Source organism: Streptopelia decaocto (genome assembly GCF_964273445.1).
Source record: "Streptopelia decaocto genome assembly, chromosome: 14".
Lineage (NCBI taxonomy): Eukaryota > Metazoa > Chordata > Aves > Columbiformes > Columbidae > Streptopelia > Streptopelia decaocto.
In genome coordinates, this window is record NC_138669.1 from 9,743,525 (window position 1) to 10,031,882 (window position 288,358).

At 41.5% G+C, this 288,358-nt stretch overlaps 9 protein-coding genes and 1 long non-coding RNA gene across 19 annotated transcripts; 4 read left to right on the plus strand and 6 right to left on the minus strand.

Moving 5' to 3' along the window:
* Nucleotides 1-2,470: 2,470 nt before the first annotated feature.
* On the minus strand, nucleotides 2,471-17,892 carry ZNF831 (zinc finger protein 831). 3 transcript variants are annotated; one of them, XM_082065332.1, is made up of 6 exons: nucleotides 17,765-17,892; nucleotides 9,225-13,494; nucleotides 8,224-8,366; nucleotides 6,392-6,483; nucleotides 5,553-5,704; nucleotides 2,471-5,274 (listed from the first exon to the last, which is right to left on the minus strand). In XM_082065332.1, exons 2-6 carry the CDS (start codon nucleotides 13,488-13,490, stop codon nucleotides 4,420-4,422), a joined length of 5,508 nt encoding a protein of 1,835 aa, XP_081921458.1. In that variant the 5' UTR covers nucleotides 13,491-13,494; nucleotides 17,765-17,892; the 3' UTR covers nucleotides 2,471-4,419. The 3 variants fall into 3 exon arrangements, with proteins under 3 accessions (XP_081921458.1, XP_081921457.1, XP_081921459.1); XM_082065331.1 differs by having other exon boundaries at nucleotides 6,392-6,561; XM_082065333.1 differs by lacking the exons at nucleotides 2,471-5,274; nucleotides 6,392-6,483 and having other exon boundaries at nucleotides 5,565-6,343.
* Nucleotides 17,893-40,876: 22,984 nt separating this feature from the next.
* On the plus strand, nucleotides 40,877-46,882 carry PRELID3B (PRELI domain containing 3B). The gene is made up of 6 exons (XM_082065668.1): nucleotides 40,877-41,057; nucleotides 41,787-41,955; nucleotides 42,316-42,405; nucleotides 42,996-43,066; nucleotides 43,925-44,027; nucleotides 44,717-46,882. The coding sequence occupies exons 1-6, from the start codon at nucleotides 41,026-41,028 to the stop codon at nucleotides 44,834-44,836; spliced, it is 585 nt and encodes a 194-aa protein (XP_081921794.1). The 5' UTR covers nucleotides 40,877-41,025; the 3' UTR covers nucleotides 44,837-46,882.
* An 842-nt stretch (nucleotides 46,883-47,724) lies between these two features.
* LOC309446171 (uncharacterized protein) lies at nucleotides 47,725-53,605 on the plus strand. The gene is made up of 2 exons (XM_082065667.1): nucleotides 47,725-48,935; nucleotides 52,258-53,605. Exons 1-2 carry the CDS (start codon nucleotides 48,904-48,906, stop codon nucleotides 53,102-53,104), a joined length of 879 nt encoding a protein of 292 aa, XP_081921793.1. The 5' UTR covers nucleotides 47,725-48,903; the 3' UTR covers nucleotides 53,105-53,605.
* A 3,421-nt stretch (nucleotides 53,606-57,026) lies between these two features.
* Nucleotides 57,027-64,906, minus strand: TUBB1 (tubulin beta 1 class VI). Of its 2 annotated transcripts, none has more exons than XM_082065341.1 (4): nucleotides 64,765-64,906; nucleotides 59,424-59,532; nucleotides 59,157-59,267; nucleotides 57,027-59,023 (listed from the first exon to the last, which is right to left on the minus strand). In XM_082065341.1, exons 3-4 carry the CDS (start codon nucleotides 59,215-59,217, stop codon nucleotides 57,951-57,953), a joined length of 1,134 nt encoding a protein of 377 aa, XP_081921467.1. In that variant the 5' UTR covers nucleotides 59,218-59,267; nucleotides 59,424-59,532; nucleotides 64,765-64,906; the 3' UTR covers nucleotides 57,027-57,950. The 2 variants fall into 2 exon arrangements, with proteins under 2 accessions (XP_081921467.1, XP_081921466.1); XM_082065340.1 differs by lacking the exon at nucleotides 64,765-64,906 and adding an exon at nucleotides 61,147-61,318.
* Nucleotides 64,907-65,055: 149 nt separating this feature from the next.
* Nucleotides 65,056-70,883, plus strand: CTSZ (cathepsin Z). The gene is made up of 6 exons (XM_082065344.1): nucleotides 65,056-65,255; nucleotides 66,122-66,285; nucleotides 68,113-68,292; nucleotides 68,904-69,054; nucleotides 69,296-69,458; nucleotides 69,949-70,883. Exons 1-6 carry the CDS (start codon nucleotides 65,116-65,118, stop codon nucleotides 70,060-70,062), a joined length of 912 nt encoding a protein of 303 aa, XP_081921470.1. The 5' UTR covers nucleotides 65,056-65,115; the 3' UTR covers nucleotides 70,063-70,883.
* Nucleotides 70,884-72,007: 1,124 nt separating this feature from the next.
* Nucleotides 72,008-81,500, minus strand: NELFCD (negative elongation factor complex member C/D). 3 transcript variants are annotated; one of them, XM_082065336.1, is made up of 15 exons: nucleotides 81,270-81,500; nucleotides 80,805-80,917; nucleotides 80,539-80,648; nucleotides 79,452-79,561; nucleotides 79,030-79,137; nucleotides 78,307-78,459; nucleotides 77,459-77,613; nucleotides 76,909-77,074; nucleotides 76,108-76,242; nucleotides 75,439-75,578; nucleotides 74,659-74,773; nucleotides 74,231-74,326; nucleotides 73,868-74,008; nucleotides 73,393-73,522; nucleotides 72,008-72,998 (listed from the first exon to the last, which is right to left on the minus strand). In XM_082065336.1, exons 1-15 carry the CDS (start codon nucleotides 81,333-81,335, stop codon nucleotides 72,964-72,966), a joined length of 1,773 nt encoding a protein of 590 aa, XP_081921462.1. In that variant the 5' UTR covers nucleotides 81,336-81,500; the 3' UTR covers nucleotides 72,008-72,963. The 3 variants fall into 3 exon arrangements, with proteins under 3 accessions (XP_081921462.1, XP_081921463.1, XP_081921461.1); XM_082065337.1 differs by having other exon boundaries at nucleotides 77,459-77,589; nucleotides 80,805-80,920; XM_082065335.1 differs by having other exon boundaries at nucleotides 80,805-80,920.
* LOC309445998 lies at nucleotides 81,457-90,305 on the plus strand. Its single transcript, XR_014185394.1, has 2 exons — nucleotides 81,457-81,572; nucleotides 84,454-90,305. It is a non-coding gene; the product is annotated as an uncharacterized lncRNA (long non-coding RNA).
* Nucleotides 89,771-230,488, minus strand: GNAS (GNAS complex locus). Of its 2 annotated transcripts, none has more exons than XM_082065342.1 (12): nucleotides 230,100-230,488; nucleotides 171,814-171,886; nucleotides 140,959-141,013; nucleotides 140,758-140,877; nucleotides 126,619-126,716; nucleotides 98,133-98,187; nucleotides 96,162-96,235; nucleotides 95,351-95,409; nucleotides 93,814-93,934; nucleotides 92,687-92,817; nucleotides 92,327-92,394; nucleotides 89,771-91,459 (listed from the first exon to the last, which is right to left on the minus strand). In XM_082065342.1, exons 1-12 carry the CDS (start codon nucleotides 230,350-230,352, stop codon nucleotides 91,313-91,315), a joined length of 1,254 nt encoding a protein of 417 aa, XP_081921468.1. In that variant the 5' UTR covers nucleotides 230,353-230,488; the 3' UTR covers nucleotides 89,771-91,312. The 2 variants fall into 2 exon arrangements, with proteins under 2 accessions (XP_081921468.1, XP_081921469.1); XM_082065343.1 differs by lacking the exon at nucleotides 230,100-230,488 and adding an exon at nucleotides 175,751-176,921.
* Nucleotides 230,489-255,096: 24,608 nt separating this feature from the next.
* On the minus strand, nucleotides 255,097-270,500 carry NPEPL1 (aminopeptidase like 1). The gene is made up of 12 exons (XM_082065442.1): nucleotides 270,273-270,500; nucleotides 269,039-269,224; nucleotides 267,724-267,894; nucleotides 265,097-265,186; nucleotides 264,319-264,400; nucleotides 264,001-264,143; nucleotides 263,382-263,459; nucleotides 259,687-259,787; nucleotides 258,942-259,065; nucleotides 257,608-257,784; nucleotides 256,833-256,943; nucleotides 255,097-256,010 (listed from the first exon to the last, which is right to left on the minus strand). The coding sequence occupies exons 1-12, from the start codon at nucleotides 270,420-270,422 to the stop codon at nucleotides 255,852-255,854; spliced, it is 1,572 nt and encodes a 523-aa protein (XP_081921568.1). The 5' UTR covers nucleotides 270,423-270,500; the 3' UTR covers nucleotides 255,097-255,851.
* Nucleotides 270,501-272,391: 1,891 nt separating this feature from the next.
* Nucleotides 272,392-284,606, minus strand: STX16 (syntaxin 16). Of its 4 annotated transcripts, none has more exons than XM_082065242.1 (9): nucleotides 284,301-284,606; nucleotides 281,488-281,499; nucleotides 280,449-280,556; nucleotides 279,177-279,317; nucleotides 278,397-278,559; nucleotides 277,422-277,513; nucleotides 276,910-277,053; nucleotides 276,313-276,393; nucleotides 272,392-274,333 (listed from the first exon to the last, which is right to left on the minus strand). In XM_082065242.1, the coding sequence occupies exons 1-9, from the start codon at nucleotides 284,379-284,381 to the stop codon at nucleotides 274,229-274,231; spliced, it is 927 nt and encodes a 308-aa protein (XP_081921368.1). In that variant the 5' UTR covers nucleotides 284,382-284,606; the 3' UTR covers nucleotides 272,392-274,228. The 4 variants fall into 4 exon arrangements, with proteins under 4 accessions (XP_081921368.1, XP_081921367.1, XP_081921370.1 ...); XM_082065241.1 differs by having other exon boundaries at nucleotides 281,488-281,531; nucleotides 284,300-284,606; XM_082065244.1 differs by having other exon boundaries at nucleotides 284,247-284,606.
* Nucleotides 284,607-288,358: the final 3,752 nt, after the last annotated feature.

A 288,358-nucleotide genomic window follows, 5' to 3' on the forward strand; every position in this document is an offset into this window, starting at 1 on the left:
ATCTTTGCTCATAAATTCTCTATTCAAGGCATATCTTTCTATTTGCTGGTGACCTCTGGGCTTTCTCTGGTAGGTTCACACCCCTCTCATCCACCCTTGTATATGAGTTAGAGTTTGCCAGGCACATCAGTGAAGTATCAACAATTAATAAGATCCAATATAAAAGACTGAAATAGTAAGAAAAATATTTGCTCACATCTAAAGAGGGGAAATCTGAACCATCCACTTCTTTGCAGTCTCTTTGAGTAGATCTAGGTGTTGAATATAGATCTCATCAGTGATCAGCATTCCTTATTAATTTACTTCCTTCAATAGAAGGAGGAAAGAGTTGATGAGATACATTCACATGCAAAGGAATTTCAAATCTGCTTATAGCAAAGCAATGATCCATCAGAGCTGCTGCTGACTTTGAAGGATAAATAAACACAGATTTTTCTCTGTGCCTGGTGCCCTCATGTGGCTTTGATGTTCAGCTTCTTGTAGATTAAGTGCATCACTGCATGGCTGACACTTTTGCTGTCTAAAAGGTAGAGAGAGAATCATTTGCCTGTATGTTCTTCTGTGAATGCAGCATCTTCTGGAAAGCCAAAAGACACTGTTCGCCATGCAGGCGGTTGGATTTGGATGCGCAAGCTCCTTGAGTTCCCTGACTTAAACCAAGACCATTTCTGAGTGTTCACACATTGGGGTGTGATTCAGACCTTACCCCTCCAAGGGCTGCTGTGGCTAAAAAGGTTTGTGCTGGAGCTGCTGCCTTCTTAGTGATCCTGGTGAAAATGCCTCTATAGACCTACTGGTGCTTCTAAAGAACTACAATTTTGTCATTTTCAGCTCTAACACTAGCTCAAATTTTTCTGCTGTATCCTGAGCTAAGTGTCAAGGATTACTTCTGTCAGGAAACAGAGTTTGAAATGTTATTTCTCAGCTAACTTAAAATTGTCCCATTTTTCTTCCAGCTACAGCTGCACTACGACGAAAAAATTCTATATTTAATGCTGTAAAATATACATGGGATAAATGTTTCTTTGCACAGAACTTCAGAGTCTGTCATTAGAATATTTCTAAATTACTGATCTAGAAATTTCACTTTAAAATACATCATTTAGCCATAAACTTTATGCAAAAGCTTTATATAACATATTCTTTACATGTCCATAAATTAGAATAATAAAACTCTTGCACAAGCAAGAGGTGAATATAGTTGCCGTGGAGGCTGCTGGTGTGATTTGATGCAACAGCTTTATGTACTGCACTTTCTGAAGGTGCTTGTCAAAGCGTTTCTCTACAGCTGGATCAGACAGATGTAATAGGTATAGAAATGTTCCATTACCTCTACAAGACTATGCACTCTTAAGAGACTGCAGAACTTGGAGGCATTTGAAATTTCCCTTTGCCAAATTTTTGGATGGAATGGCACAGAACTGAAAATTCTGATTAAAAATGAAAAAAAAAAAATCTCGTCATTCATACTACTATTAACAAGGATATATAGGGAGTTTGAAAACGAACATGGGAAAAGATCCGAATCTAAACCAAGCATATGTGGTTTTTGTTAGTATGATTATCTAATGACCGTACAAATGCGAGTACCTGAGTGACCGCAGCCGCACAGCCCTGCTGGGGACACTGTGCTTTGTGTATCTCCATTGCATCGAGCTGCTGCTTCTCCTGCTGTTTCTACCAATGCAGGATCCAGCTGTAACTTTGAGTGATTCCATCCGAAAAAAAGTTCCACAATTTTGCATGTTTCAATATTGTGACAATATTGATGGCATCTCCTCCCCTTCCCTCTTCTTTTCCTCTTTTTCTCCTCTTTTTCTCCCAAACTGGACTTATATTCTTGTACTTCTTTGAACTCACACTATTTAAGTTTTTTTGCACCTGGGACTCACCTAAATAACCCTCCAGTTTGTCTTGGAGCACAAATACTGAACAGAGTAAGAAAGATCTCAAGACAGTTTTTTCTTTCATCTTTCTTGTCCTTGTAATACCAAACCTAGTGAAACTTGGCATATTAGTGATGGTATCAACATTTTTCTCGCTCATAGTCTCACTCAGAAATTTCCTGAGTAGCATGTTAGTTCTTCTAAGGTTTAAGGTAGACTAAGAAATGTTGCATAATTGCTACTAAAAATCATTAGATGTTAATATGCTTGAACTATAATACTACTTCATGCACCAAGACTATTACCACATATTTTAAATTAAGCTGTAATTTATGTACAGACTCTCTCGTAAGCCTTTCCTAGTCTGCTGACAGCTTCTCCCAACAGGTAAGAAGAGAAACACGCAGCCCATGGGGTTTGTCCATGTTTGTATTTAGGAAAGGCCGTGCCGGCAGGGACCCTGTACACTCGCTGTATAATCCAGAAGTACTGACGTTCTTGGGCTTGCACCTCTGCAGTGACTCTAGAAATAACCCTTAATAACTAGCACAATATTAGTGTTATTTTCATCTTGACTTCTTTTTATTAACATAATTTAACAGAATAAAGAGAAAAATCTAATAATATAAAAACAGTCTACAGCTGTACCTTTTTTCACCTGTATCATTCTAACCAAACCAGTATTTTTGGTACTCAGTCAACAAAATAGGCAATTTGCAGTGCCTTGCAACCCACCATTTTTGATGCGTTAATTCTTCTGCTATCCACCCGTGCTTGCTGAGCTCTAGTAGCACCTTATCCTCTCACTCTGTCGTATGTGCAGATAAACCCAAGGGTTCCAAATGTCCAGCACAAAGTGTAGCAGAGGAACGGACCAGTTCACTATATTTCTGAGCTGCAAATTCTGAGCACAACCCAAGAGACTGGTATTAATGCTATTGCTATAAAACCCCAGCACTTGGGAAATGAGAAGCAAAGTGGGAGAATAAAAAGGCATAATTCCTTAAACTAATTTTCCTAGACTTTTTTCCTTGCAGTTTTGACACCAATTATTGGTGTAATCAGTGTAATATTGTAAAATTTTTAGAAAGGGAAAAATATCTTTCATTATTCAGTCTCTATTCTGAAAAAGTAGATTTTTTAATTTTTTTTTTCTTTACATATTAGAATTAGGAATTGTGGCAATATTATGATCATTATTTTTGTCTTCTGTACCATGAATAAATTTAAGAATATAATTGGAGGCTAAATGTGAAGCTCTGTATGGAGCTCAAGTGTTGTCATGTTTGTAAGACATCTGAGAACACAAGAATTCCACAGGAATTAGCGCTTGTTTGATCTCTGCTGTTTTGGCATATTTTGGCACATATACATTTATTTTCTCACACAGTATACTAGACCTCTTTGTGAATAAGATCTCTATAAGCTTACCTGTGTGTGATTAAACTAAAAGCAATTCTGAATATCCCATGGAGGTTAATCCATAAACCCTATTCACAATATAAGAACAGTAGGAGTTTAAGTATAGAGTCTGACTATAATGTAGAAGTGGAATGTTTTTAACGTGTATCAGTTTAATCACACAAGTTGAATACATTTGGTCAAATTGAAATATCTAATAATTTATTCACATAGAAACCAGTAAATTTTAGGGTTCATAGCACAAAACTTTTTTGATAAAAAAAGAAAACAAGCTATGCCATATAGCTTCTTTACTCTCAATAAAATAGCATAATTGCAGTTAAATTTAAGATTACAATAAAACTGAAACATTCCAGATTATATCAGTTGGAGCACAATGTGATGGATATAATGAGAAAATCCTCATCAGAAATTTTACCACAAGGAAATATCAATAGCTAACACCCATATTCTCCAACTAGAAATCAAGAATATTTGAGTAGATCTTGGCATAAAAGGCACAAATCACAAAGCAAAGCACGCTTGTGTCATTTGTCACAAAGAAGCATTGACATTTGTGCAACATGGAAAAAGATCAGCATTTTTCAGACTCCTCCAATGTCACAGGTACGTAGGGAACAGACCTTCCCCTTAATGCCAGCGTATCGCTCCCGGTACAGATGGAAGTGACTGCCAGAAAAGAGGAGTATATAGAAGAGAATGCATCCATACCTGTCCAGGAGATCTTGACTCGTACACTGAGGAAGCTGCTGCTATAGTACTGTTAGTAGTAAATAAATACACTGCAGCTTTTAGTAACACGACCGGTGGCAGCAGCACTTGTGGGAATTCTGTAAGACTGAAGAATGTTAACAATGCTGGAAACCCCTCATAAATACAAGTTTACCGCTTGCACTTAAATGTGTGATGGCAGGTCCCTCTTTGCTTCAAATAAGCCTATTTTTTTTAGAAAAGTTTGAGTCCTTGAAATAAAGGAGCGTCTTCAGAAGAGAACTGCACAGAGGAATGGCTTTCCTGATTTTTAAGGTGCTTTGGAAATACAGATGAAACATCTGTGGTGTTTCCTTCTGTAATGGGCCATCGTACAAGCATCTTGTTAGCAGCCTATCTGCTATATTTCTATAACAAGCCTATCTTCATCATCACTGCTAGTGTCATCATACTCAACTCTGGTTTGCTTCCTCATCATCTCTAAACCTCTCTTTTTGTAGGTCTTGGAAGGTGTTGCAGAGTAAGTCTGGAACTCAGAGGACCTAAGAGTAATTTGGGGCTTTGTAAAGGTAGCAGCAGCTGTTCCGTGTGGCCTTGCAGAGCCGTGTGACCGCAGGTGGGCTCCGTTCTTGTCTGCACTTGCGTGAAGGTCAAGGATTTTTTGAGAAAAGTTTGCCCGCCCTGTGTATTCTGCACTGGGTGATTTAGCTCTTGTGACTGACTCAGGAAGAGACTCTGCTTTTGATCCTAATAAATGTGAACACCCAGGCTGGGAATTGGCAGTTGAGTTTTCTTTTGGAGATGAATATGTGTTTTCTTCCGTTGGAGGTTTCTCTGTTCCTGAGGCCTGGATCGCCGGGTCCAGTGCACCAGATCTTTGACTCTCTGACTCTACGTGTAGGATGTTTTCCTGGCTTGCTTCTAGATGTGAGGAAGGGGGATCCGTAGTCTCCGAGTTTGTGCTGTCAAGTTGATCTCCTGTGCCTGTATTTGTAAAGTTAGAAGGGCAAGGCCAACAAGAAGATGCCATCGAGTCACTGTGAACACGTGGCTCTGGCTCCCCCCGGGCTGATCGCGGGCGCACAAGCGGTTGTAGCACTAAGCAGCAGGTTTCCACATCACTGCTGCCTTGCTGAGTGGTGGGACTTACTGTGGACGGAAAGGAATGAGCTGTCATAGGTATTTCCAGAGGAGCTGTAACGTTCTGAAATGAGAAGTTTGTTCTTGTGTGTTCCCTGGTTTGCCCAGAAATGTCCTGTAGAAATTAGTTGGGGGGAAAAAAAAATACAGTTAAAAGTTTCAATCCAGAGCAATTCCATCTTTCATAAAAGTGCAATGATAACTAAGTTGTTATTTAGAAAACATTTACTTCACTATATTTTAACCCCCAAAATACCTTTAACACATTTTTAAACTCAATTTGTGATACAAAGTAGTCACAACTTGAACTTTAAAACAGCTGAATATAACTCAAGTTTCAATTACCAATATCTCCTAATAAAAAGTAATACAGAATTAATGTACAATACTTACTTTTTTATCCATTTTGTCTTTTTGCTTAACATGGTTTAGATTTTCAGTATGGGAAAATATTCCTGAGTTATTCTTTCCTTCTTTCTTCCTTCTGCAAAGTGGCTTGTCTGAGGTGGAACAAGATGTGTCTTTTTGCTGGTGTAGGTAATTTTCTATTGAAAAGAGGTTGAAGAAACTTTTATTTTGATTTTTATTCCCTCACATGCTAGAACTTACTAAATCACTCATCATCATACCACTGAACTCACTTCTACGTTGTTGCTGTTTTCTGTAAATGTTTATTCTAAGCATGATACGATTTCTTATTTACTGTCTATGTGCCTGGTTTGTTTGGTTTTTTTATTGACCATCACTGTCATGCAAAGTAATAGCTGCTCATATCTGCTCTGAACAAACACAAGGTATTGTCCCTGCTTCCAAGATGGTTGTGGTATAAACATCATTTACATTAATGCTTCTAATTAAATGAGGGGTGGTCATTGAAACACGAAAGTAGGTCAACACGCCACATTCATTTCACACTGCAAACAGTCTTGTCTCAGAAACTGAAAAAGATCCATCTTAAATCTGTTTAGGCTTCTAGTAAAATGTTATACTGAATTATTTTTGAATGCCCTCCTAATTGTCAAATTCGCATATGTAAGTATGTGCATGAAAAGCATTGTGTGTTCAGTTCTGAAAACATGAGAGATGTTTGTATTTTTGCTTGCAGAACGTACTGAAGGACAAAAGTGTTTTTGCAGTCCCGTGTGGCACAGGTGCATGTCGGAGATACTGCTAACGTTCATTCTCTGAAAAAACCAACATTCAATATATTAAAGAATATTCAGAATACTTACCTTGTACCTTTGATTGAGGAGAATGGCACTTCTTATACTTATTAAATGCACAGGGTTGTGATGAATAGCCCTTTTTCAAAGCATCCAGTGTCCTATTTGGAAAACAGTGCCGCTTGCTTAGTCGGTTAATTTTGAGCTGAGCGTATCCCTGTACGTGCCTCCCTCTGTACCTGCATTGCCAGAGGCATCGGAAGGGTACAAAATATATGTGCAATTTAAAAGCAGCCAGAGTAGAATAGTACCACATCATCAGGAAAATGTAAGTCTAACAGCAATTTACTACTGTGAAGATGTTTGTATATGTTGACTCAAAAAAAAATCAGGATTTTAGGCAAGAGACCCACAATTATTTTATCAATTTGTTCTTCAGTAGGATTCACTAAAGCCTTGGCTTGCTAAGAGAATAGGATTCAGGAATAACATATCCTTTTTCCTGTATCTGGAATTTTCAAACAGCAGACTTGATAAAGACTGGAATTGCAGGGCAGTCACCTGAGACTGCAGAGTTGTTGGCTTTTTTATTTTTATTTTCACTTCTTTTGCGCTACCTATTCATCATCACCAATGAACAACAAAAGTATTTCAGTTATTTAGAAAACTCATGCTGAATAACCCAGCTCTGCTTTGTTTCCTACTCTAGCTGGATCTTTCAGAAACTCCTAATGATCGAGACTAAAGGTCCCATTCCTGCATCGGTAGAATCAGTCACTGTACACAGAGTAACAAGCCAAGCTAAAAGGACGTGCCTATTCATGTGTTTGGGGTATTAGAAAAACACGTTACATTGCATGGTTAACAGTTTAGCCACTAATAGGTATGACCTGAGCTTTCAGGACCCTGTACTTAACTGAGTCCCTGTACTTATTTGATATAGCCAGATAAATACATTCTGAGACCAGCAGAAAACAAAACAAAACAAAACAAAATAAAAACACACACACAGAGAAAAAAATCAAAATAAAAAAGTCCTAGGAGAATGTCACTAGACTGGATAACATAGACCCAAGTCTTCTATTTTTGTCCTTATGCTCCCTCAACACTGCAGTGCTGTTTGCCGAACCAGACACAGTGATTAAGTTACCGGCACTGGTTTGTCCACAAGGGAGTCACTCTGTCTGATTTTGGTCATGAAATAAAATCAGAGGGATATATGCACGCAATATGTGGTTCTTATTGAAGCAATTCATCAGACATTCTGCTGCCCCACACTCTTGAAAGACTGGAGGCTAAATCTTCCATGAAATACAGAGAAACTGAGCTGATTAATACAATGTGCCTTTGATAGCTTTATACCCAAATTCTTCCTGCTTTTTATTTAAACTGAATAATCCTTTAAACTACAGATGGTTTTGTTAGTTTGTGTTAGAACTTGATATTTATTCTTCTGCATTATCTTGTGAATACAAGTTCATGATACAGATCTTCTGAGGACAAAAGGGTCTCACCAATGGTTTTGGGCTGTAACAGGATTAAAAACTGAAGTATTATGTTTTAGTTCCCTTCAAACGAAAGTAAACGCTGACAGTTTTGACAGATAAGGATCATTTCTAAAGCATAGCAGGAGACAATCGACCAGTCATCATCTTTCTTTGCTCTGTGTCTGTTTTCCTTAGAACAGTCTGTTCCTGATAGCAAACAACATATTGGTATTTTTTATAGTTCACCTTTGTGGAACTGCTGCAATGTGGGAATAGCTCTTTCTGATTTACTTTTCCCCTCAATTTTGACAACGTTGAATTTGGGGGATTACTTTTTATTTTCTGTAGACTTTTTACACTCATTTTAGCAAAACTATGTCTGCATCTGGGGAAGCTGAAAGCCATATTCCTTACCATTTGGGGGTGACTTTAATCTTTTTCTGTTTGTGGCTTCTCTTGAGTTTATTTGTTAAGAGTTTTTCCTTTTTGCAAATGACTGTTTTCTTCTTTTGCTCTGAAATATTTTTGATAGCACCACCAGGAGCTGCTGAGCTTAACTGTTGAGAATATGAGAAAAAAAATGAAGGACATGAAAACAGTGCATTACATTGACTGAGAGACTGGATCTATGCTCTTTTTAAATAGCACTGAATAGCACAGTAGTTAAATAGCACAACTCTGATTTTTTCCTAGAACTTGTGTGTTTTTTTTTTCTAATCACTCTGTCCATCTACTTCTATAAAATAAAACAACTCGCTGCTTTTGAGAATCTGGATAGAATTAGTGTATGTTCTTTTGTACTCTTCTTCCTATATAAAAAGTAAGCTTAGTCTTACCAAGCTGTTCAGGATCTGTACAGACAGACTAGTCAGTCTTCACTTAGCTAAAAAAGAAAAGTTTTCAAGCCTTAAACGCTCCATGGGGTATTAATGCAATTTGGTTTTGTTGACATTTCAGTGTATCTAAGTGATGGGAGATCTAGTGCATAGTCTGCCTTTGGCTCCAGGTGTCTCCAAGTCTAATAAAGTCTTGACATTAATGGTCTACTTAATTCCTACTGTAATTCAAATATTCACTTAAAATTAAAACAGTGAAATACATATGCTGTTGCAGAAGAATTTAAAATAGAAGCAGAAAAATCAATAAATAGAAATACACTCTTCTCACTAGACAGAACTCCTACTGAAATTCTCAAGTGAAAGATACTTAAATATTCACACAAAAGTATGTATTTTTTGTTCATCAAATGAATCTGTAATTTACTTTATAAAAACATAAATTGTACATTCTGTATTGACAAATGCCTGTAATTGTCCATAAATATCCTTTTGATAATTCTTTTATTCTTCTACTCAGAGGGGGGTTCAGCCAGTTACACGTTCCTGAGAAAAGAAATAGGATTATCTATATATTACCTCCTGCATCTGTTGTCCTTTAGAAAAGGATGAAACCCATGTTCTTAAGCTCCTGTTTGTTAAGCCATATGCCACAGTCTTGCTAATATTTTTCATTTTGAAAATAGAGAGATCATATTTTGACAGTGCGCATTCATTGCTGGACTCCTTGTCACAGGTGTGCATGGAGGAATAAGCGGAGTCTGCATTTCCCCTCTGCTCCGCAGGCAGGGGAAGGCTTCTTGTCAAACAACACCACGTTAAGCGGGGTTCAGCATTCAGTGACGGGAAGGTGCTCTTTGTGCTTGATACTGATAAATGTCTAGAGTAGCAAGTCAGATTACTGTGGGGTAGTACGGGGAATTCTTTACAGTGAGTGGTGAGAGCGTGGCAATAAAACGCGCCAAAAGAACAGCAAAATGAAGCGGGGTTGTCTGTCGAGCTCCGAGAATGCTGTGTATCCTGCAGCGTTGGCAACGCGTCCGTAAGGACACACAGACCTCCAGCTCTGTCCCGTCCCGTCCGTGGCTCTGCACCCTTGCTGGAAGCTGATGTCGTTATCAAAGAGTCACTGCCTGAGGAGAGATGATGCAAAACCTTCCTCTCTTCCTTGATGTCAGCTGATATGAAAAAACCACTTGGATACATAGAAGTAAAGCATATTTTCTTCTTTGGGGTCTGTGTAGAGCAAGTAGCGATGCTCATCCACTTCTCTTCTGTTTGCCTCTGATAATTTAATTTATTTTTGTTCTGTTTGTTTTTCCAAGCATCTCTTACAACATCCTGCTGCCTGAAGTTTTGGTTATAAAAGGTGTTATCTGCTGTGGCTAAGGTATTTGTGTTTTCTGAACTGACTGGTGAACAAAATACTGGAGGTTTCCAGTTTGTGTGTGCATTCTGTCCTGGCTCTCCTTTGCTGGCCTTTTGTCTCGCTTCCGATTTTAAAGGGGACCAAAACACATCATCAGAATGAGAACTGGGTGATCCGCTGGGGGAGGAGCAGGGGGGGTTGGCCAAGGTGTCTGTCACAGGTGTGCACGGTGGAATCTTCTCTTCTGATCTAAGCAAAAGCGACCAATCTGAGGCTCCCTTGTCTTGCGGCAACTTAAGGATATATTTTGGAGAAAAGGCATTTTGTTGTGGGACTGGGGCTAAATGACCAGATTGCAGATGATGAATTTTAGAAGACATGTCAGCAGCATTGTCACTGGAAAGTGGTACTTTTGCTCCTGTTTTCACAAGACATGTTTTGACATCTTTCTCTGTTGCGTTGTGCAAGGCAAAAGAATTGCAATCACTTCCCCTTAATTCAGGCCCTAAAAATCCCACAAATGAAGCTTTTGAGATACCTGCTGAATGGGAAAGAAGGTTGACATCACTACAATCAAGAGCTTTTGGGGGGAGTTTGATTGTTTTCATATAGTCCACATTCTCAGTACCTCCAGTGGATTCATTATTTCCTGTGCTTAATTTTTGCTCCTCTGCTTTACTGGAGAATTTCACCAGGGCTGTGGAAAGACCCCGAGTGACAGTGCAATAGGCTCTCTCTGCTTCATTTACAGCATTGCTTTCACTACTGGGACTAGGACAGGAATTTGAAATAATGTTTTGTGTCTTCTCCACTTCAAATTTCAGCTTTTTTCTTTCTGATGGTAAATTCTGGGATTTCCCTGCCGCTTCTCTGTTGTTGCAATGGACCCAGGAGGGTGTCAGGGCATGCTGGCCAGATTCCTTGTTCCTGCTCTGGTTTTCATAATTGTTTGAAGTGCTTTTACAGCCTGATTCAAATGTACTGGATTCTTTCCCAGGGCTCGGGTTTTCCCATTTTCTACTCTGTACTGGCAAGCAGGCGTCATTCCTTCTGTTAGCGTTCAGCTGACACAAAGTATTTTGAAGCCTGAGCTCACAACTGCTTGGAGCTCGTAATGTGCTGCTGCCAGCTGTGGATTTATCTGTGTCACTGCCACTGGGCTCTGGGGAAGTGTTGCTGGTTACAGTATGTGCATCAGCATTTACTGAACACGATGGCTGCATTACATAGGTTAAACTGTCTGTGGTTTCCTCGGAGGACACATTCTGTAGAAAATTATTTCCGTTAGTACAGGTTTCTGATTTCCCAGTGTTTAAACCTGTTGCCACAAGGGAGGAAAGACTGTCACTTACAGAGCTCCTGCCATCTCTTTCCTCAGTAATTTCAGTACTGCTGACTGACTCCTTTGAATCTGGAGTGAAGCTTGTAATATCTGGAATCTTATTCCCCCTTTGTTTAATTTTCTTGGCATTTTGACTGCTTTTCATTTTCTGGTAGATTTTCTTAAATGTTTCATCTCCATACATCTGCCACTTTTCTTGTGAGAACATCTTTAATTTCCTTTGATTGTGTTTCTTATTTTTAGCACTGATGACTTCTCCAGCCCCAGGCTTTTTACTCCCTTGCAACTCTTCTGACAGAGAAGAATGATCAGCCACATTACTTAGTGGCAAATCATCCACTGCTGTTTGTCTGACTAGAGCTCTGGGATGGCTATTAGGAAAATCCACTGTACTTGCAGCAAGATTGTTGCCAGGCAGCAAACCAGCAGTGCCTGTATTTGCAGACTGCTTAGTAAGAGAAAGCGGTTTGGAGAAACCTGCTTTGTCATGGACCATCCTTGTGCCCTCCACAAATGGCAAAGAGTTGCTTCGTGTCACAGGCACAGTGTCTATCGTTGTGGAGAACTGGGTGGGGACTGAATGAAAAAACATCGGCTTACTTTTTTCTAGGGGTGCAAAGGTAGATTTTGCTGAGCAAAGGGAAAGATTCTTTTTCCTATTTACATCACAAGTTCTGATGTCAAAATGGAAGGAGTCTTTGTATGTGTAAGGCATTGGCAGATCAATGCTTCCCTGTTTAGAAAGGACAGTTTTTCTGGGCCTAACATTGTCTAAGTGGGTATCATCCACCACACTTTTGTTATGAGAAATAAGATTTGCGATGTGTTCCTCCAGCCTCTTTTTCTCTAGCATCAAGGCTGTAGCTTTCTCAGCTGCATCTAGCTTTGCACTGCTTCCGGAGGGACACCTGGAGCTGCTGAGGGCAGTTTCGTTTTCCAGTTCCGTGCTGTGCTCATAGAGACTGTGCAGCGGGCTGGATGATGCCATCTGTTGTTCTGTACTATCAGAGCGTGACAGATACCCTGAGTCAGTGCTCTCACACTTCTTTAGCTTGCAGTCAAATGGCTTGTAATCCCACTGCTTTTCTGAAGAGGTTGCTTGCTGCCTTTGCAACTGAATATGCTTATTGGCAGTTGGAGTTCTTTGCTCCTGTATCTTCTTTCTCTGGCACTGACCACTTGGCAAAGCACCTGGAGATGATAAACTTTGAGGTTCTCTTTCAGGAACCCCCTGATTAGCCTCGGAACTAAATGACTGATTTGTTGTTTCTTGATTTTCTGAAGCAAATGATGAATTGCTGGTTGCTGGCAGTGAAAGGTCATTAAGAAGTTTCTTAGCGTCTGTTACAGCACCGGTCTCTGAACTCCTTTGTTTCATCTGTATCTGCTTGTCTTCACAGGTGCTACTAAGTAGTTTGCTGCCTTGATGTGAGGTGACGCTCTCTGTTGATTTCTCATTTTGTTCTAATATGCCACCGCTGTCAGAGTCTGAGGGCAGTCTGGTATTGTTGACATGTGTTTGAGTTCTTCTGTGTTTATATAAATTGCTTTGAGTTTTAAATGCAATGCCACAAGTGGTACATGGAAAGGGCCTCTCTCCTGTGTGAGAGCGAATATGTTTCTCAAGGACACTTGGCTTCAAACAATCTCGCCCACAATGTTTGCAGATATATTTCCCAGCTTTTTTTGATTTTCCTGGGCTTCCAATAGATGCATTCACACAAGAATTTGGTGATGATAAAACTGGTAAAGTGCTCACTATGTTCAACGTCAGAGTTTGCCCAAGTTGTTTCTGAAAAACTGACTGGGACTGATCGGTGCCTTCTGAAGGAACAAGCGGGTTCAGGATCAGGGGTATGTTGCTGCTGTCCAGATTTACACAGCTCCTGGCAGTCACCAGCTGACTGTTTGGCTGGAAGCATCCTGCCTGGACGGGCTGATACAGCGGGATGGTGAGGGCTTTGAGATACAGAGGCTGCGACAGAGCTTGTTCCCGGTGAGGAACCACGCTGCCCTGGCTGAGATCTGGAGAACCCTGCGCAGGCTGAAGAGAAGAGGTTGGAACTGGTCGATCTGCTGTAGAACCCGGCTGCTGCGGGGCCTCCATTTCAAGGGTTATCCCCCATATGCTCATGGATCTGTAAGGGAGGAGAAACAAAACAAGTAGAAATCCTCAGATAGTAAAATAAACACTTTCAACTGCTGGACTGCAAAAGTTAGCAATTAAGAATGTCACAAATCTTATATACAGGCATTATAGAGACATAATTACTTCGTTTCCCAATAAAATTGATTCATCTTTCATTTCTTAGCTAGGAATTCAAGTTTGGTACAGTGTAAAGAACACTGAACATTGCACTTAAAACCTGCAATAAATACTCAAAGTATTATAAATAAATCTGAGTATCAGATTTGCAAATCTGAGGCTCTCAGCACCCCAGAAATAATACAGTTTTAATTTTCTGGAACCATATTCCAGAATTTAAGAATAAATAACTGTTAATACAGAAACACAGAACAATTCTGGTTAGAAGGGACCTCAGGAAGTCTCTGTTACAAACACTGGCTCAAAGCAGAGTTAGCAGTGAGGTCAGACGAGGTTGCTCAGGGTGTTACCCCGTCCGGTTTTGGAAACCTCTGAGAATAAAACCTTCCATGCGCAACCTGTTCCAAACATGGCACATGAAACGTGGTTTCATATTATCTGTGTTGACCCAGTTTAAGTGAGCTAAGACTAAACACATTGCAACAAGTGACGCAAAATTAAAATATGGGAACAAAATGAAACCAATGTCCTGTTTTACAAGTGAGATTTACATAAATATACGCAAAGTCAAAAAGACAGTATCACAGGAAAATAGTGGGATACGTAAAGCTGTCTTTTGTGCAGCCCAAATTAATTTTGTCCAATTAAAGGTGATATTATGGCATACTGCTTATTTTTAGATGCTTTCAATGCAAGATGAAAACATCTGGTAGACACGGGTTTTGGAAAGAGTGAACCCAAATGTATTCAGGATTGGTGCTGTTCCAGACTACTTATTTTAACAAAAATTTGTCTTGCCTTTTTTCTTTCTTAGAAACAAACTAGGAAACTATCAAGACAAGCGGGTTGAAAATGATCTTTGGAAGAGCTGATAAGGGGCATTGGCATAACCTCTTGTAATCTTAGTTTGGGTGAAAATTAGAAGGTGATCTGTGACTGTTTATTCCAGTTCCTATTCAGCTATACTCACAGCTCTGCAGCCATTGGCCGTTATGGATAATAGGCTGTTCTTATGCAAACAGTCAGAAAACTCTCATTTGAAATAACATACTCAGTGACTAAATGTGAAATTTGCAATTTGTTGCCCTATTGCATCATCTGTAGTTGTGTTTCTGTACCTTCCTTGGATCATTTTAATAGGTTATGATTACTGGGAAACAGGAAAAAAGATTACTCAAAAATGTTTGAAGTTTGGACTGGTTCTATATGACACACACAGCAAAATCTCTGTTGTATGTAGTTACTGGGAATTTTGCAAATGATTCACACAGCTCAATTTAATTGTTTTTGAGTATTCCTTGGTTACTATTTGAGCAGTTAATAAAGCTGGTAAGTTGATATAAAGTTGGATGGAGATCCAGGTTCTGTTAGTTCACAACTGAAAATGACAGTGTCTCAAGACAGATGAAAAAATGGGAAAATAACTTTCTATTAATTATCAAATGGAACAGGTTAAGGTCAATGAGTCATATGCTCAGTAATAAACTTGATTAGCATCTTAATAAATAGACTAGGAATTCAGGGAGTTTTCCTACTAAACGTATGCACCATTGAAACTGAAAGGTAAAGCAACCTTCCTGGTTAGTGGTCTTCTGCAAAGGAAAAGGTTTTGCACAGTAGGATATTGCCTTTAATCCAACTGATTATTTCATCCCTATGTATAGCTCTCAGTGCAACTGTAAATACTCATCTCCTTGAGCAACAGAAAACTAATGTGGCAGGAACCCGGTAGCTGTTGCTCTGCACTTGTCTGCATCATTTCTGAAGTTCTGTTGCTGGCTGGCAACTTATATTTCACAGCCAAGACTTCCAGTTTCTCCCGGATCTGTTTTGCTTATTGCAAAAAGTGGAAAAGCAGAGCAAAAACAGCAATGCAGTCCTTGGGATGTGTCCTCTGACTTTCCTTCTGGTCACGAGCAAGGCCGTTCGCTTCTCTCCGTGCATCAACAAAACCGTCAATGAGCCACTGAAGTCACAGAGAAACTTGGTACCGGCTGCAGCGGGCTCAGGGTTAGACCATTTATGGGAAAGTATCAGTGCCCCATGGCATTCTTTGTCTTCACCCCAAAAATTCTAGTGTAATAAAAATCCCAGGAAACAACCTGTAAAATGAAGTGACCTCCACACGGCAATGTTTTAGAGTTTGCCTCTTCTCCTTACTCCTGAATTTTAGAAATCAAACTCAGTTATCAAGCATGGACTTTTCTTGTCCACTTCAGAGATTTCTATGTGGAACAATCATTTAAGTGGCTTTGTAATATAGGTATTGACTATATTGATGAAAGAATGCTAAGAGACTATGGCTTGTTAAAGGAATTAAGTTACTATCCATATTTGGCAGTGTGGTTAACAGTACAGGATAAGAGTGGATTTCCCTAATTTGCAAAGTGAGGTTATAGACATTTCAAGTCCTGTCAAGATGGTTCTTAAGCTATACAGTCACCTTTATTTATAGCAATTTAAACAGCAGCAAGTGATAACACATGAGCCAATGATACTCATAAACCAAGCATGCAGTAGTTTTTACAAAGCTGTGAAAATAGAGTTGAGGGAAAAGAATATGCTGTAGAGACAAGACTCAAGGAAGAAAAGTGAAGGCTGCACACCACGTAGCTAGAACATCTAACAAGCACCACATCAGACAAAACAACTGCTAGTATCTGCACTGCCCCCCTTCCCCTGGAGAGAAGTGCAGAAATGCAGAATTTACATTTCCACCCTGATAAACCTGCTCCAGCACCACAGACTGTGCTCTCTTCTGGAATACCCTCGTGCACACGCGTGGCCGATGAGCTCTCCAAGGCCAGCCTGTGGGTCAGGAGGACTGTTGGTGGACAGATGGTTTTAATATGAACCCTGTAGTTCCAAAGTACTGGACTTTCTATGTGATTTCACTTATTCTGTTAAGTTTCTGAGGCCCAAAATACAGTGTAATTCTGAGAATTTTTTCAGTGCTCTGTAAAGTTCTACAAAGAAAATAACTGATTGCAGAAAAGTTAGTTTTACCTAATAGTAAACAATTAAACTAAATGGTGATACACAATCTCATTACTTTAAAGAGTTTAATAATGCGTTTCTACCAGCTGTGGTAGTTTGCTACTTTTCACAGCAAACTAAAGATATGTTCTTCCTAAGTGAAACTTCTGTGGCTTGTATTCTACTGCAGCAAATACGATCATACTTTTCATATCTGTCGTTAATATATTTTAAAAATCCACTATATTTCTTTGTACATTGACAAAAATAGCTTGTCTCAAACTAATTCTACCCCAAGGCTAATTCTGGGTAGTCCTCGCCTAAAGTAGAACAACTTCCTTTGCTGATTATCGCCCAGGCTCTGCTGCTGAGCATCTACCTGATGTTCTGAGGTCAGGTTGTAACTTGTGGCATCAAACTACTGGCATAAAAACTTGATCCTAGTTAGATAAAGAAAAAATTCCGATAAACAAAACTAGAAGTAGAATTCGGCCAGTCCAAAATTTTCTAAATTAGTTTCTTAAGCTACCAAAACTGGTCAATAAAATTTCATTTCAATATAATTATTTTGTTCCTAGTTTGAATTATACCTTTAGGTACACACCATAGGTAGATCTGTGGAACACTGAAAAGCCAAAAAGTGGAGTAGTTTCGGGCAATAAATCAGCATAGCAGAAACTGTTTTATTCTGTATATAAGTATAAAGTATTTGAATATATTTAATATATTTTATAAAAATTACTTCATTTTATCAGCACTGTTATAATAATCTTGGATTATACAACCAAAGTATGTTTGTCTTCTGCATGGCACAAGTAACTGCTCTGTCAACTGCATTCATTAAATAAACATATAGCTACTTATTTCCTGCACTTAGATATTTTTGACACCCCATTGAGAGGAACATCATTGTCTTAAAGCAGATGCAGCGCTCAGTGCCCTGGCTTGGTCTACAGCTATAATCTGTAGACATGACAGAGTTAGTTTATTTTTGTAACCACACAGAAGCAGCTTTTCAACATCCTGAACATACATAATATGCTACATTATACTAGGAGTCTTTACCTTTTTAAAAAGCTTTTGGTGATCCCAGCCTTAAATGTAATAGCAGAGAGCATACAAAATTGGAATCCTCTTTAGTCTGCAAATAATTTTAGCTCACTTACCTTTTATCAAGCCAGGCATTTCAGCAAAAGAAGTCTCATTTCTGTCAATACGTGATGCAAGCAGAGAGAAACGAGGACAAAGACTTGAAACAGATCAGAAGTAGGAAGTTGTTTTTTTCTTTTCTTTTCTTTTTTTCACATGGGTGTCACAGTAACAACCTTCAGAAAACAGGAAGAGATGAACCAGAAGAAAATGAAGTAGCGTTTCAATCTCTTTGTAGCCTTTATCATTATTCATGTAAGAATCTATGAACAGAATCAGCTGTCTTCAAAATGTAGACATTTTGTACTCGGCATTCAATTGTATTATTCAGTGAAATACACTGACGTAATGGGAGAATTTTTTTCTTCATACCCCTAAAGGTAATTTCCTTATAACTTTACAGTAAGGATCTCTCTTTAAATATGTTGGAAAACAAAACAATGGTGGAGAGAGGACACTTGCTACATATGAAATGCTAAACTCACCCACCAGCTTCTCCTCGTGGTGCCCGGCAGGAGGGCAGGGAGCAGTAACCCGGAGGGAAAATCCCTAAAGAATGTTACAAATGTTTAGGTCATGCTCAAGAAACCTCCCTAAAATTTGTGAAAAGCTGTGGGGAAAACAGGATAGGGGATAGTCAAGAGAAGTGAAAAGATGATTTTAAGAGTTTAGATTTCGCTTGTGGGTTGATTTCCTTGAAGAGTCCTCAGATAAAGCAGCCAAGGTGTCCTGTGAGGAGACAGCTGCTCTCCATGCAACCTCCTCTTCCAAACATGGACTGGAACGGCTCCTTCCTCCACTGCCATTAGACTCAGTGAATCCCAAACTGGAATATGCATTCCCTGTAATGTTACAAAATCAGCATGTCTGGCCTGTAAAAATTGCTTAGGAACACTGTATTTTGGAAGAGGCAGCTTTTACTGCGCTGAGCATTTGCCCAATTCAGATTGCTGCAGCCTGTATCTTATAAATTGGGTCGTGGTGGAACTGTAATAATATGATTGTCCAATATCCACGTCGGTGGAAGCTCACTCTTCTAGTAATTCAGATGACAGACTAATGCCGGAGGTCTCGATGGATTTTCATTCTACACAGCTTTATTGTTCTGGAGGGTTTTGCCTGTTGTTTGGATTGCTGTCACTTTGTTTCTGGACCCTGTTTTAGTAGGCCTCTAATTTTGGAGGTGGATAAATATTTTTGTCTTATTCTTCCTGTCTTTCTTGCCTGTCATTAAGTTATTCAGGGGGCAAAAATCTCTTAGCAGGGCCTAGTGCTGTTGCTTAAAATCCTTCTAGTTTCTATTATACCCTGAAATGCTCCCAGTAATTGGAAATGGCACTGCAAACACTTAAAATCACTGAATGTAGAAAACTACTTGACATTGTGAACTGTTTAACAATGACTCATTCTTCTGATCTACAGACTCATTCTTTCCATATGGATAAAACTACAAACAGCAACTAGTTTCAGCTCTACTGGGAGACACTTTCCTGAACGGATGGATTCTCACATGTAAGTGAGATCTTCTGGAGGATTATTGCATGCGACAGTCAACAAAGTAACAGAGGGGAAAAAAAGATGCTCATCTTAGAATAGAATACTGGCATGAGTCAAATCATACAAACAGATGCTTATAAGCATTTTGCATAAGCAGTCAAAATTAGTTTCTCTTCAATTTTATCACACATCTCAAGTCCATTATATTCTGCTCCACTTTGAGGCTACTACTATTTTAAGTTAAGGTGAACTTAAAAGAGACACTTATTTTAAGCAGTACTAATAATTCCAGCAGTATTCTGGAACTAGTAACAACTCTAAAACATATATAAGCTTTTAAAATGCATTATTTCGAACATTCAATAGCATATCAAATTCTAAATGCTAAAACTGCAAACTCATCCTGAGAGACTTAAAGAAGCAATAATTAAATAAAGCAAGTTACATCTAAAGCAAGTGACTGCATGGATGTTCGCCAGCACCACACAGATTTCAGGGCTTAGCAGAATCTTTTGAAGCTTGAATCTCTCAATCTTGAATAAGTGACTCTGGAATCAGACTGACCCAACAGCATCTTCTGATTCTTCCCATTTATACAAATGAAGTAGTTGCTGTAATGGCTAGAAGTAATTTGTACACATAACACAGGGGACCAGTATTGCACTGCATTAGTTCTAAAATAAATTATTTTTCTTTTCTCTTTTTAACCAATCTAATTTTGGGTGTCACTTCCTAACCTGGACTCTCTATGCAAGATTTCTTATCTTCATCTAAGTTCAAAACATTATGCTGCTCAGAGAAACCCAATTAACTTCAGTTGTCTCTATATGCAGCAAAATATCAATTTGAACTCTGTATAAGATAAGCCTTCTCTCAGGTACTACCCAGTAGGGAGCATGTGGTGCTATATTGCACTTCACTTTTAATTGATGTCTCAATGAGGATTTGAGGAGATGAACCCAGATCCCATTGGGATGCATTGCCGGGCTCCAAGAACTGCAGAAAGGGCTCCTGCCCAGGTGTCTAAACCCCTGTCTCCTACAATGGTACCTACAGAGTTTTAATCAAAGATGTGATTGAGCGAAAGCAGCAATAAGCATGCTTCCTATACTAATAAGGAAATAGATGTCAAAGATCCTATCAGCTACATGTTTTAAAGTACTTTACAAACTTTAATGAAAAGCAAGTATCATATAGGATTGTTAACGATTAATTTTTCCTATGAGGACAGTGATGCTGAGGACAGCACACAGTATCTGACTGTCAGCAGAAGAGACAGATACTGGGATTATCATTTCCAGTTGCTCTCTACCACTGACGGCCAGCACAAGGTGCCAGTGTTTATGAACTCCCTTGACTGACTAGACAAAACTTCTACTTAAATATTAGTATAATAACGTAACAGTGAACATAGGGTGTGAGATAAATATTATGCAGGTACTTTAAGCACTACTTGATTGCTGGAAAAGAAAAGTTTATGAGTGTACCCTATTCTGGCATTTTCTAATCCTCAATTCAAACTAGCAAAATGGAACATTTCCTGATTAGCCCAGAAATGACTGTTAATCTTGTTTTACTTCAAAACTATTTCTGCCTTTGCTCTTTTCTCAGTTTGACTCCGTACCTTGAAATGTCTCATAACAGAAGTTCTGACTTCACCTTCTCACGTGTTCCTACGGGACGTGTCTGCCCGTCCCACCAGCAGTGTGCAGACTGATTACAACCTTATTAACGGTGTTGAGAGCCTCAGTCCCCTGAAGAATTAGGATGAAAATGTGTAATTCTCTAATCTTCTGAAACCCCCATATTTCAATTATAACATTTCTTGCTCAAATTCTGACTTTGGGAAATCTTGCTGCTTGTTAAGAAGTCATTGTTCCTGAAGTTTTGCCCTGCTTCATATGTTATAAAAGTACAAAGCAACTAGAAAACATGCTGACCGAACTTTGAAATTCTTGTGCCATACCCCAAGGACAAGTATTTTGGACACCATACTTCCACAATTGTGTAAATCAAGGAAATTGTTGTAGTTTTTTTTATTTTTGTAAACACTGTACCCGAATACAATACTAAAACCTTTTAAGAATAATGTGATCTGTAACACCTTTCCTTCATTCTAGAATAGCAGCAACTGTTTTGATCATTATTATACAGTTTTCTATCTTTTTTATTCTCCTTTTCTTGAATCTCCATAAATGAAGACATTCAAAAGGCTTAAATCAATAAGAACATTGTTAGCTAAAATATATTTAATGTGTAAGCAAACATTGTATTGACCCTTTTGATCTCTTCATGCAATTTGTATCAGAGAATATTTCTTATTCTACTTCTTCTGCTGCTACTTTTCTCAGCTCCAGTCATAAGAAATGCTTTCTAGTTGATGTCTTTATTTTAAATTTACACCACTTCTTCCTAAAAAGAAACATATCTAACTCAGCTGTTGCATTTCTAACACTGCTGGTGCCTTCACAGTGAAAATAAAATAGGACTGTTGGTGCTTAAAAAATCTAAAAACCTCAAAGGGTTTCCATTCTTTTGTCCTTTCCTCAAATTCGCTCCTGTGCATTTCCCTTGTTAGGAAAGAGTTAACAACCTCCAGGCAGCAGTCTGTAATCAACAGGTTGCTCTAACAGAAAAATAATAACCCTAATTCATCTTTTAAAGTTTAGAACGTTGGACTAAACAACGAAAAAATACTGATTAAAGCCCTTTTACAAACAGAAGTGGGGCCAGTACTAAAATGCTTTCTGATTTAGAAAAAAACCTTCCTCATCATTGCTAAGTGACAGAACCATCACATTAAAAAAATCATAACTTTAAAATTTCTGTCTTACCATCTAGAATTTAGTTAGATCTCTGTCTATATAAAATGATAACAAAACACTTGCTAACCTTTAGGTGGCCAATTCACAGGCAGGTGGAGAGGTTCAGGTCTCTGAATAGCGTTGAAACAAAAGAGGCATCCTGTTTTCTTTTTTCAGAGTCTTTCTCTTCTCTTTTTTTTTTAAGCATTTGAAAATTGAAGGGTGGGTGGTGGGGTGTGTGCAAAGAGAGAAGGGGGTGAAGTCAGCCCACGCTTGGTGTAGGAAGAGTTTTAATGGCCGATGCTGGGAATATGGTTTGCCTGCTACAGTGTCTGCACTACTGCAGCTCTGTGTGTGGGCGTAAAGAAATGACACGACTGGGTTTCAAACCATTACACTGAAGATTTGCAAACAGTTTAGAAAAAAAAAAAAAAAACACGCAATCCCATCAGGCACAAATGAAAAATTATTACTTTTTTCTTTTATCTTTTTCTAAGCTTTGCTTGTTGCTTCTTTTTAACTTAACAGATGTAATCGAGTCAAGTTTCTTCCTCAGCTTCTATATTAAAAAAGGTAAATTCAGTATTTAGGGAGGGGGGTTTTATTTTTACATAGTGTGAATGTTTGGTTATCATTTTTGCTGCTGTGTTTTCATTAACCTACAAGAGCTTGTATTCCAAAAGGCATCCAGATTTCCAGAGCAGAAGTCTTCAGAGGACGCCTTTGAACATGCTAAATAGGTACCCAGATCTTGGTAGCACCACGTAGCACGGCTTGACAGACCCAGCAGCCACTCCACAACTGGCCAGGTAGCAAATCCTAGACCATGACTATTCCCTTGAATATTCAACAAAACACAGACCAGGAAAACAGGACATCCTGGCAGCCCATTTTTGTTCAGTAGTCTAGCGATGCGTCAGGCTTACTGATCCAAATCAGACAGAAAACAGGTTTGGATGTGTGGTGTGACTGCTGGATGTAAAGGAGACCAACAGGAGTGTGAGACAAAGGAGCTGTTCTCTGTGAAGTCATGGGGAATGAGGGGCAAATGCTATTTAAGCTAAAATATAATTGCTGGCACAAGAGCAGGTGGATATAAATTAATACACTGTTGTTGGAAGGGACAGGGGGAAGGTTTTTGTCAGACAAGTGAGAACACTTCTCAAACATATTTATGACCACAAAGAGTGAAAGGGACACAAAACAGTTTTAGAAAGGAGCTTGAAAACTTCAAGGAACCTTTATGACTTGGCTGCTCCATGATAGTAAGGGACTAGCACTTGTTAAATGCATATCTTTGTGTCTGTATGAGAGAACACGTCCAGCTCGAATATCATGTGCTTGGACACAAGGCATATGGATTCTTGAGTGTAATGGTTTAGGTGTCTATTTTTTCAAATATTCAGATGAGCACCAAATCAAACAGGATTTTGATTGCATTTGGTATTCTGCTGACAATAAAAAGCAGGGCAACTGGATGTACTGGCAAAGCGGGATGGCAAAGAGAGGTGACACATCATGATGCCCATACTGCTGTTTAGTGCACAGGGACACTGGCAGTTCCTCACCCCATCTCCTGGTCGCAGTGTGAATGAAAAGAGCTGCCGAGAGCTCCTGAGGATCTGGAGCTGCACGTCCAATCAGCAGAATTCAGAGTGGGAGTCGAACCAGCAAGACTGGCTTGAGGACTTCGGACTAGTAATCCCAAACTTTAACAGAGAATCTGATAAAGGGAGTTAAACAATGAATCACACTGCAGTGAACGAAAAACTATCTTCAGTTCAGGTAAAACTGTCAAAGAGATATTACCACTAATACAAAGAAGTACAAACTGACTTGGTATTAAGTGGGGTCTGGCTACAAGGAGCAGCAGAGGCTGAAATACATATTTCATGTATAAACTAACAGCTGAGGTCAGCTCCAGGAACATTTTGCCAGAGAAATGTCTGTGGCCTCAGCTGATACAGAAAAGTGCATGTTTGGAGGGAAAAGAAATATGGCTCCCAGCAGGGTTACATTCATGCAGACTGAGCACAATTGTACAGCACGATGGAGACGGCAAACTGAAATTGCTTAAATCAGTTCAGTACAACTGGTAATTTTCTGAGCATTGTAATTTTTTTATGTGTATAGAAGTAAAAAAAGTCAGATTGTTACCTTTTTAATCTTTTGTCTTTCTCTAAACTCTAAATTAATCTTTGTGTACTGTCTGCTCAATGAAGATACTTTTTTTCCCAGTTAAGCACTGTGCATTATTAATTAATAGTATCATTTGTATCTTTTACTATAATCTGTATTTTAAAAAACTATCAATTACAATTCTCTTGACCCATTTTGGAAAGTGTAGTAACAAAACACATAGCCTGAAGCAGTAACTCCGAAAGGTATATGTTGTTCGTTTTTGTGTCAGTATGGCACGGACACGTACAGTGACTCTGGAGCAGTCATATTTCCAAGTCACCGCAGCATCCATCATCTCTGCCACGGTATTGGCCACTTTGATGCAGATAAAGTCACATCTGGAATGTCTAAATGCACCTAATCCCCATGAACAATCATTACATAATATTGCTGTTGTTCATCACAGCAATATTTATTTTATAGATGTGAACTCTTAAGTTTGAATGTACAGAAACCATGGTTGCCTACACAACTTGCATTTGATGAAAGGCACATTTCCACCATGGCACTTAACATTATTTTTTCCCCCCCAAAGATCACAGCTTTGTAAATTGACAGAATCTTTTAAAGCAAGTATTAAAAATCTGGAAAAATTTGAATATAAAAATATATTCAAATCAGGATGAATTAAAGCATTCTAGTAAATTGGAGGACTAATTGGTAAACTTTGGTAAACCATTACAAATTGGTAAACTATTACCCTCATATCAATACTACATAGCAACTATCGAGATTTGTATGGCACTTGTGTCTATTAGTTGAGACAGCAAGAACCAACAACCTAAAGAGGATTGTAACCCTCACATATCAGTCAGGCCATGCCAAAAAAAAAAGTCCAAGAGAAAGGAACTTAAAGACAAAAATGTGCTTGAACAGCAGAAGGGAGAGACACAGGTTCATTAGATGCAAACACGGGTCTACTTGCCAAGGAAAAGCCAGTACAAGGGAAAAACTAAAACACAAGGCAAAAGTAATAGATCCCATAGGAAAAAGCCCCAAGGGCTGCTGAGAAAATGCGAAGGCAATCACAAAACTGAAAAAGTTCAGCTGGCTGTACATACAACTTAAGTTTCACTAAGAACTGAATATCTTGTTTAAAGTGCTTGAGTTATTTCCACAGCCCAACAGTAGGGCTGGACATGTAGAAACTCACCACTACCCCCCCAAAAAACCCCAAAATCTTCCATTAAAATCCCACAGACCTTTTTTCCAAATTTGGAGGTAATGTGTTTTAGGGAAGGCTCTAAATGCTGAATCATCATGCAGGGTTGATTTGGGATTTAGTTTCTTTTTCTAGCATTAATTCAGCATAAGCAGATCTGGTGAAGGACTCTTCTATGGATTAATTCACAAGGATAGTCTAAAAGCCAAGAAATAACTTCTCTATCTGAGAGAAAAAGCACATGTATGAGTCTCACTTTGCTTCTAAAGTACCAGGTGATAGGGTGGTAATGAAGAGAGCTCCAATTACTCCACCTCACTCAAGTCATTCTTTTGCTGACAGTTAAAGGCTAAAAAATGGAGGATCTCATGGTGCCTTTTCTACAATATAGATGTTTTTCGGGAGGAATATGAAGGGTCTTTCCAAGTCTCTTACATTGCTGGAGTAATGATCTATAGTATTTTCAGGCATACCACATCATAAATATGAGTAATTACAATTATGATGCACTTAAAAACAATGTAGCTTTCAGAGGAACAGTTGCTTCAACTCAAAAAGTCAGCAAGGTTAGCTGGTTTTTACACATGCACAAACTAGAGTACAGTCATACTGTTTTTTCCATCTGTTTCTTATTTGTCACAGAAAAACAGATAACTTCAGAACTTCTGATAGTATTCAGAAAAGTTCTACAAAACCACCAGCTACACTAACTTAAATGTACTTTACAGCAAATGAGAGTAGAATTTGACAGGGTCATGGATCATTTGAACCAACTTTCAGATCAATGTCAAAAAGAGTAAAGGGAAGCACCAATAACCAGAACTGTAGAAACACAACAGTCCCACCACCGGGACCCCAGACCAGCACCAGTCACACAGGTAAACCCATGTTCCACACCATTCAGCCAATGCAACTATATTGTTTTTATTTTCCCCATAAGCTTTCATGTAGTTTTTTCTCAACATGTTGTCAAGGAAACTCTTCAGCCTTGTATTTTAGTATCCTGCTCTTTATTGCTATAGACACAAAATGATTTAGGATTTTCAACTGATTGATAGTCTTTCCTTCCCGCTATGAAAGGATGCTCTTAATACTGTAAGTTGGATAGAGATGAAGGAAGACCTTTTTTGAAGATTCAGTTCTTCTAAAATGTCAATGGGAAATTTGCCAATTAACTCTTCCATTTATTAATTTCAATAGATATTTTATATATCCATATTAAGCTGGAAAACAGCCCTGTAATCTTACTGGTGTCCTCTTATTTACCTCTACCATGATTCCTCTCTCATTTTATTGTCTTAGAACAATGCCAAGTTCCTCTGACAAAAATACTTCTGGATTGCGTGAGAGCTGCCAGTTAATTTTAAAGTGATAATAATTAAGTTGCACACTCCTTTTATCCCTTTCTATGTCGTAAGCTTACCTAAAATGTATGCAGTTTTTCACTGAGAAAAGAGGTTCTCTGTATTTATGTCCATAGAAATTATGATGCACTCCAGGGAACAGCTGCTCTTGAGAACTGGGTGTGAAGGAGCCAAGTCCCCGTGCCCGCTCTCTGCAGAGCACATGGTCACATCCACACCGCAGAGCGCTTGGTCAGTCTCAGGGTTGGCATCTGCTCTTTACATCTCGTGCCTGCTGTCCAAAAAGTTCTCTATACAACCCTCATCTTCTCCACACATGCCACAGGAACGTTCCAGTTCTTCTCACAGGCTTTAACATGCCATTTGAATTCTTACCCTCGAGAAGATGGTCAATGAAACATACAGAATGCTGCCTCAGGCTGCTGGGTGACTTCAGGATAAAGATGGGAAGGTTCATGTGAAAGGAGTACTCGTAGCTTCCTGGCAGAGTGAATATATTATTGCACTGGACTTGTATTTCAGTTGTATGTCATGGAAAAAGGTATTTCTGTCATTCTCCCCTTTGGGTTTCATGGAGCTATGCTTTTATCTGTTGTCAAGGAAACACCAGGGTTTTTTTCCCCCTTGCTCATTAATGTCTGCATTTTTGTTTCCATAGCTACAAAGGAACTTTAGTGTTTTAAAATAGCAGTAATTGGATTACCATGACTTTTACTAATTTATTGACACCATTAACGGCTCAGATTTTCAGAAGCAGACACCAAACTTGTATCAGCAGTTTTTCAGCTATTAACATTTGTTATCTTCTTGTCCTGAAATACTGGGTACGTGCTGAGAAAAGTCTTCAGCATCCAACCACCACTGCACCCAGACTCAGACTCCACACAAGGTCCTCTAACTGAAGTCATTGAGTCCCCAGCAGGAATGGGTAATCTGTTGTTATATTTAAATGTGGTTTTCTGTCCATGCTAATAAATTATATGCAAAACTGTGGAGATTTAGCATGTCCTTCTGCTACAGGTTGCTAAACGATCCTTAAATAACCACAATGAAATGCGACAGTTAACTTCTAATTGGAACTTTCTCTGACCGTGTATATACTAAATGAGCATCTATTTGGCACAAGCTGAATTTCCAAACACCTGTCCCAAAATGCCTTCATCTTGGCACAAAATATGAGCTGATATTACTGAAAACAGCCTGCTTTTTAGTTGTATTAGTTTTGATTTCTGATGGGCACCTGCGAAGAAGTGCAGAGGTTCTATCGTGAATCTGCTAGGTGTTAGCCCCACCATCTAACGTATTATTGATCCTTTGTAAATTTGACCCCAGAATCCAGGTTTCTGCACTCTGTCTACTGAGTGCCAGGCATTAGTCATATCCCAGTCCCACAGTCTAACTTGGTTAAAATTAACCCACAGCTTAAAAAGTTGTGAGTGGAGGACAGACAGAATGACTAGATATCACCTATTTCTTTAGAAAAACAAGCTAAAGAGAGTCACTCACCCAAAAATTTTACAATCTAGGCATAAGAAAAAGGTGACAAGTGGGTAGACACAGATAAGCTTAAACAAGGAAGTCCCTTTAATCTAAAATATTAGTTCCTAATTTTCATAATGGGTTTCAGTGCACCCCTGAGGCTGAGACATTCTATTACCATAGAAACGGTATCCTGTGTCATCGCGGACCGTGCTGTCGATGTGTGCTGTTATGGAAACAGTCATCTTAACAGCTGTCCTCATGTTCTGTGTTTCAGTTGTTGTGTTTGTAAAGATCTGTTACTAAACAATCCTTTTAGCATTCATTTTAATAGAAACTAAGTCTCTGAAGTATTTAGCAATTTAATAAACACCTAAAGGCTGCTCTAAATTAAAAATTCAGCATTAGAAGAAAATATATATTAAAATTACAGTGCCCTTTCAATAATTACCAACCTTTCCAAATCTCTAGCATCTGCAAAGGTTTGGGTAAAGTGATGGTCTGTCCACCCCAACAATCATTAGTAAAACTGTTTCAGGAAAGCAAATTTTTAAGGCATGTGTTCTGTGCAAGGACTATTTGCACACACACCCTATGTGCGTGCATAACAGAAATGAAAGAAAAAACATAAGAAAGTTCAGTGAGAAAATGCGGCTTAGTAGATGGAACTGGGAACTGTGAATTCTTGTATTTTAATCACAGCTGAACTATTATTTTGTCTTGGAAAAGCCATCTAAGACAGATCTTGAAAAAGATAAATGTGAGTTGGAAGCTCAGCTCCCACTGATTTTTTTCCTGGGAATTGAGTCCTTAGCTGATCCTGGAGCTTTCAGAAAATCTCTTCAACATTTTCATATTTGTAACATCTGAGATACTACTACTGATTTCACTAGAGTTCTGTGGGCATAAGTATTTCTTAATTTTCCTGAATAAAGCCACTGAAGAATCTGTGACACAGTTACAAGTTTTTGAGTCAGTGGTCCTTCATCACTTAACTTGTCAGATGCAAATAGTTTCCTAGTTAACTCTATTCATTATACTACTTAGTTACTGCATTTCAAGACTGTAAATGCACACTTTTAATCTTTATCTTTTATCTCTTTATCTTACATTTTTTTAAATCAAAGTCATCTGTATCAAGAAGGTTATATCTAGTTATTATGGCTTGTAATGGGAACATTTCCTAACTGAAAAAGTGAAAAGATATCAAGTACAAATAGCATTTTAACATGCATAAAGAAACATTCAAATGTAATGACATCTCTGGTAAAACTCAAGTAACTCCACTGAGCTTCAGGGAAGCAGAAAAACAAGAACTCCTCAGAAACATGTCAGTTTTGAAACCCAGCTAATTTTCCCTTGTAAGGCCAGTGATGCAATGATACCTCAGCAATATTCTTATAATTTAACTGGATTAATGTTTTTGTTATGTCCTTCTAAATTAGCCTTGAATTTTACTTCATAGCCACCTTTTCTTTCCTGAACCAAACTACTAAAGAGCATGTTCTTGAATTCGGCTTAAAGAACATTAAGAATTAGCCCATTGAATCTCCACCCCCAGCGAAGGTTTTCAAAGCAGCCCAGCTCTGCTCTGCGCAGACAGGATGGGTCACGGGCTGCAGGTGCATTCAACAGTAAACTCGCAGGAAGACTCTCGGGGGAAACCTGCTGGCGCTCCGCTGTGGGGATCTGGAACACGTCAATTAAGAGGGCAGCACAGAAATTATTTTTTTTTCTTCAAAATATTTACAGCCTCTCTAATATTAGCAAATAAAAGTGCCAAAACCTGAAAAATTATTAAGTACATTCAAGTCAAGTGAAAAGGAGTATCGGTTATTTCCAGAACAAGCAATTGCTGGGGACTTTCACATTTTTCCCTTGGAAAATCAATATAGAAAAAATAAAGTACTGAAAAAAAAAAATCCTTTTCTTAACACTTTTCCTGACTGTTTAGATTCTTCAAGCTTTGGTGTTTGGGATAGGTGTCATAATTTACTTTTTCTTATAGTCACAGTTGCCAAAGAGAAGCGTTTGTTATGCAGCCTGTTACCTGTGGAACGCTCCATCTTCGCAGCGCCGCTATTCCCTGCTGGCTCGGCGAGGAGTCTCTAGGAACTGTCAGCGCTCCCAGGGCTTTCTGCTTTCACTTCTGCAAAGACGGAATAAATCACTGTGCTCAAGTTAACTAACAAAGCTGACAGGTATAATCCCATTTTGTTCATCTTCCAAAACTTGTGTTTCAGCAAGGCTAACAGTTGTTCTTTTTCTCTCTGTTTATAGCCACCTTTTTCAGAAAACATATTCTCTGATATTTATTTTTTAGTATTGTAGTTTTTTGAAATGCATGCCCATGATGATTAGATTCTCTAAGAGGCAACAATAGAAAATAGTAACTGAAAAACAGACAACACATGATACTCTCAATATAGGCCTTAAAGAAAGCCTACCAGTAGATGAGGTAGGAACTCCTTTTGGAGGAGTTTCTTCCAAGAGAGCACAGAAGAGATTCAACATCTGAGGTTGCCTAAGTCCTAATTCTGAAGACATTTTTTTCATGCTTTTGATCCTCAAAATAATTTAAATAATCAGATGAATAATTATTGAGCTAAAAAGAATATTCACCCTCAGTTTTCTAAAGAAGGGTCTTACAGGTAGTTGTAGTTAACTGTTGTTTAAATCTGTGCAGATCCCTTGTTCGAGTGCCCAGATGGTTTTGGAAGTACTCCTCTCATTTTATCAGCAAGGATTCAGATATATATGACACACTGAAATATACATTAATAAATGGAACAAACACTGATTTTGAAGTAACAAAAGTAAATAAGTTTTAGTTGCATCTGATACTGGATTGCCTCCAAGTTCTGTGTTTAATGAAGCTTTGTCGAGGTTTTTTATTAATATCGCAGTTTTACTTAGAACTCGCTTTGCCTGCTGCTTTCATTGCTAATGGATCTGGCAGCATCAGACCTGTTTGAGTCCATATGCTCAAGGGAGTGTTCAGCTGTTCAGACAATATTTGTTTTTTTCTGTTCCTATGATACTCATACCACTGTACATTTGGGAGCCCCTCACTTAGGACACACATAGTATGCATATCTTGATTAAAAAGAAAGGCTGCCCTAGCTCCTATAGTCTTCATCCTACCTTTTTATAGACTTCAATTTCTAATAGTCACTGATTTGCAGTATTTTTTGTATTTCAGAGAGCTGCTGTATGCTCAGAATTTGTCTCCAGTAGGAACTGTATATAAAAACTATGCTTATTTCTGAGCACAAAATCCATACATTGACACTAACCAAGGTCCCTTCCCATCTTATTAGTCAAGGACCTGCTGGAAAAACAATGCATATCCTATTGACTTAATGCAGCAAAACTGATATAAATATTAATTAATTGTACAGCAACTTGAAGTAGTTCTTAAGTTTAAAGAAAAAAATAAATTGAGGCAGTTAATAAGAAAGTGCTTTAATGTACACTGTACAAGAACTAGATATGAGAAATTGCATTTTAAACGGTTGTTTTGTGGAAGGCTAGTCATTGTTAAAACTACTTTTTGCAAATATTTATCTCTTTAAAAAATCTTTTTAACTTCATTTTGTGGCTGTTAACATTCTGGACTCTACATGCATGTAACAGAGAATGTATATATATACTGAGGAGATGGATGGCACTAATCTACGTTGGCTTAATCATGTTATGGTAAGTTTGATGCTTTCTCAGTGCTTTGAATTTAACATGTTTTTTTCATTTATACATGTTGTTTATTCCTTTAATTATTGCTTTTGCTGAAGCACTAAGTTGCAAACAGCTTAGTATACAGTTTGGTTTCAGCATGGCTTTAAGCAGAGGTAGTAAGATGATGAAAAAGCTTTTGTCTCCCAATGTGCTCTCTAACTAATCATCACTAATGAAGCTGCACAAATGAATAACAGTAATGGGGGTGGAGGAAGGCCTAGAACAGTCTGAGTTTCCATGCCAAAATTCCACATCTGAACAATTTCCATCCTTGGTACAGAGTAAGTAACAGTATGGAGAAAAACAAGGGTATGATTTTGCAGGTATACGACATGCACAGGTAGAGTTAAGGCTGTGATGACATTAACTTGCTCTTCTCCACAAAAAGCAACACTTCAGGTACTTCTCTGTAAATGTATTTTAACAGCTCATATGTACTTTTAATACGTATTAAACTGTTACATCATTTTTAAGTTGTTGCATAAATTTTATTCCCATTTTCTTCCTCTGTATGTACTAGCCTGCTAAATGTGTTTGGCTTTGGATCAGGACAGTTCTAGAGAATGCAGTGGAGCTCTTTAGCCGGACTTCCAAGCTTATAAGTTTTCCACATATTCCTTTCATTTTCCTTAAGTGTTATAGTATGTTAAGTGTTATAGTATGTTAAGTATATATACATATTATATCTATATGATATATATAATTGATCTGATAATTGCCTCTGTATCAAAACTGATGACTAAGTAGCCACTTCCACGTATGCGTATGAAGAATTGTCAACTTTTATTTCCAGGTTGCAGTTTCTTTAAACCACGTCAAAAGATGACTGACTGAAGACAAGATTTCTGAAACAAAGACCTTTATACAAATTCAGATACAGGAGCAAGGTTTGAAGACCGTGAGTGAATATATAACTCTATGTTTGTGATTTAACGTGTAATATGTTATGACCGCTACCTGCCATTGCTGGTTCATCAAGGTTTTACATTAGAAAGTTGCATTCAACAAATGTTTGATAGCATGGCGTGTTTTTATAAGAAATGTTGTCATCTTTAGAATTAAACAACGATCAGAGGTAGGGGAGAAGCCTGATTATTTCCAAACAACACAAAATTATCAGCAATTTTGAAGTCCTTTTAAAACATGTATTTTTGTCTTTTATTGCGCTGTAACTGTGCTTGCTCATGAGTTGTGGGTGATAACATGAGATTATCATCTGCCTACTTGATCACATGCACATTTGTGATGCTTGCAAGAGAAAACATTATCTGGCTGGTAACTGTCATATTATGCAGCGTTTCAGAGAGCGTCTCCCAGACAACAGAACAGTCATATTGCACCCGTGAACCGTACACCAGCGTGTGTCCGCACTGCAGCCAAACACCCGGTGGCAGCTGCTGCCGCCACTAATGACACAGACAAGATGGAACTGTTTGTAGAGCCATAATCAAACTCCCTGAACTACAGAAGTCAATGAAATTGCACAATTAAAAAAAAAATAAATCAAAACCAATGGTTCTAATGAGTCATACAGCACATAACTTGTTAGAGATATTGAGTCAATTTTTAAATTAAAAACAGATCATTCACTAGCCAAAAGCCATTTAGTGGCCATTTAAAGACCTGTGCTGCAAAACATAAATACAAGTGCACCAGTATAACATGGCATGGTGTTTCACCACAGCAATTCGAGTGTGTTAAAACAAACCATCAGATAGTGGGTGGAAGACCAACCCCTAAGAGCAGCTGGTACAGTAACGATGAGGCAATGAGATGGAGAGCTGTGTGTGACTGCGTTTGTGTTTATTTTTTACATTTTGTATGTTGTCAGGTGGGGGGAAAGCTGATAAGAAAAATAATTATTTTCATTCAAATTATGTAAACAGTATTAGAGCCTAGTTAGCGTAGGCAGTGTTGGACAGTATGCTTCACAATGGCAGTAGGTCTATATTGTTTTAAAAGTGTCACCTTGGTAGCACCAGCTGGTTTTTGACTGGACAGAGAAGATTCAGATATCTGTTCAAATGAAAAGGCAAAATGGTTTTGCCTGCTTTTTAGCAACGGCTGAGGTCAGCCTCATTTGAAACAAAGTTGAATACGATTTTAGCTTTATGATTAGAAAGAAAAAAAGATTGTACAACAGAGAGGCAATAGCTGCATTTTTCAGCTATGATTACAAACCTAATCAATAAGAGGCTCTGAATGATTTTTAGTGGCACTACTCATTCACTGAAATAATTTCAACTTTCTGCCTCATTACACTTGCAAAAGGCTTTTAGAAGTACTGCTATGTTACCAGTTATTCAAAAATTCCCTCCTAGTAGCTACATACTTACCATATAAACTTTCAAAGCTACATTTTAACTATTTATGAAAAAGTACCCATCTGTTGATTCTTAGAAATTTATTATGCATTTGTCATAACAGGTTCTTGACATCTAAATTTGCATTAATAAATATTTGTGAGTTCATTAGATGTAATTCTTACCCCCTTTTTGATGTGAACTTACAGGCATAGAGAGCAAAGTCCTGTGATTTGTATCCGCAAGTCTTTGTGTAAATAGTGAGAAGAGCAAATATGTTAGTGTGTAAAAACCGAGCAAAGGAAGCGTGTGCGACTTACTTCTAAACTATTTTTCCATAGGGCAGGTACCTATCCAAAATGCAGCCCATTGTTGTAGATGCTAAAAAGTTGTCAGAGAGATCTGCAGCCTCGTAAGCGACAATGTGCTGTTGTTCTGTTTATTACCCTTTGCAGAGGGATTCACTGACTCTCAGCAAAACATGACCAAACCACATTCGCTATAATTGTCCAGCGTTGAAGGAATTTATGCAACCTGGTAGATAATGTTGATGAGTTAGCAATTTGACAGCTCTATTGAGTAAGTGGAAACACCAGTACAGGGACCTCGTCCCACAGACAAATCTCAGATGGCTTTCAAAAGATGATATGTTATTTTAGAGCTTAGAAATTATTTGGGGAGCCAGACTGCTTTAAATGTGTCTGAGAAGGAAATGAGCATCATATTGAAACAGGAAATAGGTTTGCAATGGCATTGTTAAGAAATTACATCCGTTGTATTTTTTTAGCTCCCCGTATCACCGTGCTAGAGAACAGCAGCACTTTTTGAGTACGGCCTTTGTACAACAGTTGTGCATGCATATATATCCATGAAAGATTTAAGTGGTAGAGAAATAATGTATATTAAGAAACTCTGGGAATAATTCTTTTAGTGCAATCAATATTGGAAAACAAATTCTGAATCTGCATATATATCTGTGGAAAAGAGTTGCTGCCTTATTGGTTTTAGTCATGAGATGGAAGAAAACTTATCTCCCCTTTTTCGTGCTATAGGAAATAGAAGAGGGCAGCCAAGAACAAATAATTCTCATTATATACTCTGCCTTTTATGTCACCTTTTTTCCCCACAAAAGAAAAGCTGTCTGAGACAAACTCCTATGTTGTGGCTTGCACTCACTGCATTTCACTTCTGCACTAAGACACGTCCATGAGCAATAGAACATAGAATCAATTTGTACCAGGCTGAGTTTGATATTGCCCAACGAGCAACTGACTTCTCTGTCCTTTATTTCTATTCCATAGGTTTACATGTGATTTAAATTCCTGGCATAAAAAAAGTAGTTTGGAAAGTTCCTGGCCAGGCAATGAGATGTTCTGAATCTTTAGAGTTGCACAGGATTACCACCACCTGTCCTTGTGATAAAGGCAAATGTGGAATCTGAGCATACAAAGATGCTAAAAGATTGTTATTTATATACAAGTTACTTGAAAACTTCTGGGTTTTTTCATTCCTTTTGGGAAGGCACTGGCAGAAGCAATGGATTTGGGGATGTATAGGTTTATTATTCATTGTAGGTTACTTATGTCAGAGATCAGATTGCCAGTTACAGTCCCTTTTATTCTTGCACTAGCAGGAGATGAGTACAGATCACTAGAACTTTCCTGTGCTGTAAAATACTATGGTGCACATGTGCAAGGACACTTAGGCTATACTTTCAGAAATGATTTAAGCTGGTCTAAGATCACACTGTTGTCAAAAGAACTGTTTGTGGCCATATTTTCCTGTCTCCTCCATTTTTCTGCTGCTGAAGTCATGCAGCTGAGCGGCCAGTAATCTCAGTACACTGATCTCCCACTATGTCAGGTCTTCTATGTCGATTTAAGTTTCTGCCAAATTAGCCAGGCTTAGTTAGAGGACATTAAAGGGACCTTTGTTTTTCGTATTTGTGCATGTTTCATTGCTTTTATGTTGAGTTTTCATTAATGTTTTTGAAGTACTGAAAAAAGAGGGGCCTGAATGTATCTTTCCAATTCAGTTCCAGCAAGGAATTTCTGTCTAGATCAAATTTTAACATGGAAGCAGAGGAACAAGAGATTTCTGCAGAAAAATATGCTCTGGATTTATGGATGGGGAGCCCTTTGAGAGTGGTTGCTGCTGAGACGCAGGCCCAGAGTGGGGATCTTGTCCTCTTCCATATGGCAACGCTCAGAGATGTGGATACTTCGAGGTGAGTTTGCTTGTGAGACGGTGAGTGCGAGTCCTTTTCCTCTGATGGACTAACAAGGTCTTCCCGTGGAGAACCTCATGGAAATCGAGCCCCCTCTTGTGGTTGTTCCACACAGAAGGCATGAATCCTTTCAACCTTATTTCTGAATAAAAATAGATACAGCTGAAACTTTTATCTGGAAGTTGTTATGGTTACTGCTATTTCATCTCTTCTTAGAGGATGATAGGTATTATTTTCAGGATAGAAAATGATATTCAGTAAAAATTTTTATTTGCATTTCATATGTAATTTGACAGCCATTTTCATCAGAACATGGAGGGTTAGGGGAAAGGGATTTCTTGGCTATTTCTATAATCCAATTTTTCTTCGAATTGAGGGAGGAAGAGCCCTAAATACTAAAGGATTAAAATTTAAAAATATTAAAAAACCAACACACACAAAGAAACCAAACCTCTCCTAGTTGACTGATAAAGTATAGAAACAAATAGAGGCATTTGATTGTCTCACACTTATCTGTGGTTTATTTTGGGTTGAACCAAATAGCACGATACTAACAATGACCAAGTCAGTATCTGTTAGTGGATGTAGAACAAATGCACTGAACTTAGAAAACAGTTGAGTGTCCAGCTAAAACCAAGCTGTGATTCCATTCTGGCATTCTGTCCAGCATTGGCTTCATCAGCCCTGACCACTTACTCTTGCAACCCCACTACCTCCTCTGCAATACCAGCATGGCCTTTCTGTGATTTTTCAGTTCCATTTGCTGTTTGCTGTGCAGAAAACAGAAATTCAGCTGCATTGTTCCCTTACAGGATTCACCCTGGCCATAGGAACAGCTGCTCCGGCGCCACGTGAGTTGCAGATGGTGGCGTGTGCTCCAAGCAGCTTGACCAGCCTGGCCAAAGCTGAGCACTCTGTTGTACAGAGTGTGGTCTGACAGCGCAGCCACCTTGATTGGGGCAGGTGGCTTCACGATAGTATCAAGCTCAGTGGTCTTAAATGCTGTTTGTTGCATTCCTGTCACTTCCCTCTGCCCTGGGTCTGATGATGAGCCCTGACCTCAGCTGTGACAAGGAATTTGAGACTACATCAGTTATGAAGAAGGAAGGTGAAAGGTTTTGGAGCAGGAAAACAACTTACTAAAGCAGTGGGAAGCAGCTGTTAGGATTAATGTCAGCAGTGGAAGTACTAATGCCATTCAGAGGAGAAAAAAATGGTAAAGAATGGTGGTTATTTCGATAAAACCGCATTTTCAGTATTGAAGAGGAAATATTTTTATTCCATCTATATTTCTCTGAAGAGATAAAGAGATGCACTAAAGCATCAGACTGCTAATCCATGATGCAGTTTGAGCTCTGTCCAGACCTAATAAATGTATTATAATGTAAACTCATTTGCAACTAACACCACGTTTTCAGGACGTGATGCACAGTGGTGGCATTTCCCCACTAGTGTCTCCTTTTGATACTAATCAGAAATCTGGAACGATCAAAATTACTTGAATACAACTCTTATTGAAGTATGAGCAAGAACTAGAGGAGTTGGTAGTATCCCACAGTGAGATATTGCTGTGCTTGCTTTCTGACAAGAAGGGCATTTGCTTATTAAAAGTACAATTTGAGGTGACCTTTTCATACAGAGATGTATAATGACTTACAAGGCATTCACAAGCTGATTCTGGAAGCGCTGGGAAAAAAAGGGCTTTGCTATCCAACAAAGCTTTTTTAAGAAGTACATACAGGAAAATACAGCCAAGCACTAACAGCCTGATATACTGAATTGATTGCTGCTGATGAAAGTTTTTCTAGATGGGGTATTAATTAAGAATTGTATAACGCAAGTCATCAAAGAGGCATGTCTGGAAAACATCGATAATGTCAGTTTTCTGACAGTACAACTGCCAGACTGACAAAAGGAGTAGAAATTTGTTTTTCCAGCTCAAGAGAAGAGCAAGACCTTTGAATACTGCATGTGAACACCAACATTTCACACACATCAAAACTTTTAATTTCAGATCAAGGAACTGCTGCAGTATTGTTGTAGTGTTAACTGTATTTCAGAATACAACAGGGGAAAAATACACTACCAAATACATTTTTCTTAAGTCTATGAAATAGAAGACCTGCCTCAGTTGAAATCTGAAAGCTGTGAAGTGGTGTGATACATGAGGCAGGGTGAGCAACCAGAGCTCATCTCCTGCCTACTGCAAGGAAGTGCAGCGTTTAAATATGGAACTTTCCCTGCCTGTTCTTCACTGTCTCAGTCATCTGCAATCGTACCACAGGAACATTTGGTTGTGGTGATCCATTCTGATTGCTACTTCTGACCTGCATTCATTCCATTCAGAAGTACAGCTTGAATCACTGCCATTGGCACCAAACCCTTTTTGGTTTAGAATTTAGTGACATTTTGTCCTGTAGAGTGGCCTAATTTTGATCTCTGGGATTAGGGCTTTGAACCAGGATGGTGTTGGTTTTTCTAAGTGTGACACAAGACACTTTCTTACAGAAGGATAAAACCACAATTGTCTAAGCCTGAGTGGGTTTGTGGTCTAGGGCTTTGGTAACCTTTACGGAGTGCACGAATGATCAGGGCCTAATGCTGGAGGTAACGTGACTTTTGGTTTGTGACCTATTTCCTGACATTTATGCTTTTCAGTCAAAACGATGGATATTTTTTGAGGCTGCTTCAAGGGGACAATTCACACCTCTCTGCTGGCAAACGTGGGTCTGAAAATATAAAGTCATAATGCCTTGTTCTGCAAATGAATTCACTGGAATCTCAGAGTGCTTTTATACCCAATTCTGAAAGCAACTTCTAGTCTTTCTTAGTCATACCAAGGAGATTGCTCTGCCAAAATCTATATGAAGCCTATAATCACTATGATAGATTACTAGCATACTAACCATGTTTAGGAATAGTCTCATGAGGTGGAAGAGTCAGGAAAAATAAAATCAAGACAGGTCTCTCCAGCAAAAAATTATTCTCTTAACAGATCTCCCTTAAGTATTTGCTACTGACAGAATCTGGTAATTTATCATTAAATAGTATAATAGCTTCTGTATTTGATGTTCAGTGCAAACAACAAGAACACATGGAAATACTCACTGAATCTAAGTCGTCTTTCCACAGACTGGCTGGGATTTCTGGAACTGCAGAAAGACTCTACAAATTTCACCTTGTGAAGTAACCTGTTTCCGGGAAATTTCCCTCTCGACCTTTTCCAGTGAGGCCATTACAGTGCAGTTGTGAGAACATAACAGTCACTCACTGGCTGAGAGTTGTGTCCTTAAAATGCTGTCCTGCTGTCTCTGTGTTTAAAAAAAATCCAGTTTCTACACAACTCAAGGCACTTTCAACATTGTTATCTTGAGCACTGTACAAGAATATGCTTGATGATATGCCACAAAATGCATGTGGTTTTGTTTGTTGCCATAACTGATTTCTTACTGCTTTATAAATCATGTAAATCACTTCTGTTTTATTCCAAGGATGAGTAAGAGAACACTTCAGGACAGTTAGCCAAAACCCTTCCATGCTGGAACAATCTGTTTCAGAAGGTGCTTCTTACCATGGAAATAGTAATGACGCTGTTTTGTAACTGCTGGTTATAAAATAACTTCCACGCAGTGTACTTACAAAACAAGTTGGCTAAGGACACCAGTAAGCTGGCCGGGGTGGGGCACTGGTATGACTGCTCGCACATCGGTTAAATAACATCTCTACGTGTCGCCTCTTGGAGCCCAACACACGGCCCTGTTACACCAGGGCCACTCGGAGAATCTCAGCGCCCTCTGGTGACCGGCAACGGCGTCACGGCTCACCCGAAAACGGCCCGCGGGGAGGCGGGACCCTGGCACCCCTGCCAGCTGCAGCGTCGCCCGTTGCACCCACGGCAGCAACAGGAGGGCTCCTGAGGGACTGAGATAGTACAAAACGCAGATTAATTCCAACTTCAACTGATGAAGCCTTGCAAAAGCTGACCGGTTCTATTCATGACATGAGCGTCTTGTAACACACTCACTTAACTTGAAACGTTTTCGAATGTAATTCAAACTCGGTTCTTAGTTGACGGAAGCTACCCAGTTGCCTCAGCTCACGGGGGCGGGGGGAAGAACTGAAGAAACTTAAGAGCTGTGGCCTTAACGTCACTTTGAACGCCAGAGACCGAACAGCCCAGCAGAACCCGCCCCGCAGCACAAACGGCCGCTCCACGCGCGCCACGGCCGCGCGCATGCGCAGTAGGCTTTACCGGGCACCAGGCAGGCGCGTGACAGGCCCCGCCGCTCGAGCGCAGCGGTCCAGAGGCCTCTGCGTGACTTTCACGTGGTACGTGACACTTGACGTCACCGCGAGGCCGCGCGGCGATTGGCGGCCGGCGTTGCGCACGGCACGGCGCCGGTTCGCTCCGCGCTGCGCAGGCGCAGCGGCTGCCGGCGGTGCCCGGACCGCGGGTGCCGCAGCGGCGGGGGAGACGAGAGTAGAGCGGGGCGGCGGCGGCTCCCCTGGCCCTGCCCGCCGCCGCCATGAAGATCTGGACCTCGGAGCACGTTTTCGAGTAAGTGCATGCCGGGGGCGGGGAGAGGGACGAAGCAGGGCTGGCCGTGGGGAGGGCGGCCGCCCCTCTGGTGCGCCGAGGGTTGAGGGGGCTTCTCCGCCCCTGGGCTGTGTGCCCCGCGCCGGCCCGGTGCCGCCGCCCTGCCCCGGCGGCCGCCGCTCGCTCGTTTCCGTTGACCTTCCCCCTGCGCGTCCTTGCCGCCTCGGGGTCACGCTGCTGGGGCGCGGGCGCCGCCGCTGCCAGCGGGGCGGGGGATTCCGCCAGCCGAGGGGACGCGGCCGGTGGCCCGTGGAAGCCGCTTAAAGCCCGAGCGGGACGCGCACCTGTGAGCGGGATCCAGGCGCGGTGTCCGCCCCGCTGAGGGTCGGCTCTATGCTGTCCTCCCCTTCTGGGTGTAGCACTGACCAAGGCAGCCTGAGTCGCTTCATGGTGTTGGGGCTCAAGTGCTCCAAAACTCCTCTGTTGAAAAATGATCCAAAGGAAACTTTGTTAGAGGAAGGTAACAACCTAATTGTTATTACTGAAACCTGAAAGAAATTGCAGTCTTTCAGCATGATGTCACAGCGAAAATGTTCTTATCTAATTATAAGCCAAACTGTGGAGTCGTGGTTAGTCAGGACATGCCCAGCTTGCATGTACCACTGTCCAATCCATGAAATAAATGTTTTAACAGAGATACTATTAAAAACCAAAGGTGTACAACTTTGTGTCTGGATTCTGTTTTGGCAGCCACCCCTGGGAAACGGTGACGACAGCTGCTATGCAGAAATACCCAAACCCCATGAACCCCAGCGTGGTGGGAGTCGATGTCCTGGCCAGACACGTGGACCCCGGCGGGAAGCTGCACAGCCACAGGCTGCTCAGCACTGAGTGGGGAATACCCTCCATCGTCAAATCCGTGCGTGTTGTGTCATAGCACTCAAAGGGATGCGGGAGGGAGGGGGAGCTCGTGAACCAGGTGTTGTAATAGAAGTGTATAATATCATAACTCTGATGGCTTACAAATAGAAGCATTTATGTCTGAGGAAAGCTCAACAGCAGCACACACAGTGACTTCCTGATAGCCAGAAACTGCCCAGCTCTTAGGCTGCTTCCATCTTGAAAATGAGATTGACCTCAGCTGAATAGTTTTATTTTAAGCTAAGCCCTAATTCTGTTGTCTTGGTGTCTTGTTCAATACAATAAACACTACTTATGTAGTAAAAAAGTTGCAGTTGGCTAGCACAATTAATCCCATATACGTGTGACATTCTTCTAGATCATCGGCACGTGCAGAACAAAGACATATGTTCAGGAGCACTCTGTTGTTGACCCAGTGGAAAAAACGATGGAGCTTAGATCCAGTAATGTAAGTAGCTATGTTTGTGTGATTGAAATAGATTACACATTATAATAATGCCTTGTAAATTTGAAAAGTAAAATCATCTTGAAAATGGCTTGAAAATTGCATTAGAACAAAGAAGTTAAAGGTTTAAGTAATGTGTATATAGTTGACCAGTTTTGTTTTTCAGAAAGGAACTCCTAGGTTTTTTTGAACTTGTCAGCACTGAACAAACTGATGAGCAGGACAGGAGTAGTTTGGGGGCAGGGGGCAGCCTGTTAAGAAGAAATTTTTACAAGCCATTTGGTGTACACTGTCACTGTTTCCTAATCATGTAATATTTTGCTCTTTATCCTACTCCATCTGTCTGATCCCACTGTTGAAATGTTCTTACAAATGTGGTAATGTATACTGGTAAATGATCAAAAAACTTAAAGAGAACTAGATCAGCACATGCTGAACTTGGAGATTTCTCTATCTTGTTCTACAATCCTAATACTTGCAAGAAAAGTATAATGTTTAAATCAGATAAAACTGCAGATTCAAAACTAATGTTTTTATTTACTACATTATTTTCATATCTTTACCAAGGGGTAATCTTACCTTGTATTCTACAGATTTCATTTACAAACCTAGTGTCAGTAGATGAGAGGCTTGTCTATAAACCACACCCTCACGAACCAGACAAGTAAGTACCTGTTTGTTCTGAGATTGCCCTGAAGTAGGACAGGCTTTGAAAATTTCTGTGGTTTCCCTTGAACAGAACATGAGGTTTACATCACTGCTGTTCTGGTGACTTGTCTAAAAAATATTTAAATGGACCGTCATTTTCTCTAGTGACATTGGTTCTGCAGAGCACTATTGGGAAACAGTGTCATGCTATGCTGGAGTCCAGTTCAGATCACCTTTTGGGGAACTGTCCTGTGCCCTACCTGTAACTGAGTCTGTGTATGTCTTCAGTTATCAGCTCCTTGTCTCTGATCTCTTCTTCACCCTGAGCACAGAACCTGCACCAAAAGGCACATTAATCTGCCTTTAGTCTATCATTTTGGAGGTTTGGGTTTTGCTGTTTGTTTGGGTTTTGTTTGGTTGGGGTTTTTTTGGCAAGTTTAGAGCTTGCTGAGTCTATACTACTGGAACTAATTCTGAAGGATATTTCTAGGAATTCCAGCAGAAGAGGTTCTCTCATGAAAGTCAGAAATGTTAAATCCCTGTTGTTGAAGGTGATATCTTAATACTGTTTTCTCAGTATACCTTCATTCCACACCTGCTGTTTCTGCTTTTAACTTCCTGCTGCTAAAGATGGCAATAGTTGAGTGCCACAAAGGGACACTTGGACTTAATGGGGATTCTTGGGTTTTATTTTATGAGTAAAGGTGTAAAGCAGTTCAGCAGCGTGCAAGTGGATTGTGTGGGGCAAGAAGTTCAGTGTTATACAACAAAGCTGATGAGGGAATGTACTTTTTGGAGAGGAAAAAGTTTCTTTCAGCAATACATTCCTTTTTAAACTACTCAGAATAATTCAGTTTCCTGCTCTCTGTTTCAGAACCATTTTGACACAAGAAGCAATAATATCTGTAAAAGGTGTCAGTCTCAGCAGTTACCTAGAAGGGCTAATGGCAAACACAATTTCTTCCAATGCTAATAAAGTAAGTATGATCCTTGTGTAAAATGTGTCACCACTGGCTAAATGACAAAGAGAATAAAAATCTCTCTTTTAGTTTTTGCCTTAGTGAGCAATGTTAGGAAGGGTTCACATAGTTCTCCTTTTACCGGACAGACTGATTGCTCAGTTTGCTGGACTTCCTCTTTTTTTTTTTTTTCCTTTTGTGAATGGAGATAATAAATTATTGTTGGCAAAGTCTCTGAATCTTCACTGGAAAAAACATCTCCACTCACTTAGCAGTCTGGCACTGTCATTCTTTTGCTGCCTTCTTGATGCTGTCTGTTAGTTTTTGCTGTTGAAAAATGGTACACATTCAGACAGATCAGAAGTAGTTATGTGGGAGTAATGAAGTGGTGTTTTAGTTGAGGGTCTGTCCTCTGGAAATCCAAAGATGTCTTCAGTTCAGCTTCAAGAATGGTAAGACAATCTGGATTAAAAGTCTTTTGTGGTTCATAATTTAAGCACTGTTGACATAAGGAATTTTTTCATTAAATGTAAGGTGGTTATGTTCTTGCAGTACTCTGGTTATTGAAGTAAAAAGTATCACAGAGGCATGTATTTCTGTACCTTTTCTTTTTTCAACTATTGTGCCTTTAGTCATTTTCAGTAAGACAGGGTTTAAACTATTATTTACTAAGATTTATATGCTGATAAACTTTTCTTTAACTGTAGGGCCGTGAAGCATTGGAATGGGTAATTAATAGACTGAATGCTGAAATTGAAGAGTTCGCAGCTTCAGCAAGAGGAACCATGAGGAATTCAATGGCAGCAGCAGCATTTGTAGAGAAGTGATAGTAAATAAACCTGTGCTACTAATGAGGTTTACCAACCTGAAGCTTCACTCCAAACCTAAATACGTGTGTCCTTTATTATTTAAAGGCATACCTGTATATTTGGCATGTTTGAAATTTAATTTGGAGAAAAGCTGAATTCTTACTAATGAGGCTGATACACACAGCCTAGTTAATCTATTGGTTCAGCTGGACAGAATTTTGGTTACAGATGAAGAAATAATTTTCATATATAGTTTCTGTATTTACATGAACACTAACTTATGTTTTCAGATATGAAATAGCCTCATTTAGCAAAGAGGCTGCATATGGTGGAGGAGACTGTCATGTTAGGTTAACTTGTATGGAATTTTTATTCTTGGGTGACTTCTGGACTACCTCTTTTGGGACCAAGCCCAAAATTAAACAAAATGGTTTGTTCCAGCATTGGTTTTGTTTGTTAATTCTTGATAGTTATGTGATACAACTTGGTTTAATAGAAAGTTTCTTACTTGATGCTTGAAATACAGAAGAATGTACAAAGTATTTTTTTATAAGCTTTTTAAATTGTTTAACTGGTTGAGCTAACATGGTACTTAAATTGTTTTTCAGTCAATATAGGTAAAACATACAAAGTGTCTCTTATCTACTAAGACCTAAATTCTGTTCCTAAATGCAACTTTAATGAACTGGGCGTACAGTAACTTAAAATAAATTTTTATCTTAAGCTTCTGTAAGAAGTGTCTCCATTTCTAAAAGCCTGTTAAATAAAGGGTACAATAAGCACAGAGCCTTAAAATCTTGCAAGCTGCTAGGGCATCTAAGAATAGCAGGTGTTAATGCCAAAATTTCAAAGAACCACTTAAAGGACTAAGAAAATCTTTGTGAAGTTGGCCAAAGAAATACCTAAATATAAGAGGAAGTAATATTAAAGAATGTTACTATATACTCATTAACTTGATCATGCTCCAGAAATAACCTGTTACATCAACTGAATATTGTGTTGTCCTTTAATTTAAATGTTGTTTTAAGTTCCAGAAGTTCCTTTACCTTTTGAACTAATTTGCTCACAATACAAGGCACTTTAAATGAAGACATTGAGAACAAAAAGTTTTCTATGGTTTGTGTTTCTTTCTTGGTACTCGCTGTAGATTCTTGGTACTGTCACCAGTCATTAGCTGTGGGAACTTAAAGGTCAGCGCTCGACGTCCTTATGCACTGTGCCAGTCTACGGCAGTCCTGGTGACTTCAGCAGGGGCTGTTGGTCCCATGAGGCTCCTTCAGTGCAAAGGAAAAATGGAAAGACACAGCCCTGAATTAGCTGATGCTCGTATTTTGGTGCCAGAGGCTTTTCCTGGAATTTTGATCCTAAGCTTACTAGTAATTTCAAGGCTCTCCCTCAGCCTGTAATATCTGTAATGTCACCTGTCCCAGCATATGTTATGTTGCGTGCCATTTGTTATTTCAGAATTTCCTATTGAAAAGTGTCTGCTATATGGAGAACCAGAGCTTATTTTAAGTGGTGAACACATGGGAACACATTCTTCAGTAAGATTTGTGTAGGGGGCAAAAAAACAGGCGTTTATATACATATATAAAATCCAAAAATTTAATTATTCTAAATATTTTTCTAAAATTGAGACTACCTTACTAAATTGAAACCATTGATGTTTGCCATGCTTTTATAGATTATTACAATTGAAATAACATTTCAGTTTTAAAAGTGTGAAACTTCTGCAAAACTACCATCATTTCTGATAAAAACGCAATGCTTGAAACTCATTTTAAATTATTTAAATGATTGTTTAGCCATTAGCATCACTTGGTATTTTAAAGTCAATTTTTTCTTTTCCTATTTTGTCTGCACTAAGGACTGCAAAGTACTAACTCACTGTTGGCCCTTGCACTGCAAAAAAAAACTATTTAATTTTTGCAAGCATTCAACAACTTCCTAAAAGGTCATTATTTTTTTCTATTTTATTTATACACCTGCATTCTCACGCTGACAGAGAGTACAGCTTTCTGTATGTGTTGCTTTTTAAATAAAATTTTATTGGAGTTCTGGCTAGTTCTTGAAATTTTCTGATCTATTTAGTTTTTATAGCTACTAGGTGAGTAATCTAAAATTAGGAGGGTGAAGGTGAAGAAACTCTCTTCTTCTATATCCTAAAATGCACATTTACAGCTGCTGTGGTCTTTTTTTGCTTCATTAGTAACTCTGCTTTTCCGCAAATCCAACACGTTAACTAGCAACCAGATTTCACAGTTCACTAGATCCTGAGGGAAGACTCAATCTACTTGGATTGAGATTTGTGTGCTACAGTTTAAGGAAGGGCTCTACACGGGTCTACGCTCATGGATTCTAGTGCTAACTATTGTTAAGAGCAGAAGAGGACAAAAATGTTTGGGTCCGTACAATCACATAACAGTTTGTTTACCCCCCCTTCTCACAATAGGAGACTGCACCTAAAGCAGCTTTTCTTGATGGGAAGTAGGGGACTGTGTGTGCAGCAATTGCAACATATGTGTAACAGCATATGAGAAGGAAGCAGATACCTGCCCTGTGCTCAGTATGTGTTCAGATGGCTTCTTCACTAGCCACTTCAGCAAGTCTTGAGTTCCCAGTAGATCAACTTCACAGTGTGCTGCAGGGCTGCGTCATGGCTGGCAATGCTCCCATGAACATAGGATGCTATGGATGAATGTAGGACGCTATGGATGAATATAGGATGCTATGGATGAATGCACTGATAGTGCAGTGAGTGTGACCTGAGGTAGTACAGAGAAGCTGTGGCTTCTGGTGGGTAGAAGGAACGGAGGAGGTGGGTAAGAGAAAGGGACTAAACTAAAGGGGCCGGGGGGCAGGGAGAGGAAAAAACACACCACACAAAACCAAAAATGTGGAGAAGGGGCAGAGGTGGGGGAATGATGTGAACAAATGGGTGGCTATTACTCTTGTGTTCTGCAAAGTACTGCTTTTGACTATCTGAAATGATGAAAGACGTGCCCATGGAAGAAAGCAAAATCCTAAATTTACTGGGACACTGAAATGACTTGTGTCTATATGAACAATAAAATACTACCACTTTCTTTAGTCAGCAGTAGAAATTAGGTACTTTTTTAAAAGCTTAATTTACCTGAGAAGTATTTATTTTTGCTGACAATGGGTGTCAGCACCTGTTCAGTCATATAGTGGTTAACTATAAATGTAAACCAGTTGTTCGTTTTGGAAAAAAATTGAAAAAAACTTTAACCACTATTTCCTACAACATTGCTGATCTGTCTATTGTGGTTTATTTTTGCAGTTAAACTGTACAGTATAGCGTATTTCCAATAAATGTCATGTACAGTAAAACTAAGCACTCGGTGTCTAGTAACTGCAACTGTTCTAAGCCCTCTGGCATTGACAGATAGTCAGTTCAAAGGAAAGATCAGCATCCTGTTGAGGTTCACGAACTGAAGAGTGCTGATAAAGAGCTTGTATGAAAACACTGAGTCATTTTAGAATCCTTCTGTTTCTCAAGGCAAAGGTCGTTCTTTCACTTGCACAGGACCTGATCATTTCTTTCTCAAATAATTCGATAGCTGTGCTTTATATGTCGCCACAAAACTGAATTATTCTAAAGGTGAGGTTACATGTTATTAATACAACAAAGCTGAGCTAATTGCTTACCTTCAGTGAAAGGAGGACGGTCCTGTGTCTGTCTGCCTGCCTTCTTGTTCCTGGCTGTGCTGTCCTACTTCTTCCCTTGCCCTGGAGAAAGTGGTCTTCACACCTTTTGTTGAGCCGAAAATACATGAACATGAGAAGTGATGTAATCTTAATGCAGCCAGCAGCAAGGTGAGACATGCTGAAAGAGGAGAAATGGAGGATCTCCTGATCTATAGGAAACTATTGGGTGGGCTGACATTATATTGTTTCTCCAGTAATTTCATATTGCATCTACTAGAAAGAGTATTTGATGCTGTAAACAATGTATGTTATTATAACAGAAAAAAAAAAGGGAGTTTTGTAAAACAGTAACATTGTTAAGTTAAAAACTTCATTATCTTTCTGCTCAGACACACATATCACAAGAAGTCCAGCACATGATGGCTTTTTTACATTTTTCTCCAGAAAGGTTTGTGACAGTCCTTTAATCAAAAAGTTTAAAAACAATGGACTAAAAGAAATATCAGCTAGATAACATATATATTATATAATATGTATTATTATAAATATTATTATAAGTGATGTATATATTCTATATTATATATAATGTATATTATGGATAATCTGTGTTATAGTCTTTTTACACCACATTAAACAATTGCCCCTGCTGTAAACTTTGATATTCCTAGAGCCTGTTCAGCTTGTAGAGACTCTGGTAAGAAATCTGTTTTATAATATGGCAGGTAGCACCATTTGAGTGAGTTCTTGTTAACAGGTTTTTTGGGGACTATGTTGATACTATTTACCTGTGAGATAACTGCTTTGGTTTATCTAGATTTAAACTCATTTACATATAGCAGTTGCCGCAAAATCTAGTAGGTGTGTTGTGAAATTTGGAGTAAGGAAGTATGTATCAGAGCCCATTTTTGGAATTTATTTATAATTTATAGCCGTATCATATTCTGAATGATCTAGCTGAAGTACTAGAAGCACTTAACCTTCTTAGCCTGATGCCCTGTATGGTTTTATTTTCTCTGTTAATAATTGCCAGTTTTGAGGGATATTCTGCAAGCTACGCATTTTCCCTGCTTTTCCTCTGAAAGAACAGGTAGAACAAATGGAAGCAAGGTGCTACTGCCCAGAGGATATTATTTCCCTACCTGCAAAGTGAGATGCAATGGCCCGTATTCACCTAGGATGCCAAGTTTCCTCTGTCTTTCAAAGAAGCGTAAGCATCTACGAGACTTTAAAATGTCTGAAAATGGTCTCCAGACATTTAAGTCACCTAGGTGTTTTTAAAATTTTTATTCAATATTATCAACTTTGGACAGAATGTTTTGCATTATCAAACTATTTAATCATAACATTTTAAAAGTAACATAGCCAACAAAAGTTATTAAATACATTAACATAGGAAGTAACCAATAAGATTCTTAAAACTTGTGTGTACCTGAGTTCTGCTCTGCAGATCTTGGGTCCCTCCAGAGAATCTTTATGCCTGGTTTTGTAGAGTGGACCGCTGAGAACTTGGATGACATTGCACATTTTTTTTTACTTTGAATCCAGGTGTCCAAAAGTGAAAAACTAACATCTTCATCTGCTTCATCAACTAACCTTCTAAATGTTGTCCTGTAATAGGAAACAGCACAGAACTGCAACTTCAAGATTAGAGCTGATTTCGGAGCAGGGTTTTTGCTGGTGCTCTGTGTGGAGTGCTGTACGTAGCCAAGAGGAGATTTACTAGGAGATGACCCGTATTGTCATCAGCATGGCATGATTTCCAGTAGCTGTGGAACAGATTAGGGTCATCAGCAGAGAGAACAGCAGAGCTTTACCAGCACAGCCCAGCATGGCTTACACAGGCAGAGAAAGGAGATAAATCCACAGCTATCAAAGGTAGGAAGCATTCTTACTGACCTGTACTTTTTATACAATAGTGACCATAATTCTGTGTTTCTTGTCAGTGTTATTTCATAGGAAAAAGTACAATAACTTTGCCATTTTAAATTAAGGCAGAAGGAACACAGTGAAGAGATTATGGTACTTCTGTTGGAAATCACATTGATCCTGGCTTTTTATTATATTGTAATTTGCCTTTTGTATTATTCTCCCCTGTACAATGCACTTGAGAAACTTTTAAAATTAAAATCAGTCACAAAATGATAGTGTTGTTAGGTAGCAAGTGGGGGCTTTTTAAGGGGGTTATTTATTTTCTCTATGAAGAATACAGGGCAGCAAGCAAACTTGTAATTTCATCACAAATTATGCATGTTAAGAAAAATTATTTTGTTTTGCCTTGTACTCTTGATAGAATTACAACCATGTTGCATGAGCTGTAAAATTACAGATGCATTATTAAAAAATATTAAGTGTATTCAAGAACTATTTTGGGTCTCATCATTGGTATATAAGCATCTCTTTTAGTTTGGTAATTTTTGTGTTGTGCTAAATCCCCACAATTTTAATGTTTGCATAGTAAGATATCATTCCTGTCACCTTCAGTCCGTGTTCAGCAGACACCTGCTTCAGCTAAGAGGTGACCTCAGTGGGAGTTCTGCCCATGGTGATTATGGTAAATCCATTATATATGCATCTGGACATCAGTTGTGTAATAACACAGGCAAAGCTTGGGTGTATTAACCTGAAAAGCTGCGGCCTCATGTATGTGTATATCTTTCCTTCTGTTGGCCCATAAAATATTTTTGTGATGACTCTCTGAAAAACTTCTGTGCATTCCTGTGTCTGGAAAGGCAACAGCAGGTTTCAAGTACTCTCTGTTTTGCAGCAGTCTTGAGATGAGCGAAGGCAGCTGTAGATCAGACTCTTGATCTACTCATACTATAATTAGATGCACCTTTATGTACTGAAATATAAGCTGTTCTGTTCCCTTTTTAATTAGATGTCTGCCTTTGGTTATTTTTATTCAACAATTCAAACTAACCACAAATAAAAATTACTGTTATTAAAGGGCAGGTTTTATGTCCAGAGGTACAAAATAAAAGTAATAAAAGAAGACCTCATTTATCTGAAAAACAAGTAAAACTGATGTTGCTGAAATGTGCATTTCTTAGTCACAGAATCAGTTTTGCATACTGCTAGCTCTCAAAAATAAAACCTGCACACGCTGCAGAGAAAAATACTGTTTTCTTTGCCATTTTTGTTAGCATCATAAGGAAGATGCAAATTTTTAGTTAGATGTTATGAATCAAAAGGAACTAATCCTTCTCACCTTTATAGTCAGAGGCCCCGTTTGACTTGTTGCCATTTACAACTGCATTTTTTTATGTCTCCATAACCAGTAAGCAGCCCAGTATCTGAATATCCTGTGGTATCTGGAAAAGAAGAGTAAAACAATTTTAATATCTATTCTGTTTCATAACTATTATTTTATTCCAGACCTTTAGGACAGGGAGATGGCATTTGACAGGAAGGTATTCTTTGTCAGGTATCACAGATGCTAAAATCTGGTTGAACAAGGAGAGACATGCCAGGACAGAAGAATGTCTGATCCTGTACATATTATTCTGTGCTTGGACTTCTGTACTGGTCCTCTGTGAAGGAAAATATTCCAAGTAAGTTGGTGAGCTCTTACTACTAGAGTTTTTCTGCACCAAAAGAGAAACAACTAAGAGACATAAAGATCAAAACTGCATGCCTAGTTATTTTCAAAAGTAATATTATTCGGGTTCATTATGTCTTTTTGTTTTCTTTTGGCATATTATTAGAGATCTTTAGTTTAAAATACTTCTGATTTAACACCAGTCATGTTGTGTATTTACTTGGCTTTTCAGTGTCATCTCTTCAGTCTGCCTGGACCTACTTGGTCTCACTTTTTTGGCCTCCCTGGACCCCTCCAGTGTCAAGACTTCAGCCTCCTTGGAACTCTTTAAAATCCCCTTTTCAGATTCGTTGGATTTATCCAGTCTGAGCTCTTCATCCTCTGTGGACTTCTCCAGTCTCACTTCTTCATCTTCTCTGGACCTTTCAAGTCTCTCATCTTCAGCCTCTTCGGACTTCTCCAGTAGCTCTTCAATCTCCTTAGAGCTCTCCAGTCTCACCTCTTCAGACTCCTGGGAGCGCTCCAGTTTCTCCTCTTCGATTTCACTGGACTTATCAAGTCTCACTTCATCAGGCTCTCTGGATCTCTCTGGCGACAGTTCTTCAATCTCCTTAGACCTCTCAAGTCTTACCTCTATACCCTCCCTGGATTTCTCCAGTCCCAATTCTTCACCCTCCCTCGACCTCTCCAGTCTCTCTTCTTCACCCTCCCTCGATGTTTCCAGTCACAGCTCCTCAGCTTCCTTGGACATTTCCTGTACAATCCCTCCATGCTCACTAGGTGCCTCAGACCACACCTCCTCAACCTCTTCAGAATCACTAGATCTCACAGATTTTAACTATTTCGTGTTTCAGGGATCCTCTGAATTATCGTCGACCTCCAAGGATGCTTCTAATCTCATCTCTACGCCCTTTCTGGATGTCTCCCATCTCACCTTTCAAGATGCTTCTTCCCTCACTTCCTCAGTTTCTTTGGACATTTCTAATCTCACATCTTTAGCTCGCCCTGACCTGTCAACTCTCACATTTCTGGATGTTGCTAATCACACCACTTCAGCTTCTCTTGATCTCTGCATCTAACTGTCTTAACATATCCCTTCTCTCTGCAACCTGTCTCTAAACTTTCCTCTTTTATGTGCTCTAAGTTCTGTCTCTGAAGGTTCTTACCCGAGGAAAGTTTAGGGCTTTACAAATACATTCTGGCATCTAAATAGAACTGGGCATGAAAACAGGTCATACAAATCTATAACGGTGCCTTGTTTACAGCTGCATAAACATCAATATATATATTCTGGAACTTTTGTAGAGCTCAATTTCTGTCACTAATCTAATGCATGGTAGCACTCCCAAAGGTTTACCTTTTTTAATTCAGGCTGAATTTTTTATCTTTCACGATCAGCAAATAGTAAACAGAGCAAAATATGCAAATAATTGTGTCCAAGTTGTGTATCTCCAGTAACGATTTAAATCTGAGTGCATTGCACTGAGTTGCAGGCAGAGGCATTTCACATGGAGGTGCAGAGAGACATGGTGGGAAAAGAAAACTCAGGAGAAAAAGAGCAGGTGAGAGGCAGAGGGCAGGGAGAGGAACCGGAGATGGTGTGGGGCAGGGACAGAGGGACATGAAGCTGGAAGAAAGACATCCAACTCTGCTAACATAATTATTGCTGCCAAGCCATATTAGTGGCCTGGGCTTCCCATGAGGCTTAAAATAATCTTATTGATAATTATTCTATCTATCAAACTGTCAGATGTTACCATTAAAACAGCATGTTTATAAAAGCCTCTTTATCAATACATGTAAGTAGTGCAGTTATGTGTGTTGCATCAAATACATTGTGTAGGTAGCAGAGAGGATTTCCTTACGTCTTTGGTGCTTTCTTGTATCTTTTTGTTATTGTTGTTATAGTTGGGTTTAGAAAACAAGTGTGTCTTGTTTCAGTATCGTATCACTGGCACCCTTTCTGTATTAAAAATGTTGACTGTCGTAACAATTATTTTTAAATTATTTTTTCTAAATTGGAAAGTTTTGTTCCAATATGCCATGTCTGTCCCAAAATTAGGATAAAAATAGCTCACACAATAAATAAGCAATTAAAACTCCAAATTGAAGAGTCTGTGTTATCAAAATCCTTGGCTCCACATTCTTGTAAACCATTTTCTTCTTTACAGTCATAAGTAGAAAAAGTAAGAACTAATGGCAGAGAGGGGTAATAACAACTGATTTCTCTGGAAAAAACATACTTTTAACCATTTACTTGGATTCTTAGATTACAATAGTACCACTTAGGAATGAGTTAATATGTAACTAATGTAAGAGCTATATTGCTAGCCATTAGCCTCAGAGAAGACTCAGGCTTTAATTTCTGTTCTTCAGTTAATTGCCGTGTAGTGTGTTTGCAGCAAATTACCGGCTCTGACTCACGGAAGACCACACACAGTGTGTGTGTGTTATTTATATCTACATTTATATAGCGCCTATCGATAAACATTCTTTGGAACCACTCTGACAGCGGAGGTAGGAACAGAAGTCAGCCTGTTAGTACCCCAGCACTTATTTCCAACCAATTAAAAAAGTCCCAAGACTCTGGTGCCAGCCTGCCTGGCTGGTGTTTAATACTGCTGTTCCATCAGGGTTGGAGGGTGACCCATTGTGAATGGCAACAGTTTGTGCTGTGACTTCGACTGCACAGCGCAGGTGTCTCAAGAGGGCAGCGGGACAGGAGGCTCAGACCTGTTACCAGTCAAATCTCTGATCAGACCCACTCCCGGGGCAGGTCCCAGCTGCTCGCCCCTGAATCTTTCCCGAACACGGGGCCCCAGATCTTTCCGAGGCAGTCTGTACCGGGGGGAACGGGGAGAAACACGGCGGTGTGAGGTGGCGAATCGCACCGCCCCCGGCCATGGCCGGAGCGGAGGAGAAGGCGCGGGACGCAGCTTCCCTCAGGGAGTCGCGTGCCACATCCAGCCCTCTGATTGGTCGCTGTCCGAGGAGAGCGCTTGTGACTGGAGGAGAACCTGGGTAGTTGCCATTGCCGAGCTTCCCTGAGGTAATTTAGATTCTGATTGGTGGAGGGGATCATTCCTGCTCGTTGATTGGCTAGGGCGCAGCCCTGCGGTCTTTCCCCTTCCGCTGGGGCTGACCTTGCCGGGAGCGGAGCAGCCGCAGCCATGGTGGCGTACTGGCGGCAGGCTGGGCTCAGGTATCGCCGACCCGGCCCCTCTCGCCGCTTCCTTGCGATCGCTGTGGCGGCCGGAGGCGGGGGCGGCCCGGGGGGGGGCTGACGGGGTTCAGCGGTGACTCTGGGGGGTTGTGGAGAAGCTTCCGGGGTGGGTTCGGTTCTCACCTTCGTTCTGTTCCCCGCTTTTCGGCCCTGTCCGTAGTTACATCCGCTACTCCCAGATCTGCGCCCAGGTGGTGAGGGCAGCAATGAAGCCTCAGTACAAAGCAGAGGCAGAGAGGGCGGCGATGGCCACCGTGAAGACTGTGAAACCCAAGAAGGAATAAAACGTAAGTAAACCGAACGGGCTGGGATGCCTTATTGTAGCTTTTTATGCGAGCGTTGTTTTCCCAGTGCTGAGGACGGGCTGTGGGTGCTGGGCTCATTTCTGCTCTTTGTAGAAAACTCAGCTCTGATCTTCATGTGCGACACTGGAATCGATCTCTGGTTTAGTGCAAATGTGTCTCTGATTATGTGTGGGACAGGAAAAGGCTTAATTTCATTAGTCGTCTGCATCTAGCCCTGCTTTGAACAACTGGGGCTTTGGTTAAAGTTGTTATGGACTTCTGCAAAACAGCGGAGTTTCCGTACCGATGTTCACAGTTTTCCTAGCTCTGCTTTTAGCCCCTCTGAATTACTATTCCCCAAATCAGCAGACTTATTTGTATGAGGATGATCTCCTCTCTGTGAAAGAAAATTGCTACTTGTACCTTTATTTGTGACATTCCATATACCACAAGTAGTTGAAATCTCTTTGAAGTAGAACAGTTTCTATTCCTGATCTGAGATTAAATGTTATTACCTTTTGTTTGAAGCTGCCGTGTAGTATTCTTGAATCAAGTAACTTGTATTTTAAATCTCTCACAGGAACTGATCTGCGGTGAATACTCCTAACAGCAAACGGCAAAGCTGTAGGCAAGCTGAAGACTCTGCGATGTAATGTCATCACATTAACTGTAAAACTTGCCCCTCTGTGTAAACCAGCATCCAAATAAATGTAATCTATGTGAAATGAATGTGTGGAAAGTGGTGTTCCTCTTGAAACAAAGTGCTCTGTTTTGCAGATATATTTGACTTGTGTTAAAATAGAAGACTTTTTATCAGTCTAGCATGTTTATTTTTAAGGCGAATCTCTTGTTGGGTTTCATGCTGATAATTCAGGTGCATCGATGAGCAAGATAATTAATTGTTGTTCAAAACTTTTCTGCATACTTAATTTTGATGATTAATTATTATGTTGGAGAGAAGGTGGTTTTTCCACTGAAACCTATGCCATCAGAAAACATAGGCATATAATTGTGATAATTAAAAATACCTCTGTCAGTTTTCTCTGTTGGAAGTGGTATGCTGTTGGCTTTATAATTCTTTGTGATCATGGTGTTCATCTTCCATTTGTGCTTAGAACAAAACTAACTTGGTGAAAATCAGTTTGGTGAGGCTTAGGGTTATGACAGCTGGCTGCAGGATATTTCTCCAGGGATGGGCTGCATGGGATCTAATCTCTCTGAGCAGAGAAGTGGGAGTTGGACCCTGGTGTCCTGTACGAGGTGGAGAAGGAGGCACAGAAGTGCCTGGACTCTGGTCACACAGCTGTTGGGTGTCCTTGTTATCGCTTTGTCACTTCACTGGGAGGGTGAGTGACATGTGCTAACTGGGGAACAGTATAATAAACACTGTTCTCAAAGCATAATAAAACTAGCTCATTTTTTTTCATGTAATTTAAAGTTAGTCCTCGTAACGATGATTTTTGTCTATCAAATATTTCGAGTATTGAAGAAGTATTCTATAGAATGGTATATAATTTTTATTTTAAATAATATTACAAATACAATCTCACGTAGATGGCTGTGAATGGCAAGAAACTATTTTCCTTAAGATATGTTTTTGATTTAGTGATTGTTGTTGAACGTAGGTAGATGTAACTACCTGCAAACCATTCCAGCCAATTTGCTGTACTGAATGACAGGAAGAAAATTTACAATAGTTAGTACATGAAGGGAAAAAAAAAGCACCACACCAAAACTTTTACACAGTGTTCACAACTTTGTATGCTAATATAACTCAAATACAAACAAATGAAACAACTATAGTGAATACAAGCTCTGCAAAAATATAAGCCAGCAACGTGATAGCACTATTAAAATATTACTTGAAAAAAAACCAACAGGTATGCATATTCAGTCTTTTGCCCCATGTTGTTTCCCCTCCCGGTGCAACTTCAGGAACTGAACTTGTCTGCAGATCTAGATTGGTTTGTGGAGTGTGCAATAAAATAGGTACAGCTCATGAACAAAACAGACTGTTTACCAGAGAATAAATAAAATGGGTAAGTTGATAGCATAATTTGCTGTTGCATCTGATCTTGAGATATATATGTACACACACAGGCTGTATATTACATTCAGTGTCTGGTGATAATATTGTAGAAGTGAATACATTTACAAGAAAGGCTGTTATGAGACAACTTGTCTTCACAGTGGCTCTTTTGGGGAGAGATCCAGTGCCAACAGTTGTTTGGGAGAATAAAGCCTAGCTGCCATTAATTTCAAAAGCATTATATTGTAATATTTGATGTATTTTGGCGAGATACAAAAAAATCGATCTTAAGAAATGTGTTGTTTTCAGTATGCAGATGATTGCTACTGCTTTTCTTTAGTGAGTGTCAACGGGCTTATTCAGATAATGTTTTGATATTACCATTGGGTTTACTGTGCTTCCTTTTCTGGGCTGGCTTCCACCTCTACCTCTTCATATTCCTCAACATCTGCAGTGGCGTCCTGGTACTGCTGGTACTCGGACACAAGGTCGTTGGTGTTACCTTCTGCTTCAGAAAACTCCATCTCATCCATTCCTTCCCCAGTGTACCAATGAAGAAACGCTTTTCTTCTGAACATTGCTGAGAACTGTTCAGAAACCCTGATGAAGAGCTCCTGGATGGCCGTGTTATTGCCAATAAAGGTAGCTGCCATCTTCAGTCCTCGCGGTGGTATGTCACACACGGCCACTTTGACATTATTAGGGATCCACTCCACAAAGTAGGAGCTATTCTTGGTCTGGACAGACAGCAACTGCTCGTCCACTTCTCTGGTGGACATTCGGCCTCTGAAGATGCACGCCACGGTCAAGTAACGTCCGCGGCGAGGGTCGCAGGCTGCCATCATGTTGCGGGCATCAAACATTTGTTGAGTGAGCTCTGGCACCGAGAGGGCTCTGTACTGCTGGCTGCCTCGAGCTGTCAGCGGAGCGAAGCCTGGCATGAAGAAATGCAGGCGAGGAAAGGGCACCATGTTAACAGCCAGCTTCCGCAGATCTGCGTTCAGCTGGCCAGGAAAACGGAGGGAGGTTGTGACACCACTCATTGTTAGGGACACTAAGTGGTTGAGGTCACCATAGGTGGGATTGGTGAGCTTTAAAGTTCTAAAACATATATCATATAGAGCTTCGTTGTCAATGCAAAAGGTTTCATCTGTGTTCTCTATGAGTTGATGGATGGAGAGGATGGCATTATACGGCTCTACGACTGTGTCAGATACTTTGGGTGAAGGCACAACACTGAAAGTATTCATGATCCTGTCGGGATATTCTTCTCTGATTTTGTTGATGAGCAGCGTGCCCATACCTGAGCCTGTACCACCGCCAAGCGAATGGATGAGCTGGAATCCCTGCAGGCAGTCACAGCTCTCACACTCATTCCTCACCACATCCATGACATTTTCAATCAGTTCCGCACCTTCTGTGTAATGGCCCTTAGCCCAGTTGTTTCCAGCACCTGAATTACCTATAAATAGAAGTACAGAAAGAACAGCCACAAAGTTAACAAGAGATCTGCTGAAGGCTACAAAGATGGGAGTGAAAAGGCTGTTTTGGGACAGTTGACTCCAGTTAGTTTGCTGACAGCATGCTGTACGTACCATGGATAAAATTGTCAGGTCGAAAGAGTGGGCCTATTTTGCTTGACCGTACACTGTCCATCGTGCCAGGTTCCAGGTCCACCAAGATAGAACGGGGCACATATTTATGGGCTAGAATAAAAGAAAATGAATACAAACAATTATTGTTAGAAGTCAAAGAGACAGGCTTATAATCTACTCGGAAAAATCCACCCCCCCACACACTGGGTATATATCTTTATTTTCAATTATTGCTCTGCCAACCCCCAAACAGCGCTGAGCACTCACAGTAAGCCTCGTTGAAGTACACGTTAATTCGCTCGAGCTGCAGTGACGCGTCCCCATGGTAGTTTCCAGCGATGTCAATTCCATGCTCATCACTGATGACCTCCCAGAACTGAAAATGGAAAGAGGTTCAATACACTCAAAAAGATATATTTTTTTTTAATTTTATATATATATATATTTTTAGCACAATGTGTTCAGCACCAGCTCTGCTGTGCTCCTGCCTGACTGCATGTACAGTGGGAACTGTGCCTGAAGTGGGGGATGTTTTGCATGTGTGTATTAGATCAGAGCAGGGATCCTCCTCTCCCTACTCCCCAAATAAACTCAAGCAAAACATTTAGTAGAGCATTTATGCTGCTTAACTATCACCCATGCACTAATAGGTGGAGGCCTTCAATTTGTTCCCTTTATAGTAAAGGAAAATTGGTATTAGTTTAAATAACACAGGTACTAGTTAGTATGAGTTTATGATCTGTGGATTGGGGAGGGTGGCTTTGAGGCCTGTCATGCACAAATAGGACTGTGGCTCAGGCAAATTTGTGTGCGAGCAATGCTTTCCACAAACATGTCAGTCCTAAATGTGCTATCTTGACATTCACATGGATGTCTTGTACTGGGGCTCTTATCTAAGCAGCAGCCACAGCAGTGCTAATGTAGACACACCCACCCACTATAATGACCAGCCTATTTTAATTTTAAAGGTCTCCTGGTTTAGCATCCTGTCTCATTTTGAGTGTACAAATACACCATCGCCAACATGTGCATGGTATTTTAGCGTGTGTGTGCTTTTCTACAGGTCTTATTAGACATGAGCTGTTTCCAGATCAACGCCAACAGAAAAAACCAGAAACCTTTCAACTACCACACTTGCTGCATTCAAGCTGTCTGGGTCTAACATGACATTCCCTGGACATCCGCAGCTTCATGTGGAAATAAAAGGAAGCAAGGTGAGATTTGTGGGCACAAGAAACAGGAAGAACACAACAGAACAATCCTTCAGCTATCACGTGTCTTCAAAGACCTCCTAGTCCCAAGTTAACACAGATACTTTTTGACAACTTCCTACTAATCAATAATTTTTAAAGATGGACTTCACACAGCAAAAAGCAATTATTTTTTTTTCTCCTAGAACACAAAGTCAGCAACAAGCGACTTTTCTAAGTAACAGCACAGCAGTGTTTAAACTACACAACAATACTGCACATGACGTGACTACCTCTTGCAGGAGGGCAGGTAGTCAGGAATCCTTAATTGCACTTTGTGCCACTCTTGGAAATAAATAATTGATCTCTGATAGCACAGGTCATTCTGTTGACTAATATGATCCCATATTAATGATTATAACGTGGCAGAGCTACTGGACTAAAGCACTGGGATCGCAGCTTTGCAGCCCTGGAATTACTGGCTCCTTCACTTGTCCCAGTATTTTGCAGACTGGATTAGTGTCCCTGGGAATACGAGTCCCAGCAGGAATGCCCTGGAGCGCTTATAATCACTGTGCCATAGCTCTTGCAGATGTTTCATTCTTTGACAGTCTTAACTCAAGCTCATCTTACGACTTTCATATCAAAATACTCATATTCACTGCTAACGTGCCACGTATCCCACCACTGAGTTAACAAAGCAATTGTTCCCCCAAAAAGTCCCCAACTATTAATGCCGTTTGACTTGCTGCCACTGACAGCGCTTACTGCCAATGACCAACATTGAAAAGAGACCTTACCTTAGCTCCAATTTGGTTTCCGCACTGGCCAATCTGAAGATGCACAATTTCACGCATTTTGTGTAGCTCAGACCTGTTGGTGGCTATAACCCAACACAGGTTTTCTAGTCGGAGTCACCAGAACAAGCCTCTTTCTGCTGCTCTATCAGCTACACCCAGCGCAGTCCGTCCCAAGGGGCCTTTTTATACCCGCGGGACTGTCACTCAGCCAGCAAGGGGAGTAGCCAGCTCCCCAGGAGCCAAAAAATGAGCAATCTTAATTTATTAAGTACATGTGCTTCTGCCACATCGTTTAAATTTTAACATCATATGAGTCATCCAGGACAACATTCATAATAAAAACAATATCGATTTTTCAGCAGTAGTCACCTATAATCACAACATCCAGCGCGCTGGCGGGCAAACTTGCAGTTCACTAATAAGCGTTATTCTCAGTATCTAATTGCATGAAGGAGACAGGATCAGTAACAAAAAAAAAAGCCAACACTTTGTAAAACACCAATATAGCCCTGCACTCTTCGTGATATATGTTCCTTAAGCATTTAGTAAGAATCCATGAATTTCAGCCACGCTAAAATCTGAATCAACTTCTGAGTACTTTGCACAGAGGCTTGCTCTTTCTCTCTTTCTCTTCCTTTCCTGCCATTAAGAAAGACAGTATTTCTTATATTTCTTATTTTCTTATATCTGAGGTGTAGTATTTCAGAACATCCAGGAAAATGCTAGAGTTGAAAAGCCAGTTCCACGGAAGTTAACTCTAATGTCCACTGTGTGAAAGGCTACACCACAGTCAAGGAAACGATGCAAGCGCTGAGCAAAACATGACACAGTCATGTTGGCTGCTGATAAACAGGGCTAATATCACTGAGCAACAGAAACTCAGAACGGACTGTCTTCTGGAAGCTTGTAGTAGTTTTATTACATATCAGATGACTGTCAGTGCTTTGCAAGTGTTCCTTTTAAGGCTAGGAAAATAAACTATAATTAGGAAAGCACCTTAAATTATTTTGTATAGAAAGATGACAGTGGAAGGACTTGACTCACTGAAAGTAACTACTTTATGGGTTGTTAGTGATAAGGAATCTCTGAGCTTCCATATTGCTCCAAAAGAAAAATCAGCTTATTCCAGACTTCCCCAGCCCAGCTGACTTCCACTTCTTCCCCCAGCCAATGCAGGAACAGAAAACTGCTCCTAACACAAAGTTTAGCAGCAGGAAGGCATTGCAAAAAGGTAACTATTGGAGCAAACATTCTGCCATCCTCTGCCGAGCTACGAGCCGTCCTCAGTAGGGAAAAACTTTAAATTCAGGTAGATTAATCTTGTTTCCTTAAAACACCACAGTTTTATCATTTTCCAAAACATAAGTATTCTCTAAACAACTTAGTTTACTAAGCAAGACAACATCACAGTTATGTTCCATTGCCACAGTGTAGATATTTCTACAAGGGCAGTGGATATCTTCTAGAATTCGCTAAGTTAGAATTCTAGAAAGGCTATTTGGACACCTACTTTGAAAGCAGATTTCATTTTATTCACGCAAATTTCATATATGCTTTCTGCAGTTAGGCTTAGCTGAAAGTAATAGCGCAATTCTGAGTTGTACAGTCAATTGCTGCACTGTGAATGGGAGCTGCATTTGCACAATGTGTCAGAGAGCTACTGACCGCAAATAAACACTACTTAAAATATTCAATGTATTAATCTATAACGGACACAACTTATGAAGAGGCTGAAGATGCTGATTTGATGTGCAAAATAAATGGCAAAATAGTTTCAGAAATAAACATACAAGTATCTCACAAGCAAAGAAAAAAAAAGGGGAAGTGAAAGAAATATACAATTACTTAACATTGGGGTTTGTCTTGCTAAAAATAGCTCCCTGGAATCATGTGCTTCGTCTGAAGAACTTCCTAACAGAGTCTTAAAAATGATGGCACATAGCACAGAACACCTGAGGTGCTTTATGAAGCGGAGTTTGTGCCTCTTTTCCCTCTCCTCCCCAAATCGCTTCTCTGTGAACCCCCAAGTCTTTGTACTGCACTTGGTACACGAAAAGCCTGTTTTTCTCTGTAGATGCCCATTATGGGGCTACCGGCTCTTCCACTGTCCCGGCACAGGCCTTGGACACCAAAGCCCTGGTGATGCGTGTAGGCTAAAACCACAGACAAGCCAGAGTTTTTTGGTCACTGGGGTTTTCTCGTTTCTCTTTTTCTTGGTGTTTTGTTTTGATGGTACCATGGTACCCACTAGCAACAAATACAGATGTGCAGGGAGGCATTCTGAGATCCTTTCTTTTTTAAAAAATATGGTTTCCTTAGGAGGAACTAGATTTTCACAGTAGCAGAGAAGATTATTGAGACAAAAGCCTCTTCATTTTGAGATGAGCTTGGCTACAGGGCACCAGATAATTGCAGAGGGATCTGTGAATGGTTACCAGGTGAGCAGACACTAGTGTCAACTAATCTCAGCTACATCAGGAATACTACACCAAAAAAAATGTTGCATTCAACAGGCAGTAAAGACAACCTACTTCACATTTTCACTTAGTAGGAAAAACTATTTAAAGACCGCCTTCCTCGAGCAGGCGGACCAAATGAAAGAAGGTACTGGCCACTCTTAAATCATCATCAGTGTAATTAACCCCATGTGTTTAAACAAATAGCTTCTGTTACAATCAGAGCGGACAACCAAGCAGTTTGTTACCTTGCCTGTGCTGCAGATCCATGACCCAGCAAAAACAGGGCTTGAAGCCTTTGAATTCACCTGCTGGGCAGTGCCCTTCCTTGGGCCCGACCGCCACAACCGCAGCTACTGCTGAGTTTGGATCATTTGATGAATTGTCAAAAAAAAGTCACCGGCACAGCAGCCAGGCTCAGTTCTTACTCTGCTCTTGGTTTTGTTGCTTTGGTTCTCAGTGCCTCTGTTTACGCATAACGTGGAGCTAACAAATCTCATACCTTTTATAAAAAGCACTGAGATCTAAGGAAAAAAAGCTATGAGGGAAAAACTGGCTGTGGTTTAGTAAACCTGTTTACCAAAGATGAAAACCCCAGCCAGCATATGGAAAAGAGAGACTAATAGTTGACCCACGCAGATACTTAAACCTTCTGTGGGAAAATTAGGAAACTATTTTTAGTATTGACTGATACTTGTAGCAGAATCTTTAAATGTGCTGAACCCTTAAGCCTAAAGAAAAAAGGGACAAAGGCCTGTATTCCTTTGCAAATTATGGCATAAAAGGCTTGAGAAATTCAGAATTTGGGACTAGTTTAAAAAAAAAACAACCAACCACACAAAAACCCAGCCTGTCTGCTCTGTGTAATCACCGGGTTGCTGCACAGTCCTATACAACACTGATGTGTTAGGCCAAAGGTCAAGAAACCTGTAGCCCAGTCCCAGGCTGCATCAGTCGTGAAGTCCTCTGGTCATAAACCCTGTGTTGACAGCGACTGCACATTTGAATCACCACAATATTTTAAGAGCTTTTCCTTTTTTTACCCCTGCACTCCCCACAGTGCCAAGTGCACAAGGGGCTGCAGCTCCCACAGCCCCAGAACAGCGATTTAAAGCCTCTCACCGGTTTGGCTGGGGTTGGAAGGGACCCCTGCTAAACCCACCTGCTAAAGCAGGGTCACCAGAGCGGATCGCACAGGATCGTGTCCAGGCGGGTTTTGAACATCTCCAGAGAAGGACACTCCACAACCTCTCTGGGCAAGGCTCCTTAACCCCTAAGAAATTAAGTTACCATTAGGAAGAATTTAACGACGTACGCACTGTAATTATCGTTAATCCCGCTTCCGCTGGGCAGACATTGATTAACACGAGACGCTGGAGGCCCCGCAGCGCCCGCCCGCAGGTGAGCCCCGGCCGCGCCCCCGCCCGCCCCGGCCCGCCCCGCCGGGCCCTCCCGCGCTTAAACGCCGGGCCGGGAGCCGCGCGGGGAGGAAGGTGCTGCTGCTGCCCCCAGCATGGCTGCTCCGTCCCGCCTGCTCGCGTCCCTGCTGCTGCTGTTCTGGGGCTGCCTCTGCCCGCCCGCCCGCGCCGGCCTCCACTTCAGAGAAGGGCAGAGCTGCTACAAGCCGGCCCCGCGCAGGGCGCCCGGCCTGAGGTGAGGCTCGCTCCCGCCCAGCCCGGCCCGCGGGGGACTGCCGCCCGGACCCCTCCGAGCGGCCTCACGGAGAGGAACCCGGGCGTGCCCCTTGGATGGGGCTGGGCGGGCACGGTTTGCAAACCCGGCATCGCCCGGGCTCGGGGTGGGGGGTCCCCGGAGCGGGCAGCCCTGGCCCCCAGCGCCCGGTCGGGGTTCGGGGGGTCCCCGGAGCGGGCAGCCCTGGCCACCAGCGCCCGGTCGGGGTTCGGGGGGTCCCCGGAGCGGGCAGCCCTGGCCCCCAGCGCCCGGTCGGGGTTTGGGGGCTCCCCGGGGGCGGGCAGCCCTGGCCCCCAGCGCCCGGTCGGGGTTTGGGGGCTCCCGGGGGCGGGCAGCCCTGGCCCCCAGTAGCCGGTCGGGGTTCGGGGACTCCCCGGGGGTGGGCAGCCGTGGCGCCCGGTCGGGGTTCGGGGACTCCCCGGGGGCGGGCAGCCGTGGCCCCCAGCAGCCGGTCGGGGTTCGGGGGCTCCCCGGGGGTGGGCAGCCGTGGCGCCCGGTCGGGGTTTGGGGGCTCCCCGGGGGCGGGCAGCCCTGGCCCCCAGTGCCCGGTCGGGGTTTGGGGGCTCCCCGGGGGCGGGCAGCCCTGGCCCCCAGTGCCCGGTCGGGGTTCGGGGGTCCCGGGGTGGGGGTCGCTCTGCAGTGACGGTCACGAGACCGCGCAGGGACCGGTCACGCTGCCCGCAGTCACGTGACCCGCCGTGCTCTCTGGCCACTCGCAGTTACGAAACTCTTTGAAAATTGCCTTTAAAAAAACCAACCCTGCAATTTGCCTGAAAATACAGGCAGGAGCAGCAAGGGAACTAGTTGTTCTTTCTGCCGCCGCGCAGGACCTACCCCCGCCCGCACGAGTACCTGGACATCTCCGCGCTGCCCGAGAGCTGGGACTGGAGGAACGTGAACGGCGTCAACTTCGCCAGCACCACTCGGAACCAGCACATCCCGCAGTACTGCGGGTCCTGCTGGGCCCACGGCAGCACCAGCGCTTTGGCAGGTACGCTGTGCGTAGGGCTGCGTGCTGACTTACTGCCTGCCAAGCTGGTTGCCCCCAGTGATTTATAGTTTTTGGAAAGCAAAGGAGGTTTATCTTCAGCTTGCAAAGTAGCTGGTAGAAAGAAGAGGTGCCAAATTACTGTGGTGATTAATGCAGCAAAAGCCAAGGCTGAGATGTTTCTGAATACACAGGAATGGGGAATTCCAAAGCCGGCAGCTGAAGGCAAGGAAGCTTGGTTGCAATAAAGCAATTGCAGTGAGGCTGTCCCCACCTGCTCAGAAATACTGAGAGGGGAACACTGGCATGGTTAAAAAGCTGATTGCAGGTGCAGTGTGTTAATAGCTCCTGCTGTTTAAGGCCTGGAGTAAGAACTGGGTTTTCAGCCCCTCTCTGGTAGCAGCAGATGCCGAAGCAGTGATCACCTCTGCTTCCTTTTTTGGTACCTCAGCCTGCTGTGCTGTGTCTGCAGCAGCAAGGGGCTGCCCAGCGCAGCCTGGAGATGAGGAAATGGAAGAAGTTGCCTCCTGTGGGAAAGGCCTGCAGGGTGTTAGCATCAAAATCCCCATCATTCAAATGAACTGACTACCGGAGCACACAGACAAATCTGGTTTCAGCAGATATCCATCAGTTTTCTTCGTGGGAAAAGGGAATAAGGGGTTTGCTTCAACTGCAGGAGTAGTTTGTCTAGAGAGAATACGTGATGATTTGCATGCAACAGTAACACGCTGCAGCAGTACTGTTTGTGTAGGGAGGTTGTAGAAGGATTAACTCGGAAGGACAAATAGAGGAAACTGCAGGAATGGGAAGATAACTGAGGTGCAAGTGGAGAGCAGGAATTGCAAAGGATCTGTTCTTAAGCAGTACAAGAATATAGATATGCATGAAACCTGCCATGATGCAGTGAAGTACGAGGACAGGTAAAATACAGCAACTTCTTAATTATATAACTTGGGTTAAAACTTGACCAACTTAACTGGCATATGCACCTTCGTAAGTATGAAAGGCTGGTTTTAAAAATCAGGATATGTTTTCTGAACCGCTGTGACTAGTTAGAGTTCGTTCCTTCTCCTGTTGCTGGCAGACTAGGCTGGGATAATGCCTCCCAGTCCTGTCAAGTGTAGTTGAATGTTGTTAGCACTAATAGGATTAAAAGTACCACAGTGGCATCAGTTAAGACTCTTAATGCGCTGTGAGAAGCAGTTTATAAATACTCATGAGGAAGCTTCTCTGCCAAGTAAGCCAGTTGTTTCCTACAAAATAAGACAGCAGGGTGATGATGCCTGTCTGAGATGGCATGATAACATGGAGATGTTGGCATAACAGCGAGGATATACTTCTGAGAGCTTTTCCTTTCTTTAAGTTTGTGAAGACTGTCTCTTGAGACCTGGGCTGCATGACTGTCTGTGTGGGTTTATGCATAAATCTTTACTCCTGTAGAAGAGGCTGGTGAGAGCTGGTTTTATGTGTATTTGAAAACTCTTTGCTGTCATAGCCAGGAAACAGATCTGGAAGTTTTCAGAAGCTGTGACTTGAATTAAAAGAGGTCTAGGGCACTTCAGGGCTTTAAACGGATCTTGCTCATCTGCATAGTTTTGCGGAGTTTTTAATGGAAAAAAAACTTAATGGAAACCCACAATAGTAAGTCAGCCTGCTGTTTTGAGTTGGTCATGCTGTGTGCCTCACTGTTGGCAATAAAGGCTTTTCCAACCACAAGTACTGTTGCCTGCAAACAGTTACAGGTTCAAAGGAGAGGCAGTTTTAACACTAGTTGCAGTGTGTAACCACCCACTTACTCCACTAACAAAACCTGATTTCTTATCCTTACAGATCGAATCAACATAAAGAGAAAAGGGGCATGGCCTTCTGCCTACCTGTCTGTTCAGAATGTGATTGATTGTGCTGAGGCAGGATCCTGTGAAGGTGGAGACCACTCGGGTGTTTGGATGTATGCCCATGACCACGGCATCCCAGATGAGACCTGCAACAACTACCAAGCTAAGGATCAAAGTATGATGCCTGTTTGCTTTGCTGTAAGACTTCATCCCAGGTTGAGCAGATCTTAACATTAAAAAAAATATATATGTAGTTTCTTGGGTTTTCAGTGTACTGGTTCCTGCCTTTGTGTAGTACTTGCTGTTTGACTGACAGAACAGGTTTTATTTACAGGCCTGTGGTGTCTCTCTTTACTCTAGCCAGACAGCATAGCATTAAATCATGCCCAGACAAGTTTGCACAGCTAAATTGTTTAAATGTAATCTCTTAAATCTGTGATATACAATCTGTAATGTACTGAAATATTTACATGTATCACCTCAAGCTAAACAAAGGAGAAATATAACCTTTGTCCGGTCATGTATGACCGGAGTAGTTTATGTACAGAGAAGCACATCTGAAACACTTTGTCATTAAAGCACTTAGATCTATGAAGTAAAGAATAGTAACTAGTGACTGTAGAGACTTGAAATGTGCTTTCCAGAAAGGAGTTTAGTTCACCAGTATTAGTGATTAAGTTCTTAATATCTGCTTCAATTAAAAGGGGAAAAAAAAAAGCTTAGTGTGACATCATTACTTAACTTAAAGCATTTTTCTGCAATGATTATATCACTTTTGTTTTACAGAGTGTAAGAAGTTTAACCAGTGTGGAACTTGTGTCACTTTTGGAGAATGCCATGTGATAAAGAACTACACCCTCTGGAAAGTTGGTGACTATGGGTCTGTCAGTGGAAGAGAAAAAATGATGGCAGAAATTTATGCTAATGGACCAATTAGGTAAAAAAAAAAATCTTGAATGGTAAAAAAGAAAATGTTTATCATGTAATAATGAGAGCCAGTCTAATGACTAAAGGTGCATTTCTCCACTCTTGCGTGTTAGTAGCTCTGTACTATCATGCAGGCTTTAGCATGTTTGTACATAAATTGAGCTCTGAAGCCAAAATGCAAAAAGAAGTGTTTTAGCCAGGCCTCTGCCCCAATCCCCCTGCATAAAAATGCTTTCTCTGTTTCCTTACAGCTGTGGCATAATGGCTACAGAAAAGTTGGATGCTTACACTGGAGGACTTTACACAGAGTACAACCCCTTGCCTGTGGTGAATCACATTGTATCTGTGGCTGGCTGGGGCGTAGAAAATGGAACAGAATACTGGATTGTTCGGAACTCATGGGGTGAACCCTGGGTAAGGAAACACGGGAGCAAACGTGTTTGCAGAATGACTTTAGAGGTGAGGTGGGGTTTTCCCCTTGCAAACAGGAAGCTGCAAAGCTAGCCTGGGGATAGAAAAACTTCCTTTGAACTAGACTAGCAATTAAAAAATTAAACAGAACTAATCTGAAGACAAGGATATTCAGCCAAAGTTACTTGAGTAATGTCAACTCAATCCCAAACACCACCCTTCTGTGCACATGCAGCTCCTGTTATGGGCAACTGTAAATGACTGTTAGTTGTAATCAAAAATCAAGTCACATTTCCTGGCATAGATGAGGGGGATGTAAATTCACCAAGCAGATTGCCCCTTTAAACAAGGTTGCCCTGTGAACCCATGTTATACTTCATCTTGAATGAATTACTAAATTCACTTATAATTCATATTTGGAAGACAGAACAGACTCAGCATACTTTTTTTTTTTATAGTTTTCTAATTTACAATGCAAATGAATTCTTTACAGGGTGAAAGAGGGTGGCTGAGGATTGTGACAAGTGCATATAAAGGTGGAAAAGGAGCAGACTACAACCTTGCTATTGAAGAGGACTGTGCATATGGAGATGTTGTTCTTCCCTGATTCTGTATGGTACATCTGTCTGTTCAGGAACTACTTTGTTGGGAAGCTTCCCAACACCACCTTTTTCTGTTTAAAGAATAGTAGGCTAAAACTGTTTCACAGTTCAAAACCATCAGGCAGTTCTGCAAAACTAGCCCAGACAGAAAGAGATGATGTCTTCTAAGCAAATTAAATAGAGCTGCCTTTAGATAATTTAAAACTTGGAAAAATAATATACCCATTAAAAAGTTGTCTGCCTTGATGCACAGTACCTAAATCATATTGACTTTATCACTGAAACTACATATGTAAATCTCCGTATATTTTTTAAATATAAAATATGTAGACACACAAAGAAGGAATAATTATACTCAATAATTGGGTCTAGAGCTTATATTAAATTTTCTAACAATATTAAGCAAATATCTCACAATGATGCAGATGAAAAACCAAAGCTCAATCTGGACATGATATAACAAAAAACTAAATCCCCTGTTGTTTCCTTGACCTCCAGATGAAACCATGTTTTTGGAAGTCTCATATTATGCAGTTGGTTTTATCCAAGCAAAATGATCAACATAAGTCTAAATGTTCTTAGTTATCTAATTAGTCTTGTCTCTGTTCAAATTCCTTACTTTAACATGTGATTTGCTGTGCTGTTTTTCTCCCAAAGAGGCAAAGTAAAAGTTGTGACAACCCAGAATTCTTCACTAATTTCAAGAAAGGTAGCAAATTGTCTTCCTTAAAACTGAGCCAGTTACTAAGTGGCAAGTCAGTGCCATATAAAATGTTATTAATTGGCATTGTTAACTGCATGTAATAAATGGACTTTTTATCTTTAATGACTTATGAATACATGTTTTTAGTCACTGCTGTACCTCACAAGCAGTCTCATGCAGCAGCCCTGCTACCCAAAGCTCACCCCAGACAGTACAGCTCCTACTGGACCCATTCTATGGTTGACACCACAGTGTATACAGCAACTATGATGGTTCAGACAACAATTCAAGGTGAATTACACCATCTCTATCCATGCTGGAGATTGATACATGCTACAAGGAAGCATCCAGCTTCAAGCAAGGGAGAGAAGACATTCAGGTGCTGTAGAACTCCACTTGTAAACTACAGCTTTTTAGGGGTACAGAGAAGGAAAAAGGGTAATCTACATGGGTAAGTGCAGAGGAACTCCAGTGTTCAGAGGAAGCAATACTAATTTTGATCACCAAGGAAATAAAAAGTATACTTTGTTTGAACAGCTGGCACATTTGTGACAGACAGGAACAAGCTACTCTTGATAATCTCTAAGATGAACCATAATGCTACATCCTAAAATGAAGCTCTACAGACTGAATTGTTTCTGTAGTTAATTAAACCTTGGAAATTCAGGGGCTCCAAAAAGCCAAACATGTATGTTAATTCTACTTATAATGAAAAGCGGGTTTCATGCAACTTTAAATGGTGAGTTAGCCGGAATGATAGTGCATCATCTTCTATTCAAAGATACACAAGTTCAGAACAACTTCTCTGGAAGCAAGTTTTGCCCTTTTCAGGCTGTGCTTTAAGTTGATTAGGCAGCTGTAAGTGTTACCATGGTAAGCTCAGCTGCTGTGGAGTATGTCTGTGAGGGACTGGCTAAGGAAAGGCGAGGTGCACTCCTTTCTATAAGGGGTTAAGAATCTATACAATTGGATGTTGCCTCAAGAATTATCACAGGAGCTTAAGAGTTCCCATTCATGAATCACTGACAACAGAGAGGAACAAAGCAATTTGCTTTTTAAATTTACATCCAGTTGGACTTAGTATGTCACTCTTTTAGAACGCAGGTTCTCCAGAAAACGTGTGCTTGTAAGAGCACAATGGGCTTGTTTATACCCCTCACTTTTAAACAAGCAATATTTGCCTATACAAATAGAAATCCAGCCTGATGAACAAAGAGCAGGCTTAATGAAACTTCAAAAGAAATCTCTGGAAAAGAAAAAAAACCCTTTATTTAAAGGTTAATTATAATCTTGGGTATATCCCCCACTGTTTGGCATCAACCAGGACAGAGTAGAGATAAGTATAAAAACCAAGCCACAACAAGCAGTAACAAAATTGCTGCACACATTTGTATTTTTGGACAGCAGTAGAATTCTGACACGGTAATGAAACTTACCAGTAACAGCTGATGCAGCTATTTAACAAAAATATAGATTCTGAAAGATAACACACGCTGGATTCATCTGTTAATACAAAACTAACTTAGATTCTTACACCACCACTTGTGTTACATGAAACGTGTGGGTATTTTTCATAGCAGTAAAGATGTACAATATTTAGAATTCTAACACAGCTCAAAGGTGCGAAAGCAGCATTGTGGCTTCTCTGCAGCACAGGGTTAATCACACAAATTCCATTTTTTACAACGCACAACATCAAAACCTAGAGCATTCAAAATTTAGTCTTCAGAGAACTATCTGTGAAGTGGTTTCAGTAGAACTACCTTCCCCATTCTTCAGGTTTTGGATATTACACAAAGAATCAGTGACAAGTTCTGCAAGCAACCAAACTAACATTCTTTGAATTAAATCAGTTTCTCTCCTACTATTCCCTTCAGAATATTCAGATTTATAATAATGATTTGTTCAAGAACAGAAAATCCTTCAGTATTATTCCATTTTCTAAAGTACGTTAACGGTCCTTTGATATGAAGCTCAAGGTCACCATGCAAGTCAATCAAATGCCCTTCGGTCCTTTCTTCCCTGTTTTGGTAGTTTGTTGAATTTTTTGTTTGGGTTTTTTGTTTTGTTTTTGTTTGGTTTTGATGGGTTTTGTTTGTTGGGGCTTTTTTTTTGCCTGTGTTACCCAGTCATAGAACCTTACTGCTGGAGAGTATGGCAAAGTAGTCATCATGTGCTCTGCATTCTTGATGTTTTCCACTGCTTAGTTCATCATAATAAAGTTAGATTTGCAATGAGCTTAAAAGAAGAAACAAACAAACAAAAACAAAGAAAAAGTGTTCAGTACATCACTCCAATTTATCTGTTGGCATGTGGATTTCTGCATTATATAAATAATTTGGATTTCAGGGTATAGATAGATGTTTTTAAGATAGGAGTGTATTATGACAGACTACTTCCCTTCCTATTGTTTACTTACTACAGTGCTAGTTGCCAAAAGCAGCATTTATCTCTAAGTTCCTCATTACTACCCAGAAATTCTTGATTAAAGGAAAATTGCTTAACACAGGCCCCTAAAAGGGAAGTTATCTGTGCAAAGAGCTGGCAGGCATTCCTAGTTTTAGCAACACTATTTGCAAATTGGAACAAATACAAAAAGGAAGCAGGTATGCAAGGAATAAATGTGACTTACCTATAAACTCAGTGACAGGATCATGTTCGCCTTCTGTTTTAATAGTACCTGCAATACTTTCATTCTCCAAGATTGGAAGAAAAAGCTGTACGAAGTCTGAGGTATAGGGAGGAGCAATCACATCCAGCACCTGAAACAGCAGACAAAAATGGATTATTCTTCCCCTTAGAGAGGTAGTAGGGACACTACTTAATTCATAATACTAGTCTTGAAAGCATACAAGTAGTTGCACTTAAGACCTTTTGTTCTCCATTCAAGTAGTTAATTATATATTCTCGTGGTACTCTACCCAGTGCCTTAATATTTTCTGGAGTGAAGAGTCAGTAACACTCATCACATCCTCGTGAGTACCGATATGACATACATTGATATTACTGACATTACACACATTGCTCAGAATCTGATCTTGCAATATTTTTGAATCTGAGGTAAGCTGATTTAACATCCAAACACACACACAATTTTCGCTGCTGACCTCAGTAACAAAGTATCTGATGAGAGAGATATCGGTATCTAGCTTCTCCAAGCACTTGCGGATATAGCTGACAACAGGCAGGACGTATCCTCGACTGAGTAAGTGCACCATCCGATCCAAAAGAGTCTTCTTCAACTCCAGCTGATGGTGTGGGGAGGGAAGAATCACACATTAGAACCTCCTCTCAAAATTGTGCAATTTTTATTGCTAATGCTTACTGATTCAATATCTGCTATGTTATTTTTTAACCATGACCGTATTCCTAAATTAAACTCTTAAAACTGCTATGACAGCAAAAGCTGTTATCTTGAGTAAGTGTAACTAATACGAAGGAACACAAATACCAAATCCTTTGAGAATCACCTGCTCCATTACGTCAAGCTGTGAATGTTCTGTTTCAAAGAGCTTGACGAGAAGCTGTAGAACCTGGGGATGAAGCAGCTGATGGCATGTACTGATCTGCAAACAAGATGGGAAAGTCAGATCCTCAGAACTCCAATTTAAAAACCAGAGTAGTCTTTATTAGACAAGTTTACATTCATGTTCAGTGCCAGATGCAAATGCTTTTAGAAAAGTATTCCACCGTTCCTTTTTCTGACACCCAAGCTTTCCTGGTGCAAATAATGCTGAGATGACAAAACCAAATAACTAATTACGAATAGAAGCAGATTAATCTCTGTATATTTACTGATTTACTGCAAGTGATAGGCATTCAGTAAACTGGACGTAGTTCCACTTACAAGTGTCAAAAGTGTTTTTACTCTCCAGCAAGATTTTCTATACGCTTTTACCTCATCCAATAATGCCAGATGAACCGGAGTGTGATCAGTCTGCAGTTGGAAGTATCGTGGTTCTGACACTGTCCAGTCCACCCACTTCAATACACCCATGGCCACCACTGGGAACCTACAGAAAAAAATATTACTTTAGCAGGAGCATAAAAACCCCCCACCCAACAAAACAAACCAACCAACCAAGAAACCTCCTAGTAAATTTAAAAATAAAAAAATCTTTCAGTATATTCTAATGGTTGCTAAAGCTTCAGTTTAACTTACAGCAGAATTCATAAAGCTCAAAAAGTTTTGCTTGAAAAGTTGCCAGGACATCAAGAAAGGCTGGAGGAAAATTCTTTCTAAAAAGAAACTTCCTGCTCAGCACAAAATGTGAAAAATAGGCAAGAAAATTCATGTACACTCCCAGTTTGTTCCAGTTTATCCAATATCTGCTATTTCATAGTTTTAAGAGAAGGACGGATGCATCTATTGCTAGGGAGGCCTTATTATGAAGACCAAGTAATTTGTCATCTTTTTCCAGTGACAGAGAAAAGCATGTTTGATGACACATGATGGACAAGTTATCAGTGAAAGTCAGAATTTATGCGCTCATGGGAGAGATTCCAAAGAGTCGGATGTACAATTTTGAAAGCTGCTTTCAGCCCACAGCTTCACGTGTTCTACAGCGAGGACATTCTCAAAGCGTAGCCCACGAAGGCATTTCCCTTTAGCAGTACTGCCTCTCCTAAAAACTGCATTCTTTCCAACAGCTGAGGCTTGCGACCAGTCTCTGCTCACCTGATGCACTGATAAAGAGTGCTAAGTTCTGCAACCAGCTCTGATGCCCCTTTGTTCTCATTACAACACAGATTGTGAACAGTCTCAATGGCTTTTGAGGTTGACTTGAGTTCATCCTTGTTTATGCTGACTCTCTTGTTCTGAAAAATTGCAAAGTTTGAATGCAAGAGTTGTGAATATAACAGATGTCTCTGGTTATTTAAGGAAAGGAATTGTAACCTGTGATAAGCCTAAGATCACATAATTTTTCTCAAAACTTACAATCAAGTGCAAGTTTCAGAAGAACTAATTATCAATGAGCTGAAGTACAAGGATGTTTGCTTTATTTAATTCCCTAAGAATTACTTTATCCACTTCATAGAATTAAATTCCTCTTCCTCTGAAAAAGTACACGCAATTCTTGCAGCACAGAACTGCTACTGATAACCTTTGAGGGGAGGTGGAAGAAGAGAGTAAAAATACTCAGTGCACTCAAACCATTATAGTAGTATTTGATTGTGAGAATCTAGGCTTTTTAGTCATTTCAGTTGAAGCGAGAAACTTTCATATAAAAATAAGTAAATTACGCTGAATACCTTAAAGTGAGCAACTTCACGACCACACATTCTTTTTCAGCGCAGTCAAGCCACTGTAGGTAAAAATAATGCTATTCATAGACCTGAATATTACCTTTTTCCACATCTCTACTACACTAGCTGCATATGCCAGTATGTGAATATATTTATGTTTGTGATCCTGGTTGATCTTAGCACCTGGCTTAAACAATGACTGCATGAACAGGTCCAGAAAGGCAGGTACTCGAATCTGTGAAGAAAACAAATGGTTTGTTAGAGCTGATAACTGTAACAGGTGACTAAAAATAGCTTTTCCATCTGATATACTTTGCATAGAATGATATATAACACATTCCCCCTTGGGAGTAGGTTAGATAGTCTTCTGAAGGGACACAAACTTTAGATACACACAAAACAACCCCCACTCTCCCACAAAAAACCCAAGACACACCAAACAAAAAGAGAGTTACAGACTATATTGCTGAAGTACCTAAATGCCACCATTTGTTACCAGAACCCATGTTAAAACAAGGCAGTGAGAAATGTGAAACATGCTCTTTAGGCCTCCCTACAACAACAACAAAAACCCAACCAGTTTTGCAGGTGTTTTTTCCTTTTTTTTTTCCTCCAAAAGAAGTTAGTTAATTCCTTGCCATCTTTATCTCCTATTGAGAAGCTCTTTTTACATCTAATTTAAATTAATTAAAAACAACTTGGAATGATTACGGAAAAAAATCCATCAAGAAGCTAATGCAAAATACAAGTAGTCATTTCACATTTAAACATTACTTAAAATTATAAAGGAATGAGTCTGAGTGCTAACTTCTATTTTGTGTCGATACAAGACGACCTCATATTTCTGAGTGCTACTGTAATAGAAGTAAGTTTCAGAGGCTATAAAAAGAGAGCTACTCACCAGTTCTACTGGAGGTGGGTCCATGCTTGTGAACATTTTGAAGAGGACAGTGATATCTGCTGGATTCAGAGCTCCTTTGGACAACATTGCACCAAGAGCCTGACATGCTCGAGGATAGGAGGCTGCAGTGCCCAGCGCTAAGGTGATCTGACTGGCGTCATGGCCTCTAGATGAAGAACAAACACACACAGCAACTTATTTTCTTAATTCAGACATTTTCATTTTAGCCTCACTGAATCAACAGGGCACATCCTATGGAATGTAACGCCTTAGGGCAGAACTCCTCATCCTGGGTAATTATAGAAACAGGCCTGTATTATTTTTTTTCAAAGACAAAAACTTCAACTCTTTGCTGTTCCGATTTCAGGTCTCCTAGTACAAGACACTGAACTTTTCTGTTGATCTACAAATTAAGGTCTGCTAAAAGGACTGCTCTGTCGTGGGTAAGAATTTTCCATTTGCTAGCAAAAGGTAATCAAGGATGGGCAAAAGACAACAGTTTACAAATTTTGGTGACTTACATTTCATTAATAATATAACTCTCACTTACTTCTCATGCGCGTATCGCTGAACCTCCTGGGCAATCCGTCTGACAGCCGATCCTCCTTGCTCTTCCTGAGCTAATATGGACATCATAGACTGAGCAAAAAGATACGTGTGTTCTCCATGGCACACCATCTTCTGTGAAAGCACACGTCCAAAACTCTTACCAGTCAACAAGAAACATGCAGGTATGCTTCTGTGACTACATTGCCACAAAGATTTTACTGAAATCTATCCATTAAAAGGAAAACACCACACCACAAACAACTAAACAAGAAAACCAAAAACCCAACTGCTAATAAAGTACAGAAAATACAACATCACTCTGCATTCATACTATGCAAGAAAAAATGGCTAAATTGAGAACTTCATTTCTTAAATGCCAGAATTGAGAGGAAATTCTATCCTAATAGCACTCAGTACTTTCTTTGCAATATTTAAAAAGAGAAGTACAAAGCCATCTGAAAGTCATTATGCTATTTCACAACACAGAACATATGCTGGATTGATTCAGACAGCAACTTCCACACTGACATGGATGATAAAAGAATTATTTTAATTTGCCAGGGGACTGACCAGACTGATCTTTAGATCTTGCATTAAATGTGAAACACAGTTCTCCCCTCACCTTTTTACAATCCATTTAATATGTGCCACATAAGCAACCCAAGGAATTCTTAGTCACAGAATGATCAAAAAGCATACATTTCTATTATTTAACTCAGATATAGTTTCTCTTCATAAGCTTTTGTAAGACTTGATGTCAAGATTCTCTACAATCTCACAATGACTTGTGTATCTTAAGCAGAAAGGAAAACACTACTTTCTTTCCACATAAAAGGGAAAAAAACTTACAGCAAACTCAGGGAGGTTTTTTTCAAGGTTTTCTTCTCCTCCATCTAAAATTGTTGCCAGAGATGTACGCAGGACTCTGGAAAATACTTCCAGCTGCTGACATGCTGTTGAAACACTGGTTATTTCCCCTTGATATCCAGCATCAGATATAAGCTATAAAAACAAAACAAAAAATTGTAGTATTCACATTTATATTTCAGATACCCCAACAAGTCTATATGATGACACAGAATGTAAGATTTCCCTCTGCATACACTTACTGGAATTCATGCTTATCTTTTAGACTTCAGAAAAGGAAACCAATAAAGATGTAGCAAAAAGAAAGTAAACCACAATGAAATAAAAATATTTCAGAGTACAGCAAGATACAACATTCTCTCCTTGTCATAGAACATACAAAACTGACTGAAATGTTCCACTGCACCAGAAATCCTGAATTTTCAAATACAGATCAAAAGGTAAAAACCCAAAAAAACCCCACAAAACACCAAAAAACCCAAAACAACAACAACAAAAGCAGTACTTCAAACTGGGAAACTACTTACTACCTGCAACCTGTAACACAATTCCTCCCACCAATGTGTACTTGTCCTGTTCTGACATTTGAATAAGCAACGTTAGCAGGAATACATAAAAGGTACAGGCAAGACCGCAGCCAATATTTGATGACACAACAATTGGCCCTTTATGGATATTCTCATTTATTAGACTTGACTATACTACCTTCACAGTAAAATTCAGCATTAAACAGTCGGGATGGGCTTCTGCCAACTTGTAAAAGAGATCTCTCCATGTAGTATGTGCTATCATCTGCTCAAGCCAGGCTGGAGTCTGAAAAGATTAGAGCAATAGGGAGAAATGTAAGAACACCTAGTTGCCAAGACCGTTACAAGTAAACCTTTCACCTCTCAGTAGTCCTGCGAGTTGTTATACAGGACTTTATTATAAAGGAGGATGCATTCCAAGTTTCTAAGTTGTCTAAGCCTCTGAGGACTCCAGTGAGATACAGTTGGTTTTCTGAAACCAGTTGTTACTTAAAGAAAGAGCTTTGAATACACAATTTCCTTTCCCCACCATCTACTCCTCCATTGGCATCTATGTAGATTCCACTCATGTAGACATAGCGACACGGAATCCATGCACACCTCTCCTTCCTCTGTAAAGATGGAATCTGCTTTCCGAGGGTCAAAATGCTTGATAAGTAAGCTCTTTAAATGGTTTTCTACAGTCTCCTGAACTTGCACTGGCTCAACACCTGTACAGAAGGAACAAAAAACTTGGCAATGCAATCCAATCAAACATAGCAGCAACATCTTAAATTTTTCAGCAAGAACAGAAAACACTCAGAAATTAATGAACACAGAAGAGAGGAGAGACACCAGTTCTACCAGCAAGCCACGCTGATATAGACAGATCTAGAGATTCTCAACCTTTTTCCTAAATGCAGACTGTTTATGATCACAGGCAGGTCACACTAGTCCTTTTCTCTTGATGTCTTAATCAGTCATGCAAACAGCAATGCCGGGCATCGCACAAGACTGTCACAGGGCGCAATACAGACTAGAGTCCACCTTTTTCATATAGTGGCTATCGGTAGCTTTGACAGCAAACAACACACAAAATAGTAAAAAGTAGTTCTACATTTCTCAGATGAGAGCATAACACTTTTTATCATTCGTAAACAAAAGTTTACACTAGCTAAGGGACAAAGGTACCACAAGATCATGCTGAACATGTCTTGCAAGCGGCTGCTGAAGAATTCATAAGCAGACAGTAACGCAGAACTCTTGTCTAACAGAACACAGGCCTCTGTACAAGAACCTTCCAACTAACCACTGATCCACTGAAAGGGAATAGTAACTAGTAATAAGGTAATTTTTTTCAATATTAATTAGGTAATACTATTACAAAGTATCAAATATTGCTAACACCATCTACGTAACAGTACTCTTGCCCTTGTACATGAAAACAAAAAGAAGCTATAGTTTATGTAGTTGCTTGAACTGTATTACCATTTATAATACATTTTGTGGGCATTTCAAAATGTTCATCAACAGACCACTTATTCTCTGAGCAGAATAAACATATTATTATTAAAAAATTAATCACACATACAGGATGATGACTTTACAATGAGCCTCTTTCTGACTATAATCAGATTTGCCACCAATTCAGATATTTCTGACAGAAGGAAGTCTATGGACCCAAATTATATTGTATCACTTATGGTACCTGTTTGAATGAGCCACTCTGCCAGCAAATTTACAGTCTGTGCCACCGCAGTGTAGTTTTCAGAGAGGAGCTGGATAACATTCTCTGGAGAACCTCCTGCTTGGAAATACCTGACAAAAAGATTACAAATTAACTATTTGAAAGTGATACTAAAACCCAAGACCAATTGAACTCTAAAGGCAAAACAACAGCATCATTTATACATCTACACACACACTTCCATACAAAGTGACAACACTGCACCTAGAACACAAGGTTACACTCACCTCTTTAACGTGTTAAATATAGATGGCTCCATTATATAGTCAGGGGTCGAAAATTTCTTCAGGCATTCTTGCTGGACTTCGGCATCATCTTCTCCCTCCCCATCCTCATCGTCCTGCTGTTGCACGCACAATCAGCCACCTTTATTACCGTTTTCCCCCTCTCCTCCCCAGACAAACACGGCTTCCCAAAAGTGAAGGCTCAAAACTAAGCACCGTCTTGAAGTTGCTTCCCCCCTTATTCCCGCCTCGGAGCCCCAGGCCCCTGCACAGGACAGACTCCCCCAGTCGCCGCTTTTCGCCCCAGACGCGGATTCCCCGACCCGCAGAGCGAGAGGGCCCGGGAGCTCCTGTCCGACCCCGGGAGCAGCGGGTCCCTCGGCAGGGCCCCGGCCGCGCTCCCCCACAGGCCGCCCCAGGCCCGGGCCGAGCTGCCGCCTCCCGCCGCACGGCCCCGCCAGCGCTCACCGCTCCGCCGTCCGCCTCGTTCCCCCACTCCGCCGCGCTGCCTTCGAAGTAATCGGCGTCCTCCATGGCTCCTCCCGCCCCGTCCCGTCCCGCCCCGGGCCGAACGAGCAGCGGCGGCAGCCGGAACCAGGCCCCAGCCGCCCTGCGGGGCGGGGCGGAGCGGAATGGCGGGCGCAGGGAGGGCGGAGCCGCCGGCCCCGCCGCCGAGGGAAGCGGGAGCGCGGGGGGTGACACCGGCACCTTCTGCCGCTCCGGGACCGTGCGGGATGTACCGGAGAGAGTGCAGAGGAGGCGCTGGAGCTAGTGAGGGGCTGGAGCACAAGGGTGATGGGAGCGGCTGAGGGAGCTGGGGGTTCAGCCTGGAGAACAGGAGCTGAGGGCAGAACTTACCGCTCTCTGCAGCTCTCTGAAAGGAGGTCGGAGCATGGAGGGTGTTGGTCTCTTCTCCCAAGTAGGAAGTGATAGGACAAGAGGAAATGGCCTCAAGTTGTGCCAAAGAGGTTTAGATTGGATACTAGGAAAAAATTCTTCATGGAAAGGGCATTGGAACAGGCTGCCCAGGGCAGTGGTGGAGTCACCATCCCTGGAGGGGTTTAAAAGGCATTTAGACAAGGATCTTAGGGACATGGTTTAGTGCTAGAGTGAGGTTATGGTTGGACTCGATGATCCTGAGGGTCTCTTCCAACTGAAATGATTCTGTGATTCTAATGTCTTGACCAATACCGTCCCCCTGCCCCAGGACGAGCTGACAGGAGCCGGCGGCAGCGCAGGCTGTGCTGGGGCAGCCTGTGCCTCAGGGCTCGGCCGGTGCCTCGGGGCTCGGCCGGTACCTCGGGGCTCGGCTGGTCTCTCAGGGCTCGGCTGGTCTCTCAGGGCTCGGCCGGTGCCTCAGGGCTCGGCTGGTCTCTCAGGGCTCGTCTGGTCTCTCAGGGCTCGGCTGGTCCCTCAGGGCTCGGCCGGTGCCTCGGGGCTCGGCCGGTGCCTCGGGGCTCGGCCGGTACCTCAGGGCTCGGTGCTGCTGCTGCCTGAAGCTGGTGCTTATTCTGGCGAAACCTGGGGAATTATGGTTGAAACTGCCCGTGAACGCCAGCAGATAAAAATTAAATATGGAAACGTAAAATCTGGCCCCGTGGCGGTGGTTCCCAAGGGGGTGGAGGGTCCCTCTGTCCCAGATCAAGCAGTTCATGCCCAGTCAGTCACCGCCGGAGAGCCAAGGCAGAAGACAGCATCCAGTCAGAGGGGAAAAAAGAAGCCAATGGAAATTTAAAAGCAACTTCCCTACCCTGCAAAATGTCCCAGTGCAGCAGCAATTAGACAGGGATTTCAAGGGAAGAGGGAAAAATGGGATGCGTTGATCTTTTCTGTCTGCAGTTGAGTAACAGCGGTTTCCTCACGCTTTCTGAAACATGAAGAGGATACGGAAAACCAGCAACAAGTTGATAGTAATGATCAAATGTTATGGTGGAATTAAAAAAACCCAGGAAGCCAAAGAAAAAAGTCAAAGAATAAGGACAATAACTTTGGTGGAATGGAAGTGGTGAGATTTTTAGGATCAGATTTTAATGGTTAAGTTTTAGTCCCCAAAACTCACCACAGAACAACATCACAGTGGTTGTGCTCACCTCGGGGCCTCGGTACGGCCCTTCCTGGGGTGCTGGGAGAGGGTCCCGAAGGAGCCGGGCTGAGCTGGGTGCTGCTCACAGTGCTGCAAAGGGAGGGACCGGGTTACAGAGGAAGAGGGAATAAATTTGAAATGAAAACTGACCATACAATCTGACCTCAGGCAAGGAGACGGGCAGGAGTGAAATGGAGAGCATGTGAGAGGAACAGAGTGCCTTTGTCTGTCCTCAGATCAGCTGCCGTTCTTCAGTTGTATAAGAGCTTAACTGTGAGAAAGGGGAGGGTGAGGGTGTGTTCTGGGGTTTGTAGCACAGCCAAGAGCATTGCTGATTAATTATTTAAAAGATCCTTTATTCTCAGTCAGTTTCTAATTGAAAAATAGTAAAAAGAAATTAGTCTTCAATGCAGCCTGTGAAATTGCTTGGTAGGAAAGGCCAAAAAACCCTGTTCAGAAATAAGTTGATGGAGGGTCTTCAAGACTTGAGCCCTTGCTCAAGCGTGGTCACTGTACCAGTTAAAGGGCTTACTGCACTTAAAATTTCAGTATAAAAAATACACAGCACCACCTGCACTGCAGCATAGTATAAATTGTGCTGTCATATGCTGCCCTACAGCAGTGAAGCAACTCTTTCTGAAACATTTCTTCAACATTTTTGTGAGCCCAGAATAATGTCCTTTTTGCTCTGTCAACAGGAAGGAAAAGAGACTTTTTCAGAATAAAAGGCATGGATTGAAGTGGAGGCACAACAGCCACATTCTCTACCGTGCTAGGCGGTTGCTCGATTGTCTGCAGTCAGGAAGCCAGTAAGGTAGCATTGCGGTGCTTATCGAAGCACTGCCCATTTCTTATGAGGAAAAGAACTGGGAGAGAAGTGAGAGACTGAGGCTGGAGGCCAATGGAAATATCCTTGAGAAAAAGTTTTTGGCTTATCTCCATTTAGTTAGTGGGCAATTTCCATCTCATAGACGTGAGAAAATAATAGCGTACTCACAACAGACAGAGTGATTAACCACTCAGAACTCCTAAGAAAATATCTGACCTGAATTTAATCTATCCCAAACCATGAAAAAAAAAGTGTTTTCTGAGAGTCAAGTAAGAAACATCTCTACAGTTCCTGTGCTTCAGCAGCTCTTTTTTTTTTTTTTGGCTTGCAATGATGTCAAGTGTTATAAGATGTAAGATTTTGGGCAAATTACTGAACAACTATGCTTCAAGATTTCCTACCTAAAGAAGGGCTGAATACAGCTGATGAAATCATCCAACTTCATTTGATTCCTTCCTGGAATAAAAGAAAATCTCAAACAGAAGAGCACACTTCCAACAAAACTGTTTGCCTTTTATTCACGTTTAAAAAAATATCTACCCTGGCATTGTCTGTATGCTAACTGCCTCTGCTCCCTGCTCTCTACAAATTCTTTTAGCATCAATTTGTATTCCAGAATTGTTAGCCCTTTACAAATCAGCCAATACATTCAACTACAGATAAGGTAATAACTTTCAAATTGAGTAGGAAATTACAGCAGCAGCAAGTTAGGCAAATGAGTTTTGGCTTCTTCCTTCTAGGCAAATGAGTTTTGGCTTCTTCCTTCTCAAGCAGAACCTCAAGATCGAGCATTCTTGTTTGTACCTTGAAATCCTCAAGTACGGGTAAGAGCATTATTCCAGACATCGAACACCATGACACTTTGCTAGGAAACTGAGAAGTATTCTGAGACAAAACCAGGTGGGTTTTAGGTTGCCAACATAATGTCATTCTAGTCTCTTTCAAGCATCAACTTAAAAAGTTTGACCTATGTTTATAAACTGTGGATTACTTAAAAGCACAGCCTCACAGTGCCCCAAGTACTTTGCAAGATGTGCCTATAGTGGAAACGTTTTTTTCCTTCAAAGTAAGTTCCGGTTGATTTGCAAACTGATAATTAAACTTACACGTCACTGAAGTATCTCCCAGTTCTATAATCTAAGTGCATTTTTTGTGGTTTCTTAGCTAGAGATATTCTGGCCTTTTAGCTACATTCTCTGACCTTGCAAATTTGTATGAGGATCCCAAACTGGGTCACTTACCTGGGGAATGAAGAATTTCCCCCATAAATATGTTTTTCCACATCCAAGGCGATGAATTTAGGAGTCTTGTTTATCTACCTTTCCCTAGTTCCTCTGAACTTTCAGTGAGGTCATCTCATAACTTTCTTTCATAGCTGCTCTATTCTCTTATCAACCATATATGCTGTGAGCGTAGGCGGGGGATAAGGACGGGAGAAAGTAGCTGAATCCAAAGGCAGCAGTCTTTGGGCCACAATGGTGGGCAGAACGATTGGTTGTCAGCTCCCCGGTTCTAAATCACAAATAGGTTAACAATAGGTTGCTTGTGGCAGCACTGGGCCTCCAGACTCTCTTACATAGATGAACGTTTGTAGCCCAGCAGAGTTTTGCCCTGTGGGAAACAAAACTCAAGGTTAGCACCAAAAATTTCATGAGATGTTACTTCATTTTGGATGTTTGCCTTCAAGAATGATACAACTCCAAAGTCCTATAAAATACTGGAAAACTACAAATTGAACCACTATACTTCACTATTAATAATTCACATAGAATTCACAGCCAAAAACCATCAAGTTTTCATAACAGAACAACAGAACTGAGAGAATTCCCAACATCACTACATCTGTCCTAATCTTGTTCTTTCTGCAAACTTTAGTAGTATATTAAAAAATTGAAAGTATTAGTCAACTCATTTAATAAAACAACTGGGTAAATTAAAGTGTAGATATACATTCACATTTAATTTTGAATTTGCTTACATTTGTCTACTGGTACCCCAGTCTTAGGAAAGCATGTTATGTTACATAAAACCCCCTAATGTCAGCATGTTCTCCTGGTGTTCTCCTTCAAAAACATAGAATTCTCTATTTGGAACAATGTGTAAAAGCTTTATTTTGTCCTGTCATTAAAGGAGAGATTTTTGAGGCAGACTTCCTAAGCGAAAAAAAAAAAATTAGAAAAACCTGTAAATTCTGGTTTGCTGTTTTTGTTCGTTTGTTTCATTTTTATTAAAAAGAAAACTCTCTGTTACATATTTGGTCAGTTACCCGTTGTTGCAGAGGTATCAGCGAGCACTTGCTGTTGTAACCTGCAGAAGAACGCTCTGTTTTTCCACAGAACCAGGCTAAGCGCATAGGACCCAGAAGTTAGAAAAAAAAAATTCACCTTATGATTTTAAAATGTAATGCAGTGAAAGATTAGTTTGCCTTCCCACCTCCTCCCCAACTTACTTTTCCGAGTAGACTTGTGCTTTAAACTGCACCCATTTTGCTCAGCTCAGTACATTAAAAGTAGACATGGTAAAAAACAGTTATAACTTTTAATAAGATGAGACTCAGGGTTGAAAACAATTCTGAAGCCACTACTCATGGCTGAAATTTTAGCAATCTCTGCAATACAGCAAAATACTCTAGAGCAGCTTACCTACCTAGTCACTGAAACACATCCACTCACAGTATTTAACTAACTGGTTATGACCAGCATCGAAATAGGTTCACTCCTGGAATTTCTATCTTGTCAGTCACCAGACAGATCTTTCAGTGTGACGGCTTCCACCAGCAGAGCTTCAGAAATCCCCTTGGTAGCTTATTTTATTTACAAAGACACTTCAAAGTTTGTCATAGCACAGAAAGACTTTTTCCCAATGGATGAATTTTCAGAACTATTAAGCTGAGGAAGAAGGGTACAGTTTTGGACTGCACTGTTACGTAAACTCAACATGTATTTTAGGGACGAGGACTTGTTCCTGTGTGACGTTCCCCCTGGTAACAAGCTATGGCCTTGATCCTGCTTTTATAGTTAGGAATTTTATCATTTACTTCAATGGAAGAGGTCTACTGAGTGCCGGCATTGCCGGAAACACACATAGCATATTAGATACAATTGGGGAAAGAAGAGAACTTACTCTCTTCCAGAATAACTTACATAGTTTTATAACAACTTTATCACTCTTAGACATTTGTATAGCACCAATCACCAACAGCATTATCACTAAGGCACTGGACCGGTTCTCAGCTGTGTGGGGTCTATCTCCAGATCGGTGGTCAATTTCCTCTGTAATCGTGTTTATCCCTTTTGTTTTTCCTGGTACATATTTTTTGACATTGGAAAACAGGATACAATACAAAAACATCCTACACCATTTACAGGAATATTGCGCCACAACTAATTACAAGGTGCTCAGATTCTAAAGTGATGAACGTTAATATTTCTGTGCATAGATTTACTGGTAAAAGAAAATGATCCTGCAGGTATCAATTATGTGCAACACACTGGAAGAGAATTAGCTTCAGTTCCTCTGGAGTCAATGACATCCTCTAAGTTAAATCCTGTCCTCGATGTCAAGATTCAAAATAGTTTTTAGATAAATGAAGATAAGCCTGAAGGGCTCCTGTCCATGACAACTGATTCAGCGTGCCTTCAGATGCTTTTCCATCAAAATCCGCTCCTAACAACTTACAGAGCTTCAGTTGCATCCTCTGAGAGGGCAGGTTTTGATGCTTTTGGAACCAGCTGCATCTTTTTTCAGTCCATAGTGGATTTTCATCTCCTCCACATTATTAAAAAACCCACAACCCTCCAGCAGTTATTACTATTTTGCTGCATCACACCGGCTGCTGAGTATGTGTTCTGATGTACAAACTACTGGAAGTTCTTGGGTTGAAATAAGTTACTGCAAATGCACAGTAGCTGATTTTGAAACCACAACATCTCTACAATTTATTATTATTTTTACAAAATACCCAAAGTGTTCAGACCATATTGTAGGTTTCTGGCTTGCCAAAGGTTATGTTTTAAAATCAAAACAATTTCTGAGTTACAAAGTGCCAAAATCAATCTTGAACCAGGTTTGTTTTTGTTGTTGGTGGTGTATTTTTTTTCTTTTAACCAACCCCCATCCAACAAAACTTAGAAACAAGTGTTGGAAACTGTTTAAAAAACCCACCAAATCATGCTTGACCAGACGCCTTGTATGGCAAAGATTTAGCTCAGGGCAATTTAGTGCCAAGATATAGACCCTCTATGGGTTTATAATGGAAATACTGACACAACCTCAACTCTAGTGATGCGAATGTGCCCTAAAACACTGTACTTGCTTTTATTAATCAAAGTGGTAGTGTTTACATTTGCAGGTATCTTACACTTCAGCATCACAATGAATACTGAGTAGAATGAGTTACGTTTGGGCTGCAAGGTCAGAAGTTTCTAAACAGATGAACGAGACAGAAGTGAAAGTCCTCGATCGTGAAAACAAGAAGTTCAAATAAATAAATAAAACAAAACTAGGAAATATGGGTAAGCATTAGGTTGGAATGGTTCAATTAACTGCAAATTATGGCCACTAAATTAGAGACAGAAGAAAACACAGTTAATTATTAAATAGCAAGCATTAAAGCTTTATGTTTTTGTATTAAAAAAAAAAAAAAAGCTGTTAAAAATAAGACTTGCATTTACCAGGCCACCAAACTGCATGGACTAATAGAGACTAACAAAGGCAATACTGAGACATTAAGACACACACACGCTCCATACTTGTGCAACTCAACCATATTCAAAACAATTGCCTTTTTCCTCACTTAACAAAAAAGAAAAAGCATCCCCTAAACATTTCTGTTCATATAAAGCTTTAGGTTTCTTAAACTCTTGCTGTCTTACATAGCTCATTATGTATCCTTCTCATTAGCAGAGGAAGAAGCTTATTTTTATTTTTATTCTTTTAAATGGAGCTGCTTTGTTACTCTCAGCTGAGAGATTACATTCCTCACGCCACTACAGGTTTTCTCCATGTGTAAATTTGGTGTTTACACCAACTCCTCCTAGGCTTAAAAAGATAAGGGTTGGCACTAAATTAAAGATTTTGGCTCCAGTAACTAAAATTAAGGCTCGCAATTAATATCCTTTCCACTACGTGTGCCCCATTTTTGCCTAGTGGAAACACCAGCCCTTAACCTACAGGCACTGGATACATTCTTAAATCACAGCGGGCTATTTTTGGTCATGTTTTCCTGCAGTTCTACGAAGTTCAGGTGGCAACTTTCTAAACCTGTCAACAGGAAAGATCATTTTTCAAAAATGAGCAGCAACTGCAGCTAAAATTTTTAGGTGGTTTAGTGTCTTCCAAAAGATCACCAATAATTTTGAATTAAGAGAGATGGGACGGGAACTCCATCAAGTCCCAGCTCTTCACATAAAAATGGCCTCGGTGATTGTCATTTAAAAGTTTAGCCACAAGAGCAATGAAAACTCACAATTCTCAACAGTTGTGTTACAAAGGCATCTGATACCTGAAGCAAACGCAGCTGCACAGACATCACTGACCACAGCCTAATTTTAATTTCAACTGGACCTCTTCCCAGAAAAGAAAGTGAACACAGTCTGATGGGTGAGAGAAGCGAGTGGGGAAGGCAGAGAGGCAAGGGGTTTGGTGTTTGGGTTTTGTTTCTTTTGTTTTAAAGTCACTGCAGTAAGATCCAGATCAGTTTAGGGGTGTAAATGAAGAGGGAACAGGGGTGTTTGAGTAATATAGGCTAACACTGTTCTAGATGTGTTATTACAGCTGTAATTTCTGACTCTGTACAAATTGTACACGTAGTTTTAGACACATGAAAAAGTAACACACTCACAGAGACATAAAACACCTAGGTATAAAATATAAAGCAGTGTAGTAGTTACTAAAATTACATGCTCTCTTATTGCTACAGTGATTTTTGCTCTTTTTTCTTTTTACTGTACCACATGTTGTTCTAAGCATATAATTTGCATAAATTATTCAAGTTTAAGAAAAATCCACACATCTTCACTTTAAGCTACTTATATAGTTAATATAAAACAAAAAAAAAAGTTTCTAAAGTATCTCTTTATTAAAAGAGAAATAAAAATGTCATTTGAAACTGGAATTCAGTGGCCAAATCCAAGGGCAGCGCACACCTTGTCGCTCGGGAGCCGTTCGCCCATCGGGGTGAGTGGAGGTCGGTGGCTGTTGGGCCCAGCCTAGAGATGGTCACCGGACCTGCGCGATGCCCTACGTGTCTGTTCTTGTTCTGGTTTTGTCTTTAGCAAAAAGGACTATGAATGACCAAAGACTAACATTTAGAATTTGTAGCAAAATTTGGTTTATGTAGAAACAAGCCATGTTTTGCATTTGGATAGAGATTTAAATGAATTAAAGCTAAAAATTAAAAAGCATGATGCTGCAACATCTGGTCACTTGTTGAAGACCTCACTTTTAAAGTGGTTAAGTTTGCACAATTTGTACTTTTTTCTTTTTTTCTTATTTTTTCTCTTTTTTTTTCTTTTTTTCTTTTTTTTTTTTTTTTTTACTAAACAGTATTTTTCCTTCTTTTATAAACCAGAAAAACTAAACTACAGATAAATTTCCCCTACCTTGAGCTAATGCTGCAGATAGGGTTGACAAAGCTGTACAGCGCAATCAAACATACTTACATCTTAGCTCATTGTACAGGTACAGCCATAATCAAGGCACAAAGATCTTCTACAAGTTATTTTTTTTTCAATAAAGTTGTACAAAATAATACATTTTACAGTCTGTACAAGAATAATAATCCAGCAGTAAAATAAAAAATGAGGGGAGGGAAGAAGAAAAAGAAGGGAAAGACTGTGAGGACTACAGTCCAGATAATGATTTTGATAGCAGACGGGATCATCAGTGGACAAACTGAAAACAGTGTGTGGTTAACTCTTTCTGCAATCACAGGCCATATGCAGTTCAATTCAGCAATGTCCATGGTTGTCTTTAGACCACCAAGACTGGTTTTAAAAATACCCTTCTGAAAGGTAGCGGGTGGTTTTTGCACTGTCTAGGTCTGTTGTAGAATTGTCAGTATTTCCGTTCAAAGCCACATGACAATCAGAGAACTCAAGTGTCTTCAAACTCGGTCTGTGACTTGGCACCTTCTTTAGTCTGATGCAGTGAATGATACAAAGTGGAGATCACGGCTTATATGATTATGCCCACAACAGTGCTAAATTACCTCAAGTTTTCTCTCCCCAATTTTTGTTTCATCTTTTAATTTTTATTCCCAATTCTTTCAGGTGCTCCACATTCAGGGCTTTTAATTAATTAGTTTTTATTTATCTTTTTTTTTTTTTTTCCTTCCTTTTTGGTTAATAACAGTGTTAGGGAATCCTCATGGAAATGGCCTTTTAAATGTTAGGGGCCATCTCAAACTGTCCGAGGGGTACAGAAACAAGCTTAGAAGTGCTGCTATTGTCCAGCAAGGAGAAAAAGTTGAGGGGTGCAAATCAATGGGAGATTCAAACAGTTCTCTTCCACCCTATGTGGGCAAGGGTGGGTTTGTGTTTTTTTTTTCTTTTTTAATAAGGAATAAGGAGTCCAAAACACAGAAAAAAGTGCTCTCCATCACAACAACTCGTATTGGCGAAGGTGCATGCGCTGAATAATGTCCCGACAGTCATTGAAAACCCTCCGGATGTTCTCTGTATCCACCGCACACGTGAAGTGAGGATAGCAATAGTGCCTTCCATCTCCACTCGCTGTGCTGATTCTCTGTTCGAAGTAAGAGAGAAATACTGGGTTAAAATAAAACCAACTGGGGGAAAAAGCCCCGTGTTCTCACAACTCAGATGAATGAAGGTTAAGATATGTATGTGCACGTTTTGTTTTCAAAGGGTGTAACCAAGTGGCAAAACGCCCACAGTTTTTCACTCTCTCTCTCCTAAAACATGGAATTGAAAATGATCAGAATTATATAGTGAGAAGGTCACTGCATACCAGGGAACTGAAGAGCTGAACGGCAGCTCAAGAAAGTGCTGTTATTTACAGGCAGCTTTGGTGAATTTAGCCGCACAGCCCCTAATCAATTAGTCCGTGTAGAGAGCAGGATTTTGCTGCCTTGTACCAGGCCTTTCTCCCTGCTTTACACTTACAGAAAGCCTCCCTCAAAATTGTAGTTTGCTCCATTTTTAAAATGAGTCCACAATTTGGTTGATATGCTCACCATTACAAGTAATAGTAATAATGTTTTAAAAACCATTGTGTCTATTACAGCTTAAGCTGACCAGTAATGGCAAAGAGAATAGGAAAAGAACATTAATATTTTACAGATGATGCATCTTTTGATTAGCCTTTATCTTCAGAAATGATGCATGGAATAAAAACCTGGCCCTATCAATAACAGCAGGGTTTTACTCATTCTGTTTGAGGTTTCTTAATCTTCACCCATTCTTTTGCTATTTAATTATGTACTGTGTCAACAAATATCTGAAGAGCAGCTAGCAGACAGCAGTAAAGCTCTTAAACATAGAGAGGTTTATGCATGTGGATGTTAAATACAAACAACACAATAGCAGAAGGTGCATGAGAGCTTATATTTAAGAATCACATAAGAAATACTGAAAGAGAGGAAATACTTACAAGAAACTCATCTCTAATAAAATACTTGGCCCTTGTAACTCTGGGATCCTCACCAGGCTCTGGTGTTGCTAATTAATAATAAAATAAGTATATCATTAAAACAGATGGTTTTTGGTGATAGTGCCTAAATATCATAAAATGTTCCGTTTTCTGCTTACATATGACAGAAACATACTTTGCAAAACTGACTATGAGATTATAATCTCATTATTAATACCTAAAGTTTAACATTACAGGTAGGCTGAAAGACAAGATTGTATCTACCTCAGAGTTTTCAAACCTTAGCTGAAATTAGCAAAAACATTACAAATGTGATTAACAAGGAAATTATAAATTGCTAATAAAAGTCAAGATTCTTACCATCATCTGGTGTAGTGTAGCGAGCAAATTCTGGAAAGTAGTCTTCAATTTTAGATTTCCCTGCCAAAACTTTCTCTGCTAGCAAATCTTGTTTATTCAGGAAAAGAATAACTGAAATGGTCCGTAGCCACCTGCGGAAAATGGAAGCCAAGCACTCTGAGAAGACATAGCTATGATCATACAGCAAAAAGAAAAATAATCCCGTTGTAGAGACAACAATCGTATGTTGTACCAGAATAGTTTTGAAAGGTTCCTTTATTTGGTGTACGCTCAGGTGTAAACACCTCGAGTTCAGTTTGTGTGGAAGTTGCCTGCTACGTACTGTTAATCCAGATGCACTGAAGGGGCGAGCACAGCCACTCTTTAGTGTGCTACCCTATTGCTGCTTCAATTACTGCTGCCCCAATATGACAACTACCAACTCCCAACTCTGCAGAGTCCTCTTCCATCTGATGTGTGTCCGAGACACCAGTGTGACAGGCTGTGACCAAACACCAGCCAGCGCTGCGAGACGCGGCCGACACGGGCTGAGCTGCTGCTGGGGGTTAACCCGGTGGGCACCACACAGCCACTCGCTCACCATTCCCCTCCCTGGGATGGAGGAAGAATGAAAGCAAGAAAATTTGGGAGTCAAGATAAAAAAAAACTAAAAAACCCAAACACAATTGTTTAATAAGTGAAGGATAAGTGGAAGCGAGAAGAAAAAAAAACAAGTGATGCAAAGGCATCACTCACTACCTCCTGTGGGCAGACCAGTGCCCAGCAGGACGGCTGACCCTTCTTAACCATTTTCTTTTCCATTTTGTTGCCAAGCGTGACATTACACGACATGGAACCTCTTTGGTTAGTGTGAGTCCCCTCCAGTCTGTTGCGCACCCCAGTCCACCTGCTGCAGGGGCAGCGTGAGGAGCAGAGGCCCTGATGCTCTGCAAATACCATTCAGCACCAGCTACAACGTCAGCGTGTTATCAGAATCGTTTCGGTCAAAACGTAAAATGGCACTGTGTGAGCTGCTATGAAGAAAATTCAGTCTATCCCAGCCAGGCCCCCTACACAATTCTCGACTATGGTATAAGACAGGATTTCTAATTTATGCAATACGAACAACAAAACTTCAATTCACAGACCTGTTGTTCCAGATACTCTTGAAGAGGTTTAGTGCTTCTTGAAGCCGATTGGTCTGATTGTCCTCTCGTATAACCATGTTGTAGCTACTGCTCGCCACCACAAATATGATAGCAGTCACATCTAAATCGAGAAATAGCCATCAGTTAATACCAAACCTCAGGAGAAATATGAAATGCCTGTGGGGGAAGAGCTCAGGACAAATGGCGCTGTTAATGTGTGTGAACAGCAATAGTAAGAACAGGAGACTGCTGCGGGTTCCTGGTGAACTGCTCTAGTGCTGCAGTGAACGACACTGCTCGGCGGCCCTGGCCCTTTCCTGGGAGATATTCCCGGGATCACAGAACCCGGCTGGCTGCTCCAGCCCCTCACACCAACCGCCACGCTCACCCACCCAGACGTGCGGAGCCCAAGAGATGAGTCAGACCATGAGCTAACAGGAAAAGGAAGGAGCAGAGGTAAAACCCAAACAAATCTGGTATTAATAGCACAGAAGGAAACACTGCACAGCAGTTCCACACATCTAGAAAGTGTTGAGGTGATACTCTGTGACAGTAACCGTAGCAAAACACAATGAATTCTGAGTTGCATTCTACCTGTTCTGTATTCTGTAGGATCTCATTATAACTTTCCTACAAAAAGGCAGACTTTTGCACTGCTTCATAAACATTTTGTCCAAACAACGAAGAAAAATATTTTCACCAATTCTAGCTTTAAGAAAACTTGTGTGGAGAAAGGTTTCACATCTAAACAGAGATACAGAGTAAAATGAGCAGCTGTAGTGAAGGTACCCGCAGGATATACACAAAACTACCTAATTTAAATTGTATGGGACTTAAGAATATAGTCACCTGAACTAACCTGATGGAGACATCAGTGTTGAGACTCCAGAGCTTAGAAGATGCCAGCACAGGTCTCAGGTCTTACCCATATGGAGGCTGGTGCTCTGTCAGCGTTCCAAGGAGTCTTGCTGGTATGCAGGTGACTTCAATGAGGGCATTTGTTTACATGTTTTTAGTGAGGGCCCTCCCCTTAAGGCTGTTTTTCAAGAATTTATATTGATGTGCATGGCTCTCTATTTATAAACTCCAGATTTATAAACTCCATCATAAACTTTTTATTATAGTCTGATTTTATGCATATATTAATTATCCTGTAATGGTATATTTTGTATAGGCACAAACACAAATCAACCTTCATTTGAAAGACAGAATGAAGCTTGGAATTTAACTCTGGCAAATAATGGACAACCCCATCACCAAAAAAAACTAATTGAGTGAGAGGAAAGCTGAAGAAAATGGACAAGCTATGTTAAGTTATCAAACCTGAAGTCCTTTTCACCTCCATTTGCCCTAGAGATACTCTGTGCAGTGACAGTTTACATGTCAAGAAAAATTCCATCCAGTATGACTGTTCAGATAATTCCGTATCAAACTACATGGAAAAGAAGATGGCTTTTACACAGCCACAAAATTAAGACTGAGCATTAAAATTTTGCAGTGAACCATTTTATAAAACAAACGTAAATTCTAGTCATACCATTAAAACACTGGATCCACTTCCGGCGTTCATCTCGTTGCCCTCCGACATCAAACATACTGAAGTAAAAAACATAAATCGAGTCAGAATACCTTTTTTCCCCGCTCCAAATGCAAACAGAAAACGTAAGAAATTTTAGGATTTCATGTCATAGAAACTGAAAGGAGCTGAGGATAATGAGCAGCTGAACAGGTAACAGCCCACCAACATATACAAGCGGAGCTTGCATCACAAAACAGAATTAAGTTTACTTCCACTAACACCTACGCTTGAAGGAAGGAAATTCTGGTATATATATGTACGTCACAGATTCATTTTTGCCCTTACAAGCTAAGGCACTAAAAAAGGTCCTATAACAAGTAATTTGCTGAAACAAGTACCACTGAAGTCAACCACACCAGATTAAAACTCAGCAGTTTTGCTCAGGTCAAGCAATCTTTCTAACCCGGGACAGTAAAGAGAACATATATTTTCTGTTACTTAGATAGATACAAAGTTTTGGGTCAAATATTTCACTATATCACCTAGCAACGAATCAAATACTCAGAAAAGGCAGTAGTTAAAATAGATTTCAAATATGTTGTTCTTTGCGATTTAAAATAAAAGCAGAAAATTGCACACCAATTTTCAGGTCTTTTTAAAGCCAGACTACCAAATTAAAAATAATAAAATATTTGCTTTCTCTTAAACGGCAACTTGAGAAATACAGTAGTGTCCATGACTATATGGCAGACTGTCCTCCAATTTACACTGCTATTTGTCTGCATTGTATTAAAAAGGAAAAAGAAATAAGAACAAAAGGGATACTCACTGAAAATTTACTTTATCCACCTGAAACTTGGTTTCAAAAATTCCTGATGTCAAAACTCTGCATCTGAGAAGATCCTACAGCATAAAGGAAAAGCATTGATTAAACACAGATACTTTGTGATTCTTCATATATCCTGCAAAAGAGGGAACATGATGAAGCTGCGTTGAAGGTGGACACACATGGGTGCGCTCAAACTGGAATGTACATTGATTTTCACAAGCAGGTTGTAAGCGCCAAGCCTGGAATAGGAAGAACCACTTCCAGGCCCATGCCTAGAGATGAGGTGATGAATTCAGACATTTCTGTGGGACTGTGGCACAACAGGATCTTCGAACTACTACCAAATATCCCAGCCCAGCAGACAGGTCTCTCCCCCCGCTGTTCAGTGCTTGGCTCTTAAAACAAGTGTCCAGGTCTCAGCATTTTCTTTCAAAGAACTGGGAGCTCAACCACTTAAATCTTACAAGAACTGGGCTTTTCAAAGATAAAATTTAGGATTTCCTGCAGAGATAAAAATGATGATCAGAAGTTGTGAGCTACAAACAATTGAAATTGTTATAAGTGCTACAAAATCCTATTAAAAACTAACTGTATTGGCTTTTATTTACTATGTATAGCAAGCAGTGACAGCCGTATACAGTGTCTAGTGGGTAAGTGATTTAGAAGAACCTAATTTGCACACAGCCCAAATAAAACCACCTACAAAATACTGCTTGGATTCCAACTACAGGTTTTATATTTCAGCACTTTAAAGTTTTGTTGTTCTTCGCAATGGGTCTAAATAGCAGATAAATTCTAACGCTGGCAGCTGGCAAGATCATGTAAGCAGAACGGACTGTAAAAACTGCAGGCACAATAAAAGATCTTGTTCTTACTACACAGGTACCAAACTGGTTAGTCAAAGTCAAAACCAGACAAAATCCAAAGGTTAGACAACACTGTTAAATCATTAAACAAAATGGCTACAGCTTAACATCAATTTTCTGATAGTAAAATATTGTTGTCTGGCTATTTTAGTACTTCTATTGAAATATACATATATTTAAACATTGTTCTAACTTGTGTTCTATAGTACTATGCTTAGTACTATACACTAGGTATAAGAAAATACAAGTTGAACTCCTGACACCCTAAGCCTCCAATATAACACTGACACTTGTTTTAAAGTTTCTTATCTGGAGATTAGTTGCTCCAAATGTCAAATATAATAACTTATATTTTTACTATTTTTTTAAAATGGAAAATACAACAATTTCAGCCATTAAAAAAAAAAGTCTCATTTATAAAATCTCTCCTATTTTCAAAAGGATGAATGATTTATTCTTGAACAACTTTAAAGGATACAAACTGCTCCTCATCAATACTGTCTGCAAAAGTTTTGGGACACTAATGTGTATTTTGGTTATTTAGCCTACAGAAGTACACTAGATGCTTAACTGCATTATTTATGGGCAGAAAGTCAGGAATATACATGTGGTTTTGCATTAGGAATTTAGTCCTAGGAAGATCCTCAGATCATCTGTAACAAAACAAAAAACCACAATTCCTATTCTTATATAAAATCTTGGATAATGAGGTAATTTTATAAAAATCTGGTTTACAGTGGGAGCCAGTGGAGCTGAGAAGATACCAACCAACCATGTGGCAAACAAAGCACGTGATGGTTATTCAGCAAGGGAGGCAAAACATCATCAAATACTCATTCAAACGGGTATTTGAGTTTTAGCATCCCAGAAACATGATGTAGGTCTGGAATCCAGGCAGATTTTCATTTCACAGCACATTTACAGGTATAAACATAATCTCAACCCACATGACAAAGTGATTTTTACTGGAATACTGAATGTGTGCAGTACACGGTAATACTTGTGTTAGTGCCACAAATGGCAATTAGAAAATGAATCCGATAGTTATCCTCAAGGACAGAGAAGGCAGATAAATGATGTAATTTTTAAATGAAACGTTCCTCACCTGGTCAGACGGTGTGTATTCGTTTTGTTTGACTATGTCAATCTTGTCTAGAAAACTGGGGAGAGGAAAGAAAACGATTAACTTTTCATTCTCCAATTAGACAACCTATGTAATGCTTTAGTAACAGACGAGATTCGTTACATTTTAATGCACTCAGACCCACAAAATGCTGAATAGACGTAAAGCGGGATTTCCAAGCTGCACTGCCCAGCCCGGCCCAGCAGAGGGACCGACGCGGGCTGATCCGGCCCCTCCCGCCGCGCTCCCCGCGCTCACAAACACACCAGGAGCTTCCTTTGGGTCCTTTATTCACTGAAATTGTACAATACAATCTGCTACTGCTAACAGTAAAACAACGGCTCAAATAAATTGCCTACATTTAGTTTTCCTGAAAGCAGGATGAATGTTTTTTAAAAATGTATCATCACTAGAACTCTGTGAAGAAATGAAATCCCTAAATCACGTTCATTTCAAGTTCAGTTAAGTGAGAGGGAATACTGATTTTTCTGTCAATTCTTGGTACCAGTTTTGCAGTTTACCTTCTGCAGAAGTCGCCATGGTAGGCCAAATGGATATAAAAACATTTATTATTTTCCAATTCATTAGGCATTACCTAAAGAGGACACCCTGGAGTCTTTAAAATATTTTTACCAATTAATTGTAAGCTCCTAATTATCTTTCACTTCCACTTCAAGAGCAAAAATCTGAAGGAACCGCTTTGTGAAGTGCTTTGCTGTGTTGTTCCTGAGCGACTCGAAGCTGGAGCAAAGCTCCAGGAAGCAGATTTTCTGCCGTTCGCCCCCGGCCCCTCGTCCAGCAGCCGCGCGGCCGCGCTCGGACGCCTCCCACCGCACTGTTACTGGAGATCCTGCAATACTGCCATAGTTAACTCTACCCGTAACATTAATGATTAACCCCAGCCTTAAAAACAACCTCCTTCAAGTTTCCTTTTAAATTCCTTTGCGTGAATTTGTTTCTTTAGGAAGCAGAAATCGCCGCGAAGGGGCGAACACCACGCACAGGTGGGGGTGCTGGAACTGCAGGAGCTGTGGCCACAGACAAGAATTTAAAAGGGGGAAAACGCAGCCACGGCCCAGGGTCACACATCAGAAACCAAATCCCCATTAACACCATAAAGGTCTTAACCCTCCGTTTCAGCCCCAGCTGCTCTACTGAGTCCCCAAAACACCTCAGGAGAGCAGGGGAAGGAAAAATCTAATTGTGTGTTTTAACAGAGGCTCCAGTGTAAAGCCCTTTTCACCAGGAACGAGATGATCAGCTTGTTTCAGGGACAAATGAAAAGTGATTTTTGTTTAGGCTGAATTACAGAATTTTAAACGCATGAAAATGTAGCTTAGTAAACATGCTACTAAAAACACGAGATGAAGCGTAAAGATCAATTCCCCTCATGAAAGATGAGATACAGACAAGATATACAGGATAAAAGTGATGACAAATTGTGTTCTGCAATTAACAAGCTGTATTTTTTCCTCATCTTGCCCAGGCTGTTGAGTAAGGGTTTTTTTTAATCCAAAGGAAAAGAAGTAAAGCTCTTTGTTCGGTACACAGAGGATGTTAAATACATACAACAATCATGAATTCCAACTAGTACAAGTGTTTCTACATTATATTATCTCCTACGACCACAGTTTCAGAATCATGTGGCAATTTTACAGGTTGGATGATACTAGAAAAATGATGGGAATATAACATGTTCATAAAGATTTAAAGGTGATTAGTACCATGACCCAGCCTTTCTGCACTGAATTTATCCAAGCAGAACATTTTATGCAAGGTTCTGCAAGGGGGGTATTTTTTGTTGTGTTTTTAAACATTTCGCTAATCAGCTTAATGGATTTTGGAAACTGACAATTAGAAAATAACAACAAGATATTGCTAAAACCTGGAACTGAAAGTACAAACCTCTCACTGTTGTTTATGCAGACTATTTTTAGGCCTATGATTTCCTTGAAAAACACGAGCGATATCGGAGCAGCAGTACTGTACTCGAGATGGATTCCAACAGCAGCGCTCATGCCAGGTAAAACAAGTTCCAATGGAATAAACCTTTCTTCTCCCCCCCCAAACAAGTTCCAACATTTAGTAACATCTGATACTCTGACAATACTCCTTAAGAGGAAAGCCTTGCACTGCATGATAGTTGCCAGAAAACCCACCCCACTTTCAGAGGCATTTCAGGGAAAACGGAGCAACGCGATACGTTCAATGAAGATTTCCTGCCGGGCATGTGCCTTTTCGTCAAATCTGCTCTAGCAACTTTAGGAAGGGCTAAAGACACTAAGAAACAGTTTGATTTCTTGCTCAGACATAAAGAAAGGGGATCGGTCTTTCAGTTGTTCAACTGAAAAATAAACATGTCTGTAAGGAGGAAAGAGTAGCAGAAATTCGATCTAGTCTGATACAGCTAAAATAAGGAGCAACGGTGGGAGCATGTGAGTTCAGAGAAGATCAATACACTATGTGCAGAGACTTCTAAGTCAATCTTAGTCGAGAGCAAATAATTTACCCAGTAAATTAAACTAACAATCAAATCATATGAGAACAAAGCCAAATTCAAAATAAAACCAAATTCACCATGGTTAATTTCTATTTTTAATTCTTGTTATGCTCTACCTAAAACACGAGTGAGGCCACTTCAGTGCTACTCGCCGTGCTGAACTCACTGCTCTTACAGATTTTTCTAAGTCTACTGGAGATATGCCCATCCAGTAGGTCAGCAAAGAACTTCACAGGGAGAAAGAAAAGTGAAATAATTCAAATAAAACTGTCCAACCACGAACCCAAATTTCACACTGCGAGCAAGTCTTGCACCAAGTTACAAAATCAGGTTTTTTTCTTCTGTAGAATTTTCCCAGAGATTATATGGGAAAGCTATTTTCCAGAAAGCAAATCTTTCGTTCGGTGTTGCTGCCAATTCTCACTCAGGGACAGACTCTGGACGTGACTGAACAACAGGAGCAGTTATTGCTCTGCAAAATACTGTCATTTAGTATCGGGCACTTTTGCCTGTGTTATAAAACATATATACTGCTATGACACATGTTAAAAACAAAAGAATAACCAAAAACCAAACCATACACATGACTTTAGGTCATTTGTAGTCAGCAGCACTGCAGAAGAAGGATCTCTAGGACATCATCAGATGTGCCCCATGGATATTAAAATGAAAGGTAGTAATAAAAATTGTGCTTTAGCTTGGGGAAGGAAAAACACGTGAAAATTTTGAAACAGATCTTTGAGAAGAATTGTATGAATGTAAAGGGGTGCAGTTAGGAGGCAGACTCCAGACAGATCCACAGACACTTTCCCCAGCTCCTGCAGGACAATATAATTAAGTCATACACACATCCCCAACTCTTTCCAAATTTTGAATAAGTTATGTCAAAACCATGTCCCAAGTTCAGATCCAGATATGTGCCTGTTACTGATTTATTCTGGAGCTCATTCAGAGAGAACTGGTTTATACCCATGTGGGGGAGTTTCCTGGCCAAATGATGCTGCTGCCAGGCCAAGAACCCCACGGAAAACCTATATAACACATTATTCTTCTACCTCAAGAAACAACACAACTTCACTGTGCTGGGAAGAACAGGGAGGGGGAAATCAGACTGTCTTTGAGCATTTCCTGACAGTCTTTTCAATCAACAGTAACTTGAAATTTTACGCTTGGTGATCTGATGAAATGGTTGGCAGAGAAGAATATTTTTGCTTTATGAAGAACTTTTGTTGTCGGTCTAGAAAAACAATGGAAAGGTCCCTTCAAACTGACAGCACACCTATATTTGTAGGGCTTTATTTCCTTCAGATTTGTTTTGTCAAGTCATAACTTCAACTTTTATACAAAATGACTCTCTTAAAAGACACATCAAGATCTCATGTCTAGTGTCAGTATGACACTGCGCATCGAGAATTCAGAATTTGAATCCCAACTACATACATAATTTGTTTATAACTTATAACCCTCAACAGTGGTACTGGAACTTGGTATTTGGGAAGTTTCTTGCCTCTGAAAGCCTCAAGGTATTTTATGGGCAGTAAATCACAGTCACAGCTCCCGCCTCCTCCACTCGTGCTGCATTTCCTGCCTCCACCATCGCATCCCGAAATGCACACCTTACATTCACCCTGCTTTAAAGGCAGGGAAAATCAGGGCACGCATGCAGTAAGTTAATTGCCCAGAGTCCCCTGAGTCAGTGGAAATGGAATTTTCATTTCCTCTGAGTAATGTGTTTTTATCAAGGTATTACTAAGAATTAACTAGAATATTACTAAGAATGATCAAGATTTTACTAAGAATCAGAGTTGTGTTTACCCTGATCACCTCTGAAACAGCCTCTACAATTCAGGTTTCTGTGTCGAGAAAGAAATCAGTGTTTGTTTACCCATCTTCCTAAAGACCAAACTGTGCAAATGCCGAGCAGATTTTCATTTACTTATCCATATCCTATCAGGACTACAAAAGCAACTCAAAGCTCCCTGTAGTAGCTTTAAGCTGAAATTTAACTCAACATCAATAGTATTTATGAACAAGAGGCTACTTTTTATTTCCCAGAGCAGATCACGCTTTACTTCTATTTTACTCCGTTTCTAGTCCTTGCCGTAATCCTTTATGTTATTCAGCAACAGCTTTCTAACAGTTAACTATTTGATAAATTCTTTCTTCAGCTATTTTGTCTATGCTGAAGCCAGAGCCATAGGATTAGTACAAAGATACAATACTCTCTTTAAAAGGGTATTTGAGCTGAGAAATATATGATGTATCTACTGTAACTGTCGGTGTCAGACCCGGGATTCTGCATTTTCCGTCTCTGGGACCGTGGGCACATCCAGTGTCCCCAAGTCTCTCCCTTTCTGCTGTTCTTGGGAGCAACAGGATATTGAGGGGGGGGAAATTCTATTCCTTAAACTGGTGCTGAAGATTTCTTTGACATTTCAAGCTAGGTTATTTTGCAAGAGAAGCAGAAAAACAGGCAAAGTGACAGGAACGATGCAAACAAAATAAGCAAACATTCACAGCGCTAGTATTTATGGTATCCTGCAAACAAGGACAGTACATGAAACCAAACTTGTCATGTTTTTCCTCAAAATGAAGATAAAAATGGCAACAGGGATATTAGTAGAGTTTTCTGTTTTGTTTTTTTTTTTTTTTAATACTGATATTTTATCTCATTTGCAAAGGTAGAGTTTTTACTGTTAAGGTGGTCACAGAACATACTCCACAAACATGTTACTGAATGTTTTAAAAATATTCAGAAAGGCATAGCTCATTTTCCCCCTAAACAAAACTAAATGAGAGAAAAAAAAACACTTAATCAAACCCCTTGCAATTACTTTAGATACTGCACAAAGAAAATTAATTAAGAAAAAAGCCTTTAGAGACAGACACAGAGAGACAGTCCTGTAACAAATATTATTGGTATAATTACGAGAGCACTATATTGCATGTAAGAACATCTCACATCTAATGTTCTTGTAACAAAATTCTGTGTGTCAGTTCTCAACCATTAGGACCTCATTCAAAACCAGATTTATTTGGTAACAAACTTCAAAATGTTGCAGAAGATTTAAACGGAAGTAAACCAAAAGTCAACTCTTTAGAAAGCTTTTCCGAGAAACTGCAAATATTTTATTTCCCATTTCAAGTCAACCGGTTATTATGATTTCCTTATCCAAGGGGCAAGTTGCACAAAAAGGTTTTAAGGCGGCGTAAAGCTCGGGATTTAATTCGAGATGGTATGAGCGCGTCCACCTCCCAGCAAAGCGATTCTGCGAGCGGCCCCACGAGCATTCCAGCCGCTTGGAGGCCGAGGGCACAGGGCTCCGGTTTTGAAGCAAATAATGAGAAAGCTGAAAAGCATGACTCCATATATTTGGAATCATCTTGTGGTAATCAAGGTTACAGTTCCTTATATGGTGTGGAGAACATGAAGCACACACAAAAAATAGAATATTAAATCTACGGGGTATAAAGAACTGTTAAGTACTGCAAACCCCCCTGAAGATACCCCACCAGCACGGCAGCAAAGCCCCCTTAGTTTTGTGTTGCCATGAAATACAAACCTTGCCCTAAAACCAGGGCTGGTTACGCGCCCTGCTTCCTAAACCACATAATTAAAAAGTGCAATCCACCGGGAGGCATGAATGAATTTTAGACAAATCCAGCAGAAGGCAAAACAACCCTTCGAAAAGCAAAATGGGGAAAAGGTAGGAGAAAATGAAAAAAAAAAAAATCTATTTAAAGAGGTTGTAGTTGTCTTTTTTTTTTTCCCTCTGCCTGTCTAAAGTTAGTCTGGCTTAGAGGATGCACTAACTTTCCCAATCAGTTTTACATTACAGCACAAGTCCAGAAATAGCTCCCAGCCGCCTTGGCCTCTAGCACGGTTGCCATGACAATGGAACCACAGTGCTATAAATAGCTCATCAGCACCAAATCTTGTGAGACACATCTGGAAAGGGGCCAGCCCAGCCCCGGCCTGACAAATAAAAATAGGCACAGGCAGTTTCAAAGGCTGGAAAGGTACAATGTGGCTCGGAGCGGCGGCAGAGAAACGGGTTTGATTGCTTGTTAGCACAAGATTTATTTGATACGAGATTGGGAGAAGTAAAAAAGTTACTTTATGGCGTACTAAACAGTCAGTCTTTCTCTAAGGCCTATTTTTCTTTCTTTCCCCCCAGTCTGCGGCAAAACCATTCCGCTTTTGAAACTGTAACAATGCAGTCTTTTGCCCAGGAGACCATTAAAATAAAGAAAAACAGAAGAAAAGAGATCTTCAAAACTTCCCCTGTAACTATTTCTGTAAGTTTTGGCTCCAGTGTATTTAAGTGCTCCTGTGAGTCTGAGGGGCGTCCTGGACGGGATCCGACATGGGCTGGAGCGCTTTGCTCCAGCTAAAATCATCCAGGGCTGCTCGGAGCCTCCACAGCCGGGTACAGATGAGGTTCCCCAGCACCACCTGGTACAGATGAGGTTCCCCAGCACCACCTGGTACAGATGAGGTGCCCCAGCACCGCCTGGTACTGACCGGGTTCCCCAGGCCCTGTGGTGGCTGTTCTCCCCATCACCCTCAGCCCTGTCACTTGGGGCCCCCACCGGTGACAAAGCTGCGGCCGTGGGCCAGGCTGAGGTGACAAACCAGCCCCAAGCTGTGCCTTCCGAGGTGACAACAGCATCAGTAGTCGCTGCACAACCCAGCCCGCTTTCCAACGGCTCCGCTTGACAAAACTGCCTTTTGAGCAAGCATTTTATTTCACTCAGTGGGTGAGAAAATGTCGTATTTTTAGCACAAGGCTCTTGATCAAGCCATTCAATTACATCCAAATTATCTGTGTGGGAACAGAATGTTATGTCAAAAATGTTATTCAGTATATTTGTCAATATTACCCAACAGAAGACATTTGTATAATCAGGAGATTCAATATTTTCTACAGCATATGAAAGCAACAGTTCAGGAATCAGACTGAAGTTTTAAGGCTTTGCTATTTCACAGACACTGGAAATAGTAGCCAGCGTGATAGAACATAGCGAATACCACTCCCAAAAATATAAAATCTTCATTGCTCTATCAAAAACCAATAGGGCTACAGATGGTAATAAAAAACCTGCAACTATAATAAGCATTTAAGCCACAGTAAAATATCTTCCGTATGCCATAAAGGCACCGTACACGCGCTCCACAGAAACTGCACCATTGGCCCACAGGATTCCTTTAGGTCCCTACATGGATATTTTCATTTCTAAAAATTGTAGAGTAACTTCCATCCAGGCTTAAAGATGTATGTAAACTCCCCTCCCCTTCCTCTCACCACATCCAGTTCGCTCATTTGCCATCTGAACAATGTATGCTTCAGAGAACAGTTTTCTCAGAAGTATTTTGGAATATGAGCTTTGTAACATGCAGTGCAGTGAAATTCAGGATTTATTGGTTTTTTATAAAGATACTCCAAGTTAGTTTAAGAGCCTGTAACCAACTGCAAGTTTTGATTTAATTATATATAAAAGAACCAGGCATATATTTTTTTCTTCCGTAAGAAAGCAATTCATAAATTACTATGAGATAGCCCCTTCTGGCTCATATAACGAACAAACTTTCTGGTTTTGTCTGGGAGAAGGATGAGCGGGCTGCAGAGCTGGCAGGCCCAGCAGGGAACCCAAAGCTGGCCAGGCCTCCCGTCCTTCGCTGGAACCCCCAGATCCCCTCTGCCATTAACTCTCCACCTTGCCCTGATCTGCTTCCGGATCCCTCCTGCTCCAGCGATGCTCTGGCGGATTCCTCCCAGCAGATCCCACTGCCAGGGGCACGTTTTATCCCGAACATCACAGCCACCTGCCCACGACTGTGCTCAATTATCGGTTTTCAAATTAAACCCGTCCCACACAGCTTCCCCCACCAACAACCAACACAAACCCCAAACACTTGGGCTGCTCCGGCTGCCTTCACTCCTACTTTGTGAACTTGTACAAAGGTATTTTCACACTCTCACTACTACCAAAACAGACCGATTAAAAACAACTCACTGCCGCGTGCCTCCGAGGCTCGCTCCGCAATACAAGCCTGTATATGTCAAATAACTCCAGAACAGCCCCTCACCCCGCCCCAGAAAATTACTTCACCATGCCAAGAAGAAACGTAAGCTGATCCAAGGCCAAGGTTGGGTACAGAAATGAAAGGTAACGGTATGGATGAGATCACTGTGTTGTGATCTGGTTCCAGGGCCAGCCCGGGGCGGGAACATGGTGTGAGTGAGTGGGAAGGAACATGGCGCAATCCCTATTAACTTTTTAAGTAGGCTGCAAAAGAAGACGAAAAAACATGGGAAAAGGAGAAGCAATTAAACGTTCACGTAACAAAATTGCTCACTTCACTTTCCTTTGCGCGCCGCTTCTGTAACTCTTCTTCCTGAATTTTGGTGAGCCGAACACACCAGACACTCGGATCTAACTAACGATCCTGTTCCCTGCAAAACACTATCAAATCTACTGCTTTACATACAGGAACGTTTATACCATCTCTACAGTTTAACCCATTTTCGCTTGCCTGTCTTCATTTTTTTAATCAGTGTTTAAAATAAAACAAGAACCGAATTAATCAGACATCAAAGTATCAGCTTTCCTGCCCCTTCAAAATGGCTTTAACCTCAGCGACTCTCCAAGATCGCCGTCTCGAAAAACCAAACTCCTACGTACTGCATCAAGTTTGGCTCCTTTTGCAGTTATTTCAGCAAGAACTCGACACACTAAGACTACAATTTTGAATTTTACATGAGGAACCAGAAAGTGAAGGCTAATCATTACAAGAAAATATTAAACACTGTTTCCATGATCTTTACTATCTATAAAGCCGTCAAGCTGGACCAGTAAGAACTCAAGTGCGCCTGTGAATTCCTCTCCCACCCCCACTTAAGTATCCGTATTCTTTATATATATATATATATATTTTTGTTGTGCTTGTTTTCTGGAAGGTGGAGAAAGGTCTATATCTACAAGGGAGGTCGGGCATTTTCTGCGGTAAGCTGTTTTTAACCGTAGCCTAAAGTCACAGACCTTATATAGTGAAGAAGAAGCCAACATATCTGCATCACTCCTGTGCTCTGTGGGGCTGAACATGGAGGAAAACTTTACATTTAATAATTTTTCAAAATCTATTTAAACGAAATCTGGTGCAGTAGGGAACAGTTCTTCTTACATTGGTTTAAAAATAGATTCTGCTAACTTAGGAGACTGTTTAGGCGAAGTCATTTAGGGAAAAAATCAATGCAAATAATTTTTAATAGAATTAAACAGTGCCCCTACAGAATATAAATTTGCTGGAAAGGCCTCCGACATCTTTGAGTTCAAATCAGCAAATTAATGTTGCTTTAATTTCAGATGTTATTTTTAATATGGCAACAACACATGAGTTTTTCATGTATGCATCCCTACCATAGGCAGCTCTTAGCAATTAAAACAGGTGAACCTAATGAGATATCCTTTCATTGTGTTTCAACAAAGTATTTCTATGAACCTTGTCCTCACAGTCTTTAGCTCCCTCCAGTGCCATCGAATCAGCAGAACTGTAAAATTGCATTATTCTGACAAAATTAGTGACATCACTAATAAATAAAATTCAAATTATGTTAATAATTTGAAATGTTAATAAAAACATATTCCCTTAACAACTGGGATCGAACAATCCAGCCAGTAAAAAGAAGAGACAGCCAAAGAACTAGACCTGAAGTAATAATAAAACGTTACTATCTGAAGGCCACAAAATGCTTTATAAGCATTATTTATTGGTATTTGCACCAAGCCTTTCAGATGATAAAAGAATTAATACAGTAATACTTCATGCTGGTTTCTATAACTTGAAGAAACAGAGCGATGTGCAAAAGCAGCGCAAGCCAAGGTTCAGACAGTTCCTACATTCTTCAGCTTGTGTGTGGCTTGTACAACCTAAACCCTCAGCACCGTGAATACAACTGCACCCTGAAAAACACGCAACAGCATTTGAAACAGAATTGTTAGAGATGGAGGCGGGTGGAGATGACACGAGCCCATGGGGCAGACCAGGACCTGTGATCCCACTGAGCTGCTGCAGAACCGGCGATGGCTCTGGGGAGGAATCGGTCCCCAATGGGCCCAGAACACGGGAAGGACGAACCGCGGCTGGGTTTGAGCACGGTGGTGCGCAGCACTTCACCGCCTTATTTAAATACGCTTCAAAGGCCTTCAGAGAAATAGTTCACATATTTAACATGCAAGAATATAAACCCAACACTGCAATTTTGCCTACTTAGGTGCCATCCCCACTGAGATTTTTGTTGGGTGTTTTATCAAGTTGGGTTCTTTCACAAACAAGCAGTAACGTTGCCTGTTGTCCCGCTCACAGGACGCTCAAATCTTCCATTTTTTTTATGCCAGTGTCACAGGTGAGGGAAGCACAGTCAGTGTCTTCTCGGACGACCCGTCAATACCTGTTTGGGAGCCGACAGCTCAAGCAGCTCCCATTTCAGTTGTAGCTTTTCTCACAGCCATGCTTCCCCCTGCCCTTTCTTTCCTTTGCCTTTATTTTTTTTTAATTTTCTTTTTCCAACTTGGGGGAAAAAACAAACCAACAACTCCAGGCCTCTGTTAAAGGAGAAACAGAACCTGGCATCTAGTATTAAATGCATCTGTAAAGAGCACATCTCTTGTTCTGAAGCGAGTTATAATGTAAAGTTGCTTGATCATAAAATTTAATACCAGGCATACTTAAAATTCATTTTGAAACAAACAAGTGATTTGGAGCTACAACAACAATTTTATAATTTTAATTTTGAGGACTACAGTGACATTCATCTTTGGTTACTGCGAAAAGCGTCACCCGCAAGTATGTGTTTCTGTGTTCTTTGGCCATACGATAAAACGAAGAAGTCAAATTTCAGTGCTTTTCTTTCCCTAGTACACCTCACGTTCAGGCAAATAGGAGCAAGAAGTGAAGCTTGACACCCAATTGAAGGGCAAACAGGAAAGGTGAACACGCTGCTCCTGCGGGAAAGCCATCCCCAGGGAGCGGCCGCTTCTCTGACAAAGCACAGTGCTCTTCTATTCTCACAGAAATTTAACGCAGCAAACAAAAAGAACTGTCAGTCAGCCAGTGTCATGATTTTGCTCTTTTGCTCTTAAAAGGAAAATCTAATATAGAACCTCCACCTTCTCTTACTCACATGTTGTTTGTGATAACATCAATATATGGTCATCAACTACGGAATATTTCCCAAACTGCATTTGTATACTTAGTGCCTTTAAGCCTACGCTTCACAGAATACTGTGGCTTTACAAAAGCTCACAAACAGCACTAATTCAGCAAGTGACATGATATGCCATTTTAGAATCTCTTAAGTAAAACACTTTGGCCCTTCTCCCTGCCTTCCCCACTGACCTGCTAACTTGACTGACTTCATCTCAAAGCAGAATTTTTATCATTATAAAAATGTGAATCCTTTAAATCTCATTGCTCAAACAGGAGAATCACTATAGAAGACCTTGAAATATTAGTAAAAGGTCAAATCATGCAAATGATTGTAAAACAGATGGTAGGATATACTTTATATTTGAAAAACATATTTTGTCTGCAAAATTTATTTTTAATGTGGACTCTTCTAAGCTGCATGCTTCTATGACTGAAGTAACAGAGAATTAAGAACTTATGTATGCACAGGGAAAGCAAAATCCCCGACAAGGCACAACCTCAGCCTGTTTGCTCTCTGGTTTCGGCACAGAGAGGTTTCCTATCGCATTCTCTGACTCAGAGGAGCCGTCAGGTGCTGCAGAACAGGAACGAGACAGGACTGGAGTGAGAGAGCGGAGACGTGGGGGACGGACCAAGTGTGCGCGAAAGAATCGCTGGGTGAGCGCGCAGGAAAAAGGAGGTGAGGGGAAATTTTGGAAAGACTTCTAAAATCCCTCCTTCTCTAACTAGCTTAAGACAACGCTACAGTAAGGAAGTGATAATGCAGCTCTTTTAAACTATCGACTCTTTCTCATAGTTATATAAAACTGTTATAATTAGCTAAACAATTACTAAACGTGTTATTCATAGAATATAACTATTTCAGCATTATAACTGTAAAATAGCTCTATCCTGAAGTTGAACCTTACACTGAGGAGAATATTGAGATCCAGATGGCACCAGAGACAACACACACTCACCCTGCAGTCTCAGCATCCTCACCCGCCTCCGTGGCAGCAGAAGGACCTGGAGACCTGGGCAGGGGTCACATCCAGCCCCATCCCGCCCTCTGCCACGGGCAGTGCCAGAGCCTCGGCCACACCAGCCCTGTGCAGAGAACCCCTGCGCTGAGGTGCGGCGTACCTAACTGCTGAATTCACGTTACTGACATGCTCTCTGGAAGCCTTTAGTCCCCTTTCCTCAGTGGATGGGGAGAAGGAGAAAGATCCTGGCCATTATGGTTGTGAAGCAAGTACAAAACAGCGCAGTGAGCTCTACCTGTGCAGGGAGCGTGGAACAAACACAGAGATGGAGAAGAATTTCCTCTCAGCGGGCGTTAATTCTGAAACGCCACTGATGTCGGTTCATGCTTTTTTAACTTTCTTACACTAAAAAGAAAGTATCCCAAAGCTATGAATAACAACTGATTTTTGTACAAGTGGGTTGACTCCCACACACATGGACTCAATCACAACAGGCAGCAGAGAACAGGAGGGAAAGAAAAGCCCAAGGGAAGAGCCCAAGGTGTGCATTCAAGTTCCAGAAAACCTCCAGATACCACTGGATGACCAAAAGTCATAAGAGCTCTGTAGAGGACACACACATCCGGACCATCTCTCTGTCTGCAGAGGGCAGTGTCTCATGTTTGCATTTTAAATGGCTGAAATCTTAAACCTAAATTATTTATTAACAGATTAAAAATTTCTTCGACGTGAAAGGAACATTTAAACAGTGTCAGGAGAAGAACAAGAATAAAACAGCAGTAGGAAAGATGAGAAGAGGTGTAAGGAGGTTTTTCTCATCCCCACATGCAGTGGATGTTCCCACATCAACATACGTTAAGGGGTTATGAACCCAGCTGGGGCTTTGGCCGCCCTTCCAAAGCTGTGCTCGATACCCATTTCTATTATTTTGTAAAACGACATAAACCCAGCACTTCTCTTATAATGTCTTACTGCAAAGCACTGAAGGATGCCCAGCACCCTTCCATGCTGCAGTCCTGGTTGAAATCTGTGCCTAAAACTTAGTGGGCATCTGACATTCACAGCCCACAGCTCTGGGAGTAACTGCAATCCACAGCTGTGCAGGAGGCACAGAGCAGCCGGAATGGAACCGTCGTGACCCAGCTGTAGCTTGGACGGGCTCACCTATTGCTCTGATACCTGTAGCTAGAAACTATGTGATTTAAGAGTGCTGGAGACAATTGCAGGATTTCCATTTGTTCTGCATTACTATAATTAGAGCTTCCGGCTCAGGGTTTACACTAAGAACAGCAGCAAGGACTGCGAAGTGGGAGAGACTCAGAGCAGATGGGTCAGATGGGGAGAAAGGCTGGAGAGTGACAAAGTGGTGTGTTCTGACACCGCTTACCCCATATCAGGTGCTTATACATACCCAGTCTATAAGCATTATGAGACCATATGTGAAATACAGCTTTTATCATACTACAGCGTTCTTAACCCCACTTCCTCTACTCAGCAGCAAATTACTAGATTCACCCCAAAAAAGGGTGCCTAACTGCAGCAACTGATAACACAGAAGTTAATAATATGTGAGTACTAACTATAGCCATTCTCTGGGTTAGTTTTTTTCTACATTTTCCAGCCCAAGACCTTTTTGCAGCATCTTTAACGCATTAGTTGTCCTATATTGATTGTGATGTTCAAAACCAGTGACAGGTGCAGGGCTCTCCAGGTGGCATTTTTCCCTTGCCCCATCCCACCCATGTTCAGGTCCTGCAGCTCCAGCTTGTAAAACTACAGCTCCTGCCTTTGTATAAATGCACATGCACGGGAAGTCCGAGGAACAGGCTGCCAGCAAACAGATGAGAAACTTTAAAAAGGTCTGAGGTGCTAATCACCCAGAGCTGTACACTGCATCAGAGCTGTACACTGCATCAGAGCTGTACACTGCATCTAAGTACAGGTTTTAAAAGAACACCATTGGAGCACTTGTGCAGATAAGCACATCCTTCATTTGAATTAAAAAAGATACCCTCCTTCAAATGAACCCACTTCCATTTGAGAGACTATGTTTTATTAACACTCCTAGGATTTTCTGTTTCTTTGCTTAAAGACAATATAATGGGGAAAGATTAAAAAAAGAAAAAAGGCTGATACAATGTACATTCGGGTCACTGGCTGTCTTGATTGTGGCTCCAAACACCAAGCCTTTAAAAAGGAAAAAACAAAACACAAACGACCCCAGCCCACACTGTTCTGCAGAGCTTCCTCCTGTTACCTACATTCGTTTCTACCAGTGTAAGCTGCAGAGATTTCGTGGAGTTACAGTGAAAAGGTATCCCAGGGAAGGAAAAATATCTTCAGCTAACATCACAATTGAAAAATGCAACTTTTCTAATATATTACTGATTTCTAAGTAGTAAGTACTCAGGGAAACTGCCATACATTTACACAGACATGTATGTCTGTAACTCTGTAGAATAAAAATCTGTTGCAGCCTCCTGCTTGTCCAGCATTAACCCATGATGATGATTTGTGGTATGGATGTCAGGAATAAATGTGAAAAAGTTCAGAATTTAAAACACAGACTATTTAAATGTGGATATTATAACCCAATTTGCCCTGTAATCTGTACATGTATAAAAGCAGCATAGGCTTGTACAGATTCTGGTAATTACAGAGTTTTGTTTCAAAAACACACAATGTTTCATACAATATAAACACAGTAATTGTCACTTTATCTTACAATCTACACTGTGATTTCAATTATGCACAAAGGGACTGCTCATGAGAACTGAACTGAGAGGGTAAATTGCACCCCTCATAATAATAGTAACAAACCTGTGTTCATTAGCGGCTGTTTGTTTTTAAAAGGTATTTGTTGAATTATTCCGAACATCTCTTACAGACTGGTGAAAAAAGAAAAATGCACTGGGTGCGGCACTAATCGCTCTTTTGTAAGACCTGTCTGGAGGGAAATCAGTTCCAGATCCTTCACAGCCATGGGACTTTATCAGAAAACCACAGCGCACAGTTCTGGCGTAATTAGCAGGACCTTCTTCCATCCAGCCCAGAAGAAAGCTCTGAAACACACACACTGCACATCATTAGGGAAAGTCAGAGCTGGAATGGAGGTACCAGCCCCTGCACGCAATAGCAGCAATCCCACCTATTTTTAGTTCACAATTCCAATAAGAAAACAGTTGAGAGCCTAGCGAAAATATCTTGGTGACAAATTTAATGGACTGAACACTGAAGTTACTATTTTTAAATAAAGTTCCTAATTATCTTTCAAAACAAGAAGCAATTAAGCAGCAGTGGAGCTGCAGCTTTCCCAAGTGTCTGGTAAGGCTTGGCTCCAATCTGATTGAAACTGGGAAATGGCTCAACACCTTTCTGATCCTCAAAATTGGTTGAGGGCCAGGCTCCTTTTTATTTTTTCTAGTTTAGTGAAGCAGTTCTGCTTTGACCTGTCCAGTCCTGCCCTGCCCTGTTTTCCCTCCTTACGAGGGATCTGCCTGCGCGCAGCTGCAAAATCCACAACGAGGAGAAGGTGGAGAGGGAAACAGAAACAGAGCTCGTCACGTCTGCAGGGAGCTGGGGAACACGAGAAAGAACACCCGGCTCGGTCTGAGAGCCGCGCGGCTCTGAAAGCACCCGGAATCCACAACACGGAGCGTATCAGTATGTGCAAATTTACTGAATGGGCCACATAATCACAACAGAGTGACTTAGAATGTGACACGTTATTCTCCAAATAGACATTTTAGTTACTGGTTCACTTGGTAACACACTGTGACAATAATAAGTATACATTATATGTGTAACACAAGTCACAGATGATTGCTCCACACTTCATACATACTACATACCTTATTTTTGAAGTAAACTTTTAACAACTGGGGTATAGAATTAGAGTTAGGATTGAAAATACACAGATAACATACTTATATCTACATTTTAATGTGACACAGCACAGTCTGGAATGCTCTTTTGGGGAATATATCATCTATGCTGGTAAGACAAGAGAAGAGCTCTAAATCCATCCTCTCACCCCTTCTACAAAACCACTTAATCGTGTCAAGATTCTTGATGACATTGCAATACTTCTTGGCACTAATGCCACAAAAGATTGAACAATAATGCACTTAACTCATCTGATTTCATTTAAAACCTCACACTGTCCAAAACCATCCAGGAGTTTTTACAGGTGTGAACTTTTACTTTCTTCTCGAAGAAGAGACGTATCACACCTCCAATTTACAAATGGGGAAGGGAGTTTTGCCGCAGCCTGGCCTTTGAGAACACAATGTATATGTATGCATCCTAGAGCAGCTCGGCACGGGGGAGCAGGGGGGAGCAGCGAGTCCTCCTGCAGAAACCATGAAGCGAAACCTTTCAGGCCGAACCAAGACAAGAACTGAGACTGCACACACCTTAACTGCACAACGTGTTCTTCGGGCACACGTACTGACAGGCAGAGCTAAGGAAAAGACCAAAATAAAACCACAATCGGTGGGCTCACACAAGACTAGTTCACTCAAGACTGAATTTGATTGAAGAATATCCACAGAGCGGCCAGATACTAACATAAGAAGATTGCCTTGCCAGGTACGAAGCTTCAAGATGCATAACTTCTCAACGCTGTCCCTGACTTTATAACATCAAAAATAATTAAAATCTGAGATGCCTTAATAGCAAAAGTAGTGGACAGTTTATTCCAGACACAGCCTTCAGCAGCTTTCCGAGTATTACGAACATTGGCAATACTTGAACAAAAACTTAACACAATTGGTGGGGATTTTGCATGTCTACTGCTATTTGCATTTATTTCTAAAAAATAACTAGGCTTCAGGTGTGCCTTGTTTCCTATTTTGGTTTGGTTTTTGTTTGTTTAATTGTAAAAAACACACCTCTCGCTAAAGATCATACAGCACTACCCGGCCACCTGAACCGGGCTGGATGCTCCCTGGGCAGAGTACCCGCAGCTCCTTCCCTCCCCGGCCTTGCTAAGCCAGCCCTTGCTAAGCCAGCCCTTGCCGGCTCTTCCGTAGGGCTGCAGTTCACATGAGCCCTTTGGGGGAAGGGGAACCTTGCTGAGTACCCAAGGTACTTCACAGCCTTCAATTTACTGGGCAGCTGACACATTTCAAGTGTAAATCACCATCCAGGCACTGAAAGCCCTTAACTCAATAATGAATATGCTAAAATTTAGCCTTATTGGTGGATACCCTTCTGAGATTTAACTAGTGTACCACAATACAAATATAGTAAACACAGAATTAAATTTAACTCTAACAACTGATTTTAATGTGCTTCAGGTACAAAAATCAATGTGTAAGGTATCACAGAGCAATCAATCGGCTCAAAAATGGTATTTCAAATCACAATCTGTATCAATGACATCCTGCCTACAAAACTATTCTTAATCATACGTAAAATTAGCTAGCAATTTATTTCAGTTTATTTAGGGATTAGTCACCTACTATAAAAAAATAATACTGAAAGAAGACTTACATTCAGCTTCAGTTTGATAAACCTGTTAACCTAACATGAGCTTAATCTATTTTTTCATTTTCAGCCTGCGTCTCCTGAAGCAAGGATTTTATGGCCATGTTCTCTGCATGCAAGCACGTGGTCTCAATAAACTTTTGAGCCTGCTGCTAAATTTATAGCAAATGTAATGCTGACATCTTTGTCAGGGGTCTCTCAAAAATAATCCATTCAGCAACACCTGTGAACGCAGGCAAGCACCCAGACAAAAGAAATTTAAACTTAAGCCCCCAGTGAAGGAAAGGCTTCAGTGTTGTATCAACCAGTGGAGTTCACAGCAGAGGAAAAGGAGAGAACATGCCAGTCAACGGCATGGAGTGCTCCCTCTCCCTGGGACCGGCAGTGATGTATTTGCACTGGCTCGGCCCAGGGAACGACTGGGAATCAAACCTGGCGCTTTTCCATTGTACCACCAAAGCACCAGCCTCATTTCATCCATGTATCAGGAATTTTCTGTTGCCTCCCATCTTTTGGAATACTGTTGCTCTTAATTCCTTTTTTAAAGCAAGTCTTTAACGAGGTTTTACAATATCATTTTAGGTTTTAGTTTGATAAAAGTATTCTTCTAATTGTCATATACTAATCTTGAAACGTTCACAGATCACAGAATGTCAGGGGTTGGAAGGGCCCTGGAAAGCTCATCCAGTGCAATCCCCCCATGGAGCAGGAACACCCAGATGAGGTTACACAGGAAGGTGTCCAGGCGGGTTGGAATGTCTGCACAGAAGGAGACTCCACAACCTCCCTGGGCAGCCTGGGCCAGGCTCTGCCACCCTCACTGGGAAGAAGTTTCTTCTCATATTTAAGTGGAACCTTTTGTGTTCCAGTTTGTACCCATTGCCCCTTGTCCGATCACTGGTTGTCACCGAGAAGAGCCTGGCTCCATCCTCCTGACACTCACAAAAGCCAGACGATTTAAGGATTGCTGTGTACAAAATAGTTTATTTTCCTGGTTCAAATTTTCTTAAAGTATGTGTATTTTTTCAGAACTGAGATTACAGGGGAAGGTTTGTTGCACTATCCCTACCATGAAAAAGTACAGGGTTTTCAAAAAGATGGACCCAACTTCAAAGCAAATCAAATTGGGTCCATCTTCTTGAAACACCCTATATATTCTGTGGTTAGTAAAAATAAAAAGAAATACAGAAAAAAAGGGCAATACCACAGTAGAGGGAAGGCAAGCCAATGAATCTCGAGCTTTCAGCAGTCACGTAGCTCCACCAATTGTCTTCCTGTCCTTGTTAAATGTTGGGCCTGTCTTGCAGTAAACGCACCACTTGTGTGTTTAGCAGCTTTGCACTAGTAGCCCGATACAGCGTTTACTAGAGTTGTGAGATTCCCTCACTCCAGGAACGCGTGGCACCATTTAAATGATGAAAGGCTGCTCGCAGAACACCCAGGAGTTTCATGCAAACAGCGATATTTGTGACACCTGTTGCTAACAAATTTACTCACAGTAGGAGAACTCCATCTGCTCTAGGAGAGTTCCTATGAGGATGAATCCGGGCTATTGAATTTTTCTTAATCTTCACAGTTATGAAAGAAAACCAGGATTGTGTAGCAATGCTACGTTACTTTCCCTAATGATCTTGTCTAACAATGCAACACGCTAATCTCTTCAATAAATTATTTTGTGTCAAGTCTATAAGAACACTGATTAATCGCTCCAAAGGGATTGCACACTGAGTCAGGGCCTTGCATGCACGCACAAAATCTTGTTTACTAATACATTATTTGTTTGAAAAAATTTTATGAAGTCTCAAAACTTAACAAGTAACCACAATTGTCCACAAAAAGCAACGCCACACACCTCTTTGAAGCAACTGACCTGAGCCCATCCTCAAAACATGTCTTTGAATCAATGACCATATGGAAAGGATTTAAAATCCATCTTGATGGAAAGCTGGAAACACAACTTTTCAAGGTGGCAACTCATTAACTGATTTGCATAACTAACCCCAGATATGTTTAACCTCAGGTACACACGTGTATAAATCCCAGAGTTCTCTGCAGAACCAGCACTCTGCTGGTAGGTCCCTCATTCTCCTTCACTTACAAACTCTTACCAATATGATCTTCACAGCAATTCTTCCAAAAGCCTCAGCAAACAAAAGATGCTTCTTCATATATTTCTAGCATATTCTCTCACACAATTAATTCCGCAACAAAAGCTCTGAGGACGGGAAAAGGAAAAAGTAGGAAGGAACTGGTGAACCTGTTGCCATTAAAATGCAGAAATTAGTAAAAGTTTAAGTAATGGCAAGTTTTGGCTTATAATCCATCTCCTGTTGTATTGCATTTCAATTCTTCACCTTCACCCACAAAAAAATTCCACTGCATTTGAATGTGTATGTTTGCCACAAAAACCAGAGCAGAAGCCTGGGCAGGTATCAGAATGTGGTGACTAACAAGTCCAGATACTACAGAACCAAAAAGACTTGAAAGCAGTTACAAAAATATGCATCTGACTTTGGCTTTTAAAACCCTCATTTTATTTTCTCTTTTTGAAACAGAAATCTCAGGGCTTATGTACTCTTTGTCATTTATCTTTATTGTTTCTTAAAATGTTTAAAATCATTTGGTGATGCAGCATGTTTTTTATCAAACAAAACAGTTTGCCATTTTTACCACTAGTAACAAGGAATCTGTTATTCTCTGTAGTGAATTATTTTTAAGTCTGTGTTAACGAACTGTATGGGTATAGGCAAACCATCAAGAAATCGGGCTATGGAACAACTTTGTCTGCAGAATTCTGAACTGTAGCCAAGTACTTTTAGTACAGAACAAACTTACGAAGCTGCATCATTCTTAGATTTATACAGCAGTAGTTACTCATACATTCACATTCTTTGATAACATCAACTTTGGTTTTAAAGCAGACTATTAAAGTAAAATATTAGCTCAGAGATACATCCCAAGCAAACTACCCACTAGACTCACCACAGTACTCTTCACTGGCTCACTAAAACATCAATATGCTTTTTATTTAGTCCTGCCTTCATGGCACTGTCTTCATCTCCTTTTGCCATGCCAAATGAAACAGCTGTCAGAGGAAAACAGCAATCTGCTGAACAAATCATGTGGAGTCGACTCATGATCAGAGGACATTCACTATTTTATGGACAAATTTTATTTAAATAAAACATTAACACTCATGCCAAAGTTTCAAAAATACTCCTGAGCAAGCATGTACCTAACCTTAGCAAATTTTCTGCATGTGGATTTGTTACTGAAAGAAATAGCTGTGGTAGAAAGCAAATGCTCCATTTGCACATGAAAGCAAATGCAACACATTCAGCAATGAACATCCATTTCACCTAAATCAGGGATCCCTGACACTTGCACTTGGGTTTGTCCTGAACTCTTGCAGCTATTAGCAAGTGACACAATCTAAAAGGCAAAGTGTGATTATTTGAGTGCAGGACTGGCTCAAGATACAGGGGAAAACGTTCCAACCCAGCTTTTTCACACTCTTCAGATCAGGTCAGCTCTGCCGCCAGCTGAAGGTAAATCCCTCCTATTTACAACTGGACATGGAAAGGAAGTTGCAACTGCAGCCGAAGACCAGAAAGGAGCTGACACATGAACAGATGTGTGGAACAAAGGAGAACCACAGGCGGGAAGCGACCGAGGGCAGCGGGTGCAGGGGGTACAAGTGCCAGAGCGAGGGAAAGTGGAGGCAGAAATGGGATTCCCAGAGCAAACAGTCAAACTGTTTTACAGTAATTCAGAGTGATGCGGTGGGCATTGCACAGACCTCAAAAGCCTGTGGTGTGGCTTCTTAAATTATTCACTTTTTGGACTTGTTAAAGGTCTTTCTGCCATTATGGCTCATCACCTTTTTCACTTATCAGTGCTCCTAATTCATAAGACTCAAGCAAGCTTTTCCACTACACCTTTTATTTTATCTTGCTTCATACTGGGATGTAATTTATTTCAAAGACAGAGGAGTTTATCTGAGGTTAAGTGTAGCTTGAAATTACGAATTTATGATTAGCTGTGACAACAGTGGGAACATGTGTTGGATTCATAATCCATTTATTGGCTAAATTTAGGTAATCTGGTTTTCACAGCACTTGCCAGCAGGCACATCCCTGCTATTGACGGTCAGCAGGAAGGGCAGACACACTGAGTAGTCAGGTGTAATTCAGCTGCCTATAGATTTGGACTCATTTTCTTGGTAGTGACTTCACTAAAGTCATGCAAAGACAGGAGTCACTGTGCTTCCCATCATCCACAGCAACCTACTTCTGCACCTAACACCCCATTGGACTGCAGAGAAAATATAACCTGGGCTATACTTTTTTAAACTGAAATTTAATCTTGTTTAAAACATGAACTTCTATTCCCTCAGGCTGAAGACGACTAGGGAGAAGACCCTAATTCAGTTATCTCTAAGTGTTTGGGAATAAAGTACAGTGGGTTTTATAATCAGCACTAAGGATTAGAAGTCAGATGATCTGGGTCTGTTCCTTGGTTTGCCAAAGAATTCACGCAGCAGTAGGCAAGTGCATCAGTTTTAGAGCAGCAAAAGGGGACATGAAGATTTTTCTTCCTCACGGGAATGGTTAACAATATAATTGTTAGTGTCCGTAAGAAGCTCGTGTATGCCGGGAATATAGGCCAGGGAAATTCCTGTCCTGCTGAATGTGAGTACACAGACGTAGTTCACAGAGCTGGAGGAGACCAGGGCAACTACTCTGCCAAAATCATGTCGCGTGGAAAGAAAGTAAAAAGAAAAGACTAACAGCAGTACCACGGATAAGTCAGCCACTATTTAAAAAGGTGAGACTTTGAGCAAATGCACTTTACTGCATGTTCCATGAAGGGAACTTCGTCCTGAAGTGAAATCAACATGGAAGAAAAATCAGTAAGTGCTCAGAGTGGAGCTCTTAATTGCTCTCTACAAGTCAGCAAATCCAGAAATAAAACACACCATAAATCTTAATAAAAATATAAAGCATTTACAACCCATAACAAATTAGAAATTAAAAAAACCAGCACGTCCACATGTGCTGATCCTTCAGCAGCGCTGCGCAGCAGTCGCCTAATAGCTGCACTCCCCTCCTTTCTTTGATAAGTATTTTAAAAACAAACATCTTTAAAAACATAAAGCCCTGCCAGAGCAGCCTTGCACAGCTTTAAGCTCTCAGGGTGGCTCTGCTGGTGCTGAAAGTTGAGGAACGCGACCCAGCGCCCAAGCAGCCCCTGCGGTGCTCCCTCCCTCCCGAAATGGCAGAGGAGCGGGCGGCAGGAAATAGCGTGAGAACGGGCTCCCCGCGCCGCTTCCAGCCCTTCCTGAGCGCAGGGGCTGGGAAACGGGCTGCAAGGACCAGCTCTGACATTATTTCCTTTTCCACCCCAGCCGAAACCAGGAAGCGCCAGCGAGGAGATACGCAGAGAAAGCATGGCGTGAAATGAAGCACAAAATCAAATCTGTGGCCAAGGAGCCTAACTAAGCCGAGACCAGCTAAAGCAAAAGTTCAAGTATTTGTTGAGCACAGCCTAATATAAGCAAGTCTAGAAAACACACTAGGAGGCTTTGCTTTTGCCCCTCTGCCTTGCTCTGGTGAGACCCCCTGCAGTGCTGGCCCAGCTCTGGAGTCCTCAGCACAGGACACACATGGACCTGCCGGAGATGGCCAGAGGAGCCACAAACACATAATCGGTGGGATGGAAAACCTCTGCTACAAGGGAAGGCTGAGAGACTTGAGTATGCTCAGCCTGGACAAGACAAGGCTCCAGCGAGACCTTACTGCAGCCTTTAAGTATTTAAAAGGGGCTGATAAGAAAGATGTGACAAACTTTTTAGCAGGGCCTGTTGTGAGAGGACAAGGGGTGATGGTTTTAAACTAAAATACGGGAGATTCAGGCCAGACAAGAGGAAGAAATGTTTTACACTGAGGGTGGTGAGAGCCTGTCCCAGGTTGCCCAGAGAGGTGGTGGATGAACCATCCCTGGAGACATCCCAGGCCAGGCTGGACGGGGCTCTGAGCACCCTGAGCTGGTGAAGATGTCCCTGCTCATGGCAGGGGGGCACTGGGGGAGCTGGGAAGGGCCCTTCAACCCAAACTATTCTGTGATTCTATGACTCTAATCCAACCGTTACTGACATTAAAGCAACTTTCTTCAGGACATCCCCAGACTTTGGCTCAGACCTTACAGGACAGGGCTGGCATCCTTCATGCCCTTGTGCCACAAACAGCACATTCGTATGGGAAAGATTCTACTTACTCTGGCTTATCTGATATGTATTTGTGAGGCTTTAAGAACAGATCTTTTCAAATGAAAACTGAGGTAGAAGTATTAGCAACAACAGCACTTCAAGAGATCTTGTTTATATTTGACAGAAGGCGTATATTTGACAAACAGGTCTTGGCACATTATAGTGGAAATGGCTCCTATATTCTCAATATTAAGTAATACATTCTGAATAAATGCAATCCTGTGCCTTCAGGGAAGAAACATGAAGGATGGTAAATAATTTATTTATCACCGTTTGGGGTTTTCTATATTCTAGACACATCTGCGTTCTTCCATTTATTATTAGCCAGAGCAGTATCAAATGGAGCTTCAGGACCAATGTTCGTCCTCTGCTGTACCCATCCCCACGCGATGCAGAGCCATGAAACGTGGTCTCCTCTTGGACAGCGCTCCCTCCTCACGGCTAAAACACGTTCCTCTCAGAGAGAAACTGGTGACAAAACCTCACAGCCCATGTTGTTCTAAAAACAGAATTGAAACTAATTACTTAGTAAGTCCAGTTAAGAAAAGGGAAACAAGCTCCTTTCCTTTCTCTGCCTCTCAAGACTGTCAGATATGCCCATGCAGGAAGTTCAGTAAAGCTCACGATGAGCAGAGGCAGCTACTCTTTCAAAATGAACAGGGTTCCTCTGACGTGACATTTTCATTTAGGCAGAGAGCTTGAGGATAAAGGAGAGGGAACCAGAAGGGCTCTCCAGCAGCTGAGGTTACTGCCTGGGCCTCCCAGCTTCACACCTCCAAAGATCACAACTCCAGTTACACGGAGACTCAGGACGGTACCTGTAACTTTGGGTAAAGTCATCTTTCTGAGCCAATGCAACCAGGAACTTGGTGGAGCAAGGATAAAAGCATGTATTAATGGTAACTTCTTATGGGCAGACATTGAAAAATGGCAGCAAGTCAGCAGGAAGTACTGCAGCTAAAGTTACTGCTCAGGAGCAGGTGAAAAACACAATTGCCAGACTCCTGAAATATCTACTTTCAAGGTAGGTAGATGTGACACATGAGGCTGAGAAATATATTAGTTCCCACTTTTCTGGGAAAGGACAAGAAGCAAAGCAGCAGCATCCCCTGCCCCGCTTTGTCCCTCTCTGAGGGCTCCCAACGCATCCGCGCGCTCCCTTCTTTCCTCAGCACAAACTCTGCCAGAGCTGACGCTCCATCTCCCCATCACCTTTCTTTTCAAGACACTCCAGCATCCTGCAGCTACGCCATACAGTCCTGAACTCTGGCAGCACCTTCTGCTGGACTGGAGCTAAGCTGCCTACACCGAGAACAGTTTTAACCAAGAAAAGCACAACTGTAAAAGTGGCAATGTTGAACAGAAGGGCAGTAGGTGAGTCCCCAGTACCTCACCATCCCACCACTGACAAAAGGTGGAAAGGTGGAAATAAGAGGAGGGAAGGACTGGTGCTGCAATGCCCCACTGCCCAAGGACCAGCCCACAGCTCCTCAAGAAGCTCCGCACACGTTTCCTGCAGGTTTGGCAGAAACAGAAGCGAATTTCATTTTGGTATTAACATCTCTGAAAGCCAAACAAACGCCTGTACGATATACGTTCTCACTGTTCCCTGCTAAAAGACAGACAAAAATGATTTTAAACATTTGGCAGAATCTCCTTGCAAAGCTTCCTATATATAAATAACCCTGTCACTTTCCAAGAGTGAAAATAACTTTTCTTAGAGAATGCAGAATGTTAAATGAGCCCAAGACAAACTTTACACCAAGCAATTCACACTTCAACAAATGACAGTTTAAAAAAATTAAAGCTGTTACAAACAACTATAAGAAGGGTTTTTTTTGTGAAAAAGAAACATTGTTTAGAATTCTAAAGTAATTCACCGAACAAAGAATCCATTAATATTTAAGAACTGATTCAACTTTCAACAGCAAGAAGGGATTTTTGGAAGCTGGATTGATTCTGAAAAAGACACTTTCCTGCCTTCCATTTTAAGTACGTCTTTCTTGTTTTAAACTGGGACTCCAAAAGGGGAAAGTGTTTAGAACCCAGGACTCCTCTCTGAAAGAACTGACAACTCTAACACAGTTTGTTCTGCTTTCTCGTCTAACTTCTATTAGCCCCAATGACAGCAGCTTGCACATTCAAATTCAAATAGTCTTCACCTGATAAATCTCAGCTACCATTTATATTTTGCCTTTGCCACATTTTTTTAGAGTGTGCTCGCCAGGTTAATTTCAAGCTCCCAGTTGTCAGATCTTCCGGGCAGTAATTTTTGTCAGGTCTCTTGAAAATTTGCTATGATAAAAAAAAGCTCAGAATTTCAAAGTGATGTTACCACCAAGGAAACATTTTACCATGAAAAACTATCACTTTGCCTATTCTGTTACTCAAAACAACACCAATGCACAAGCAAAAATGCCAGAAAGGACAAAAACTACCCAAACTATCAACTGGAAAACTCCTTCTGCAAGAAAACAACGCCATATACTTTACTATCAACTTGAATAAATATTAGAATTATGAAATAATTTTAGAAGGAGACTGTAATGGTATCTTAGAAAAAAGATCTGTCATTTGTCAGCAAGGCACAAGGTTTATTTTTGGCTCCACAGCCCATGATGTAGAATTCAGTGTTCCACTAGGTGGAGCAGGACGGTAAAACCACCCCCTTGCTCACCCAATGAAAAGTCAATCCCAGCAATCAGGGCTGATAAGAACTTTAGTTTTCTTCTGTGCATTCAGGGCTGAACAAAATTTGTTCCTCTTCCAAAAAAGGGCAACGCAAAACCCACTTGGTGCTTAATATTTACTTCTTCCCGTCAGAGAAGTTGACTATTAACAAACGGTAACCAGAAACAGAGAACCAAACACTATCAGAAACAAAACTAGTTTTTTTTCTATTTCTATCAGCTTTACACTAGAAAGACAAAATTTACTGGAGAGTTGACAGAAAACGAAAATCTTGTTTCTATTTTTCAGCAACCGAACTGGCAAAAAAATCCATGCCAAATGATCAAACATTAGTCACCTAATGCAAGAGACATTGCTCCACATCAAACAAATTCACACTAGAAACAATGGCAAAACTTCAAAGGGGCTCCGAAAGACCTGGAGCTGGGCAGGTCACAGTAAAATTATCTCCCTGCTCTCTTTTCAAACAGAGCTATTAATAATTGTTGATTTACCTTTAAGTCTAACTAAGCAAACAAAAAATAAAGAACCTTACAATTTTTATTTCATCAAATGTTCTTTTAAGAGACAAAGTAGCAGACAACGAACTGCAGTTGCCCATCATTACGTGAAATGAGAAACCTGCATTTTCTTGACCATTAAACATAATTTCAGCTTCCCCAAAAGAAGTGGAGAGAGTATAAACTAATAAAGAACAGTTTTAACCATTAACATTCTAAATTGGAGTCCTGCGATCCTTGAGTATACACAACAAAAATACCAGGAATGCTCCCAGTTATCACAAACATCTTGCTGTAAAAAAAATTCTGAGCTGTACATAGTATATATGTGATAAATAACTGCAAACATGCAGCAGTCTCTCCTGACAATACCAATTATCACAGTGGTATAAAGAGCGGAAGAGAATGAATCATTCAGTGATATGTGCAGCAAGGCACATAAGAACCCTGGTGAGTGCTCCCGGGCTGCTGCCCATCTCTGCCTTCACATTAATAAACCGCACTAAAAACAAAAGCTACAAACACAAAACTTGTTTCACACCAATGTACTTTCCAACTTACTAAAACTTGCTGTAGTATCTGAAGCTGCATTAAGGTGTCAGGCTGTAGTAAGAGCATTTGAAGACATCTGCAAGGTTTTCACCCTGGATAATATTGTCTAACTGAATGCCAGCTTTTCCTGCCTCTCTGAATAGCTGATTAACAGGAATCCACTATGGAGCATCCACTCCTTTTCCAAGGTAAGGAAAAGCAAGCAGCAGTACCATCCAAATCACCGTCCTGAACGCTCGATGCTAACATTTGCGTATCGCCATCCGTATGGAGCAGAACACAACCAATACTCACTACTGCGCGCAGTCGATCAGCTGGTACTCGTTAGATCTCTCGTAGCAGGCTTTCACACCTTCGTCTTGCCAAAGTGTTTTTGTATGTTCATAAAACTCCTGAAAGAGTAAAAATAATATTAGCAAAATGTCATTTATTAAGAGAACTGGTAAACGGTCACATATCATTACCACCACAACGGAGGGTAAATGGGAGCATATTTAACAAAAAACTTTAAGCGTGTTTTAGAACCCAACTACAAGCTCCATTGGCTTTTTTTTGTTGTTACTTTCAATTTAGGATTTTGTGACGCTTGAAGAAATGCTTCTCGATCATTTTGATCGAGTCCAACTATATACTGAAATCTGGAAAGAAGGGTTAACTTTTCACTGATGATAATTCTGTTGGCATAACTCGTACCATTTGGTAGCATCTGGTCTTTAACTCACAATTCACTGTATATTGGCTGCCAAGATTTTTTGGCTGACAAGGTTTTTTTTTTTATTCGTCAATGAAACATTACTCCTCGGGAATTTTTACATAAAGGTACCAAATGCCGAGTAGCTTTTACTTGACCTTCCATGTTAGTGAGGACCTTTGAGGACTATATCAACATCAGTATCTTTCTTAACTCTGTATCACTTAAGGTACTTGCAGAATTTATTCTTTTGTCATATAAAAGGATAACGAACTACAGAAGAAATACAGTGATACAAAGCTAGATAACCCAAAATACTTGCTTCATCCTGCATTAAAGTCAACAAATAACTATGCAAACATAAGTTTACAGAAAATGCAATAGAACAGAAAGATTCTTCATCACCTACAAACGTACAACTGAAGTCAAAAGAGTTGGCGTCTTAATGAAAAAGCCACTGCCTAGTAAAACCACCACAAAAAATGAGACACCAAAGTCCTTCCTCACTACTCTTTCTCACTACGACCATGACATTCTGTTAGACAAGTGATATCAGCCAATTATTTCACACAGTTTATGAACTCCTTCATACCTAGTGGCAAACCATTTGGAGCAGTTTCTGCAATCAGACTCTTAAATGGGATGAAAGTAAATCCAGTTCCTGGCCCTAACACAAACACTTTGATAATAAAAAGCCTAGGATTTAGTTTAACAGAACCATGTCATATTGTTCAGAAGAGTCCTCCCTGTGTTTTAAGGGCAGTTCTTGACTTCCAAGAAAATATGTGGATTATAATAAAGAGATAATGATCAATGTTTGTACCTTATTATTCAATATATTCATCAATGATTTGGACAAGGGAATAGAGTGCACTATCAGCAAGTTTGCTGATGACACCAAGCTGGGAGGAGTGGCTGACACACCAGAGGCTGTGCTGCCATCCAGAGACCTGGACAGGATGGAGAGTTGGGCGGGGGAAAATGTAATGAAATATAACAAGGGAAAGTGTAGCCTCTTGCATGTGGGCAGGAACAACCCCAGGTTCCAGTATAAGTTGGGGAATGACCTATTAGAGAACAGTGTAGGGGAAAGGGACCTGGGGGTCCTGGTGGACAACAGGATGACCATGAGCCAGCACTGGGCCCTTGTGGCCAGGAAGGCCAATGGTACCTGGGGTCGAGAGAGGTTCTCCTTCCCCTCTACTCTGCCCTGGTGAGACCCCATCTGGAATATTGTGTCCAGTTCTGGGCCCCTCAGTTCCAGAAGGACAGGGAACTGCTGGAGAGAGTCCAGTGCAGGGCGACAAAGATGCTGAAGGGAGTGGAGCATCTCCCATGTGAGGAAAGGCTGAGGGAGCTGGGGCTCTGGAGCTTGGAGAAGAGGAGACTGAGGGGTGACCTCATTAGTGTTTACAGATATATAAAGGGTGAGTGTCAGGAGGATGGAGCCAGGCTCCATTGGTGACAACCAACGGTAGGACAAGGGGTAATGGGTTCAAACTGGAACACAAAAGGTTCCACTTAAATTTGAGAAGAAACTTCTTCTCAGTGAGGGTGTCAGAGCCTGGCCCAGGCTGCCCAGGCGGGTTGTGGAGTCTCCTTCTGTGCAGACATTCCAACCCGCCTGGACACCTTCCTGTGTAACCTCAGCTGGGTGTTCCTGCTCCATGGGGGGATTGCACTGGATGAGCTTTCCAGGGCCCTTCCAACCCCTGACATTCTGGGATTCTGTGACTCTGTGAATTAGCAGTAAAATGCTTATAATACTCCCTTTATGTCTGCCCTGCTAATCTGAACTATAACCAGTAATACCCATGCAATCCTTTCAATATGGTAATTAACTGTCCGTGTGGAATGGAAAAGGAATTTCAGTTCACATTCTTTGAACTTTCTATTGACATGTCAAAATCAGGACCTACAACAAGTCACTAGTAATAAATTATTATACTAACACACAGTGGGGGTTTGGGGGCGGGTTTTTATTGTGTTTCTTTGGTCTTTTTTGGTGTTAAGGATTTTTTTTTAACTGAACTACACTACTTGTGATAGCCAAACATGAGGTCTTTAATTAATTAATAAACAACCTTTTGTCCTCAGGCTACCTCAAATATATTTTCACATATTTTGGGACTAATGCTGCCCCAGTTTACACATCTGTAAACTAGGAAGGTGTTCACCAAAGAAAAGCTGGAGCCAGGCTTCCAGAATTCTACTCTTGCTTTATTGGAAGCTTACTCACACTAGTAACTGATTTTGAAATTAAGACATAGTAGCTAGTTGGAAAAAAACAGATTCTCCCTTCCAATACACCTACACTAACCACAATTCTGAAATAATATTTAAGAGAAAGAATAACATAAGAAATCCTCAGCATCCCATTTGAGTCATGGAATGTAGCCTGGGGCTGCTCTCAGGGAAGGCAAGTAAAACCACAAGATTTGTTACGTATTGAGGCAAAACAGGGTCTTCAGAGGCCACCAGAAAAATCAAGTCGGCAACAGGTTTGTTTCTCTTTTTTTTTTTCCCCCCAGTTAAATAGGTCTAATTTGTATGAGATCTCTAAAAATAATGAGTTAGGAAACAAATTAACCAAAAGTAGCAGGCAAATTTCCTGAAAATAAATAACCAGAAAACTAGTCCTTACATGTCTGGCTCTTGTTTCCGTAACACTGAATCATTTGCTGGCACATTTAATATAACAGACTCTACAGCAGCATCAACACAGGTTTCTCTTGCACTACAAAATGGAACTCCTAATAAAACAGCTAAAATAAGCAAATAACATGAACTAACAATTCGCTTTGAGATGACATTCCACAATAAATAGGATTTAAATGTTAGGTTCCAAACAATCCATTGTATTTGTGAAGTATGATCACATTATCCATTGTTGCCTAATGCATACTTAAAAATGGAAAAAAACTCAGATAACTGAAGTTCCAGGGACCATGACTTGCTGATGGCGAGGAAGCCTCATGTGTCATCACACCATAACACCACTAGACTTAAAGACTCCTATTTATGTGAAGAGAAATGTACTTCAGTATTAACATTTTATTTATTAGATGACACTTTCTCCACCTGCAGAAAGTTTCTCAATACAATGTGTCAACAGGCAACATTTGTAAATCGCTTGTAATCAGTTCCAGAAATCTGTGCAGACCCCTAGAGAAAAAACCCATCAGCAAAAATCATCAAGTTAAAGGGATGCTTGAAAAACAGCACTTTGATCCAGAAAGAACTTACTGACCCAATTCTGGATTAGAAAAGGCGTGATGCACAGTGAAATCAGGTTAAAAATCTACTTGTATTAGAAAATTCTAACAAATTGAATAAATGGTGGATGGTAAACTAGTTTTATTAAAAGGCAAACCAGACAAAGTGTTAAAGAACTTGGAGGTTGAGTGTTTTGGTTGTTAAAAAATATAATCCTCAAGGGACAAACTCCAGGCCTGGGAAAAAATAAGGAACCAAGATCAGCTTTTGAAAGGCATTCTGAAAGGATAAAGTATTAGTAGAAAATGAAAGAGGAAAACTGGCCGTGCCACCTACAAGGTTTTGTTCCCTCCAGATACAGAAATACTCAGGAGACTTAAAAAAAAATATGTTTATGAAGAAATGTTTCATGGGCATTACGATGCTGGCAGGGAAAAACACTGGCACAGTCCTTGCCACTGCGACACCATGTTCACAGGAACCTCAGCATGAACATGCAACATTCCATTTTCTTTGTAAAATATAATATAGGTGAATCTATCATTAGAACAGCATATTTACTAATTCCAGCAAAAGTCAATGCTTTTGCAAAACAACAACTTACCTACACAAAGGTGTGTATGACCATTACACAATGCTGTGGTTAAAACTGGGATTCAATTCCTGGGCAAAGTTCACTGTCCCATTTCATACTAAGAGTTTTAAATAGGTCATCCACTTACAAACCCAGCGATTAAAGGTCAAACCAAACCAGCTTCTAACTGTACAACTGCATCTTGGAGAACATTTGCTTCCTGAGGTGCTCAGCTTTTAAAAATAACATTAACCGTGGGTTTCAAACCCCTTTACAAACCTACTCTGCAAGGTGGGGGCACATGGACTTTCCCTTCATTACAGGCAGTTCTGGATTCCACTAACGAACTGTATGTGAACAGGACACAGTCACAGGGCAGCACCGTGCATTCCAAGAGAAACGACACAAGTTGATTTTCTCCTTCCAGGAGGGGTAAATCCATGACAAATTTATCTATTTTTCATTGCTCATATCTGAAATCAAGTTATTAATACTGACTGTAAGGCCACTCAGTGAAGGAAACCGATGGCATCTTGTCACTCTCCCTGTGTTTGGGCAGGGATACCAGAATGTGTTAAATTTGTCAAATCGGACAGTTTAATAAGCCACTTACTTGAAGAGGGAAACATCTGCATTCCTAATGGTGTGAACAAGTGTTAATTATTGCCTGCTATTTTAGGGAAAACATGCCGATGATATCACAAAGGAAACACATACCTACAAATAGTTGAAGATATTCTACTGGCATGTGTCCAGAGCCGAATACAAAACTGTTTGGAAGAGCCCAGAGTACTCAGCACTTCCCATACGAGTCAGACATATTTTCAGCAAGGTTCAGTCTCATTATCAATAGTTTTGCACGCTTAGAAAAGAAGAACGATGCTGAAAGATCTGGGCTTTCCACCTATGGTGTCTTCACGTTTCCAGCAGCACCAATTAAACTGGATGTGGCCCCAAGGAATGGGCAATGGGAAAGGAATTTTATTTAAGAAATTCCTGTGAAGTTTGAACTTTCGTTTTTCCCCTTTGTTAAGAGTTTCAAAACGCCACAGTATTTGAAAAACGTTCCAACACACAATTCCACATCCATAATCCACGTGTAAAAAGAGAAAAGAGCATTCCACAGAACCAAAATGCAAAATAGATCACAATATTTTTCACTTTTATCTTTTTAGCTATTTCCATGCTTATAAAAGCCCATCCTTTACTCATTAGATGTAAATTAAAATACCCAAGTCATGATTTTTTTTAGAACCATGTTTACCATCACATTTCCAAGTCTTATTATGTTACAGAATTTTTAAGCCCAAGGGCACTTCTTTGTTGTACACCCAAAAAGCACATCCAGAGGGCAATGAGCACACTGACATGTTGCTCAGTCTCTTCCCAAGCCACTGCAACACCAGGCAGGCTCACAGAGAACACTATTTCATCTATGCGTACACCAATATTTCGTGAGTCTCTTACTGTGATTAAAACCAGAAAACGCTTAAGAATGTCTATATTAAATTTATGCGTATTTCCTGTTTAATTCAGTTGACAGCTCTTCTATTTCAGCAAAAATTGAATTAATCTGTTCTTGTTCTTTAAGACTGCTCTGAGGAAAACGAAGACGTATCAAGAGAAATTAAGACACGATTTCTTCAAATGAACCTATAAATATGCTATGGTGGGAATGTACAGGATAAAAATGCAAGTGCAGAATAAAGCATTAGCATTTACTGCAAAATGCTAATCAAATAAATTAATAACACAGCAAAATATAGGGTGGTTCTTTGTACTATAAAAACAACCGCACCACAGAAAAGATAGATGTGCAGATAATGTCATTGTGTGAAGTCCTGGATTGTTTATTCTCCAATTTAAGGAAATACTTTATGGGCTTTAATAGAGCTATGTGAACACCTGCGTGGAAGCACTGCAGAATTCAAGGGGCCCATTCCTTTAATTTTCTAGTCAAAAATATCTTCCCTTCATGCACAGAATAAGTTTTATTTTATTGCACGTAACAAACTGAAGCATAAGAAGTAACAGCATCCCCGTTTTCACTGCAGTTAGAAATTACCGGCAGTAAAACCTGGATTACCAGAAGGTGGGACATGAGTTGTATCTACAGATGCTGCCACATTAAAGAATTGAATCGGGTGCAGCAAGAAGTACTATAGGAAGCAAATCAAGAGACTAATCACTATATAGAAAAGCAAGGCTAATTAGCTGCTTAGCTCTTCTCATTTCTGTTCACAGAAGTCAGAAGAGAGACTGGCTTTTTTTTTTCTTTTTAAAATACACATGCACTCATTATTTAGGCTACATTTAAAGTCAAGGTACTGTAATACTACTGTTCTGAAAGACTGGCCTAAATACATATGTAATTTTACTGAATACAAGCTTATCAATTTTTGAAATTCCTCCTATAGAGACACTGCTCGTTGATGGCTTTTTCTGCTTTCTTCAGGAAAACAGATCTTTAAGCTATTTCCTACAAATTAAAACCTGGGAAGAAAAGAAACTCTAAACCAAGATGAAAACTAGAGGAGTTAATCTGTATTTGAGAAAAGGAGGGACAAATAGAGACAAATAACAAAAACATGCAACTTTCATTACTGTACAGCAAGATAACTCAAATTTTATATTAAAGTAAAAACATGAACTGTTGGCTTAAATTATCAAAATCAAACCTACTATGCACAATATTCTCAAAGCTTTCTGCTCATTAGTTGGCATCCATTAAATACGTGGATTTCCTGATACATACAGTTTCTGTGTGTGTTGCTTGATCAATATGCTATAAATGGATGTAAGCAATTTTATAATTTAATATGTTTCTAAATGATTTTTACTTTCCTTATATCATCACCAGCCAGGCAGTGCCACTTTCTTATTTGCTACGTTCTCCTTTTGTCCATGAGTTTTGTTTTAGATGGAGATAAAAGTTCCACATAAATGAAGAAAAACAGCATATTAACTCTATTTAATAAGTAATTCTAGCTGGATGCATGAAGTATAGCAAAATAAAAGGCTTATCAAAACACATTTTTAATGCAGCTGGTGAATTAAATAATTGTTTCCAGTCACCACACCAGCCACTGTTTATGAAAAACAGAAATAAAGTCAAGTGGCCGTCTACCTCGGAGCCCCTATGCTAAAAGTTGGCTTCAAAAGAACTCTAATTAATCTGTATTCAAGAACTTATTTCTACTATTAAAGGATAGGAAAACCAGCTTGCTTTAAGTCCTGTTAAACTCTGATCAGGTAAACTCAATTGGATTATCTAGAAGCCCATTTAGAAGGAGCTGCTCTGTGTAGATAAGCTAATGGAGATTTAAAATGGAGTAAGCAAAGATTATTTCAGAGGATCTAGTATCCCGTAACTCTGCTGACACTGTCTATAATACTCCCCATTCCTTTTTGTTAACAACATTAACATTCTTGAGTTAAAAATACTTCACCTATCCACATTTTCTACCAGTTTTGCACCTCAAAATGCTTAAATACATCTCCAAGCTACATTCATTATGGCTATTTTAGAGATTACAAGATATATAGAGCATTAAAAAAACAAAGAGAAAGCGACGGTGAGCATAGTGAGGTGAGTCGCTCAAAGTACTAAAGCAAGCCTAGACAAGAAAGAGCAAGAGCCTCAAATCTTCTCACTGTTGTCGCTGCCCAACTTCCACACAATAGTACGAGACACCCAAGAAATCACGCTGGGGGGCTCCAGGTTCCCATGTGTAAACCCACAAGAGAAAATATTTTGCTTGCTCCCTCCCCCAGTCCACGACATTTAAGATGTCAACACGGGAAACGTCCCCCAGTAGAGCGGGTATGTTTGTCATTACGTTATACAGCCAGTGACACTGTCAAACGAGAACAGAGCTCCTCTTCTTCCACAGTGTGTTCACAGAGGAATAACAATCCACCTATCATTATACACACCTGGGTGATTATCTGCGGGGACAGATGATTTTGTTCTGTTGCCTCCATAATTAAGGAATACTTTTGGCAGCTAAGAGATCCCAGTTCACATATTTTCTTACTGAGACTATACCCTCCTGTTATTTTCTTGAAGATTTTGGTGTCAAAACCATTTTAAGGACTCTGACCCCGCTGCGTGTTAACGCGTTACACAATTTGTACCGCACTCTGCCTACGGGCCGTGTCATAAACGGCCCTCAAAACTGATCCCTGTTAAAAATAACCTCTCCAAAATAGAAGAGAGGAGTAAGGGTTACCAGGGTTATTTTTACCCGGGGTGGGTTCAATGGTCTGATTTAGGCGGGAGGTTTCTCTGGCGCTGGGTGGCACAGGGATGGCCGTGGGCTCCGCGGGCCGGGCCTGCGCGGGGTAAAGCTCGGCCTCAAAGACACCACTCAGAAACCATAATAAAACTATTCAGCAGCACCGGTAGTGGGACATTCAAAATAACTACAGTGGAGCAGTGTAAAAAAATAAATAACCAGGACCAAAAAAACCTGCAGACAATTTCACCAACAGCCTAAAAATGATGACATCTCTTCTAAACATGGATTTTCCTGCATCTGGAGAACCACAGGCTGGAGTGATTCCCCAGTCATTTTGCATTTCAATAGCTAATATTCTGATTCTATCACCTTTAAAAATACAATCTTACTGAAGTTGTTATGGTATTTTCAAGAGAAATCTTCCTCAGCTGAGTCTACATCATTTAAAAACAGGCAGTTGTAAATACTCTCCTGCTATTTTGACTATTTCATTAAAACCAGAGAATTATAATGGGACTGTGACCCTAAATAAATAGGCTTTATTCGACAGCCTGGTTCAGATTGGTTTATCATGGAAAAATACATGCTCATTGAACATCTCCTTTACTTTTCTAAAACTAAGAGCGAAAAGAAAGAGATGAGAAAAAAGCCACTGTTACAGTTGGTATTAGGGATGGAGAAAATGTCCTAACCACTGTCTGGTATGCAGAACAGGAATAAAAATATCACCTCTGTAACCCAGCTAACCCAACATCACCCTATATTTGAAACAGATATACAGCTAGTCAGAATTACTGAAAAAAAACTTAAAGGCTATTTTTTGACATTGAAAACACACCCATGCAATTATGTTTTACCTGAAATGAGATAAATGCATCAAAGGACAATAGTGATAACAGAGCCATTTGGAAGTCTCAACTGAAAGCATCATTTGGTTTTATTTTCCATTTTAACTGATGGAATAGTTGTAAAAAGAGCCTGAAATTTTGATTTGTGAGGTCTTTGTTCTGATACATCACACTGTCCCTGTAAAGCATGTATTAATCTGGCTATACAGATAATTAAATAGTTACATTTACTCCCACAAAGTTTAGCTAAAGTGAGAGAACTAAAAAACCAGTTCTAGTGCAAATTCAGCAAGATCTCAAATATACTGTTCCAGCAAAGAAACTTTTCTACTTGTTTCATTAGAGAGCCTCAGTGATGAGGATTGTTAATTTTAGTTTCTAAACCACTTACGAATGTCTTATTTTTAAAAAATATTGCCATGATATAATCTTAAAACACAAGTGCAGCACCAGTAATTACACGTGCCCCTTCAGATCTGTACCAATACAGGGACACAGAAACACTGACCTCCTTTCTAAGGGTTTGACCAATGCCCATTCACAATCAGCTCAATTATTACAATCAAATGCTTCAGCTATCTGAGTACAGTTTCAGGTCTGGAGGTTTTCTCACTTCAACTTCCTTTTTCTTTGCTTAAAGTCATCATGCTGGCCAGTGACAATTTAATTGCATGATAAAAAACTCAACTTGAATAAAGGCAATGATAATGATTCTCCTTAAATGATAATATTTCATAAAAATTGGTACTGTAGCATTTGAGAAAAAAGAGAGCTCTGCTTTCAGTGCCTCTCCACGGAAAGCATCATCTTGCTGTTATTCTCTGTGTTCATTGAAACTAGCAGGGCTAGACTTCTTTTTGCAGGACTTCACTATTTAATGTCCTGTCATTTTGGCAGAAGTACATTTCCCAAGGATGCAAACAGAACACTACACACACTATTATCAGTACTGTTCATATTAACAATACATTACATGGACCTGATTACACTTCCATTATTGCCATTCTGCTCTGCTCTAAGAAAAAAAAAAGTGTGCAATAAGCCTAATAATACAGATAGATTTTGCCCCCAAAATAAGCAAAGTACTTTGCAAAACTAAATCAGAATAGCCCTCCATTACCCATGAAGATATTGTGTCCTCAAGCTATTTTACAAGTCCACAATGAGCTGAGGCAGAAAATACTTGACACAAAACACATTAACTTAGAGCTGGCTGGTTTTGCCTAGAATATTACTAATTAGCGTTCTCCACAGGTTTTCAACGTGGTTGTGTTCCCAGCCTTTATCGATTCACTTCAGTGAACCCCAGTTTGGGGTTTCTTTTTGTAATGAACATTTTCAAAACTGTCTGTTGAAAACATACCAAAGACAGGACAAATGGGACCATCGGCTGCAGGAGCGAAACTCTTTCAGGTTCTTGCCAATGGTATATACGGTATGGTGAAACAACATGGAATACTACAAAAGGAACTACAGGTTTGATCTACCCAATATTGCAATACTTTAAATCATCAGCACGGTTATGTCAACATAATTCCTTTCAGTAAGGACAACCCCTCTCCTTTCCCATGTTACTATTTGTATTCAAGAAATCTAATTGCTTAATATCAAGTGTGCTGAATTAATACATCTCCGACATACTAATTTTTCAGTTTTAAAGGGAATGTTTAACCTAGCATCGCACTGTACCAACGCTATTTTTAACTCAAGACAATATGCTCAAAACAAATGACATGTATTTGCTGTAAGTCAAAAACTGCAAACAGATGGAGACACAGACTAAGAAAAGAATTAGAATATCAGAATACAAAAGCTGCTCTTGGAATCACAGGTATGTAGAGCCAGACCCCTATAGTACCATCATACTGTAAAGCTCTTACATTCTTCTGTACCTTCTTCTGCCTTTCACATTACACTGAACGTTGTTGTCAGGACACTCTAGTCCCACCTGTACAACAGATAATGATAAGCACAGATTTTGGTGTGTACTTTAACCTTCATTTAAACTACTCCTTCATGTACAGAAGAAGGTGAGGCCTCTTATGTTCTAAAGATCTCCTGCCGTTGGAGAAGAAATTACACAGTCCTAGTGCTAAACTCTGCATGTCTGTGTGTTGCCTTCTGGAGAGCTTGCTAAATAATGGGCATTTAAAGGGAAGCAGAACAGCCTTGTACTTTAAAAGAGTGTGGCCCTAAGTACTCACAGCCCTCAAAGAACATCTCCTTGGCACCTGAGTGCTCTTCCTCCCTACCTTTCTGTTCTTTCTCAAGACGAACAGCAGCAAATACTATACTGAGCAACGTATGCCTTTGTAACAGCTGAAATACCATTCCCCACGAAGAAAATGGCAGAGACAGAAAGCAAGTTCTACCACTGCAAACAGACAAAAATTCCCCTCCCTCCACGAAAAGGTTTAGCTGGTAGTTTATAGAATTCTCTGACCAGCATACTGGAGGAGAAAGTAGGTAATCAAGATTTCCTTAGGTATAGAGCATAACTAGCATAAGGCCAGCCTTTCTACTTAGAGAAAATTATTTTTTCTTCAAAGTACTTTTAATTAAGCTATAACAAAATCAAAATTATTTTTATAGAGATACCCAAGGATTGTGTATTTTTGATACTATGCACTGAGAGTTGGCATCTAGGTACATTCTAACCCTTAACTTAGTTTAAAATACTTAATTAAAATGTAGGTTCTGTTTTGTCGGGTACCAAAAGACTAGAAACCAGATTCAGACCAGCTCAGAAACCAGATACATATTAGCTTATATAGTCACTGAGGGCAGAGGGAGCCAACAATAATCCTTCAAAATTAGTGGCTAATGTATATCCAGTTTAAAACCTCAACCCTACAAACATTTACATATGAAATAGTCAATCATGCCAACAAAGCTACCCACTAGTCCAAGCTATGCACACACCTAAACCTCTGTGGACTCAGGGCTTAAAAATTTAACACAATACCTTTGCTCAGAGAAGAAAAACTAGTTTTATTGGAGCAATGTTATTCCTGCAGCTGTGGGTCATTAAACACATCAAAGACTCTTCACTGAACTTGAAATTATTTATGGACTTGGTAAGTTTATTTCTATTGCTTTAGACACCAAGGGCTTGCCACCACGTATCCTACCAGAGGTAATACATACTGAATATTAATTTTTATATTAAAAAAACAGTTAATGTAACACATATACATTTGGCTTATTCACTTTTCACTATACAGTTACTCCTTGCTTTCAGGAGAAACTATATTAAAAAAAGTAAAAATCACTGCATTCCAATTGAATGGAAGAAAAAAACCCTCTGAGATAGAAGAGACAAGGAAAATCAAGTATTTCAGCATGAGGCAGGTCACAGGAACTTGCTACAGCATTGTTTCAGATCACAACCTGAACTATCAGAAAACAATGGACAGTAGGAGAGCTGCGGGCAGGCAGCCAGTTCAAGAGCGCACAGGGCGGAGTAAGGAGCCGCTGTCTTTTCTCTCGAATATTCTCCTAAAACTGTCTTCAAAGCACTATTTTTTGGTCCCCCTAGCATGAGAGATTATCCAAAAAGGGAGAAAATATTATTTTGAATTTGACTAGTGTCAAAATGAGAGGTGACAAGTTAAAAATCTCAAAATCTCTAATTTAAGATAAAAAGACTAACATTACATTTTATGCGCTAGAGAAGAATCATACGTACCCCTCTACACCAACCTGTCTGTGCCTGCTGAACTCTGAAAATCAGTGCATTTGAAGATTGCAATGCCAGTATTTCAAACTAATTACTAACAGCACAACTTCTGCCTTGCACACAAAGTCTGTGCTCTTGGCTGTTTGTTGTTTTTCTTTTGATAAAGGCTGACCAAAGCAGAGAAATTCCCAGAAGCGGCAACAGTTACAGAAGGTATCTGTCATTGGTTTCACAGACTAGCCAGTTCAATAATGTTTACAAACCAGAGTTACGAAAACCTTGCTGTGGTGGCAAACTATCCCACATCTTACTACTATTTGCACTTGCTCTTTCCTTTTAAGTATCCGGGACTGACTACCGTTGCATACAAAATCCTGGTGTAAATGGATCATAATTTTGATCCATCACCAAAATTCCTACCCTCAGCCTGCTGGAACACTGCAGAGAGGAAGAACAAAAGCTTTCAAACACTCCTGTATTACTCAAAGTATAAGGTACTTCATGGTAATTAATAAAAATATCTTTGCAGTGTTTACGAGCTCAGTGTTTGCAAACTGTATTTTCATGGGCTTCTGCTACTAAGCCTGGTTGAGACACAGTAGAAATTAACCCCAGTGAGTGGACACGATGTTATACCATCAACCAAATCATGACACTGTCTGCGTTTCTGCTGGGACTGGTGGCATTTGGAATGATTAACTAGAACTGGGAGGGACAGGGCAAGGACAAGGCGTGTGGAGCCTTCACAGAAAGCCTGGCTGACACGGCCGGCAGGGAACACGTCTGAATAGGCAAGAAAACTCCAGTATTCCTCCAAAGGGGAGGACTACAGCACCACTAAGTGCCAGCTGATACCAGCAGACTCCTGTGTACATCTCTGCTCCTTCAGGGCAGGGCAATTCTCACCAATATCTGAAGCTCCCGCCAGCACTGTCCCTCTCAGCTCCGCACTGCTGAGCCCAGCAGAGCACAGGGCAGCAGACAAGGGGCTCAGTGTTCAGAAAAGATCCGCTTGAATATTCTGTGTTGCTATATACTTTATTCGATTAGCGCTGACCAAACACACCTACCGTAGTAATCCCCAAAGGGCGGCTCACTGTTTTTGTAAATATTTAATACAGTGCAGTGAAATATCATCATTTGCAAAAAAGCACGACTGCAGCCAAACTGAATTGTGTACTTACCGGGGGGAAATCAAAGTCTATCTGGTTAGCTAAATTTAAGATGTAGTCGATTCGAAACTGGTTCTCCGGATTGGCTAGTTCAACTGGAGGTGCCAAATTGCCCATTGCTGTCACTATTGTCTGCAAAGAAAAAAAAGATAATGCAGAGAGTGTCTAAATAACTAGTCGTGAATAGTTAAAAACAATAGCTCACAAGTTTACCTCTATAGCTTCTTTAATATTGTTTTTAATATCCTGAATTTTCATTTTCTTCTCCCTGTGACAAAAAAAGAATAAATATATAAGCCATAAAAGCAGAATATCTTTTTGAAACAGAACATGAACTTGAAAAGTATCCTGTCAAAACTGTATTGTCACTGTTGACTCAAGTGCTCTCAGTCACTGAACACTTTTGTAGATAGACTTGAATAAATATCTCATAACTCTTCTACTTAAACAGTAAACAGCTATTTGCATATAAAAATCAGTATCTAATCATGCTTAACTAAAAAGCTACAGCAGAGAACTCAACCTGACAGAGCCATTCAAACTGACACCTTGGACATAAAACGTAAAATAAATAAATAAAACAAAGTGCTAATCCAAATACGTTAAATTACCTTTTAACGACAAGCAGAAGAGTAGGCTAGAAAACCACATGGAATCCTCTATATGAGCACTATTATTTGGGCAGGCACACTAAAACGCGTACCAGGCTGACGCAAGCTGGAGTGCAAACCATTGCCTCTGCTGGATTGCTCTTGTATTTTATGTCATAATCTGACAACTGTTATTTGAGATGCTAAACAGTGCAATCGTAAGACATGCACGATCAAACCTTTGGTACAACTAGGAATCGGCATCCTAAAGGTATTACTGGTATTGAGTCTGTGAACTGTACCTTAATTGTAATGCACTATGACAAATCTTTTACATGATTACTTTCTTGCTATACACAGCATAGAATTACTGCTTTTAGGTAAACCAAGTCAGCCATGAAACTACTAAAAACCTACCTAAGTTGCCTTTGTTAAACTATTTTTATAGAATACTTCCATTATTATAATTATTATTATTTATACCAACTGGTTTATTTATTTTGAAAACTAACATTTTTCAGCACAGTATCCCAGAGACATGAAACTACCAACATTATGGTTCCTTTTTATTTACCTTTCAAAAGGTAGCACTCACACTTTCAGTGTACAGACCACAGCTTGAAAACCCCGTTTACTGAGTTAATTAAGTACTCGCATTGCAAATGCTTTTTTTATCACTTTTTCCTTTGTATAATTGTTCACAACCAAAGTGAAACTGAAAGCACATTCACCAATCAAGAATGCAGAAGAACAGCGGGGAAAAAAAACAAACAAGTACTGCTTAACTACCAGGCAGACACAGACATCCTAGAGCAGCGGGAATGGTGGTTCTCACATGAAAGATTAATGCAACTTCTGGAAAAGATGGAGTGAAGGGAAATGCCACTGCTTATATTCTCCAACCTCTGGGGCAGGGTGAGGAAGGTCAGGGAAGCTTGATACAGAAACAAAATGATCAATAATCAGATGGAAATTCTTGGTTTCCCCAGACTTCTTTATGACCTACGGACCACCTTATTCCTAAAGGCCACCAGGCTTTTGCTCTGGGGGTCTGGCACTGTTGATGGGAACAAGGCAGTGAGCCAAGAAAGGCCAAAAGCACTGAACCAAGGAAAATAAATAAGACAGGAAAAGAGAGGAAAACCTGAGGCCTTTTCACCCTCTTCCTTCCCATCTTCAATGCTTTCCATTGCCCCAGGTCTTAAGAAACGCTCCAGCCCACAGTAGGTGCACAAATACTGTATTTTTCGGTTGCAAAAACATTGGCCACTTTCCTTTTTTTAAAAAAATGGAGTTCCTTTCTTGAAGTATGTAAATAATGGTATGAAAGCAGGAAATGTTTACCATTGACACTGCAAGCAAATTGTCTGCCTTCGTTTTTCCTCCAATTTTCAGCTGAGTCTTGAATTTAATGAACACGTATCCAGATTCTGCCCCATTGAGATCAAAGAGCAACCGATATACTTAAATTTAATTAAGACACCAATATTTGCAAAGGATTAAGTAAAGAAATAATATTTACTCATTTTGCTTTGTTTTGGAACACCATTAGAAAGACACAAGTTTAGAAAGTCTTCCAATTTTATTTATTTTTTTTTAGCCAACTGTAGTTACATTCTCTCCCCTAGAACACTTGCAGATAACAAATATCAGCTAAGTGCACATTGACCTGACTCTCCTGTATCATACAGTAAACTGCATTATTTTTATTATAGGTTTTGGTCAAACTTTCAGATTTGTACCTTGTCGCCAATCCTCACACAACCTGCAGCACCGCAAAGTGATAACGACCATGGAGCAATGTAAAACTCCAGCAACTAACAAACTGCTTGATAACCATCATCATCTTTACAACAAGAATACTCATAGTTCCTATTTCTGGTTTTGTTGCCATGGCCCTATAGCATGCCCAGTAAACAAGGAATCTTATTACACAGCAATGAATGTATCGTGTCATTTTGTGTTTTGTAATGTTTACTAAGCATGAATTTTCCATGCCAATGAGATACTTTATTCTTCTGGAAGTCAAAACGTTCATCCATCACCATCACTAATCCAACACCTTACATACAACTGTCATTTCCCTTCTAAAAAAAAAAAAGGTGAAATTCAGTTTATTCAGGACCTAATGAAGTGCAGTAAATAAAAGCTGAGCCTCAGCTCTGCTGTCCCTTTGCTCTGCCAGAACCGGCTTTGAGAAATCCCCGCTACGCTGCACCTCAATTTTCCAGAAGTATTAGAACTTTATTTCCCCCTACCATGAAGACTGAATAGTCACCTTAGAAACAGATTCTTGCCTTTTTTTTCTTCTTTTTTTTCCCTTTCCTGTTCCTGGGTGCTGGCACAATGGCCAAAACTATCAAAGCAAAAGCTGGGCTCCCAAAATGTGGATGGGGAACAGCACCGAGGGCACCAGGTTAGCCGGGTCCGGGACCCACGGATGCCTCTGCAGGGCTGTTCTGGATCGTTAAGACGCCGGGGGTTAATAAGGTCGCATGTTTAATCTTGTTTAAAACTTTTCTTAGGCTGTGTAGGGTAGGCCAAACAAAGCATTAAACTCTATTAGTTGAGGATTATAAGAAAAATCTCCAATCCCGCTGTTTTCAATATTTAAATGGGCCAAAGTAAAGCCGCATGTAGCTTTCAGGAAAACTAATAAAGTCTATTTTAGGTAGTATAAAAAAGTATGAGATTTTAATTCAAATAACATGAAATTTGAATAACATAAAAGGCCAGGAAAATAAACTATTCCTTGAAAACAAATTTAGTAAGTACTTCTCCACCTGTGGCTGAGCTTTACTATAAAAACAGCAACATTTTTACTCAGACTTTATAAAATCTTATGCAATGTACACACTACCAAGCAGATAACCAGAAAGCAAACTAAGTTAAATTTAATGTTAATTTCTGGTTTACCTTCCAGATAATATTAATAACCACTACTTTGAACTTGGAAAAAAAAAATTTAATGCTTCAAAAGAACATTCCAGTATTCACGTATTCATTCGAGTATTCAGCTCATCCAGTATAAACATCTCACAGGTAGAAAAGTAAAAAAAATTGCTGTGTTGAAATGAATAGTAAAAAGAAAACACGGTAAAGAATTCAAAAAAACAAACCCAACCAACCAACGGACCAACCAAAACACAATTTAAAAAATGAAGTGATAAATCCTGTGACCTCCTTATGCCATTAAGCTAAACTACTGAAAGCAAAGAAGTTTGAATTCCTTGGTCCCTCCTGACAGGTTATGAAGCCACGTGCCTCGTTCAAAGTTCTGCTTAATAGAGTTCAGACAAGACTGAAGAGAAAAATACAAAGAACTACCTGATTTTAAATCAGAATGTAGTCTATGACTTCCTTTTTCCAGAAAAAGACAGATTTTATGAACAGGAATGAGATTATACATTTCTTCGAACCCTACAAACCTATAACGAGATAGTTGGGAAAAAAATCTGAAACATGCGGAGTGCAAAGCAACAATTACTTTTTTCCTTTAGAAGGAGAGACAGTCATAATAATATTGTACTTAAGACATATCGATTATTTAACTTAGTGGGGAAACCCTAAACACATCTCCCCTAAATGTCCTGATTATGCAGGAAACTCCACAATTTAAACGTAAGAGTATTTTAGGAACCAAACATTAGACATGTCAGAAAGAACGCTGTGAAGAGGTGAATGAAATGCTGCGGGATGCATCATTTGAACGGAAGTAAAAAGACTTTGATCAGATAATATGCAACAGAAAAAGGCTTTTAATGAGGGCAAATGATGATTGCCAATTAATTTCACTATGAACACGGCCTAAAAAAGGAACATACCCTGGAACACAAATACTGACAATGTGACTACAAAATATTGCAACGTTCTTTGCGTATTGCTGATATAAATGCTAGTTCTCCTTTAGGAAAAAAAATGTCATTTTCTTTCTCAATTTGTCTTTCAACACATGAATTCATATGTGCAGCCTTAGTATAATAAACAATGGCTTGCAACTCAATAGTATATATACATTATTTCACTGCAAGTGAGCCTGCCTAGAATCCCGGAGGTGTGAGCAGCACAGCCAGGGTGCCCATGGACACGGGGACTCCTGCTCAAAATCACTGGCTTTGTGTTCTATAATCATCCCCCCAGCCATGCTAAAATGTTCTTTATTTATTATGTTCCCAGTTTTTTGTAGTTATCATCAGGATGTTGTTGCAAATAATAAAAAACAACCAGAAATTTTCTCTTTAAACTTTTATATCAAAATGTACATGCCTGGAGAGTACATATAGACCATCTCAATAGGGTATATTAAAACGTAACCACATAATGTTAATACAGAGCATTAGTCTTTGTCTTCTTTACAAGGCTATAGACAACGTGGCTTCTATCACCCTCAGTGACTGGTAGAGAGCATAAAACACCTTTAATTCTGAAGCACTGTCAAACTTCACTCAGTCTTGAACGTGCTGACATAACAACTTTATTTAAAGAAAAGCTTCCCTTGTTCATGCAAAGCGCTGCCGCTTCAGTGAATCACTTTGCAAATACAACAGAGAGAACAAAAATCTTACAAAACAACTCATTTCCCTCTGGCTTTTTAAAGCAGAAAACAACCTTGTGGTGTCTCAACGCACACGCACCTCGGTTTGCTTTCTTGCATTCTGCTCACCTTCAAAGCCCAGCACAATTACACACTGAAAGCAAACGACAAGTTAAAAATACCAGTTTCATTTTGAAAACACAATTTCAGTGCACTCTACAGGCACGTGTGCTTTAAACAGCTGTTCATCTAAATATGCTGTCTTTGATGTAGTGAAACATGCTCACGGATTTCACAAATATTCCATAAAATCTGCATTAAAATGTTTACTGCACCTTATGGGAAGTTAACAAAAAGGAAAATAGCTCTACCTGCCAATCTGCCTCATCAAAACAGAGCAGTATAGTCAAGATCTTCAGACACAAGACTACAAGCAAGAAAACTCAATGATTTTGCTACCAATCCACATTACAAAAATTCTGCGGTAATTACTATTCAACAACAGCAACCTGCGTTATTTCTAACAGAATAACACTGCAATTATCTAAGTATGTAACAGCTAGAATGGCAAACAGGGCAGAGGCCAAGTTAGAGGCACTTGAAAACGGGGGAAAATAGGTGTCTAGAGTATTCAGAGTGAAGCTGAAATAATTCATCTTAGACCTATGACAAAGTACCAGTTTCACAGACAAAACTGCTAAAACACAATAGCAAAAACCACTGAATATTTTTTGCAAATCAAACTCTTCATTGGTATCACACCACAGAGATACCTCAGTAATTCTGTCAGCTTCAAAAGCTGAGCCCACGTGGTCCCAGCTGCGGCACAGTAACTGTCTGGCTTTGGCCAGGAAATCTCATTTAGTTGGGTGCTCAACTGCAGCAGAATTGAAAGAAATTTTCTAACCACATTAATACTCTGTTCCTGATAACTCTGTCACCTTGTAAGATGAAATGAAGCTACCCAAAGGCACAGCTAGCTCACAAAATGTCATCTATGGCACCCTACACAGTCCATGCTGGTGATGCTGGCCATGGCCATATGGAGCATCTCACTGCTGCTGCATGCAGAAGTGCGGTTTCCCCTCCCTGGTACTGTGCTCTTCCTCTTACACCACCTTGTCCCCACAATGTCTACCTCACTTTGAAGATTCTTGGGTTTATTTCTTTGTGATTCTGGGTAACAACAAACTGTAACCATGCAGCTACCAAAGATGATTTACTGTTAGAAGAAATAATAATAATATTGGAGAAAAACATTCTAAAACTGCTTTACCATTGGCATTTTCTTTAATACTTTATGATATTTACCCATATGAGTTACATGCATGTCTTAATATGTGGTCATAAATAGATGAATATATGATAAGAAATATAAGCATATAGAGATACCTTCTATTTACGGAACGACAGAATCATTCTCTAAGTTAAAAGGCAAGAAATACGAATTACTGAAGCACTGATAAAAAGCGTATCACAATTGTCACAATAAAAGTTACTGTCAAAAAATAAACTTTAAGATGTAGAAATGTGAAAGTAGAGGTGATGTTTCTGATCATTATTTTCACTAGAGTGTTAGGGGCCAGGGGTGTGACTTGTTTTTTATCTTAGGGAACAGTACCATGATAAAATTACTACAAAACTCTAAAAAAAAGGCATCCCTAAATACAAACTCATTTAACCCAAGGTTTAGGTTTATTTGGTGATGTCCCAGGTGCAAAGGTTAAACGGTTTGTTAATCTGGCTATGCGATGTGAAGCCTGGAGAGCTGCGGGGCAGGACCAGCCTGGGCACAGGGGATGCGGCACAGAGATGCTGTTCTGGCTCTAAGCCACCCTGGGGCTCCCCTTCAGTTTTGCAAATTCCTGTGTAAAACCAGTTTAACTGGTTTACAGTCCCTTTATACCTGTAAGTGGCACAAAGAGACCATCACAGACCCAATATGAAGCAGCATAATTCTGCTTATGTTATTCCATTTACCTCAACTAATTAACTAGCAATAGTTTAGGTAAAGAATTAAAATAAGTGCTCACAAAGAGCTCTGTGATGTAGGAGGTTGACAAAGAACCTGTAACTCATACTGTGCAATTAAACACCTTTGTGAACTGCAGACTTGGTCTCTGGTTCTTCAGGCACACAGATGGGGGATAACACACTAGTTTCATTTTCTTGCTCTCAATACAGGTAATTAAGCATATTACAATAAAAGGAGCCTTCAAAAGTGTAGTATTCTCTCTAGGTACTCAATACAATAATTAACAAGGCTAGAGTCTTCTGAGCACACTTAGCAGTTCTTTTCTGGTACGGAAGGACACTGCTCAGCATCAGGAGGATTCGAGTCAGACTTGCTGAATCATCTTGCCTTGGACAATTCACTATTTTGAGATAACCATTCCAAACTGCTGTCAGGAAGCACAAAGACATTTTCATTTTTTATTTATTTTAGCACTGTGAATGTGGTCATTGCTAAGACAGAAAAAAGGAGAAATGTACACTGATCACCATGTTTTTTAAAACGTTTACGTCCAAGCGAGCAATAGCACTGAAATGCAGCACACAACACCTCTCAGGACATCCTCCCCACTCACTGAAACTGTCGGCTTGTCCAGCCATCCTCACAGCAGATCCAAGCTCCTACAGTCTCCGGAGTCACCTGGTCAGATATATTGATCTCTCCATGTCCGGAAAAAATACTGATGTGTGAGTACACACTGACCAGACACAGCAGCACACACGGATCAACAGCACCCGCTGTTAGAACCTGGGTATTTGCTGTGCTGCCCCTCACCTCATCCTTGGTACCACAGAGACTTTGCTTTAACATCTGCACAGGTGATGGCAGCGTTACTGGGGTCTTGTTCTCACCTTAGTTTTCAGGCACTTTCAAAGCACTTATGCCTAAACTTTGAAGCACCAATTTGATGAGCACCCTCTGAGTTTCATTTGCTCTGACACTATTTTGTGAATGTCTATATTCTAGTAAGTTCTTTGGCCAGGATTGGCCATGAAGCTTTCCAAAGAGGGCAATCATGTCCCAGCACTCTTCAGGGGTTCGTGTGCAAGAATGAGAGGAATAGCTCCTATAATGAACAATGACCTCACTGCTACTGAAAACTAAAAAAGTACACAGCTGGCTAAGTGCCAATGTTAAATGGAAAGAAGCCCTAAAATAAAAATGGCTGGAACACGGGATGCCAAGTAAGTGCGCACACAGATCAGCCCGAGCGGCATACAACGTGGTAGGGGAGGCAGCAATGAGACAGGGAGAAGATGGTCAGTCTGAAAAATCTCTTGCTTTTTTTTAATGATTATCTACATTATCACCTGAAACACTTCTGCTGTGTGACATTGTAGATGGGTGATCTGGAAGGTGCCTTTAACATGACAAACCCCAAAGTTTTTAATTCCAAACTCTGTGGGTTAGCAGGTAAGACACAGATTTCAAAAGGAGACAACAGCACAAAAGAAAAAAGGGGAAGGATCGAATTTATACAGTGTGGTGTCTTACCAGAAACAAGGTAAATTCTGCAAAACATGATTCTACAAGCATTCACTCTAACTTTTTTCTGAACTACCTACTTTTATTCCCGCTCCGTCTTTCCAATGTCTTCATTTAGTATGATTAAAGGCCATTAAAAATGCAAAGAGCTTTGAATGTGATAGCAGAGCTTTCCAATTTCACCACGAGGACAACTGAAACAGCTACTTTCTTCTGTTGTTGGAAAAAGATTTTGTGCAATCAGGGTTGGCTAACATAACATGTGAAAAATTACTGCAATATTCATGCTCATGAAGATTCTAATTTAAGTGCCATTTGATCACAGAAATTCTTACAGATACATGGAATCAGGGCACACAGAAGCGTCACTGGATCGCCTGATCAGGAAGATTTCCTCCGTTGTTTCCAAGGATGAAGAGCTGTCAGGTACACACAACTTCAGTTATAAACCTTAAAGAATTGCCCAAATGCTGACAAACTCAGCACTGTCAGCAGAAACTACAACAATCCCTGCTGATTTTAGCTTTTGGAAAGTTCACGTGCAGAGTCATTCTTAACAGCGTGCTGTCGCACTGAAATGGTGATTTCCATTATACACTTCATTAAAATCCAGATTTCAATAGAAAGTTAGTTTTGTGAAAAACCTTACAGATGTCATGTTTCCATGTAAACAACTAGCACAACATTCCCCCTGAAATCTCCAGGAAAACAAAAAAAATCTTGTGAAATTTGTCAAACACTGTTAGATTTCAAGAGTTGTAGTTGTGTATTTATACTTCCAGGCAGCATACGAATTTACTATGACTGTGTATGTAAAGTGCATTTTTAGGACACAGAGTAATTAGATGTTGGAAGGAGCAAATCTGAAAATCCGTCCCTTAAAATGCAGGCTGGTGCACCGGGAGGCAGGTGTAACACAGCCCGTAACAAAGCAAGGTGCTGACAACTTTGGCTCTAATCCATCAAAGCACTTAAGCACATGTTTAATTTTAAGCACATGAGTAATTCTATCAACTTCAATAGGGCTACTCGTGGTTTAAGTACTGTGATGGATGGGGGCCAGAGTGTGCAGAACCTTTAAGAATGCTGCATGGCCTATGTTATATGAAGAAAAAATGGCATTCTTCCACTGAACAATTAAGTTACAAAAGCTTTGGAAGCAAAATTTACCATGAGTTGAACACAGCTCTCCTTATGTAAACACACAGAGATGCGAAGATACAACACGATGCAAGTTCTCATGTGCAAGATGTTGTTGTATCTTTAGTTTGCCCTTCTTCTTCCTCTGACATCTGTGCTACGGCTATATGTCACCTATGCCCATAACACCTTGCTTCGAAAGGAAGGATCACAGTTAAGCAGTCTTACGCAGAAAAGACCCAAAACTTAGCTACTATTTACACTTCTTAAATAAGATGCTACTGTAATAAATGGAATTTGAAAACATTACTACTACAGCCTTTCAAATGTAAGCTTGCCAGTATAGAAACCAATGCAATATCATTTCAACTTAAACTGGCTTCAAAGTTCATTAACTCTTCCGTAACATCAATTATTTTGGATACTCAAAGCTGGTACGGTTGCCTCTTCCATACACATATAATGTGTGGCAAATTCAGATGTTTTTAAGTAAAAATATAATTTATTTAAAATATTTTATGCAGTCAATGTTAAGGATGTTAATAAAAGAAAAACACCTGCTCTGCACACTTCTAGTTGGGACAGTCTCTGCAGACCAGAGGGGACTGACTTGATCTCTAAACCACTCACCAGAAAATTCTGGATCTTGTTTTATCTGAATATGGCTCCAAAAATTGTTACCAAGTTTTAGAAAACAATTTTCTAAAAAAGGAAGAGAATGGAACAATTTGAAAAAATCCTTTACAGACATTTTCCAGGAGGTTGAAACAGCCTCACTAAATAGTAACACACAAGAGACATCTAGTTTTATCCCTGTACTCATAAGCTGGAAAAGCTCTGGAAAAATTTTGGTATATAGCCATATTGTCCCAAAGGTACTGTGAATTTTAACAGCTTCTAATGTGCTATCAAATAATATCTGCTTTGAAACAAACAATGGAGAAAAAATCAAAGTAAATTAAGTGACCCCTGTACCCAAGGACCAACTCCCTCCCCATACCAAAGGTACCGTTACAATTTCTGTCTGCTTACTACAAGTCCCCAGTCAACAGCAAATGCGTAATGGAAGCATATGGTTAACGGGGAAACAAATCTTTTCTGCCAAACATTGCAAGGATTCCAAACTTTTGCCTGGCTTTAGAGTGGAATAAAATTAAAGCTGATTATTATTTGTCTTCCCTACCATAAGCGTAGCATACGGTATAAAAACAGAGCATCTAGGTGAGCTGTTCTACTTTCCTCGTGGTGTAAGTTAGGGGGACTAAAAACTTATTTTCAAGAGTAGGGAAATCAAAGGCCATGCAAGACCACTCCTTGTAGGTCTGCCCCGTTCTAATGCTGTCTCAGACCTTTCCTTTAAAGTGTATTCCCTGATTGCTACCAGTATGAATTGGGTACAGTCCAGCTTTTGCCATGACTGCTCCTAACTGACTTGATCACTCCTTCATTTGTCAGCAAGTATGACTGAGAACAATTATGCGTTTAGGTTTGGGGTTTGCTGTTATTTTTCTTTCTTCTTTTACTTGTTGGTGATCACACAGCAAAGAGAATATGAAAATAAATACCTTTTTTGTGTATTATGTTTTTTGAGATATCTTCAGCAAGGGAATTATATACTGCTACCTATTAGACGGAATTTATAGAAAATGAAGTACACTGCTAAAGTACACTACTTTAAATTTCCCTTAAATGCAATTCAAAAAGAGAATGCTTTGAATCTATGTCACTGTAGAATCTCTAATTTTTTGCCAGAATTCTCAGCTTATTAAAGCAGTGTGTACAGTGTGGTACATCAACGTGTTCTGTAGGGCTACTACTGTTAAAGGTTTTAATAATAATTCTGACAATTTCTAACTATAAAAGCTTTTTCAGTTATGACAATGGAGTTGTTATTATTTTTGTATAACAAATGAAATTATCCGTGTATCTAGCACTTCTACTTCACCTATGTACACGTACCACAGCAGCACTGACTGAGAGCGCAAGTGTCTTATCCTTACAGATAAGGGAATGGAGACAAAGCGACTACGGCTCCAAAAGGCAATTCAGAATAACCATAACACAAGTAAGCTTTTCTCCAAAAAACATTCAGGACGTCAAAGCATCATATTAGACTCCTATATGCCAGAAACCAAAAAGCAAACCAACACAAAAAAACACCACCCACACCTCCAAAGAAACGACATGGTGTTACTCCCAGCGAATTCCTCAGCATCACACAACTCTCAACTAAGGTCATCTTATTTCAGGTTAATATGTCCAATGCCTTTAATACATTTTTCTAGTCTTTAAAATAAGAACCTCACTGTGTCCTCAAAGCTTCCAGTAACATATTAATTAATCAGGGCTCTGTTATTCTAGATTTAAAGAGAAACACAGTTTGATACTGTTACAAACTGGAATTCCAAGCAGTTTTTTCTTTATTCAGGGTGGTTTTACAGTATTTTTCTCAAAGCCTCAATCATTGTTAAATTATTTCTCCTTATATCTAGCACAAGTGTCAGTGAGCAGGTAGCCCTGAGCAGAGCAACTCCACCAACGTTCACCAGAAACAAACCACCCAAATCCGTTACCCCTCAACACCCAGGTTTATTCTTACAGCTCACACGAAGCTTCACACATTAACACCCAATCTCATGTTTGTAAAGGGCAGGCTTGTTACTGCCACAGTCATTGTTAATTTCTTGCTCATTTCTACACAACTATATCACAAGACAATGAGAATTAAACCAAGCAAAATTCAGTTTGATTTATTTCCATCAAAAGAGCATTAGTATAACAAAATCAAAACTCCCGCATATACAGTTCCAAGCAACGTGACTGCATTGCTCTTTATATAGTATCTCCCACATCACTAATGTTACTACTGCGTTTTTACTGAGACGAGACTGTGCCAAGAGTCAATACTGCATGAGACATGGACTGCATTGCTTTCCAGAGCTGGGAAGTGCTCACACCAGCTACGACGTGCAATACAGCTGTGGGGACAATGCAACGCTGCTGTGGGGACCAAGCAAGTCTCACAATAGGGAATCCAGCAGAGAAAATCTGGTGCATGTCTTAGCATCGTTGCAAGAGAAAATTCAGCAGCAAGAAGCGCGTTAGCCTAAAGCAACACTTGCTGCTTCTTACACAAGGCCCCCCCACATTGCTGGGTGACATCCAGGCCTCTGAAGACAGTAACTGCAACCCCAGAGCTGTTGTAATACCTCCCGCAATCTCACCTGGGTGACCCTTTCCTCCAGGGAAACAAAACTTTGCCCTCTAGATTAGTGCGTTCCAACCATAAAGCTCTGAGGTGCAATGGCGCTGGCTCAGTTATAGCAAAGGGTCACTCATATCAAGTTAGGGCTGCCCTCAACATAAAAGGTATAGTTTCTATCATTAAATAGACAACTGAAGTATTCACGTCTCTTACACAGCTCAAGGGAAACTTTTGTGATTACTGGTCTCAAAGAAAGACATCAAAGGAGTCCAGACTCTCCTGATACAAAAAAGTACAAGTTTTTAAATCTGATTTCTGGTATCTTAAAATCTCCTATTGTTACAACCAATGCCTATGTCTCCTGAAACCATAAAATTACAGGAGGAAAAGTTCCCATTTCACCTCACTTGTGCAATTGCCAGTGGTTTTAAACAATCAGTTTCATGTTCGGAAAAAGTTTTCCCTGGTTTAGTCCGTTGCAAAGTAACAGGAGTGAAAAATCACTTTAAAAAATTATGATCTTAAGAAAGGCAGTCTCTACATACAGCCAAATTAACCTTTAAACTCATTCAAACCTTAATTAAAATTGTAGCTACTAGCACACATTCCTCATACGCTCAGTAAAGCTCCAATGTATTTACACACAGATACCTTGACATACTTATGCAAGTGAAGTTAGTCTCTTAAAAGCCCAAGAACATGGAAATTATTGAATTACAATAAAGTTTCCACACAAAAGAGATCAACCACGTTGAATTTCAAAGCCAGCACTGGGAAGAGTAAGCATAACACAAAGGCACAAAGAATCAAATTTGTGCATTAAAAAAATTCTCCAAAAGCAACTTAACACCAAACCCAACTGGTCTCAAAGGCTGGTAACAAGCCCAAACTCTGATCTTTTAGTACTGTTTACCTCTGATAGTCTGGATGTTTTATTTCTGCAGAGTTTATGTACATGCCTTTATAAACCATTTCTCATATCCATGCTTTTGCAATGCTTCTTTGCGTATGTAACTGCAATCGGAAGAGGAGAGAACCTGAGCGGCTCCGGCCGAGAACTGCTCAGCTGATAGGAACACGATTCATCCCATGAGAAACTGGCCCCAACATAAAATCAATTAAAATGCCAAACAAAAACTGGTCGTCTACCTGGAGGTTTTAAGATTATATTCTATTTTCTACTTAGACTGGAAGGCAACACTGAAAGCTGAATAAAAATCAGATATATAAATAGTTCCTGACAGCAACACAAAGGTTTTTCTGAAGAGATTAGCAAGAAGTACAGCCCAGCGTTCAACATGTATCAGGCAATAGCTGCCTTCAAAGTATTACACAGATTTCTATAATTAACATGATATGAAATACTTTTGTTTCTTTTCCAGTCATTAAACGTTTTGCACTACCAGAAGTGAAGAAGATGTAAGAAAAATATTTGTAAATAAACATAAAATATTACCAGGCAACAACAACAAAAATATCCTCACTTCCTTCCAAGCACAAATATAGTCACCATCACATTAAACTCATTATGAAATTCTGCAGCCAGCGTCAGGGAGTATTGTTTCAGGCAACAGGTTCCACCTACCTTTCTTCTTGCTGGCCTGACTAGAGAAGATACTGTCAAGTAAAGCACATCAAAAATACCTATTTTTTTTTTTCTAGCCATCTAGGGCTATTTGCCGAAAAGTCAGAGTCAACTTACTGAAAGAAGCGCAAGTTTCTGTACCACTGCTTCTGAAATAATTTTGCTCTGGACTAAATCAATCTACTTAAAACTGTATTACAAGTTAAGTGGTGAAACTTTCCAATAAAAAATCTCACACATTTAACAAGAAAAAAATCTGCCTTGAGTAGAGAGGAGCTGTAGAAATGAACCTGAAAACACAAGATACGTTTCCCTTTCCCAAGATGACCTTTCCCATTACACCCATTCATTTAAATTGTACAGTAAAAGAGTACTTTCACAATTCAAATTTACCATTCCGCAACTGTGTCACAGCAAGCTATTTTTAGTTACAAAAGTTTAAGTGTATGCAGCACACAACTATGGTTTTTAGGCACACAGGACCAGCTCCTAAACCTCTCCTCAGTTAGCCCGGAGCAGATGGGTAGATACCAAAAAAACTTCCTTCTCAGCTTCTTGCCTCATGTGCGTTACAAAATCTGCTTCTGTGCCAAGCAGCTGAATCTTACAAGATAGTACTTTCTAAGCAGTTTCTTTTTTTTTTTAAGTTGGCAGAGTAGTTTTTCCACACGAGCTTCCTCTCATGCAGATTACTTCCCAACAAACACCGAGAGGCTGAAGCTCTGCTCCTTGTGGAGTTATTTATATTCAAACTGAGCACAAAGGAGATACAGAGCATCTAGAACCTGATTCATTGCCTGGTTAGGTCCTGTTTGTGCAAACCTAAGCCTGAGCATGGGAAGTATAAAATACAAGATTTTAACAGCTACTCAGATTAACAAATGGGTTGTCGAAAACAAACTCGACCAAAGTTAAAGTTTTCCCCATTTAAAATACCAATATTAAACTCCCAAATACTACAGGTGAAACAAACAAAAAAAGTGGTGGGTTTTTTTTTAAATCTGCTTAGGAAATGCTGTTTCTTAAAGCAAAGAACGTTCCCCACACACCACAACATGCCACAATCCTGGATTTCCAGGGAATCGTACCTTTGGTACCAGCAGGGTTCATTTAACCAGGAAGATATCATTTAGAACCAGGAAACGTTCAATGATATTTTAGACAAACATTGTGGATCCAAATTAGCGCCTTCTCCAATGCAACACAAATTAACTGGAAAAATTCCAAACAGCTTTTCTTGGGAAGTCTGGAAGTCACACAGATGCAGCTCAGAAACCTTCACTTTACTGTACTCAACATCTACATGTATTTGGACTCAACCAGCAAGAAGAATGACCTTTTACTGAGCTTAAAATTGGATATTAATTATACCTGAATAAGCACATTTATTATCATTTCCCCTGATAAAAGGGAAGTTATACTGCTGTAATTTAAGTCAAACTATGACAAAGGCACAATTATCATGTCCTGGCCCTGACCTGACATTTCTAAATGGTAACAGAAAAGTAAAAGATACAGTTCATACAGATAGTATATAATAAATTAGAATATTAGGCCAAAAGTGTTACATGAGAAATAATTTTCTGATACCTAGCACACCAGTTAGAATCTATAGCACTCTGCTATATTTGTTCAATTACTTTCACAACATATGGTCCTTTAAATACTAATAATCTCATTTAAATGAGAAACATACACAGCTGAAGAAAATAATCTCAAGAGCATGTGTATACTGCTATAAGTTATAACCCTGCAAATTACTTTAACAGTATTGCTTGGGCACAATTACTGATCCAAACAGCTGCTACCTTGGCTGCAACAAAAACATTGCAAGAGCCCTGAGAAGCTGGAGATACCTTGGCACTCCGCACCTGACTGACCTCGGTGGTGTCCCAGCTAACGTGGAGGTACCAACCAGGCTGCATAAATAACCTGCAAGATTTGCATTCTATTCATGGACAATAAAATGGAAACAGGAAAACAAGAAACTTCAAAGGCAATATAGGACTTTTTAGATTATTCAAGTATTAGTCTTTTTAAAGAAAGAGAAAAAACATACTGAACGTGACAACTTCAAAACTTGTGAATTTCGTTTCTTGGAGTTCTGAAAGTGCCAGCGGGCAGAACCTGGCAAGAGACCTGAACAGGAACCTCTACAAATCTTACACTTTTTTCCTAATCCTGTATAAGCACCATTTCATTTCTAACACATGCTGCTTGTACTGAGCCCAGCTCACCAGTAGAGCTCCAGTATCCAGCCCAGCTCACCGGTAGAGCTCCGGTACCCAGCACCCCATGCTCTTTCCAGATCTGTCCCCAGCTACTGGAGAACAGGCAGAATGGACCCACTTTAGTAACCTCTAACACAGAGCAAGACAAGACTTTCCTCCAAAACGTTTAACATGCAATTACAAAAATCTCTTTCTCCACAAAAAGTTTAACAGAAAGAAAAACGACGTTTATTCCCACAAGCTACAAGAACATATTTTCAACACATGCAAACAATATGCAGAAATGCCTTCCACTACCTGGAAATCAGATAACAACATAGATCTGCCTAAAGCATAATGATATTCACTGGCATCTCCTCACGTACTTTCGTGCACAAATTAAGCAAGACTTTTGAGGAGTTTAGGCCTCCTATACAACACGCCCAACTGCATACACTGCATGTTCCAAATACATTTATGAAATGTGTAAGTCGTGTTATTTTGGCAGGTTACTAACAGTTGGTGTTGGCAGAGAAAAGCTACATTTCTTTAAAAACGCAAATCACATAAACCTAGTCATAAACATTTTTATGAGTAGGGGTTTTTATAAAGCACCATACTGACATTAGTTAGCCAATCCTCAGCCTTTCCTAAGGAGGAGATTAAGTATTAAAGTACATCCAAGGTGTGGCATTGTATCAGTTGACCCTTAATGGCAGTTACACAATTAGAGCAAATTCTCTACCAGCTTCATCATTCGAAATCAGAAGCCTATGACAGTGCTGAATTTTACCAAGTGACTCTGGTAGAAAAAACCCAGTGGACTATTTACGGTCTGATTTCTGTAACTACAAATTAAGTCACTACACAGAAAAAAATTTAAAATAACCATTTTCACGCTACATGATAATTATGCAAATCTGCAAGGTATGAAGGTAGTGAAAACGTCCTGTCTCGAGCACCGTGCCTCGGAGAATACTTCAAATATTTGTCTGACCTAGCTACGTATTTATCATTTCTCCATTAGGAATTGATAAACAAAGGAGAGGGGGGAGAATAAGTAACTGGGTACTAATTTCACCTTGGGCAATCAACATTCATATTCAGCATTAATATTCAGGAAATGCCCCAAGTCTCAATCATTAATGATTAAGTATCACCACACCCCGGAATATTTTACTACATATCTGTATTGACATCATGAGATCCAAACTTCAAACGTAATTGCTTGCCATTTTAAAGACCTTCTCGGAATTAAGACGCTGGCTGCAATAGCATGTATGCGCTCCACCTCCCTGCCAAGGCGGCAGACAACTGAATTAAAAATGCTGTAGTCTCAAATTCCAACTCCTCAACAGTTTGAACACATAGTAGGACATTTTTAAATATAAACAAACATCTTCTGGACAAATGAATTTAGAAAATTTTAACCTTAGACTAAGAGGGACTCCTTGTATTTAATGAGAAGCAACCTTAATCATTTCACTCACTCAGCATCATACAGCCACTGAACAACTTTCCAGAACATTTACAGCCGCAATCTCGAGCTTACACAACTTGGATTCCAGTGAACACTGAGCACATGCAAATTGCTCTAGGAATCAAACCCACCCCCAACACCCTGCACTGCGAGGAGTCCCACGCCACAATTCCGCGACAACTGCTCCGGCAGCGCCCGCGTACACAGCGAGTCGCCTCCTACCAAATCTTAATTCGTTAGATTTCCTCTATAGAGTTAATAGAGAATTCACAAGTCCAGCGACATATAATCCCATCGTAACCACTTTTATAACACTTCCAAATGAAGCTGCTTAAAAAATCTGATCCAAGAAGTAGAGGTTTCAATGTGCTTACCACCTTTTGTGGTATTACTATTTTTAAAAGCACCGAAGAAAAATCTGCAATATATCATCTATTTACTTTCATTTTGCAAAAAGGACGTTTATTTTTGTGACAGAGATGTTCTCCACCAAGTAACTGGGTGTCCTTTTTTGTTGAAAAAAAAGCTAGACAAAAAGAGAAAAGCAACAAGCAAACTGTGAATACCATAAAATTAGATGACACATTTGTTTGCAAACCGAAAGCTTAAGGCAATGCAGTCACATTGAGCACCATTCCACACACAACTACTATACAAAGGGTTAATGTACAACATGTACCAGTTAATTGTCATAGATAACAATAGTTAAATAAATCGGTAGAAGGATTATAGTGCCGTTTTATTATTACATCCAACACTTTTACTGATGTGCTTATTACTTTTTTTATAGCACGCTGCTCTTGAGCAACCAGTTTATAATATTTACCTTTTTAAAACTTCGTATACAGAGGATAAATACATATACAAAAGGGCAACTAAGTTTACATGGCAATGCTGGTGCACCAGCTAACACATAACATGTGTACAGTAATTACACACATCTTGCATGGACAAACCTACTTAGAAGCCCAGAGGCAAAAGAGAGCTGCCAAAATCCAGGTATTTTATGCACTACAAAAACGCATGAACTAGGACTGGTCTTTTTCTCTTAGAAGGTGAGGATAAAAATACCACCACCACAAACAGTTTTTGTATACACATCACACACACAGACTACTTTTCTCTCTCTAAATTATCTCTATTAGTTGCAGTATGTCAAAAGAAATTTTAGTCCAACACAAATAAACCTCAGATGTTTAACGTGGTAAAAATACTATATAACACCAGGCTGTTTTTTCATCACGTTTTAACCATTTTCAAGCACAGTTCTTTTGTATGCCTTCATTAATTCAATTTATCCTTAAACCTAGAATTATCTAGTGTTGTTTTCAGTCCTCACATTAAAAGCAACACCACCAGCTGACTCAAACTCACTGCAACTGATTTGGTGAATAACGTACTACCGTGCTCACACATACAGCTAAAAACAACTCTTCTCAGGTACGCACTCCTTTGGGCCTGCGATGCGGACAATGAACATATAGACTGTAATTCAAAATGTGTACGTTCTCTTAATAGCAGTTTCAAGCATCACACTACCTTGAAAACCCCTCACAATCCTGCAGAAGCAGGACAGCAGAAGTCGCCTTGCAACGATAAGCTGTGAACGTGCGCACCAACCGTTCATTTTTTGTGTTTACCTGCATCACACAGAAAACACCTCCAATATCATACTGTTTCTTCTCATTCATTTTATCCCGAAAAATGGCAAAATGGAAGCCCCTTGACAAAACACCTATGTGCACATCCGGTGTGTAAACATAGAACACCCTGCGTATAAAAACCTCACATCTGAAGCACGTTTGACACACGTGTGTGTCTTCCACCAACACCCAAAGTGTCATTCAGAACGCATCTTAGCTTGTGCATATATAGAACCAGGGACTTGACATGTCTCAATTTCTGACACTGTCGCAGTACATTCCTTTTTTACTACCCTCACTCAGATGTCAAATAAGCATGTTCCTAAGGCCACCATCTTCAGAAAAAAATGAGTGGCTAGGAAAACATTACTTGTGAATGGGACCAACAGTACTCCAACCCCAAACTAGTGGGACAGCTTAATTCACTGATAGTTTCAAGGCACACAACTCGGTAATTCCAGATACATTGTGACTGAGGGACAGTGAGTGTTCACAGTGTCAGAACCTGCTTCAAAAAAATGCATTAGAATTACTTACTGCATTTTAGCAGGCAGTGAGAGAATTTAAAATCAGCTTTTCATACAGGCAGTCACTGGCAACAGTGCCCTAAATTAAAATTAACTCCAATTAAGGCAATCTTAATTCAGATACTTTCTAATTTACTTGTGTCCTCAATAATGTTGCTTTAGTCAATCTACGTGTAATACACAGTTTTCTTTTTGAAGTGAAATGAAGCCATCACAGAAACTTTAAAAGTCTAAAACCAGAACAATTCTCCCAAATGAGACTTCATTTTATTTACGATATCCTTTGCTATGGTAGTTTGTTTGCTGCTCAGATCATATTTCACATAGGAGAAAGCATAAAAAAATAAGCTCTATTTATTGCTTTAGAAGCATTACAGCATTATCAAGCAATAAATGACCTGCACACATTCATACTTCTAGTTTGGAAGGCCTTCCAGGTGATAAATATTTTAATGAAACTCAACACACTGCAGATGCAGAAGCATGAAATGAATAGATAGTGAGGGCTATGTGTCAGCAAACACACAAACAGAAACCTTCCAAAACCTTCCAGTTAATCTGCAGTCCACCTAGAAACACTGGAAGTCAGCAGGGGTCAGAGAAAGAAATACATATTCCAAACTAACTCCTGCCCTCTTGGGACTAAATCCTGCCCTCTGCTCTATGAAGCATAATTGTGCTTCACACACTGAAAAGAAAAAAATAGTCTTTATTTAATAATCTCACAATTGCTTGACTAGTGTTTAGAAAATAAAAAGCAATACCCATGTGCTAAATATGCTTTTTCAGAACATCAGCTCCAAACTCACCACTCCCCATTTTCTTCTCTCATAACTCTTTTCATTCATGTCATCAGAAGGCATATTATTTTCAGCAACAACTACACACATCATTTTTTTTTAAATGCTGCTGGATGTGCAGAACTACTGTTGAGGTTGCTTGGCAACTAGAGAGACGTATCAGAAAGACAGATAAGGTCCAGAATGAATGGAATTGAAGAGAACTATATTTGGTTTCATTAAGAGATACTAATGCACTCAAAACATACCAATTCAAATTCTCCACACTAAGGTGAAATTTTCCTATTTCTTTCAAAATACAGACATCCATAATCACAGAGTCCCACTAAATCCATTAAGCCACCTCCTCAGGCACATAAGTGTCTGTGTGTATGGAAGAGACTTCAGAATCAGGGCTTTTACTTGGGTTCGTGCTTTGGTGTAGCAAGGAACAATAAGGTAACACAGACACTTAGTATTTTGAAGAATTTTAGGCCAGAGAGGGTAGCTGAACACTTCGCTCTGCCTTTCAGTGCGCCACCAGCCACTGTGCTTCTCCACGCACTTTAATATCAAGTTGAAATTTCAAATGAGACCCTTTTTCCTGAAGGTCACAATTTAAAATGTGACCAAGCACCCACAACTCCTGCAGCGGCACAGACCTGATTACAAGTCTGCCCTAATAATTCGAGCAGGTCAGAAAACCCTTATGCAGCAGAACAGGGAAACACGCCTAACAGTTCGTAGTGAAAGAGTTTCTTATCTCAGTATCTTCAACTAACTTTATCTAGATCATGTGAATAAGAATCAACCAGTCTGGCATAAAAGGGGATCTTCTAACATCACCTCAGACCCTGCCCAATCTTTGATGCTTCAGAAGGAAGTGAAAACAATGACAAAACCCAAGTAGCAAAGTATCTGATGGGAAAAAACCAGAACCAAAAGTCAACCCCCACACTCCCCACCCCTCTGGTGCCTGCAGGCAAACACAGGACTCTAAGGTTTCAAGGCTCCAAATACCAACACAGAATTGCATATAACATAATGACGGCCAGGGTAATAAACGCAAAAATAAAAACCCATAGTTGCTAAGGAATTGGGTAATTCAGAGCACACGGAGCAGGTGTCGTGCTCCCCAAGGCCAGGGCAGACACGACGAGTACGCACACTGCCATCAGGAAAGCTGCACTGAAATACACTTTAAAATAAACCTGGCCTTCCCTGAGAGAGCTCAAATGAGGTGTCCTCATCCGCAACACATTATTTAATTAAAGGATCTCTAATGCTAAGGAAGCAAGTCTCACGGCTGCCTTCATTTTTGGGTCTCCCTACACGGCAATGAAATCACATTTGGACACTGCTTCTGAATCTTGTGCAACTCCTGTGGCGTCTCTTTTAAATTCTTTTCAGTAATTCCACATCCCTCATGAAGACACCAACATGGGATATACTGTTTTAATAACACTCTTATCAGTGTTGGAAGTCCACTTTATGATTTGTGTTCTGCTTTCCCCTCCTTTTTTTAGACATACAAGCCTTCATTTGTCTTTTTGCCACCAAAAAAAGCATACTAAGGTAATTAGCTAATTGACTTCCAAGTCCTGTTCCAATTTTACAGCTACAATCTACACTCTGACTCCCATGAGACTGTCTCACGTTCAGCTATATGAATACAAATTTATGAAGTAAAACTTTTCAACATGTTATTCAGATCACCCTAAAAGAAGTAATAATAATAATAATTAAAAAAATGCCTGACATCTGGCCAATCTCTTACTTTAAGGAATGGAATTGTTCCCCTTTTTCTAAGAATTATAAAGAAATAAATATTAGCGCACTGCCATAGTTTCTCACATAATTCCTTTGGGATTCTTGTCCACTATTTATTCTTGTTTTGAAAATATCCATATTCTAACAGATGATCTTGGTATTTGCCCTTCTCATAGATGCTAAACCTCCTTTGTATTTGAAGCATTGCACAGGATGGATTTTATTTTTTTAAGGAATAAATATCTATAGAACATGTTTGCTTTGTCCACATGATTATGTGTCATTTTACTCTCTGAATTCAGTAATAGATCTATTCCCAAACAATACTATAAAGTTTTCATATTGTTCTATGGTGTTTACACTTTCCAAAATTATCAGAATGGAATCTACTAATTTTAATTAATCAGAGTTCTCAGCTGATTCCAGTTAAACACAGAGAGAGTACATTTTAAAAAAGTGACAAGTTTTATTCTTGGGCCGAACTGGGTTAACTTTCCATTTCTGTGTAACAGAGATATTTCTAGTAGGCATTTTGGTTTTCTTTTTTAATAATGTGTGCATATTAACTATTACTTATGGACATCATCTAAGACTATCAATTCTGTCTACTTTTCCTTTCCTTCTCCCTCCCTCCCTCCCCCTTTCAGACAACTCTTCTTAAAACTTTCCAAATTGTGAGGAAAAAAGCCGGACAGTATGTTGCCTACACTATTTCAAAGTGGTTTTTTCCGACTCCGTGAGATTGTGCAAAACAAGCAGAAATTATTTACTAAACTCCGCCGTTTTTACTTTTTTCTAGCCCCTTATTTTCCAGTGGTGTGAAAAAGATACTGAGGTAGCAAAATGCTATGAAGTTCTTTGGTGATAAACATAAGGAAAGTAAACATATGATTGATTGCATAAGATGCAATTACATAAAATGACGACTGCCCAATTAAGTGAAGGCAAAACACACGAGGCAGTTTGGAGCATCCTGAATTCCCAGTGGTTTGCTGAAATCAGAGTGCAGTGAGACGCTCCCCTCCCGTTTTCAATTCAAAAACTAAAAGGCAAAATAGTTACATTTGCAATTTTTAAGTGTGTTATGTGTAAGTTACAGAATGTATTTTTATCTACAATGTTCAGCACAAGCAGAATGTGTTCCTATGAGTAACTATTTTGAAACAACATTAATCATTTTTACATACCAAAAGTAAAAGGTTCCATCTAATTTACAGGCACCTATTTTAGTACGCTTCAAAACCCAGTACTGACAATTCCCTAACTTCCTACTCTATAGAAATTTAACAACAAAAAACCCTAAACAACCCCACCCATAAGGCAAATCTTCCAGAGAGCTCTATAATATGCTTGCTGTACGATACACTGAGACAAAGTACCAGAAACATTTAACTTAAACTTCCTCCTGACACTGACCTCTGCAACTGTACTGTTGAACATTTAGAAGTTTAGAAAGTGTAGGACAGGGCAGGGGAACTGGAGCTGCTCTTCCTGACCTGCATATGGACTTGGGGCTTATATGGTGGTTGGGTCAGAGCATTATTAGCTCTCCTGAGAACCCCGAGTACTTCACTGAGCCTTCCTCCTTTCAGTTTCTCACTCGTTTTAAGGAAAAAAATAAAAAACAAAACTTCAGCTTTTGCAGTGTGCTTATAGAGTTTTTTTTTCATTATTAATGCAGTGCTATGATTATATTCTTATTTCAGAATTAAAAAATCTATTTCATTAAATCTTTTCAGCTAATGGCTGCGTCCTTGTATCTTTTGCTTATTTAAAAAAAAAATTATTACAACTGTGAGTTTTCATCTTTATCGTAAATGCTCTTAAACTGTTAGAACCAACACAAAATATGTGAAGCCATGCCAATCACTGTTACGCAATGAAATTAAAATTTATTAAATCAATCGGTTTAAATTTTCCTCAGTAATCATAAGATAGTTGGTTGGAAGGGCCCTTCAAAGCTCACCCAGTGAGCAGGGACATCTTCACCAGCTCAGGTTGTCAGGACTTTGCCCCTGGCCTTGCTGAACCTCATGAGGTTCCATGGGCTCACCTGTTGAGCTTGCCCAGCTCCTTTGGACGGCATCCCGTCCGTCAGGCATGGCAACTGTTAAATCCAATTTAGCTAGCATATTTATTTTTAAATTATTTAAATTATCAAGGTTAAAACAGGTACTGCACATAGTTTTCTGAACTTACTGTGCTAAGTGTCCCATTACACATTTTTATTTATTAGGAAAAAAAAAAAAATCAAGCAAGTAATGCGCAAGGCATCCTTTCTTATTACAAACTTAAAGAAACAGCCTACCTCACTGACACCCATTTCCTTGCAACATGTTCTAATTAATATGAACATTTGTATTTATATAGATTACTGGCAAAACAGAATAAAAATGTCTTAACTTGAAGGAAACAAAAGTGTATTTATGCACATAGAACTACAGAAAATAAGAGTATTTAATTCACAATGATTAAGAAGGCAGGAGGCAATCTAAATCCCCCAGCTGCCTTTCAAGGCTCAATGTCCCGTCTACGGGGACAGCACTGAAGCTCGGGAGGAAACCCCGCATGTCTCTGCCTGCTGCGCTCGCTCTCCCCGGCTCCTGGGAGGCTACAAGGGTGCAGCTGGGACAGATGATTATTTTCTGGTCCCGTAAGTGAAAAGACAAGTGAACACAATGACATTAAATAGTCCTTTGGAGAATACAGAGGTGGTCACAAGCTGTCTTGTGTTTTTGTAATAGCAAACACCTTAGAACATCTCACCAAGACATTTTGCTACTACTCATTTTGCCCCTTAGCAGGCAAAACCATACCTCAATGTATTGCTGTTTCTAAGTAAGCAAGCTCAGCTGTAGACACGTAATTCTAATTAACTGCATGTTTACATTAGAGAACAGTTGTAGAAATAATTATTAAAAGCTGGTGCAGCTATACTTGCACTGTATCCTACATCTTCTTGTACTTACTAGGAACTCCAGATTCAATTGACAAAGTAAAATAGAGGGCATATTATTTTCAACCCTGGGATCCAAGTCACATTTAAAAAAAAAAGAAAACCCTCATCAGTGGAATTTCCTTCATTTCAACTTGAGCTTTGAATGACCAAGATTACGCTGAACAATTTCTGTATCTCATCTCTTCATCAGAGATGGGACTTGGGCCACCCTAATATATAAACGCATGATATATCTAAAAATAGAGATAAATTTGCCTGCTGGATTATACTTCAAAGCATTAGCTATGCCTGCCTTGATCTAGGAGACACTTGGGAAGGATGGTTACAAAACTGGAACAAGAGTAATGTTTTTCATTTAAAAATAAATTCAAAATCCCTCAGAATGCCCCAAACCTGCTCCCCTGGCCGAGGGAAAGAGAAATGATGGGGCACATCTTCGCTCTTCCTGAGCCCATCCCAAAGAGATCATAACAACATAGGAAGCCCAGCAACAAGAAATAACACTCAGATCTAGATTGCTAGAAGGACCTGAGAAAGCCACAGCACTTATTAATAATAAATTGTATCCTATGGGATCAACACACTACATTTTAACATAATGAAATTGAAAAAATTTCCGCAGCTGGAGTGACTATCAACAGGTAAAACCTGGCGAAGTAATGAAGGAGAATCTTCTGGGATTGCAATAATGTGAAGGTATATTCTTAATACCAAAATGGGTAAAATCCCACATCTACGATCGAAAGTCAAAATCCTGCAAGACCCATTCACAATGTTTTCCACATAGTAAAGTCTTTGGATCTCTTCTGTCTCTCTCTTTTGCTTCTCAGATTACATCACGTATGCTTATTCCACTATTCGTAGTCAGGGCCCTCCAAGCTCTCTACAACTCTATCTATAAAGCTTTCTACTATGTTGATAGCTGCCTGTGCATACTTAAAAAGTTTTTGTGAAATTTAAACCTCAAAACAAATAAAAATACTGCCATATTTTTGGCCAGCCCCTTTACATGCCAAATCATGTCTGCGACATATGCAAATTTAGCTTAGGGGATAAGTTTACTACTGGGTTTTTTGTTGTTGTTTTTTTTTTACATCAAAAATTGAAGTATTTAAATGAGAGCACAAATGTCACGTTGCAAGGCCAGGCACAGTAATCCAGGGGACAGAGAGCTCTCAATGTGCAACAACACAGAACTGGCAGTTTAAATCCTGCTTTGCTCGGAGAATTCAACACCTCCCACCAACCAGTAACTCCAGCTAAGGTGCATACTCTGCTGTGAGCAACACCTTGTGTCCCAGGCCATTTGAAAAATGAAGACATTTATACGTTCAACACTTCAACACACTAGTTTAAGAAATACCGTCACGATTAATGAACATCATTTGGGAAACTGAGGCTGAGCAACATTATCTGGAATTCCCAACAACTTCAAGATTTCCTAAACCATAAATACGATCCAAACCTACTAATCACAAAGACGCATTCCCTGTATTTGTCAATCTTTGTTGTGGATTTCATAAATCACATTTTAACTCTTCTATATAAATATTTCTGCTTCTCCCAGTTTTTCCCATGACACTTCAAAATTGTCTATTGCCCTTGCATATATCCCCCTTTCTAAAATGGTACATGACAATGACCCTCTCCTTAGAGTCTGTCAGCAAACCCAGTGATCACAGAGGGGAAAAATGGCTTTTAAAAAGTCAGTGAAAGGCCATCATCTTAGAAGCAAAGAACCCCAGCCTCAAGATAATACAGAAGAGTTATTTTTTTCTCCTCTTTAACCTGAACTATACACTTACATTTACCTTTCCAGCTATATTCCTTATTCCTCCTGTCTTCCTTTTCCCATTTTTTTAATCCTTTCTGGTCCAGAAAAATCGGCATCTGAACTTCTGCAGTCAAAACCAGAAGGTTTTAGTTCCACTTTGTTAGTGGATGCTCACAAAATGCAGTATGCAACAGCAGAGACCTACTCCTCTGGAACAGCCACATGAAAAGCCAGTTGAAGTGTTGAGGAAGGGAAGGGAAGTAGCAGACTGCAAAATAAACCCTTTCTACAGCACAAAGGGCTCTGTTGTTTGGAGTAACGCAAAGAGTAGAAGATGTGGTTGATATGGAGTCTTTATTATGCTCAGAAGATGTTACAGATGAGGAACACTGGAAGAATCCTGTGGGGAAGCCACTCTCCGAATCGCTGCAGGAAGACTTCAGTTGACAGCACAGCCACCTGGAGCCATCCTGCAAGAGCTGGGAGCAGGCTTAACCCTTCCAAAACCGAGCCCAAAACTGAGCCCTTCCAAAACTGAGCCCATAAAAACCCGTGCTGTAGACCATGCTGTGCTTCTCCACTATTCTACTCCGCCTACCAATGCCACAGCGCTGCTACTTCCCACGTGCCACCTTCACAACAGGAACAACAACAAAAAAAATCTATATATATTTCCATCTCTAACTCAACTACAGATTATAAAAGGAACATAGAAAAAATTTTAAACAGTCTTTACTGTATTTAATTTGGCTAGAACTTTAACCACCTTCAAATTCACCTTACCATTAACTATTAGGCACATTAATTACCTGGAACACTTGATTCCATACAGTTCCTCACATAATTAATTAGCTAAAGCGATCAAGGATTGGAGTCCCAGAGGAAATTCTTCTAATTCTGTAGAACTACATAGTTTTCACCTTGTTAAAAGCTACCACAATTCACCTAGATGCACATGACAACTGTTCCTTGATCTATTTAGGGGCAGAACCCTAAAACCAAAACAATAAAAAATGCTCACACTCACTGAAAGAAGCTGGAGCACTTAGCACTGGATATCCTGTTCAGTCATCAGAAATCATAGGGACTACCTGACTAACACTAAATAAAAACTTTTTATTCCTTTGTTTGTAGCACATTCGACATATCTCCTAACAGATATCCTCTTTCTGCTTCAAATATCCATTATCACAGGGCAACTGAATCAAAGGCAAACAAGTTTTAGATGGAACTTTAAGCTCGACTTCTCTCAAGCCACAAGAATAAGCTGCACCAACAGAAATAATTCAAAACTACAGTTTTGCCCATGGACACTAATAACATTAAAAAACATCTCTTCATCTGCAGCATATTAGAGTTTTCACAGCCTCTTTGCTGTTATACATCACATCAACTGTGGTGTTGCATGCAAACATGTTTATGTCCTAGAAAATCTGATATGAACGTTAAAACAAATACTGCTTTACTTTTCCTACCCTTCCAAAAAAAAACCTCCATTCTATCTATCATTAGTTGGATCCCATGTAATTTTTCCACAAGGTAAGTAGGACAGAAGGGGAATGAATCATGCAAAAACGATGGCAGGGAAAGCAGGACAACGTAGGGAACAGTTAGTTACTTTGAAGAAAATACAAGTTACTTAAGGACTAACGTGTAACTTGCAAGAACTGCGGAACACTGCAAAACCACCTTCTCCTCCCGTAAAGTGTATGTTATGATCTACTGACTATTTTCAGCAACAAAAAACTAAACCTAGATGCATTATAACTTCCTTCTGGCACATTTTACATATACCACTTTTTAATTTGATTTTTATGCCCCTGAGTGTCCCAATACATAGTTCCCACAAAAGGACAAGCGCAAAGGACTGGCTGCAGGACAATGTGCCGTGAGGCGGACAACCAGTGGCTCCTGAAGGTTACCTACCCATGTAATACACCGTTCATTACACAGAAGCAGCATCTCTTTAAGAGCATCTGTACGCTCAGAAAACTTAACTGTGTTAGTTAAATGGATTGATACTTTTAAAGGTCCTTGAGTTCCACTTTCATTGAAGAACTTTTTACTTAGCACCTAATGTTCAGAGCTGCTACATCAAAGTCAGCTCATGCAAATCTTCTAAGTCACACAAGTCTTTTAAGAGGTCTTTAGTAACAAGAGCAGCCAAAATACCGGAGACAACTCAGCAGTAACAGGATGCAGGACTGGGCACTTAGGAAAAAGAGTTGTCTTGGATAAAGAAAGCATCCCCTATAAAGAGGAGCTGAAAACATGTAGGACAGAATGTAATTTATTATGAATCAGTCTGAACTTTCTTCCAAAAGACTGTGTACCTTACCCTGAACTAGCATTTGGGGATTAGGAAGAAGCACTGTCCAGGCTCCTTGGCTAAACTTTTAGCCTAGACATTCTTACTAAAGAATTAACTGCTGAAAGATCAGTGAAAGTTTAATCTTCCCAAAAAGGCAGGATTCACAAAATAGATTATACTACCAGAAGCTAGAGAATGCCAATACAAAAATATTGTGTTTGAAAACAAGAAAGACAAAACCAGTATTATGATCTAAAAAAATTAAGCACAGAGAATAAGCTCTGAAATTCCAACACCTTAATTCAATCAGAATTAATTTAGCAGGTTTTGGTATACACACACACATACTTGCAAACCTAAACTAACATGCAGAAGAATCCCTTCCTAGCAAGATTAGATGAAAAGTTAGCAAACACTAATCTTTCTCAGACAAAAAAACACATTCACATTTTCCCTATCCTAATGCTATTCCCCTCCTCACAACTATCAAATAATTGAACAGATTTTAAGCGTAAACAAGAAAAGCTTTTAGAAACGTAATTCAACACAAGTATCTGGACAAGCAAACACAAGAGAAGAAAACCTGACCTATTACACCCAAAATTCATAGTACAGTCTCATTTTGCGAGGAGACTGAAACAAAAGCCTTACTTGATCTAAATTTAAAAAAAAAAAAGCATTCATTTTGTACACTAGCAGGAGGTACGTTTCCAGCAGTGTGAATCGATGTGCTACAGCAGAGGTAAATCGGTGTCAGCCATGTTGTGAAAGAAACGACAGCTAAAAAAAACGACAACACACCACAAAACTTAAGCCTTAATCAAATTGGCTATATTAAACCTTGATATAAATCGTTTTATACCGTTAGCTCTTATTTATTATTGATGCATGACTTCTTCAAGTTAAAGTCTATTTATCTCATCTAAAATTCACATCCAAATTCTAGAGACTGTGAAACAGTAGCGAGAAAAAAATATACTAAGATATAAAAAACCAGCAATAATTACTGTGCAGAGCAGAGATGTAACGCAGGTTGTAAAGAGAAAAAGCAAATGCACTTACTCAGCATTAAATCCATTCACATGCAAGATCCTCATCTGTTTGACTATTGTGCTTTTACCGGATTCACCAGCACCTAGAAAATGAAAGTAAATCAATATCAGAAGGAAGCACAAGTGATGAAGGGACACACGAGAATTTTTTCTTCAGGGTGAAATTGAGAAAGTTGGTTTTCTCAGTGCAAGAGTGAAAAGTGAAAGAAAAAGAAATAATTGCCACTGGAAACTTCAGTTGTAGCTAAAAATAAATGCCCAGCTTAAGTCATGTGTCAGATCTGAATCTCGCATCATTTCACTATCAATTTTTCCAGTGTCAACGTTAAAAGCAGATTGCAGGGTTTGGAAGGAAGAAGGACAACTTCAATGTTTTACAGAGAAGACAGGGAACACCAAAATCTGCTTGCCTTGTCACTAGTATCTGATGGAGAGAAAGACTGACTAAAGTCCACATTAAACCTAAGCATTTTTGTTAGATCCTTAAATATTTTAAGTTTGGTTGCAGTTATCACCACCCAGTCAAAATACTGTAACTTAAATCACAAAAAATAAAATACGTGGACACTCGCATCTGAAAAAGGAAGGCATCCCTTTAAGCCTCCACCCACAAAGCTACTGAAACCTCCTTCTCTAATTTGTGTCTTGTAAGCAACCTCCCACCCCCTCTACATGTTCCAAATCAATCTTATACACGATAAGATGCAGAGACCACCTTTTGCTGCTGCATGCTGCAAACAGCCTCCCCGCAGCTCTCCTCCGATTCCCTTATATACCTGCAGTACAAAAAAACCACTCCACTTTACTCCAGTTTCCATAAGTAGATGTCTGCTATTTCTGCTTCACGGATGCCAGTGCACAGGGCAACCCATGTGCCTGTAGTACCCGTTTTTCCGTGCACGCTAAAAGGACTCATACAGCAGCATTTAATTGAGCTGCTTCGTGCTGCCAGATCAGTAGCTTCCTATATAAAGCAAACATATTTTTGCACAAGTAGTATCATAACCTGGCAAAATTTAGAGAGACCCCCTCTTCCTCCTCTGCTGGCTACTCATTTATTCCTTTCATTAGCCTGTATCACAACAAAAGAAAACGTATATCTGTGGCAGAATGGGCACAGAGGTACAGTTTGTATTTATAGGATGCCAGGCCTCTGCTAGCACACACTGACAGCACAAGCCTCCATTTTGAGCCTCACGTTCAAAACTGTATTTGAGCAGTTACATTTCAAAGTTCTTTTTCTGACAAACGCATTCCCCTCTGCTTTCTCCCTTCCCTTCTTTCTCCCTCTTGAATTCCTAACAGTGCTGCTCTTCACTCCATGCTGCTTGCATGTTTTGCCACCTTAACACCAGAGCCTTACTCCTTTTTCCTCTCCTTGCTCACTGATGTTTTATAAGCATTTAAAGAACAATTTTTACCGACAACTCTTTATGCAAGCACCGTTTCTCCCCTAAACTACTATTTTATAACATACACACTCTGTCCCTTCAGGTATACTGCAGCATGCGCTAAATACACGTGGCAAAACTAATCAAGAAGGAGTATCTCACGTTAGGATAGAGATTGGGTCCTCTTCATGACTAAGAATTATTCAGAATATTTCCATTCAGAACAATTATTAACAACATTTTAGCTGTAACTCTAAATCACACCTTATATTTCTAAGCACTGGAAGCCAAAATCTTTGCTTCACTTATGCCAAGAACAGGGGTAGACAGTTGTTGCATTTGCTATAAATGTGTAGTTTGGTGCTGACATACCTGGGTTCTCTGGATCAGATACAGCACCAGTGAAGCAAAATAAAGTATTACAAAAACACATTTATTCAGAAATTGATACATATTTGGCTACTCATTAAGGCCCTACTCTTACCAACAATTATGCATACATTTAACTCCACCAAGGAGAGTTCCATTAATTTCAGTGAGACAGTGGCAGAAGGGGCAAGCATGTGTACAGCAGTGGGGCCTGCAAAGAGCAGCACAAACCCGTTATAATATTTAGCAGCTCTTCCTTGTCGTTATTTTAATATGATGTGAAAATATCAAGAATACTTCCAAAGTACATTTTTTTTTTATTTCATGTCTTAAGTAAATGTAACATTATGCTAGGGATATGAGCTGCTTTATTTTTTACCAGTGAGTCTGTGTAATAGTGCACAATTCATGACAACTACTGTTAGAAACTGCAACAGCTGAACTATCACTTTAAAACACACACACAGACGACCTTAGTCATTGCTAAGCCCTCGCAAATTTTTATTTACAAGTATCTGAACTACTTTTCAGCCACCAAAACTAAAGAAAACAAAACCCAGGTGAGCCCACCATGTTTCTGTTTTCTGAAATTCCGCCTCTTGTGAGTAAACCATCTGATAACAAATGGTTCCTATGTAGCCATGTAATGTTCAGCCTGAAATCTGGAAGTTCAACACACTGTCCAAAAGCCAAACTCCAAATCATCCTGTTTAAGGACTTCTGCTGGAGTCTTGTCAGACTCCTCAGCACTGCAGGTGCTCCTGTCACCCCGTCACTCTCCATTTATGTTAACCCTCTTCCTTCGAATTAGTATTTGAAAGATTTCACCGCCAAGAGTACACTTCCATATTCACAACCTTTATTCTTTTCTTTCCCCCAATTACAGCTGTTCCACAGCAGCCCTGAGTCAGCTCACCCAGGCCTAGGCTCTGCTCCACACCAAACCCTGCAGAACGAACGTGCACAAACGGTCCCTCGGCGTGACCAAAACAACCGAGATCTCCTAACTGCATCTTATTTTAAAACACCACTTTAAAATATTTTGAAGTACTGAGTCTGACAAACGTTTTCTTGCTCTCTTCGATAGCGATTTTCGGACTTTCCCCTTCCTCAAAGCCATAACCCGCATTTCTAAATGCATCTCCTGAAAAACATGGCACATGCAGTGATCCTAAATTAACCGCTGAAATAACACCTGAAACAAAGCTCCAAACGTTCCCCTTCCTCCAGACGCTCGATACCTTAATGCTGCGACAGGAGCCGGGCTACCGAGCCTGCCGAGGGACGTGCCCGCGACCCGCCCGCCGCAGCCCGGCCCCGCCGCGGCACGGGCTCGCTCCTCATCCCCGCCGCCGGCCGCCGCGCTTCCCTCCGGGACCGACATCCTCCCTGCGTTTCCCCCGAACGATTCCCTGACTTCCTCCCTTCCTCTTCCTCCTCTCCCCGGCCTGGCCGCACGTTCCTCAGCACTCCTGCCTCAGCCCCCGGCGAGGGGAGCGTTTCGGGCCGGCCGAGCCCCGGCCGCCGGCCCCCGGCTGCTGCCAGGCCGCGCTGACCGGCCTTCCCGGCGGCAGCTGCTCGCCGCTCCGCACGCCCGGGGCAGGCCCGCGGCCGCTGTCAGCGCCCTGCCCTGTTTATCTCCCAGGTTCCCCCTCGGGCCCGACGCTCCCGCGCCCCTCGCCGACGGCCGAGCCGGCATCCCCGGCCACCTCCTCGCACTCGGCCCCGAGGCCCGCTCCCCGCCCCGGCCGGCCTGCCCGCACTGCCCCGGCGGCGGGCGGAGAACGGCCCCGAGCAGCAGCCCCGTACCTGCGGGGCCTGCCCCCGGGCCCCCTCCCGCGGCACGCCGGGTGGTGCCCGAGACCTCCCCGCCGCCGCCGGGCCGAGGAGCCCGGCAGGCTCGTCTGGGGCGCAGCGGTCTCCTCAGCACCCCCGGGCCCACCTCCCCGGGCGATAACGGATTCCCGCGGCCCCGCCGGTAGCGGGCTCGTCGGCCACCCCCGCCGCCCCCAGGCCCCGCGGAACGGGTGGGCCCTGTGGCTCCGCTCCCCCCGAGCCCCACCTCTCCCTCGGGCCTCCCCGTGCCCGGGCAGGGGGACGGTGGCCGGCCGCGCCGCCCTGCCCTCGGCGGGGAGGGAACGGCCCCCGGCCCGCTGCCCCAGCGCCGCGCTGCCCGCAGCCCCTTACCCAGCAGGAGGAGCCGGTGCGTGGCCCTATAGACCTGCTTGTCCTTCTGCAGCTGCTTCTCGATCTTCTTGTTGGCCTCCCGCTGCGCCTTCTCCTCGTTGCGCTGATCCTCCGTCTTGCTGTTCCCTAAACAGCCCATCTTGGGAAGGGGGAGGCAGGGGACGCGGGGCGAGGGGACGGGAGGCGGCCGGGGCTGCCGGGGGGAGGGAGGGAGGCACTCTCCCGGGCTCCCTTCTTCTTCCTCCTCCTCCCCCCCTACTCGCTGCTGTGGCGGCCGCTGCCCAGAGCCAGAGACATGGAGAAAGCCGAGTCCGGAGCCAGCCAAGGGGGGGCCGATGGCGATGACTTTGCTGCTGCTCCGCCGGGCCTCCTCCCCGGCAGCTGCAGCTGTTTCTCCTCCCCCGCCCCCCCGCTCAGCCCCGCGCCGATCCCCTCAGCGCACCTTTCCCCGGGGGGGTGGCGGCAGGGCCCGATGCGGAGCGATCCGCGGGGATCTCCGCGCCCCCGGCCGGGCCGCCGGCTCCTCTAGAGGGAATAGAAATGTCCCCCGCCGCGCCACACGCACAGGAAAAAATCCAGCTTCAGTGCCACCCCCCCAACAAAAAAAAATCCTCTTTAGATCCAAAGGCACGGGCTCCAGGCGCGGAAACCTCCCCAAATCCTCGGCGGGGAGGATCGGGAAACGTCTCTTCCTCGCCTCTCCCCTCGCGCCGACGGGCAGAAGCGCCGAGGGGGTCACGCCAGCGCCGGCTCTCGGCGGAGCTCGGGTCCCTTCCCTCGCCGGGCGCCGCAGCTCCTCGCCCTCCGGCCGCCGTGGGTCCTTCCTCCCTCACCGGGGCGGGGGGTCCAATCCAAGGCCCCCTTTTTTAATTTATTTCCCCCCCCCTCTCCTTGCTGCTGCTTTTTCACATTAGGTGTCCGGGCGGCTCAATCCTCTCGGCTTCTCCGGGGAGCGGGAGGGGAAAAAAAAAAAAAAAAACAACACAAAAAAAAAAGCCCGTTTGGTCTCTCCCCCGAGCAAAACCGCAAAACCTGCCTCTCACGGGAGGATTTTTCCCCGTCTTATTTTCCCTGTTCTCTCCCGCATTTTTTTTCCTTCACCCCCCCCTTTTTTTTTTTCTTTTTTCCTTCCCCCTATTGAGCTGCACCGAGGCGGCGGAGCGGCGGGGTGGGGCAAGCAGGCCCACACTGAACCCTGGGAGCGGGGCCGCTCACATGACAGCCCGCGTCAGCCCGCCCCGCCGCCGGCGCCCTCTTCGAACCGGGCCCGCCGCTCCCGCCGCCGGGCTCGGCCCTCGGCCCGGCCGCTGCGGCCGCGCACGGAGCCGGGGGCAGCCTGGAGCTCACCGCCCTCCCAGCCCCTCGGACGGGCGGGCACTGCGACGGCGAGTGGCCTTTCGGAAGGGTTCTTCGGAAGGAAAGCGGCCGAGAGAAATACCTGCAGGAGCTGGGGCTCTGAACAATGCTGAACAAATTTTAACGGAGTCGTGGCCTGGAACACTTCTTACTACACTAGGAAAATAATTATTGCAGAAGTTACCGTACTAAATATCTCTGTTATACTGATACATTTTCTCAATTGCTGAACTTTGAATATCTGCCTAGTGACTTACAGAACGATCCTACAGACGCTGATATGCACGAATTAATTTTTACCAATGCGGCTATTTCTGGGCAAACACGCTTCCAGGGCGTTGGGCCGCTCCTTCGCACACACTGCAGCCCACGGGGCGCTGGGTTTGGTGGGGACACAAGCTAACAAGTCATGTTGGGTGCACCAGGGGAGTACAACTTGACACAGGCACTTGCTTCTACATATAGTTTTATCAGCTATCTGACTCCCTTTTGTTTTCTAAAATATTTTTTGAAAGCTCATTATATAAATGACACTGTAGTTTTCATGCACAAGCTTTCCAGCTATGTCTGGAAAACAAAGATTGCTGCTTTACTTTTCGTAAAACTCGGTTCCCTAAAATGCACAGGTAGTTTGTCTCCCTGAGATTAGTGAAATGTCCTTTACCATAAATTGTTTATTGTCGTTTGCAAAATTCAATTATCTATAACACTGTTCCCATGAACACACCTTCTTACGTTATCCAGTTACTATATTTAGAACTACCTACAGTAAAATAATTACGTGAATAGAGCAAACAGCTAGAAGGTCACAGTGTCATCAGATACATCTGTTTAGTCACTCTTGCTGAAAGAGGGGTGGACCCCAAGGGAAACAGGTAACACCACCATCAAACCTTTGAGGATTTACTGGTGTTCAGTCTGTCTCTAAATGCCCCAACTTTGGGGTACACAGAGTGGAAGAGTTTTGGAGTCAGTGGACAGACTCCTAGTGACTTCCCCACATCTTGTTTTAGGCCAAGGCAGTTTTAAAAGTTCTTAGAGTAACTGGGCTCAGTGATGCTCAGATCCACCTGAAGCAGAGATTATAATAATTCCTTCTATACTTTATAGGTCTTTTATTTATTTGTTTTGCTTCCACCTAATATACATTATTCAAATATATTTTAGCTGTGGCGTTTACAAGGTATAAAGGACTCAATAGAGCAGAATTCAGACTGAAAATTAGAAAACCTCATAGCATTTTGATGGTCACAGGTAGCATAAAGAGAATGCAGAAATGCCAGAATCTGCCACCTCGCACGGCACGGAGAATCTGCCCCAGCCTCCTGGCTTCGCATCCCTCCAGGTCCCAGCTGAGGGAGTGGGGAAAATGAGCCTATCTCGGGCTCCAAACATAAAGGAATACAAAAACAAGGTAAAAATTATTGCTGGACATACACAAAAGCCTAAAATCTTGGTGAATGGCATTAGCGAAGAGACAGGTGAGTGGTAAATAAGCCAAAGCATCTGCTGGCAAAGGAGTGAGTGCTGGCAAACGCCACTGTCCAGCAGCGCATGCCCGCTCCTGTCCGGAACGCAAACCGGGGTGGGCTCTGCGAGCTGCAGCTCTAACAGCCACCAGCCACCACGCCGGGGCACAGTTGCCGCCCTCCTGGTAGACAGACCCTACATCTCTGTCTCTTCAGCCTGAACAAAGCATGAGGTCGTTGAAAAAGGAAAACACTCAACTAATTCACAAAACTCCCAGTTATTTGCAACAGAATTACGATTTAGCTCCTTGTATTACAAGCGTTATTAAGGTGTGAAAGTGTCAAAAGCTACAAAAAAACTCCACAAACACCCTCCTAAATTGTTAAACCTATCAGCAATTACTTTTTTTTTTTTATCTTTCTGAAATAAAATGGGAAACAAGCATAAGGCACCAACTGTACTTCACAAACCCACCGAGCTGCCATGATTTTTTCCTAGTGTTGTTCTGACTAGGAAAGCATCATTTGAAGAGCAAGCATACCAACACATGAGCTGTTCTCGTTCTTTTTTATTTGTTTAAATAACATAATGCTGCTGATGTGTCTTTAGAGTAAACTGTGTTTCTCATTGGAACTAGTTGCATTAACTTCCATCTTGCAAAAATCCATTAACTTGAGTTTCACAAGACTCCTGCCACCAGAAGGGTAAGTGCAGGCAACATCTGACCCCCAGCTCACTGTAAAATTAAAGCTCACTTCTGAAAAACCTGTAGTCTTAGAAACAGATAAATGCAAAGATGAAATAACTACACATATGGGCTTAGTGCCTCTGTGATAAACGTCTAACTATTTGAGACTTGAAAATACCCAAAGGGGGATGGTAAAAGACACTGTTGCATGCTAAGCAGAAATATTTTCCCCAAATGTGAGGTAACATGAATGTGGAAGTGCCTGAAAGAGACATTAGAAGACTTATGTCTATTGCCTCAAACCTGCACTATTTAAAGTAATGGGAGATAAGAGTTTTTACACAGAAGATTGTGAGCACACTAACAGATGAAATTCAAACTCGTTGATGTTCCTTGTGTGTCTGAACATAACAGCCAACAGCCTCAGATTCTGTTGCCTTTTCAGCCTAAAGCAAATGTAAAGACTCTGAGACACCAATATGCATATCTGCTTAAAAATTTCACAAAAAGAAGAGGGGGTTTGGCAGTGTAAAACAATATTCTGCTGTTTCACTTCTCAAACCACAAAAGATCTCAAAAGCAGAGGCAGCAAGATAATTCAAAGTGAATAATGTTCCAATGGAATATTTGTGGGGGACGTGTATAGGAAAGTTTCATATACCTATAATCCACTTCAGTCCACTTGATAACTTTAGTTCATGGCTTTTTAGTCCCATTGGTCTAACTTCTATTACATTCTAGTGACAATCATCAGATTTCTTAATATTCTTAATTGTTTTTTGGAAAGAGGAATTCCATTGCAATTCTTTTCTCCATTTTCCTTCCACAGCTTTTGCCCCAAAATCTACTGTTTGGTGTCTGGGACTGTGGTAACAATAGCCCAATCCTGTAAATAAACATGTACTCTACCTGGCTGAGTAGTCCTATTGAAGTGCATAATCTATGCAGACTTTACTCTTCCCAGCCAGGACAACTGTATTAGCCTGATTTACAGATGGTTAAAAAGATTCACATATAAAGGAGAAACAGACTATCCATAGCAGTACAAGTGAGAGAGAACTTGTTGAAAAGTACACGTCCCATAAGCCTTCCCCACCCTACAGACTTCTACACACACCAACTTCTGTCCTTTTAAGATTTCCATATAATACTTATCAGTATAATCACTCAAAAGGACCTCAAGAAAAATACTATCTTTTGCTGTTTTAATATATTTAGTTTATATTTGACAGACTATTGCATTTATTTTAATGCATTTTCCTTGTGGTAGTGTCACTATTGTGCATGAGGATATTCACACTTGTATAGGTAAGAGACACTGAAATGCTGTTGTAAAATTCGCAAACACGAGCTGGACAATGTAGATACAGGAGTTGGTTTTGGAGTCACTGTTAAAAGTAGATTTTGAGCCTAGTGAAAAAACGCTTCTGAAACACACACTTCATGTTGTTCCATTCTTTTCTCTTTCTAACTGAATGGATAAAACTTTCTGCTTACAGTTCTGATGTCACATCAGTTTCACTCTCAATCGATCAGTTAAGCTCTGGATTCACTCCAGCTACTCTTCACAGTTTCCACAGGTGATTATGAGACCCAGATCAGGATGTCCACCTTACACCACAGCTGCCTTACAAACCCTCTGGCTCATAAACACCCTTATTTCCTACTGCAAACAATTCACATTTGTTAGTAAGTTGAAGGTACTGAGAACTTTGGATGCCCCAGCCTCCAGGAAAAAAAAGAAACGGTTAATTAGTTTTCAGATGGGAGAGTTGCACAGTTCCTTATGGGCTCGCACTGTCCGCAGCGAACACGACCTCATAAACTTTTGGCTGTGAACTGTGGGGGTGGAGTTGTGACCAAACCAATGTGCTTATTTGGAAGGGAAGACACAGGCGACATCACGCTTGAGCATCCCTTAGCAACCGGACTGAAATGGCACCGCAGCTTTTGAGGAGGCTGTCAGCCTTCCTCGCCACTGGAATAGCCTGGATTTCGGTTCCTACCATGGCTGAGAAGACACAGCAGAGAATGCAAAATCTGTAGTTCAACAAGTAAAAGCTGGAGTGGTGACCTAACTGTACAATTTCATCTGCTTCTGTTTATAGGAAATAGCCTATTTTCAGCAAGGCTTTCTCATGGAAGGATACAGAGCTCAATTAATCTGGGGAACACGAATGCGACACCTTTATCTCTGATTTACTTTAGACTCTTTCCACTTGAAAACCCGGACTGTAAAGTTGGTAACATTCCCCTCTATGATCCTCTCATCGCAGGAGGAATCAAAAGAGAGTTAAGCTTGTGTGTGTGAAAAAACAAACAAACAAACAAACCCCCACCAAACCAACCAACAAAAACTCGAAACCAAAACAAAACAAAAAGTAAAGCTGTCAGGGAGTGGATCAGTGAACAACAAATGCAACGATGCGTGTCCAGCCGTGCAGCTCAGTTCCCTCCTCTCCCTGGTCCTCAGCTCTGTGAGCCTGTTGCACTCCAGAGTGTGGGTCACAGACGCTCATCATGTCAAGATGGACTCTCAAGGGGAAGACAGTTTAATCTTCTCTCACTGAGAATCTGCAACCCTCTAATTCCCCCACAGCTGAATATATGCTGTTGTAGGATAATGTCTATACTCTGCTTTCTTAAAAAAAAAAAAACAAAAAACAAAAAAACAAAAAAACTATGCATTGTTCTCCTATCTGTGATTCACTTGAAATTTATTACTTCTGCATATCTTTGTAAGAAATTAAGATGGATTGGTTTTGGTTATTTTGTTTTGATTTTTTTTTTCCTGCTAAGGTTTTCAAGGGATTTAAAGTATTGGGAAAAAATAAACAGTGAGTGAATTTATATTAGAAAGGTGCAAAAGAAGTTTCCCATGTGCACAGCACCTTTGAGGATTAAAATCTTATGCAGAAACAAGTAGCTGTGGATTTCTGTGAAGGAGCTTACATTACCCAACGCTTTGTTTTGCTGTTCTCCAAATTCACAGCGCCGTGGCTGAGTGGTTCGAACCCCCTTTTAAAAGCAGGGATTACCTCTGAGACAGGTTGACTCTTTCAGTTAAAGGACATTTTTTAATAGCACACAATGTATAATTTCATGTATTGATACCTCTCTGGTTTGAAGTCTGTTACAATTTTTAGCTTTAGAAATACAGAACTGTGGACCTTCATCTCGGGTCACAGAAGCGACTAGTAGGTGAGTATCAAACCTATCAGTCTCAACATATTTAATCCGCAATAAACTCATTTTTTTATATATATAAGGATTAATTAAGGCTGCGATTTAGACTTAGATCAGTGTTTTCTTCATCTGCTTTAAACACTAAAACAGCTCCCGTGGCCTCTTGCAGTGACTCAGGTCTGCTGCTCACGCTTTCCTTAGATGGAGACATCCTCCACCAGCTATCGTCCTGCAAAATCCTTTGGACTCTCGGAAGAATGAAACTTGGTGATAAAAGGGGAGATGGTTTCAAAGTCTCCAAATTACCCTTTGACCTGCTGAACAAGGAACCCTTGAGTAATCTCAATCCCGTTTAGAGGAGAAACAAACAAATTGAAGCCAAACAATAATCTAAAAAGGAAAAACAAAGCAAACGGATTGGAATTGGAGCAAGAATCCAACGTGGGTGCTTTTTTTCAGCTGTTTCCTTTGCAGTGGGCAGAACAAAAATCACTTTTTAAAGCACTAAAAGGTAAACAAGGTAGGAAATTAAACCATTATCAATCAAACTCAGAGAGGGCAAAGCAGGGCCACCAAGTAAAATGACAAGTTTGTCTGTCATCTGGGAGTGAGCCTGTCCATCGCAATGAAACGAGCATTGCCAGGAATAAATTAATGCACCACTAATGTATTCAATAAAGAACAAACACAAAACACTTAAGCACAGATACGCCAAAACAAACAGAATGAAAAGGAGATGCTTCCCTCTCTGGCAAAGATAAAGAATTTTTTCATACAGGAATTCCAAACTTGAGAGGGATTTTTGTTTTGTTTTTAAATAAAAACAAGCCCAAAGTCTACTAATACAATTAACCAAGACCCTCCTCTAAACCAAAGGAAAAAAAAAAAACAAAAAAAAAAACCCTTGCTTCTCTCCTTTCATTTCGAGGCTTTTCCTCAGAAACATTAAAAGAAACTTTAAGGAACTCACGGGATTACGGAAATAAAACACTGAGTAAGAGCTTTGCACCTAGGAGCTTTGCTCATTTTCTTGCAGTTTTTTTTCCTGATATTCCGTCTCACCACTCACGCATTCTGCACTGCACTTTATTAAAAAAAAACAACCCTCTTATGTAACAGAAGTAGCAGCACATCCTCGCTCTCCGCATAGCACATATGGAATGCCGATCGCGAAAAAAAAAAAAAGGGAACAATCCTTTGTCAGATTTAGTTTCAATATTTATCAACAATCACTGCAGACCTACCCCCGACTACAAACTTTTTTTTTTTATAAAGAATTATTCTGCTTTTAATCCTCGTTACGTTTGGGTCACGAACCCCACGGAGGCAGCAGTAGCAGAGGCTGTGTTCTGAATTCCAGGTTATAGTTAGCTCCTGCAAAGCAGCACGGAACTCCGGAACCTTCCTCCTGCCGGGGAGCCCAGCGGAGGGGGGGACGCTCCCGGCTTCGCCACCCCAGCGGCGCAGGGTGCGATGGGCTGAGCCTGGCTTAGGCTCGGCCTGACCCCGCAGCACACTGAGCTGTCCCTCCGTGCTAATATTATTTATCACTGACACCGCGTTCTCATTTTATGGCGCATAACAGGAAGGGGAATAAGAGGATTGTTAAAATAGGTCTTGCTAAGTTGTCACACAGGTTTTAATGTGCTGTAAACATTCCTCTCCTTCTTTTACTTTTTTTTTTTTTTTTTTAAATAGAATGATGTTTAGGCTTTCACACTCAAAATAACTTTACATTTTAGTGCTAGCAAACCACAATACTCGCAATACCAGGAGCCATTATTAGAGACGATCTGCAAGGAAAACAGAACTGTGACTTTGCTTTTCTGTCTCTGCACTGCTAAAGCCTCAAAGTGCTCCCTTTCAGAAACGGTATTTTCTCCCATCTTTTTCTTTAGATGGAAATATGTTAAGCCTAGATCCTAAAATTACATACAGACACAATTATAGAATAGGGGTCTTTTGTACCCTGTTTTTCCTGGGAGATTCTGGCTGTCTGGCAAACTAACAGCATCATTAATTCTCAAGTGCCTTGATGTTAAATTAGAGTGCCCCACAGACCCTAGGGCAGTTGCAGAATTTAGACCCTTTCCCAGTGTTCCAAATAAGTCCTTCTGGTGGGTGTTTTTGTGTGTGTGTGTGTGTGTGTGTCTTCGATTTTAGGAATGCATGTAAAACAATTTATTATGCCCAAGTCTTCAGGTGTGCAAGGAAAGGTTTCCCTGGTTGCTCTGTCTCAGACAAAGCCAGGAAAGACACCCATTGCCGGGGCTGCGGGAGCCAGGCAGGAGCCAGGGTCAGGCTGGGTCAGAACCTGTGGTCCAAGACTGGGATTTTGCCTCTACCACATTAAAACCAGCAGCGGGGAAGGATTATCCCCTCCTCTGGACCCAGCCCAGGGGGATGTCTGGGCCAGTTTGAACACTCACAAAACGTCAGTGGCGAAGGGATGAGCGTGGGGATCAAAGAGTGGAACAGGATCCAGGAGACCTGATCTATGGCAGAGCGTTCGATCCAGCACAGCCTCCCATCTGTGCGTGACCTTGGACGAGCCTCTTCCCCTTTCTCTGCCTCTTTTTCCAACTGCCTTTTATCTGCCTCTCTCATATAGGCTGTAAGCTGTTTACTGCTGACATGTCTGCACAGCACAGAGAACCAAGGGGCCCTGATCTCACTGGTGACCTTTAAGCCCTTCTGCTACACGTTTCATCATAAAATAATTATTCAAAAAGGAAGCGATTTTTTTTTTTTAATAGTCTGCCTTCCTCTTCTTAACACCTCTTTAACTCAGATTAGATGAAAAAAAAATAGGCTCTGTTCAAAATCTTAACGCTCTCTTTTCGAAATGAAAATGCTGAGAAAGCTGTTAGTATTCTGCCGAGTCCTCCTGCCACAGGCCCTCCAGCAAAACCAGAATCCTCATCCTTGCTACATTCAAAGTAACAAAGATACTTTTTATCTTGAAAATAGGGAAAGAAAAAAAAAAAAATAAAAGCCTGCACACTTCTCAATCTTTCTTTGTACACCATAAAGCACCAAACAGGGCAGAAACCCAGTGCTGTGTTCTTTTGCAGGTCACCTCCAGGTTTGCTTTATGCTCTGTGGTGTTACAATAACGAATTTGTTTTTCCATTGCTCTGTGCATGCTCTCTTGTCTAAGAGTGACCTATTCGCTTCTGAAGCAATCGGCCTTTTACAGCTTAGTCTACGCTGTGTAAACACAGAGCGGGTGGCGCGGCCAAGCCCCCGCTCCTCAGAGGCGAGGAGCCCTGCACCCCCAGACCCGAACCAGCCGTGGAGGCTGTGACCCCCTTCTGGGGGTCAACACCAAGTGACGGGGCTCCCCACAAACCCAGCATGGACAAAGACTGCAGTGCTGCCTGTGGAGAGCCCCCAACCCTGCCCCGGGTGGGATCGCAGCTCTGTCTGCAGCAGGGCTTTGATGGAAAGCCATCCTGCTCTCCGAACAGCCAAGGATGCTGCAAGGGGCAGGGGATCCAATGGCTCTTACCCGCTGCAGCTCCTCTGCCAGCCCACAAACAAGAAGAGTGACCAATAAGCCAGCAGCCCCGCGGGGACAGCACAGGGACAGCATGGGGACAGCTGTCCCCCACCTGCCCTGCGCTGTGGGGCAGCAGAAGATGCCGAGTCCCTCCTGGCCCCAGCAACCCCAGGCTGAAGGCAGGGCCCTCCTGCACGGCTGCATTTCACACCCTATATATAAAATACACAGCCGTACATTTATTCTGAAACATTCTTTCTATGAATTGGTGTTAGTGATGGATATATATATTAACTCCATACACGTGAGAGTTAAGGAAGATTTGTCCAAGGAACAACTTTCAGAGGAAGTGCTGGGCAGCCACATTATTTGTTTTGTTTAAAATTATTTCAGGCTCGATAATGTCTCTTTATCAAAACTACACATGTGCTGAGCACGCACAGTGCTGTGTGTTGTAAAGCATACAGGAAGGGGTGGATTTAATTTATTTCTTTATTATGAATATCATGGTGCTGTAAGAAGAATCCCGGCTGACAGTGTGAAATAAAGTCAAACTTTCAGGGCATATTTTGGGGCCTGAGGTTCCTGCACTGCCTTTTTGAATTCAGTCTTAAATTCTGTATTCCTAATCCTCTCTTCTGTCTGGACCACCTCATGAATGGACACGTATATTGCTATAGAGCTGAGCAAGTACCTCATAATGTTTGCCATTAATATTCATTTGAAAGAAAAATGCAGTTTAAGCTTCCTGGTTTTGCTTTCTTTGAGTGAGGAAACTAGTGAGGGAGTTAATAAGTTCACAGTTCTGGCAGGCCAAAAGGACCACGGCACCAAAAATAGTTCGCCATCAAAATTATAACCCTGCTTTAGTTTGTGAACATCACCTTGGCTATAAGGTTTCTTTACATTTATTTGGTATCATACCCTCCATGGTGGGTGAAATCATCCTTGTTGCTGAAGAGACTAAATGACGATGGGCACAAAGCAGAAACAGAGCCACCAGGATCTACCAGCACAGACCGCCTCCCAACTTTCAGCCTAGAAATAAGAATTAATTCTTCTCCACCCTAAAAGCTGGCTCGAAGGGAAGAGAAAGGGGTAGAAAGACTGGACTTCAGCCTCTCTGAAAGGGAATGCATCAGCGCACACTGGCCAGGCTAATCAGAGGAAAGAGCTGATGGGCAGAGGGATAGTGACCCGATCTAAGATGCACGAGCTACAAAATCAAACTGTGCAGCCAAAACCTGTAAGAATGCTGATTTTTGATGATCTGTATATGCTTAGTGTGGTTTAAGAGTAAAGTTAAAAAGGCTACGAAATTCCTTGCCTAAGGATGAAAAAAGGAATTCCTATTACCAGAGAGCTGAAACCGAGATTATATCGTGAAATTAAGAATGTGAAGTGCTGAAGCAGAGTTTTCACTGGGCCAGGAAAATGGACTGCAGTATCTAACTGCCCCAAAGAGTGTCCTACAGCAGGTCTCTTTATATAATAGAAGCATCCATGTGAAAACCCTAAGCAGGAGCAAATGACTCAGGAGAGAAGTGGTAAAAGCATGTAGATTCACCGGCTGGATCCGAACACTCCAAACTGGTCTGCAGGCAGAGAAGATGACAGGGCAAGACATGAGAGCAGTAATCTACCATGACTGGAGACCTCCTGCCCTAGTAACAATTAGGTAATTGTTACAGTCTCTTAATACCTGAGCAGAAACCTTTTTATTGCATCAAGTTGTCATGTCTAGACAGATATACATCATGAATGAATCACTACTGAGTAGCTTTGAAGACCCGAGCTGAAGAGCACTCCATGGTGTAAGCCACTATCTGGACACATCAACACTCATTGAACAATTTTTTGGAGACAGTACTTTCAGTACGTTACCCTAGGGTATACTGGCTGTGAGAAACTCTGGGTTTCCAGTAGTATATCCTTAAAGGACTCCTAAAAGAAAGCAATATAGGCTTGGCAAAGGAACCTCTTAGTCACAGACACCCAAGTCTTAAAAAAACCCCAACATCTCTCAAAAAACTCCAAGAAACAAAACCAACCAAATAAATAACCACAAACAAACAAAACACCAAACAAAAATATAAAAGCTAACGAAAACACGCAAGCAAGGAATAACACATGAAAAAGAACCCAAACAGGCTTGAGTTCACCTCTTGTCCCTATTACACCATTTCTAGCAGCAATGAGTCTGCTTCTGATCTCTCTAGAAAGTTTTGCTTCTTTGTGAGATAGCATGTCTTCCTGAAATAATTTGAACACCTCTCCTGCCCCTTTGCTTTTGTTTCAGAGGTTGTTTTGTTTCTTTCCCAAACCACTAATTGGCTTCTCTGCAAAATGGTCACGGTCTTAGGAAATTCTGTTCCTCAGTTCTGAATGACTCTCAGCTTTCTCATCCATCCCCTTGGAGGTGCTCCTCTCCCTGGCAATGGCATCCACAATGGGCCCTGTACTTTCATTCAGCACAGACACTACAGCACAGGGCGAAGGACGCGGTGAAGGTTAAGGTGTTCTCAAAACCACAGTTTGACTCACGTATGCCCCCAAACAATCATCCATTAGCAATTATAATGATCTTTAATTAAAAAAAAAAGTTTCTGTTCTTACAGATAAGGATCTATAGAAATACTTGTATAGGTGCCATGAGAGTCTATTTTTCAAACTACATTTCAGTGAGGGAATACAGAACTACCTTACCTACATTACTTGAATCCTACTCTAAAATGAACCTCTTTGAAGTTTTCTTATTAAAAAAGCTTTAAAAATTAAGCAGTTTGAATTATTTTTCTATGAACCATATAATCTTCTTAAGTAGCAAAAAGTTAACTTCAGCTCAAGCCATTCCACTTGGAAAAAGGCAATCAAAAACACAGTAGATCCATGCATCTTGCCCTACATTTCCTCTAAATGTAACATCTAACCCCTGATTGTTATAATTTTTCATGGTAAAGCTTTCTGAGTGTTTATAGCCAATAGACGTTGGCTTTTATACTGGAAAGTGTGTTATATAAATGTCATTCTCATTTATATCGTCAGTTATAGCAGAGGCATTAATGCAGCTGATTCCTAAGAAACCTTATATTTTAGCAACCTGTCTTGGTTCTAATACCACGTAACATAAACATGTCTAACACATAGCATAAGAAAATTATACCTTGGAGATGCTATATTTTTTTAAATCAGAGGTAGAAGCTAAATATGCACACTATTCTTAATGCGAGTATCAGTTGTCAAGAATGTTACGTATTACCTCCAGAGCGCCACGACCATCTAACTACATTTTGTAGCTGCAGGCAAATTATTTTGTAGAGCGTAGTTATCAAGCGTTCAGTACAGACAGACCGAAGAAACGACGCTGGGTTGTGGCTTGGATCCCAAGGTCCCACAGGATGAGAATCTGCATTTGGATTTCACTGCACTGAAATTGCTCTTCAGAGATTCCATCGCTGTCGAAACCAGAACCTGAAAAAGCGCCTCTCCTTGTTTTTAATCCTCCTCAAACCCAAATATTGGAAGCGGGTTAAGATCTATGAACTAACAGATCTGGCCCCTTGCCACGTGCTATATCAAGATGCCATATTTAGCTTCTCATTCTCTAATACTCAGGCATTTAACCTGTTCCCTCCAGCCCTTTCATCCACTTCCAGTATATTACTTACCAACACAGCTTTCACCCTTTTATTTCTTCCTTCCAGTTCTGTTAGCTGTTTTACATACAATTTGTGTTGCTATCCCATGGCACTGGGAAAAGTGACTGTTAACTTGTGCTCCCTCTACTGTCTGATGGGCTTTCAGCAACATCGCAATTTTGAGAAGAAACTGCAATTTCATCTTGGCGGAAAGGTCTATTATTTACTATAATGTGAAAAGCTACCCTGTTACGCTGATGAAAACGCATACTTGGAATATTAAGGTCCTAAACATACAGATCTTCAACCACCATATCACTTACCCAGAACTCCATAAATTACGGACATTTTGTCTTGCTCTCCTGGGACTGCCCAGTGTGGAATGAGGGAGCCTCGTGAAGCAACTATGGCAGCCAGAATAAAATACTTTAGAACAGTTAAGCAGCCACAACTCCCATCAAAATCAATGCAAGGCTCAAATGCTTTGGTTCCTCCCTCCCTAAAAGGCCAGGCCCTTTCAGTTTTGATCACTAGACCAGATAAGTCCTTGAGTAGATATCTAGAGGCTGAGTTACAAGTTCTGAGCCAGGGACCTTAGTTAGACCCATAGTTTTGCTTGACATGGCCCCTCACTCCTTATGGGTTGTGCAAAAAGCATCTTTATGTTTTACACTGGCAGTAATCATCTGTAAAGTGGGGAGAGGAAGAACAGGAAAAGACCTGGTGACCCTTCTGTGATTCCTTTTCACGAACACAGATGTTTCCCCTGCTTTCTGCAAGACAGATGAAAGCAGTGAAGCCAATTTTAAATTACAGTGAGAAGCTCCTATTGAGGACTATGAAGCATGGACCATAGAATGAGCCTTGGTAGTCAGCACCGTCTATAGATTACACACTGAAGGACCACAGCTTCTTACTGCTGGACTGCTTCATCAGCATGAGCCACACCAAAACACAGATAGAGACCAGCAAGTAGTACCCTCTCAGTACAGTGAGGAGCATCAACGGAGCAAACAATACCACACATTTGTGATTTTTTCAAATGTGATCTGACCAAAAGGCCACTATGGATGTGCAGAACAAACTATATGCACAAATACCACTGTCTGCTTGTCTAGCCTTCCAGATGAGAAGGCTATCAATGCCAAATGGATGCATTATGTTGAATGCATTCTGAAAGTATCTGATTCACCATGCATATGGTACATGAAGACTGCCTTTACATGCATTGCCATCGCAAGGTAACATCTATGAAGAAAATAAAATCCAAAACCACCAAGCAGTGAAACTCTTCTCAGTATTCCTGAGGGACCTCTTTGTGTGGCTTGCATGTAAAGCCAAGAGGCAAGGAACTCATACCAGAGTCTCTGCAGAGGTGTAGGGAAGATGACTGACAGCGAGTAAAGAATGCAAACGGATGGGGCAGCTGAGCAACACTATCCAGCTTTGGCTTCTGGCCATTCCTCGTGGAAAGCAAGCCAGCTAGTTTCTAAAGATTAGTTGAAATTTGCCTGTTACATGGTCCTTGACACTGCTGCTGAACCTGCTGTCTCCGGGAAGAAGCCTGTTGCAGAACTCCTTGTGAAAGCAGGGTGATTTCCAGCAGCTAACAGAGGTTTAAGGATATGTCTCTTTACTGCTGCTGAGGAGGATATTTTCAGGGCTAAGAGTATGGAGAAGGGCTGTGGACAGTCATTTACCTGAACAATTTTCTTGAATACTTGAGGGCCTGGAGAACTTTGTCCCTCTACTTGGTGGAGCACTCAGTGCCCACAGCCTGGGTGCTACTTCTATCCTTTCCAGGGGTGAATATTTCCCATTATTTAACAATGTAGTGGGTCTACAGACTTGACTTATGACTCAGAGAATATATTTGGTGCAGACCTTCTAAAGGAACGATCAACATATTATGGGGGAAAAAAAAATCCATTAAGAGATGATCATGCAAGAATGAAATGGATGAAGCGGAAGAGACCTTCAAGATGTCTTTAGAAGTGACAGTTTTGGTTGATTGCTTTCAGAAATACTTAATTAACAGTTAGGATATTATGGATGAAGTGAAAGTTTCACTCTGGATTCTGTCTGAAACGTCTAAAAAGTAAGCCTTTAAGTCTTTGTTTATGTTGGCAAGTAACCTGGCTCAGTATAAAAGCCAAAGGTATGATTGACTACCTCACATATTTTACAGCTGTTACACTAAATAGATATTTCAGAATTTACATCCTTACAGAAGAATCCTTAAATAGACTTTCTTATGGGGCTTAAACCAAACATACTTTAGGACATATTTCCTGTTTTGTTACTATATTTAGCTATACTTTAAGAATTAAATTTACTTTTCCTTAAACAAAGATCCACAACTTTAAGAGTATGGAGATGACAAAACTCTATCTTGTTGCTTTTAATGCACTGAAATTATTTAATTAATACCAACTTTTTTTTTAATCAAAGCAGTACAGACTTATCAACATACTAGTATCATGAGTATATTTAGCCCTTAGACACAAAAGACACACCTGCATATTGCCTCGAATGGAAAACTTCCACAAGCAAAACTCAAACAATTAAAGTCTGTTTCATTTCTTAGTTGTGCCTGTTACTTTCTTCTGCCTGCTTTTAGATATTGAGAAAGGTGATAGTATCATTACTTTTCCTCCTTTAGCATTGTGTGGGGCAAATTCACAATGCAAATTAATGTAAAAGTATGCAAACTGATTTTCTGGTAGTATTTAATATTCACCACCACCTTCAGCATTGATCAGCAGCTTTCATACTACCTGTAGTTAGAATTGCATATAAAATCTGGCACTGTGAAGACCTTGAAGTTAAAAGGAGTTTAATAACTTCTAAAGGAACTTACAGGTTACCTTTTAGAAGATAAACCAACTGGCCCAATGTTGCCCGTGATTCCCTTTTATTTTCAGCTCATTGCCCGTAGATTGCACACACCAGTTACACACCTTCTTAGTCCTTCACAAGGGCTTTGCAACAGCACTATAATTTCATTATTATTTCTTAGTAAGAACATTAATGTTCCTCCTCCTCTTCCCCAACTCCTCAGTTGCACTTTTCATTTAGAGATGGAAAACAGAGCCTGTTTCTACAGTGAAGGTAAAAGAGGATAGAGCCTTACAGGCCCTTGGCAGTGAAAGGAATCTCTCCCAGCGCTTATTTTAAGACATGAGGCTCTTGTCTTGCAAAACTGGTGAGAGCTGGGGAAGTCGGTGGCATCCTGCAGGAGACCATTTCTGCAACAAACTTATTTTAATCTTACTTTAATCAGAAGTCAGTCATGACTTCTTCTTTAACTCGATACACTTGAAAGCACTGACAGTTCTGAGAACTAAACTCAGCTTGTTAAACAAACCTTTTTTCTGCAATGCGTGGTACGACTTGTTCATATGCAAGTATTGGGAAGGAATCAGATGAAATTGCTACTCAGGATGGCTGGAAATCAGTTGGAAAATAGTTTGCAAAAGCACCTGGAGACCAGATTTCAAAAGGTACCTTTGTATTAATATCTAAAGATACAGGTAGATCTCCAAAAGGAGATCCAGCTGAATCTATGAGGTGGATCTATTTGTCACACCTACCATAGTATTTGCAAAAGAATCCCATTAGGAACTTTGCTGTATTTTTAGGTAACTAAATATCTCTAAATACTCCAAGTTCTACAACTCAGTATCTACATTTTCTTTTGCAAGATGCTCCTCCTCCGTTTGCATATTTCACACAAGCACCTAAAAAACGGATACTTGGGAAGACATTTAATTGGGAAGGTTACATGCTATGCATGCATAATACTAATGCACAGCAAATGCTAATGCCGTGTATTTAATAGATCTAAATAGAAAAGCACCTGCCAGCAGGCACAGAAATCTTATTATTTCAAAATATGATTTCTGAACATTCTCTGATTTTGCTGTTGTTCAGCTTTTCACTTCCTTTTTTTTGCACGTAGAACCAGCATTTTCTCTCTAATTCCCTGAGCACTAAGCTGCGCCCGCCTTCCTCAAACCATCACTACAAATATCCTAACGTCATGCGGAATACATCTTGTGATGGATATTTTTTTGCATTTGTCAGGGCATGATTCTAATAAAAATTACATACATCTGAATATATCTGAGCTTGAAATACAGATTTACTCCCAACTGCAAGCACACACAGTCCATCTGGAGGGGATTCGGTGTCCCCTCAACCACCCAGGGAGCACAAACCAACGTTCACACCCAGGCCAGACGTATGTAATTCTACAGAAACATCCTTTTTTCACTAGTCTTCTGGTGTAGTTGTTATTCCTTCAGAAAGCTGCAAAAACGTCCTTGCTGTGGCCCTCATCATTTTCAGAATAAAGAATCCAAAATTCGTTGCAGGACCTGTGAGCATTCACTGTAAATGAACAAACTGTATTTATAAATTTAGCCTATATAATATCCAGCCAAAATCCCACAAACTGCTCTGAACTTCATTTTTTCCTTCTTTTTGCCAGCTCTCTTTTGCCAAGCTGCCATCTTCATGCTTTTCAGGGGGTTCTTGTTTCTGCTGCCTTCTCAGATTACAATTTCTTTTGTGTTAATTAAGCTGAAAAATTGAAAGAATGTCGCTGACTCTACAAAGAACACAAAACAGGCTTGCTTGAAAAGCTAAAAATAGATTGTTCTGTTCGGAAGACAGACGACTCAGTCTTCAAACTATTTGTACAATGCGAATTAATTGCAGATGGTCAATTCATTTATTTAGACCTCTGTGACAGAAATGAAAGTGCTACTGCGACCGATGAGGTACATGAAGTTCCTCTCAGGTAGCTGGATCTAGTCAAAAACGGAGCAAGCATGTTGTTATTTTCTGGAAGTCAATTTGTCATAGCTATTGGATGTGATTTTCTCCCCAGTCTCCGGTCTCTCTCCCAGCGGCTCGGATTCAGGACAGGAGACCGATGTGCACAAAATAAAAGTTACAGCAGCCTGCTCGCATTTACTACCAGCAGTCACAATATATGCTGTAAATCGGTTACATTCCTGTGATTAAAATTACATTTTATTACAATGTTGTAACAAAACCCACCCAGATTATTTGACTTACTCAAAATTAATGCTGCATATATTTTTAATGCCTCAGTATTTGTTTTAAGTAGTATTTTAATTTCTCCTTTTTAGTCTTTCTCCTTAAAAGCAAGTCTAATTTAAAAAAAAAAAAATGTTATTGATTTAATGGGAGAGAATTTAGAGAAATCTAAATGGAAGCTGATATTCCATCCTGTCTTTTATTGTTAGATAAACAGGAGGTTTCCAAAAATACCATCTATTAGACGAGAGTCTATAAACTGTTGCTGTGAAATAAAAATATCATTGAACTAGATAAATTGTTTGGGATACAGAATGATCTGTACTAGAACTTGACAGCAGATCCTGAACAGCATGAGGCCTCCTTTGTGCTAGAAAACTAGAAACGTTGTCATTTGGGAGTCTAAATAATGCCAAGAAAAAGAAACCAAATATCACAGTCCCTTTTCTCCAACTCCAGTGTCTCTCCTTTGCAATTTTACTGCTTTACAGTCTCTAAATCCTTGTTTGCGGTCTTGCTGACTTGAAAAACACGCAAAAGTTGATCCACACAGGGTCTGAGCTAACAAAGCTGCAAGGAAACCTCCCAAGAAGTTTCAGGTGCTGCGCTATCTGGCATGCTGATAGCATCACAGATTGCACTCTTTTTTCTGTTACTTTTTTGAGTAACATGATGTTGCTGTCTGCATTTCAAAGCGTTTATATTACATCTTAAAGTCTTTACATCACCACTGGTCGTTTTTAAAGGCATTAAGTCTATAAACCAAAAATACAGCTTGATGCAGAAATGAGTTACATTTTCTGCCTAAACAAATGATCCTAATCTCTTAAAATTAAAATACCAGTTCTCTCCACTGTTCAGGTTCCTTCTGAAATACTTATTACGTTACTTAAGCTTATTGGTTATCATAGATTTAAAAGGGGGTAGACATCATTCTCTACCCTATATTTTAAGCTATATTCCTTTGCTGCAACTTCATCCGAACTCCCACCCAGGTCAAGGGAAACAATTTCTTTCCAAGCAATACAAAACAGGCTGTGCAGTTAGGCTACAGCATCTCCCTTCTGTTTTTATGGAGTGAAAAAAATAAGTTTAAATAGAGTTACAAGTTTCCTAAGAAGAAACAAATCATTTTCCAAGGAGAGTTTGTAGGATGCCTCTCAAAGATGACTTCCATCCTGCATACTTCAAAATGTTCTTATATTTTTGCTGGCAATACAAGTGGTACACAAGGTGGAGCAGAAGACAATAAAGCTGCTAAATAACAAAGGTCACCTGCCTTCAGCTACATCTATAAAAAAGGTTGAGATATCCCGTTGGTTCAATCCAGGCAGAGATTTACCAAGACTAAGGTGATGGGGAGGGGGACGCTCACAGCATTGCTATACACAACCACATTTAATTTTGGTAGAAAACAGAAATTCTTTGGCCACACAGGCAGAGAAGGAAATCTGCTGTTGTTCTTTAAGACATGTAGTAAGGAAAATCCCATTGGGAACACTGTCAGGCAGCAGCCAGCAAACACCAACTGACCACGTCCTAATGACGAGACGCTTGAAAAGGAAGAGCAAAGCTCATTGGTTCTGCTGCTTTTTGTTGTTTTTATTATTATTATTATTATTATTTATGTTTTATTTTCCACTGTGGATTTTTTTATTATTTATATGCTGTGGCGGGTTGGACTCCATAGGGATCATGTCCTTACACAGGCACATCTACCTCCTCTCAGAAGAGAAACACCTTTGTTTACTTAAACTATTTTTGTTAGACCTGGTTTTTGCTGGTTCTAAAGAGTTTTGCCTTGCTTGTAAAGTAAATACCAACATCTCTGACAAGCACCACCTCTGAGTGCCCACAGAGTATCTTGGTAGGCCTTGTAAAGGTGACATTTTTATATATATATAAAAATATAAATATAAATATATATATATATGCTCATTGCCTGCTGAGGTGAATCATGTCAGCCAAGGTCTTTCTAACAAGAAAAACACTTTTAAAACATTATCTATTAAAGATAGAGTGGAAAAATCTTTGCGACAGAACCAGAGCAGGGACTGGGACTGCAATATGAACCAGTACGTGTATCAAATATCGCAGCTGCAAAAGAGGAGGGCTGAACCCACATAGTGCAGTCAAGGGCCAGGTCCCCTCCCCTGGTAGGATTTGCATTTTTTTACTGACACACCTGACATATATATATATATATATATATATATATATATACACTATAGGGTGATTTCACTTCAGGTACACGTGCTTCACTGAAGACCAGACTAAGGGGGTTGAAAGTTCAAGCCAATGCACAAAACACAGGCAAAGGCACGTGGAATACCTGCCACCTACACAAACTGTCTGCCCCACAACTAAATACCCAAGAGATGGACGACTCTGTCCTTACTGTGGTAAGGTAAAAGCAAGGAAAGTAAATTAACTGTATAAGTTAAGTTATTATGTGAACACATCTCTCTGATCGCAAAGGCTGTTGCACATTTGTCATGAGAAGAAGAGTGGCTGAGTGTCTGTAATTTATTAATTTCTCGCCAGGACACCAGAAGAAGGTACAGCTTGCCTGTAAAGTGACAGCTCACATGAAGGCACACAACTCACTTTTCAGCAGTGACATCTTCATTATAAAGCCAGAAAGTGATTTTTTTGTTGTTGTTGAAGTAGCCTTTAATATGTAAAGATGAAAATTCAGTGCCTGTGTTGGTCATTCTGATGCTCCACGAGGGGTAGGGGGAGCAAAAGCGAGCCATACAGCAAGCCGGAGTGTACTTTAATAGCCCTTTAGCATTTTTTTTTTTTTCTAAATTTCTAAGTCTCTCTAGCACTTTGACTATATGTTCTTAAATATTTTTTAAACCCAGAAGTGCTCAAAATTAGCATCTTCCCAGTCAATGGCACAAATAGGAGTATCAGCCCAGCACTCTGTGGTCAGATTTGTCCCTTCTCCAGTGCCCCGCGTGGGATTATTGAAGCATCTCTGTGACTCCTGAAGGAGAATGAAGTCAGGAGAGTTCACACTAGTTCTTGCATATCCACAGCCCCCGTCCCAGCAAAAGCTTGTCTCTCTTAGAGCTCAAGGCATAACAGCCTGTCTTTTAAAGCAAGCTGACAGAGATTTGGTTCAGCTATTTAAAAAATAAATACATGAAAAGGAGAAAAATTTCTTTGTATGGACTGCAAGATTTCTCATGTATAGAAAATCAAGATATCCCACTGTTATTCAGGATGACTGAGTAGCTGCAGCATTCATGCTTTCAAAGGTCGCCGTCTCGTTTTTATTTCACCATCAGGTTGCTTGAAAGAACACTTTCTTTCATTTTGTTGAAAATCCAAACCATTGAATAAATATCATCATGGTTAAACTAGAATAAATCCATCATCCTGTAAATTTTAAAATAAATCAATATACTGCTATGTTTTCAAATGGTATAAGACAAATTTCCCCCCCCCCCCTATATAATTCAAAACCAGCCTTAAACAATTACTTCAAACTTTCGCCAGATGAGACACATCTCCTTTGGCTCAACACTTCACATGAGAAATTTGAAACTAAAAAAGAGTTTCTTCTACAGATGACATTGGAAATGAGAGATTAAAATCACTCTAATGATAGGTACTGGGTTATGCCTTTCAACTATGGATCCATGCCCATATCTCTATAATCGTGACAATATTTTTCCAAGCAGAGTATCATGTTGTATGTAACACTGAAACTTCCTGGTCTCTACTCCTTGTCTGCCGCATGGTTACCATCTTATTTTTACAAGCATTCCATTCTGGGGCTGGCCCTCCAGCTTTGGCAGAGCCAGGCAGCTTCTGCTTTAAAGTGACTATTTTGCAACGAGCTGCTGCTTGCTGCAGCCAGCAAGTACCTGTCATATTTTCCTCTGCAGCTACTGAGAAAAGGGCACATTCTCACAGGTGCTGCCCCCAAAATGGGGCACGTGGCGGGAATAACCAGCAGTGACCTGGACCATGCAAGGAATTGCCAGAGCGGGTTTGAATTCTGGTTTCTTGTAGGAAGGGCTGCAAAATGGCTGGGTTTAAGCAAGTTCATAAAAAAAAAAACGATTCTAGATTCACATCCTGCACATGCTGGCACTTCTGTTGCTAGACTAGTCAGGCTTGCATCAAAGGAAAGTTTTCTTTGCCACCCCAGATCAATGGATAAATATCAGGTGAGCCACAACCAGCACCGCCAGGCACTTGCTGGCTCAAAACCACTGGTCAGCACGGCAACGGCAGCAAACTTTGCTTCATATTTTAAGCAAAATAACTACAGTGTGATTTAACTTTACTTGGGCAGTTCTGTAGTGAGAATCTAGCCCTTTACAAATAATAATTAATGTTCTATTTTTTCCTTAAAAGCAAACAAACCAAAATCCCAAATGAGTAGATTTAGAGCACCCAAATTCTAAGCTGTGCCTGGAGGGGTGGTCTGTTCGTCCCAGGCTGCCAGGGTGGGAGACCTTTTCCTACAGCTATTTGCACACAGGACAAAGCAGCTACCTTGTCCTAAAGGTAGATATGGTTGTCTCCTTCCCGTTTTCCTCAGCCTTTTAATTGCTGTAGTTAAGCATCATAAGCTCCAAACCACGCACAGGTGAACACCAACCAAGAGAAAATGCAACCATGGTCCCGGTCCCAGAGGCACCTCAGCCTCCTGATGCACCCAGGAACCCGCAGGACATTTTTGGCTGATCCTTACTCCAGATCAGATTTCTGTGTTGAGCCAGCACAGCACGGATTTTTAGCAGAAGTTGCTTGCTGCTCTGGTAGGCAGTAATTAGATTACGAGAATTACAGAAATGACAGGCTGGTTGTCTACTCACTGTATGGGCAGCCTGCAACGGCTTGCATAAGAGTAAAGCATTCAGATTAGTAGAGGGATGAGCTCAGTGTAAATCCAAATAATACCAAAATAATATGTATTAATAAATGTGAACCAGCACATTTACTGCTGCAATGCTCATCCTTATCCTCTAATGGCTATCTCACCAAGCTACCAATGCAAAATGTCCTGTGTATGCAGTGCTCTGGCCACTTGCTGTTCTAGAGCATCTCAGCATCATGCCTTCCCCTGTGCCATATCCCTGGTTCACACTTCTATTAGAAAATCCAAAATAGATGGGAAAATGCTGGGACCCTGCCTGTGTAAAGACTGCAAGCACACCTTCCGGTGGCAACCGCACTGACAGCATTCCAGATACTGGCACACAAATGAGTATAACAAGCATTCAGCTTTGCTTATAAAAATTCCCATATTCTGCACTGCCACAACATACAACTTCAAAAGTTAGAGCAGGGTTTTCCCATATATGGGAAAGCTGACATGCTGCTGCCGTACCAGCGTCGGCCTCCTCCCGGGGCAGGGAGCGGAACGGGAGCCGCAGCCCCTACAGGCCCTGCCTGCCGCCCGGCTGCACCCCGCAGAAGGTTGGGGTGTCCCTTGAGTGGTCTGGGGTGACACTGTTCTGCAAGAAGTCTGTAGTCACATTATTTCTGTACTGGGTTCGCTTGCCAGCTTGACTGAAGCAGTAACAATAAAGCTAGAATATTTTGCTGGTCCTTCCATCTCAAGTTGCATTTGTGCATCCATTACTTCTGTGCCTACGGTGGGGCTAACACTTAGACCTAAGCATCTGCACCTTCCTCAGGGCTCGGGTTTTACTCCCTTCAGAGGCTCCCTGGGGCCTGACCTCCACTCAGGACCCCCGCGGCAGGTCGAGGGATCCTGTTGGACCAAGTTTTAATGCTCACGTGTGATGCACAAAACCCTGAATACGTTTGTTTCTAAGATCAGCGCTGACAGACGTCTCCCTCGGGCTGCGGGAAAGCATTTGAGCAGGCACGTTGCTGCAGACTTCACGGCTGCGGAGCCCCCGACAGAGGCAAAGGACTGTGCAGGGGCTCCCTCAGAACCGCTGGCAGCAGCTGCCAGTGCTTTTTGGGAAGATTCCATTGTTTTGAATGTATAGAAAGCGCAGAGAAAGCGGTGCCAGCGACCGCAGCAGAGCAGCCAGGGCCACTGCCGGCAGCTGGAGAGCCTGCACCGGGAACAGTTTCTTCCGTGGGTTTGGTAACGCACGTTGCATTTAGTACTTTTGACTTAAACAGCTGATCTGCTCACAAAATCATAACTCTGAGTATCTGCATGAGCAGCAGTGTGTATTTATAAACTCCTCACAAAAAGAGCAGGACGAGCAGGGCTGGGACGACCCAGCTGCAGCTCTGGTTATGCCAGACAGCTGCTCTGTCACAACTGCTGGGAAAAACCTGGTTCCTTCGCAGGGGATGCCCTTTGATACTCGGCAGGAGGCTGTTTTGGCAGCTACATGCTGCCTAAGGGAGAGATCTTTGAGAGGTGATTATTTTAAGGTACCAGTGGTGCGCGCTGGATACCTGGCTATGTGTTTCTGACTGCGAGAGATTTGCAGTCAGGAGGGAAAAAAAAATAATCAGGGTAAGCACCATTAATCACCACATAATCATAACTACATCTTAATTTTTTTCCACAGTTGTTAAAATCAAGCAAATCAATCACATGTGACTTTTGAGCTTCCCGACACATCTTTGATATTCTGCAGGTTTCAGATGGGGAATGAGACCCACAGGCAGCTCCCACTGACCACAGCAGCTGTGGGGCAGGGCTGGGGCTGCAGAGTACAAAATCTTCAACAATTAAACTGGTATCTCGGGACAGTAACAGAACCAGCACAATCTGACAGAGGAAATTAAAACTGTACATTGATAACTTCTCCCAGTTCTGTTATTAACATGGAAACAAACTATTTAGGAAACTGAAAGCCTTGCATCACTTTACAAAATGTTAATTACACCAGTGGTTTTACTGTAATAAGTTTCTTTTTCCTTTCCAGTTTTCTAAAGCCTAAGGAATATTTCAAAGGGAATCCTTCCCAAATATGCAAACAGCAAGTCAATGCTCTGAGCTTTTTTGCCAAGTTTCCTTTTCCCTACATCTCTCACTCAAGAAAATTATTAAAATACATTCAAATATTTAAAAGGGGACTAGAGTGTAGCAGGTCTAGTATTGCCAAAGAGCTAATCAAAATCATAGCTGAACTAGTCATCCATTTACTCATCTGGTGTGGCCTCCTGATGCGAATGAGCTGCCTTGTAACAAGTAAGTTCAGTATCTGCTCCGGCTGCTGCAGCCAGGGGAGCGCAGAGGCTGGGGGGGGAGCAAGTCCTCTGCTTTGGGACACAGTTTGGTGGGGTTTACTAATTGAATCGTCTCAAGAATAAGTTGGGTTCCTGTCCCCTCAAAGACCCTCAGCGTTTTCCTTGTTTTAATGAACTAGCTTTCCCTGGGGAAAACAAATAATACTAAGGATCAGTTACAAATGTCATCATTAGTATCTCACTGATTGCATTCCTTCTTTTATTTAGAAATGCTGTGCTACAGCTTCTCAGAATATTCGTTTTCCTTGTGCTCATTTTTTAGCATCTAGAAAAATATTAAAAAAAATAAATCTATTTTCACCAAAATGTAGGAATTCTCATTTTATTGTTAGAATTAAAAAACTAAATTATTCACTATTCCTTTCTCCCATCATCTAAGACTTCTAAATATCTAATCATGGTTGCTGCTTATCAAATTGCCTACTTTTCCTTTAAATATAGATGTGGCAATTGCATGTTTAATGCTACAGTTACAGTTCACATTTAGGACACAGCTGACTTTTTAGCATTGAGCCAGTATAAATGTACAGAATAATCTTCAAATACACATAAAGCGGTTTCATGCATCTCCATGCCTTTTAGCACTGAGTTTATAGTAATGCTGACAAAATTAAGTATAGTAATACGATAATAATGTAATACTATTTACAGGAAAAATTGGACCAACTCTAATTTTAAGGACTACATCAAAATTATTTTAAAAATTAATTATAGCCTTTTTATTCAAGCATGTATTAATTTGTAGCTATAATATGGGAAAGAAACATCACAAAATTTAAATTAATCGATTTTATTTATGCCATCTTGAACTCAATGCATTAAATCTAAGGAGAGACGGGCAGGTTCCAAGGAAAAATGCAGGTATCAAAAAGGTTAATTCAAAACTCCCTCTCCCCTATCTTTACTGTGATAACATTCAATAGGAAAATTTTACCAGGAAAAACTGTAATTATCTTATTTTTAGAAATTTTTGGCTTTGCAATTACTGTCTTATTTTTTTTCTAACAAAATATAATTCTTCTGTTAAGTTTATAGAGAACAGTATAGAATTCCCTACCACACATCCAAAAATTCTCCTTCTGTAAAAATCATTCTGAACAAACAAGGAACGCAAGACATTCCGGAGACAGAATAGCTCACATTGGCAAAAAATTACTCATATTTTACATGTTCTTTCTCTATATAAAACCAATTCAGTTTATCTGACATTTTAATAATACAAGCTATTGCTTCCAAATAAAGTGGCAAGTTATTACTGCATTCTAAATTCTAATACTTATACAATTTTTATTATTTCAGAGAGTAGTAAAACTACCCATGAGTGTTTCAATATGACGTATGTTTGCACTCTATGAACAACATCTCACCATCACAACATTGGCAGGAAGGGGGTTAAATTTTATTGCTTACAAGTAACAACCGCAGGACTGATTTCTTTAAAGCTCAGGCAAATGAGAAAAACAATTGTGGAATTCTGTTATCTAAACCAACATAATCCTAGGCTGTTACCTATTACCAACAGCTGGCTGTTACCAACTACCAACATGAAGAGACATGCCACCTGCTTTCTCAAAGTTGGGAAAACAAAGCAGTTATGAACAGGAGCAAAATAAATCAGAAGGCAACACTAACAATCTAACAACTAATAAGTTAGCAGACCCATATGTAGAAATAGCAGGAATTTCATACGCTATATGTAGACACATCTATATTACAGTGCTGAGAAATTTTTTTCACTTTTAACTTTCCCTCCTGTACCACCAATGCAATTTGGAATTAGACATATATATCCTTCAACAACCCATTAACGCTATCAAAACCAATACATTACTAAGCAAGGCATTACTATAGCTGAGCATCAAAATTTTTTTATGTGCGCTAAACAGTAAAATAATACACTTTTAAAATAACTCTATCTTGTGCATACCCATCTTAAACTCCTTCACAAGATTTATCATCTCAGTTTATTTGCAGACTCCCAAGGGATTAATTCCAACTACATTTCAGCTGTTTTCTCCCAAGTCTGACTTAATAAATTATGGAGGGCAACAAATATTAAGTATGTAAAAAGGTAACAATTTTAAAATGACAATTCCTGGAAAAAATTAAATTCCCTAAAGAAGAGAAATGGGCAAGATGTGTTTCAGACATCTGACTATTAGTCAACTATTGTTAAAGTGATCCAATTATTAAATAGTCAAGAATTATTTATTTTACTTATATAAACTATCGTCTTTGCTGGGTCTGGAATAAATTAGCACATCCACATGTTTCTTTGCTTACTACGCCAAGAAGAATGACTAATATTTTTCTATAATAATATTTTGATAAGAAAATGAAGGTTCAGTTTAGATTCATAACAGGAGTTTCTGCATCATTTTTATGTGCTGAATCAAATATGAGATGATCAAATTAGACTGATTTGAACAACATAATTTAAAACCAAAACAGCTTTGCTCAAATACAAAAACTTTGGGTTTTTTTTTTTTTTCTTTTTTAGCTACTCTATCAAATGAAAGCATATTTGTGCTTTCAAAAACACACTGGTTAAAGGGTTTAGACAGGCTTCATATGAAGTACATTTAAACATCAAAACTAATTTAAAATGATCTAGAGAAACAAGCTGTGGAATGTCCAATCCTTAAAAAAAAAAAAAAAGTAATTAAATGCTCAGGGCTTAGCTTGCTAAATACAATTAAGGACGCTCGCCTCCTTTCTCAGTTTGCCGGGTGAAATGCCCCCACCTGTCGCCCCCACCATGGCAGGAGCACTTGCAGCCACCCTGGAGGCTGACAGACACCTGAGAAAAGGGGAGGCACCGACCTGCCTTTTAAAACCGATGATTTCCAGGTGCATCAGTAACGTCTCAACTCAGAAACTCACGTCATCTCATTGATCACGTTTGGTTTTGTGTTTATCCCGAGGAGCACACAGCCAGGGCTCCCCGGGCAGGTCAGGTTATCCTGCTGAGGGAGCCTGGGGATGGTCCTGGACATTCCCTCCATCCACACCAGGGAAGGTAACTAACCAGTGAGGAGACATTAACAAAATGCACCCCCGAAACACCCAGTGCCTTTAACCTGGGTGATAAGAGCCAGGTGGAAAGTTTCAGCTGCTTAGTTAAAAAAAAAATCTGATTAAAATTGTAATTGTGTCTGAACTACAGGACCTTCTGTTTGTCCCTGTCCTGTGGTGCGGCAGCTTCAGGAACCAGGTCTGCCTGCTTGTCACAATAATTGTTTCTGCCTCAGTTATCTAGACCAGTCAAAACAAGCCAAGTTTATAGCCAGAGCTGCAAAAAGATCTCTCAGGAGATTCCTGCAAGCCCTCCTAAACATCTCCCTGCACATCCCACCGGCGCCTCTCCTCCTCCCTGACCCCCTCACTCACTCCCAGAGCCCTCAGCATCTCCAGCCCCACCGAGAGAAGGGACCAGCCAACCCTGTGCTCCACAGAACAAGCCACTCAAGGTCCCCCTGTCCTTTCCTGTCGCCCATTTCGTGGCTCCCTCCCCTTGCCACCCCGCGGTTCCCTGGAGAAGCGCCTGCACCTTCTCATCTGCAGGGAGCCCCGGTGCCCCCCGACACCCCCGGGCTGGCCATGGCCCCTGAGCTCTGCACATCTGCACCAGTTTGTCATCCAGCTGCTGGTGGGTTTGCTGCTGCCGGGGCTGAGGGACGACAGAGTGAAGTCTGCGCTCCTAAAAGCAACAGGACGGTCTTAAAAACCAAAGCAAATACACCAGAGGAAAAAACAAAACAAACAAAAGCGCCAGAAAAATTTACCAAAGCAACAACAACAAGAAAAAGGCAAAACAACCGATCAAAAAAATAAAAAAAAACCCACAACCCACCCCCCCTCAAACAAAAAAAAAAAAAAAACACACCACCACCAAGATGAAAAAGGAGAGAAAAAAAAGAGAGGTGGTCAGAAATAACCCCAAGGACCTTCCAAACTGGTCTGTCCCAGGGCTATGCAAGAGGCTCAGCAAAAGGGGAGTCTGTCCCCCTTCTCTGGCACAAAGTTTCAGCAAAAGGACAAACAAACAAACAAAATCCATAAAAGCATCAAAAAGTAACCAAAGCTCACCCTCTGCAGTGTGCAGAGTGCTGCTTTAATGTTGCCAACGTGCAGAGGGGTTTGCTTTGGGACTTCTTGCTGGAGAAGCAACGGGGAGCAGGGCAGAAGCGGATCAGAAGGGAAAAGTTCCCAAGAGGGTTTCAGAAGTTACTGCACATTTGTTTCACCAGATGCTATTTTTAACCGCGCGGTTACTATTTTTACCCATGTCAGTGTTTTCCATTTGCTGAACTCTGTCCCCATGCAGGCAGGGCCCCCGCTCCCCCCCAGCGCCCCCCGCTTCCCCAGCCCGCCGCGGCCCCGCTCCCCCCGCCGCGGCCCCCGCTGCTCCCTCCGGCGCTTGCATTGCAGTTCAGGCTGCACTGCTGGATCTCTTTAAACAGCATCAGAAAAGCTTGTACTCCCCTCCTCCTGCCCCTCCTTTTTGTGGAGATAGATAGATAGATATATATATGTATATGTGTATATATAAAGTTGCACGCAGTGCAAAGTCCAAAGGCAATCACCCAGCAAATCTACTGCTTTAACTTCATTCCTCTCCAAACACATTCCTGCCAACAGGGAGGGGAAAGAAAAAAAAAAAAAAAAGAAGAAAAAAAAATAAAAAGAAAACAAACGCCACTGTTGCTAAGTTTTGCACTTTATACCCTTTTATATTTACAATCCTCTCTTGGCTAAAAATAGCAACACATGATCCATTTATAACTGGCCGGACATGCCCCGAAGCCGCTGGCGGGGCCCTGGTTGATGAAAGGAGCTCTTTGCGTTCCTTCTACCTGAGCTCATCTCCCGCTTAAAGGGCTCAGACAGCTCTGCTTCCACAAAGCACACATTGAAGTGATTGCTGCTTCCAGGGGAGATCAGGATAAGGGACAGGGAAAGAAAAATTAAAAAAAAAAAAATAAAAAAAAGACAGTACCCCATGCAGGCTGCCCCATGCCCTTCTTGGCATGCTTGAAAAATGCACAATTAGGGAGGCAGGGGGGAAAGCAGAGGTGGTCCGGGACTGGCAGGCAGCCTGCGCAGGGCAGGACCTCGCCTGGCACGCTGCAAAGGGCTCCAGAGGCAGCTCTGGTTTGGTTCCATATGTGTTCAACACGGTAATTCATTCTGGAGGAGCAGTGGCAGCAACTGCAGACCTGGACTCAGGGGCAGGTCTGAAGGTTGCGCTGGAAATGACTTCAGAGCTGCTGCACTCAGAGGTGGATGCTGGAAATTACTCTAGACATGGCTTTAGAGGTGGCTCTAGAAGCACTACTGGAAATGGCTCCCGGTTCAACTCCAGACAAACTCTTGGTTGTAGGGGTAGAGAAGGGCTGAAGATGGCTCAAGGGTGACACTAGAGTCCGGTGGCGACGTTGGTCTAGAAGTGGCACCCCAACTGGCAAAGATGTAAGTGCATGGTGTTATCTGCAATGACTATTCACACAGGAGAATTTAACAATGTGGGGTTTATTCCTTCACTGTTACTAATGCCTTCTGAATTTTATGTTAAAATTTTCCATTAGCACCTGTGCAGGACTCACAAACCACGTGTGCAGCAGAAAAAGCTGCAGGACTAAACTGAACTCAGTAGAAGCCACGTCTTCCCACTTGGAGGAACCAGGTGCCACAATAATGCCACCTCCCATCTAATACTGACACGCTTTGGTATTTTAAAATTTCCTCTCTTGAAAGCACAGGTTTCCTTGTTTTCATCTCTTGTTACCAAAACAAAGAATCCCAGTTCAGAGGGATGATGACAATTTATGTATCACCAAGCAGCAGCAAAAAAAACACCACCACCAGCTAACAACATTTTAGTACAGTTTATCACAAATGTGCAAATCCCAGCCACTTAAAAATAAGGGGTCAAACTCTCCCAAAGTTATGAGACTTTAAAGGAAAATATACCTTCCAGTTACAAGCCTTTTGGGTACACTTGAAATATTTCTCAGTACTCTTAAGAGCTAGAAAATGTGGTTTCCTTGGACTGACAGCAGAAGTTCAGTGCCCCATGGATTGCAGCTGAGGAAAAAAGGAATAACCATGGTGGGACACAGAGAAGAAATGATTGGAACAGTTGGCAAGATCATTACCTACATTTATTCCTCCTAATAGCCCTATTTCAATTGTTTTTCTGATATTCTTGATTTTTGGCTTCTCAGTGGGAAATCACATCACTTCATGTCTTGTCTGCACAAGAGCTTTCAGGCTGGATTTTCCCTCCATAGCTCTACCACGTATACACTCACATTGCTTTGTTTATACGGGAACAAAAACTGTCTATGTGTATCGGTGCCTTTCCAAAATTTCATGTATCTCCAAAACAGACGTGCAGCAAGCTGGTCAGGCTTTTCCTGGAGCTGTGATCATTGTATGCATTACGGAATTTTTATTCTGATGTACAGATTTCTACCAATTTCCACTAGCTTTTAGCTGCCTGGTACAGGCAGGGATTCACACTAACCATCTCCCATGATCTGACATTAGCGATCAAGTGCCATTTTCAAGCTGCTTTCAGAAAGGCTAGAAGCAAAAAAATCACAGAATACCATGATCCTGAAAGTCATTAATACGAGGAGAATACAGCAGTGGTTCTGCAAATGCTTTCCTGGGAGGAGATGCTTTAAGCAGCAAAGTGGAAACTCTGCTGCCACATCACTATCACTATTGTAACTGTGTTTGTAAGAAATCCAGATTAGCCTTTCTTTGTGTCTTCACTGAGTTGCTGCAGAATGACAGCCAAGCCTGCTTTCAGAAGACTCAAAAACATGTAAGTATCCCTGGACAAAGCTGCCATGAGAATCCTGTCCTGTACTGACTGCGGAGCGAAATACTTGTCTGAGGAAGACACAGCGTTTAGCCCAAGGGCTGGGAGCGCTTTTGAACAGGCAGAGCGCAGAAATCTCTGCAAAAGGCCTGAATTTGCCATGGAAGTGCTATGCCCCCAGGTTTCAACAGCAAAAGCAAGACAGAGACAAAAAAGTACAACTTCACCCCAGCTACAAATAAATGCTCGTGCAGTAACATTACATAAACTGATGTTATTATTAAAGTATAGCTTGAGGAACTTTTTTTTTTCCCCGAGTCGCAAGTAATAACCTATTGCAGATGTAAAAACTAGAGTGAAACCCCAGTTTTTTAAGCAAACCAGCTGGGTTGGGTGGCTACAAAATGCAGAAAGCTTTTCCAGAAAAGCCAGGAGCTCCTGTCCCTCCCAGCCCACCGCTCGGCCTGAGCCCTGGGTCAGCCTCCTGCTCTCCTTCCAGCTGTCTCCACTTGCAGCTTCTTCCCGGGCACACAAGCCTGCAAACCCCATCCACCCCTTTCTCTTTTGCCTCCCTGGCTCCTTCCCGTTCTCACCCTCTTGCTTTCTTAACCTGAAACCCACCCTCAGTCCTCGCAGCTTTGGCCCCCTCTTCTGTTAGCAAAAACACACTCCCTGCTCATGTTCCTCCTGGAGGTCTGCCACATACTCATTAAGTAAAAGTGCCGCTTTTTTCCCCCACTATTTTTCTTTTCCCCCCTCCTTTTTGGAGGACAGTATTAGAGTGCAAAGGTGCAAAGAGAACCAAGAGACAACGCACGTTGTCCCTGCAATGCTGGACTACAGGGCATGGTGTTTGTTGGTGTTCTCTCCAGCAGAACTGCTTGGGCTCAGCCTCATGGCCATTCCTGGGATCAAGGCTTGGTGTTCACTATATTAAGATTAACTCCAGTTCTTACACGCACCCACTCTGGAAAATGTTCTTGGAGACCATTTCTGCCCTGAACAACTTCCACATTTTTTGCTCCGGACCAAGGAGTGCCCTTTCACATCTGCTGTTCCCCTGCTAAGGTGGGACCGGACATTTCACCTTCAGAGAAGACTAGAAGCCCATCTCTAGCTGTAGTAACGTAGGATTACATTGCAGGATTATGGATTCAAGGTATTTGTAAGCATAACCACACTGGTGCATATAACTGCCTGCCAGAATTCAAGTGGCAGGGACATCCAGGAGAACAGTCCCAGAGCTGTGCAGGGCAGAGACAGGCAGGCAGGTCCCCATAAACCAAACTGGGTACGATGGCAGCAAAAGCTCACCTTTGTATATGGCCATGTTTATTCTAGGATAATTCCTTCTGGAATGGAGTCATCTCGCTCCTTAAATGGATTAGAATGTAATAAAACAGAAATAAAGCTGTGTATGTAGATAAAAGTCCTTAATGTTGAAAAACTAAATTATGCTGTGAGAAAAGATAACTAGAGACTACAGCTTTTCCATGAATACAAAGCTCACCATCTTTTATGCCTGCCTACAGACATGTAACATGCAGTATTTTACACACTGCCCTTGCATTTCAGTCCAAAATAACTAGGGAATCTGCTGGGTGTCTCACCTGGAAGGGGTTCAACTGTAATAATTAGGAGCATCTTCCTCCAGCTGGTACCAGGGAGCAACAAGTTGGCCAGACCAGGGGCTGAATCAAGTAACTCAACTCCTCACAGCACTGCTCTGGAGTGGTAAAACTTCCAGCGAAAGAAAAGCAGTCATTTCTTCTTTGTGCAAGTCCAAACCAGCCTGAGGGCACTTAACAAAGGAGCTGTGTGAAACTCCACATTTAGCAGAGAGCACTTGGGCCAAAGGCTTTAAGATTTCCTTGTTCAAGTGGCAAAAAAAGCCCAAGTAAACCTGGGCTACTGGGTCTCCAGATGGCCATTGACCTTTATTTTTGTTTATTTTAAAGATGTGTCATTTTCTTTTTCTAGTAAGTCAACCAATTGAATGATTTCTAAATTCTCTTCCCTCTGACCTCTTATTTTCTTCCTGTTTTATTCTAGAAATACTCATTCAAAACTCAAGTATTAAGAGTGGGTATGGCCCAAATGTTGCAATGCATTCCACAGATTGCTATCACTATTTCAACTGCTATTCCCTCTGTATCTGGAGAAACCCACACAAAAGGACACTATAAAATACACATTTGAATAGTATATGCCAGGAATATAAAATAGAGACTTTAAAGTACCATTACAAAAACAGTCCCTAAGAGTCAGGAAGAAAGGGCGTTATTTTTACACAGGGAGTGGTGTAAGCAATGTCTTCTGCTCTCAGCAATGCCTCAAATGTTCATTTTGTGGATACAGGTAATTATTAGGTGCTATGATTGCATTACCCCCGTGGAATCGTTCTCTTGGGCTAAATTTCCTTCTCCGGACACACCAGTATCACTCAGCAATTCTGCTTTCGAACAAAGAGGACTTGGCCTGCTTTAATCACACATGCTGGGGACAAGAGGTGGAGAGCTTAACAGATGGGAGCTCTAGAGAATGGAGGAAATGGCAGAGAGCTGAAATTGATGCTGCAGGTTTGGAAGTGACTGTGATTTTCTTGCTCAGAAGTCGACAAGCAGGCTTGAAACCTGGGGTCCCTCCAGCAGCTGCCTCAGGAGAGCTGGAATTCTGCTGGTAAAACCACCATCCAGCGAGCCCAGGAGCTATGGGTTCCTGCACAAATGTAAGGATGCCGGTATGTTTAGGATGATGTAACACCTCTAGCAGACCACAGTTGCTTTATAGTACCATAGTTACATCCACAAAGTTTATATCCTTACAAATAGTGTGCTGGTTAAAAGTCCACAGCTGACCAGACATAGTTATCTCATTCCAAATGAGAGTGAATACCACAACTAAATCTAAACAAGTTCTTCATTAAGCTAATGAGTCACACCACATCCATTACCTCCACTGCCTAAATTAGCAAAAGGCTAGTTGAAGAACAGTTTATAAAGCCATGGACTGGGCTCTGCTGGCACTGAGCATCCCAAATTGCAGCTCAGCATCCCGCAGGAGCTGGCACATTGCTGCCCTGGGTGAAGATAGCTCCTGCGGTCCGGTCTCCTGCCACCACTGCCAGCCGCACTGGTCCTGACAACGCCATCCTCACTACAGAGCAATTAAAAAAGAAACTCCCAAACCAGCACACTTCCCTTCATGCCATTATTAATTTAAATAGTCTCACAGATCTGTGTGAGCTCTCAAAATTACACCAAAATAATTTATATGCTCTTACTGGGCTGAACATGCGAAAGAATCAAGCCCAGCAAATAAACTCGCAGTGTCGCGCGGGAGGGACACTTTAAAGTGTCGTAGCACTTGAGGGCGCTGCTGCAATAAATTTAACTCACTCTAAAAAAAATCTACTTAGTTTTATTATGAATTAAAGTCTTCTGTTAAAATACCAGTGCTCCATGTTGACACTTCTTTATACTATTGCTGTTACACAGTGGCCCTACTATTTTGGTAAACAATGAGCAGAAGTTAGTTCTAACATTAAACATTCAAGGTTAGCACCTAGTTATCCTTTCAAATATTTGCACAAAGTGATAAAGCAGGAGGAGGACAAGAAAACAGTTTAATTCAGATTTTTTTTTTAATATATAATTTATTTGCTCTGGGTGAAACTAGAAAGTGTGAGAAGGCATATCTGTTAATGGAACTGAAAAAAAAATTGGGAGTGAAGATGCCAACATCCCTTTGTCTGAAGGGAGACACACGAGTTGCTGTAGACCTTTACAGGTAGACTGTTTGGCTCCATTTTCCCTGGCCTTTCATATCATCCTCCCTACAAAGGCTTCTTGGCCCTCACAAATAAACCCACCTGCACATTCCACCAGCCATTCCTGTGGGATACAGATGTGCAGTCTGGGATGCTCCGTGCCAGACCCAAGATCCACCCATATCAGGGATCCGTTCCTTCAGATTCTGCCCCAAGTGCACATGTACCTCCAGCCTTGGGTCATGGACACCTATGTTCTCCATGGGTTACAGTAACGTTTCAGCTTTTTGTGAATTCATGTAACTAGTCCTCCAATTTTTTTCCTGCTTTGATGTGAAACAGACTGGAGGAAAAATAGTCTTTTCACTGAAGTTACAACTTGCCAGCCTGAAAACTTCTCTGTTCGGAAGTTCTGCCAATGCAACACTGCGTTTGATAACATCCCTTTTTTAATCACAGGGTTGTGTTATCTTTCTCAGTTTTGGGCAGAATGCTCAATATTTTTCATTGTAGTAGTTTATCAATTACATGGTTGTCTCAAAAATATATTGGGGGGGAAGAACAGTGACAATTTTGCATTTGAACTTCTGATAATACTAATTGCTTAACAGGGAAATAGTGAAGGGAAACAAAGACTGAGAAGAGCTTCTTAACTTTCTCTAATATTGGTGCATCCCTGTATTTCCCCATCATTTTATTCAACACTTGCCTATCTTCTTAAGAATTTAATGTGTGAAAACATCCTTGTCAGCATTTTAGAAAATGCCTGATCTTAATTTTGACAAATCAGAAATATTGTAAGGTGTGCTTAACAACACATTCTAAAGTATATAGATGGTTTTGCCAAAGCTTAGAGACAACTACAACACCAGACCTGTAAAAATACATTCACATAAGGCAGAGGCAAAGTTAATAAATGGAAAGCAATCAAAGAAAGATGCCCTAAAATCCACATGTGCCAAGAAATAATAAAGCAAGGGACAGAGCACAAAGTAACTGAGTACTTTATCTGCAAAGATAATGAATGAAATCTTTCTTCTATATTGTACTGTGATTAGTTAAGAGTTAAGCTTTAAAAATAAGTAATAACAAACACTGCATGTCTAATTTTAACAGTTCTCATTGTGGCATGATATTGATCTCTGTGTTTATAGCTGGAAACCAGAGGAGCACATTTTACCCATGAGTTTTGGCTTGCTGAAGCCCTCAAAAAAGCTCAACGGGACTCGAGCCGGCGCTCAGACGGACAGCCGAGCTGCTCCCTGGGATCAGTTACCTACCAAGAGATCTCCCTTCACAGGGCTGGAAATCCTTCTATCTCGTATCTTTTCCACCAGCACAGCTGGAATCTTCCATTAACTGCCAGCTAAGTAATTTGCTGAGCTTTAGACTTACCATTTTATCAAGACATACAAAAAACCTCATACATCTGCTAAGTTCAAACCTTCTAGGAACAATTCCAATGAGATGCTTCATGATTCCTGCTCCATTAAAAAAAAATAAATCTAATTGACCTTGACAGATATTGAGAACATTTGGCACATATTAAAACCCCTTTAAGATGAGACCCTCTGAGCTATAAAAAGAAATGTAAATGTGAACTTTATACCACATTTAGTTCACTGGAAATACTATCGTGGTAGGTTTGAGCGGTTATTTTCCATTGCAAAATTTTCGTAAAGTATGTCTAGAACTAACTTTTAAAATGTTTGTTGAGCAAGTAAGAGCCTTCTGTTTCATCCTACACATTTGCTTTTTGCAGATAAGCTTTTGAAAGAAATACCTGACAAAGAGATCTGCATGGTACTGTTGTTGTCCATCTGTCTGGTCCACAGAAACACACTTGGGACAGTTGGTAAATACAAAAATCCACCTAATTATCTTTTGTACTGAGACTTATTTCTACTCATAACTTACAAGATCATTAGAACCTCTGTCAGAGGAAACAGAGACAAAGCCAGAACTACCAACAGTGAGAAGCCCTCTCTTGGTTGACGCAAGGACTGCTATCATTAGAGCTACAACCCCCTGAAGTGTCAGCAAACAAATTCTTAATCAAAGGACAGGAGGAGAATAATATATTAGAGGCTTCAGAGGTTCAAGAACACCACTCCCACTTGAGAAATCTAAAGGTCCGGGTTGGAGGGCCAGGCAGCATTTATCCCTCCCTTACTAATTAACTCAACTGACAGCCAGACACTTCGGTTTTAACCCAAGGAAAAGCCTTTTTCCACCAGCACTATCCTCACTGCCACCATGGGCTCCTGTGTGTGAAGGTCTCTCCCAGAACTCACTGTGCTGAGACACTTTGTTTTCCATAAGCATCCGTGTCAGATGTGACATAATTGTTTTCTCAAGTGAATTTTGGGAAGCTCCGGCAAACTGCTGCTTCCCAAATGGCAAAAGCAGGACTGTCTTTATGCACAGTGGGATGCCAACAGAGGAGAAAAGCTAAAAAGTAAACAGAAATCTCATTTACTGATGCAACATGGGCTAATTCCTAATGACAAAGATGCTCACCCTTCTTGTAACATCTTCACAGGAGAGCTCAGCTGAACCAAACCACCCGCACAGACGTGAGAAACTCAGCGCTCCCAGCCCTGTTCCCATGAGGAGCTGGCAGGGATCCCTCCCACCCCCCAGGCACAGCTTCAGCACTTCGGCCACACAAAAATCCCACTTTCTCTCCCAAAACACAATGTCTCCAACACAATCTCACGGGCCTCCAGCACGAAGGGATGAGCCATTTCTGCACTCCACCACAAAACGTGCTTGGCTCCGAACGCACAAACACAAAAGAGCTATTCTTGCTGGGAATCAGGTCTTGCCCAGTGCCTTTTGCTGTCATCGTGTTGGAGCTGGAGCACGCTACCCTGTACCAGGCTGTTCAGCCAAACACAGCGTGTGAATCACAACCTGGGTGACAGTGGCCCTACCTCCAAAGAACAGACAGTGCCATGCTGCAGGGCAAGGCCTGAAGCTGCTTCAGGGCCTTCCACTTGACAAAATTGTAAAAAATCAGAACAGTCCTTCTGGTTTCGGCATTAAAAACCAATACTGCCTAGCAGAAGGAATGCCTGAGTGTTTTTATGGCTCGGGACAGATGTGCCAGGGTGGACACAGAGCTGCGAGAAGAATACGGGACTGAACCGCAAACTATGCGGCTCAAAGGCAGTACGCAAACCCCGCCATCTTAAAAGACTTCGAAACAGCACAGGTCTGAGTTTAATAGTGAATAAGCTATTGATCACGCCAGTGATATTAGGTGAATACTCATTAAAAAAAAAGTTAGAACTTCCTCTGATTAATTAAATACAACTATTGAGAGATAATCAGAAAACTAAGAGCTTTCTAGCAGTCAAAGTTTCACCATCATGAAGATTACCAAACAGTAATTCAATATAACAAAAACAACTAAATGCAAATAAGTTGTTGTAAGTATTAATAATAATAAAAATATAAGCTTTATTAAAGATTATTTGAAGCCTGGGGATTACAAAAACACAAACCAAACATACATTTAGGCACTGTACTGACTACCAGTGGCACAAAACCAACTCTCACTTCTCTTGCGATCCCCAACATTTGTGGTTTTTCAGTATGCCAGCCTGATACTATTCTTCTTGCCATTCAGTAAGGCAAAACCATCTGTACTAAGAACTGTATCCTGTGTGGGGCTCCCATGTTCTTTAAGGGGCAGCTTTCCTTGGTGTTAAGTATGGTTAAAAAAAAAAAAAAAAAAAAAGCGGGACACTTTCTACTCTGAACAAACCTCTGAACTCCTCATTCTCTCTCATATTTCATCTACCAACTTCCCTGCTATTGAGGGGGGTTGAAGTCCAGTCCCTTGATCACTTGCCCAGCCATTCTCAGAAACTCTGGTTTTGAGGCTTCTTGATTTATTTTTTGTCCACAGGGCTTTAAATTTATAAGAAGATGCCTGTGATGCTATGGCTTGCAATACACCCTGGTGGATTTTTCACGATTTACTGCATTTTCCCTGTTTGTCTGTGACAAAGAACTCCTCAAGAAAATGCTCCTGAGAGCCCGCTCGTGTCTTGCTAAAGCAGCCACCACAAAGGAGTTTGCATACGAGTCTGCAGCATCACTGGTTTGTATAAGCGTCTTCTTGACCCTTCCAAGGAACTTTCAATTGCAAAAAATATTGGTATTGGAAGAAAGTTGTCCAAATTAAAACTGCATTCTCAAGTTATTATTTTAAAATGACAGAAAATTAACCAGTCTGAGGTGAAGCCTTTTGAGTGTATTATCTCCAGTCAAAGAGAACTGGGCTTTCCACTCTTAATGCAAAGAAAGATTTCAATTGTTTCAAGACACATTTGCCATAGTTTAACCCTTACATTAATACATAAGCTGGCATGACAATTCTGTTCTGTGAGAAAAATACACCAGAGAATATGAATATTTTCAATCCGATTCTAACGATGCAGCTTCAAAATGCAATCACAGTATGCTAGCAAACTTGTTTTGACTGTGCAAACAAATCTTTGAAAACTTGTTTCTGGAAGCCCAGTTGGGCTTGAAATCTCTCAGTGGAATTACATTTTCGTTCAAGCAACACTACACAGCTTGGAAGCCACAGAAAATATCTATTAAGACAGTTGCTAATTTAGAGAAAAAATGATCCCATCTGGAACAGCATCTGCAGTGCTGTTCATTGCACCACAAGAAAAATATTATTGTAGTGCAGTGTGTGAAGCTTTGTAACAAAGATGACACCAGGTCAAAAGAATCTAATTTACAAAGAAAGGTTGAGTTTCAGATCTTGCTTTTACTGTAAAAGATTAAGTCCAAAAGGAAGCTTAACATGTAGGAAAGGGAGGGGAAAAAAGAAACTGTGTTCATTGCCACTTCCCAAATTCTCAGTTCCAGTTTCACATCAAACTACTCCAGTGATATTCCTAAGAAAGAGGTGATCCGTACTGGGTGACATCAGTGGGAAATTAAAATACTAAGCATTTAAATACCACACCAAGCCTGTTGTTGAGTAATCCAGATTTCAGCCGAATTAAATGACATGCAGTTATACAGGACTACAAACATCTGTTTTCAAGAGGTGTCCAGATCATTAGCAGCTAATTCTACATCTCCGTTACATTCCCTGCCATATGCTGGGGGATAATCTCAGCAAGCAACAGGGATTTTCATTTTAAATCCTAACAAATCTGCTCTGCAGGGCTTCATGGTTTTTCTTATGTCACTTATTAGCTAATACCTCTCAGCTGCTCCTCTCTGCTCTTTCCATGCCTTACATCTATTCTTCCACAGCGCCCGAAGGCTCCTACAACCTGCCTAGTAACAACGGAGAATTTCTTTATGCCATTCTAGAAAAGATTCTCTCCCTTGCCAAGGGTAAGTGCAAAATTCACATCCTGCATAACCCTACACTGAGGCTGGAGTGAGTTCTGCAGCAAAGCAGGAGTCTTACCCCCTTGCCATGAGACCGGGTATCTCAGTGGTACTGGCAGAGTCATAACACTTAAAATGAAGTGCTATGTCACCTTTTTTTCAAAAAGAAAAAACCAAAAACACACACACAAAAAAAAGAGCAAACACAAAACTAAACAACACCACCACACCACAGAGATGGCTCTCAGGCACACAAGAAGCCACTGCCTGTCTAAGACGTGATGGCACTTCTGTGTCGTAACAAATGTGTATACACACCAACAGTATTTGAACTTTGGCATTAACCAACAATAAACACAAAACTGGAGGTGACTGCAGTACTGACAAGAGACAGACTATGCTGGAACCCAAACTGACTCCATCCTCCGAGATATACGCAGAGGCATCATGAATCTGTCCCATTGCCTCAACCTGGTGGCATCACTTGTCTGCAAAAGGGCGTTCAGAACCCCATTTGAGCTTTGGCCTCTCTGCTCCCTAGCAAGGTGCTATCTGTGGGGTTTTCTGACAGACCTACCAGTTGCTTCAGCCCCAGGAGCGCCTCCTAAACGTTGGCTGGGAAAGCAGCTGTCAGCGAGAGCTGCTGATGTTTCCACCCCACACATCCCGTCCTCCAGATGAAGGATGGCAGTGCACTTGAACAATCTTGAATAAACCATGGCAGACCAAGCTCAGGGTGGAGACAACAGTGAGGATTTAGTGGTCCTGTCTCCTGCCAGCCCTCCAAGAAGCCAGCAGTGTGATGAGAAGTCCCTGCAACCCCAAAGCATCCACCAAAGCCACGAGCGGTGTTGCTGCTGGCAAGGAGGAACATGCGGACGGGATATTTTTATCTCCTCTTCATTCCCATCCTCGTCAATCCAAAACAAACTTCAGCCAGTTAGAGGGTGGAAAAAGATGGTTCACGATGAGAAAAGGATTCCCTGGCTTGATTTGCGTGTCACCGCTGGATCTGTGGATCCATGCCACTGCGGTGGCACAGCTGCACCAGTCCCGCTTCCCAGCTCCCGCTAACCTTTCCAGACTAAAATAGCAGACCAACTGCTTGATTTTTAGCAGCTGAAGAGCAGCAGTAAACCACATAAGTATTATGTAAAATGATCTTTTTCTAAGTATATATTTATTGTGCACAGAAGAAGTGGATTTAATTACAAACAACTGGAAGTTTTTAACAGTCTGGATTGCCCCCTACTCCCTTTCTAAAAACTAAGGTTTGGCAGTAGCTTTTGGGTTTCATTGCAAGTCTTCTAAGTATTTCCTTGGAAAGACTTTACACTTGGTCCCAGGCAAGAAGTCAAAATCAACATTTAAAAAGCATGCCCGGCATAATTTCCAGGATTCAGCAGCATTAAGGTATACTTATGGAGGCCAGGAGGAGAACTGCTTTCTGTGCTTTTTGACTTTGTGCATAAAGCTGGTCTTCAGACAAGAAAGTTTATATTCCAAATAATATTTTTAACTACATGTGGTCAAGTACATAACTCATCAGGCCTTTCCTCATCCCCCTCCCAAAATAAGCCTGAATGGTCAACATCTTTGCAGTATAATTTTTAGTTTTTTGCTTAGACCTCCACTAGAAGCAACAGGTTCCCTAACGGTCTAATACAGAATAATTGGATGTCAAAGAAAGTTTCAAATAACATTTTCTTAAACTCCTCTGTACAGTAAAACTCCGTTTTGGGCCTGATGGTGAAACTCAGGCTGGTTCTGCACTGGAGTGGATTAAGCACGATATCATGGTGCGTCACCATTACTTTGCCCGGGGGACGGAGGGGTGTCCCCAAGTGTCCCCTTGCCGAGGGACAGCAGCACAGACATGACTCCCGGTTCCTAAGTGTTAGCAAAAAAAATACATAGCCTTCTGAATTATCTGTAAATCAAGTCTTGCATCACTCACCAACGAAAACCACAAAATGCTACAGACAAGAGATTAAGCTTCACAGAAGCTGAGAGAAATGAGAGCACAGTACTGCTAAGGAATCAGGCTGAGAGGAGAAAATATCTTTCAGCTTTTACAGTCTAAAGGGTATTTGTTATATGTTTTTAATCAACGGAGGAAAAAATTGGTCTATCAAATTATGAACTTCTTCATGGAGATGGGGCAGGGAAAACATCAAGAGGTATTTTATGCAGTATTTTTCTTCCAACCAGACAGTTTTAACTGGTGTTTATAAAAAACAAAATCTGAATGCAGATTTTCAGCTCACAATAGCAAAGCCTTCTCCTCAGTGTTTCCATTTCCTCCCCTTGTAAAGTCCCAGTCCCACAAATCCCCCAGCGCTCCAGAAAACCTCCTGGCTAACCAGCAATCTTGAGATTTCAGCATAAAAAACAACCAGGAAAAATGCTAAACCAAACAAATACAGCCCACAAACTAAAAATTTCACTTGGTAGGTGGTGGGGAGGGGAAAAGGAAGAGGTTGTGGTATAACACGTGATGAGGGTGTCACTGAAAAAGAGAAGGGCAAAAAGAGAAGGGCAAACCCATCAAGCACCTTTCCCTTCATCCCCCCCTCATTCCCACAGCAGCATCTCTCCACTGGAGCTCCTACAGTGCAAGGCAACATGAGGAGCTCAGGGTAACACTGTGTCTTCCTGGGACATGACAACTGTGCTCTCTGAATGGTGCCCAAGCAAGCAGATGCATCAGTAAGGGCACTCACCCCTACACTGAAATTGAGCCTGCAGCTACTCCTCGCTTACTCAGCCAACAGGTACAACTCTAGTTGTTACACTGCCTCACAACTCCTTTCATCATGCAGAAGAAGATGGAGGCGAAGAAGGAGTCCCTTCAGTCTCTAGAGGGATGAAGAAGACAACCTAATTCCTGGGATACTCTTGCCTTGACAAAAAGAGAAAGGACACTTAGAGTAACAATAAAAATGTATTTCTGAGGTTATTTTGATTCGCAATGATGAGAAAACAGAGCTGGGCTCTTCACAAACGTGTGTCAACTAGTTCGTAATGAAAAGATTTCCAACTTTCTTACAAACTGTAGAGTTGGAGCCTGGAGAATCCGTCCCACCAGCCTTTGGTTCCTGCACTTGCTGGTACACATTCACCAGCAGCAAGACCATGATCCAAACTGTTTTAGTATATCAGGGAAATCTCTGCAGCACAACAATTTATAGCTCAGACTCATGTTTCTGGCTTCCCCGATTGCCCCATAACGTGTGCTGAACGGCCCAGGGGAGCAGCACACACTTGACCAGCTCCTCTGCACGGCAACCTGCTCTTCGGCGGCCAACGACAGCCCTTGGCTGAGACACCACCGAATTCGAAAAATCAAATTAATGCTCCCAAAATGCAAGCGTTACATTTTAAACACAACTTATTTTGGATTAGTGCTCCTATAACTTACTGCAGAGGAAGACTGTGGTGGGCACAGAGGTGAGAAGTGCCTGGGACGCAGTGCTGGCATCACAGCAACACGCAGGACAGCCCAGGGCAGGAGGATCCAGCCAGAGCTCAGAAAGCTCTCCACTCACATCTAAAATTGTGCTTTACAACGAAAGCCTCTGCCACAAAAATCCACATAAACCCACTTTTCCAGTCGCGCTGGCACAAGTCCACCTCACACACAAATCACCTTGGGCTGACGGGGGAAGCTGCAGGGGACATTTCCAGGAGCACCCACGGGTGCGCTGTGACAAATGCCATCGCCGTGCAGGGCACGCACGGGATAGGCGAGGGGTTGGGCCCTCACTTCATTTGTTTTGCCACTGAACCCGATATACTTCCTTGAGGTCAAAGTTATGAAGCTGCGGTAGCATTGCTGTGCACAAACAGACCTGTGTGAACCTGCGCTGGGGCAGGAACGTGTGGATTTGGTTTCTGAAAATAGTGCTGAATACATGGACAGCCTAGCGCTAAGCTCAGCTTTGTGGGACACGTGCCAGGGGATGGGAAGCACCGGGTTGTTTTGTTTGGTGTGTTGTCTATGATTCCTATATGCAAATCCCTCCTTGCAAGAAGATTTAATTGTGCATAGAATGGGGAAAAGGAGAAGGAACAGTCTTTCAGTAGGAGGAACTCCCTCAACTCTTCCTCCAGTTTGGAATCAGAATTTAACTGAGTTTTCCCAGGAATTTCAGCACTCCCTCCCTCTTCCAACACACCGCAGCAGAGACAGAAATGACTAAACAGAGGAAAACCATAAACTGTAAAACTGCATCTTATTCCTTGTTAGGAGCCTGAGCACTGTCCTCAGCATCCACTTCCTTCGCTTGGCAAAGCAAACAGCAACTTTCTAACATCTGTTTAGCACCCTCTGCCTCCTCACATCCCTTTTAGGGACATAGAGATCTTATAAAATGCTGCTCAGACACAGATACTGTGGATTTTCTTTGCAGAAGGAACAGGTTAGGGGAAGTAAACTTCAGCTGAGCTATTTATAAAGCATACACGGCTTGTTTCTCAAATGGTTCATTGACCAGAGGAACTATGAGAATAACCCATGGAGTTCAACTTCTCTTTTTGAGATATATGCTTCAGGTCAAAATATCTAAACCACCATGGATTTATATGCCTGGTAACTGCGTTTTCTTATGACAAGTATCTGAGTTGTCCTCACTTCAGGGAATTGCCAAGCTTTTTTCTTGCTGTTTTTAAACTATAGCAATTAGAAGGAAATTCAATGAAATCATGCATATTTGTGAATAAGTACACTCCCAAATTTAAGGAAGCCAGAGAAAAACTGCTTGTAATTAGAACTAACTGCACTCTCCAAGGTTTTTCCTCAGTGAGCATGAACACAGCATATGGAGATGTGTAGTTATCCATAGCAAGCAAAAGGGTCATAAAGAAACTATCCACTTTTCCGTTAGGATGCCTATTAATCCTTTTTTTTTTCCTGACACTACAGGTTTGGATCAAGCCAGGATTGCTGGCTAACACACTTCTCAGCATCTTGCTTGGTGCCTGTGTGTAATTGGAGCTCTAGAGCTGAGCTATTGCCTGCACAAGGCTGTTCAAAGGCAGACAGCACCAGAAAGGCGCCAAAACGTTGTGCCAAGGTGGCCCACGTTCCCACGTAAGAAGCTCACCTAGACACAGAGCAACGGCAAGTACCACAAAGCTCACCCTTTAGATTCAAATGCTGTAGCCAGGATATCTTTCTCACCTACCATAAGGTCCAGCCCTCCAAACAATATGTTGAAAAAGTGTGCAGCTAGTTATGAGGAACACTCAAAGGCCCTTCCCCTAGAAAAGGCAAAAATATTCAGTGATTTGTGGAAAAGTCTCTTGAGGTGACAGGAGATGCCAAAGAAGAACATGAACTAACCACCAGGTAGTACAAATGCTTGTAACAATAACATTTGAAAGCATTAAAAGTCAAGTAGTTTCAGCAGTGCTACTGGCAGACTAACTGGCTAATAAGCACACAAAACACCTTCTAGTTTCACATGGAATTTTTTTCAGGAATAATGACATGCCTGACTATGATGGTGTAGTGTATATCTGGAGTCAAGGTGGGATGGCATTCTACAAACTCAAGAGATAAATTTCTAACCCATCCTTCCCAAGGAAGCCACATCAAGAGCAAGGGTTAATAGGGAATTATTAGACTATTATAAAGAAGACCAGAGTGGTCATAGCTGGAAATTACTTCCCTAACCCTGACAGCAGGGGCTTCACCCAACTCCAGGGAAGAAAACAAAATGTCTCTAGTCCAGCTATTCTACCCTCATGCACCTGCCACTCCTGCCTGAGCTGCCCCAGACACGTCGCTAAGGCAGCATATGGTAACACAAACACAGCTCCAGCACCAACACTGGAGATAAATGCTGAGAAACCAGAGAGAATTTGAACCATATTTCTGTAGGGAGCTCCAAAAACTTCACAAGTGCCTCATGAATCAGACAGGAGGAGTTTGCTTGAACTTTACTACTGCAGTAAAGTTTGAACTATAAATAACATTAAGGCACTTGGTCTTCCCTCTCTTCTTTTCCTGTCTCTTTATTTTCTTTTACTTATTTCCAAAGTATTTTTTCTGCTAAGAAGCACCAGGTCAGGTTCAATCCTACTCTCTCTCATTTCTTCACTGCTGGTTCATTCCATCAGCTATTCCCAACCATGACATGGCCAGGTCTAGAGAAACCCTTGCACAGGAGACAGTCCATTAAGATGTCCCAGCGCAGCAAGGAGCTGACAGTTGCACTCAAGGCATTTTGCCTGCTCTGGAAACAGACGGTGCTGACTGAGCAACAGGATGACAAGCTTCTCCCAGCCCTGTTGCACCTGAACCAGCAGCATTTAGAGCCTACCACGCCAGCCACTAGTTACAAATATAACACAGGTGAGACCTAAGCACCACCTTTTAATTGGTCTTCTGCTCAACGGGTAACCTCTTTGTAACCAGAGGCTATAAATAGATTTCCACAAGTTTGTATTTTCCTTTCAAGTCAGACCACACATTCACACCCCAAAGCCCTCTTCCCATTGCCAAAGAAAAACTTCACAGGACTCAGCTTCCCTAATAACAAACTTCAGACTGTGTTCTAGGTGAGTCTTAACTTCTTTCAGGCAAGGAATGTGGTGGGTTCACTCACTACTTGAGATGGCAGTAGGTGCCACAGCCATCCTTTTATATGTGGAAAGAAAAAGCCCCAAACTCCCCCAAAAAACAAACAAAAAAACAAGAAACAAGAAGAAGGCAGGGAATGACAAGTAGATTTCCTGTCTCCTTTCTGTGGAATTTTAAAATGAGAGCAGGAGAGAAACTACTAAGTGACCTAAAGCATAGAGGTGCCAGTTCTGAAGATGCTACATTGCTCTGAGGTTCAGCAGCCGTTTGCCAAATCCCAGGGCAGGTCCTGGAGCCAGCATTGCCTGCACGCTGGGTAAAGCCTTATTAAAGTTTGCAAAGCTTTCCAGGTATTTTTGTTCAGGTGAACATGCTCCAGACCCAGAAGATTTCTATTTACCAACTGAACAGGCAGCACTTTAGGCCATAGAGCACATTTTGTATACAGCAGTGGGAACAGAGTAGGACTCGGCTTACAGAGGCTCATCATCATAAGGGAAGACTTATAATTAGCATTCCACCTCCTGGTGTCCACAGGATTGTCCCAGCTGCACTGGAATGTACTAGGCAGATGGAGACCACAGAGATTCCCATTGTCCAAGTGTTCTTGTAGTATCTGGTAATTACAGGGAACACTATTGGAAAATATTGTAATTCCATCACCACTAATGACAGTCCATTTGGAGAACAACCACGTTCTGCTGTCCTGCAAGCTGCTATTGCAGTGTGCGGGGAGGCAGAGCAGCCCCCTTACAAGATACATCATGAGCATCCCCCAGGATTGAACCCAGGATTTTTCAGTTTTGCTATTGCTGCTTTTCTTAAAAGGGAAATTAAATATCAACTTGGTATAAGGTATTTAGTGTCAAAAATCTTGTTCTCAAGTACTAGGAAGTTCCAGGATGAAGGTTCTCTCTACATTTTTAGTCTATTCTGTTCTCTGTGTCTTTTACACAATCTTCCAATAAGGATCATACAGTTTTTTTGCAGGGTGTGTGCCCCCTCTTCTAGCTCACAACACATGGGGCACAAAAAACAAATCAGTTGTAAGTGAACTAAACTATCGTCAAGAACTCCGATGTGATGGAATTTCATCAAGTGCTTGACCACACGCCTGTCTTTGTAACTGGGCGTCTTCCCCTCCCCACCTGCCCGATCCCCAAGAGAAGCTGTAAGCAAACGAGACAGGGAATTACAACAGGAGAAAGGACATCTTATGGGATTAAATACTGCCCTGGAGAACCAGACCAGCTTGACGCTGTTGCAGAGCTGCCATGGCCGACAGAGCACTGGGTTGCGCTTATCTAAAGCTCACTTTCCAAAAGTGCTGAATGTTCACAATCATGAGATCCATGCTCCGAACACATTAAGTGTTATTTAAAAAAAAAAAAAAAGCTGAGCACTGCAGATAAAAAAATAGCCTTAGGCAAAGACCGGGCATCTAAAAATCAGTGAGAGCTTCAAACAATTTTAGCCTTAGTCTTTCTACATTGGTATTTCCCGCTCCAGCAGCCACAAAAGGAGAACGATACCACCTCATTTCACAGCGGTGCCGTGCACTGACATTTATGAAGCATTCAGTCCCCGCAGTGATCAGTACTACAAAAAAGCCCATGAGGAGTTCAACAGTTCCTTATTCAGTACAGGGTATAGATGGTGTGTTGTAAATAGGGCACAGGGTGACATATTGTATGAGGAGGATAAGAATATTGAATAGCTGCTCATTCACTGCACAACATCCATCTTGTGCCTTGAATGAAGGACAAGCCCTGTGGAAAAAAATACAATGTAAAACATACAAGACAGTTTTAATTATATGGTATGGAGGGGCTTACCATGTAGCATACAGAGAGTGGTTAGTTTTCACACTGATATTTCTAGCTTTTTCAAGTATGTTTTTCTTCCTGTATTAATATATTCCCCCATTCAAATTTGCATGCCCTATATTCATATTTTTATCAATATAAACATTTATGTTAGAAACATTTTTACTCAAGAAATAGTGCAGGTAATATTCAGAATGGACAATATTTAATATATTGTAGCTTAATACAAATACCTAAGATGACGAGTGTATATATCTATATTAATATATTGATATCCACATTTCCTTTTCAATATGAGAATAAGCTACAAGTACTTTTTACACAGGTGAGAGTTCAACCTGAAAGAGTGCAAAAACTAAGCAGACAAAGATCAGCAAAGCACAGAGAGGAGACCAGCCCAAGGTCACTGTCTGACAGCAAAGCAGGTCACAGAAGGAGAGGAAGGCCATGGTGAAGCACAATATACACCAGGAGAGCTGAACAACAGTTTTGGACAGAGTGGGGTTTTGTTGGAAAATACTACCTGATCAAAAACACTAAAACCCCTCAGACGAGACTACAGTTCGTTGTTTTCATATATTTGTTGTAAGATAAAAACCACAAGTTAAGCTAAATTACACTTTAAAGTCTTTAAAAAGAGATAGAAGACGACCCACATTACTGTCACCAATGAGAAACCACATGCAGAATGGAATTGTTTAACAGCAAAGTTTAAAATCTTTTCCCCCATAAGCACACACCTTCCATTTTAGAGCCAGCATTGTTCTCAAACAAAAAACTACCCCACGCACTCTCCAACACCCAGCAGTAGCCCTGAATTCACACTACCTTGCCAACATAACAATGATTGTAATCTTGAAGTTGTGACTTGTACGGTACACTAAACAAAATCCAACGAGACTACACCTGATCGTGCATTGTCCTTTCATGAAAACAAAGCAAAAAAACACTACTCTCCTGCAAATTATTGCTTAAAAAAAATAGAGCAGATGTAAGATCTTTGTTCTACTGAAATTAGGAGAAGATTCAGTGATCAATAATTTACCTAGTTTATCTGTGGCGATTAGAAAGGATTGAAAACATTTATGAAAAAGACCTAAAATCAAGTAACTGGACATACAGATATTCACTGAGCAACTACAACCATGCACTGCACAGCCCTGAGGGCTCTGATAAAGTGAGGAACTTCCCTTCCAAAAAGAGGAATTGCAACATGGGAACATAGGCATCAGTTGTGCTAAAGAGCACTAATCTGAGCGAGACTTTAAGTAAGAAACCAGAGTTCACAGCTGTAAAGTATGTTATATACACACCACAACATCAGACCACACGCAGGCACAGACACGTGTGACTTCATCCACTCCCTGTATTCTGTACAGCCGAGCGCATGAAGGGCACTCTAGATTTCTAGTGTAACTTTGCAGCCCTCGAAAGTATATGAGCTAATGCAGACATACGTTAAGAATAATCTGGTCTTGGGGACAGACTAGACTTGAAGCACCAGAGCAGTCTTCATTTAAATTATCTTACTCTCAAAGAAACAGCAGCCCCTTGTGCTGTCCTCTGCTGTGCGCATCAGCAATGTGCTCCTGCATGAACACAGCAGCCTAAAAAGCTGGGAGCACAAGGAATAAACTAAGAGTACTTAATGAAGCTTTTGCCATTGAGCCTACGGCCCCAGGTGAGGAGACATCCCTGGCTCTGCACTTCTTCAGTCTCTTTTTTCCACACCCTCATTCCTTGGATGAAGACTCAGTTGCAGCTTTAAATCCCAGCTAGATGCTCCTGCCCACCTCATTCAATTTTACTGTCCTGGACTATTTGTTTATGCAATCCATAAGCATCTAAGTGACATCCCAGCACAGAGACACTCAGCTGTGGCAGCAATACCTGCAGATGTACATAAAGTATAACTAAATATACCCCAAATTTCTGATTTCAGTTTATAAATAGAAAACTGACAACGCAAAAGTGAGAGTGGGATGCAGGGGAGAAGCAGGAAGGGAAGGAAGCTGCCTGGAAAAGTGACAGTCCCTGCACAAGGAGCAGGGAAATGGGTCACTCAGGCATCCCAAGATTTACAAGAGGGCCAAAAAGTGACTTCCTGCTATTCAAGTACAGGCTGCAATGTCATAAACCACTGCCAGCACAACACTGACTCATATGCATCAGATTTATAAATCAGGACTTTGACAATGAATGCTCTCTCTGTTGGCTTCACCATAGATAATTCCAAACTGCTAAGACGTGTTGTTTAACCCACTCAATGTTTACTGCTGTTTCTGAAAAAAACAGTTCTGTGGCACATGTTAGAAGCAGTATTAAAAAACAGGCAATTGAAATATTGCCTACTGCAAATACAGAAGGCTACCAGATAGCCTTCATGACTTGAAGACTTGCAGATTAACATCAAAATTAGCCCGACTGTTTTTTTTTTTCAAATTATTTAATCTACAAAGAAAAAAAAAAGAACCCTCAAAGCTCCTTCTTCAAGCATTTGTTCACTACAGAACAAACTCAAAATACATTTTAAAAAACAAACACACTCACCCCCCTAAACCAAACAAACAAAACCCAAACCAAACACAAATGCAACTGACCAAACAAAAAATCCATAAAATACCTACAGCATAGCCGGTACTTAGAAGGAAAGCCACGTTGGTTGGAGGTGTGATTTCTTACCAATACACTCAGAGCACACAAGCTTTAGTCTTTATACAAGAGGTGCTCAACCCCCTTCTTCTAAGAAGAAAGTACATCTTCATGAAGACATACACCAGTACAACTACAACCACATCAAAAGACGCTGTACTTCCAGAATAAAAACTTCGAGCACTAGGACTCAGAAGACCACATTTTCTAAACATCCTCAAAATTCATCTCCTCTATTACAGGCTACAAACAGATACTGAACAGACCAGGGCCAAATCTTGCCATTTATCACACGTGGTGCCATGCATGCCTCGAGCAGGTAGAAGGCTCTTAATTTATTTGAAGACATTTGAAAATATCTTCTACTATTCCAAGATGTTCAGAGTTTAGCAACCCACTCGTGCAGGATAATGTGTGCTCCACCTGCAGTGTGCTGGCGAGAGGGGGAGTGGAAACATTTCCAAACCCCTTCGACTTACCTGAAGGCCAACACATTACTTCTATGACCATTTGTGTTGGGGTCACATAACAGACAAGCTCAGATACCACAGGACAAAAGTAGGTAAAGAGAAGGTGCCTTTCCATAGGGTTTCCCCGAGGAAGGGGGCCCAGTGCCAGAGCTGGGAGCCCCCACAGCCTAGGGATCGCCATGAGCGGCGGTGCCGCAGGCAGGTGCTAGTGCAATGAACCAAACAAGCTTCAGCCTTAGAGCCTGAAACTCCCCCGGTGTGTATTTTAGGAGGCAGAGAAGGCGACAGCAAAAAATTAACACACGTATAAAAGCTTAGGCTTTCCCCGTAGAGAAAAATACCATCAGCTCAATGAACTCGCCTCCTCCTGCAGTCTGAGTGGCTTTATATCAACGCCTAGTTGTGGGGGCGCGGACCCGGCACCTTTCTTGGGGACGAACAGGTACCTTTAGGAGAGGTGCGGGGGGATGTCACTTCCCTCGGGCTGCCACAAGCTCCTACCGCAGCGACAGCTGCACCCACCGCCGGGCACGGCCCCCCCGCAGCGGCGGGACCCCAGCGGAACACCCCGCCAGGAGCCCCACGGGCACCCCCCGCGCCCGGCCCACCCGCGGCCGCCGCCCACCGCACGAACGCGGGGCCGCCGCGCACCGGCGCTGACAGCGGCTTCCGGGCCGCCCCGCACCTGCCGAGCCGAGCCGAGCCGCCCCGCTCCCGCCCGCACTCACCGAGCAGCAGCAGCCGGTGCGTCTGCTTGTACTCCCGCTTCTCCGCCTTCAGCGTCTTGTCGATGCTCTTGCTCCGCTTCTTGTCCGCCCGCTCCTTGGCCACCAGGTCCTGCCGCAGCCGGTGCCGCACCTGCGGGTCCCCGTGCTCCCCCGCCGCCGCGGAGGACGGGATGCCCACCTCCCCGCGGCCGCCGTAGGGCGCGGAGGGGTGCGCGGCGGCCAGGCGGGAGCGCAGGCTGTAGCACAGCCCCATGGTGCCGGAGCTGCCCGCCCTACCGCGCCGCGGACATGCTCTCCGCCGGGCCGGGCGGAGCGAGGCGGCGGCGCCCGGCGGCCTCTTAAAGCGTCCCCGGTCCGGCGGGGCTCGGAGCGCGGAGTCCCGTCCCGCCCCTCCCTCGGCCGGTCCCCGCGCCGCGGCCGGCGGCCACACGTGATGCGGACATGTTTACCGTATTCTCTGGAAAGCGGCCCCCGCCGCAGCCTCTCGCCTGTGCTGGGGAGAGGGGGGAACGGCCGCCGCACCCCCCGCCCAGCGCCGCCTGTCCCCGGTGAAGGTGTCCCGGGGCCGACGGGGGCTCTGCGGGGTCCCCCCCTCGCTTCTGCCCCGCGGGGAAGCCACCGGCCAGCATGTCCCTGTGGACAGGGAACGGGCTGGGGAGCCAGAAGAGCCTCTGGCAGCTCTTCCCATTTCCAGCACCCCAAACCACCGTAGCTATCACTGGTTGGATATTTCACCTGGCCTCGGTGAGGCTCTTGCCCCAGCCATGGATCCAGGTTGGGAGATGAGGCAACATCTCAGGCTCTGGGATGTCGTGAGGATGCTGCAGCAGGCAGGAGAACCATGAGAGAGCTCAAGCCCAGTTCGAGCACTGCTGCTGAGATTCTCCACCACAGCATCTCAGCCCACTGCAAATAAGGATGTGACACCAAGACATGTGCCATTTTCATGCCCGAGTTTGTCTTCACTTCCTGCCACACACACTCATATTTGTCAGTGGCTTCTTGTTATTTTATGTTTACACCATCATCCAGTGGAGAAGTTAATGATGGAGCTTGCTCCCTAACTCACCACCTCTCTTCTGGACATACCACAACTGCTTTCGAACAACAAACTTCAAATTCACCTCCATTGCTATCAATTTACCTGGCTGGGAGCGATGTTGGTTGTGGTAACATCCCCCTCACTGGCAGCACGCTCCCTGCACAGCACTGCCAACTTTGTCATACTGTATTTTATACTCATCTCCGGCCAGCTCTGAACATTCACTTACAACATGACTAATACTCTCTGGGGCCTGGCCACACATCCTGCACTCTGGAGCGAGCTCTTCCCAACCAGCTATCTGTGCCGTAGCCTATCTGCAAACAGCCTGTGTCGTTCCCACTGAAATCTCATAGAATCTCAGTTTCTCCTTTCAGTGTTTTCTTACAAGTTAGATGTCTTCTTGATAAAATTTATCTTTCAAACTCTTCTGTGACTGTGTCAGTAGAAGGATAGATTTGTTAAGCAGGCTGCAGGGACCTTCTCTTCCCTCTTCAATAGCACCATCTAAAAGGCTGAGCAGGACAAATCCTATATGAAACCTTCAGGTGTTTCTCTTGCTGTCTCAGCAGGAGTGATAGAGCTGCCCATGGCGCTCACCATTAACCAGGTGAGCTGACCAGCTCTCTTTTTATACTTTTTGTTACTCCTAGTCTTGGGACCCAGCCTTAAATCAACCCATTTGCCATGGCTTGCCCTGAGCCCTGTCCTGCAGGAGGGAGCTCAGGCTTCTCTGCAAACTGGTTCCCTGGCATCCTGTTCCCAGAGCGGTTCCAGGAACAATCAGTGACGGCAAATGGCAATGCCAGAACAAAGTTCAGGAAACATGTTTGAATGGTCTGTGAGTTTGGGCTCAGGCAGAGACATGAACAAACACTTCACAGTGGGAACATGCCTGGAAAGACTTGCACCTACTCTGTAAGGCGACTGTGCGCGTGTGTGTGTCCCTCGTAGGAAGGACGTTAGTTATTTCAACAAGTTTATTTCTGTCTCACTCACTTTCTGGTAACCGGTGGCCCGATTTCTACCTCATCACTCCTGGAAGTTACACTATGGAAAGTCAGTGAGTCTCCTGCAGGAGAAAGGCATCACCTGAGCAAAGGGAGAAAACATCTCCTTCTTCCCATTTATTGTGCTGCCTATGCACCACTTAAGGCACCTAATCAATACCCTGCTGCCTGGCTGTTACAGCAATTAGTAAGTGTACAAATTAAACCATTATATAGCAGACAAGTTCATTTTACACATCACTGTGAGCCCAAGCTTCAGCAACAGTTGCTGCATGTTGCAGGAAATAATCCATCTCACATTAGGCTCGAGATGCCGACGACTCACTCTGTGTCTCCCCTGCTGCAATGCCTTTTCCTCTTGGACTGAGAACTCGTCCTTCTGATGAATACACCCCTGAGAATGTAATGTACCAAGAAAATGTAAAGGTCAGCCTAGAGGATTATGAATAGCGGTTTTCTTTTTCTTCCTGTGCTTTTTGGAGAGGCACTGGAACCTGAGGAAGGTCACACTCACAGACAGGACAGTTCTGTAAAGCATGCTATGCTGTGGGGATCTATCGAAGTACCACCTGCAAAAGAAATAAAAAAAGGCTGTGAACTACAAAAAAAAAAAAAAAAAAAAAAAAAAAAGAGGGAAAAAAAAAGGTAAAATGTGAAACTAGAAAGCAGCATTCTGTCTATGAATTCCTTCCTCTGGCTCTGTAGGTAGACAAACAGAGTTTTGCTGCTTGTGCAGCTCATAGCAAGACAAGTTTAAGATCAGTCCATCTTGGTTTTGTCACCTGGAAAACCCTTCTAGTGCAGGTGACAAGTTCTGCATTGCACACCAAGCCTACCTTCGCTGCAATGTCCACCCTCTCCCAGGTGTGGCCTGAACTAGAAATCCAGGAATGAAGTAGGATTTAAGAGTGGAAGACAGGCTTTCCCTTATCCTATTATTCTAAACTCCTAGAATAACTCATAAAACTTACGAATTACTCATTTCAGGAAATCAGAAATTTCATATCCTGGTATACTCCTGCCTACAGCCCTGCCTATAGTTACAGTAGTTACTCAAATTCCAGCTGTTAACAATGTCAGAGACACTGTTCATCGCCTTCCCAGCTTACACCGGTTTTAGTTGGTGGCAAAAAATGACAGCAAGTATAAGGTCATATATTTCATCTGGGTAAAGAGTGCATGACACAGGCTGACAGCTTTCTGAAACTGACACAGGTTTCAAAGATTGAGAAAATTACCTCGCAAATCAAACCATCTTCTGCCATATATGAATATTGTTCATCCGCATAGTACTTGGAGCATCTGGGAATACAAAAAATACCTGGAGAGGCAATAACTGTGAGTCTGCAGCGTTTAAAGAAAGAGACATGGACACACAAGGAAAAAAAAAAAACCCGGCAAACAAACCTTGGATCAACACCAGGAAATATGTCAGCAAGAAAATGCAAAGGAGTAAAATTTGCATTTATTTGTACCTTGGGATGGAAAGTGATTGATTGAACTCAAACTCCCACCCCTGTTACTGTAAGTGATCTATACATGCAACGTTCACTTGTTGCAAACACTCATGTGTCAGACCTGCTCGTGACCTTCTGGCGCTGTCCTCCCACAGACCGTCCTCCCTCCAGGCAACCACCTGCACTCAGCTTTTCCAGTGTAGGTGGCTGCAGCCTGGCACCTCTGGTAAAGGCACCTCAAGTAAAGGAGTTGGCTTTTCAAACAGGCCCCATAACTGCTGTTCACAATGTGGCTGGAGCAACAAAAAGTGCTGAGCACCCCTGAAAAATACATGATACCACTGAATTGCACCACAAGGCTTTTAGGGCATAAGGAGAGGAGTCTACATTTGTGAAGTTTGCTCAGCATCTGTGTGACTGACCACCCACTACAGGCTGTGAGTGTTTTCCATTAATTTTAGTGGAAGCAGGTTCTGTCTGGTCTTTATGTTTGGTTCTTTGCTTCAGGTCAATACTTATTTTTCTGTCATTTCTCTGGTTCCTACACTGAAGTCTAGATTTAAAAGGGTGACTAAGCAACTAAATTCAGTTATGGATTAACAGAATCACATAATAGTTTGGGTTGGAAGGGACCTTCAAAGCTCATGTAGTCCAATCACCCTGCCATGAGCAGGGACATCTTCACCAGCTCAGGTTGCTCAGAGCCCATCCAGCCTGGCCTGGGGTGTCTCCAGGGATGGGGCATCCACCACCTCTCTCTCTGGCCAACCTGGGCCAGGCTCTCACCACCCTCATTGTTAAAAAATTTCTTCCTTAAATCTAGTCTGATTCCTAAATACTCATTTAAATATCAATCTAAACTGTTAACCTTTTGTCTTCTTTCAGATAGTGTGAGAGCCAAGAATTCCTGATACCTGTAACCACAAAACCACTGCCAGTGGCCTTGTGACATATCTTAAAAGCCAGTTCACCTCTAAAATAAACACGATGATACACCAAAAAGGCAGAATGAGCTGCATTAGTCTCTAGGGAGACCAACTGCTCCCTGACAGCTCAACTTCACTGGGCACAGAACCAGCCAGTGTCACCATCCAAACTCCAAAGTACGAACTTTTCACTCTGTTGCATACAATAACACTTGCTAACTTTCCCCTTGACTATCTCTATGGACACTTGGTTTTCAGCATCATGCCCCAGTTTTCCTTCAGGAATATGAAAATATTTTCCCCTTTTTTCTTTTTACCCACTGCAGATCATATGTGAGGTTCCCTACAGTGGCTTTCTGGGTCCTACAGCTGTCACCTGAAAAAATATTTATGGCTTCAGGTGGGAAAAAAAGCACATTGTCAAATTCCTTCCATTCAGAAATCACTTAATCAGATGACCTACCCAGTTCCACTAATTTTACTGAGCATTAACCTGCTGTGTAAAAGGTGCCCCAGGTTGGGCTGGAAAGCCACTGGGATTTTGCTTGCGAAAAAAAGCAAAGCAATATTTTGATAAAGCAGCTTATTTCCATTTCTTAACTGCTTTTCCTCCAGCCTGCAGATACTTCCTGCTTCCCCTCTGTCCCTCTCCAGCAGATAAAGTGACATGTTTGTTGTTGAGATCATTGTGGCACCTTTAGCAAGCCGGGGTTGTCATGGGACTACCTGCACAAACAGAGCAGGATTTCAAGGATAATACACAGCACAAATGAGCAGTCTTGTTCTGTCAACAGAAGTCTGTGTGTTTATAAGGACCCTCAAATGTGTTTTTAAAAATACTTGGGTGGGTATTTTTAGCTGTGAGAGCTTCTCCAGCCTCCCGTAACACACCGATACTGCTCTGGGTGCCGTTCTCCCCCTGTCCCAGGCATGCTGCAGCGTCTGATGCTGAAACTCCCCCCAGGGATGTTTCTGCAGGGGCAGAGCCCAGAGCAGCACCACAGCCTCCTGTTATTCAGGCTGTACTGACATCTGTTGGCTCTTATCAACCAAGGTAGGAAAAAACAAACGCGGTTGGCTTTATACACCGAGATAGCGCTTGTGGGCAGAAAAAAATAACTGGGTGAGCAATCCTGCAATAACACTGGCTTGCATCCAGGGGTGATAAGTGTCACATAGACGGGACTGTCCAGTGGGCAGGGTCAAAGAAATTTAAAAGCTCCTATACAGTTGGTGATGTCCCATGTTCCCTGTGAAACATGCAATTCCCAGCGATCTTCTTTCCAATTCTGTGGCTCTGCTCGTACCCTGAAACACCAGGAGTTGCGTTCCTGAAGGATAAGGCTCAAGCCAGCTTGAAGAAGCTGTGGGCTTCTCTTTAAGCATGTTGTTCCGACTGTGTGACTAATTAAATCAGGAGGACATGAACACTCATTTCTGAATCAGTGTCTGAAAAGATCACACAACCTTTTGGAAAAAACGAGTAAGAACTGAGCAAAGCATTTTACTTGAACTAGTGAAGTCTTACTCAGATGTACAATTTTGAGAATACAACTGTATGTTCAGTGTTACAAGCAAAGAACAACTGGATGTCCTGGAGTTTAGCCAGCTCCATCCTGCAAATACTGTATTCATATGTCAGAGCTCTTATTCACAGAATTGACACAAGACTTAACTGAAGTGGGTAACAGTGCTACCCATTTCTCCATCAGGCTCAGCGATGAAGCAATTACAGGTCTCCTTTTTTTTTTAAGTGACTAATGCCCTACGTGTGGCAAGTCCCAAATCTGACGGTGCAGTCCAAGGGGTTTTCTGCGAAACGCTCTGCAAACACGGTGCCCAGCTGATCTGGGCACTGAGGTGCCCGCAGCACTTTGTGAGAGGAAGAACAGAGAAGCAGCACACGGTATTGTGAGCATGGGAGGAAGTTACACAAAGAGGAGTTTTAGGATGGCATGGACAGGAGGGCAGATTGAGAGAGGTGGAGACTACCATCAGTTTCCTTTTGGAGTGGAAACAATTCCAGAAATCCTTCTCCCTGCTATTCCTCACAAATATTTGTTAAATACTGGGGTCAAGAGCATTTAATTTTGGCCTTATGAAGTATAGTATTTGACATTTTAAAAAGTCAAATCTGCCCTTTAATTTTAAAGACAGTTTGTGCTGTTCAGGTTTTGAAGTAACTTAAAACAGAATTAGCTTATTTTTCAGCTTTATAAATCTCTCCTGGTTTGCACCAGTGTAAGCAGGTTGTTAAATTCTACCAGTAAAGATTCCATCATTTCTCTGAGCACCACAGCTTAATATTTCCCATGGAAGCATTGAGCCAGGCTGACTTTGCCTGCAAAACTTCGATGTTCTCATGCAGCTTTAAAGGAGAAAATGGCACAGAAACAAGGGACCTACTTTCTTGGTAAAAAAAACCCAAACAACCCTAAACACTGCACAGGAAAGTATTGCTGGCTGCACAGGCCAGGGAGGTATCTCCAGCGCCGGCAAGCGCCGGAGCAGCCTGGCAGCTCTGCCGCTCAACAGCTCAGTGCCAAGACACTCAAGAGCCAAGGTAAAGAGTTGGAGCTGCCAGGACCAAGGGGGCTGAGCGAACCCGGCGCTCTCAGGACGGTGCTGCAGCGGCATGCCTCAAAGAGATGGGAAGCAGCAGCCCTGCAGAGTTAAAGCTCCCACTTACACCTTCTCTTCATATACACACGTTGCCTGAACACCTGCCTCTTGCCTTTTGTTAGGACTGCAGAAAACAGAGGCATCAATTCACTGTAGCTGCAGCTGTAGTCATAATTCTGATTATTTGTGCACTTCTTCCAGGGCAAGAGACCGTCGGTGATTGGGAACAGTGGAAATACTCCCCAGAGCACTGCAGTGTCTGCTCTGCATCACACACCGTCACTGACCCGGCTCTGGGAACCGTGTCAGGGAGTTTCCCCAGGCGCAGGCCATCAGTCACAGCAATGAAGGAACAGATTTTGCCCTTCTATTCTTTGCTTGCAGTAGTACAGCTCACACTATCAGTTAATGAAATCTGAAACTACAGTGAGGGCTGCAGGATGAGGAAAGCACAGTGTTTTCTCAGGGGGCAGTTTCATGTGCACACAGAATGTTTTGCTGGGCTTTTTTTAATGTTTTCCTCTGCTACATCCCCGTGCAATGAGTTTATCTGGCAGCAGAAAACGGCACATGATGGGAAGGGCCGTCGTTCCAGCAGCGCGAAGCTGTGGCCGATGCAAGAGCTCGAGTCCTCTAGATGTCCCCAGTGCCACGGGCTTGCAGGTGGCTGGTTCTGCAGGAACGCACCCCTGCCAGCCCCCACCGACAACAACGGCAGAGTGGCTGCTGTTGAGATGGCCGGCTTTAAAGCCATTTTTTGGCTGCTAATGAGGCCCCAGTGTATTAACACCAGTCTCATTAAAAGCTAAAAACAAAAGAACAAACCCACTTCATTTCTTTTTCACTGTTTAGGGCTGTCACTTCACAACTTCCTTTCTCACATCTGCTTTCTAATCAATCCAGGTGTCCGCATCTCCTGTGCTGGTTAATGCTTTGGGGCTCATGTTGCAGTCACTAAAAGAAAGTGAGTGATCAGTAATTTACCACCTTTCCTCCTCTGGTGCAACAAAACCCAAACCAAAATAAAAACAATACCACCACCCCCACACACACAATAAACAATCTTGGAAAAATACAGTGTTCTATCTCATCCTCCTCACTAGATGTATTTTGCCGTTATCCCACTAACTGCTGTATTTTTCAACTTCCCAATGGTTCCCATACAGTAAGAATTGGTTAATTCTTTGCCTGGATAGAGCCAAACCGCATCTGGTTGGAACATCCAAGCAAAAGACTTGTGCTTGTTGGGACAGACAGCTGCTCTTTGTCGGGACAGACAGACCCTTCACCCAGGAGGGTCCTTCTGTGCTGAGCTGAAGACCTGTGTTATTCCCTGAACCAAATGGAAGGGCCCCAGGTGAATGAAAGAACAACTGCGTTGAGGAAAAAACTTAAAGCCTCACATTTCTAAAGGTCTCCTGGAAGGGCAAAGCATTCGTGATTCCCTTTGCTGTTATTGCTACTGAAAAAAATACAAGAGAACAGAACAATTAAGACAATGAAATCTTTTCATGTTAAGAAACTGTTTCATCTGGCAAAAAAGACGCCAAAGGCTGTAGTGCTTTACGCTATCAGCAATGGGTACACAGACCACAAGAGGAAAAAGACAAAAATCTATCATTTTCTGGATGTGAAAGCAAGTGCTGCCAAAGGAGTCTTGCTTTCAGAGCTGCAAGCCAGAATTTTAGTATTCTACACCAGGGAGATTTTTGACAAACCTGTATCTACATTATGAATTCAGCCACCTCTTGTACAGCTAGTTAGAAAACATGAAAATAAGATTATTTTTTAAAGATGCCATTTTCTCCAGATTTAGCCTTTGTCAGAAAAAAAAAAAAAAAAAAAAAAGAAAAAAAATCCCAAGGCTTTTTTAAGAGTGGATTTTCATCTATTTCTTAAGTAATTTTAAAAAATTTTACTGCAACATCTCAATGACAACTAGAGCAGAGCCAGGGTGCACAGATAACACCTTGCTGAGAACTTACACAACCTCCAAATTCACAGGCCTTGTGCCTTCCTTATATTTCCCAATTTCCCACTTCTCCATAGCTGTAAAAAAAAAAAAACAAAAACAAAAACAAATGAAATAAAAATCAACCAGTAAATCGCTGCACTCGAGAACCTTTAATCTGTTTCCTCTGACTGAACAAACCCCTTGGTGCTGTTAGATCAGGAGAGCTCAGCACATCTGGCTGGAGGCTGCTGGGGTGAGGTGCCGGAGGTCCCTGTCACACGCTGTCCATGCACAAGCAGGCTGGGCTTTTGTGCAGCCGTAGGTTTTAGACTTGGCAAATAAGGGGTGATGAATTAAGATCTATCTGCTGTAAAATCAAGAGCTGCTCTCTAGCACCCGGGGGTTTTCTGAGCACAGCAATGCTCTCAGTGCAGCTGGAGGTGTTGAGCTGGTCTTACCAAATAGCACTCACATCCCACCCACGTATCTGAGACTGTTTCATACTAATGCTGAGTTGTTTTAAAAATATCTTTACCTTCCATAGAGTAAATATCCCTCACGTGTTAGCTTGCTTTGACTTTTGGATAGAATGAAATCTATGATGATATTTAAAAGTGCACATTATGACACCTTGGCTAAAGAACAAGTCCAAAACCCTACCCCAGGACAGAAGAGCCGAGTTTTGTACCCAGGGTCATCCATGGCTACACCAGCAGGGTGAGGGTGAGGACGAGACAGGCAGTGCAGGGAAAAGCAAGGCACAACAGTGCATTAGTTTCTACTGGTTTCTAGAAACTGCTCTATAGGAAAGGGCAAACATTTGTATTTTATGACATCTTCTTAACGCCTTGATAATCTCTTAGTTTATGTGATACAAGAGACATTGTTTTCTATTCCATTTTAAAATGTGCTTTTCCATGCAATGATGTCATAAGTGGTATTTGTCGTTGGACAGCAAAGGAAGTTTTGATGAGCTTTATTAATTTTTACTGATGACATTTACTTCCATTATGAAATAATTATTTCTACAGCCAGCACCAGAGTAGGTATCTGTGGTGTTTCCAACAAGATTTTAGGTGCAGAATGCCTTCACATGTCACAGAGAGGTTTATGGGACTGAATTAAATTCTACTGAGAGTGGAAATAACTTGGAGATGAAACACATGAAGAGAGGAGTGCATGGAGCCTGCACGGTGTCGTTCTTTGATTGACTCGCTCACGCTAAGGACTTCAGAGACACTTGTTCCTCGTCAGGACTGGTGCTCCACAGAGACAAACTCCCTTTGGACAGGGTGTATAATTAAGACAACTAATCCCCATTGCAGGGTAGGAGCAGGATGCAGCTGCCCAGGGCTGGGGAGAGCCCTGGGAATTGATGCGACTCCGGGCACAGTCCAGCCACCTGCATTATTTCAACCGAGCACACGCATCCATTTGCTGACTAGTACAAACGCTACAGCGTTCTGGCTCATCTCTGGGATGGGAGCTCTGGTTCACCCTACAATTAATTTCCTTTAAAGCTAACGATATTGTAAAAGGACACACAAAAATCAGTCTCAAAAGAGCTTGTGATTGCTTTTTTGGCAGATTATTGTAAAGACATCCGTGTTTTCAGAGTTGCTAAGTTCACAGATAAATTTGGTAACAAGTTACAGACCCACTATACAGTCTCTGTTGGATTATCTACTACAAAATTCTTAGCCAAAGATTAACAGGAAAATTAACAGATATATTTCAGCTTTCACAGTTTAAGTAGTAAATGGTTTCAGTGAATAATTAATACGACAGAAAGAGGATTTGCTGAGGCAACAGTACCAGTGTTGCAATATCAACTTAATCGTGTTCTGCTTTGCTAGTTAATCCTGCTCTGAGTATTACTAAAGACAAAACTCAGGCCAAGTACCATGTCAATGTACCTCTACTATTCCCCATCTCCAGTCGGGTGTTGTTGGAGCTGGATTGGTGTCTTCATACAACACCCGTCTGCGCGAGCTCAGAGTTTGCACTTGGAGCTACAGCTCATACAAACAGCTTCTGCTCTGCCAAAGTAGACACAGCGTTATGGGATGAATAGGTGGAAATTTGGAATATTTAATACTGTAGTTATTTGTCAAAAACATTTGAGTTAATTTTGGGACATAATCATGTCCACAGACAGCTGTTTTCTGGCTCACTCCAAGCACTTGTGCCCACACATCAATGCCTTTCTTGGGAATAAACTCTCTGGTGGATAATCCAGGCAGCTGAATGTGGCCTCTATGATGCTTGGGTTGCTGCTTAGAATTTTCTTCAAAGTCTCTTCACGCCTGTTAAGCATTTAAGGTTGTGTTGTATGTAGATTGCCTGCATTCATCTTAAACTCAAGAATTAGACTTCTGAGCATTAATGAAAAAGAGAAACGTCAGAACTTTATTTGCAATTTGGAGAACATTCCTGTTCTGACTAGTTATTTGTATCTGGAAATAAACTCTAATTTAGAAAGAATGACCCAAGAACCACATTTCAGAATACTTGCTCAGCAATAAAAAGTCTTGATTAAAGCAAAACATGAGGGATCAATAGTTCCCATTTCAGACAAAATGAAGATTATTGGACAGAAAACAAATCCCAGCTTTTGGTTTGCTGATTAGAAATGTGTACATTAAAAGCGATCAATTAACATTGTGCTTTCCATTTGAGAGAGCTAAAGAATGGGAAAGAAAACAGAAACAGCTCCCGGTGAGGTTGCTTCCATTTTCAAGCAGTGTAAGCAATTGCTGCCAGCCCAGAGCTTGTGGAAACCTCTCAGTTTGCTACACCAACCACAGAAGTGATGTGACCATCACAGAGAATAATGTAGCTTCTGGGTTGATTTTCAGAATAGTTTTGTCATTTGCCCTGACAGCAAGTAAGACAATTTATTCATGGCTGGAGTCATGTGGTGAGGTGATGGGAAGAGTGGGCAAAACTTACTCCTAAAGTAATTACAGAAAGTATAACGAAGATGAAGCAAGGCTGAAATTGAACCATATATTTAAAATGTAGCCAATGTTACTACAGATGAGAAGAAAAAAAAAATAGAAAAACCTTAAGATTTAGAAATAAGATTTTTAGAAGCTACATATAATAGTACAACTTTGTACACGAAACAATTGGACAACATGAATATATGACCTAATTTATGAGTGTTGGGGTTTTTTTGGCACATGTACCTTCTAGTGCCACGCCTGCTTCCTGCTGAAATAGCACAATAATGGCATTTGGAACAGAAAATGAAAGGCACAGGGGCTGCATACACAAACTGTGTAAGTGCAATGGTGACCAGGACCAGAAGGGTCAAGAAACGTGTTTAAAAGGATACTGGGTCCTGGTTCCCTAAAGGACTATCTGTCCTACCTCATTCCTTACAGACATGACAAATAAGGCTTTTGGATGCCCATTTGTTTGGTGTAGACATACAACATTTTTACTTTGGAGCTGTTTAATCTTTAATTTTACTTTGCACAAGGGAATCAAAGCAGTAACATAGCACATAGCTTTTGTGATATATCTAATATTGAGGTTTGTTGAAATTTAAATGGCAGCATTTCTTCCATTGCGTGTTTCTGTTGTCTTGCAGGTTTGGAGCATTGCGCATTACCCCTGCTTGACTTTTGTTCTGCTGATTTGGCCCTGCAACATTTGGACGGCTTGTGACCAGAGGCGTTATGCCTTGCGTAGTTCCCCATTCCTTCCTGCTCGTGGGAACATCCTGCTTCTCCTGAGCTTCTTTGCTGGGCTAAATATCCCCCCAGAGGAATTCTTCCCTACAATCCGACAATCAGTTCTCATCAGCTTTGGCTTAAAACCATACTGACTGCCAAGCAGCCATATTTTTCTCACTCCCTAGTTAGGTGAGAAAAATAAAACTGTATTTTTATTCCCATACTGCATTGTACTCTCCCTCAACCTGTAACACCCAGCACCGTGTTGGGAATGATGCGAGGGACAAACTTGGCAAAGGCATTCCTGAAATACACGCACAGTTTGGCGTGTATGTTTTCACCCTCTGAGGGCAGGCCACCCGCAAAGCCCAGCTCTCCTTGTTTAAGCCTGGGAGCTTGTGCCAGGCCTGCCAGTTTATCGTAGCACAAGAATCTGGCATTGTAAGAGAACCCAGAGCGGTGAATGGCCGGTCCTGGAGTATGCACAGGAGAATGCTGTGATGTTGGAAACACTTGTCATTTGATTTGTTGAAGACACTTCAAGGCAGGACGTGGAGTTCAAAGGGGATCGTGCTCTCTAGCCAAGTTAAACTTTTGTCTTCCTTTGCTAACTTAATTAACTGTCAGGGAAAACAGTCACTTGTTACTACAGAAAAGCACAGCAATTAGACTTCAGCCCCCATTTTCTGATAATGCTCAGACCTCACAGTGTTCAGTGCAATACCGAGACAAAGCAACTCTTGCCTCCAAAGCCTTTGCAACCTGAACTCCCTAATTTACACATATATAAGATATAGCTACTGGACAGACATCCCTCTGAAGTGTGATCTCTTTAGAATTGCTCAGATTGCTTTTAAGGATCTGGATCTCTATCAATTACCAAACAAGGAAAGCTGCTGCTTGTGTACCTCCACAACTTCTGTGGATAAAATAAGGTGCAAATGTGGTTTAATTGCAGATTCTCTATGCATTCACAGTCTGGCTGTTGCTAAGGCAACACACAATTGAGAGACACACGAAGGATAAACACGGATCTCTCCAAGAAGTGATAATGAATGAGAACAGTAAGGAAACAACACAAGTTCATCCTAGTGTGGTTCTCTGACTTCCTCTTATAACAACACAGTTAAGCATTCAGTCTTGCTAAACTAAAGCTGGAACCTGTTACCAAAGTAGTCTAAGACTATTTTTACTAAATATCAGTTGTGCAAACATGAGCACTGGAATTGCAGAGACAGCTATCCGGCTTGTCCATGCAGTTGCACGTGCGCTTTTGCAAACAGCTCAGCTGTGCGTTTGCTTCAGCGTTGGAATGACACCAGATTTGTAAGATATCACAGGCTTAAGCACAACCTATGGGACAGAGACGGGTGATGCATTCATGCTCACAGTGGAGACCTTCCAGCCATCCTGAGGACAACACAGAATATCGTAAGGACCATGATGCTCCTGAAGCAGAAGTTTCTGCTGTCAAGAACATAACTTCGTCTCTACCAACTTTTCAGCTCTCTCTGGTCACCATTTTGAGTAAGTGGATTTTGGACAGACAAGTGGAGCCCTACCACATATATTAGAAGAAAACAGGTTACATGTATTCAGGAGCAGCAACCACTTTATGGGACTGTTGGTGTCCTCTGCATTTTTGGCCTCCGTTGCTAGGTGACAATGTTTAAGGCAAGATAAGTCACCTACTAAGAGAGGCATTTGCAGCCATAGGTATGAATAATTATAAAAAAGGTGTCAAGATGATACAGTGATAGCATCATGCGAAACAGATTTGTTTTCTTATTATTACAGAAGGGGACAAACCACACAATCTTATTTTGGAAATCCTTGGCTCTCTGCTTATGGGAAGGCTAGTTAAATACTGGATTTATTTCTATGCTGCCATGTTTTCAATTCCCATGTTTTTAATTCAACAGCAGCATAGTGGCATATGAAATACTCTGTTCTCTTTCGGTTCTGTGTGGCTCAGTATCAAGCAAGCAGAAAAATCAAGCTAATAGTGTCCTTGAGAGCAGACTTGTAGATGGAGTAAATTGTCACATCTATATTGAAGTTTGTTGGGAGGAGAAAAAAAGAGAATTCTTCAATTTCAGTTTAATTTACACCTTCGTGCCAGCCTGAATGAGCTGCTGTACAAATCCGTGCTGTGCTGTGCTCCTGTTGATCCTGCAGAAGGTGCAGAGGGCTCCAGGAGTGCAATGATGTTTCACCCTGCCTCGAGGTAGGAGCCTTATTTTAATAACTGAAGGATTGCTGGAGCAATGTTGCCGGAGGTCCAAGCAGTACCAAGCTCTGCTGCATATCAGGCTGTGGTGTTTACCAAGAGAAGGAAGTCCTTGCAGTATTAGCAGGATCTGCACTGATTTTTTTTATTTTTTTTCCTTTATTTTTTTTAAACACAGTTGCACTAACTTTCATTCTTCTATTTTGTTTGGTTTTCTATTTTAAAGAGAGCTGGAACATACTTTCCAGTTGGCTAGAAATTATTTAAATGACTTCTGGTTCAGTCAGTAGGCTAAATAATCCATTATTCGCATGGGATAAACAGAGTGTAAAAGATTCTTTAAAAAAAAAAAAAATCCTGTTTAGATCTTTGTGACAGTGAATGGAAGAGAGAGGAGATTTATGAAACAAATGATATTTTCTCAGCTATCTTTGTGCTTAGTTCTTAGTTCGCTTTGCTTTAAGCCCTCTCCCCCTAAAATCCTTATTACATAACTCCAGAAATATTATTCCTCAAAATCACCACTGGCCCAGATACTTTAGTTATTGTTAACTGCAGTACTATGAGAAGACACTTCCCACATCTCTGTATTACACGTGTTCTGGGCTGGGAATCGTCTACTGGTAATCCAGTTCTCACCGGGCTCCTGTTCCTAAAAACAACCCCAGAGAGTGGTAAACACACCGAACAGCTGAGGCCCCGAGTCCCGTCCCTGCCCACGAGCAGCACAGCCACCAAGAAAGAGTGGCAGGAGGTGGCAGCCACTGCGATGAAATATTTAAAACAAGGAAGAAAAAGCAGGGAGAAGGGATATCCCAGAGCTCAGTTAGCAATTGGCAGAGTTCAGCTAGTGCTACCTAATGACAAGAAGAGACCAGAAAGCATCTTGGAACAGATCCCAATGAGCTCCTTCTGTTATATCCTCAAATCACCAGTTGCTAAGCACTGAACCGCATGTAGAGCATGCAGCTGTAAACATCCATCTTCCATTACAAAGGCTCCTGTTGACTTTTCCCAGGGCTGAAGTCAACTCACACAGCATCTCCCATCACTGCCACCAGCATTAGAGCACTGTGAAGGTAGGTCCATGTTTATGGACAGACACGTTAACTCTGCACGTCTTACCAGACACATCTTTTTCCTTTAGAGAAATGTCAGTGTTCCTACATCACAAGTATAGAAAAGTGGCTTGGGATGTTGCATGTGATGAATATAACCCCTCTGCTAAGAGCTTACCCATGAAGAGCCTCTCCCCAGCCCATCCATTCCAACCTGATTGAATGGCTTTGCCTGATTTTGCAGAGAGACCTGAAGCTGCCTAGTGCAATCCTACAGCTAAAGCTAATCAGCAGCATACTTTTCTGGCTCTTCTGTCTTTCCAGATGATTTTCGACTTCTGCTTTCTGCCTCCCTCCAGTGGCAAGTACTCAAAGATGAGGGTAAAGCTTGTGTGAGAACATGGGCAGGAGGACACGTGGAGATCAGTTGTGGTTTAGACCTGTCTGCCCTCAGCCACTACAACACTGCACCAAACATGGTGCACAACAGTTAAGAGCCAGGGAGCTGTTACAGGTGGAAAGGCAGGATCTTTTGATAAACACACCATTAGCATAAACTGGGATTGACCCCTGTGCTTTGTCACAGGCTCTCCAAAAAGCCCTGGCACTAAAACAATACGTTCTGCGACACACCAGCGTGAAAGCCTTATGATAAACAGAGCTCATTAGAGTCCTCCACTGGAGAAACCTCTCTGCAGATGGAGAGAAGACAAAGCAGTAAAATTTTCCTTGAAGAGCAAGGGGAAGCGTGTTAAATCTAGATCTTCATAACGACCCTGATCTGTGTCCCAGCGGGAATGTAACAGGGCCCATGTTTACCTGCCTGGGCACTACAGCACCACTTCTTGGTGGAACACCACTGGAGACAGCACGTGGGCTTTCTGTGCTGGAATAATGAGGCGCATGTTGATTTTACACTTAGGACTGAGTGAAGCCTTCTCAATGCGAACAAAGATTGATCAAACATTTCATGTTATCTGCAGCAGAATCTCACAGATGTTTCCTTGCAGAAACCTTAAGCAGAATACCAAACGTTTCAACATCAGATACAAAGCTGGTCCAGAGCCAAACCTTTACGGTGGTGTTTTGTGTTTGTCTATAGTATTGCATGTGCCTGTCAAATCCGCTTCCTGTTTTGGATATTAGATCTCGAGATGGAGAATTTCCAAATACTAGCCAGGTCCAAAGTAAGCTGTGCTGCGCAAAAATAAAAACAATAATATCAGAAGAAGTATAAATACTCGGATGAATAATTGTCCCTTTATTATTTCCTGGCTTGCCAGCTTACATATGTTCATAGGAGGGGGGCAGTTTTAAAAGACCTATGCTATAGTCCTGATGGCCAAAGATAGGAAAGCCTCTGTTACTCTCACAGCCTTTATATCTTACATGTTGAAGGGACATCCAACAAACTATGCATTTAAGACCCACCCCCACCCCTTTCGATATTCATACAATGGGCTTTGGTTTAGGTTTGTGAGCTTGTCCACTGTTAAGTCTGCTGAAGACAAAGGGAATGCTGTTTTGGTATGGCCGGCTGTATTTCAAACAGATATGAAAAGTGGTGAAGTGTTATGAAATTGCTTGCTTGTGAAGTACTATTCAGAAAAAAAACCCAAACATGTTGGTGGAATGCGCAATCTTATGAGAGTGTGACAGTTGGAGGGGGAAGAAAGTCATGTGTGTGAATGCCCATAACAAAGAAACGGCTGGAATTTTAAACACCAGATCTACAGCCATTGTCTCCTCGGCTTTAGTCTTAACCTTATGTCTTTGGGAAAAATACTTCCAGATTTACAATCTAGATTTGTTAGGGCTGGTTTAACAGGAAGTCAAAAATTATGTAAAATACAATAGAATAAAAGTAACTGACTAGCTAAAAACCAAAACAACCATTTTATATTAAAGTAATTTTAAAATAAAATCTGAGTTTCCTGGTCATTTCTATAACACTGAAGTTGCACACTCTGTGGCTAGAGTTGTCGTGAGGACAGTGTTTGTAAGGCATTGAATTCAGATAAAGTGCACACCTCATTTAGAGCAGTTCTTGCCTTAATTTTGGTTTCAACCAGTAGGATGAAACTAATCAAAATGAGAGAAGAAATGTGAGAGTTTGAAGCAAACCCTGTGATCCCACTAGACAAGCAGTAGCATCTCCAGGAGCAGCATCAGGTTGTGTCTCTGCTCCTGTTCTCTCCCTGGGCTCTGCAGAAAAATGACGGCTGAAAGAAATGGTGGAACCCTGGCTGAGCTACACCTCGGGGAAGTTAAAAGCCAACGAGCCATTACTAGTAGGAAAGATGATGTGTAGAAGTGGAAACAACACACCCTGGTGCAGAGGTGTCTCTGCACACAGCCACGGCCTGCGGGAGCGAAACCCCCGGCTCCCCAAGAGCCGCGCCAGGACCTGCCCTCATTTAAGGGCAGGGTGTGCATTTTAGCAAGATGTGTACAATTTTCCACTCTGTCCCTCCCAAACACTACCGCTGCCCAACATACTTCACTGTACATGGAAAATTATTTTTTGTCCCAGATGTTTCTGTTTAGAGCTCAATAATTGCCTTAAACTACATTAAAATTATACTAAAAATACTAATAAAGAGAATAAAAACATTAACTGCATGTTGCATTATGCTGTAGTTAACTAGTACTAAAAAGTTACCCATATGCACTAAGACGTCCAACAGCACACACATGATTTACAGGCACAGTTCCTTGGGGTTTTGAGGAGAGTTGTCTTTCTAAATCATCTACACAACTCTGAACTCCACTGTTTCTTAGTCTGTTTTAGTGATTTGAACCCGTGTTACCACCTCTTTGAGGCTGAGTATGAATAGGAGGAGGACCCAGGGTACATGAGAAACCACAGGTGGGTTATTTGCCACTTCGCACGAGCCTTCCCTTATCTCTGTCTAAAATAGTTATAGTCTATTTTTTTTTTTCTGATAGACTCAGAAATGCTCAAAACAACACATTTGAGCCACGACACCGAAGAAGCAAGCGGAAATGAAGCAGCAGAAAGGATGGAAGATGAAGATGGCATCAAAGGCAAAATGCCAGGGATGAATCCATCACCCTCCCGGGCTGGAGAGCCGTTCATTAGCCGCAGCAGTCACATCCCTTCCCCATCCATTCGGAGGAGCAGAGAAGCAGGCAGGACATTAAATGAATAGTGAGCTGCCGGTGAACTGTTTCTGAACAGGCAAGAAAAACCTAAAAGCAAACCTACTTGTTACAATACACATACGATCGGTGCAAAATAATTGTCAAGTGATAAGGTTTGCTTCCCAGTACCCAGTGTGAGTGTATCTGCTGCCCAGGGCTGCAGCCCCTGCCAGCGCGACCGGCAGCGCCTGTGCAGGACTGATGCTCATTGTCAGACGGTACATTGTCTCTGTGGCCTTTGAAAGAAAATTAAACTTTTGACAAAGTCATCTGGCAAATGTTTAGTGCCCTGTTTGAAATGTAAGTGTAAACACACCCTTGTAATTCAGGGGGGCTACAGAGCAGGTGCAGTTTAGGTGATTTAACCCGTATCCTTTCAGTACCTATAAATCAGCCCTTGTGTCTGAGATGTGGTTATCACTGACAGAGCCAGCAAAGGCTTTTATGAAAGACTTGGTTAACATGTTGTTACCACCTCACACCTGCAGTTAAGAGGTTCCATTATGCCACTTCCAGGTGTGATTTATTTCATCATCTGGGTTCAAAATGCTGTTTAGCAGTCTCACATGTTTTTTCTTAGAAAATAAAAATGATTCATTTTAACTCTTCTCACCCCACTTCTCCTGTGGAGTTCAGGATATTTCATGACAATGACCTGGAGGAGTCAGGGAAGATTTATCAGTTTGCCTTGTGCTTTACTCTGTACAGTGCTATGGTGTCCAAGTCAGAAAGACTTTGCTATTTCAGGATCATTCTGAATCACAGGATTTCTGCTTCAGTTCTCGCTTTGGTTCTGTGCTTTTCTTTTCTGGGTCATTTTATCTGTTCCAAAGGCCAACAAAATCCTTCTGGATGACAGCTATTATTTATATACAGATATGTATTTCTTACTACTGCCAAAGTTTTTCTTAATACTGAAGTAACTTTGCAAACAAGACATTTTGAAGTACAATGAATGTCCTTTACAACTAATGTTAGAGTGGATTAGCAAGGATATAAGACTTCAAATATTTTGTTCATGAATACATGAACAATTCATTGACTTGGAAATGAGAACTAAATTGAGTAAAAAGAGAAAATATTTATCCACCCTAAAGTTTCACTGGCTTTCAGAGCAATACTTGTTCTCCAGAGTTTCAAACCATTAAGAATGTCGGTTGGAACCATCCCCTATACTTTAAAGATCTGCAGAGTCCTCTGAGAATAATTATAGTCCAGAATTCTAGCTCATTTGATTCCGCACCCCCTCTAGATAACAGTAGTTGTCAAATATTTCCAGTTTGGATCTTTTCTCTGACCATTATATTGTATCGTGCCATCAATGCAGATGAACCATTCGTTCTGCCAAATGTTGTTGGGACTGAGAGGGCGCCCGCTACGTGCGCTTCGATCCCATCCAGCCGCTGGCTGTGCTGCTTCACAGATCCGTGCTGAAGGTAAATTTGCATACACACAAAGAAATTTTTTTTCCCTAACTCTGATGCATGTTTGCAGTTAAATTAAGTGCCGCTGAATCTACCTTGTCTTAATTTTCATTATAAATCCAAAGCTGACTTTTTTGCTTTAACTAACACAGCCTCAGCGTCCAAACTTTGATTTGAAGGTGTCTCTCAGCTTTGTAAAAGGCTAAATCACACACCTAGGGACCAGTGTCCCTACTTATGTGCAACACACAGAGGCCTGTGTGAGATCCACTTTATTCCCTTTAGCTGGCTGCTTTGCTCTACCACTAGGGACACGATGGGAATGTCCTCTGATGTACAGCTGCTCTTCTTTACCCACTTGCTTTTTGATTCAGCCTTAACAAATCTGTTGCTTTCAAGTAGGCCCATTTTTATTCTCCAAAATGAAATTCTTTAAAGTACTCCAGCAAATGCTACGCTCTGCTCATTTCCAGGAGGTTTAACAGAAACCACATGGCTCGGCTTCAATACTTGGTCAAATGCATCTATTCTGGTTTGTCAGACATCAGCCCCAGCGTGGCTGTGGCCCAGTCCGGTCCCAGGCACTGCTCTGATGGAGATACAATCACATCCACCCTTGTTTCAGGGGTAAGCACAGCAGCGACATTGAGCTTTAACAGCACAGTATGAAAACTGCAAGGCCAATCCTACCCACAGAGCAGCCCATAGGACGGTCCTGCTGGGGTTTAACTCAGGACATTTGCTATTTATGGAAAGTGAACCAGAAATTCTTTGCAGAAAACAACAACAACATCTGAATGCTGTTGTCTGACCCATATACACCAACCACATTTCTTACTGCTATGGTAAACCTTCCCTCTTCCTTCGTGGAGGACTGATCCAATTCTAAATAATTCTTCCATGAGCATTTCAGACACATGGTCTCATTTCTGGCAGCCTCCCCTACGCTAAATTCTCTCTGGTGCCTGGAACAGCTGCTTATTCCTCCAGCTTGGGCCTCTGAGATGTAAATAGTGTAATCCGACTTCAAGAGGCAAGGAAATATTAGCAGAATTTAATGTAAATATTGTATAAATCATCCCAAAATAGCACGGCCACAGGATGAGCCAAAGACACTAACTGAAAGTTAAACAGACTAAGTAAATATAGACTAAATATATTCCCCTCCTGGAATTGCCACTGGAATGGATCCAGAGAGGAAATAGGTTAAAATGCAGTCTTGTGGCAGTGATATTAAAAAGCCATTGGCCTGTTTGGTGACATTTATAATGAATTTTATGTACTGCATACATTTTTAATACATGCTGAGTTAAATATTATCAAATCTATAAAAAGACTATGGAAAAAAAATGTCTGGTTTCATATGGGTGGACACTGCCTGGAACTTTCTCTGTGGGTTTTGTGCAAGAGAAGTGTTTGAAAGAAAACATGAAAGGAGAAGTAAAATCCCCACACTGCAGGTTTTGAAAACTGTTTCTTGCTCATTTGGAGCCTAAGGTCATCACACATCAAGGCAACAGAATTTCCAGGACATGAACAAGAATGAGGACCAAGGGATGTGATGTAGCAATTCCATCCCATACATGGGCAAGTGGAGAAAAATCAATTTGATTGTCTAATGTGGCTTTGTGCAGCTTCGGATTCAGCGTCGTGTAAGTATAAAAGGGCCCTTTTCTTGCATGGGTGCTTTTTCAGCAGCTCCCTGGCCACTGCTGTAGCAAACATGATTAACAGTAGTTTTGTGCATAGGTACCAGAAGATGATAAGATGCCCTGACTCACCTAGAACAGTCTTGGAACAAGCTCTTGACTTTATGTCCCAAAGACTATTTTTCTAAAAGCTGATTTATCCAAATTTTTGTCCGAATTGCAAACAGGACGGGATTCCCGTGCCTCCTGCTCTCGTGCGGTACGCAAGGAAAGCAGCAGGTGTCCGCGGTGCCTCCAGCCCCAGCCGCCCAGCACGGCTCAGCCAGCGCAGAATCCAAACCAGAAACTGCAGGTAGAGTCCAACACACCCAAAGGGAACCAAGACATGTCTGAACTGACACAACCCTCAGCTTCTCTAGCTGGATCTGTGCTTATATGATTTATATATAACATTTATGATTTATATAACATTTTCATTATGAAAAGCTGGAGAGACTCCAAGAAGGTGACTCCTGTTGTGTGACCCTTTTTCACAAAAAAATTCTGAAACAGCTGTGGCAAATTAACTAAAATTTTCTTCCTTTGCAGACATACCCTCAATCGCAAAGAGACTTTAACACCATCACCTGTTAACTGCGAACTGTCCAGTCCCACATGCAGAGCAGCAGGGAGGAAAATGGCAGAAGAAAGGAAAGGTAAGATGACAAATGTGGACACAGTGAATCCCAGTTTAGTTTCTTTCTGCCTTCCAACATCACAGCACATTGAACAACATCAAACATTTTATTGTCTACGATAAATGGTGTCCCAGACGCAGGAAGAGGTATTTGGAAACACCCAACCCCAGCTCCCTGTTGTCAGTGGGAAACAGTTTGCCCTCATTGGCAATCAGAACACAGCATCCTCCAGAATAGATTTTCTCTCTAGATAAACTCTGGTGATGTGTCTATGGCCTGTCCCCAATTCAGACAGCACTTGGCAGTGCCAAAATGTGATAAAATATGCCATCAGTTTAATTTGCTCCAGGCAAATTAGGTAGGTTTACAAGTTGAAAACATCACAGGCAGTTTTCTTCCCTGGCCAAGCATGGTGGCCTTGGACAACCCAAGAAACGCTGACTTCACTTTAACAAGCAAACCAGCAGATAGCCCTGTCCTCTCCCAAGTCTGCCACACAGCCCATAGCAAACCACTGCACAGAGGACACCGTTGTCACCAAGACAAAGAGCACCACTGCTCTGCTGGAGCATCAGCCCCTGGAGCGGACGCGGAGGAGCTTCCTACCTCACTGCTGCCTGTCGGCTTCCCCTGGACCACCCTCGGGTAAGGGCAGCACTGCTACAGGAAAGAAACGAGGGGAAGGAAATCTCCTGGGGGAGTGCATTGCTTTGTGCTAATTGTCACCCCCTCCTCTTAAAAGTGCTGGTCCCACAGCTGTAGTAATTTAAGCTCTAATTCCTACAAAACAATGCAGATGGGCACCTCCCTGGCTGTATGCTGCTTCCGGAGCCTGGTGTGGGGTCCTGTGTGTCCCTGTTCTGTCTCCTGCGGTTGCTCAGAAGGCAGCTGAGGAGCTGGAGGACACCTGGGACTGGAGCCTGGGACACGCTCAAGTTACAGTTCCCTGCTTAGATACCAAGATGATCTTCAGCAACTCATTGAGCTCTGTGCTGCTTTGTTGTATTTGAATAACCAGGGTACCCCCGCAGCACAAAAGATCCAGGTCCCAGCAGTTTTACAAAACTACACAAGTGCACGCTGCCCAGTATAGGAGTGTTTCTATTTAAAGTTGTTTAAGTGGCACTAGAGGACACCTCAAGTGCAGTCACCTAAATTCACTGAGATCAACCACTGATGTCTGGAACCGTTTCCTGTGAAAAACTTCTGCTTTGTCACACCGAAGGGACTGTGAACTGCGTTAGTAACTGCGGTGCACTCGGTCGGGATGGCCGCAGAGGCTGTAAGACCATCAGTTTCTGTGACACGCTCACTTCAGGCTGCACAGCAATTAGCAGAAGCGGGTGGCAGATGCAGAGACCAAATCTCCTGAAAATATGATCAAGTGGACCAGAGAACCGAAAGAGCAAGGGAGAATCAAATACAGCCACAAAACCAAAATAAAAAAAGTTTCTTCTGCTCACTTCTGTATTAAGCTTTCCATGAGATCTTTAATCCAAAGGACTCACAACTAAACCAGATGCGTACCTCATCGTTGGAACTCCATCTAAAACCCAGCACCAGTTCTCTCCAGGGATCATCTCCGGCACAGAGGAAGGTGCAGTTTGTCACAACTCAGCTTGACTTGATCTGCAAAGCAGCCAAAAGCGTGTGCTGGGTGGGATTTTTCACCATCAGCGCTCTGGTTGAGCCAAGAAATTTTTCCAACAGCTGATGCTTGAGGCACCGGGCAGGGACCAGCACTGATCAGAACCTGGTCCCTGTGTTCCCAGACCTGCCACTGACGTTACCTCAGCTGGGACGAGTCACTTCCCGTGGGCGTCAAATCCAAACTACTGCTTGTGAACTCTTTGTGACCGGCTTATACAGAAACTAACACTATGCATCCCTGACTCCTGTTGAATCAAACGAAGTGAATCAGTCAGCGTTAGTTCTTCAGAACAGCCCCAAACCATTCCGTATAAGCTGTTACGCTATTAGTCGTGTTTTCAGATGTATGAGTGCTGGGAAAAGGAATTTGAACGGAGTAATGATGTTGCGCACAAACTTTTGGAGCACTCAGTGTTCTCAGCAATGTAAATAACACAACGAAACGCCACATGGGATACGTAAGCTGCTTTAATAATAATAAATTTATTAAGTGGCAAGAAGCCACTATGCTTTGTAAACCGATTTTACTCAATCACAGTCCCTCTATTTTTTTCCTCATTTAACATGAATACATTCTGTAATTTGTATGTGAAAGATTTACATAGAGATATGTTCTGGACCACTCCTGATGATTTTACTGGTCAGAAAAACATTAAACATGCGGAAACAGCACCTTATTAAAACTATAGGCCTTTTCTCATTACATCTCCTTTGCTGCTATGCTAAATTGTCACTGAGTTAAGCCAAGTCTAGAGAGGTTTTTTTCCCTTGTCCTGTGTTCTGAGATGTAGTGGGGCCTGCAGAAATGTCTGATAAAACCTCACATATAATAAGTAATTCAGAAGGCTTTGTAAGCAATAGCTGCAGTTGCTTCTTTAGTCTAGAGAGAGCTTCTCATGCATTAATGCACTTAGTTAGGTTTTGTGAGGAGCTCAGAGGAGGATGTGCCCTCTTCCTGATACAGTTAGTTGAGCCTAGACTCTGCACCACTGGTATTGTTCAGCAACTGTGTGCACCAATAATTTAAAAAACAAAACAAAACAAGAAATCAGGCTGTTTTTATCAGAAACAAGTAATAAATCTTATCATGATAGTAAAAAAAAATAAAATGGCAATTTCTGACGTGTGACATTTTCATTGCTTGAGAATGAATCAGTGCAAAGTGAGGTAACCCACGCACCCCGTCACTTCGGGCTGGGGGCGCATTAAACCAGGCGCCGCCTCTTTGAATCCCTCTCCATGTCCTCAGCGGGAGAGTCTCCATTGCACCCCAGAGGGGACACCATGTTCAGCAATGGGTCTTCAGAGGCTCCTCCAAACAGGGACAGCAACAAAGCCACGCCATAGCCAGTAGCTCGTTCACCCTAGGGAAAAAAACAAGAACAATACACACTTCAGACTGTGTCATTTCAATCTAGTTTTAATTTACTTACTTAGCAAGGGCAGCGATGGCACCTGGCCACAGTGAACACTTGGGGTCCCTGGTGGGCCAGCTCATCTTGTGCTTCTGTACCCTCCCTGCTATTGGAATGTGTCCCGGTTCGATTAAACCAACACATTGGTTGATTCACATGAGAACAGAGCTCACATTGACTCGAAGCTGGATTTATAGTAGCATTGTTCAGGGCAGGGAATGCTCCATCCAGCATGAGCATGGATTTGGAGTATGAACTGAGTTAAGCTGGGTTTCAAAAACATAAAGAGGCAGGGGAAGTAAATCGGACTGTTTTTTAGGAAAAAAAAGCATATACACAAGTTCCACCAAAGGGAGGAGGAGAAAACTCCACAAGTGAATAAATGTTTTCCCTGCTGCAGGTCAGCAGGCAGGATAATCAACTCCGGTCAATCATCTGAAAACAATATGGGTGAAAATGGAAGGCTAGGATTATTGCCATGAACAGAAAGTAGGCAAGTTGTCAAAGTTTACAACAATGAAGATGTTGCTGACTAAAGTGACTGTTAGAATATTTTAAAACCCAAATGAAAAATATGAACAGATGAAGCTACCAAAACAAATAAATTCTCACAGATGAAGAGCCAAGTGCTTTTCTAAAGAACTCTTCTCCACCTAATTCTCTCACTTTGAATTCGATGGCACAGAATTCAGAGTATCTGCAGGCACTGGCAGTTTTCTTTACCCAGTCTGCTCACCCAGGAAAATGTCAGAAGTCATTGGACATACTCACTGCATGAACAGGTGCAGCGATGTCTATGTGGACCCAGACTCCTGGCCAGTCAAAGCCGATGTGAGAAGCAATGAAGAGCCCCGCACAGGAGCTTGGAGTATTGTCTCGGTCCTGTAGAAATAAAAAAATACAGTTGGTCTTGCAAGAAAAGAAGATATCAATGTTTTGCTCTTGCCTACAGAAAAGACAGCTGCGCAAATGCAATTCAAAGATTAACGAATGGCCCTACAAGTCTGTGCTCACCAGCTCTACTGTAAATCCCTTGACTTACGCCCTGGTAGCGGTCTGGCCCTGCTCAATTCCTCTTCTGCTCCTTTCTGTGATGTTTTTGGAACTTACTGCACATTGTAACTCTCAAATACAGCACAAGGGGCTGCAACAATCCCCGAGGCCTCTGTCCTCAATTCCCTGCTTTCTGCAATCCCAGTTACTGTCTCTGCTGGTTATATATGATCTGAGGAATACCCGCCTTAACTTCTCAAACAGTGCCCATCCAGGAATTCAGCATTTATCTTAGGCCCATGATTAAAAGACAAGCAGCTCAAAGATCCTATTGCAGCAGGTTACCCTGTTTAAAATTGACACTAAACAGCAGCACAGTGACATAAATCCCCGGGTAAAATACTCTGAAGACCGTAATTATACGGCTCATTTCTAAAAGATTACAGTCCACACGAAGAGCTTTCAGCCAGGTATGGACAGACAAGCATGTTATCTAGAAAACACACATTTTTATGTAATAAATGCAATTTAAAAGGAAAAAAAAAAATCTTACTGCCACAGAGTTCTTCATATCAGCTACAGCAGAGGTGAATTCACTGAAGTGGAGCTCCGGGCAATACACAAGAGGATGGACCAAGTCTCCACAGTTCCTGCCAGCTTTAACACAAGCCTTTTCCCACTCTTCGTTATTGGTAAGGACAGCAGCATGGTACTTTCCTGTGGCGATTCCCTAGTGAGATGTATGACAAAATCGGGAAGGATTCACCTTATCTGTGCTGGGCAGAGTAACTCTGTACTACACCCTCTCAGCGCTAACAACTGCTTTCTGTCTAATGAAACCACCAAGAAAAAAAATGTCTCAAAACTACAAGAAGGTTGTGTTACAAATGCAGACAAAGACATTGTAGCGACTGCTCAATCTTTAAAAATTGCTGAAAACCCATTCTGCAGTAAAACAGTCTGCATTTGTCTGGCCTATTCAAGCCACTGTCTTACAAAAATATTTCTTTACAGTTACCTAACAAGCAAACTATATCACTTTACAATTATTTATCCTTAGAAATAAAATTAAATCAGGAATCAATTATAAATAAAACATCTAACACACAGACACATAGAAGACACCCCAGCAATGTGTGTCTGAATGCAACCCCCTCATTCATCGGGAAAGCTGCTTCCTTCCAAACAGACAAAACCCAGAAGCCACCACCACATCACTTTTCCAGCAGGACAATGATGGGAGACCTTCAAAAGACTAATGTTTACACCAACACATGCAACATTCATGCTTCTAAAATTTGCTACCATTTCTCGTCCTGATATGAAAACCAGTTCATTTGCTAGAATATTAAACCACAAGAATCATCAACAGAACCTCCTACAAATCAGGAATAGATTTCAGAAAAGAACAGCATTTAATGTGTACCCTTGTGTCATTCTGTGTTTGACTTACGTGAGCCATTTTATGGACAAGAAGATTTTGAATCACTATCATCAAATCAGTTCTGGTCATTATAAAGCTACTGAATTGCAAACACGGAACACTGGCTCAGTTACATCAGCTGCTAATGCCATTAGAAGAATTTCATTTTTACTTAGAGAATGCAAAAGCATAAAAGTTGCATAAAGAACAAAAAAAACCTGCTTGAGTAATGTAGTTATAAGCGTAACACATTCACAGCATGTGCCATGTGCACAGAACTACAGTTTACTTGGGGCTGCTGCTGGCAGCTTTCTCTTGCACAAGCTCTGGAAGCCACCATCAGTCAGTAGTTCACAGTATCTCCCTTCCACCAAAGACAGGCAGGACAGAGGGAAAGGCACGAACGATGCACAGACAGCAAAGGGACACACCCCCCCTGCCCGCCAGCAGCTCCGTATTGGTACCTGAGCTCCAGTAAGAGTGGCCATATCGAGAATGATATCAGCTCCCAGATCTTTGCATGCGTAAGCTACTCCATCAGCCAGTATCAGCCTTCCTTCCGCATCCGTGTTATTGATTTCCACAGTTCTAGGAAGAAGAGAGGGCACTGAACACAACAGCGCTCCAGGCTGAAGTTGGGACTCATCTGTCTGGACTGGAACACTGGATGAGAAAGCAGACTCACACCTAACATGCTCTTACTTGACTCTGCAAGCGTGTTTGGCTGCTTATTCCCCAGCTGCAAGCATCCAGACAGCAAACATGGGAGAGGGTTATAACAGTACTGCCCTCATGGTCACGTCTACTTGCTGGGCTTGAATGATGCTTAGTAAGTCGAGCTGGGATTTTACAAACTACTGCCATACAAAGAAATATCATATTCTGCTTAAAACAACAGGAGATTCTCAGTTAGCCTGCTTCTGCAACCGAGACAACATCGACAACAGACGGACACAGAAAACTGGCTGTACTGCAACAAATGCATAAACCTGAGCGCTTTATGGAAACTTCAGCACATGATATATGATATGCATTTTGTTGTGCATTTATACACTCAACAGGAAACTAAGAACACTTAAAATTGACTACTGTGGCTGGCTGAAATCCTGATGAGGGAGAGGTTCACTATCTGCATGGTACTCAGAGAAATAGAACCAAAGGTAATATTTCCTCCCCATTTTTCTGTGGAAAGGAGAGACACAATCTTACTTTCCAGAGTAAAGAACATGAATGTCGTCAGGTCTTGTTGCACGGGGTCCGACTGCATTCTCAGCCAAACAAAAAACAGCATGAAGATTGTCTTTGAAACCCTGTAACGACAATAGGAGATAAATGCGGTTTGATTGACATCAAACTAATTTATTGGGACTGAAAGCAAAAAGGGATTACAACTGCTGGACAGCAATGCCACTAATTGCATGGAAAAACTGTGATGAATGTCTTGTATCCTGAAAGTGAGGCCAAGAGATACAGAAAACAGGTGAGAATGAGGTAACCTCTAACACTGGTTTTAGAGCTGTGACTGGAGTGAATGAAATGGGGAGGGGATCTAGAAACCTCCTGTCAACTGAGCAGCAATCAGGACAATCTGAGTGGGAAGGTCTCCGAATCAAAACACCTTTTGTACTCGGTGCGCAGATGCGACTGGAGCGGCTGATGTTTAGACAAAGCCGAGTCCCTGGGAAGAGCACGTCAGGTGCCTCACAGCAGGATCTTCACAAGCACGAACCCACCAGGAAACTGCCAGGCTCACCAAAAACAAACCTTAAGTCACTAAACTAGTTACCCCCTATGAAAATCAGCAAGGTACATCTCCAAAGACGCTTAACTCCTCTAATTTCAGTACAACTCTGACCCACAACAGAGATCACAACCACCACGTTGGACTGTGTAACTTCTTCACCTTCCGTAGCCACAAAGATCCAAGTAACAGAAGGTTTCAACGTGACAATTACAAAGGCTTGTGAGAGGACATTACATGGCCAGTCAGGATGCCTGGGATTATTTTCCAAACCCTGTATTTTCCACTGCTTTTATTTAGCCTCCAATAACAACAAAGACTCAACTGGGGCCACTTGAGAAACTGGGCTCCTCCCTATCATTTCTGCAATATTGGAGAAGAGCCTACAGTAATAGTGGAAAATGATGGAAATATTAAAAGCTAATATGCAGCCATTTGTGAACTGTGTACTTTTCCTAAAAAACCAAGCCCAGATGAACAGATTCCACCCCTAAGAATTTTGTTGGAAAGTAACTTGGATTGTGGCGTTCCTGGAACTGACGGCACCCCATGTCCTGGTGGGTGTCCCAGCTGCCAACGGAGCGCGCTGCCCTTCAGCACCCAACCCGCACCACAGCTCAGACACACACTACCACATGTGTCCTCTCTCTTCCCATGTGAAAACAAAAATACCCATGGCTAAGATGGATTTCGTGGGGTTTTTGTTTTGTTTTACAATGAGTGGGCAGGTGCGTGTCTGTTGGGTTTTTTTTTGGTGGTGTTATTAATGTATCATTCCTGCTGGGAGGCACACAGCATTTTTCCTCTTTTTCTCCCCCCCGCTTAGCCTCTTCTCTTATGGCACATCCATTTCTGGTTTACTTTGGTTTAAAATCAAGCGTTTATAAGATTACAGATGCCATTTTAACATCTATGATCATTTTGCTATCTGTACAACGGCTGCATTGTGTGGAGGGATCCTAGAAAGAGAAAGCATCCTAGAGACGGCAGCATTTACCAAGTAAAAACACAGTTCCTCCTCAACTAGGATAGCCAGCATTAAAAACTTCAAATTCCTAGGAAAACCAGGGTCACTTTTACTGTTAACCTCTTGATGAAAGTCCATAGCTGAAGAAATCTGGACTTGCTGAATGGGCTCATGTTCTGAAGTCTAAAGGGCAAATGCATCAATCAAAACATTTCAAAATCCTGGGCAGCACCTAGAAGCCATACAGTAACTGTGCAGTTTCTAGTCCAGCCAGCACGCAAACAGCGCTGTCGATGAGATAACCTTTCATCTGTGACCCTCTGCTCTTCCAAAATGGTCTGTGCAGCGAAAACCCCGCTCTATTCACAGTCTCTCACTGGGCTGAACCAAGTTTTCCTCCTCCAAGTGGGAGATGCAGTTAATTTACTGTCAAAAAGTGAAAACCCACTTCCAGTATCAGTTGCCTTTTCCTCAATCTCAATCCACCTGTAGCTCTTCAAAGGCAGGATTCACTAGGCCAACATGTACAATCAAGAAGGATCTCAACAATTCAAGTGAATTTTTTTCTCTTCCCCGTTGTGTTGGAAAGCTCACAATGGACAAAACGCATCTCCAGGAAAAAAACCACTTGCTTAATTTTGCTATCCAAAGTCTTTTAAAATCACATTGTAAAACCGCTGAACAGCATGTAGGCAGATTGTGAAGATGGATAACAACCTCTGCCCCTCTTCCCACAGAACTTCTATCCAACACGTTTCCAACTTCGGTCTCTGAGGCAAAGCACAGCTAATTTAAACCCCTTCCAGCTCTACATTACTCCTAGAGCATTTAAAAAAAAAAAAAAGTCTTGAAACAGTAACAACAACTTCTTTCCACTGCCTATCTGAATACATTTTCTGTAGGGATTCCATTAACGGGTCTTCTTACACGAGGTTGTTAAGTCAAACGGCAAGATCATTCTTTTGTTTTTACACATAAAGGCACAGATTACTCGTGAGGTACGACAGCCTCGCCAGGCTCGGTTTGTCCAAACACATTACTGCCAGTTCATTCGTTGTTACAGTAATTGCACACGAAATAACAGATCACTTACAATCACACCGAATGTGACTGTGAATGCAACTTCTCTCTGTGCAGATAATTACACGCAAAACTACTTCTGAAACAAGGACTGAACCACTGAAGGAATGTCCAGCATCCATGGCTTTCCCAGACTCTCCCAAAGCTCTAAGTTCCAGCTCTTGCCCCTTGCAAACGTGTGACTGAACTTTTGGAAGTTACGGAACACTGGCCATTTTGCCTAACACGCAGCTCACAAATCTGCTTTCAATTTTAAGTCTCTGCAGATAACTGGAAAGTTTACAATCGTTCCACATCAAACATGCTGCTAGGGCCAAGGCACAGAGCTAAACTGTTGAGAAATGGGAATCTGGCGCTGATCATCCCCTGGACAAAGCTACCGTCAGATCTATGCATTAATCTGCAGCAGCAAATGTCCTTTGAACTTTGGATACTCCTTGGAGGCAATAGCTGCTCTGTCAGCAAGACTCAGTCACTGGATTTGTGGAGAGGGCAGTTTTATTGGCAGCGGCCGCTTCTTTTCCCCAGCTCATATTGTTAAATTGTAATATGCATTTTTAAAAAATTCTTCATATTTCAATACATGGCTTCCTCTCAGCTCCCTTACTACTTTCTGACCACAGAAGCAAACCAATAAGCAGCTGCTGATGAGACTAGAGCTGCCACTTCCCCAGTAGGTTAATATTAGAACTGGCACAGGATTTGCAATAGGGACAGACTTTGCATCCCAGAGTCACTCAGTCCCTTCTTTGCTAAGGGGACGACAGCCGCCCCAAATCCCACAGCTTAAACAAAGTCAGCACAGGCTAACTCAGGTATAAATCTGATTCAACGAACTAGAAACCACTCGGTCTGCAGAACAAACCCCGAAATTCAAGAAAGACTCTTAAAAAAAAATTAGCACTCCAGGAATTTCTCACAATTTTCAAGATCCTGGTAAAGATTTGAAATATTTTCCTGAAATAGCAGAAAGAGCAGAGTGGCCAAGATCAGTAACAGCAGTGGCAGGTCAGAACTTCAGGATCAGACTGGCCCCATATCTGGGAATGTATCCAGAAGCCAGACTGCTCTTGGCAATGCTGGGATACATGATATCAATTAACACATTTTACTTACTTGCTTTACAGTGGCTTTGAAGGCACCCAAAATAGCAGCTGCTCCACCACAGTCTCGTTTCATTCCAGGCATAGTAGTCTGTTTAAACAGAACCACAGAGATAGTTTTTTTTTCTTTAAAATTTCACAGTAATGCTGCTAAAACTAGTGTTTCTGATGCTTCTGTAACTCTGGTCTTGACCGTCCTCAGCCATAACAGAAACACGGACCACGTGCATCTGCTTATTGGTGGATCTTGCCTTAGAACTGCAAAATACTAAAACTCTGCTGCTAAATTGTCAGTAAATTTCAAAAAGGGGTTTTTTTACAAGAGTCGCACTGAGGACAACTCAAATTGGTTTTGGATCTATGTCCAAAATCAGAAATTCAACATCTTTGTTTCTAGCTTTCTCCTAGCAGTGGGTAATACTTAAAGGGCAATAATATCAGGTAGCTATTTAACTGCTCCATAAAATGCTCCTTGAATCCTGTTTGGTCCTCTCTCCTGGTAGTTTGTGTCCACAAGGATAACAGTAGATCAAAATAAATATACTTTGTTTTCCTATGGACATGAACTGAATTATTTCCATCAGAAAACAACAGTGTAAGCAAAGGCAGCAGCAGAACAGGTGGTACTGTACCTTTCCCTTAATGCTGAGTCCTCCGGTGTCATACACGATCCCTTTGCCCACCCACGCGATGGTCTGCGTGGCACCGTCTGGAGTGTGACTGAGAACTGCCAGGGCTGGAGGGTGCAGAGCTGCCTTGCCAACCCCATAGATACCTGCAAAACAGAGCATTAAACCACTTGTGGGGAAGAAAGGCTGTGGGAGCAATCTGCGGCTATTTTCTGTAAAACATCTTGGAATACTATGGGCAATGAAACTGTTCCAAAAATGTGCAAATAAAACATTCCAATTAACTGCTAGGAAAAAAGCTGAGATTTCAACAAGATATACCTCCAAAGCCTCTCTCTTTCAGCTCCTCATCTCGAATAATGGTAGGAGTAATCCCGAGATCCTTGCCAACTTTTTTTATTTCCTTAATCATTAAAAGAAAAAGGACACCGTCAGTCAGTCATCAGGAGGACATGTTTGTGTCTTTCCACACATATGGGTACCCACACAAGGGTTTTGTGTGATTTTTGCATGCGTATACACACAAACATTCACAATCTGGGGAGCGGTGCTGGTTTTCCAATGGTCTAATTCCACTGAGACATCCTTGATTTACTATGGCATGAAATACAGATTTGAGCTTTAATCTCCCCCAACAAAAGAGGCCTTCAGAGGTAAAGCCAGCTGTTCACTCTGCTGGATCATGATACCATATGACAGGAATATTTTCATTCTCAAGAGCTTTCCAGATCTTTATGATAAAACTCATTTGGAAACATGTCAACGTCTGTCCCATAATTTCAGAAGCTCTTATCACCATTGGGCTTTAAGACAACACTGGCACTGGTAAAGAAGCCAATGTCATGACCGAATCAAGAACTCAGGTATTCTGACTCCCAGTGCGTCACCTCAAGCTTTACACTCCACCTCCTTCCAACTTATCAAAGTTCTACAAAATATTAAAGGCCAAAGAAATAGCTTCAGCATCCTTGGACAGGTTCTTTGATGTGCTGCCCACTGCTGACATCCAGGTTTTGCTAAGAGATAGCAAGACTAGCTCTTGATTACTGTAGTCTAGACTTACAATTAGTAACTCTTACTCATCAGGTGTATTACCCACCTCCAGGAAGTTATCTGTGTTCATCTCATTACATGGGGTGTCCACAATTCGAGCAGCCAGCCTGACTCCTTCTGTAGCACTTGCCAGACACTATGAAAAGAAGCAAAGATGCCTGAGAACTGGCCTTGGTTTGGCTGGTTTTCTGCATAGCTTTGCATTTAGTCCTGTGCAGCCTACACCACATGTGTGGTTCCTCTGGAGAACATTAATGTTTTAACGCAACTAATTGCAGGCAGTTGTAGAGTATTAACTGTCAATCAAGCTAACCATTAGTTTTTTCTATGTGCCATTTTTTCCTGTGCTCTCATTTCTAAGCAATAGTATTCTTTCCCACAGTGAACTGATACTGCAAAATTACCAGCCTTCTCCACTATCAAAGGGAGACCAAGACGGCAACGTGAGGTCAAGAAAGATAAAAGAAAGCAAATTCAGGAAGTCACACTGAGCCTGCAGGCTGCTTGGGCTGGAAAACTGCAGAGATTACACAATCTACAATATGGGAAACCACTGAGTTTATATGTGGCAGGCAGTGAGCGAAATAAAGATTATTACCACCAGACATTCTACATGGCCGGCCCATGGGGAACGTGGAATATTTCATATTTGTGCAAAACATGTCTGCATCTGTTCCCTCATTCCTGTGGCAAAATGGACTGATCCTCACCCTGGACTGAGTAAGAACTTGTGGACAGAATCAAAATAGTCCAGAGTGAGCACGACAAGGCTGCTTCCTTAAAGAAGGATCCTCCTGGCAAAAAGGACACCAGGAACACTGGACACTAACTTTTAACTCCTGGGCATTAACAATTTGAAACAAAGACCGGGTGGCAGGAAACTTTGTTCAAGCTCCCCAGCAGCCACAGGGCAGTGAAGACCACACACAGCAGAAGGGCGAGTTGAGATGGGCTACAAAGGAATCTGATGGGCTGAGGTATCAGAAGTTTGGCTTGGCCAGACTGGCCTAAGGACTCTATACATTCCATATCCCAGCAGACTCATAAACCTTGGCTTGTTTTGGAATGGTGCCTGATTCCCTACAATTAGTTTTGATTGCTTGACTTCTCGTAAAGGGATAAGGACCTTTCAGGAGCTGAGTTAGGTTTGGAGTGATTCACCGTTAGGGCCATGCAGGTAAATGGAGGTGCTCTAACCCAAAGGTCAAACAATATAACTTACAGAAATAAGCTGTGCCTGGCTTAGCTTCCAGGGTACCCAAGACAACCCACATAACGGCAGCCTTTAACAAGCGCCTTGTAAAACTGTGACCATCTCTGCTAGTCCTCACCATAAAATATCCTGGACAATGCAGTAGGTGCAAAATACAGCAACATGCCAAGGGAGAGGTGTAGCTAAAAGAATCCTACCACATGCCTCCTCCGTGCTCTACATTAGCTGTCTGGTGCTGGTTGGATTTAAGGGGTGAAAACTGACCTTGGAGGAAGTCAGTAATAGTTTTGGCATTGACAACAAGAAGAACAGTAAGTAGAAACAATTTCAGCTTTGTTTTGTAGTTATAAATAACCCAAGTGGTTTGGAATCTACCTATCCGAAGGAAACATTTTTGACACCAGTTACGTTTTTGCTGATTTCGGGCATGGAAAAATTGAATCATCAGCAGTACATCTGTCACTTTCCTGAAAACCGGTCTGGCATCATTTGCTGCAGCCAATTCAGTTCATAGAGTAAGGGCAAAGTAAGGAGGAAAAGATACTGAAAGAAAAAGAAATACCCTGAAGTCGCAATTCTGTGAACTGCAGGTGCAGCAACAAATCCACTGATGCAATTTTTAGGGGATTTGAATGACCTCACTGGCTGATCGGCCAAGTGAGCATCCATCTGCACTGAAGCACAGAACCTGGAGCAGGATGGGAAGCCACCTAATAGCTTAAGTGCAAACCTTGGAATAGCTCTGAGTTAGGATCTTGGAGAGGAATGACCTAACATACTAAGTTACCTGATGTGGAGTTTCCTCTCTGTAATAGTCAGGTGAAAGGGAAACACTCTTTGATTATCTGCTACTGAAAGACAACTTGGACATATTTATATTATGTAAAGCTCATCCCCAAGCTGTATCGTTCCTTCGGCTCTTGTTTCTGGCTACGGTTCTGCTAGAAAAACTCAGCCAAAAAGGCATATCAGACAGAAATAGCAGAGACCATATGTGATCCCAGAATAAGCAACTTTTAGTGCCTTCACTGTGATATTCACCTGCAGAGCCACATACAGATTTTGCCCACGTAAAAGAAAGAGTGAAGCCCACACACTGAAGGCAATGTAATATTAGAAGCTAAAAATACGTTATGTGCACCTATGAAAAACACAAGAAAGGAGACGTTTTCTTTGTGCTACTTCTTTGGTGCTTTCCACCCTTGAAATCCAAATTCTGAATAACACCTTCAGCCTTTGCTGCAGTAACATGTTCAATATTTCTGCTCACAGGTGCTGTGAACTGATCAATTTCAAGGAATTCTGATCTACAATAATACATCACTTTAGAGAGAACACCTATTCCATGTTTAGCCCAAGACAGACGTATTTGTGCATGCAACAAATTGAAGGGGGAAAAAAAAAAAGACATATCAGGGAATAATGGATACAAATGAAGATGGAAAAAACCAAAATCTTACTTTAAGCGTTGCCACTTCTATTGGTCCATTGTTTTGTCCAACCAGGTAAAACTCCACCGTGACGGTTTTCTTCTCGGTGCGTCTGGAAGCGCTGGAGCGGTGTGTGAACAAGGGGAAGGCTCTGGCCAGCGCACACGCAGAAGCAAAGACCTCGGATCGCTCACAGACCATCTGAAACACCCGCCAGAAGACAAGACGGACAACATTAGGGACGTGGAAAACTACACTTCAGAGGATATGTTACCTGTGATACTACTGGGGAAGAAAAGCGGCTGGGTGGGAAATAACTGATGTCTGAATCAAGTCATGCTCATCGTCGCGTTTGGCATGGATGGGTGGCAGTACCAACGGTACCACACTGACCTGGCTCAGCTCATTTCCCACATGGAAATGAATTACACTGCTGGACTGGACTGTGTGGGAATTAGTACATCCTTATAAGGGAGCTGGACTACTTTAATTATACTAGTGCAATTAACACAGGTTAGCCTACAGATCAAGACAAAAAAGCATGGGAACTATCAACGTGTGTGCAAAGCAAATAGAGGAATGATATGAGAATGCAGCGAACATTAACCCAAAGCTTTTTAACATGTAGAATATTTTTCTGAAGTTCATTACAGAAATTACCAATGGAAAGCAGTTTTAGCTAAACACTTTCAAAATTAACTATAAGGGAAAAAAAATGAGTTATTACTCTTGCAAATAAGTTTTCCCAGAAAATAGTATAATTAGATTTTGTTAGTGACACTGGCTATGTGAGCTTTCTCTAACAACCTACAAATCTGAATTAACCTGCAGGAGCTACAGAAACAAGCAACAAATTAATCAGGCTCACACAGAAGATGATCTACACAGTCCAAGAGCTTGTCCTGCAAAGGACTCACACTGGAGCACGAGTTTGCATTGAGACTTCAAAAACTCACTGCATAACACAAACAAGGCACCTTGACTGGGACAAGGAACGGAGAATAGCACCCTGCATGCAGGCTACGTCAACCTTGTAAAGCGTGTGCTAGTATCATAAATCCTAGTTTGAAAAAAGCCACTACCTGTTCCCTTTGCATGGCAATTCCTAATTGGAAGACATTTCATACATATCCAACCTTAGTTCCCTCCAACTGCCTGAGCGTGCATAAGCTTTTATAGTCAGGTCTTGTTTACACGTCAGTGCAAAACTACTTATAAATGTCAGTATAATTATATCGGCTAAACTTGCCCACCCCCAGTCTCCTTGGATACAGCTAAAATCCTGAGAAGTCGAGAAGATACTCGACTAGACATTTCAGCAGAAGCGTTTTCAAACACCACTTACGACAATACATCTGTTGACGCCTCCTGGGAGGCAATTCCTGACCAGGCGGGTGACGAACTGAGCCGCAGACGGGCTGTTGTGCCGGCTGACCCTGGAAGGCAGCGCGGCCACCGTGGCGTAATTCAGGTAGAGCGGGCAGCTGTCGGTGGGGTTCGGGTTCAGAGTGCTCAGCGCCGACTGCCATATCTGGGGAGAAAAGAAGAATTTAAAGACAAAGAACTGTATAAGACTTTTCTTTCCATCTCGCTCCCAGTATATTTAGGCACTTTTTAGTTGCAGGATTTTAGGTGTGGGAAATAAAGACATTATGCAAGTGATTTTAAATGCAATAACCTCTAGAGTGAAAGGAAACAGGAAATACAACAAAACCGTTATTAGCCAGAAAATACAAATGTACTTTCCATTACAAGCATCTCTTTTAAACTATATGAATGAAAATTTAAAAACACACCATACAGTGCAAAGGCTGCTTAAGAGCCTTTTTAAGTTGAGGCAGCTTTGCAAGTGATAAATAGATGGATTGATTAACTAGTCCTGTTTTACACAGCAATTTAATTAAAAACAAACAAACAAAGAAGGCTAAATACTGTCATAAGAGACTCAGGAGTCCAGCGAAAAACCTGCCAAACATCCAGCGACCTAAAACGCCGCAATGCAAAACATTCATCATCTCACCACCAGCCATCAACACCGCCTAAATAAAAACAGGTCGGCACATCCCCCCGCGGCGGCCGAGCGCAGGGAGGGGACCCGCTCCCCCCGAGCGCAGGGAGGGGACCCGCTCCCCCCGAGCCGCGGCCGAGGCTCGGTCACCGGCCACCCGGGGGTCGGTCATTAACTGCGGACACGCCGCGTCCCCTCGGAGGGGGCAAAGCGCACAGGGGGCTCGGGACGGGTCTCCCCGCCGCAGCAACAGGCTCGGCCCGGACCCGCGGCCGACCCCGGGACCCGCTCGTGTCCCCTTGATCGTTCCGCTAAGGGCCACTCCGAGAGGGTTTCCCGGGGTAAAACCCTTCGGCCGGGTGGGAGGCCGGGTGTCCCCTGCCCCTGCAGGCCCGGCACCGCGCAGGCAGCTCAGGCCGGGCGAGCCCCCGCCTGCCCCGCACCACGAGGCCGCTCGGGGCCAGGCGGGGACCCGGGGGTCGGGGCCGGGGCTCCCCGGGCCGGGGCCGCCGCCTCAGCGGTTCTGTGTGTGTGTGTGTCGGGGAACGGGGGCACCGCGCCCCGGCCTCACCTCCTCGGTGACCCGCGGCTGCAGCTTGCCCCGCAGCTGCGCCCAGGGCAGGCGGTGCAGGTTGTGGAGCTGGCCCAGGACGAGCAGCGGGCGGCTCTGCGGGTCCGCCTCGCCGGCGCTGGCCTGGAACTCCAGCTGCACGTTCGCCATCTTCCTGCCCCCGGCCCGGCTCGGCTCAGCCCGGCCCGGCCGCACGGCTCCGCCCCGGCGCCGGCTCCGCGGGGCGGGCAGCACGGCCGGGCGGCCCCCGGCGGCAGCGCCGGGCACGGCAGGCGGGCAGCGGCCCGGGCGGGGCGCGGGACCCGGATGAGGCGGAGGGCGCAGGCCCGGCCGGGGGTCGATCCTGTCCCCTTCCGAAACCTTCCCCGGGGCTGCGGCCCCTCACAGCCCCGACACGGGCCCGGCGCCGTCGGTGCTGCAGCCAGGCCCGGTGTGCGGCTCGTTCGCATCACAGGATCCCAGAATGTCAGGGGTTGGAAGGGCCCTGGAAAGCTCATCCAGTGCAATCCCCCCATGGAGCAGGAACACCCAGATGAGGTTACACAGGAAGGTGTCCAGGCGGGTTGGAATGTCTGCAGAGAAGGAGACTCCACAACCCCCCTGGGCAGCCTGGGCCAGGCTCTGCCACCCTCACTGGGAAGAAGTTTCTTCTCAAATTTAAGTGGAACCTCTTGTGTTCCAGGCTCTAAACTTATTTCCTTGAGCCTGGGAATTCACTAAAAGGAAACAATGTTTTTCAAATACCAGCTTTAACAGTAGATTTTGTATGTTTGTTTTAAATAATATATTTATCCTCATCAAATCATAATGGATTCCTTGTTTCAATGAATTTCATCAAGGAAGGCTCCTGGATTTGGTGGTGGGGTTTTTTTGTTTGTTTTTGTTTTGGGGGATTTTTGTTTGGTTTGAGATATAGTAAATATACATTTTTTTTTTCCCCCCAACAAAATCGGTTTCACTGTCACCTGTCCAAGATACAATTCACAAGGCTGTACCCAAACCAAGGTTTCCAAGGGTTTAATCAAAGGAGATAAGACTCCTTTGTGTTGTGATTGGTGTTTCATAGAAGCAAACCCTAAATCAATTGAATCGACACAGGCTCAGTGAACACCGCATGAATTATATTAATTCAAACTTTCAGCACATTCCAAACATCACCAAGCAAAATACTAACTCTTCCATTCTACTTTTCAGTTTCTCTGGGAGACTTGCAGTAGAAATCAATTTGCTATTACAGTGCTTTTAATACAGTCTTTTTTTCACATATCACTATCAACTTCTGTTAACAGGGAGCAGCAGCTCATTTTTGCACACTCATGTGCATTTTAATGGAGAAATTCTGTACAAACCAAGAGCTTTACAGGATGTTGTGCAAGGTGCGGAGCCACAGGTTCTTGGGAGCTGCTCCAGCGCCGCTGCTCTGCTCCAGTCCCGCAGCTTCCCACGGCACTTTGGAAGGAATCGGAGGTTCGATTCGAGCCGAGAAGAAGAATCCAGCCCCCGCGGAGCAGCCCCGGCGCACAGTGTCAGCTTGTCCCGCAGCACAGAGACGATCGCAGCTGGACAAACACTGGGACGAGGTTCATGCAGCTCTTGCTGCTCTATCAGCCACTGTTCAAGCCAAGTTACTCCTCAGTTGCAGTGGCTTTTTTGGGCTTCCACTGCCCCATGGCACAGATGGTACCTGTTCTGTAACACTCCATGTGGAGAGACATCCAAAATGATTTAGAAGCCTGGAAGGCTGTGGGGTTTGTTTTTTTCTCTTCTCCTGGATATGATCAGATTCAATAAATCATAGCTCAAGTTACACAGGACAGTTGACATCTGAATTGAACCTCTTGCCCAATGCATATTAAAAATGCATTTCCTTGTACAGAATTTGAAGAGAAAATACAGAGCCATTTACCTCAGTGCAGCGAAGACACCACAGGCATTTCAGTGACAGCTGGGGGGGGAGTTACTCTTGATAAAGCAACTTAACTTACATTGTGCTACAGAAAGTTACACTTTTCCCCCGCCCCCAAGATATTTCATGTCACTGCTGCTTTCATTTAATTACAAAGACTATATAGAGACACATAATGGTTCAGTTTATACTTAAAAAAGAGCAATTGAACAATTAGGTTGGAAGTGTTTTATTACTTTTTTGAATTCATTAGCCATGATAAAATGTCCAAAGCACCAAGACAGAAATAAATAACACCATCTCATGTTAGAGAGAAAGTCGCAAATACAGTATATTAAATTATAGCAATATGCTGCTTCACACCAACCGATGCAGACAGCACACTAGGGAGACAGTAGTTATACTCACGATCATTGAAAAGATCTATTACCAGAACAGGGGAGCTGCACACCCACCTACAAGCATCATTCTTTTTTCCAATTTCCATTATGAGTTTATGAAGGGTTTGAACCGTCAGGTTTGGAAGTTCACCATCCCCTCTGTCTGGAGGCCACAGGAGTGGTACAAAGCTTTTCACAACGAGCCACAAAGAGCCAAGGCTTTCACACGTTCGTAGTCTGAGCTTTCAGGTCTGTTCCTGCGCCAAGTCAGTTTAAAGCCACATCTTAACTCATCCTTAGTACATCGTAAAGAGAAACTCAGGGCAGGCAACATATGCAACATTAATATCATAATATTATGAAGCTGCACTTTAGAGGCTTTGAGCAGAGCATCTCTGCAAGTTCCTGGGGAGCGCTGTATCCGTCAGAAAATGGAGGAAATAAATTAGAGTCCTTTGGGGAAAAAAAAATCCATACAGAAAAGCCATATTAAAATATTAAAGTAAGGCCTCTACAATTGCACACCACTTCAGGCCTGAGTTAAACTGTGAGTGTTGTGTTAGGTGTCTCTTCTATAGCCTACAGCAAAGTTTTCCACTGAGGAAAATAGTGAAAACAGCCCCAGATTCTCTACTGCAGGCCTGGTAACATGTCATTTGCATGACATGTCTCATAGTCAGTAAAAGAGCAAAAACACATCCTAAACAGCATAAACACGTCCTCTGCTTTCATTTTGGGGGAAAAATGAAATCTTCTGTCAGGGAAAATGGATGTAATATATACTCTAGTGAAGTCACTTCTTATACAAAAATAAACAGCTTATACAACAACTAAAGTATGAAACACCCGAGACCTACTATAGTAGGTCAGCCAGAGCAGAAAGCCAAAAGAAGAATCTCTGGTTTAACTTCACTACTGCTTTACTGTAATGTTTGGACTTTAACTAAAAAAATGGTGCATGAAAAAAAAATGTGATCATTCTGGTGAGGAGAAACATGATTACTCACGCTCAGAACATTCTTTAATTAACTAAATGTGTTAAATTAGGCCAGTGATTAAATCTTGTTATTTACAAGATCAAGTACTACTCTGATTCTTAGTAATGGTGCAGTATCTAAATTAAGATCACAGGGGTTGGATTACGTTCTGGCTGCAAAAAGCTTTCGTTTTTAGCTCTCTATCCTGTTCTTTGGAATTTTTGAGTCTGGAAGAAAGGAGATGAAGTCAAACATTTTTGTGCCTCATATTTTGCATCATGATGAATTTCTAGTCCCACGACTCAGTAACATGATTTAAATTTGAAGCCTGTAACAACTGTAACATAAGAATACAGAAGACAACACATTTTTGTTCACAGTAACGCTAATTACTGTGCTCAGTGGTAAACTTCAATTTCGTGATTATTTTTAAGTACTGCGCTTCCAAATACCTGCGCATAGAGCGCCAAATTATCTGTGTGGGGGCAAATTTCCTGACATTTCCCATGTAATCTTTACAAACACCTCACAGATCACCAAACTTGTACTTTGAAGAATTCTACAGAAACATTGCACAGACTTGGCACCACAAGGGCTGATACATTCAATGCAGTTTTCTGGAGTGCAGGTCCATCCATTCGCACGGGGGAAAAAGTTCACATCAACTCCAAAAATCAGAAAATGAAGTGAAACCTAGTGTGACTTTACACCGATAAGAACAACAATAAGGACAATTACTACAACAAACAAAATTAAAATAACAAGCATCTTCCGATTCTTCTTTTGATATTGCTCTGCCTATAGGAACATAAAAGAAAGAGTTAATACTTAGATTTCTGTGAAGTTAAAGTGCAGACTGTTGTTTGGTGCAAGTGAAGTACATGTATCTCACAACTGTTCTTAGCTAAGCTGACATTTCATACAACGTATAGTGCAAGGAACTCCCACAAAATAACTCTGGTCTGCACCGCAGGCTTCAGTGAAGGGCAGTGTTGTTCATCTGTATCAAGGAGCTGATATAATATTCCTGTATTATATTTGAAGGACACTAAAATTCACTAATTCATTTTCAATAGGTACTTTTGTTGTACCTGATTCAGTTGTGCCTTTTCATTTTATTTCAAGTAGAACAAGAAAGTTGCTTTTTTGTTTTGTTCTCAGTTTTCTGCTTTATTCCTTCTCTCTTCTAACCACATTTTCTCATTCCTTCCCTCTTTCTCCCAAAGGAATTAAAAGGAGGCAATGTGGAGAAAAAACTCTCCAAAAGCCAAAGGACAGTCTGCTAGTAGAAGCTAAACAAAACAAAACTTGCATTTAATTCTTTTTAAATTAATAAACCTTCAAAATTTAAAGGGCAAAAGATATTAATTTTTCTCCTTTATAGTCCCTGGAAAGTAATTATTCATTATCAGATCTGCTAAAGAGGCGTTTTTGACCTGAAACTATGTAACATGCAACCACTGTGATTATTTACTTAATTAGGCTTCAGGTATCAAAGCCTGACAAAGTATCACAACTGCTGCCAGTTTTCATGTGAAGCAGGAATTGGTAACCAGTGATTCATAGCACCAGACTGCTGCAGTGAACTAACGCAATTCCTGTGGAAGTGCTGTCTCAGTGGGTAGTAATAATTACGCCAAGTAAAACAGAAAACTGAAATTATAGATATTAAATCAGAATAAAGTTACCAACAGCATTAGAAACAGCAGGGTATGTGTCTTTGATATAACTATGCAGACCTGTGCGTATACCTTCCATGGCAGGTGAAAAAATTCCTATGCTGCACTGAAAACAGGTATATATTGCATCAAAAATTCATAATTTAGTCAGCAAGCCAAACAGGTTTGCTGACAATGTAACTACCACCAGACTAGAAATAGTGTCCATTCCAACCAATTCATTTATTTCCAGTTCAGTTTGTGCAAATTGCTTGTAATTACTTTAAGCCTTGTTCATCAACAGTCAAGGCCTTACTTTAGTGATCCCCAATTTACTTTTATGTATAACAAGAATAAACCTGTAACCAACTTATTTTACTTTTCCTCAAACAGCACTTTATTGCTGTATTAGAAGTCTACTATAATACAAAGTTGAGTGTGTAGTAATAAGATGTCCATGCTTCCAAACCAGAATGTTTTACCTAAAGGCTTTTGCATAAGTCTCTCACTCTACTTTATTTCCAGCAACAGAAAGACTGAACTGAGCTGACAAGTCAGGACTCAGCTTAAAATCAAAACAAAACAACCACAAAACTCTGTTCTGCTGCCAATTCAAGCTTTTCAGATGCCTATAGGAAAAGCTTCACATGAAAAGCATAAGGTTGGGCCGAACTTCTAACAAGTGTCAGATGGTCAGAGAAAACATTAAAAATTGTTCTTCCTGTTTGCACTATTGAGATAATGTTTTCAAACTAGCGTATTTCCACTGACTGAAATATATATGAAGCAGCCAATAGCCACTCCTATTTCATAAGTGCTGGGCTCTTAAAACAGAGAAGAAATCACAGAGGTCCCACCAGGTCAGCAATATAAAGGTCAAAGCCCATTACTTGGACACCCAGAAAGTTATTTAAGAAATTACCATTAGGCATCAAGCAGGACATTAACAGAAGATACATGGAAAGTACCTACTACAGTACAGTTGGACATTTTACACTGTACAGCAATCATTTCTAAAAGGGACAGTGTGAACTGAAAGATGACTGAATGACCTCACAGCTATTAAATTATAAAAGATTATTAGGCTGCTTTGCATATCTAAGTATTCCATGGGCTTACCTTATGTAGCTGTTTTAGACCCTCTTCAGTTTTCATACACGACTGTTCGACATTGTAGTCAATTCTATCTAGAACTGTTCCCTAAATAAAATGGAGAGAGTGAGCACCAAATTGAACCTAAATGAACTTCACAAAGCAATTACTATTATGAGGAACAGAGTAATTAATAATGTTCACAACAAACAATGAATGAGCTATGTAAATGATGAACTTTTACAGGAGAACTAGTTGGGACTTCGTTAAAAGACCTCCTTGCTCAATGACTAAGCGGCAGCTCTGTCACCATCTCACACCACATCCCTTAATAATCACCTTACTTCCAGGCCAGGTGATCAACAGAACTCTGGGATTCTTTTTTTTTTTTAATTAATCAATTAATTTTTTTCTTTTTAGTCCAAAACCCATAACCAGTTGATTTTTTTCCCCCATCAACTCATTATGTGGTAGATTTCAAGCAGAGGAAACCCTAAGCTGAAGAGGTTAAGTGTGGAAAAGCAAGAAGCACATGAATACAGGATGTTACAACATGAGGAGTCTTGAAGCCTTAACACTACGTGGAATCTGCTATTTCTTACTAACACTGTGATGCCAACGTACCTGTTCTACTATCATCGCTCCTAAGTCTCTAAATATTTCATTGAGGTCGGAGATTGACTGTACAATCTGACGGATTTCCCGTTCCCGCTCTTCCACCATTAATGTGTTTTGCTCCACCAATGCCAGCTGGTCATCTGTAAAACCCTGTTGAAATAAAGTATTTAGATGTTGAACAGTGTGAAAACACTAGAAATAATTATAAGTATTACAAGACTTCATAACACAATAGTCCTTTTAGAATTTTCTAACAATTACTCTTGCGTCTACCCAGAAAGCTGGTGTGACAAAGAACAGAACTGTATTTACAGACCTAGTCCTGGTCAGTCGTGGCACAATTATCTTAACATCACAATGGCAATACCAGTTAGGAAAATGTATCACAAATCTGCAGAAACAGAACTTCCACGTAGCTTGGTGCTCATGGCATACCATTCTGATATTTTCATACTGAAATTAAAGGTACATTAAAAAGTTTCTTTGTATTGAATTTGTGCAATAACATCTTAACTTACTCTGTCGTAAAGTGTATCATCCTCCCCATCATCCATCAGTGGGACTGAGGTGTCAAAGAAGTGTTTGGATCTTTCTTCTCTGTTTTTCATGCCTGTAAAAGACAAACTATGTTTGAGTATATTTATGCAGACTAAAATCAGAGTCAAAGTAAAGTCTGAAGCACCAAACAGAAAAGCACAAGAAAAAAATCTGGCTAATAAATGACGAATAGCAGTATCTAAGTTTTAACTGCCACAAATGCTATTTAGCAAAACATAACAAGTTCAACTCTGATTAAATCAGCGATTAAGTGATTACGTTCCACAAAGTTAAAAAACAGCTAAGTTAAAAGCACTAAAGTGCAATGACTCTAGGCTATTTTCTAACAAATTCCCTTAGGAACATCCCTTGTCTGAACTGTGATATTAAGTTCCACCTGTGTCATTTTTACCACAAGAAAAAGAAATATTAGCATTAAATTTGAAGACCAAGTTTTTGTGGGTTTTTTTACAAGACTATTTTAATCTTACTTAGCTGAAAAGAGCACTGCAAACAATTTTACATTTTTAAACAGAAGATATTCCATTTCTGATCTATTTACAGATGCAGAATTTTATCACAGACGACCTTTTAATCTATCACAGAGTATCAATCAACAGCAGGTATCATGTCTGAGGACCAAGGGCTGCTTCAACCAGTGTAACAGAAGCAGCTTTGAAGACCACAGCTTGAGAAGCAATTATGCATTAAAAATGTGGATGGATGAAATGCACTTCTCTTTAGCAACATGAAATAGAGAGGCAGAGTAAACCAGTTTGAACATGGGTTGTGAACCAGTAACTCCCAAATTCTAACCTCCACTCTGCTACACTCCTGGTGTTCCTGTGTGCATCACTTGACCTTTCTGTGCTTCAGTTTTCCCAACCAAGAAAATAAGCGCACTTAATTAGTGCTTTCCACAGGAGCCCGTGTATTACTGTATCTCTTATGCTTACGTTTGAGATAGTCAGACTGTGCGTGCCTAAAGTTGGTGGATAGATCCTGAAGGGACTGTGCTAAGGAAGACACTACATTCCTGAGAACACGAGCTTCTTGTTCTGTACAACTACGTGACCTGCTCTGCAAGACCTGGACTGCTCTCTGACATCTGTGAAATAACTGAGAAAACAATTTCATTAGTAAAAAAAAATACAGCAACACACACTTGAAATATCACATTGCAGAAGCTCCAAATGGAACTAATATTTTGATTTCTAGATTTTATAAATGAATTCCTTATTGCCCAAAGCAGCGTTGAAAAAGGTCTGGAAACAGATGAACAAACAAAAAGCTAACAGCATAGCAGAGTAACACAACTACTGCTGGCCAAAGACACTTGTTTCATTATAACTGCTTGGACTGGAAGCCTTAGAAAATGTATCTGTATTTCTCCGAGACACTTGTAAATTATTTTTATTAACTCTCCCAATACTATTCCAAGTAGGAAAGCAAAAGGTAAGTAAAAGAACAGGGAGGTTAAGTAACTTCTTGAGACATTCACCAAGACAGAATCACAGACTGGTTGGGGTTGGAAGTGACCTCTGGAGATCATCTTGTCCAACTCACCTCCTAAGCAGGTAGACAGTGAGCGCAGTACCGAGCACAGAGCCCAGGACTCCTGGCTCATTTCAAGACTGAACGCAAGAGAAAAGCTGCGGTCAAAGGAAAGCCCTGCCTTACCACAATTCGTTATACATACGTCAAATTGCAGGCTGAGAACTGAAAGCAGTCTGTACCTGTGTGATCTCTTGGGTTGTTATTTCTATTGCCCGTTCTTCTTCGCTGCTGTCATCCAGCGTTGGTCTGTTTAGATGTTTATCATGAAGACTGGCCAATTCTTTCATCTTCTGTTTAACCCTGGCAATATCATACTGAATCTAAAACAGAAAGCCCAACAAAGAAAGGGAAGTGACTAATGTTTCAGAGGAAAAGGTTCTGAAAAATGCTAGATGAAAATAATTGAAAGAAAACTGTATAACACAGAGCACACTAAAGATCATGTGAAAACAATACAAAGAGCTAGGTAGTAACTGAGTACTCTCATATACTTTGAATTTTCAAATACACTTAATTAAATTGGTATAATATTATCATTATATAATTAATATCATAGTAAGAAGGTTTAGCCAACTTCCAAAAATATAAATGAAAATTCAGGTCACACCTTCAACTCTGTCAAACATTGGATAGCCTGAACTTGACTGTAAAAGTTAAATGACATGCGCTCAAACAAGTCATTAAAAATAAATCTGTAAGGATGATTATTATAATAGTAAAAAGGAGACCAATCACCTTTCTGCACAACAGGTTCTATAAGCACAAACTGATGGGCCGCCATGTGCTCTGAGAGTACATTTTAGAAGGCTTTTCTGAAAGTCAGGAATAGCTTCATGCTCCAAATACTGGAAAAGGTTTTTAATGGGATTCCTCCTGAATTATTCCCTTCTATTGTCCAAATACTTCCATAACGTGAAAGGCATCAATACTGCATAGGCACAAAAAATTCTCCTGCTAGAACATACCAACACTTTGTGTTTTCACCATTTTAGGGTCTATTCAACCAGAACCCTCAAAGGATTCAAAGAGAAGTGCTATTTTTTTGTACCCTTCCTTCTCCGTTTCAAACTGAAAACAACTTTGCTTTGCTAAGAGCTTCAGGACCTTTCTGCAGCCTCAAGTCTAAACGCTCGGCAATAGCACGTCTGTCCTAATGGTCCCAGCATACCATTAATACTGGGCTCCCATTGACAATGCAAACCCAGTCTTCTGGAATTTCTGGCCCTAGATAATCTCCCTTTATTTGAATTGCAATATATCCTTCAAGATGAGTCACAGCTTGCCTGATACTCTCCTCTAAACAAGGTTGTCAATTTAGAAAACATTTATTTTTTTCTTCTTCTAATACTACTTCTATGATAAAACGTAGAGCCCTGACAATGTACCTGACAACACTAATAAACTCCTGCACGAGAAATCCAACTCCGTGTTGGATTTGCCACACAACTTACTTCGTCTGCTCCATCAACCCATTTGGGAGGTAAGCGTTTTGTTACTCCAATTGCTGCTTCGGGATCTAAACTTATTCCCGACACCAGTGCCATACGATCATCTGCAAGCTACAGAAGACAAAAAAAGACAGCAAATTAATTTTACTCAAATTGGATCCAAAACATTGAATACAAGGAAAGAGCACATGCATGCCTTGCCATAAAAATTAACCTCAAAAAAAGAAGTGTTTGCACACAATGAAGGTGTGATCAACCTCCACATCTCCTGCTTTGTCCCTATACATTAATGAGCGACATTCTCCTGCTTCCTAAAGGATCTGAGAGATGAAATGTGCTCTCGGAATCAATTCTTAGCAGAGTTCCAAGGAGAACAAGGAATTCTCCTATTGGTACATGTCATATTGGACAATGATTCACAGCCAAGGGATCCCAAATCAATAACAGAGCAGGGTTTATATCTGGCCAGGTAAATCTGAAAATCTCATTTGGAAAAATCTCCCAAACAGAAGCATTTATTTTATCTTGAAGAAATACAAATAGTAACCCCTGATTGTTCTCAAACAACATTGTATTTAGCCAGACACTCAGCTACTAGGCAGCTGAGGAACACTTGCAAACTGACATGCAACTAAAATTGTTAAATTAATTTAATGGAAATTAAAAGGTGCTAAACAAAAGCAGCCAAGGCAGTGACCAATCCACACCTCCCTATATCGCAATGACACATGCGTGCTGCTTCAGCTATTTGGTTGTACAACTTATGCAGAGCATACAAAATAGTGAATAGCTTCATTGTACAGAGTCTCTATATCCCATATGTATGCAATAAGTCAGACTAGTTTATATATGTACCTATTAACAATGTAACTTTACATCACTAAATCCTTGTCTTCTCTATGCAGCCTTGTCCTACTGTACACAGAGACACCTCATTCTATATAATGAAATGTAATAAACTAGCTGAAAAAAGAAAGGAACATTTTAGCTCAATGATGAACACCTGATGCACCATGGCAGAACAAAATGTGAAAAACAATACCTCATCCAGCTCCTGAAGTGATTTGTGGATCCCATCGGCCCCATCCAGTTAGAGACAGCAAAAGATAAAATGGAGAAAAAACAAAAAAGACATAGGGCAGATATAGGGTATGGTCAGTTGAGAAAATACTAATTTATTTTTAAGCGTGATGGTTTACCAAGAACAAAACAAACTGGCTTTTAAAACAGGGCTCTTCAATAAATACAGCATGATATTGTACTTTTGAAGTCAGCATAGTGCTTGATGCACAAACTTTAAAAGAATATTTCAGTTGCTTGGTAAACAGAAAGAACATAAGAGATCAAGTTAAGAGCCTGGCTCGTTTTCCAAAGTAACTGCACAGTGAAGTTTCTAGTTACTAAAATCTCAGGTAGAAAAGCTCCAATAGAATATATTGAAGTGTGACAGCAAGGGCAATGTGACTGCAGTATTCAGCACCCACTGGTGAGTTCAAAGGTTTCATTACAATTGGGAGATGCACATCCAAGCTTTTAAAAGACATTCATTGACAAGCACTCCAGTTATCACAGGATAAAACAGACAACAGAGACAAAAAGCAAAAGCAGATGTAGCATACTCTCACTTATGTACGCAGTTTAATTAGGCTCCAGTTTCAGCTAACATCAATCCTACATGCATCTGAAAAAATACAAAAGGCAACATATCTGCACCTTCTCTATTTGTCCGTCTTTGTACTGTAGAGGGTATGTGTAAGCAACAGGATGTATCACTGGAAGATTAATAAATCAGGCATGTCAGAGCTAAACCAAGGATTAAATACTTGTGGTTTAACAAAGCAGCACACTTCAACTAACGATCTCTTATCCTATACCAAGCTTCTGAAATAGGACTATGCTGTTAAGAATGCTGCTTTGATTATCTGTGTTTAAGGAGTGGTCGAATGTCCACATGAGAACGCATCTTCCAGGGCAGAACGCAATTTTGGACAGAGAGCTCTCATAGTAGAGGATTTCTTCAGGAGAAGCCTGGAGAGTCAAGTAAGGTTAAACCAAAGCAGGATGAGTTAGAGTTTGCAGGCTGCCCTGCTGGCACACAGCAGCGCTGCTCTGGGACAGCACCCACAGGAAAGGAATTCACTGCAGCTCTGCCAGGGACGGGCACGTTCGACATACGAAATGAAAATAGCTCTTACTACTGTCTTCACACCGCTTGCTAACACAGTTCAGTGGATGAAGTGAGTCAATGGCTCAACTTTGGTCCTGGTAGGCACTTGAGAGTTCTGTAGTTACTACAAGTGCACAGTCACTGTTGGCTTTGATTGCACTTGAATGAGCACCCTAACCAATAGCTTCAATTAATGTTAACACTGTAAATAAACATTTTTGCAAGTGCTAAGTGTCATTGCACTCGCTGTTGAGTAAAAGTGTAGTTTCACTGCTCACTAGCCTGTGAGTTTAAGCTACCACTAACTTTCCTATGAGATATTTTAAAAAATCCAAGGAGCTAAAATAAAGTTATATTGATATTGGCAAAAAAACCCATGTTAACAAGAACTAAAGGCAGTGCAAAATTAAACCCGTACCATACACATTACTATTGATATTTCCTGTTCTACAAATGCAATTTAACACATAGCTTGTCAGACACAGGTGTAATAAAGTTAACAAGGGACAAAGACAATTCAACAGCAACTCATCAGATGAAATAAAATTTGCAGCACTAAGCACTGCTTTCCCTAGCAAAAATGCATTAACGCAAAGCAATTTAGAATGATCAGACTGCCAGCAGATATTCACTGGCGCCTGTTATAAATAAATGATCAGTCTGAACAGGAAAAACCTCAGTAGAGCTGAGCTGCCCAGCACAGCCTGACTAGCTCCAAACTTAGAAAAAGCTGCATAAACTGTCTCTGAACAAATGACTTTTTGAAGTTTCTGCAATGGTGACTTACACTAGAATCTACTGACTTCCCTCTCTCACAGATGACTTTCGGTATTATTTGTATTTAGGAGAAAGAAAATAAAAAGGGCAATGGACATCAAACTATGGAAAAATTCAAGTAATGAGGATAATCTACACCAGAGTATTTAACAGTGCCCACACTTACGTGAATAGAAGAGTTCTGCCCTATGAAATAACTCAGGTATTTCTCTTTGGGGAAAGGAGGCATCAAAAAGTACAATGCACAAACCCCCCTCATATCAGTGCTAACGTGAGGTTATTAGAATAACTGTATTTATTACTCATGAAGTGAATAGAGACATGATCAGCACAGTGACAGATCTCTTCTACTCATTTTACATGAAGGAGGAGGAAAAAGGGATCAATGCGGGGGGGGAGGCGAGAGGGACAAGAACAGAGGCCGGGGGGGGGCTGAGGAGAGGGGCCGGAGAAGGGGAGCTGGGGACACCGGGGGGGTCTCGGGGAAGGCGGGAGGGTCCGGGGAAAGCGGGAGGGTCCGGGGGGGGTCTCGGGGAAGGCGGGAGGGTCCGGGGGGGGACTCGGGGAAGGCGGGAGGGTCCGGGGGGGGACTCGGGGAAGGCGGGAGGGTCCGGGGGGGGTCTCGGGGAAGGCGGGAGGGTCCGGGGGGGGTCTCGGGGAAGGCGGGAGGGTCCGGGGGGGGACTCGGGGAAGGCGGGAGGGTCCGGGGGGGGACTCGGGGAAGGCGGGAGGGTCCGGGGGGGGACTCGGGGAAGGCGGGAGGGTCCGGGGGGGGACTCGGGGAAGGCGGGAGGCCCGGGGGGCGGGCACGGCGCGGCTGCCCGGCGGGTACGGTAGGATGAAGGGAGGAGACTCACCGCAGCAGCCATGCTACGTGAACTCAGAGGGCTGGAGGAGCCGTAACTACTCACTTGCTCGGCCAGCAGCTGCCGGCTCTGCACCGCGTTGTTCCGCAACAACAAGAACGCGTCCGTTAGACGCCGGGTGGCCATGGCCTATCGCCCCGGGGCCCCTCGCCCCGGGGCCGCTCCGCGCCTCGCTGCCGGGCCCTCGGCCCAAGCTCAGCCCGGCGCCCGCGGGCAGAGGCGGCGGCCGCTCCGGTGGGCGCTCAGAGGGCCCGGGCGGAGGCCGCCAGCGCCGGGTCCCCCCGCCCGCCGGCCCCGTCCATCCCCCCCGGATCCCAGCGCAGCGCCGGCCGCGGCCCCGCTCACTTCCGCGTTGTGCATCGCTCGGCGCCTTCCCCCGCCCCGCTCCGCCCGGGCCCGCCGGCCGCTGCACCAACGTTCCGGCCCCTCCTGGGGCCGGGGGGCAGCAAAACCCCACGTTTAACTCAAGCGGCTGCGAAACCCCCTTAGGACTGACAGACCCCAACCCTCCCCTGGCCGTAACAGCGCTGTGGGGGCCATTCTGTTGGTTCCCCATAACGAGAGGCAGGTGTGGGCCCTGGGGACACGGCAGCCCCCCCTGTCCCCACTCCTGCCCCAGGCCCCCTGGCCAGAGCCCGGCCATTCTTTGCTGAGGAAAATTGACAAAACGGCTTTGTATAGCGAAGCCCTGACATTTTCACACCGTTTTCAGTTAACCCGCTCCTTCTCACTGTTGTGAAGCATCCTCAAAAGCGTTAAGTTTCGTTCAAAGCAAAATACTGTAGTATGGCATTGGTATGATGGGTTCCCTTTTCCTTCTTTTTTTTTTTTTCTTTTGAATCCCCCCACTGTCCCCCTAAATTCAGTGAATTTTCTATTTTCAAAAACAAACAAACAAACCTCCCACAGGTCTTTTTGCTGGCTTCAACCAGTCAAAAATCAGGATATTCCCTGAAAATGAACAAACTGTTTAAAATGACACCACTGGGTCTGACTTTCTGAAAGAAGCTTTAGAATAAGTCGGACTGCAATGATTTTTTGCCCTGCTGCTCTGTTGGGCTGGCCTGGCTCCCCCTGCACGTGGTGGGGTTTGGGGTCCACCCCGCCAGGTCTGCGCCTGGTACCCACACCCCAAGGGACGTCCAAAATGTCCCTCGTGAGAACACCAGCGGCCGTGGCCCAGCATGGCCAGGGCACCTGCTGCACGCTGGTCGTCAGGAGACTCCCTGCCTTAAATTCTCAAAAAACACCCCCCAAAACAACTGGTATTTACACATATGGTAGGAACAGCGACTATAATCACAAACACATCTTTTTCTGGAAATCTGTTTTATCTAACCGCCTCAGCAAACTTGTACAGTGAGAAATAGAAAAAAGTATTCCTTTGCTATCATGAGACATTTGGGGAGTTTTCTTGAGCAGCCCTTCTCCCTCAGCGGGAGAGCCACGAAACTTGGAATTTAGCAAAGAAATCAGCTCCAGTCCTACAAGGACTAACACACATGTTTCATTTTTTTGTGGTCTGGTGAAACCTGTTTTCATTTTGGCTGCCTGACAGAGGCTTTAAAAATATATGTATATACTTCATTTCTTCATGCTAATTTTTAATCTACTGTAACAATTTTTTTATTCTCTGAGAAGAGTTTCAGCTCATGGTGTTCCAGCTTTCTCTTGGCACTGCTGCTGTGGCTGTAGGTCGAGAGGAATTTCTCCTGCCATCCACGGTCTCCCCACAATCTGGACGCGTGAACAGAGAAAAGCCGCTGGAGTATCTGACAGGGTGGGATGGCAAACGTGAACCCAACGGGAAGCTTAATGTGCTGCAAGTTGGTACACACCAGCAATTAATGTCTTTTACTTCCTGATTTTTGACAGCTTAAGAAGGTTTGAATGGTGGGCAGGATTGGAATTTAAGCAGTATTTGGGCCTTGTACACAGAGGGATAAAACTCTGTGAGGAAGGGTCCAGACCTAGCGTGGTGAATAACCACTTCAAAGCAGATATTAGGAATAAGCAAAGGGAGTAGAAGGAATGGGGGAAAGGATTAATCAAAGAAAACTACGTCTTAGAAGCTGGGAAGCGTAGGCATAAAGGGAAACGTGCCAGAAGCAAAGCTGAGTTAGACCTTGCCAGGGAAACTAAAACAAATAGCAAAATATTCTTCAGGCACACATACCAGGAGATAAAGGAAGAAGACGTAGAGGTGATGAAAGGGGGAAAGGCAGGACACAAATGCATAATATATAGTGGAAATGTACATAGAGGAAATGAATGCATGGAGACAGAAATTATCTCATACAAGTGGAACAAAACATAAAGATCGTAATGCAAAAACATTTTGGACTGTATGATCATAGCAGGTCCCTTTCAACTGAAATGTTCTGACTTCTGGCCCAGACATCTAACAGCACTGGCCTATCGTATTATATTTGGCTGTGTAACAGCATCACTGCAGGAGCAATACAGCGCAATCTGAGAGCAAGAAAAATTGTTTCGGTATTTAAAAGCAGGAAAAACAATTGAAGTCTGATCCAAATAACATACAAGACTTTTGGATAAGTTTAGAAGAAAAGAATAGTACCAGACATGATGGCAGATAGAAATGGGCTAAAATACAACATGCATTTCTTGAAGGTGGATAGCGCTAGACTAACCTGATGACTTTGTAAGATAACTAGTTTTCTAATCAGAGAAAAGATAGCAGATCTATTCTGTCTGGTAATGAATAAATGTAGGCAGGAAATTAGAAGAAAATGTTTAACCATCAGAGGAATGAGGTCCTGATATATCTTTCCTACAGGCATGGGAAGGGCAAACAAATGCATTATAAGGTAACAGTCAATCAGTTCCTAAAAAGGATTATATTTTCCCCTCCGAAGACAGAACATATCCCTAAATATATATTTCTAAACATATTCTGCTAATATTTTTGGCTGTTGCTTCTTGGTACTAAAGCTCATGGCCATAGGTTTGGAGCCTGTGTCTTCCTTTCCCCTCTTATCTGCTTTTTTAACGCCTGTTGTTTTCTGTTCTTAATGAGCAATGTGATCGCAGTGCCGCCTGCGCTCGCACATTCCTGCACCCACCGCCTCCCACAGACACGGCCTGATCTGAAATGGTGGGAACTTTCCAGTTACTACTGTGACATTTGGATCATGCTTCTGGAGGAAGACAAAAAACCTCCATATTTCAGAAGAACATTCTATTTCGAGGCGAATAGCTAAGCTGTTTTGTTTTGGTTTGTTTTTTAATGGGAAGATGTTCAGAGCCTTATTTCAAAAGCCAGCTTTGAAACTGTGCTTACAAACTCCTTTCTTGCAGTCCAGTCCCTGTATCACCACTGTTCAGCTACCCAGGCCAAATCAAGCGCAAACAGATCTTATGCTTCGGTGATCAGATGAAGGTCAATCCCCATGACATTTTATCTTGTGTAATTGAGTAGATACACGGAGGAGGTGAAATATTGCAGTCTTTTGAAGCCTGAACAATCAACTTGCGCCAAACGTAGGATTAATGGACCATTAAGTGCATTTTGCCCTGGAAAATCCCACCATCCTTTTGCAGCTGGGACACTTGGCTGCCAGAAAAGTTCGTCTGCAGGAAAGTTTCTGAAGAAGAAATCAGCAGTTGGCTGGGTTAACTCTATCATCGCTAGATGTGCATTTCCTGTGTGGCAATTGAGAGGCTCTTGGAAAAATAGACCATATTCCTGCCTATATCCTGTAGCAGAAGATTTTCAGGCTTCAGGGCCGTCAGACTCGTGGTTTCCAGAGTGTGTCAACCACTGAACCAGGATTTGTTTGGCCAATGCACTGGGAATCTCCCGAGTTTTGGCAGTGGGTGTTTTTCGGAGAGCATCTCTGTAGGTGGTGCTGCAAGGCAGGGAGATGTGAGAGAGACTCGCCTACGCTATTTTTAAAATTCAATCCCTTGGTTTCTTAACCAGCTGTTAGTATTCCAACTTTGTTAAAAGAAAATTAGACATAGTTAGCCATAATGTCTTTGTTTTGATGAGCTATAATCTAACTACACCTGTTGGAGATATAAACAGAAGAGAACTGTTATTTTCTGTGGATTCAACCTGTTTGCATTATGTACTCTTC

What these genes read in the sequence shown, in the direction of transcription:
- ZNF831 (XM_082065331.1), bottom strand. Translation starts at nt 13,490, where the DNA reads ATGAGCATATGGGGGATAACCCTTGAAATGGAGGCCCCGCAGCAGCCG. An exon ending in TCCTCAATCAAAGGTACAAG is followed by an intron (nt 5,705 to 6,391) that starts GTAAGTATTCTG and finishes TCTTTTCAATAG; the next exon opens with AAAATTACCTACACCAGCAA. An exon ending in AAGACAAAATGGATAAAAAA is followed by an intron (nt 5,275 to 5,552) that starts GTAAGTATTGTA and finishes TAATTTCTACAG; the next exon opens with GACATTTCTGGGCAAACCAG.
- PRELID3B (XM_082065668.1), top strand. Translation starts at nt 41,026, where the DNA reads ATGAAGATCTGGACCTCGGAGCACGTTTTCGA. An exon ending in ACCTCGGAGCACGTTTTCGA is followed by an intron (nt 41,058 to 41,786) that starts GTAAGTGCATGC and finishes CTGTTTTGGCAG; the next exon opens with CCACCCCTGGGAAACGGTGA. An exon ending in TGGAGCTTAGATCCAGTAAT is followed by an intron (nt 42,406 to 42,995) that starts GTAAGTAGCTAT and finishes TGTATTCTACAG; the next exon opens with ATTTCATTTACAAACCTAGT.
- LOC309446171 (XM_082065667.1), top strand. Translation starts at nt 48,904, where the DNA reads ATGATGGCTTTTTTACATTTTTCTCCAGAAAG. An exon ending in TTACATTTTTCTCCAGAAAG is followed by an intron (nt 48,936 to 52,257) that starts GTTTGTGACAGT and finishes TTGGCTTTTCAG; the next exon opens with TGTCATCTCTTCAGTCTGCC.
- TUBB1 (XM_082065340.1), bottom strand. Translation starts at nt 61,203, where the DNA reads ATGCGTGAAATTGTGCATCTTCAGATTGGCCAGTGCGGAAACCAAATT. An exon ending in GAAACCAAATTGGAGCTAAG is followed by an intron (nt 59,533 to 61,146) that starts GTAAGGTCTCTT and finishes TTCCATTTTCAG; the next exon opens with TTCTGGGAGGTCATCAGTGA. An exon ending in ACCTGACAATTTTATCCATG is followed by an intron (nt 59,024 to 59,156) that starts GTACGTACAGCA and finishes TTCTATTTATAG; the next exon opens with GTAATTCAGGTGCTGGAAAC.
- CTSZ (XM_082065344.1), top strand. Translation starts at nt 65,116, where the DNA reads ATGGCTGCTCCGTCCCGCCTGCTCGCGTCCCTGCTGCTGCTGTTCTGG. An exon ending in CAGCACCAGCGCTTTGGCAG is followed by an intron (nt 66,286 to 68,112) that starts GTACGCTGTGCG and finishes TTATCCTTACAG; the next exon opens with ATCGAATCAACATAAAGAGA. An exon ending in ACTCATGGGGTGAACCCTGG is followed by an intron (nt 69,459 to 69,948) that starts GTAAGGAAACAC and finishes AATTCTTTACAG; the next exon opens with GGTGAAAGAGGGTGGCTGAG.
- NELFCD (XM_082065335.1), bottom strand. Translation starts at nt 81,335, where the DNA reads ATGGAGGACGCCGATTACTTCGAAGGCAGCGCGGCGGAGTGGGGGAAC. An exon ending in TCTTTACAGAGGAAGGAGAG is followed by an intron (nt 79,138 to 79,451) that starts GTGTGCATGGAT and finishes TAATCTTTTCAG; the next exon opens with ACTCCAGCCTGGCTTGAGCA. An exon ending in TGCTGAATTTTACTGTGAAG is followed by an intron (nt 78,460 to 79,029) that starts GTAGTATAGTCA and finishes TTGTTTTTATAG; the next exon opens with CTTATATCTGATGCTGGATA.
- GNAS (XM_082065342.1), bottom strand. Translation starts at nt 230,352, where the DNA reads ATGGGGCTGTGCTACAGCCTGCGCTCCCGCCTGGCCGCCGCGCACCCC. An exon ending in GTGAATGGATTTAATGCTGA is followed by an intron (nt 141,014 to 171,813) that starts GTAAGTGCATTT and finishes TTTTTGTCACAG; the next exon opens with GGAGAAGAAAATGAAAATTC. An exon ending in TAGACTTTGATTTCCCCCCG is followed by an intron (nt 126,717 to 140,757) that starts GTAAGTACACAA and finishes TTACTCTTTCAG; the next exon opens with GAGTTTTATGAACATACAAA.
- NPEPL1 (XM_082065442.1), bottom strand. Translation starts at nt 270,422, where the DNA reads ATGGCGAACGTGCAGCTGGAGTTCCAGGCCAGCGCCGGCGAGGCGGAC. An exon ending in GAAAGAGAGAGGCTTTGGAG is followed by an intron (nt 264,144 to 264,318) that starts GTATATCTTGTT and finishes TCTGTTTTGCAG; the next exon opens with GTATCTATGGGGTTGGCAAG. An exon ending in TCGCTGCACCTGTTCATGCA is followed by an intron (nt 256,011 to 256,832) that starts GTGAGTATGTCC and finishes TTTTTTCCCTAG; the next exon opens with GGTGAACGAGCTACTGGCTA.
- STX16 (XM_082065244.1), bottom strand. Translation starts at nt 284,381, where the DNA reads ATGGCCACCCGGCGTCTAACGGACGCGTTCTTGTTGTTGCGGAACAAC. An exon ending in GGGTTGATGGAGCAGACGAA is followed by an intron (nt 279,318 to 280,448) that starts GTAAGTTGTGTG and finishes TTTCTGTTTTAG; the next exon opens with ATTCAGTATGATATTGCCAG. An exon ending in ATGATACACTTTACGACAGA is followed by an intron (nt 277,054 to 277,421) that starts GTAAGTTAAGAT and finishes TTATTTCAACAG; the next exon opens with GGTTTTACAGATGACCAGCT.